Source organism: Lissotriton helveticus, chromosome 2_1 (assembly GCF_964261635.1).
Source record: "Lissotriton helveticus chromosome 2_1, aLisHel1.1, whole genome shotgun sequence".
Lineage (NCBI taxonomy): Eukaryota > Metazoa > Chordata > Amphibia > Caudata > Salamandridae > Lissotriton > Lissotriton helveticus.
In genome coordinates, this window is record NC_136059.1 from 1,362,284,477 (window position 1) to 1,362,572,834 (window position 288,358).

At 44.8% G+C, this 288,358-nt stretch overlaps 1 long non-coding RNA gene across 2 annotated transcripts; it reads right to left on the reverse strand.

Annotated features, from left to right (window-relative positions):
- Positions 1–7,082: 7,082 nt before the first annotated feature.
- LOC144819753 (uncharacterized) lies at positions 7,083–8,274 on the reverse strand. 2 transcript variants are annotated; one of them, XR_013607552.1, is made up of 3 exons: positions 8,149–8,274; positions 7,466–7,554; positions 7,083–7,180 (listed from the first exon to the last, which is right to left on the reverse strand). It is a non-coding gene; the product is annotated as an uncharacterized LOC144819753 (long non-coding RNA). The 2 variants fall into 2 exon arrangements; XR_013607551.1 differs by lacking the exon at positions 8,149–8,274 and adding an exon at positions 7,842–7,900.
- Between the last annotated feature and the right edge of the window lie 280,084 nt (positions 8,275–288,358).

Genomic DNA, 288,358 nt, shown 5'->3' on the forward strand with positions numbered 1-288,358 from the left:
TTCTATGAGCCTGCTGTTTGGGTCATAGCAGGGTCATAGAATAGTTGCAAACTCTGGAGGGGCCCATCAGGAAGCACTACCTTGAATGTTACTAATGTTAAGTTTGAACTTTTGCACCTGCTCATTGCTTTCATTTTAGCTAAAATCGTTTTTTCTGCAATTTCGCGCGTTTTTTGGGGCGCGAATCCGTGCGAGATCGATTTCGGAAGCCGCGAATACGTGCGAATACAAAATTGTTTTTGTTGCGACGTGTATGTTCGCGTGATCTTGCGCGTGTTCGCGAGGCGCTTCTAGCTATTCGTTTGCCAAGTTACCCTATCGGTCGTACACGGGCGCGGCCATCTTGTTGGCGTGACGTAATTCCGTTTCCGCCCGCTATGTGTAATCTCGCAAAGTGTGCTGCTCGCTAGTACAATTTCGCGCGTACTCGCAAGGAAAATCTCGCGCGAACTTACCCACGCGGTCGTGAACGGGCGCGGCCATCTTGTTTCTCATTCATTGCTATGGTTCTGGGCATGCTTTCTCTATCCTCTCTCAATCTCTGCCATCCTTTGCTTGTTTGAAGTTTTTTTGATCTAATTTTACTTATTATCTAACCCTCTATTTTTCTAGCTCTATATTTTTGTGTTTTCTGCAGCTTTTAGTTACTTTTAAACTACTTTTTTAAACTCTTTTCTTTTCTTCTTCACTATTCTATTTCTTCTTTATCATTTAAGTTTATTTCTGCCCTGACCATGGTAAAGGGAGCCGGGAAGCACCCTGAGAAGGGGAAGGGTCCCGCACCCCGTGCCCGGCTCCCGTGCGGGCGTTTAAGGGGGGAGCAAGTGGTCCCGAGGGAGATCTTCAGCGCGGAGGAAGTGGCGGCACTGATCTTCCACGTCCAGCGCCGCCTCCCCAAGACGATCCTGGGAGGCGGCAAGATCGCGACCGGCTATGGCATCCGGGAGCGCCGCCAGCGGTGGGAGAAGGTGTGCCGGGCCATGTACAAGATCTCTGGGGTCCGGCGCACATATAACCAGGCCACCCACCGCTGGACCGATGTCATGGACCGGGAGCGGGACTTGCTGGACGCGCTCGGCGTAGAGGTCCCCGGGCTTGGTGAGTAGTAGTAGTAGTACATTTACTACTCTGTTTTATCCTGCTCTGTTATTTGCAAATCTTTGTTCTTTACCAAGAGCAATAATGCTGCCGATTACATTGAGGTAAATTATATTTCAAAATCTTCTATGCATTTCATTTTCAGGTGCACTGCTCTCCTTCTCAGTAGCCTTGCTTGCTACTATGCTTCTTTGTTTTGTATGTTGTGTTCAGAAGCATTTCATTGGCCTGAGAAATTATGTATGAGTGTACTGTAAAGAAAAGAACTGCGTAATGCTAGACAGTAAGGGTCATATTTTCAATTACCGGCGCATCCCTGCAAAGTAGCAGGGATGCGGCAGTAATTGTGTGCCATGCCACCACCACCCATTGGCCCAAAACGTCACAGAAGCCTTACGCATCTGTGCCGTAAAGGCAGCGCATTGCTGGAGTTGCGTGCCAACGATGGCGCAGCTCCAGCAATGCTCTGGGGTACCCTATCTCCCCAATGCTGCATCAAGCCGTACGTCGGCTTCAAGCGCGCAGGGTTTGAGTCATGCATCATTGTCCTAAAAGTGACTGATTGACATCTTGTAGATTTCCCTCAGCCACTTTTAGGATTCGTTCCTGCGCAGGTACGCCCTCCCTTGCGCCGGAACGCCCCCTGATGGCGCAGGGCTTTACAACGTGATGCATCGCCCATATGCCCATATGTGGTTTTTTTTTTAATATATACGCCGCACCAACACCATGGCGAGTCTTTTGTTCTGCCGCTGCGTCAGAAAAGGCACGCAACAATGGAGGAAAATCAGCCGCAACTTCCGCAAGGGACTTATAAATCAGCCCCAACAGACTGAAGTCCAGTCCTTCCTTTAGACAGTCACATGGCTATCAGAAGAAATAGTGGCGGTGGTGGCGGGTGGATTGATAGTTTGAGTATTCACTGATCTGCAAGCAGGATGGACTTTGTCTGTCACGTGTTGCGCACTGCTGCCTGCAGTGCCAGGCCTAGGCAAACCTCTTTAGTAGTCTGTTTATTGAGTTACATAGGAACTTTCTAAGTCAACGTTCCGCAAATCAGGCAATACGAATAACGTAGTATACCACATGAGATAGATCCCGTGGAATAGTTGTCTATCTATTTGCTATTTTTCCAAAATATGTTGTTATTGTTCTTTTGAAATGTTTGATTTGGTTGAAAAATCTCATCCATGTTTTCTGGTTTTTCTTTCTTTCATGTTGTACATCAGCTCCCCCCAAGGGCAAGAGGACACAGGAGGAGGGTGCTGAGGATGCAGGCCAGGATCGGGCAGGCGAGGGCTCCTTTGCTGGCCCCAGTAAGTTTACATTTTAATAAACAGTACATATTTTTTCCTAGCGTTCCTCATTCGATTTTTTCTAAATCGTCTTTGATCTTCTTGTAGACTGGATATAAATTCTTATCCTGCCTCGAATATGACTCCCTGTGGTATTACTAGACTATTCTTATTAGTCTGTCTGTGTAGCTAACTAAGATTGGACATTTGGCAATTCCATTGGACTCCCATTATATTCAGCAATACCTCTATGCACTGTCTCCTTACTGACTAGATAGTGTGGCAGAGTCATTCAGCTCCCGAAGTCACCGATTATAGATCCCCAATGATCTCTAGATTATCGTACGCAGGACAAGAGAGTAGTACGGAGTCACAGCACAGTCAAGAAGTGTCAGAGGCACTCATGCTTGCAAAAATTCCAAAACCTTTAGCTCATCCACTCTAGTCTAGAGGAACAAAAACCACAGAGTCTATTTAAGTGTAAAAGCTTTATTAAAAGTAAACACATTTATTAAAATCTACTTTGTCATAAAACTATTTAACTGTAAACGGAAAAGTGGTTAGTGCTGACGATTAATTGGACACATTTCTTGTGGTCGAGCCGAACTCTCACCTAGTTTGAACTTGATCCTGGTCGTGTTCTTAGGACTCAGGAGTCAAGCTTCTGTCTGTTAGGAGAAAAAGTGGTGCGTGTTAAAAATCAAAAGCAAGCATTCATCAGTTGTGCATAAAAGTGCAGCAAGACAACAGCCTTCCCTGGAAAATGGGACATTTTTACTATGGAGTAGACAGTCACAAATTATTACATTGTATTCTGTTTTTTTAACATTTCTCCTAGACCAAATATTATATAGTAGTGAGTGGTGTATTCTAACATTCTTAAATGTACTTTGTAGGTGTAACATCTGGTGACGGGGCCAGCGCGGAGGTGGCTGTGTTGGGCGAGGACTCGGCGGACTCTGGGGAGGAGGCGGCGGTAGAAGAGCTGGTGGCCGTTCCTGTGGGGGATCAAACGGTGGTGGCGGAAACAGGTAAGCTATATATTCCTTACTTATTGAGATTGAAGACTGCATAGTGTGCTTTCTGCACGGGTGTATTACAATTACAAATCAACCAGGTAGTAGCCTCCTCGAAATGTACTTCGACTTAGCTGTGAAGTTTTTGGTGAGAAGAATCCCAATAAGTTCTTAGACGAACGTGATGGATGGGATGAACGAAAAGCGAAAGAAGGGTGTAAGTAAGTGGGACGCGAACTTGTATGATGGCTGGCAAAGAAGAACGATATGTGTTTGCTTGGACCCAGAGGTGGCTGGGAAGGAAAGAATATGGTATGGTGCATGGCTGGGTCAATGATGAAGCAAGGATGGGTGGAAGGACAGCAGCCTGGGTGGGTGAAACAGAAACTGTATGTGTGCGTATACTTTGACTGAATGGATGCCTGGAGCATGGTATTCTCTGACTCTTACATAGCACATGTGTATCTAGAGAGAGTAGATGGTCGCCAGGTGAAGTAAGTGTTACCTTGAAGAGCATGTACCACCGCACCCGCACGTCCGTCCCAGTGCAGGGAAGGCAAGGAAAAGAAATTGTAAATGTGTCCAATACTACCATGAATAGTAGCAGTACTTTGTATTGCGTTTGCATTCACAGCATATATCTGGTTATTACGGTGGACACTCCGTACCTCTCTTAATAACTTTAGTTTACTTGTAGTACGTCATTCATGTGTGGGTGTATCACTGTTCACTCAATATTAAGCAAAGCACCTAAAGTCATCTCATCTGTCATTAAATACGTCCCATGTGAAGTGATAGATAATCAAATTAGTTAGCTTCTTCAGTTTCCTTTTCTAGTACTCATTTGCACTGTAGGGTGAAAGGTAAATTAATTAAGCAGTAGCCCTTGTAACAGAGTATTCTCAGTGCCACCCGTAATAGAAAAGTAATAGCTTCACCACCTGCATGTACTGGACCGGTACAGTAACGCAAGTCTGTCTCCATCATCATGGTGTGCAACTTTTTTTCTCGGGTGCAACTTCACTGTGCTGTGTCCATGTCATTCTGCCGGCTTGCATAAGATAACGTACCCATTTCCCTAAACAAGAGAGAAGAAGAAGAATAAGACTGGTGTACTGTCATAGTCGACTGTAATGGAAGTCCATAGTGGTCGTAGAATTAGTTCATTAAACTACCACTACTGTTAGAGCAAGGATGCAGAAGTGGGAGGTTACATAGATACTGTCCTCAATAGTTATGTACTGTGCTTTCAATTTGCTACTTGTACTCTGTGACCCAACTTTCGGCTCAATCACTTTGTGTTATTAATAAGGAGCATTGGTTACAGACTATGTCTTTCTTTCTTCATATAGTTGCTCCTTCCAAATCAACAACAAGGAGGGAGCAGGCTAGATTGGCCCGGCAACGGAGGCTGGAGGCCACAGTCGCCGAGTATCGGCGGCTGGTGGCCCTGGAGGAGGAGGAGGACACGCAGTCGAGCGGGGCAACATCTTCGACTGTGACCACTGCATCCTCCTCCGTGACTAAGCCAGCGGGACCGAGCCGGGCTAAGAAAGCCGACCGCCACCGCCAAGCAACCGAAATACCAGCTGCCCCCCACAGGAGCTGCAAGGAACGCCAACGCCGCCTACGAGTCCGCATGTCCAACCTGGAGCAGGAGGTCCTGAGGTATAAGACCTTGGTTAAGGGCCTCCGCTCCGAGCTTGCCACCCTCCGCAAGGAGTATGATGCCCATGCCGCATCATGCACCAGCACCAGCACCCTCCAGTAGTGGAGTGTCCCTTGCCCTTTTTTTATAGACTTTTGGGGGGTGGGATTTGGGAGTTGGGATCGTTTTGGGACGTTTCAGAGACAATCGTTGGGGTTAGGGTGGGTGAGGGAGATTATTTTGTTAGGGATAAATAAATATATTTTTCAACTTTATCTGACCATACCTGTTTTTTACTGCTTTTCAGTCTGGTGGGTGGGGGGCGGGGGTGTAACAGTAACTTTGTTTTCCTGAACAGTCGTAGGACTTTAGTAGTACAACCGTCAATCTCTTGTCTACTCCGAAATAATACTCCATTATACTACCTCCCACCAAACGCTTATCTTACCTGTAATTTGTGTTAGAAATTAGGGCTAGGCCCAGGGCTGGCTCCAGGTGAAATGGGGATTAACGTTGTCATTCCTGGGCGGGTGACATTTCCTCATTGCGGTGGTACTAGTGGTGTGACACAGTGGCAGTTGCATGCCTATGGAAAAAAAGAAAACGAAACCTTGTTTGTACTCCTTACTGTAGCATTACAACGGTTACGGTACGATCGAGAAAATAGCAGGTGACAGTACACTAGAACAGTGCCATAATGTAGCCTAACAAATGGTAAAGTATTGCAAGTATAACTAGTACTTGCGTTGAATTTATTTGACATTGGCTACTACTACTAGAAGATATAGTACTGAAGCTGAGTAAGTCTAGAAGATATCCTCGTATTCCTTCACCAGCCTGTTGCTGCTATCACCTTATCCTCCCCAGCAAGTGTGTGGAATTATTGATGTCATTTTAGTCAGACATCAAGCAAAACAACACAGCCCGGGGGAAGAGGGTTAGGGTTTGTAAAATGGATGGGAATGGGGGTTTCTTTTTGGGTAGGTTTTGTTGAGAGAAGAAAAAAAAAGCAGAGCATGGACAAACAATAATTGAAGATACAGAGTTTACAGACAATCTTTGGTTACAAACTAAAGGTAAGCACATGCAGTCACACTCATAGAATAAAAGACAACAATGGATACTGTATCTGTATTGCGTATGTTGTTGGAGTTGTCCTGTTGAAATTGGTAAGTAAGTTGCATGCAGCAAACAATTCCTCTTATTGGCGGCACTCCTCCATTCCAGCTGACGCTTCGTCCATCAATGTGGTGGTGACCACTGACAGAAGAGACACCCTGTCCACTGCCTGCCTGGCGGATGTTGACTGAAACCCGGCCTGTAATTATTGAACGGAAAACAGGAAGTGCTATTACAATACCACTGATAAATAAATAAAAGGTATGTACGCTGTGTGGTTCAAAAAGTGACACTTTGATTTCCCTAATAGACAGTACAATATTTTTGAAATTGCGTGCTCTGTCTGAGTCACCTTTTTAAGGATCAATAAGTATGGCCAAAATATTATAGCGGATCTTTCCCCTCAAGGTGGGTGTACTACTGTGTTTTAGAACAAAATTTGACCTTCCCAGCAATGCTCCCACCAAGACCCTTACTAAAGCCAGTCGCAAAAATGTAGAAGAACCCAATCATATCTCCAAAAACGATGCCTAGCAGAAAAATGGTTACAAAACGTACTTTGAAAGTAACAGTAGACCCAAATACAGACCGTGGATTGTATTCAAACCACTTGCCTGCAAGCAAAAGTATCCATAGCCAGCATCGCTCCAACAGTGCTCTACAACAACAGAACCGCGTTGCAATAGAACCCCCCTAAACACATGCAATCCTGCTGCTAGGGCTAACCCTAACGAACCCTAACTTACAAAAAGTGCCAAAACTGGTGTTTCCTTATGGATTTTGTCCAACAAACTTCTAGCCGGTATTAGACCTTCCCAGGAATGCCCCAGGCAAGACCCGCCAACCCACCCGCAAAAAAACACCCGACACAACACCACCAAACAGAGAAAAAGCTAAATCTCATACTTACAATGTCTCTCGGCCTTCGGTCCAAACGCGGCGCTGTGCAGCTAGGTCGTCATCATCATCAATCATCATAACTCCTGTTTTCCACCACGGATTTCCTGAAAAGCAAATGCAATCAAGATTAGACTGTCGCAGCAGTGCTTCGACAGAGACCCCGGCCGCAACCCACCCACGAACAGCAGGAAGCCCCCCAAAACGCTACATTGAGCAAGATGTCTGAAGAAATGGCAAAAAAAAGGCTTTTCCTTAAGGATTTTGTCCAAAACACTTCTATCCGGCATTAGACCTTCCCAGGAATGCCCCAGCCAAGACCCGCCAACCCACCCGCAAAAAAACACGCGACAACACCCCCAAACAGCGAAAAAGCTAAATCTCATACTTACAATATCTCTCGGCCTTCGGTCCAAAGTAACGCGCTGTGCAGCTAGGTCATCATCAATCATCATAACTCCTGTTTTCCACCACGGATTTCCTGAAAAGCAAATGCAATCAAGATTAGACTGTCGCAGCAGTGCTTCGACAGAGACCCCGGCCGCAACCCACCCACGAACAGCAGGAAGCCCCCCAAAACGCTACATTGAGCAAGATGTCTGAAAAAATGGCAAAAAAAAGGCTGTTCCTTATGGATTTTGTCCAAAACACTTGTATCCGGTATTAGACCTTCCCAGGAATGCCCCAGGCAAGACCCGCCAACCCACCCGCAAAAAAACACCCGACACAACACCCCCAAACAGCGGAAAAGCTAAATCTCATACTTACAATGTCTCTCGGCCTTCGGTCCAAACGCGGCGCTGTGCAGCTAGGTCGTCATCATCATCAATCATCATAACTCTTGTTTTCCACCACGGATTTCCTGAAAAGCAAATGCAATCAAGATTAGACTGTCGCAGCAGTGCTTCGACAGACACCAAAAATTACACACAAACCCCCGGAACCCCGCCAAAGAGCACCTCAAAGGCAAGCAAGTCAGCAAAAACGGCAAGAAATTTCCACCTCATATTTGGTCCAAAACACTTTTGTCCATTATTAGAGCTTCACAGCAATGGGCCCAAAACCGTCAACTCACCCGCAAAGAAGTACAACACCCCCACAAGTGCTGAGTCTTTCTTCATTGTGCGTAATCCAGCACTCTGCTTGGAGGGAAATCGCAGTCTGGAGGAGGAGGATAGAGGAGCATGTTCTTCAGAACTTGTGAACCTGAGGAATGTAGACTGCGGCACCTTCAAATCAATAAGCAAACAAGTGAAGACAGTTCTGATGATGGTCTTGTTTTTGGGATTAGGTGATTAAAGTTTGAATTAAATTAACTGTGCAAAACAAAGAAAGAGAGACACAAAGCACACAGGAATAAAAGTGAATAAGGACGAAAAAGAAAGTTCTTGATTGATTGTCTCATTTTCAGGGCTCGGTGTCAGGGAATAAGAACAAGATTTCGTCATCATACTCTGCGAATTCAGGCTGGATGAGGTCAGTGGCACCGAACAGAGAAAAAATCCCCTCATCTACGTTGCTGTCCTCCTCGTCTTCATGCGGCGTGCTTTCTCGTACTTTGTAATCTGGTGGTATGAGGTGCTGATTCATCTTGATCATTGTCAGCCGCTCCACATTTTTGGGCGAGAGGCGGCTCCGTTTGGGAGTTACAATGCCACCAGCAGCACTGAAAACACGTTCAGAAGACACACTTGCGAGTGGGCAAGACAAATAGTTTATAGCCAGGTTGAAGAGCTGTGGCCACAATTGTTTTTTGCCATGCCAATACTGCAATGGCTCATCATTAAGGAAGACCTCTGTTGAGTCATTCAGATAGTCCTGCACCATCGACTCAAGGTCATCAACTGTTCCTCCACTTTGCTTACTTTTTGCTGTACCTGTGACATTTTTTCGAGAACCATACCCCATCAAACTTAGCCAATCCTCCTCCCCAGCCACTGTTAGTGTTGTCATTGTGTGTGGTGCAGATGATCCAGTTGCCGGTGTCTTTAACGGCTGAGAGGTCACTTGTGCCCCAGCCACAGGTGCAGAAGTGGATTCTTGTGACTGCGGATGGCCTGCTGATGCTGATGCTGATGTACTGGCTTCTCCTTCAATAACCTGCCGTTCTTTTTCAAACCTCTTGGCTGACCAGGCTAACCAATGTTTGTACTTTTGAACATCTGCATCAGCGAAAGGAAAGAATGCGTTGTCTGCCAGCGCCTTTTTGTAGCGTGGATCCAGAATAGTAGCACAAATGTAATGCTGATCTGAGTTGATGTTTTTAAGACGTTCATCACCACGTAGGCGATGTAATAATTTCTCAGACAAAATGAAATGTTTTTTTTTTTTTTCATCTTTTTGAAATTCAGAAGAAACCGCCATCAGTTGGTGCTCCAGTATGCACAACAATGGGATAGCTTTTCCCAAATTACAGTCCTCCTGGCTGACTGCACGCGTGAAGAACTCAAAAGGACGAAGCATGTCTGTCAGGCTTTTAACTATGGCCCATTGCGCCTTACTCATCCGCAGGTCCTCCTTCTGAGATGTAGCCTCTGTCAAGAAATAGTGATCGAGTACCGTATACTGCTCATACAGACGCTCAAGCATGTAGAAGGTTGAGTTCCAACGTGTTGCCACCTCCTGGATGAGTGCTTTCACTGGCATTCCACGTTCAAGTAGCAGTCTCCGCAGATGCTTCCGGGCCTTAAAAGAATGGCTGAAATGGTTGCACATTTTGCGGCAGGTGGCCATTACCTCGAACGCTGGACTCTCTTTATCACTCAAGAATTTTTGAACTACCAGGTTGATACAGTGCGCCAAACACGGCACTCTAACATGGTCACCCTTCAACATGGCCTTAACTACATTGGCGCCATTATCCGTGGAAACATAACCAATCTTGCGTTTTAGGGGGGATAGCATTGTCAAGACCTTTTTGTCAAACTCTTCCAAAAGGTTTTCTGCTGTGTGACTTTTCTCCAAGCCAAACATGGCTAGTGTTGCATGTTTCCGAGCAGCTTTGAAAACTTGGTCCGGGTCAACACCTGCGTTTAGCTTTGCTATAACACCTGAAAAAGAGACCCAGTGTGCAGTGATGCACATGTAATCATCGCCTGGGCCACTGGTCCACATGTCTGTTGTCAGATGTATTGTGTGAACAGCACTCTTCTGCAAAGCTGCCCCAATCGCCTGCAGCACATCTTCATGTAGTGCTGGAACCGCAACTCTGGCAAAATAGAACCGGCTCGGAACCTTCCATTTAGGGCAGAGCGTTGCAACTAATTCAAGAAAACCTACCGCTTCTACAAAAGAAAAAGGTAGAAGGTCCACAGCTAGCATTTTAGCCAGCTTAGTGTTATACAGACGCGTCAGTGGGTGGTTGCGTTCATATGGCACGTCTGAAGTAAGCATTGTTCTAATGTTGCCCTGGACCAAGCATTTACGGGCTGATAATGACTTCGTTGACCCAATTTTGCTCGCTGGTGAACTTTTGTGCGTTGGTGTCTCACTCGCTCCAACACTCTTAGTGTGCCTCACATTGGGTGTGCTGCTGACAGGGGTACTGGGTGTAAGGGAAGTGTTTGACACGTCTTCTTCCTGCTCGTCAACATCAGATGAAACATCAACGTTTCCTTGATTTTGGCCTTTCTTGATCGCAGCTAGGTGCGCAAACCATTTGACAGCGTGCTTTCTCTCAAGATGACCACTCTGGCCGCCGGTACCATAGTTGCTACCTGACTTACCACGACTAACTGCAAGCTTACAAAGGGTACAAATGGCAAACTTTGGATTTTTGGGACAAACAGTAAAGAAGTCCCAAACTGGGGACTTGAAGTGTCTGTGGGACCTGGAGGAGGCGGCGATACTGGTGGTGGTGGTCATGAAGCTAATGCCAGATGAAGTGGAGGATCTGGATTGCCCAACTTTTGTACGTTTTCCACTTTCACCGCCACTAATTAAGGTCGAGGTTGACGCAGGTCTCTTCTTGCCAGAAAGAAATATGGAAGCGGGACGAGTTGGTGTACTACTTAACTCCAATGATTGTGGTGTTTCCACTGCCTCCTCATCGACAACATCATCATCATCATCATCACGCGCAGCAGCTCTTCGGGCTAGGGTCAAAATGTCTGTTTGCTGCATGCCCGCTGGGGCTGCAGTGACCTTTATGATGACTGGGTCGTCGTTGGCAGAGTCTTCATCAGCAGCAGTATCCGCCACTTCTTGTTGAGCCTCATCACACTCCATAAGTCTGAGACTTTGGACGAGCTTCCTTTTACGCTTAAGTACCTTTGTTGGATCATGGTGTGCCTCACTCTCAGACGGCTGTGGTGCTGGTTCCCAAGTTTGATCCGTATCATCAGAAGGAGGTGTGCTTGAAGAGGATGTAGACACCACCCTTGATCTCTTCCTTGCTAGGGTTGTGGAAGACAATGAAGGATTAGCAGGAGGAGTGGCTTCCTCAAATGATACCTCGCCTTGATTGTCGATTTCCTGATGTGCCCCTACTTCGGGAGGAACAACTATTGTGGGCACTTGTGACCCTCCATGCACCTCTGCTTGCGCATCTCCTTGCGCTGCCTCTCCTTCCACATGTACTTGGGCTTGTACTTGCACATGTGATTGTTGTTGCGGCTGTGGTTGTTCAACACTCGTCAGATGAGCTACAACAACCTGTGTTGATTGAGGGACATTGCTGCTGCTTTCTTGCGATGAGCCAACATCACTGGTCGATGGTGATTGAAGAACTATACTGGCTGCCTCTGCAGCACTCAAGGGCTTGGACTTAAGTTGGCGTGGTGGTGGTGGTGGCACTGAGCCCAATGGAGCGGGGGGGGTGCTGCCAGCTTGGTCCCCAGCAGATCCCGCTGCTGCTGCTGCAGGCATACTTTTTTTTTTACTCCCAAAAAAAGGGGCGGGCGGCACACCAGTCTCCTTGGTAACTTGCTTCTTCTGCTCCTTACTGGCACCTTTCTTGCTAGAGGAGCTACGGGTTACTTTTTTTGGGGCCATCCTCTTCAGAGCAGGTCAGCAGGCAGCAGTTGCACGAGTTGCAGAGGGTTCTGTGTCCAGACGTGACGTCGCGTGACGTTATGCTGCACACACCGCTGCAGGACTTCTTCCTGGCACTGGTGGTTCTCTTGAGTCTTCTTGTGCACCTAAAAGCAATGGAAGACAGAGGAACATCAGTTCAGTTATACACCACAAAAATTCGACAAAACACAGAAAAATGAGCACAATCCCATGCCATCCTTGATGTTTACATTGAAGACACCCCACAGAAAGACTACGGACATGCAAGTATGCAACACTCACTACCCCTGGGCATAATGGATGAAAAGTAGGCAAAATAAGTGCAGGCCTCAGACACTGCCTCTCCTCAAAATGGCCCCTTACACCCCAGGCACATGTTGCCTGTACCAGCCAGCACTCAAGATGGCCACCACCACCACCCACATGGCCAGTCCACATCAACAGTACACCCCCAAAAAACAGAAAAACAGCCAGAAATCACCACAATCCAACGCCATCCATGATGTTTACATTAAAGAGAGTGAGACCACACCACAGGCACACTCAGTCCATGCACCACCCACCACCCCTGGGCAAAAGGCCACACCAGCAGCCCCCCAAAAACGACAAAAAACAATAAAATAAGCACAATCCCAGCCCATCCATGGCCTCAATTATGTTTAAATTCAAGAAGACACCCCACAGAAAGACTAGGCCCATGCAACACTCACCACCCCTGGGCAAAGGGCCCCACCAGCAGGCCCAAAAAAACGACAAAAAACAATAAAATCAGCACAATCCCAGCCCATCCATGGCCTCAATGGTGTTTAAATTCAAGAAGACACCCCTCAGAAACACTAGGCCCATGCAACACTCACTACCCCTGGGCATAATGGATGAAAAGTAGGCAAAATAAGTGCAGGCCTCAGACACTGCCTCTCCTCAAAATGGCCCCTTACACCCCAGGCACATGTTGCCTGTACCAGCCAGCACTCAAGATGGCCACCACCACCACCCACATGGCCAGTCCACATCAACAGTACACCCCCAAAAAACAGAAAAACAGCCAGAAATCACCACAATCCAACGCCATCCATGATGTTTACATTAAAGAGAGTGAGACCACACCACAGGCACACTCAGTCCATGCACCACCCACCACCCCTGGGCAAAAGGCCACACCAGCAGCCCCCCAAAAACGACAAAAAACAATAAAATAAGCACAATCCCAGCCCATCCATGGCCTCAATTATGTTTAAATTCAAGAAGACACCCCACAGAAAGACTAGGCCCATGCAACACTCACCACCCCTGGGCAAAGGGCCCCACCAGCAGGCCCAAAAAAACGACAAAAAACAATAAAATCAGCACAATCCCAGCCCATCCATGGCCTCAATGGTGTTTAAATTCAAGAAGACACCCCTCAGAAACACTAGGCCCATGCAACACTCACTACCCCTGGGCATAATGGATGAAAAGTAGGCAAAATAAGTGCAGGCCTCAGACACTGCCTCTCCTCAAAATGGCCCCTTACACCCCAGGCACATGTTGCCTGTACCAGCCAGCACTCAAGATGGCCACCACCACCACCCACATGGCCAGTCCACATCAACAGTACACCCCCAAAAAACAGAAAAACAGCCAGAAATCACCACAATCCAACGCCATCCATGATGTTTACATTAAAGAGAGTGAGACCACACCACAGGCACACTCAGTCCATGCACCACCCACCACCCCTGGGCAAAAGGCCACACCAGCAGCCCCCCAAAAACGACAAAAAACAATAAAATAAGCACAATCCCAGCCCATCCATGGCCTCAATTATGTTTAAATTCAAGAAGACACCCCACAGAAAGACTAGGCCCATGCAACACTTACCACCCCTGGGCAAAGGGCCCCACCAGCAGGCCCAAAAAAACGACAAAAAACAATAAAATCAGCACAATCCCAGCCCATCCATGGCCTCAATGGTGTTTAAATTCAAGAAGACACCCCTCAGAAACACTAGGCCCATGCAACACTCACTACCCCTGGGCATAATGGATGAAAAGTAGGCAAAATAAGTGCAGGCCTCAGACACTGCCTCTCCTCAAAATGGCCCCTTACACCCCAGGCACATGTTGCCTGTACCAGCCAGCACTCAAGATGGCCACCACCACCACCCACATGACCAGTCCACATCAACAGTACACCCCCAAAAAACAGAAAAACAGCCAGAAATCACCACAATCCAATGCCATCCATGATGTTTACATTAAAGAGAGTGAGACCACACCACAGGCACACTCAGTCCATGCACCACCACCCCTGGGCAAAAGGCCACACCAGCAGCCCCCCAAAAACGACAAAAAACAATAAAATAAGCACAATCCCAGCCCATCCATGGCCTCTATTATGTTTAAATTCAAGAAGACACCCCACAGAAAGACTAGGCCCATGCAACACTCACCACCCCTGGGCAAAGGGCCCCACCAGCAGGCCCAAAAAAACGACAACAAACAATAAAATCAGCACAATCCCAGCCCATCCATGGCCTCAATGGTGTTTAAATTAAAGAAGACACCCCTCAAAAACACACTAGGCCCATGCAACACTCACTACCCCTGGGCATAATGGATGAAAAGTAGGCAAAATAAGTGCAGGCCTCAGACACTGCCTCTCCTCAAAATGGCCCCTTACACCCCAAGCACATGTTGCCTGTAGCAGCCAGCACTCAAGATGGCCACCACCACCACCCACATGGCCAGTCCACATCAACAGTACACCCCCAAAAAACAGAAAAACAGCCAGAAATCACCACAATCCAATGCCATCCATGATGTTTACATTAAAGAGAGTGAGACCACACCACAGGCACACTCAGTCCATGCACCACCCACCACCCCTGGGCAAAAGGCCACACCAGCAGCCCCCCAAAAACGACAAAAAACAATAAAATAAGCACAATCCCAGCCCATCCATGGCCTCAATTATGTTTAAATTTAAGAAGACACCCCACAGAAAGACTAGGCCCATGCAACACTCACCACCCCTGGGCAAAGGGCCCCACCAGCAGTCCCAAAAAAAAGACAAAAATCAGCACAATCCCAGCCCATCCATGGCCTAAATGGTGTTTAAATTCAACAAAACAGTTGTATCATGCACCCCTAACCAACCCTGGTCCTACTGGATACTGTGGCTACCCACAATATAATTTATTTAATGTTCTGAAAAAGTTCCAAAATTTTACTTGCAGCAACTGTAATGCCCCAAACAAACTTACTTGTGAAAGTTGATTTCTAATCCAAAAGTGATCCAAAGACAGTCAAAAAGGCCTCAAATCCAAATATCCAGCAGCACCCACAAAAAGTAATCCTTCCAGCTCCAGATCCAAATGAAAGTGACCAGGAGATGGACAAAGCACTGGGAGGAGCCTGCTGGACAGGAACAGGAAGTTGGAGACTGTGGGGCACTTCCTTCCTCCCCCCCCCAAAATGGACTCCTTGCAAAAAAAAAAAGCCATGCAAATGTCAACCTGAGGAGTGATTCTGATAAAAATCATAATTTTCTGAAGGTTTATCCTGTTTGCTGGTGATTTTCTTGTGCGAAATTGCAAAATCTCTATTTCGCAAGTGCGAGATTGTTCCTTTCCGCCGCAACTACGTGTTCGCAATTGCGAACTCTCGCGAGGTGTGCTGTGCAAGGTGGCAAGCCGCGAGTACGTATTCGCGGGCGACAAACTCCCGCGGGAACACGCAGCAAGATCTAAAATGGCGCGTCACTCGCAAAGAAAAACAACTCGGCAAACGCTAAAATGACGGAAAGTGAACGCCGTGCACCACGCCGCGCGCCGCAACCAAGCAAAAAATCCGCCGCGAGCGGATTCACGGATTTTCTACAAATTCGCGAGCGTTCGCGGATTGCGGATTTGCCGAAAATCCGAAAAATCCGCGAGCGGAGCGGATTTTACGCCCATGCTTACTCACAGGCGGTCGGCGGCTGGAGACAGGCGGGCGGGTCCAGGCTGCGTGAAGCTATTCCCTCGGTCCCTGGCAATTCCTCTTGGTCAATTAAGGTGCTGCTTTACTTCTGCAAAACGGGTCGCCCACTCGACCGGGTTGATGTGGTTTTAAAGCGCCGCTTGGCGCTCTATGGTGACGCTGGACCCCAGTGAGGGCTGCTGGGTGATGTAGTTTTCAGCCCCTCGCCGGTCTCCTCCAGGCGGCCCCGTTCTTCGTTGGCTCACAGGCGGTCGGCGGCTGGAGACAGGCGGGCGGGTCCAGGCTGCGTGAAGCTATTCCCTCGGTCCCTGGCAATTCCTCTTGGTCAATTAAGGTGCTGCTTTACTTCTGCAAAACGGGTCGCCCACTCGACCGGGTTGATGTGGTTTTAAAGCGCCGCTTGGCGCTCTATGGTGACGCTGGACCCCAGTGAGGGCTGCTGGGTGATGTAGTTTTCAGCCCCTCGCCGGTCTCCTCCAGGCGGCCCCGCTCTTCGTTGGCTCACAGGCGGTCGGCGGCTGGAGACAGGCGGGCGGGTCCAGGCTGCGTGAAGCTATTCCCTCGGTCCCTGGCAATTCCTCTTGGTCAATTAAGGTGCTGCTTTACTTCTGCAAAACGGGTTATGTAGTAGGGCCTATTCTATATTTGGTGAAAGTTTCTCCAGTGGTTTTTAAGTAAATTGACTTACAAAATGTTTGGGGGCGCTTACCGGTGCGCGCCCCGGTACGCGCACCGGCACCGCAACGGGAGTCCTCCATCTTGTGTTTCGGTAGAATTGAGACACAAGATGGAGGATAAACAACGTTGGGAATGGGTATAAGGGGGCACGGTAGACACCCCCTGACCCCCTAGGTTTTCTGAGGGGGGCTTAGGAGGCCCATATAGGCCCAAATTTCGCGGGGTGAGCCCCCGGTACGCGCGCCGGGGAGCACACCGGAAAGCGTACCGGGGAGCGTACTTTGGTGAAAAACAGTCAAAAAAGTTAGAGTAAAGTAATCATTTTGAGTGATCAGAGGTAGGGTAGCCCTGAAAAGAGCTTTTGGGTTCTGTGGCTGATTTAGGTGCCTACAAGTAGGTTCCAATACACAGTCTTAAATTTAGGAGGAATATTCTATTCCCCTCATCTGAGAAGTGCACACCATCTCCTCTGTAGATATCTTGCATGTTGTAACGCAAGTTGTTGTTGTATATTGAACCCATTCCATAGTCTCTCATGTAAGCAGAAACAGATTTATTCACATGTTTCCGTGCTTTCTCAAATTGTGGACAAAATTGGTTGGACCACTTCCATTTCTGTCTTTGGCATATATTGGAATATACCAAGGCAGTTTGTGGAAAAAGTGTCATCAATTGCCCAAAGGTGTCCTTTAAAAGCATTTCCAGACCTACCCCAGTCAAAGTGCCTAGGTCATTTCCACCACAGTGCACAATTATGAGGTCAGGGTGTGGCAGATGGTAAAAGGTTTTCACCAATGGTATTAATTGATGACATCTCAATCCTCTTTGGCCAATCCACTTGATGTCTACATTTGGTAAATCAAGGTTGTGAAAATTTCTGATAGCTGCATACCTTTGAGCCCAGTGGATGTAGCTATGTCCAATAATCCAGACACCGGGGCAGATTTATGTCGGGAATGCGCCACGTTTGCGTCACGCAACTGCGGCGTAAACGTGGCGCATCCCTATGACCCATTTACAACGTGACGCATCTAGGCAGATGCGTCACGTTGTAAAGCCCTGCGCCACTTGTGGGCGTTCCAGCGCAGGGTAGGCGTTCCGGGGCAGGTGCGCCTCGCAAAAGTGGCTGAGTGAAATCTATAAGATTTCACTCAGTCACTTTCAGGCCAATGCTGCGTCAAAACCCTGCGCCTGCTTGAAGCAGGCGTAGGTCTTGACGCAGCATTGTAAAGATGGGGCACACCCGAGCCTTGCTGGAGCTGCGTCGCGCTTGCGACGCAACTCCAGCAATGCGCCACCTTTACGGCACAGATGCGTCACGCATCTGTGCCGTTTTTGCCCCATGGTGCGCCGCATTGTAAATGCGGCGCAACATGGGTGGCGGAGCAGCGGCGCAAAATAACTGGCGCATCCCTGGGGATGCGCCAGTTATCAAAAATCTGCCCCAGAATACATGGTGAGAGGAGGTTCTGGTGCAGTCAGATGAAGTGTGGGAATGAAATGGCAGTTGGAACAGTAGGAGTTTGTAAAAAAAAACTGTGGAGTTTCAGTGCTCTTGAATCACAAGCAATGATTGGTGAATTCAGATAGTTGAAAACTGAAAGTTAGGGTGCATGGTTCTGTTCTAAGAAAGAAGTAATTTGAATGGTTAAGAAAAAGTATTTTAAAGAAACATTGCACCGGATAAGCTGGTGTATTGAGAGGTCAAACATCCTTGCTGAGTTCATTTGCAACATTGTAGAATAAACTTTTAAACCTGAGAGCTCAGTGAGGAGGGAGTTGCTATGGTAACAGGTAGAAAGGGCTGAGGGGGGGAAGGGTGTTGGTTTGAAAATAGAGAGGGAAGAGTTTTAATTGGTTAACATGAGGGATATGTGTGTAGAATTAGAGGTTTTCTGTGCCATTCATGGTTGCAGTGCCTCGAGTACATACCTTTTGCTCTGCTAAAGAAATATTGGTGTGTGTGTCTGACACTGTTCTCAATCTCCCAAAGCATTTGTAAAGGTGAGTAATGATTCATTTAATATAGATAGATACTTGTATACTCTATGGAGAAGATTTGGAAGCAAAGTGTGGTTTTTTAATGTTGCTTTGTGTCATGTTTTCTGATAATGCTTGGTAAAAAGTTTTTACTGCATTGAGGAATTGTATTTTGTAAAATTGTGAAGTTTCAGTAGTGACATGGAATGCTTGTGCATAGGACCTGTGCTTCTTAAATGTGATGTGAAAAACGATCTGCATCCTGTTACCATCTATTATACCCAATAGATTGAGGCCTGTTCAGGGGGCACGGAGGAGGTGAGGCTTGTATAAGGGTCAGAGGAGGTGAGTCCTGTCTACAGCACTGTTGGACACAGGACTTACGTCCTCTGCACCCCTGGACAGGCCTCACCTCATCTGCACAATCTGCTTACTAATCTGAGGAAACACAGGTGACATGATTGTGAAATTTGCTAATATATTTTTTTAATCATGCAGATACTATCTAATCCTTGTCAATAATGTAAAACCAATTCATGTGCCCGGAATCTTTTTTTAAATAACATTTACAAAACAGAGCACAGGTCATATGTATAAGCATTTCATTACACTACTGAAACCTCACTCATTTAGAAAATACAATTCCTTTATGCACCAACATTTCTTTACCATGGATTATCAACAATGTATTAGTCTCTATTATATTCTCTTCCTGACTTACTCTATTTTTCCACCTGTCCCCTTCTAGCACCCTCTCTCTGACTTATTCCTTTTTACATCCTGACTCTGTGTTACACTCTGTTACACTCTCTCTTTGACTTACTTTCTCTTACACCCTGTCTCTAATTTATTCCCTCTCTCTCTTTTTTACAGCAATTTGTAAGTCATACTTTCTCTTACATCCTCTTCCTGATTTACTCTGTCTTACAACCTTTCTCTTTGTAACATTCTCTCCCAGAGTTACTCCCTATTGCACCTTTTGTCTGTTTTATACCCTCTCTCCCTCTTTCTGACTTTTTTATTCTCTTCCTCTCTTCGTGTTACACCCTCTGTCTGACTTACTTCTTGTTACATACTCTCTCTGATTTACTTCCTCTTACAGCCTCTCTCAAACTTACTCTCTCTCTCTCCCTTTTACAGCCTCTCTGTGTTTTAGTCTCTTTTACACCCTCTCCCATTCTAATACCCTCTCTCTGTCTTACATCCTCTTACACCCTTTCCCTATCTTCCACCCTGTTACATCCTTTTTCTGACTTACTCCCTTTCTCCCTTTCTTTGACTTACTCCCTCTCCCTATTACATCCTTTCTCTGTCTTACAACATATTATACACTCTCTCTGTCTTACTCCTTCTGTATGTTTTACTCCCTCTACCTGTTTCTTTGTCTGACTATCTCTGTCTCTTTGTGTTACTCCCTCTAGCTCTTTTTCTCTGTCTTACTCCTAGTTACATAGTTGCTGTGGTATAAACTTAGATATGTTGTAAACTAGTGTTTATATCGTTTGCTTATTGTCATTGCTTTGTTGTTTGGTAATAGTGGTCTATAATGTGTTATTTTTTTTGTTTACCACAGATTGAAATCAAGATTTCAATAGTAAGGAAATATGCCCTCAAGGCAGAGGAGAAGGAAAGATGCCAAGCGGAAAAAATCAAAAACAGCAACGGAATTAAAGCACTTCCCTACAACAAATACTTCAAAAAACAGCAAAAAAGCTCCTGGTAAGACAACTAAGTCTTTTTTTCGGAACATATGTAGATAAAAAAAAATGTTAATGGAAATGTTAACATACAGAAGGAGAGAGCAAATTTGAAAAAGAAGGAGAGGCACCCCAAAAATTTTAATACTGGAGCAGAAGAGAACGGTATGTATAGGAATAGAAGGCAAAACCAATTTAGGGACATTCGTAGATGAATGTTTCGCAATAGGGTAGTTTTAAATTTGTTAAAAAATGTTAAGAAAGGTAAACAGAGAGCTGCTTTTTACAAGAAAAAGAAATATGTAGAGAAGATTGTTGATCAGGCTTTTGAAGTTAAGAAAAATTTTTTTATTTTAGTAATCAATAGAATTAGGACACTTAACAAGGCAATTGATGTTTTTAAATCAAATAGTAAATGCAAGAGAATAATTAATCGGCCTAATTTTTGTAAAGTTTTTTCTGGGAAAAGGATGCATAGTTCAAGTTGTGAGTCATTTTTTAATGAGGAGAGTTACTACCAGGAGAATGTTTTGGTGCATGCAGTTGACACCAGTGGTCGAGCATATGAGGTGAAAGACGGTTGTCCCATTGAAAAAGAGAAACTTGTGTCTAGAGATGCAGAGGAGGTGTTAGCTGATGAAGTTTTAGGGAGACGTACTAAGGGTCCTGTGTACACTTGGAAGTGTAGTAGTATTTGTAGTGTGCGACAGGATTCAATTGATTTGCTTCGTAATTTCTTACGGACATATAGTAAGAAAAGTCTAAAACAGAAAATGAAGATGTTGCAAGACTAAGGGGTCCATTATGATGACGGGCGGACTTAGTCCGCCCACCATCACATCGGGACCCGGGACCGCCCGCCTTAAGGGCGGGGTCCCGATCAGGGCATTAGGATGCGCCCGCCACACAGGCGGGCGCATCCTGTATGGGTGCAATTGCGGCGGGCGGAGCAGAAATCTCCGCCCGCTGCCATGTGAAAAGTGCACGTTTAGATTTTCAAAGTGCACATGACAGGCACCGCGCGGTGCCTGCCATGATGCACTTTGAAATGCGGGGGGGTACCATAGGTACCCCCCATGTGCAACCCCCCAAGCCACGGACTCCCAGGGGGCCCGCAACGGGCCCCCGCAGGGAGTCTCCGCATGCCTTTCCGTGGCGGTATTGCCGCCACGGAAATGCAAATTGCAAAGCACATTGTAATATGGCGGGTGGTGTCTACAAGACACCGCCACTATGTTACAGATTTTCCGCCCCGGCCGCTAGGCGACCGGGGCGGAAAACAGGCGGGCGGTGTTTCTCACCGCCACGGTCCCCTCCGCCTTCCTAATATGGCGGAGGGGAATTGTACTGATGATGTCGGGCGGATTTCCTCCGCCAGGCTGGCGGTAGCCACCGACAGCCTGGCGCTGGAAATCCGCCCGACATCATAAAGGACCCCTTAGATCCTTGCAGAGTGAGAGAAAACACAGGTTTGCAAGGGCATTCACTGGCTTGTCTTTCTAGAAAAGTATGTCAGAGTGTTTTTCATCATTTTAGGATATTAGCAGTGCATCATACTAAAATGAAGAAATTAGTGAGAAGGTTGTATTATGCAAAAAGTCCAGCACTTAAGCTTAAACAGTTAAACAGTGCTCTTTTGCATGGAAGTGAATTAGATGTGAAGAACATTTGTGAAGAAATTGAGTTAGGTTACTTTGGTGAAAAAGAGGACAGTGTAGAAATTGACACAGTAATAGAAGGTAATGTGGAAGATAATGTACAGATTTCAAGTACAGAAAAGTTTGACCAGGAAATTTCCAAGTTTAAGGTAAAATCAAGTGAAAGGCCAAATTTTAGTTGTGTGTGTTGTCGACGAACTCATTATAAGCATCAGACTGGATTAGTTGATTTATATGTAAAAAGCAAAAAGGTAAATAATAATGAGTGGAAGGATTTTGCAACTTATTTGTTGGTAGAAAATTGTTTTGATTTCGGTTCCGATCAACGTATTTGAAAATATTGTTATAATAAATTAAATGAAAACAGAATGCCTGCTAGAGCTGTTCATAATAATCTGGAGTTGGTAGACATTCCTTCTGAATTAATGGATTTAAATACCTATGAGTCTATTCTGATTCAATGTGTGCATCCCTTACAGGCTATTGTTCGCATGGAGCCTAAGATAGGGAAATTGCCTCCTTCAGATTTACAGAGAGGATTAAAGGGAAGAGTTGTTTATTTGCCTCTAGATTTCAGGAAAAATATTGATACAATTGGTGTAGAAAAAGTGGAAGAGGAACCTCTGGTTATTCTAGTTAATGGGGTTCCGACAAAGAGTAAGAAAATCTGGCAAGATTTAGTGGATGTTAGGAAAGTCAAAAAGGCAACATTGTATTTGGTCAAAAACAATGAGTACTACAAACATGTATGTGTTGGAGCAGTGGAAACAGTTGCAGAAGAAGACAGTGATTGTTCAGCCGGCCAGATTGAAAAAGTTGATGTGTCTAGAAGTGAAGAAATATATGAACATTAGACTGTTCATCCTTTGCATTCCAAAGACGTAATGGGAAATGCAATTGACTTGTTTCAAATGAAAGCAGCAAAAGGAAGTGCCATTAGTGTATGGGAAGAAAGTTTGGAAGCTCGTTGTTTTCCACAGTTATTTCAAACCGGTCAATGTGGACGATATGACGATCGACCACTTCAAATTCCTGCATCTGAATACCGGACTTTAAGATTATATGCTGAAGATCCAAGGTTTCGTCAATGCATTCCGTATTTGTTTCATCTACTGTATGAAAGTGACTTGTCTGGGCTTTCTTATGCAGTGAACCATATACTGAAAAGTGGAACACATCTGCAAAATGTTTCGGCGAGGGACTTTATGGACAAAGTCAATCTGCAAGACAGTATTTTGGAATCTCAGCTAATCAATCTCATGGCATGTCAGCATGGTACAAACGAGTATTGGTTCCGTCGTCATGGGGAATTGAAATGTATGCTAAGAAACTTAGGAACTCCTACATGGTTCCTCACTCTTAGCTGTGCTGAGTATGCATGGGACGACTTACTTCAATTTCTACAAGAGGCAAACGCAAACATACAAAATATAGAATTCAAAACAGCTGGAGAACTGTGTTCTTTGGATCCAGTGAATGTATGCAGATATTTCAATCATAGATTTGAAGCTATGATGGCTTTTATTATGAGCAAAACTAATCCTTCCCTTGGAGAGGTTTTGGATTTCTTTTGGAGAAAGGAGTATCAAGCGAGAGGTGCTCCTCACATACATATGTTGTTGTGGATTAAAGATGCACCCAAATTTGGAACAGATTTGGATGAGACAGTGATGAGCTTCATTGAAAAGTATTCAACATGTGCTGTTCCGAAAACTACCGAAGAAAACAGTTTAAGGCAACAAGTTTTACGCTTTCAATCCCATCGTTGTGGAAAGTACTGTCGTCGAAAATTCAGAAACAAGGACAAGTTCTACACAAAATGTCGTATAGGGTTTTCACGACCAGTGATTTCTAAAGGAAGAGTAAATAATTTGATGTCTTCTCTGCGACATACTGTGACGAGGAAATCACCAAAAAATACATACAATTTAAAAAGAAACGAAGAGTCCAAGTACATCAACGACTACAACCCAGTGATTTTATCCATGTGGAATGCTAACATGGATATTCAGTTCGTTGCTGACAACTCTATTGCTGTGGCTCGATATGTGACGTCTTACATCACAAAAAAATAAAAGACAGAACTGAAGGAAATGTGGGAGGACATTTCACATGAAAAGAGTTTAAGTAAAAAATTATACAGTTTCAGTCTGAGAAATTGGAGCATATGAATGTTCTGATCGGTTATCATCAGCAAGTCTCTATGCCAAGTCTAGAACAATTATTTGGGCGAGTCTAGGTCTTGCTACAACACGAAACCGAGTTTTGAAATCTGTACAAGAAATTGAGTATTTGGCGGAGAAAGAACCAAACAGTACAGATATTTTGAAGACAAACATGTTGGATAGATACTATCCAAATAGAAGTAGTCATCTTGAGAACAGTTGTTTGTATGAAGTTCTGCAAAACTATATTTATAAGAGGAATATCAGAGAAGATATCAATAATGGAATATATGCTGTCATTGGGTGTGAAGGATGTCTAGTGAAGCAGAGAAAAGGCCATTTGATTAATCATCGAAAATTGAGTTGCGAAAATCCAGAGAAAAGGGAATTTTACTATTTAGCTCTTTTGCAACTCTTTAAGCCATGGCGTACAGAAGAGGAACTACTTGGAGATTTTCTCTGTTACAAAGATTCTTTTAATGCAACCAAGGATACCATAGAATGTCCTGTTTTTCCAAATTATCTGCAGATGTTGAACGAAGAAATAGAGCAAGAAAGCCACAATTGCTGTAGAGATTGCTAGAGACAGTTCTCAAGACAGTCAGAGTTCTACTTCATTGAGTCAGGATCCACTAGGAGGACCAATTATCCAAAATGAAGCTGCCACTGCCATGGATTAGGTGGAAAAAGAGCTATGGAACAAGCTCAAGATGATGTAGTTAACTTAGAAGATTTGGTGAAACAACTAAACCTTGAGCAGAAACAGATATATGACGAAGTCACAGAACAGATTGAACATGGATTCAGTCATGAGAAAAAAGAGTGCTCATGTACATAATTTAAACCTGTCCGACTGTACGTGAGTGGAGAAGCGGGAACTGGAGAAAGTTTTCTGATTAAAGCAATTGCAACTTATCTGCAGAAAAGGACTGAATCACTGCTATCTTGTGTTGTTACTGATCCAACTGGGCTGGCAGCACATAACATTAAAGAGATTACTTTACATCGTTTACTGATGCTACCAGTTGAGCATGATAACAAATTGCAATACCACAAGCTATCTGGAGATGCGTGTTCTGAAGTTTCCAGAGTCCTGAAGAAAATGAAACGTCTTATCATTGATGAAGTAAGCATGGTCTCAAATCTAATGCTTGCTTTTGTGCATTTGAGAATGCAAGAAATTCTTAGAACAGAGTATGATGTGTTATTTGGAGGGAAACACATTATTGTTTTTGGAGATCTACTGCAGTTGACTCCAGTGAAAAGACAACCAGTGTTTAAAATGGTCACACATGAAGATACCAGGAAGTGCCTAGAAAGCATTGGAAACGTTAATATATGGTTAAATTTCAAATATGCAGAACTACTTCAAAATATGCGACAGGCAAAGGATGTAGATTATACAAATATTCTACAAGATGTAAGAATCGGAAAAGTAAGTGAGCATGGGAAAGAAGCTTTACATGCACGATTAATTTCAAATTTGTATCAAAATGAAAACATTCTTCCAGAGAATATTTTTAAGAAAATTAATGAGAACAAATCTGGGATATGTTTGATGCCAACTCTGCAAGAATGTTCCATCTTCAACAAAAAAATGTTAAAGTTAGAAAATGAAGAGATAGTGAAACTGGAAGCTATAGATAAAATAGAGCATATGGGAGCAACAATTATTTTGTCTGAAAATTTGAAATCAAAATTGGATTCATTAGAGAAGAGTATATCTAAAACTGCTGGTTTTGAAAAGACTCTGAATGTGTGTTTAAATTGTCGTATCATTTTGAGAAGGAATTTAAATGTTGAAAGAGGTCTGGTAAATGGAGCAATGGGTCATGTTGATTTTGTGAATTACAAAAATAGAGATGGAATTGAAATTTTAAAAATTAAATTTGATGGCATTGACGAAATAGAACAAATTTGTCGTTGTTCAGCTAGATTTTTGCTTGTGAAAGACGTATATGTTCGCCGAAAACAGGATGTTTGGCATATGCGGTGACAATTCATAAATCTCAAGGTTTAAGTGTAGATAGTGCTTTGGTGAACATTGGAAGTTCTGTGTTTAAAGAGGGTATGGCATATGTGGCATTATCACGAGTCAGAACTTTATCAGGATTGTACTTGATTGAGTGTGATGAAACAAAGATTTGTGCAGATCTAGATTGTGTTAAAGAATACAATAGGTTAAGAAGAGAGTATGCTCCACATTTGCCTCAATATCCTCTGTTTGAAAAACGTGTGGTAGGCCGAAAAAGAAAAAATTAGAATAATTGCAGTGAGATAGTAGCAAAAAGACAAAAAGTAGATGAAACTGTAATTGTAAGCAGAAAGAAAAAGGATTCTGTTGAAGATGTTGTTGGATTTCAGTTTGAAAACAGTTCTGGTTTCAACTGCTATGCTAATGTAGTGGTTAATGTTGTTTTTTTCTTCAAAATTTACAAGAACAGATTGTTGAAAATCGGGATCAAACATTTTGCTGTTTATTGAATTCTGTGTTTGAGAAATGTAGCAGTGATAGAGCAAAAATAGAAAGTGTTTCAGAAATTCGAAATCTTTTAGACATGTTCTGGTCAAAATCAATTTTCACAGAATATTCAGCAGGATTGTCAGGAATTTTTAATGTATATGTTTGATGTATTGGAAGATGAAGGTGTAGATATAAAAAAATATTTTTAGCCTTTCTTATCAATGGCAGCATGACTGCGACAACTGTAGTTTATCAAGTAGTACTACAATAGACACCGAAAGATTTATATATTTGACTTTACCAGACTGCAAATCAGTGCCTTTTAATAATCTAGTTAAAGCAGCTGATCACAATATGGTGCGTACCCAATGTAAGTCTGCAATGCTGTCCACATTATTTATACAAAATTATGGTCAGTATGTCATTTTAATGCTCCAACGATGTAGACCTGATGGAACTAAATTGACAAATTCTATTAAAAATTTCGTGGCTTCTCAGTTATCAATTTCAGGAAGAACTTTTGCAACTGTAGCTATTATTTATCATGACGGTCCTTCAACAACATCAGGGCATTATACAATTTATTTAAAATGTCGAAAAGGTTGGACTAACTGTAATGATACTCATTTGACTTTCAAACAACGTTTGCCTTTTGACTTAAAAAATTCATACCTAGTGTTTTTACAACCAAAATTTAAGTAAAGGTAATTGGCCTATGAAGACGGGAGCAGTTAATAAAAGTTAGTCTGCTGTTTAAAATTATATTGTGAGTAAAAGTGTTCAAGATAATATAAAAATTCTAGTTGTCATATAGGTACTGTAAATGGATCTCATAGTAAGTGATATCAGTATTATAGGAAATGTTGAATATCAGTGAGCCAGAGATGGAAATATAAATATTTAAACATTGTGAAAATGTTGTAGGAGCTTTTCTTTCAGAACGTTGGGAAAACTGTAATTTCAGAGTTTGTTTTGAGTAATTTAAAACATACTAATACATCTGACACTATTTGGCCTTATGGAAAAGTGAAGGAATAAGCAAAGAGTCATGACTGAACACAAGAAGGAAATGAAAACATTGAAAAATATTTCACATGTTCTTGGAGCTTTTCTTATAGAAAGTAGATGAAATGGAAGTTTTAGAGAACAGCGCGGTTCCTATCACGTTGTGCATTGACATGCATGACGTGCATTTTAGCATTCCGCTGCAATGTTAAATATGTGGGGTGCGCCCGCCACTGTGGGGGGTGCATCCTAATGGCCCCTACGGGACCCCCGCCCTGATGGCGGGCAGTCCCTTTTTATGTCGGGATGGCGGGCAGACAAAATCCGCCCGCCATCCTAATGACCCCCTCTGTGGCAATCCTCAGCCAATTGATTCCAATAGTATAGGTATCTTCCTACAATCCTATAATTTACCTGTACTCTTTAACTCTGGCAATATAAGTATAGAGCATCCCAACATTTTAGTGAATAGAATTGTTAAATTACTTATTGTCATCAGTAATATAGATCAGATTGGGTTTATTAAGGGCAAAATTTCAGTTATTAATACTAGGGGCATGTGTCATGTATTGTAAATATCTCTTCTGTACAAGATCCTAGAGGCGTTCTTGCATTTGATTCTAGAAAACCATTTGATAATGTCAACTAACAGTTTTTATTTAATATAATGAGAACTTTCCAATTAGATAATAATTTTAGAAGGGTGATAGCAGCCCTATAAACCTAAATATATGCCAAGTTATCTGTAAATACCTGCGTGTCATGATCTTCTCAGTTGCACAATAGGTACCAGACAAGGATTTCCTGTCCATTATCCCCTCCTTCTTTCTATTAGCTATTAAGCCACTACTTTGTTTAATTAGAAATTCTGAAGAAAATATATGTAATAGAGCTATTGTGCTTACACTACTAACATTGTGATATGTATTGTTGCTTGTGAGTAAAAAGGAAGATTTTTCTGAAAACGTACAAACAACTATCCTGATGTATCAGGATTTACTCGTAAAATTAAAAAGGTTCAATAATGCAGGTGTTATTTTACTGTCTTTATATCTCAACATTTTGGTCACAAGTGTGGTGTGTTATTATAAAGATTCTTTATATTACTGAATCTTTGTCATAGAAGTTAAATATAATATAAATATTTTGCATTGACTAGTCACCTTTCACTTTGTCATCATTACTAGAGAGTGTTGGATTGTTTAATATCATTAATTATTAAATTGATTACTTCCTATTGGAAAGATATAACCGCTTTCTGTACACAGGTGGTGGGCCTGGATAATTTTTACAAGGCAATGGGTGAATGTTTTCACTATTGGAACTCTTAAAAATTCACCTTCGTTTCTACTGTTTTGGAAATCAATTGATGATTATATGCATGTTTATAATCTTATATGTGATGTATTACTTCAAGACCAAGAATATATGTATAAGTATAAGCTACATATTTTACAGGTAGCTAAATTTTATTTACCTATTTATTTGATTTTCTCTTTTTTTTATTTTATGGTTACATTGAATGTCTTATTAAGATAATCATCGTTTTGTAATGTAGTAATTGATAAATAGGATTGTTCCTACATAGTACAAATATACTTGTCAAATATTATCTCCTCCATAAAATTGATTTGATCATCTAGTACTGAACGGTGCTTGCACCAATCACTGTCTTAACTTACCACTTAAGACATAATTGTTTTCGGATGTAGCACCGTGTCATAAATTAGCATTTTAGTGCTCACTTTGTGTGATACAGCCCCAAATGTTTATCTTATTATATAGAGTTCAATGCCACAGTTTGCTTGTTTCTAAGTGCGTTAATAAAAGTTATTATTATCATCATCCTCATCGTTATTAGGTATCGACTTTAAATTAATGAAACTTCAAGTCGGCCGAGTCAGCATTTGAACCAACAACCTGCATGTCACACAGCAATGTTGGTAGCTCCTCACTAATTCACTGGGTCCTTCCGCCGGTTGCTCCCATTCAGTACTAACGAAAGATTTACAGAATTCTGGAGGGCTTCTTATTGTTACCTAACACATACAGAGGGATGTTCTTTTAAGCATATTTTGTCAATTTATGCACGCATTTCTGCGCTCCTTAGCGAGACAGCCCCGTTTTCCTCAACTAATCCGAAAAATGGGTTTGCACATGCCTTCCAAAAACGTGATTACTCGTGCTTCACAACTGGGTGGTCCTCCTTCTAATGACAACGAGATGCCTTATAGATGAGTACTAAGTGCGTCATTAAAATTATTCACCCGTGTTCTCGAGTGAGCTCAGTGAAAACTAATGTACATCATTGACTGCTGAAAAGGATTAAACACATTTCGGGTACCAGCCAATGAAACAAAATTAACGATTTACAAATTGCTTAATCCCATTGCATAAATTGCTGCTGGTATTTATTTTCAGGATTGCGTTTTCTATTTTTTGTAATGTAGATTTATATAGCGCGAACTTGACCCGAAGGTGTTGGAGCGCATTACACAAGCATCGGTTACGTTACACAAGGACACATTCAGGAACGGGGCGATTAAGTGGTTTGCACAGAATCACAGGATGTGGAGTCGACCCCGAGACTCGAACCTTGTTTTCCAGCACCAAAGTCGGCAGGCTAGCCGTCATACCACATTCTCTTGAGTTAAGATTCACTTAAGCTATTAGCATACCTTCCAGCAAATTCATCAGATCTGCAGCACCTATGGCTAAGCACATTTATTTACCTCTTGGACGTCACAGGTGTGCGGCCTAAAGGTGGCGCCCCAAAGGGCACTTCGCTCCCGGGAAGTTTTGTTTCCAAGATTCCCCCATATCGCAAAATGCCAAGCTCCTGTGGTTCAAACTGCAGACACGGATCTCTGAAGGGAAGCTGGCTATACCTCGAATGTTTGACCAAAGGCGCACCATTTTGGGCAGATTCTGAATAGTACATGAATGCTTGTATGCATAGGTGTTGGCGAAATAAACCAGTTTCGTTATAATACAGTTTCCTCAAACTGCTGATGTGTATTAATGGTTGAAAAAGTGTTTTTGTGGATTGCCTTGTCTTCAATATTTGCAGTCTGAAAAGAAGATCATTTGTCTATCGTGTTTTTGAACGCTGAAGTAAAACTGCATGTGCCTTCTTCAAAGGTTTGTAAATAATATGACTAACACATTGAAGAGGGAGGGTGGGCCGTCTTAGATCCCCCCATGAAGAACACCCAAGTATTTAACTGCGTGGGTTTAAATATCTGACTGTTTTCGTTTTCCCGGGCTCCATGCTGAGGGTTGTATTTTCCTTCTCAATGCGTCTGCTGCCGAAAGGCTTCCCTCCGAGACAGACTGACGTCAGCAGACCGAAGTGGGGAGCAGGTTCACCCGGTAAGTTTATTTGTAGTACCAACGACATCGCTTTTGAGGATTCCATTACGATTCATATGGCTGCTCAAGTTTGGTATATCAGTTGCACTTCAAAGGGGCAGAACTCCAAACTGGTGGACAAAATGGAAAGCGAGTGAGGGGAGGGGAGGGTCTGTTAAAAGGAAAGGGCTAGAATTTCTCCAAGGGCATCAATTGTAAAGTAGGCACCCCAGGTCTTCATAAATGTTGTAGAGTCTCTCAGGCTGAACATGTTTCTGTTCGCCCTAGGATGCCTATTCTGCATTGGAGGTAGGAGACCCCCCCCCCTTCGTACCCCCTCCGTACCCCCTCCATACCCTCGGCAGGCCTAGGAAGAAAAGGCCAGCTGTATCACAGAGTAGCCCAGCCTTGTCCCCTTGTGCCTTAAAAATATAACACAGGAACGTTGCAACTTGAAAACGTGTCAATAGCAAAAGCAATAGAATGAATTAATGAATTTTATTTTTATTGCACAGTTACTTAAAGCCAGTGGTAATATGACTTACATACATAAAAAAATTAAGATCACAATAGTTTATAAAAAAAATTCACACAAAATGAGTTCACGTGCGGCATTATCTTGACCAATAAAAGAATAATATGTTATATTCATTAAAAAGGTGAGAGATTACCAGTTCAACCTTATTGCAAGTTTGATATATCTACTAAGGTTGACATTTAAAAACGGCATCATCACAAACTAATTGCTGGAGACTGATTTTTTTAGCAGACAAAATGGCCTTCTGTGTTGCCTGGACTCTCTTCAATAAACCTAAAATGCAACTCGGCCATGTATCTCCCAAATCCAGCCAAGCCTGATGGTTAGGTGCAGGAAAAAAGAACCAAATCGCTTCTTTCACTGTCCTGAAACTGTTGCGCAGCCATATTTGTTTTAAAAGTTTCTGACGGGGCTGTAGCATGCCGGGGCAACAACAAATCAAATGTAGCAGGGATTCGGATTTAAAGTTGCAAATTCTACATCTGATTTTGAGTTCAAGGGAATGCCACCCTGGATCTAATTCTTTTAATTGGGAGGGGCACTAATCTGGCACATAAGATGTTTTTTAGCGCATTCCTTCCCAGTGCTTGGCTAAGGTAGGGCTGAGTTTTATGCCCTGCATATGATGTTATCAGCCCAGGTTGTCCTTTTCCTGTTACACAGTCTGCTAAGTCATTATTGCATGACAGTGGTAGCATTGTTTATTCATTGAATTTTTAATGGCCAGATAGTTTATCGCTCCTTGATCCCAATTTTGGATTGCTAAACTCAACTTTTCCACTGCTTCCTCCATATAACATTGCCATGGGTTGATTGACCCCCCCAGAGATCTGCTTCAGCATGCTCTTCAGGCTTCCAGCAGGGCTGTAAGTACTTTATAGGGGGGCTCTGTGGCAAAATCTGTTGGACATTACCTGGTCCATTGGTGCTGGTGTCCTGTGTGTCCTGCTGTTGGTCTCCCTCCCGCTGCTGCACTCTTCCATCAGTGCAGCGCGGTCAGAGAGGGGAGAGGAGACGGGGGACTACAATCCCCCTGAGCCTTTGCGGCGGAAGCCGCCACCGCCTACACCGTGCCCGGAGGCGCATAAAACCGAGGAGAGCCCCGGTGGAGCTGGGCTCTGTGGCAAAATATGTTGGACATTTCCTGGTCCGTTGGTGCTGTTGTCCCGTGTGTTCTGCTGTTGGTCTCCCTCCCGCTGCTGCACTCCTCCATCAGTGCAGCGCGGTCAGAGAGGGGAGAGGAGACGGTGGACTACAATCCCCGTGAGCCTTTGCTGCGGAAGCCCGCACCGCCTACACCGCGCCCGAAGGCGCATAAAACCGAGGAGAGCCCCCGCGTCGCGGGACCGCGCGCGGGCCGTGCCGGGCGAAGCCCGGGCCAAGGGCGGGCCTGTTTTAGCCCGTTTGAGCCAGGTCGAGGCTGGGCCCCACCTCTAAGCCCCTGGTAAAGGGTAGGTACACCAGCCCGTCGGTTCTATTATCTTCATTACTGTGGTGTCAAGTAAATTACTGGGTAATATGGCTCTGAGAACTGGTTTTGGGTGGAAGGGCGTAGCAACAGGAAGTGTTGCAGGGACCCTTGATCAATTCATCATAAGAGCCTCCTCAGTCCTTGCACACGAGATTGAGTTGACAGAGCGTGGTCTCTCAATGGACCCAGCCTTTACAAAAAGATCATCTTTGGGGGCCATTCAGTGTGCTCGTACACCGGACAGACAAGGACAAAGTGACATTATAATAGCCCCGCAAGAGGTAAATATAGTAACCCAGACAGCTAGGGCTCCTGAAACCCCTCAGAGTTGGGAGGCAAACTTAACACCACAGGAGAATGAAATTCTTGAGGAATCAGGACTACTAGTTGAGCGTTTGCGGGGGGCAACGAGTAAAAGAAAGCGTGGAGCAGCCCTATTATGTCGCGACCATAAAGGAAAAAAAGGAGAAAATAGGAAGGAAAAGTTCCCCAAAAGAAATCGCTGCTGAGGATCACAGAACTGGTGATAACTTGCAGACCATTCAAGATAAAAGACCTGCCTCAGAGACAGCAGGGACTGCTGCGAGAAATTAGGACTTATTTTGGAGAAAGCTAGAGACTGTTTTCGCAGAGCACCTACAACCGCTGGAGGACAGACTTAAAGCAATTGAATATAGACTTGGGAAATCAGAGGAGGAGATAAAGGACACTTTAGGAAGTCTAACTGATAAGCTTAGGAGGGGTGACCATTTGGAAAATATAGGAAGAGGGAGTGTAAGGGAGGGAGAAATAGACCTAACCCTCAATGAACCAGCCTGACTTCCCAATGCAGTAAAAACCCCTCTGAAGGGATAAACAGGGGTGGTGGGGGATTGCAAGAGAGTGGACAAGGAAGATAATGGCTTACAGAAGGGCCCAGGTAAGGAAGGGCCGGGAAATGTCACTGAAAAAAAATTGCAGCCCATTCTAAATCTACCCCCAGATTGTGCTCCGTATGTTGCGGTCTTAATGGGGGGTCCCAGAATGGAAGGCAGAAGTGGAGGACTCCTATGACCAATTAAAAAACAAAACTATATACTGGTTAAACTGTAATAGACCTCCGCCCCAAGAAGCTAAATGCAAGATATTGCACGTAAGGAGAGTGGGCTGGGTGTGAACTAACATGAAAAATAAAACTGGTGACTGTATTGTGGTAAATTTCAATGACCCAAGGGCAGCCCAGCATGTTATTAAGGCCCAACAGAAAAATACACGTACATGCCTAGAGGTGCAAGACCGTAGTTATTTTTACAAGCCCTATCAGCCTGGGACGACCGGTAGGCAACGGGAAGTTTGGGAGGGGTGGACACAGCAGTCTAACAGACGGAGGGGCTGGACACATAGAGTCAGGAACGAGAACCCGGTTTATCAACCTAAGGGGTTACAGTCACTTGAGAGCTGGGAAGCAGAAAGAAGCGAAGGCTGTCCCATATCCTTATATAATAAATATGCCCCACAGAGCTGGGGCTCACACCTCAGCGATGTGGACTGACTACCCAACACCGTAACAGCAAAGGAAAGTGACCCACAGTTAAGGACAGATGACAAAGCGTTAACAAAGGGAGTGCTCTCAAACATGACAGAGGGGGAACATGGCAACATATCACGAAGAATAACATCTGATACTAATATAGCTAATGGATCCTCCCTTGTCACAGGCTCTATAACGCTGAGTGAATGTAATACCTTAGAATTACTGTCCTGGAACGTGGCGGGGCTCTCAGCCAAATTCCAAAACACTGAGTGGCTGGAATATGTAAATAAATATAATGTAATTTGTGCCCAAGAAACGTGGGAAGCCGAACCAACTAATTTTAATTTGGTGGGGTATAAATCATTTGGAATTCCAGCTGCCAGATCCACGGCAGGTAGAGCGAAAGGGGGCCTCCTTATGTGGGTCCATCTGACTCTAGGGGGGACCTGGAAGGACCTTGATTGGAAATCAGACTGTATGCTAGCGGCACAGTTCAAAACTAAGGATCTTAATCTGATTATAGTCAATTTTTACAACGCGGGCGGCTGTAGAGTAGGGGAGTTGGAGGAAAGACTAGGTACCCAGAGAGAGCGGATGAACGATGTCTTAGCTCCACTGGTTTTAATTGCAGGGGGTTTTAACTGCCACTTATGCCCTCAGCTGATACCTTTTACGGAAAACTGGTCTTCCTGCAATATAGAGGAGGGAGCCCACTTTGACCACACAACAGAAGGGGCTAAATTTAGCATGATGATGAGAAATTTTGATTTGGAACATTCAATGGATCTTTTATCTTTTAACTCTAAGAGAGAGGTAAACCCCACCTTTAAAGGAAGAGGCTGCTGTACCTACATTAATTTTATAATTGTGTCGCACCTACTAAAACAACAAATTCTGGGATTTAATTTTGACTGTAGTGGTTTTAGTTACCATAACCCCCTCACAGTGACAGTGGCAGTGTCACGGGTGACTAGGGAAATAAGGAGGAGAATACCAGATGTCAGGGAGACGGTCACAGACCAGGGCCGATGCTTAAAATGGGCAAAATTGGACGGAGAAAGCTTCTACAAATCATTATTGGCAGAGGGGAAACAGCACATAGAGGTGTGCCTAAACCCAGAGATAAATGGGTCCCTGCTGGTCGAGGCTTTTGAAGAAATAGGACGGCTGGTCAATAGCCTAATGCACACGACAGGGAAAGGAAAGAAAATAACTAATCCCAAATGGTTTGATAAAGGATGCTCCTTAGCCCAAAGAAATCTTAGGGCAGCCCTCAAACACAAACCTAGAGATGGTCTAAGGGTTATCCCCTGTAGGTTACAGTACAAACAAGAAGTAAGACGCCGTAAGTAAGCCCTCCAAATTGAAACGTGGGAAGATTTACATGAGGCTGCAGAAAAAAGGGATCTTTCCACTTTCTGGTTAATAATTAATAGACCCTGCTTCCAAGACGGAACTAGTCCTAATATAGCATCGAATGTACTCCCTGAACAATGGGTGGAACATTTTAGTGGTCTATATAATAGAGGGACCCCGACGGAAGGAGACCAGGCTGATAGTAGGGAGATTAGTGACTGCATTCACACTAAAGGAGATTGAGGGGGTATAAAGGGCCTCACCCGAAATAAAGCCCCTGGCCCAGATGGGATCCCGCCGGACCTCTTTTTAAGTAAGATAGAATTATGGGGCCCAGTACTGACATGAGTTATAAATGCGGCCATAGTCTCGGGCCTACCCCGCTCATGGTCGACGGCCACAATAGTACCAATATTTAAGAAGGGCAGTAGGGATAGCCCCCAATGTTATAGACCCATTTCATTGATAGATGTAACAGCTAAAGTAATGGGTAGGGCTATCCTGAACCGTCTCATGTGTTGGGAAGAGGAAAAATGTATCCTTTCAGAAGTTCAGTACGGTTTCCGGGCTGGCAGATCCACAATAGACCAGTGTTTAGATTTAGATTTATTGGTCACGAAGTATACAGTAGCTAGTAATGAGAAAGTATATCTAGCTTTCGTGGATCTGGCAGCAGCATTCGATTGTGTAAATCGAACAAAGTGGTGGGCTATATTGTCGGGTCTTGGGGCTGATGCTGGTCTCATTCACATTCTGAGAGCCCTTCATTAAAACACAACAGCAAAAGTGAGGTACAATTTGGAGGGAGGGCAAACTGAGTCTTTTAAATGTACGAGTGGGGTCAGGCAAGGATGCATATTGGCACCCTTCCTGTTCTCTATTTATATCAATGGCCTAGAAAGTTTTTTAACCAATTTAAAAGTGGACTCACCCAGAATCAGAAGTAGATTAGTCCCAGTCTTGCTCTACGCGGACAATGCGGTCCTGCTGGCTCGCACGCCATTGGGACTGCAGCGTCTGATCGACGGGTTTGTAGAGTTTATGACCAGTTTAGACCTATCTGCTAATCTGACAAAATCATATGTCATGGAGGTGGGCCAAAAACACAATGGGAAAAATTTTAATTATAGAATAGGCTCTACAAGCCTGGCAAAGGTACAGACCATTTTATATTTGGGCATTTTATTTGATAGGAATCTGAGTTTTAAATCACTGATCGAGGAGCATGGTAATAAGTTAGTAGCTAGCTCAGGAGCTGTAATGAACTTCAGCCGTAGATTGGGTCGATGGTCCCCAGAGCAAATGTTGACTATGTATAACTCAATCACTGTCGCCAAAGTTGTATATGGGGCAGAACTGTGGGGGATGGCGAATGTTAAAAAATTACAGATAGAGGAGAACAAACACCTAAGGAGGCTCCTCAAAGTTCCTCAATGCGTATCTTCATATATAGTACATGAGGAATTAGGTTGTAAGTATTTAGAAGACAGGTTGAGGAATAGACCCCTTGTGGCCTGGCTAAAGATATGGGTCAACCAGGAAGCTAACTTGACCCAGCAGATAATTATAGACTGTATGGGTAGGGAGAAAGGAATATCTATTACTTGGCTGAAATATGTGAAAGGGGCCCTTGATAGTATTGGTTGTGGTAATCTGTTCCTAAACCCACAGAGTATGACTAAACAGGACACAAGGAGTGAATGATAAGCTGCTTAAACTTACAGCTACATTACGGGAAGCTGACGTGAAAAATAAACAGTCAGTCCAGGCATATGTGGGAGTGAGGTCTTGTAGCGGTCTGGAGCCTTATCTTGCCCTTGTATATAATCCCCATGATAGGTTTTTATTAACGCGTTTTAGGCTTAACCTCTTCCATCATTTATTAGCTGAGCCCGCGGGTTTCACTAATTCAGTTGAGTCAAAGGGTCCCTTCGGCTGCGATCATCGATCTCCGCAGGACACCCTTCATTTTGTATTACTCTGCCCATTTTATCAAATGCCCAGGCGCCGTTTTTTAATAGATCTTTTTAAAAAGTTCAATCTTAAATCAGTGAGAGATGCCCATGCCTTTTTAAAAGTGTCCAGAGATCCTCTGACTCTATTTTGTGTGACAAATTTTTTAAGAACCTCAGTTAGATTAAGGGCCACTATTGGAACATGATAGCTGATACTGTAATGACTTTGATTTATAAGGACGGAGAGAAAATATTGCCTTTTTATATAACTGATGAACTAAGTGTGTTGTTTCGTAGTGGATCTTATTTTTTAAGAAATGTTCGTATATTTTTAATATTGTACTTTTATGGTGTTATTGAAATGCCAAATAAAGAATATATGATGATGAAGTATTTTACAGTAGTATTTCACATGCATTCCCAAACATTTGTTGCTTCAGTCCAAATTCCAAGCGAATTAGGCTGTTGGGGTGTATTTTGGCAATTTAGAAATGTGTTTATATGCCTGGCATTATGCTTTATCTAACATTGATTCCATTTTACCCGGGAATGCCTGCTGTGCATACCCTGTGGTTGCCCTGATTTTAGCTTGTATTACTTTTCTGATGGGAACTGTTGTTGGACTTTGAATCATCTCGTGAAGTTTGTACAGGGCATAGGTTGTTGATTGTGCTTTGGCCTTCATTTTATGCAGATGTAGCGTTGCTTTACCCGTTTCACTTAGCCAGCATCCTAGGTAGTTGTAGGATTTCATAGCCAAAATGATCTCTTTGCCCACATGCCATTTCAATAAAAGCAATAGAGGCGATTGATAACCTTATTGGTTAATTTTGAGGAATGTCATCAATGTTAGAGCTCTGACAGGCCGCTAACCGATTGGTTGGTAGGTCATCTGGAATGTTATATAGACACGGGCATCTGGAGGCATAAAACAAACTGGGCACGGACAAAAGAGAGAAGCTACTGCTTAGCTTGTTTTTAAAATGGGTCTCAGTCAATATGCTTTTCATAGCTGGTGAGAGAGCTGAGTTAGTGAGAAACAGTCCAGTCTTTGAGTTCACCTGTTTGCACTCCATGCCAAGTTGGCTGGGATCTCAGACAGAATGTTAATGTTTCACTTGCCCCTTGGAACCTGCTTCTGGAAAGTGTTGGAACAGTTCCGCACTAATTCCCTGTTGTGTTGTGACGCGCCTGCAGCGTCCAAAACACCGGGGGTTTTAGCTCACCGCCCTGGCGGTCGTGGCAACGGTAGCGAGGGTACAATAATGCACAGACACGGTTATGGGTCTTGTGGAGTTCCGGCTCGTGTGCATCCCCTGATGTGACATCTGCCCGGGCTCCTCTTTATTGGGGCTCACACAAGGTACAGGATAATACATTATTGGCCAGGTCAGAGGGGGGAACTACACATGGTTCCCTCCGACCTGCATTCCCAGTGGTTCGTCCCGTGTCACACCTTTTGTGTCACAGGGGCGACACTACATTCCCCAGGCTTTTGGTTTGACCCATCGGTATCTGCTAGCTTGCACCGCCAAGCCCAAATCCTATTTTAGGTCAACTGTGCCATTCAAAGCCAGAAAGGCCAGAATAGCTGTTCAAAGGACTCTAAGACGTATTTAGGGAGGTGCCAGGGTTGAACTGGGGAACCAACACAGTCCGGGCAAAAACACTCAAACGAGCCCCACTCCCTTCCTCTCCTCACCCTCTCTTTCCATCCATCCATGCTTTCTCAGTCTCCTCTCCCTTCTCCCTCCCTGGCCCTTGGCTCTCTTTCCTTTATCCCCCTCTTCTTCTCTGTCCCTCTAGGACCACTATGTCTGTTGCAATTAATCCCAAAGGAGCTGGTGAAAGTGACAGCCATCAGCAGTGGCCTTGAACTTTCAAAACTGGCCGCCAAACAGGGAAATGACTGAAGGAACATAACTCCAGACCGGCCTTGGACTGTGCTGTGAATTAAAGAATTATAGTGTACAATAACCAGTGTTTTAAATGAAAAAAGAGCAGTGAAGGTACCCTATGTGAGAAGTAGGCCTGGTATATGCTGTCCACTAATTAAAGTGGGCACCTTGCACCAGTCCAAATGACCCTTATGATGTATGAGGTCAAACATAACCTTTAGAAAGCTATCCTAGTGGTAGCTGTGGAGAGCAGCCTTCAGGCTTAATCTTTAAGGAATGTAAAGCAGCTTGTTTTAGCAGAATATCACTTCCTGAATTAATTAAATGAAAGGAGAACCACTCAGTAGTTATATAAAAATATGTATTTATTAATATAACACTCTGTAGTATCCTCTATCCGAGGATAATACACAAAGCATCATATACAAGATCAATAGAACTGTTGTAAGTAGCACTATACTCAGAGGGCACCAGGGGGAGACCAAACCATATACTAAAATAGTGGTATAACAACCATGACTCGGGTAAAGACAAGGTCTGGAGCACGTACAATCGCTGGGACCCCAAGGAACCACCCAAGGTGAGTAGATAGGGACTCCACGGAGGACGGGTGCAGTGTGCTAACACGACCGAGGGCTCCATACAATTCTCTGGGGAAGTCGCGGTTGCAATTTTAAAGTTTAAGGACTCTTCTAGGAGGACTTCGAGGAAACCCTTCAGAACATAAGAGGTTGGAAAGCCACCCCACCCGAGGATACCATAGTACCAGAGTTACCTATCCCATAGGAGCAGGTGCTTAGGGCTGAAGTGGCATCGGAAACTGCTGTCGTTCTCTATGGAAGGCTTCGAAGAAGTGCTGCTGCTGTGAAGGCGAAAAGGGTCCGGTGGAATCCAAGCCTGGATTCTGGAAGGAAGGAACCTGAAAGCAGTGGGGACAGAGTCTGGGTCACTTCAGAATGACCAGGGGCTCGGGAGACGAATGCCCACTGATGTCGGGTGCTTCATAACTTCTTTCTTACTTGCAACATCTTTCAGAGTGTCATGTCTGTTTATCTTGGTTATTCTGTTCTTTGCCTTTGTCAATGTATGAGTCGTAACCTCTCCTAGGAAATCTCATATTTGTATCCACAATACAATCCTGAAATTCCAAAATCATTACTGCAGTTGCGTCTGGCTCGCATGTGTTCCACATAAGGTATCGCCTGTATTTGTTGTTTTAGGATAAATGTATGTTTGTCATTGTTTAAGAGACACCTGTCATACCATTGTTTCAAAGCTTTATTAATTTCACTTGTCTGATTCATTATTTTGTTTTTTCTGTTTTGTGCATTGTTTACCTACTATACTTGGTCTGTATAGATGGTTATGTATAGATACATGTTTGATTTACTGTAAAACAAGACAGTAGCTCACCCACCACTGAGGACATGATGGCATACCCTTTTAACCCCTCCTTGCGACTCACTGAGCTTCCCCTGGCAATTGACAGCACTAGTCATTAGGTTGTCTTCTCTAATTTACAATTCTGTCCCTCGCCATCCAAAAATCAGACACCACTGTTCTGATTGTACTAGTGCAATGCCACACATGCCTTTTTCCACCCCCTGCATAGTTATCCTTGGTTTATACTGAGCCGAATTGTGCTATTAATTAACATCAACTGTTGAGCCCTAGCCTTTGAGCGCCTGTTCTGCATTGGTCTGAGTGTACTAGTCAGTGCCGGCTTTAGCGCATGTGGGATCCAGTGCGACAATCGTTTTTTGGTGCCCCTACTCCCCTTGACCGCCTCCTCGGAGTCTCTCACTACCATCAGGCAAAAGTGTCCCTCATCTCTCCAAGCATAAGTTATTGCTTAACACAGTGCCCCTGAGGTCAGCGCCCCTCCACAGGTCAGCGCCCAGTGCGGCTGCACTGGTCTCACTGCCCTAAAGCCAGCCCTGGTACTAGTGCCGAGGCTGTAGGGTTCAGGGCAGGACTGGCCATAGCGGGCACCGGGCAATCCCCCGGTGCGCCGCCGCAAGGGTGGGGGCGGTTTCATTTTCTTTTCTTTTTTAATAACTCGATTAATAATTGATCTGTACAATGCAATTGTACAAATGTAAATGGTGTACCTCAGTCCGATTACCTGTGCTAATAATTAACATTACCCTTTAAGCATTTGCCTTTGAACGCCTGTTCTACACTAACCATGGTATGTACTAGTGCCAAGGCTATAAGGGCCTTCCGCCGCATGCATTCTTGGGTTTCAGGGACCCGCCCTGTGCATTTTAATAATGCTAGCCTTTGAGCACTAGTCTCTAAAACTGACCTATCCGGGTTCGATCCCGACAACCCACCTTTTTTTTTTAAGAACTTAATGTATAACTGAAATATTACGGAATGGCACGCTGGGCTTGGATATCACAACTTCATCCTCTGCCTCCATGCTGGACATTATGCTGATGCTACAAAAAATGCTGCAAGGACTGCTAGAGGTTTCTGTGTTAAATAATACCCTGTTAAACAATCATGAAATACAGTTTAAGAGAATGATAGAAGAACTACAGGGGATAAGGGGACAGATGCCTACAATGGTTAGAACAGTACACAACCCCTTAATAGATGGCCATATTGAAGGGAACATAGAGCCAACAGTGGAGGGTGGTTCCCAGAATGACGTTTACATTTCTAGATGGCCAATGTTGGCAAGGAGGCGGGGAGATTTTTCTTGGTTTAGACATCAGAACTTCAGGTACTCCCATAAAAGTTTATCTCAGGTACAGGGAAGACAGAAGGCCCCTAAAATAAGAGAAGGGCAAGGAAATGCTAATAACTAAAGAAAATGACATGCGGAAAAACAACAAAAGAGATAGAAGGGAGATAGGGAGGCAATCCGCCCCTGTAGGAGCTGTTGTCAAAGTAGAAAGGAAAAGGGCACCACGAAAAGACACGCGTAAACCCCCTAGGGAGGTGGAGAGCCCCAAAATCATTAGTAACAAGTTAGGGGGGAAAGTACCCCTAAGAAGCTTAGTAGTTGGAGGAAGCATAGTAGACACACTCCCTAGAAAGAACGAACAGGAGGGAAGAGGAGATTGAGATTCAAAAACTTCAGACAAAAGCAATAATAATAAAATGTGGATCCACTCTAAACCCAATGATCAAGCGATTGAAAGGAAAAAACAAAGAAAGGTAGTTCCACTAAATCGTTCCCAGCTCTTATTTTCAATCGCAAAATGCCCTACCCTAAAAGAAATTGGTACCAAGGATCTGAGACAGGTAGGGTTTTGCAGTGACAACAATGGTGCTGAATACACAAAGGTCCTAGTCTACTCAGGGCTTGTTAAAGTGGCAATACAGAAAGCTGAAAAAGAAATCTTAAAAGAGGGTATAAGGATAATTTCGGAAGTAGAAGTAGATGTAGGGAAACAGCGAGAGGGAGGCTTTCTGAGGTTTCACGCAGGTTTGAGGGAAAGGCAGGTGAGGTGGGTAACTGGGGGTCGGGGGGAGAAGGCTAATATTACCATAGCTGTAGAGAATTCGAAGCCAATAAAGACTGGGGTAACTGGGGCTTGGATAATAGTACTTGCTCATGGGGACTGAATGAGTCAGGGTGTCTCAGTGAGATCAACTAGTTTACCGAGTTGCCGCATAGCCTGAAATTAATCTCATGGAATATAAACGGGTTGGGAGGAACAACAAAGGTGGATAGTTTAAACCAGGTTGCAAAGTATGTTGATATCATTTGTTTACAGGAGACATGGCTATGCGGCAACACCCAGGTAGTTTAAGGGTTTGTTCAAATTCACAAACCAGCCAGTAAAAAGAAAAAATTTGGACGCCCTTCGGGGGTATTATGACCTTTGCCTCAACCAGGTTCGTGAAAGAGACCAAACTAATTAGCTCACTATGTAAATGGTTGTTGGTTTATAAGGTATGTCACCCAGGCGCTGAAGGGAAGGATGTCCATTTGATTATCATAAATGTATATATTCAATGGGGCTCCCAAAAAGAATATGATACAGAACTAGGGCTCTTTAAAAAGGATATAATTGACCTAATAGAAAAGTACGGGAAGGATACATTGGTGATAATGGGAGATTTTAACCACAAATTAAATTTTGGAAGGATAGATCGCTGGTTTGAGGACATGTTGAGTGCCTACAATATAGGATCAGCAGAATTCCCGCTGTGTCTAACCTCCAATCAGGATGAAGCCCTTGGGAAGTTCTTGGGTTTGAAGGGTTTAATATGTTTAAATGGCAGGAAGGACCCTGATGAACCAGCTACACAGACCTTTAGAGTAGGAAATCAACAATGTCCTATAGATTATATTTTTATCCAGGCCTGGAACTACGTACTGATAAAAAAGTCCTGGGTAATTAAGCGCAGGGACAGTGATCATAATGCCTTGTTTTGTGAAGTTGTAGGTGGGTCAATAAGTACATGTGAACGAGTGATCCCCCAAAATGTGGAATACCCTGAGCGTCTGACTACAAAATTGAGGGAAGAGTACGTTGAGAAATTGGCATGCTTTCAACAAACTGTATTGAAGGATAATATTGAAGGTCATCAGGTAGCATGGTATGAGGACATAATAGTACAGGCGGTGAAGTGTCTTAGAGTGTATCTAAAAGATAATAAACAGGCTAAGGTAAAAACACAGCCTAGTAAAGGAAAGCCCAGGTGGTTTAACCCAGAATGTCAGAATAAAAAAAGTGCTATTCGGAAAATAGAGCGACGCCAGAGGAATAGTTATGATCTGGAGAATTTGGAGCTCCTACTCAGTCTGAAGAAAGAATATAAATCCTTAGTAAGGAAGCAGAAAATTATCTTTAAAGAAGAATGTTGGGCAAACCTTTTAGAGACAATTGAAAATAAAAACATAAAAGGGTTCTGGAGGTTGATACAGGATGCCGCAGGAAGGGCACCGGGAACTATGAGCTGTGTTGTGGAAGAGGCGGCTTGAGTAAATTACTTAAGTATTTAATATAAAGCAAGAAGGACCTCGGAAATAGAGAAGAATAAATCAACTTGGACCGGGTGTGCAGAAGGGTTAAAATCAGATTTCTCTGTAGAGAAAGTAAAAGAAACAATTAAGAAGTTGAATTTATCACGTGCAGCAAGTCCCGATAATCTTCCTGCCGTCTTAATTAAAACTCAGATAGATTGGTGGGCAGGATTTTTATCTCATATGTTTGTAGCAATTCTGGACTCAGGCCACTTCCCCAAATCCTGGAGAGTGGCCATAATTAGACCCTTGCATAAAAAGGGGGAAAAGAAGGACCCAAAGAATTATAGGTTGATCAACTTACTGGACATTGGTGAAAAGGTATTCTCAAAAATAATCCTTGGCAGTTTAAAGGAGTGGGTGGAGCGGCAGTCAATAGTTCCAATAGAGCAGGGCGGCTTTAAGGAAGGACACTCTACTATTGATCACTGCTTCGCATTGTGGGCTGTAGCGAGGAAGTCCATGTAGCTGCAGGGCAAATTGTTCTGCTGCTTTGTGGACTTTCGTGCAGCTTTTGATTTGGTGGATAGGGACTGTTTGTGGGAGACATTGAGAAACTATGAGGCCCCTGCCGATCTTTTGCTGGTAATCCAGGAACTGCATAGCCAAAATTGGGCACAGGTAATCAAAGATACCTCTGGCGGCCTTACACCGGAGATAGCTATAAACAATGGATTGAGGCAAGGTTGCGTTCTGGCCCCGCTTCTTTTTGCTATATTTTTAGCAGACTTGCCTCTCCTCTTGGGCACAGCCAGAGGTGCAAGCCCAAAAATAAATGGTAGGCACGTGTCCTGTTTGCTGTATGCGGACGACCTTGTAATAATGGACCAAACAGAGGTGAGTCTTCAGAGGAAGTTAAATGTATTTAATGAATATTGCACAGCAAAACGACTTACAGTAAACATGGACAAAACAAAAATGTTGTGCTTCGGGAAGAAGAGTACGAAGTTTAGTTGGTACTTGGGCCAAACCAAATTGGATACTGTAAGCGAATATAAATACCTCGGAATATGGTTTACAAGGTCCCTGAAGTGGGGCACCCATTTGGAGGCACAGAAATTAAAAGCACATTTAGCGGTATGTGGGCTGAAAAGATTCAACCATAGTTATGGCGATATGTCTCACAAACTTCTATTGACAGCCTTTAAGGCTTTGATTCCCCCGCAACTCCAATATTGTGCGGAAGTACTCTGCATTGATGGTAAAAGCTCCTTGGATAAAGAGGAGGGGAAATGTTCAAAATCCTTACTGTCTCTCCATAGTTCGGTAATGATCCATGCAATCAGATTGGAATTAGGCCTAACTGCATGGAATGTCCAGGTGCAGTTGAGTCTCTTCAGATTCTGGAATCGTTTGGGGCTGGGGGAAGTCACAAAGGTGTCACAATGGTGCATGAAAGAAATTCAGACCAGTGAGTTAAAATGGGCCAAGGCAACAAGAAGTAAATCCTGGCCATTTGTGACCACTTGAATGTGAATATTGACCCAAAGACACTTCACATTAATGTAATAAAGAGTGTACTTAAAGTGCAGGGTAAAGAAATTTCTAGGGTAACAGACCAAGAGTATTTGAGAAAGAAAGACTCCGTAAAATTTATGAGTACAGGCTGGGAGAAAGACTTAAGCTTTCCATACATAGATGTATTACCAAACCGTTGGTTAAGAATAGAAGTTCTTAAGTTAAGAATAGGTATTACCTGATCATTATAAATAGTGCAATAAAAGCAATTTTAACGCATCCTGATGGCAAATGTGTTTGTAAGTTAGGAATGAAATGTAATATTTTGCACATTTTATTGGATTGTCATATATTTTTTAACTTACGTAAGTAGTTCCTTCGCCCGTTATTTTTAAAATATGATGTTAAGGAGCGTTCACAAGCACGGGAGCTTTTAGTTGATATGGAAAATTTAGATATTGCGATAGCCATCAGGAAATTTATGCAGGGCGTTTATAAGTTCCCCGACTGGCTGGAGGCTTAAAAGTAGCCAATAGCCTTATATTCCAAATGAATTTTCTGTCTTAAATTGTTATAAATGTAGTTTTTAGGATAATATGACTTTTTATTGTTAAGAATATGAATTTGTGATATGTAGATTTTATATGATAAAGTATGAACAGTGGTTTATAGATCAAATGGTCTAAATAAACTTTATTTTTGACTTGACTGTATAACTGATCTGTACAATTCAATTGTGCAAATGTAAATGTTATACCTTGGCCTGATTTACCCTGTAGTATGATTTCCACACAGGCCCTTCCCGTCTTTTTCCTCCTGTACCTACCACACCCACTGGCCTGCCTCGAGGACGCAACATGGCTTCACTGCCGCACCTTAATCTTCCCGCACGGAAGACTAATGCACAGTCATCAGTCTGCAGGCGTTCTTTGACCAGAAGTCCGCCCTAATTGGCCTCCATTCACCCCAGATTAACGAGTAAGGATCCACTAGACATTCCCCTGTTCTCACATATTGGTTTTACAAAAATTCTCATTTCTAATGCCCCATCCTCTCAATTTGTGGAGAGATCAGTAGGGAAGGCTTACACACATTATCCTGAATATATGGCCCCCCATCAAGCCCAGATAAATGGGTAAGAATCTAATAGACATCCGTTTTCTACCGTTTCAGCTCTACAGAAGTCCTTATTCTTAAGGTGTCACACTCATGTTTTAGCAGTAGGCAGCACGGAAGGCTGATACTCATACCCCCGCTCTACCTACAGGATTGGTCTCCCAATATACCAGTAAGGATCTTATAAATTTAATTACATACGTCCTCGTTCTGGTTCTTTCCAACCCTCAGTATTCTCATTCTCATCCTTACAGAAATTCTTCAGGGGCGTATATAAGGTCAAATAAGCTCCAGCTGAAATCAAGACGGGGCAACATCACTGCCCGCCCAGCTATAATCACACACCAGTCGAGGTATTCCTGCTGGTAAGCTTCCTTGCACCTTGATGTATAAATTTCCCAATTCCCCCTTTTCCTTTTCCCCTACCACCTGTTAGAATAAAATAAATTATGCTCTCGTATTATTCTATGTATGTTAGCATTTGCAGCGCCATTTTCTTTCCCTGCGCCATTTTGTGTTAGAATCGAAACTTATACTCTGCTATTTCCGAGAAAAGGCCTCTACTAGGTTTTGATTCTTCAAGGTTAGGTTTTGCATCACTACTTAATTCACTGTTCTTATTAGCGCATACCTTTCCCTTCAGATAAAGGCCTTCTCCCACTTGTCTAGTGGCGGGCAAGGGCAGAAAGACCTTTAATAGTAGATAGTGTGTGCCCAGCCTCAGAGCAGAAACTTAATTTTTGCATTTCACTGTTTTGCTGCATCTGCTTGGAAAATTCCATTGTGGGTGTGCCTTTATTGATTCTGAAATGTACATAATGTATCTCTATACTTGTTGATGTCAGTCCCTCTGCAGCACTCCTAAGCGACTGGGCAGACATGGTTCCACTCTGAGTGTCCCTGAATAAAAAGATATTGGTTTGTATTCTCTACTGACTGACCAACTCTTCATTTGATATGTAAGGCTGAGAGGTGGTCGTGAGTGACCCGGATTACCCTAATCAGGACACTTCCTTGACACCTAGTACAACTATATCAATATCTTACCTATAGGTGTTTCAGCCGGACCAGTATGTATTACTTATTTTGCCCCACTTCTTTTCAATTTCATGTCTCCTGATTAGTAATTGTACATATTTTATTAGTTCCCCAAGTTCATTTTAGTCCTGATGAGACCCCAGCATCTGGTAAAGGGTTGAACCGCCATCAACACCAACAAAGACATACCGCATTTCTGTATGAATTAACACTGGGATTCTACCCAATGTGTTTAAAATAGATGTAATGCATTTGGCTGTCATAACCAATATGCCATTTCTGTGCACTCATATTGACACTTTTTTTCTTGATCGTTTTGGTTCTTTCACTTTGGGTTCTTGCAAAAACACACTTGACTGTTTAATTTTGGATCAATGATTTGTTAATTATGAAATAATAAACTGGGATTCGGCTGAATCAAATGCATTTTGAATACTGGTTGGTTTTCCTTTAAGATTCACTCTGAATAGAATAATTTTTCTGTAAACATATAACTGTTCTTGATGAGATTAAATCTATTCAGAATGTATTATCATACTGCATTTTAGAAATAGTTCCATGTGAACACTTGTCCCAAGTTATACATGTGATGGGCTGCGGCATAGGAGCTGGGTCAGTGCACACAGCAAATGCATAGGGCGAAGAAGGTCCACCTGGCACAAGCACCGGAATAGGAGGGGTGAGACTTTTGCATACATAGGGGTGCACAGGGTATGCCGAGCTTTCTACAGGAGATAGACTGGTGCAAGCACCCCCTCAGCTAAATTGAGACCTAAGAGCCTGCCCAAAAAACAGCGGTGTTCATTGGAAGATAGGTGAGAAGTGCCTGGGGAACAACTTAACATAGTGGCATGAATATAATAGGGGATTAAAGGTGAAATCAAGCCCCCCTTTGATAATTGCCTCAGTCACATTGTCTCAGTCTATCGAATTCTGCGGCCGCCGTAGCTCTGTAAATACAGGCCATGAAGTCTGATTGGTTTTCACCCAGGCTATCCCTCAGATGCATATTCAAACCAGATGGGAGAATAAATCACATGCAAGGGTCTACTGGGGGGGCCCAGGGGCACACAGGATTAAGTGTCAAAGGGGCTCACCTAGGTACTTGACACGTTTGACCTTCCTATGGGATCTACACAGTGCTGGTTGATGGAGGGTTTTAGAATATTCTACACAGCTCCACTTATCTATGATACTGGAGTATAAATACTTTTTTGTAGCGCTTTCATACAGGCATACCTCCAGTGAACCACTCTCAAATCACATCCCTGCCTGACATGCTTATCCTCAAACCTCCATACTTAACCTCCATCCTATCAGCCATACTCATACTGTAGTTGCCAGACTGATTCAGGCTTGTTCACAGTAAATCACCATCTCTCCTCCTCACTCAGGCATACTATACATAACTGCACCATCCATGCCCCATATAAATGGAACGAGGGACCCATTTAGAACAAATTGGCAGAACTTATCCAATGCCTCCACTGAAGGCAACAAACATAAAGGTGAAACCCATCTACTACAGCCAGTTGATGCCACCCGTGCCACTTTTTCTTAGTCTGCTGAGTTGACAGTGGCCAGTTGCAATAAAGAGGGGGTACCCTTGATATCTCTCTCCAGGCTGCAAAGCCTCTTGTGAGGTCATATGATCTTTCCTAGAAGGCCCTCAGCACACACGCATGAGTGCTATGTGTGCTGGGGCTACACAATAAAAAACTCTCCACAGACATTCTGCAAGACGAACTCGGCAGCGGCGCAGGCTCTACCGAGACATTTCCGCACTAACTACAGTAGAGAATTGTACCATTCATTTTGTGCTGTGCCAGTCAAATCTGATCCTCAAAAGATGTGTGTGTGATGCACACACTTACTAATAATATTTTTGAAAACTGATGGAAAGATAGTGGATTGTTTGGCACAACTCACCAACAAATTGGCTGTTGCAGTTAAAAATGGTATGCAATTTCACATGCACGATCGTTCTCCACAATGTTTATACATCAGCTTGCTAGTTTCTGGAAATGCAAACATTGCACCATAAAGTACAAAAGTTTAATTGTAAAGAAAATTAAGCATAATTTCACTAAACACATTTACATGAAAAAATAATTTGGGGCGCAAAATAGCAGACTTTCACTTTACTACATGTATGTTGTCCCTGTACACCACCTTATCATTTTATCCAATAAATCACTTATTACACAAGGGCAGATTCAGCTCTTAATGTCCATTTATCACCATCATCGAAATCCAGGGGTGCCCTTCTTTGAGAACTAGTCATCTTAGGTTCTTTTACTTTCGTCACAAGTATCTCATTACTTTGTGTACCAGTCTGTGGCAGCTGGTGAACTTTGGTTTCTAAATACTTGCCCTTAGTCGCATGGAGCAAGTGAGCCAACATGACTTTCTGAGGTGGTCCAGTGATATAGGTAAGCGCCTTTTCCTTGATAGCACTTATAACAAAATGGAGATGAAATGTTAATTTGTTCCCAAAAATTACTCAAAAGTCATATGTTCTGACAGGGCACTCTTAAACAAATTCACAAGTATAATGGTGTGCTAAACAAATCCAGCAACATTCCTCCACCCCCCAAGAGTTTTGGGTGCTGACCCTCAGATGAAAACATTGGCTTATGGTGGCAAGACATGTTTTGTTCAGTGTAATCTTACTAAAATTGGCAAAAGCCATATGTTTACAGTCAGTGAATATCATCTGGTTAGACCAGCTGATATAGTCTATTATGTTTAAAAATATACAGGTTCTTTCTTCCTTTCTGCTTTCTACTCATGTCACTTGTCAATTCTGCCACTTCCAAGTATACTTTCATGCTTATGTTATGACTGAGAGACTACTTAGAAGGGGCAGGATAGTGTTACTTATACAATACGGACCTGTTAAAGGCAAAGCTGTGAAGACAATCATGGTTAACCACGCCCAGAAATGAATATGGGTGGAGCACTTTGGAGAACTGCTGAATCAGCATATGCGACAGTCTCCACCAGACATACAGCCATCTGACAAGGGCTCGTCAATCAACTGAAGCAATCCAACCAAGGAAGAGCTACGGCAAGCCATCAAACATGTGAGAAATGGGAAGGCAGCAGAACCCAACAACATTCCTGCAGAGGCACTGAGGGCCGACATTGAAACATCAGTAGTCATAATCTACCCCATGTTTTGAAGGACCTAGGAAGAGAAAAAGGTTCTGTCAGACTGGAAGGAGGGGTATCTCCTCAAGAACCCCAAAAAGGTGACCTGAGTAATTGCGCAAGCTACAGAGGGATAACTCGTCTATCAACCCCAGGCAAAGTGTCCAACAGAGTCATTCTAAACAGAATGAAAGAACAAATTGATGCTGCGATCCAAGATCAGCAAGCTGGCTTACTCAAAGATCGATCCTGTACAGACCAGATTGCAACACTGCACATCATCATTGAGCAGTCGATGGAATGCAGCTCCTCCCTCTATGTCAAGTTCATCGACTATGAGAAAGCATTCAACAGTGTGGGCAGAGAGACCCTGTGGAAACTCTGCCACCACTATGGGGTGCCAGATAAACTCAGAAGAATCATCAGGAACTCTTGTGAGTGAAGGACCTGCAAGATAGTCTATGGAGGCTAACTGACAGAAGACTTCCAAGTGAGAACAGGAGTCCGCCAGGGTTGTTTGCTCTCCCCTTTTATCTTCCTGATGACCATAGACTGGATCATGAAGACATCAAGAGCAAGGAGAAGAAATGGGATCCAGTGGACACCTTGGACGTAGCTTGATGACCTGTACTTGCAGACAACGTAGCCCTACTCTCCCATACCCATCTGCAGATGCAAGATAAGACCAACAATGTGGCAGCCACATCAGCACAACTTCGCCTCAACATCCACAGGGGGAAAAAAAAGATCTTGAAGGCTAGCATGGCCATCAGCACTGCATTCATTTTTGCAGGAGACACTATCAAGACCATGAACACCATCCACTCTGGCTCACCATCCAACCCCTGCCCTCACCACATCTACAACAAAGCAAATCGCATCATCGCACCCCAACTCCGCAAGATCATCAACAGCTCCTTTGAGACTGCCATCTTCCCGGAAAGCTGGAAACACGCCGAGATCAACGCCCTACTCGAAAAACCCACAGCAGACCCAAAGGACCTCAAGAATTCCCTGCCCATCTCCCTGCTTCCATTCCCGGCAAAAGTTATTGAAAAGATAGTCAGCAAGCAACTGACTCACTTCCTCGAGGAAAACAACATCCTAGACCCATCCCATTCTGGATTCCGCAGCAATCACAGCATTGAAACCGCCTTCATCGCCGCCACAGGCGACATCAGGACCCTAATGGACAACGGCAAAACCGTGGCCCTCATCGTCCTGGACCTCTCGGCCGCCTTCGAAACCGTCTGCCACCACACCCTACGCACACGCCTACATGACGCAGGAATATGCGACCAAGCTCTGGACTGGACCACCTCATTCCTCACCGACAGAACCCAGCAGGTTCACCTCCCTCATTCCGTTCTGAAGCCACCAAGATCATCTGCGGCGTACCCCAAGGATGATCCCTCAGCCCGAGCCTCTTCAATGTCTACATACACCGCTCGCCAACATCGACCGTTCGCTCAACCTCAACATCGTCTCCTATGCCGACGACACTCAGCTGATCCTCTCTCTCACCAAGAACCCCACCACCGTCAAAACCAACCTCCATGAAGGAATGAAGACCGTCACTCACTGGGGGCAGAACAGCCACCTGAACCCAACTCAGACAAGACAGAGGTCCTCATCCTGGGCTCCACCTCCTCCACCTGTGACGACTCCTGGTGGCCAACCACCCTGGGAGCTGCTCCCACACCCCCCAACTACGCACGCACCTGGGGTTCATCCTTGACTCATCGCTCTCAATGACCCAGCTAGTCAACGCCGCCTCCTCCTCCTGCTTAAACACCCTCCGCATGCTCCGCAAGATCTACAGGTGGTCTCCCACCAGAACCCAGGCCCTCATCAGCAGCAGACTGGACTACAGCAATGCCCTCTATGCAGGAACCACGGCCAAACTCCAGAAAGGACTTCAGGTCACACAGAACACCTTCGCACACCTCATCCTCGACATCCCCCGCCACACCTACATCACTGCCTAACTGAAGGACCTGCACTGGCTCCAAGTCAACAAAAGGATCACCTTCAAGCTCCTCACCCATGCTCACAAAGCTCTCCACAACGCCGGACCAGCATACCTCAACAAACAGCTCACCTTCTACACCTCGAACCTCCAGCTTCGTTCCAACAACCTCACCCTCGCCGCCGTCTCACGCATCCACAGGACCTCCAAAGGTGGCAGATCCTTCTCCTGCCTCACCCCCAAGACATGGAACACCCTACCCATACAGCTGTGTCAGACCCAGGACCTGCTGACCTTCAGGAGACTCTTCAAAACCTGGCTGTTCGAGCAGTAGCTGCACCCCCCACCCCTCCCCTCAGCGCCTTGAGACCCTCAAGGGTGATTAGTGGGCTCTACAAATGACTGATTGATGGAAAAGGTTGAGGCACTCACCTACTTGGGTAGTGTCATAGGCAAGCGGGTCAGCACAGACACCAATGTCAAGGCAAGAATCAGCAAAGCAAGGGCTGCCTTTCTTCAGCTAAAGAAGATCTGGAGCTCCACGGATCTAACGCTGCGCACCAAGATTAGGCTTTTTAACACCAACGTTAAATTGGTCCTTCTGTATGGAGCAAAAGTTTGGAGGACAACAGTGACCACCACCAACAAAGTCCAGACGTTCATCAATACCTGTTTATGTAAAAACCTTCCAAATCCGCTGTCCAAACACCATCACCTAAAGATGCTGGACCTGTATCGGTCACACACTCTGCAAGCCCCCATCAAACACCACCTGCAAGCCATTATTTGGAACCATCAAGGGAAAAGGAAAAGGAAAGGCCAAGAAGCACCTGGTGATGAGGCCTTGAGGCTAACTACAAGGAGATGGGTTGCACCTGGAGTCAGCTTGAAAGAAATGCCCTGGTCCGAGTTGGCTGGAGAGTACTGGTTGATGGCCTATACCCCAGGAGAGGTAGGAGACATAAATAAGTACAATACAAAGCTCAGTATTCTCCCAAAATCTAGTTTCCAGTTGCCAGGATGTGAAATGAGGTTACAATTCTTAGAAATGTGCAAATGTTCAACTCTAAATAAAATTGCTTCTGGGCCTACTAGAACTATAAACTGTAACATGCATATTTGTGGCTAATCGATACTTGTTTGTACAATATATTATTACGCACTTCCTTATACATGTATATAAAACATGATACTGCAAAACATGACAATATATGATTATGCTTTTACGGTAGGAAAATTAAGTCACACAGATTTCACAAACTATTCATAGAAAAAAGAATTATCACTCAGGTCAGTCAGATATTACTGACTAAAGCAGCAGACTACCAACCAGGTTGGAGAGACATTACAGGTACCGACAGTTGACACGGGGACTCAGTTAAGGATTGGTGGAATGGTAACTCCACTGTAAATGGACAAAACTCCTACCCCTCCTAACCTCTCAGTACTATGCCCACTTGACCCGATGGTGCCCCTTCCAATACCTCCTGTATTACCAGCTCATGGCACTTAGCTGAGTGCTACCTCTGAGTCTGGAGTGGTATGGAGCTGCTGTGGGTTCATTATCGGAATCAGACTCTGACAGTGGATTTTCACCACTCGTGAGTCGTGTTGATGCATCGCATGGATCAGCAGCAATGACATTCTGCTACAGTGACCCTGTCTCCAGTACTGTCAGTGACCTAGATCAGAGTGAACCAGTCTAGTCTCAGAAGGCGCTAAACTCCAGCCCCAGCACCAGAACCTGAGAATGAACCAAGGCCAGGGCTGCTGCCCTGAGAGGGCTGCTCTTACCATGCATTCCCAGGAAACAATGTTGCCATCTTTATTGTATGAAATACTGTCACAGTAAGATGCAGTTTTCCTGCAATTGGACAATTTGCAGAGGCACACCCACCTGTGATAGTTAGTCTTGTGCTTATGGTAGGAACCAAGGGAAATCACAGACCACCAAAACTTCAAATGCTGAAGAGAAGAGACACAAGCCTGAGATGGAACAGAGAGCATAATTGTACAGGTGATATTGCAGGACAGAAGAGGAGACAGTTGAAAGAAAAGACAAGAGATAAAAGACAGCAGAGTAGGAATGATAAAGGAGATCATAAGAGATATTGAGGGAGGGGGAAGCAGTCGTGGAGGGGGGGAAGGAGAAGGAGATGAGGGAAGAGAACTCAGAAAATTATAGAAGAAAACAAAAACAAAAAAGAGCAGAATAGAGGTAGACAGAAAAAAGCAGAGCAGGGGTAAAGTAGAGAGGGGGCTGATGAGGACTAGAGGAGATGGAGAAGAGCTGTGGTACAAGGGAGAGGGAGCAGGGAACTGATAGAAGGGGAGAGGAAGGGATAGAATGGAGGGAGGAGAGAAGGAAAACAAGAAACCGAAGCAGATAGGATGATAGGGGTTTCAAAGCAATGCAAAAGTAATTGTTGAGTGGATTTAGGAAAGAGTAGAACAATGATTCTAGGGATAGAGAGCAGAGAAGAGGTAGAAGATAGGGAGTGAGGTGTGGTGCAGCGGCCAGAGTGGCTGACTCCGGAACATGGGGGCTCAGGGTTCGATCCCCGGCACCGGAGGCAGGTTAGCCCAGCACCTTGTGACTCTGGGTAATAGCTTGCTTAATCTTTCTGATGACCCCCAGCGCTGGGACACCTGTATGAGGTAGCTGTGTGCTTTACAAATGCAGGAATGGAATGGAAGGTAACACCAGTTGTGGAAGTGAGCCTCGGAAGTGGATTGTATCCATCTTAGAAAAAGTTTGGAAACCAGGGTTTAAAATAATAATTAATTACTGGTGGATATGCTATTTAAGTGTATCGTTCCTGTGCACATCTTTCATGCCTGAGATCATTAGGTAAGGTATTGTGCACCTAGGCCGGAAAGATAGACCCCATGCACAGACTGATTTCTGTATTATTTCGGGCCATTGTCTTTTAATTTTGAAGGCATAAACTTGGATCTTTGGTTCAATAAAAAAATTCTGCTTATTCAAAATCATTTATTAGAACATGAACAAGTTGAACATCCTTTTAGGGAGAAAGGTGATGTTGAATTTCTTTGACATACAATTGAACACATTTGTTTCTAGAAAACCCATACCAAGGCAACTAAGTTGAAAAGGGAAAGGTAGAATCAATATGTCATAGTGTTTACGCACATCCTGTGGTGTTATCATCTATATTCACAAAAACAGATAACTTGAAACTTTAAAGAGACACATGGATGGAATTGTTAGATCCATGCTGGCTGGAAGCAAGGTTAACTGTACTCACAACGTTGGTGAGCTTATACCTTGTTTGAGTAACCTTGCGGCATCTGGACCAAACTCTGCTGACAGCTCAGTATGATTACAGGAGGTAAAATCAATGTTTAGCAAGGCCATTTGTGATACTGAGAAGGACAGACAAAGAATACAGTCAGGGACGCTGAATGTATGTGGTTTTCAACATCATGTGATTATTAAACCCTCAAACCCTCTTCCAAGGGAAAGACAAATACCAGGGGCACTGTATTTCCTGGGGTGAAATTTCTATAGTATTCTGAGTTCAAGATCTCTGAATGAGGAGTCTCCACAAAAATCAGTGTTTGCACAATCATTTCTTCAGGTTTCCCTGATTCTGCACGCTACACCCACCGCCGATATTGTGACCCAGGTTTTCAATATAGTACATGTTGGATAATCACTTATTTGTAACTTGGTGTCTATTGGAACCCTGTACTCCACGGGCTTATTACTGCCTTTCCAATTCATTGATGGGCGCTCTAATCAAAAACATCACACATCGGATGAAATAGACATATTAGTCTTCAAGTTATATAAACTCACTTCAGATGACAATCTATAAAGGCCCCAGAAGGCTACGCATGACTGGGAAAAATATATATATTTTTAATTACTTACAAATTCCAGCCTAGACATCAAGCAAATCTTCACATTACATTACTCAAAGCGTGAATTCAATACAACACCGCAGACAACATGAATGTGCTAAACTCGTTTGGAAAATGACAAAACGTAATTGAAATCACAATTGTAAATGATGCCAAAACCTAAGGGCAGTTTAACTCAGGTAAGATGTAACATATTATGTTAGCTGTGGATGGTGGTTTCTGAGCATTTCACTCTGATATTTGGTCAGGAAATCGAGCTGAACCCCGATGGCCCTACTATCGTAAAGAAATGTAGAGTGCAGGGGCCATATCACAATCCCCTTTTCTGCTCTGCCTCAACACATAAGGGTGCATTATCCCCCATCTTCTGCACACACATTAATTCTAAAAACATTCGAGTTAGTGCATGGGTGGCAGATAGCAGAGCTTGGAAACACCGAGCAGTGATTGCCTCATTGTGCTTCTGGGTTCTACTGTCAGCAGCACATGCACGAACAGAACATTTATAGAGTTAATAAGTGTCATAGATGTTAAAACGGACAGAAAAAAGAAACTGCAGAACCTTTCTGCTTCCATATGGCCCAAAGAATGGGATCGTGATTAGGGTGATGAGCAATATTGTATCATGTTGAACATAAATCAGGCTATAACACTCACATCGATTGCAATGATCACCTTTTGGTCAAGGACATCACAAAGAGTTGGTATTCCTCACCCACAAATATAGAAACACCCAGAAGAAGTGAAGTGATAGCCACACATGTTAAGCCCCTATGTTCATAGCACTAGCGTGCCTCAGGCAATAGCAGGCTTTTGTTGCAACAGCAGGAAGGCTTGTATAAGAGTGTACTTTCTAGATGTTTTTAATTAATTTCGTGGATGCAATGGTGGACAGGATTAAAATCCCCATTAGATTTCTAAATATACTACAGGAAATGCAAGAAACAATGGGAGTTTTTTTTTTATAGAATTGCACACTTCTCCTAAGTGACAGAATGTGTATATGGGACACATAATATTTTTATACTGGAATCGAATCAGCACTCATTAAAAATACAGGGTCTTCTTGACATAGGTAAAATTACAATTTTGCTTACGTTTACAATTGTTTTCTATTCACAAAGTGATTTACGAGTAGCACATATATGAATGCTGAGTTTCCACATCTAGTCCTATCTTTATGTGTGGAGACTCTGCACTCATAAAGATACTACTCGTAAATCCTTTTTTCAATGGCAAACAATTGTAAGCTTACACAAAAGAGTAAGTTAACCTTTGTGAATCAGGCCCATAGGTTGTTTGAAATTCCATCAATTTTATCAAAATTTGAGTATTGACTTTGTGGCAAAATACAGTGGGATTACCCATAATTCCTTTGTTACATCACGGTGGGCTGTACAATCACCAGGCCAGAGGAGGCTTTGACAACAGTTATTTATTAGCTAGAGCACAAAAGAAATGAGATGAAAATACATCATCCATGCTTGATGTTTTGATGACACTGTGTGTCCTATATGCCCTAATCCTCCTTCCATACCTAACTGCGGTCACACGTCCTCTGAAATCCATTATGATATTGCACACAGATACACACATTCAGTATTATAACGTGCTTTTGCGCTCCTAAAGTGCAGCTTTCCAATGTTTGCTCAGAGGTGGTAGGGCACTACAGTATTCTGCAACTACATGCAAGAGTGTTACCTGATGTGCTAGTTTGAATAACATTGCCACTAGAAAAGGCCTTTCTGTTGTTCCAGATGGCACCAACTCTGATGAAGATGATGTTCCCCTAACACCACACAACCACAAGATGCAGCAAGGGCTGCAGAAGGAAGGTTATTCAGATTCAAAATTACAAGAAACGACATCACTTCTAAGGTAAGTTACAAATGCATCAACTTTACAAGTAAATAAATACACCTTCAAAATGTTCACGGAGATTACAAATGAAATTTTGAAGTGCAACTATAACCACATAAAGTAATGAAAGATTTTGTTAACAAGAATTATTTTTTCAATTACTGTTGAATCCTTTGTTTCCCCGTCTCCATCTGTGTCCTGGACCCTGCCCAAAGCCCTGATGACTCCACTTTGCAAATCATGTTGTGCCATCCAGTGTAGCCCATAGGCACTGAATCACTGTCTATACTGAATGCTAACTATCCTATGCAAGAGTAACACTTTCTTGAAAAGATATTTGAAAGGTTTGCGTTAGCCCAAGGGCAGTTTTTACCTGTCCTGTCGTGTATTTCTATAGGTTCTGAATCAGTCCCCCTATTCCTGACCCTATTCTGGTTAAACTAACTATCAAGTTAACTAACAGTCAGCCCATGAGGCAAGAAAACCCCCATGATGCAGATACCGTTATCTGACGCAGTCACACTACGGCACAGGAACGTGTTATCTGATTAGGTCATAACGCTTGAGATCTAATTAGACAAGCGACATTCCTCCAGCCCCTGATAAGGCATACGACGTTCTCATAACAAATCAAACCTATAACAACCTGGACAATCCGTGCGGCCATTGTTTTGATTTCACAGAGAACTTTAGTAAAGAATGTGCTAACGAGCAAGTCGTATGACATCTTTATTGACGTACCTATGTCCATCCTTACGTCAATCACGGCACCTTTAAGGTATAAATATTGCCGACCTTGCCCTATGCAAACACACGCGTGGTGACAAGACGGAGCAGCCATACTTGCCGAAGCCGAGAGCAGAAGCAGACCCCGCTGGCAGCAGCCCCGCCTTCCTGACGCGCTGAGAGACGCGCTGCTATCTCAAGCCGAGAGACCCAGCACCGGCGTTTCTGGGCAGCCCTCGCAGGCAGCCTGGAATATCGAGAGCAGAGAAAGAGATACTATTCCTCATCCATCCTAAATTCCAGGTACAGAACTGAATAACCCCTCACAGAGAATTCTTTAGTTATTCACTTGTCAAAAACAAACTTAACTTAAACTGTAACTTTCTATTCCCGCCCACGCATTAGACTTAGGTCAGGTACACGGGGTAGGCGTATTTAGAAACACCAGTTGAGTACGTTTAGTCAAATGTATATGTGTATGTAAATATATTTTAATCATTTTAAACATCATATGGCTCAGAAACCATATCAATGTTTTTACAGTATTATTTTATACTATTGCTTTTAATGTATGCACTTTACTTAACTATAAGTATTGCAATAATATCGATCCATTTCTCTTGTACGAGAAAAGAGACTGATCAATAAATAACATCTTTTATTGAACACGCCCGTCTCTTCCTTTTCTCTACATTCTGATGAGACTAAGAATGCACGTACTGACTGAGTAAAATAATTGCCTTGTGCTCACACGACTCTTGAGATTGACTCTTGATTAGGGGAGAGCAAAGTTGTCATGTTCTATGGTTGTCAGAAACTAAATCCCTTCTTGTCTAATCAGGGGAGTTAATTCCTTCCTTGAACATTCGAGAAAGTTTCTAGCGAACTCTGAGCTTATCTGGCAAACCCAAAAATTAAGTCTAGTATCGACAGTAGTAGACCTAGTTAACGTCTGGCCTAGGCCTTTACTGCTGTAGGTACTATTCCAATGCGCAGAGCCTATTGGGAAAATAGGAGCTACACTACATGGCGCCCAACGCGTTTGGAAAGGGCGATAAAACTAACGTAAGACATTTAGAGTAACTCAGTCGTGCTTTCTCACTCAGACCCCTTTTCCCATTATACTCCAAAGACGTCTGGAGTGGGTGAAAGGTTATATCCTCCAAAACCTCGCAGGAGGGAACTCCTATGTATGGTTCTTGGTCAAGTCAACGTTGAAGGATAAACAGTTCCAAAATATTGTGCATCTAATCTTTGTTCCATAAAGAAACCTGATCTGCAAATAGACATAATACCATCCTGTCTGTAAAATGGCAGAGAGTGATGACGAAAGAGAGGCAGTTAGATTAGCTACTGAACTCGCAGATGCTGCTGCTACCATGCAAGCAGCAGACGCGGAAATAATACTCATTCCGGTCATCAAAAGGAGATCTATAACTCTAAAACTTATAGAAAATGGACTGACACCTAGAGGTGGCACAGTCATATTCGTAATCGAGGCACACGAATATCGGCAGACAGAGGTATACTATTCATGGATACATTTTCCAGCAGCAAATGCTGTAACAAAGTACTTCCACTATTACAAAGTAGAGGAACCTCCTGAAACGTACACTCCTTTCGAGGAGGTGGAAGTACCACTCAAATTCCAAGAGCATTTGCTCTTATTTGATGGCGCCCTAAAACACAATAATCGCATTACAAGGCTCGGTCCTTTAGGTAGACCAGGAGCAACGTGGCCGGTCTTAGCCGGATACACACCACATCCAGACATCGAAAGAATGCCTGCAGCAGAGCTGTTAATACAGCTAAAACAACTACTAAAAATTCATAGACAATTAGTTCAGTATGTAATGCGGACTTCAACAATTCAGCCAGCGATTAAACTTCCACAGCTGACCCCTCACCAGGGGAACACAAATAAAATTACACCACAGAACATCCAATCCTGCCTAGGTAAAGTTCCAGCTAAACGGGAACAGATACCATTCTGGTTGGCACAGAAAATTACCCAAATAGAGGCGGTGTTTCCTGACACCACCCCATTAGAAAAACACAGGATTCTGACTATATGTCTCCCAATGGGAATCGCACCACACATTGAGGACTGTGACACTTGGGGTACAGTCTTTGCTTCCATCTACACAAAAACGCACGGTGTTCCATCCATTTTGGTAATACCAGATGTGCTAAAACAAATTCAAGATGAATACGGTCCAGAACCTGCTTTAACCCTTGGTATGAAATTACTAAAAGACTTCAAGCAGGTCTCGGCTATATTATTAGCCAACATAAAAGGTGAAGCAGCAAACGTGGCGATCCGCCAGAGGTTAAAAGAGACAGATATAGCAGACCAACCAGCTGAAATTGCCAGAATCATAGAAAAATCCTATGAAGAACTAGGCAGAGATAGTCTAGGTGGAATACCAGTAAAACCGCAACTGACTACAAGTCCAGAAAAAATATTTTTTAATAATAATAATTCACCAAAAAAGAACTGGGATGGAAATAAACAATCCAATCCTAAAGAAAAGAAATTCCAGTCCAGAGGAAGGTCTCCCAGGCGAAGAGAGAAATCTCCAAACCAAAGACAGAGGTCACCGCAGAGTGACCCCTCTGGGAATAGATATAACCTTAGAAATAGGGATAATATTAAAAAACCTGATAGATATCAAGACATTGATACACGTCCCTCTCAATCTTTTCAGAATTCCTCGCAGAAATCGGAAAGAAGAGGACGATCAGAAGAGCACGCCAAGTCCAAAGACAAGGAACCTGCTCAGCTAAAAAAGAAATTACAATTTCCAAAAAAGAAGGTAGGCAGTATCAAGGTAGTTAACAATGCCGAGAATACTGAGGACACAACTGAAAAACGGAGAATGGGCTCAGACAATGCTAGACAGCGCAGCAGAGGTGAGCATAGCTCGCAAAGTCCTTATGAATCATCTGGAGACAGTGGACACGAATGAATACCTTCAAGTGGAAACTGCAGACACCAGAGTTAGCAAGCCCCACAAGATATACGAAATAACATTACGTATAGAGGGAGATAAGACTAGGAAAATTAGGGGACTATTTTGGGATAACCTGTCCAAAGGCTATGACATCCTTCTAGCTGAAAAAGACTGGCCACCAGAGTTTGTCAGGGAATGCCCTCATGGCGAAGAAGTAATTATGCCTGCCTTCTCGAATCAAATCCCGATTCATAAAAAATACACACTTGCTAGAAAGTGGGCAGTGGCCTTAGCACCTGCTTTATATAAAAATCATGCAGGATGGGATGAGGATTCTCCTCCTCACAAAATCCAGTTAAAATCACAACCTACTGCACAAAGGCAGTACCCAATTAAGCAAGAAGCTAAAAAACAGGTAAATGAAATACTAGATCAGCTAGAATACCAGGGGGTGATTGAAACTTGCACCTCACAAATGAACAATCCTTTGTTTCCGGTCTCCAAACCAGACAATTCATATCGCCTAGTTTTGGATTACCGACACCTTAACACATGTTGCAAAACTTTTGCAGTGCAAAACTCACACAGTGCTGCACTAATGAATAACATAGTGCGCAAAAAATACAAAACAACCTTGGACATCTCCAATGGATTCTTTTGTCAAAACATAGCACCAGAGAGCAGATATTTAACTGCATTCTCAGTAAATGGCACTCAAAAACAATTCTGTCGGTTAGCCCAGGGGTACAAGAACAGCCCGGGGGTATTCTCAGCTAGAGTAACAGAATTACTACAACTATATGATGATGAAGCATTATCTTATGTCGATGACATTTACTTAACAGATGATGACTTGGAGACTCACTTGAAAAGAGTGAACACCATAATACTTGGGTTCGCTGCAGAGGGTTACAAATTCAACTTCAAAAAGTCCAGAATTGCCCATCTGACAGTCCTATTCTTAGGATATGAGTTATCAAGTGAAGGCAAAAGCCTGGCAGACAATTTCCTAGAGAAATGTGCCGTAATCCAAGCCCCTAAAACACTAAAAAACCTACAGTCAATTCTAGGCTTCCTAAATTTCGGAAGAACATACATTGCAAATTACGCAGAAAGGGTCAAACCCCTTTATGATCTAATTAAACCAGACTTTAAAAGATCCAATTGGACTCAAACACACACAGAAATTTTGAGATCCTTACAAACAGACATGCTAATTAAAACAAAATTAGAAACACGTGATAACACACGCAACCTTGTGATCCGAGTCATCCCAGGGAGATGCGGATTCACATACCTGACCTCTAATGAGGGAGAAAAGGTACCAATTGCATTTAAATCACACATGTACACAGAAGCTGAACAGAAATTCAGTAATACAGAAAAAATCATTCGTGCAGTTCAAACCGCAATAGCTAGAGAAAAAGACATAGCTGACGGTAGACATATCACAGTCAGAACAGCAGAATCAGCCTTTGAGGCACTAACAACACCGTGTAATTTACCAACAACAACATTGAATCCGGAATGGATACAATGGGTGAATTCAATCACAACGGACAAAGTATACTACTACTTTGATCCAGAACTAGAAGAATTAAAAAATCTAAAATATGAAAAGACGTATCCTCTGCCAATCGACATTCTGCCTCTACGACATTACGCCTGTGTAATCTATACAGACGGACATGCTCAACCCTCCGTTTGGGGAGAACAAGCATACAATCCCACATGTGAGATTACAAAAGAAGTGTGGCGCGGAGGTAAACTAAGACCTCTATTAACAAAATCACACTCAGTAGAAACTAATTCAGAACAACAAACTGAAATAATCGCATTGAAAATGGCGCTAGATAATGCGGATCGCGAATTCCCGACACTTATAGTGTCAGATTCATATTACTGCGTCAAAGCATATAACAAGGATTTGCAGACATGGATTCAGAACGGTTACAAGGATGACACAGATGCACCAATAAAGCAGAGACTGCTCTGGGAACAAATAGCTCTTTTACAAAAAGAACTACCAAAGACTCACGTGACTCACTCACTGAGTCATCAACGTGATGGCGTTCACGTTGTAGGGAATTCATTGGCTGAAACAGCCGCAGCGGCAGCCACTAAATCGGCTCCCGTAGATCGAAAAAAGCGTACATTAAAATACATTGACGGTGAAACATTGCTGGCGGTGAAAACGTCATCAAAAGGCGACTGCTCAGCGTTACCGATCAACTATCCACTCAATTATACATACATAATCGATGCAAACTCCGTCCCTTTTGCTCGAATCCCTGGAGTGGGGGATAGAGTGATTCCAAACATGGACAGGAGAAGCTTGTTAATCGCAGACGCACACATGGGCGAGGGTCTCAGACACCTTAAATTAAAAGATTCTCTGGAAGAATTACAATCACGGTACTGGTGGCCAGGCATGAGCCTGCACTACACCATGTTTGTAAAAAACTGCCCAAACTGCAACAGAGATCGCAGTGGGGAGAGAAGCAGTTTAATACCTCGTCGTATCAAGGCAGATAATATCACCAGTAAAAAGAATGGCTTGCGATTAACATATACAGGCTAGTTTCCACTTATAATGTAGATCCACAGCACTCGGCTGACGTCCGGACTATTATACAAGATTTGCGAGTCTAAATGGCATATACGCTAAGAGCATGCTACGTTCGACCATTGTTTTCACTCAGGCAATCCAGCCTGGGGGGTAAACATGGCCGAATGAGCACAGCCCAGCGGGAATCTTCTCACTTCCTTCCTGAGGGTACTGGATGGTGTAAAGAAAAAACCAAGGCAGAAAGCAATCTATAATGGAAAGGATATTAGGTTCGGGAGCTGGGTGGGTCAAACATCTAATAAGTGTCCAACGTAGTCTAAATAACTTGCCAAGAAATTCTCTGAAGGGATTCAGTCCGTACGAATTATTATTCGGAACTAGGATGTTGATCTCTGACCTTGATAGTCAGACTTCAGTGGTAATAGAAAAAACCTTTGATGTCAAAGACCGTTTGGCTATTTTGCAGGACTTAAACAAAACAAGAAAAGACCTGAGCAACATACAGTTGAAACAACAGCCAACAACCACTGAAGAATCACCACCTGTCCCAGCAAGACCTGTCTGGATTCCAAAAGTCGGGGATCTAGTCAGGGAGAAGATCGCGGTAAAGAAGGAATTTGGGCCTTCTTACAGAAAAGCAGTTCCTGTCTTGTCTGTCAACGGGACAAGATCAGTTGTACTACCGCCACTTGCTGGAAAAAAGGAGAACCGAGTTGTATCCATCGACCTGGTAAAACCACAACATGTGGCCGATAACAAACAGTAGGCCAAGTGGACTCCCAATAAGTAGCAGAACACCAAGGTTTGCTACCAGTACAGAGGTCCTAACAAAGATGCTCATCACATTCGAAACGCCTACAGAAGAACAACAAGGACTATGCAACAATGCAATAGAACTAAGACCTCTGAAAACCCAAATAAAAACATTTAGCAGAGACACACCAATCTACAATGAAGTACCAAGTGACAATGCAAGAAACAAAAATCCTGAAGCAATTGGAACAATTGACAGAACTGCATCCGGGTACTTCATCAACTTCGATGATTCCTCTGACGGCTTCAGTGAATCAAAGACACAGCCATCATCAAAATCCTTTAAAGACAAAGCGAAGGGACTTTTGAAACAACTGAAAGAAACATATCTGGTTTCTCCATGGATTGAATTTTGGGTGGGTTTTGGTGCATTTATCCTCATACTTTGGCTCATCATGGTATTTACTTTGGGACGCTTCATTGAGGGAAAATATGCTAAAATGGACACAGCAAGTCAGAACATCAACTTGGTCCTCAAACCACACACATCTTCACACGTCGAGAAAAGAGAACTTTCTTCAGCCAACTTCACAGCCAATCCTATACCTGGTGGGGTAGCCTGGGACAACACTGACTATGAAATTTATGGTCCGGTCGAGATCCTGAAATATCCACACCAAATCAAGATCTCCTTGAGTGATTTTGCAAAACCGAACTCATTTGCTGATGATTGGGACTTCGAAAGTATTAACAACATGATGTCTGACTTAGTAATGTCTGCTAAATTTACAAAACATGATTATTTGCAAGGTTCTACAAATTATGATAGTATGTATTGCTATAACCATTATGGTAACCATTTTTTGCATAAATCTGCACAACCTAGAAATGTTTTAAATTATAATCAATGGGAACATTGTGCTACACCTCCAAAAGGGAGCTCTAGAACCGTGTATGACAAATATTCATATTTTTCAGGTTTTAACACAAGTAATGCTGAAACATTTTATTTTAAATTGTCAAACAAGACAGGGATGAAAACCATGATAACCAACACAAAATTGATATATTCAGATTCATTCTTTGAAAAAATGAATACTTTTGGATTTGATTATTGGGACAAAAATGTTGATTTGAAAAGTGTTTGGGGTACAAAAGAATGGCAAGTACAGGGTATAGAAGCTTTGTTTAGAGCCTGCATGATCCCAGAACAAATGATATTTTTAAATGACACTGTTCAACAAACCACCTGTCTTGGCTTAGCCAAAATCAAAGATTTAATTAAACCGTCTATTCCAAAGCCAACAATGTTTAGCAATAGCTCTGATACAGATGAAGAGATAGACGTAAACCATATATTAAACCAAAACAGAACACATCCTGATTGGAAACAATGGTTGATCTGGCCCACAGATACAAATTACTGTCAAGATAGATTCCTGAATAAAACACAGGGTTTCAAATGACCAGGCCAGACCCTAGATATCCCCAAAGACATCACCCAGGGATAATAACAACCTACAGTGTGGGCAAATTATGCCTTCAATGGCTACAGACTTCCACACTGCCTGAAATTAAGCAACACCTAACTTTACTTACTGATGGTGCTGACTTGCGTGATTTCATACTGGGACCACGCAAACAGCGTCAAAAGCGTTTCATAGCAGCCTCTGTATATGCAGCATACAATGAGGCCTGGAAGGTTACTCAAATTGAGACAGCAGAAAGAATACGGGAAATTGACCGTATTAATTTGGAAAAATCACTTTCTGTAGTGGACAATGGGTTAATGACTCTGTCCTCCAGAATTTTTTCATTGGACAGCATTGTGTCTTCAGCAATCGATATACTATCGCAAGACTTACTGTTATTACAACATGGTCAGTCACAATTGCGTTCTATTGTACAGCTTGGCTGGACGTTACAAAATCTGCATTCAGGCTATGTGCCTTGGCGTTTAATCAACACAACGTCACTATTCCAAATCTTTAACCTTACTGATAGACAAATCGGTATGGCGCAAAAGGGTGCTGATTATACAATCTTGAGCATTGAAAAACTAGAAAGATTACCAATGACAATGTCAGAACGACCTGTCAGTGAATGGATAATCCACGGAATCATAAATATTCCAATCTCAACCTTCAGGTTTCAATACTGCCAAAAATATATACAGGCTGGCATGTACGAGAAATTGGGAAAGGGGTACCTTAAAACAACTTGGAACCTGCCCTATTCACATGCATGTGTCAGTAATAAAGGACAGAAAGTGTTTCTTAGTGGCAACAATTGTGCTATGTCACTAAGCGGCACGCTTTTGTGTAACGGTATTAGTTTGCATGGAGCCTGTGAAGGGAATTCATACAACCTTTCATGTCACCAGCAAGGCGCACCTGCAACTGAAATAGAACCATTCTTTCAAAGACTCTATAATGGGAGTTACATTCTTATTGTAGACCGCAGATGTTGTAGTCTTATGCCCGGGACTCCTTATCTAGTCACTACAACGGCGAAGGTCAAGTGCTGTGGACGTTCTTTATTCCCCAGCTCCTTTCCAGACAGGGAGGCAAGGGCATGGCCCAGTTTGAAAATTACTTCTATTCGAATAGACACTTTAAGCAGAATGAAAACAGTGCTTCTTCAGACGCCTACAAGGCTCACGTCATCAAAAGAAACGTATGATCTACAAGTCGCAAGGACGACTGCAGAGATACATACATTATTATCAACTAATTCCCCCGTACATTTCGCGGAAATCCTAAGCGAAATCTTAAATATTTCTGATACCACTGGGGTCTCAAAAGTATTTAAGACAGTATTTTCGATGGCATTAACACCATTCAAAGCCATACTGGGTATTTTTCCAGATTTCGTCCATTCGATTTTTGGCGGACTTCCCCTGATCCTGGGACTAATTGCAGGAATCCTATTCCTAGTCCTTATTTTTCGTTATGGCAACCCATGTCACAGATCAAACTCTCGCGACAATGGAAGATACGATCCTAGCCATTGGATACCGGGACCGGATATCAAAAATCCTGGGACTCTCCCGGCTTAGAGACCTAAACATGACTTGGTTTCTATCATTTCGACCAATGTGGCAAAGGTGTGTTTTACCTGTACTAAGGTGTCTGCTATGCGGAGAAGAATGCGTGTTAGACACCTGTCTGACGCTACAATCGGATGCGCCGGTGGATGCAGATACACTGTTGGTTCCTACCAAGGTTCACGCTTTGTGCTGCCCTCAAAGGCTGCCAATCCTGATGACGGCATTCCTGGAATCTTCACCACTACGATTGAAGAGTAGTGAAGTTCAAGATGAAAGCAACATCGAACAGGTACGACCTTCTGTCAGCAATGCAAATCAGAATGTCAATGGAGACAATCATGCGCATGAATGCATGGTTACCCCTATTTCCGACTTAGTGGAACTTTCCCATGAAGCTGTTGACAGTTTTTTCGAAAGCCTGAATGATATGATGTTCTCTCCGGAACAGAAATAGAGACTTTTGAGTAAACTCGCACACGGCGTTCCCTGAATTCGGCCTTCAACTTTAAAAATAAAGTCACATGAACAATTTCACTCCAGTTCACGGACAGCAATTTTTTTCAGCAAGCCCCTTAAAATATTTTTCTACATATTTTTTCCCGGGACACTGATCTTCTGCTTAAAGTAAGAAACTATTCCTAGAGAACTAAAATTTCTATTTTTAGATACTTTATAGACTTTAGCTGCCCGCTGGGATGTTCACAAATATTTTATTATGTGATGAAATGGTCTCGAACTTCCTTTCTGTATAGCCATATTAAGAGCCATTTCATGTGTATTTCTCATATACCAATAAGCAATAATGCATAAAAATGCGTGTTTACTTTTGCATTTAATTCATAGCTTAAGTGCATACAATATATATGACTGCAATTTTTCAGTATATTTGAAAATTTCGAAATGCATTTATGTATTTTGGGGTGGTAAGGTATACACTATACTCTATAGTATGTTGTACTATGTTATACTATGCATAGATTAGTAGATATGACCATAGTTAGCGTGGAGTGGGTGTCGTGTATTTCTATAGGTTCTGAATCAGTCCCCCTATTCCTGACCCTATTCTGGTTAAACTAACTATCAAGTTAACTAACAGTCAGCCCATGAGGCAAGAAAACCCCCATGATGCAGATACCGTTATCTGACGCAGTCACACTACGGCACAGGAACGTGTTATCTGATTAGGTCATAACGCTTGAGATCTAATTAGACAAGCGACATTCCTCCAGCCCCTGATAAGGCATACGACGTTCTCATAACAAATCAAACCTATGACAACCTGGACAATCCGTGCGGCCATTGTTTTGATTTCACAGAGAACTTTAGTAAAGAATGTGCTAACGAGCAAGTCGTATGACATCTTTATTGACGTACCTATGTCCATCCTTACGTCAATCTTGGCACCTTTAAGGTATAAATATTGCCGACCTTGCCCTATGCAAACACACGCGTGGTGACAAGACGGAGCAGCCATACTTGCCGAAGCCGAGAGCAGAAGCAGACCCCGCTGGCAGCAGCCCCGCCTTCCTGACGCGCTGAGAGACGCGCTGCTATCTCAAGCCGAGAGACCCAGCACCGGCGTTTCTGGGCAGCCCTCGCAGGCAGCCTGGAATATCGAGAGCAGAGAAAGAGATACTATTCCTCATCCATCCTAAATTCCAGGTACAGAACTGAATAACCCCTCACAGAGAATTCTTTAGTTATTCACTTGGCAAAAACAAACTTAACTTAAACTGTAACTTTCTATTCCCGCCCACGCATTAGACTTAGGTCAGGTACACGGGGTAGGCGTATTTAGAAACACCAGTTGAGTACGTTTAGTCAAATGTATATGTGTATGTAAATATATTTTAATCATTTTAAACATCATATGGCTCAGAAACCATATCAATGTCTTTACAGTATTATTTTATACTATTGCTTTTAATGTATGCACTTTACTTAACTATAAGTATTGCAATAATATCGATCCATTTCTCTTGTACGAGAAAAGAGACTGATCAATAAATAACATCTTTTATTGAACACGCCCGTCTCTTCCTTTTCTCTACATTCTGATGAGACTAAGAATGCACGTACTGACTGAGTAAAATAATTGCCTTGTGCTCACACGACTCTTGAGATTGACTCTTGATTAGGGGAGAGCAAAGTTGTCATGTTCTATGGTTGTCAGAAACTAAATCCCTTCTTGTCTAATCAGGGGAGTTAATTCCTTCCTTGAACATTCGAGAAAGTTTCTAGCGAACTCTGAGCTTAGCTGGCAAACCCAAAAATTAAGTCTAGTATCGACAGTAGTAGACCTAGTTAACGTCTGGCCTAGGCCTTTACTGCTGTAGGTACTATTCCAATGCGCAGAGCCTATTGGGAAAATAGGAGCTACACTACAGTCCCAAATCCTTTGCCAAATCCCTGATATAGTGTGCTCCGTAGATGTGCATGGATCAAGTCACTATCCCAGGCAGCACAAAGAAATGCAGTAGCAGGCAGAAGTGCATGGTGCCAGCGCTGGATAAGCATCTTGAGCTCTGCCTATACATCGCACAAGCCCTCCTAGACGCACTCAGCCCCGCAAGTCAACAGTGAGTTAATCTCACATATGTGACTACAGGCAGCAGGATACACCTGTCACTCACAGGCGTGACCCAAATAAGACACTATTATGGGTATGTTCCACCCCCTGCACCCCCTGAAAGCTACCTCCCGATCCAATTGCCAGTCTGGTATGCAGAAAGAACTTTCGGTGACAGCATCGTTATGCATTTTTTCCAGGCTCTTGAGCGACTGAACAATCTTATGAAAACATTGGGCATTCTTTGCAGGTACAAAATAAAATACTGAAACTATTACAGAAAAGTATCTTGCATTCGCTCTAGCTTTGCTGAGTGATCTCGATGCTTATTTATGAAAAATCTCCGAAATAGTGGCCAAATATTAGCAGTGTTTCATTTGCCCTTTCAGCTGCAAAAAGCAAGAGTAATTTCGGATCTGTCTTAAATAAATAATTCAGATGTATCCAAACTTCTGAAGTAAATTGAGGTTGTTAGCCACTAACATTGAAATAATACCACTTGGACGACATACCTTTCTCAGAATCACTAGCGTAAATCTCAGTGATGGTAATCTTAAAAATGCCTTAAAAGTTACCATCTTTGAAAATAAATCCACGACCATCAAAATAGTTGTGTTCTGATTGTAAATTCATAGTTTGTTGGGGGCATTTTAATCATCAGTAATATAAAATGTAATTAATAGTCTTCTGTCCTAGTCAGGGCATTAAGTGGGAGGAAAAATCTGGTACTCTCAAAGGGGCGTGGCTTAAAACACATAAGCTAAAAATCTGTGCTTAGGATGTGCTGCCCGACTTGTATTTTGCTGTTTCTGTCATTGCATCCAGATATATGATATTACAACAAGTAACATCATACCTACAACAAGTCAGGACTACTGCCTTTGTCAAAGGTTCTTAGTTGCATAAGATAAATAAGCAGCAACTATGGCTTATATATGATATTAAAAAAGCTTTCACTTAAAGCCCTGGTGACACCATGACAATGTTGCTGCTACTGAGGTTCAAAAAGAGAAGAGAAGTCTAGAGAGAAAAGGACTCTTTTGTTACATTTATTTTTATTAGATTCATCTGCAAAGCACAATAGAACAATTGGACAAGCACACAAAATGACTCTTTTAAGAACTTCCCTTCCCCCACAATGCTCACCTGGCATGACGTCATGCTGTAAATTCTCCACTAGTGAGAAGTGAGTGTGAGCACGTGCACATCGATGTGCCTGCTGTCACTGCAGTCTGGAAAAAAACGGACCGCCTGTGCCAGGACACATTTTAGAGCCCAATAGAGACCCGTTTCGAGGCCCGCTTTAAAAATCTGCCGGTGCTCAGACCCGGTGAGAGTCTGCCCACTTAAAGCCCTGGTCCAAGTGTATAAAATGCTGGAATGATATCTTCTACCAATCTAACTATAGTAACTTCCATTGTGCAGCTTTTCTGCCTCATATAATTACCACATGTAAACAACACTTCTTACATGTGATACACTTGTGGATCAGAGTTTATCTGTTCAACAGCTTCTCCAGTTAGTGCTGCATCTTTAGGTTGCTCTTACAAATCCATACCATGGAATAGACTCCACTACTCCACTATTCATAATAAAAGAATTACAGGCAATGGCTCACCATTTGGTATACTCGTTTAGTCTTTTAAAATAGACTGGTTTGCTTATGACAGGGGACAATCTTAGGCAGTATAATATAGTGGGTTTGCGATGATGTCATCCCGGCGGACTTGATGCATTCCATTCTGCCTAAGTGAGGTGGTGGCATGTCCTTAAAAAATAGTCAAATGGTTTGTCCCCTGTCACGTGGGACCTAGTTAATAAATGCCGCTTCTGCCAGACCTGACCTCAAAGAGGGACCCTGGTCAGCAATGGGAACAAGTAAACACCGTCTCAGTGATTTATTCAATGCGGCCTGGTCTTGTGTGTCTCTACTGGCTCCTAACTCCGCAAGGGGCACTCACCTGCTTCTGTGGTTAATCCATGTTAGAAGCAAGCATTACCGCGTGCATTGTTGTTGTCAAGTGGGCGACCCGGACCACGCGCTTCCACGTTAGGCCAAGAAGGGACACCGTCCAAGACAGCCCTCCTCACCCCCTTAGTAGCATGACACGAGCAGCCAGGCTTATCTCCAAGGCACGAGTGTTCAGTATGTGCAACCACACCCACAACAATCCCAATGATGTCACCACAAATGGACTCCACACAAGTTTGTATAAAATGAGTATACTTTATATAAAAAGATATACGAAATGACCACACGATACAACTCCCACATATATACACTGGGTGATAGAGTTTCCGGTGGGTTGGGCAGTCCTAATCCCCAACCACCGCTTATAACCAACAGTTACGCTGACTTAGGTACGTCGTATCACCATATTCACACACGTTGCAAAATACAAGCCATACTGCATGTTAGAACTGGCTATTTCTGGTAGGCTAAGGCTGACGCCAAAGCCAGGCAGAAACCACCATTCTAGTCAGGGCAAATTAGTCACACGCCAAGATAACCCCTGCTCAACCCCTTGGTAGCTTGGCACGAGCAGTAAGGCTAAACTCGGAGGCAATGTGTAAAGCATTTGTGCCAGCACACAACAGCAACAACATCCTAGGCACACCACAAAAGGAACTCCACACAAGGTTATGTAAAAATAACTTCTGTATTGTCAAAATCACATCAGATAGAAATCACACATGTACATTGTGCCAACTCGCACGGGCAATATTCACAAGGGATTATATACAAGACAGGGCCTCATGGGCCACTGTCATAATCAGCACTTTTAGAAATAAAAATACTGTCAGAAATTAGAATAAAAGGATATAAGATCACCGTAGCACACAATAACAGTTATAAATCACATCCAGTAACTACTGGGAACAGGTAAGTACCACCTACGCAACCCTAAACACCCTAGGAGAATGTCACGCAGGGGATCAGGAACTCACTAGGACCACCTGTACTGGAAAGAACAACCACCTAAGAATAAAATACATTTAGGGGTATCAGCAATAACACATTACACATGATGCATCAAACATTCAGAGGTGTAGGGAAGGAAAAACACATGATGCACCAACCAACACATTCAGAGGTGTAAAATCAAGGAAGACACATGATGCATAAAAACATTCAGAGGTGCCAGACCATAACTCAATAGCGCAAAAACACATGATGCCTAAAAACATTCAGAGGTGTAAGATCAAGGTGCGTAATCATATTAAATGCATTACATTTCCTAGCACCACATCACATGGCGCAAAACTCATATTAGGCAAATACCATCACATAGATAATCACATTGCGCCTAAATAAAATCACATACCAGCCCCCATCTACTAAAGAGACTAAAGAGCCCTGTGTCCAGAATGTCAGGGCGTGCTGCCAATGCAGCGCCAGTCAGGGGTGCGCCGGTGCCCCTGACTGAAACCTAAACATTGCAGGTGCCCACTACTTGCTGGGCACCTGAGGACATCACAAGACCTAAACGGTGCAGCTGCCCACTAATTGCTGGGCAGCTGTGAAACAAAAACTGCGACAGGGTCCTCACTGACCCTTAGGCGCAAACTGCGCCCACTGCTGGAGCCACACAGGCTCTGACACCAAACACTGCGCACGGTGGAGCCACACAGGCTCTGGACATCACACATGCCCCAAACGTTGGAGCCACACAGGCTCTGAAACTATATATGGCCGTTGGAGTCCTGCTCGGGGTACTCAAGAGATAATGGCCCCCAGAGCCCTCGTGGCTCTAGACAACTGTGGGGCCATGGAGCCGCTCAGGGCTTGTACTACAAATGCCCCTTGTGCCTCGCAGGCTCTGCAGAAACATGTGGCATTGTTGGAACCCCCTCTGGGGACTCGGCATCAAGCGAGGCCCCACGGGCTTCTCCACACATCAAGGGGGACTGCGTGAGCTTCACGGGGCTCAACGAACAAACTGGCGCCTTCGGTGGAGCCCCCCCCCCTCTGGGGACTCAAAAGAACAAATGCCCCGCAACCATGGGAGCGGCCTGCTATCAAGTGGGGCCGCTCAGGGTGAAGGCACCAGCAGAGTGCCTCCTCATCCCTCTCCCGGCCCCATTCACCAGCTGACTGCGGCTGCTGCTCTTCTCTTTCCTGGGCGGCGGGGCTCTCCATGACACCGGAGCCCTGCCGGTGCCTGCAGCCGCGACTCTTCATCTCTCGGGGCTCCCTCCGCACACGGGAGCCCCGCAGCAGGCCACGCTTCCGCTTCTCTTCCCGGGGCTCCCTCAGCACACGGGAGCCCCAGCAGCAGGCCACGCTTCTTCCCCGGTCTCCCTCTGGGCACGGGAGACCGGCAACACACGCAAAGGCTTCCCCCAGGCAGGGGGAAGCGGAAAACACGTCCTCCCGTCCCCGCCCACAACCAGGCGGCGGGCCGGACCTCTACTTCTGGTGGGCAGCCAATGGCTGCGCGGCAACTCTTCCTGGGGCCAGCCAATGGCAGCGCGGCCCTCCTGATGAGCCCACTGGCTCTGGTCGCGCTGCAGAGGCCACGGCTGCGATTTCTCTTCAGGGCAAAAACGAGGGCATAAAATCTATGTTGGAAGCCGGGTGGGCACCGGCCTTGATGAATCCAGCGCTCTCAAGCACAAGGGGCCCAGGAACAGCGCTACCACGCGCTGATGGGATAATTACAGCGCTCGCAGCGCTATAAATGAAATGAAGCGCTCATAAGCGCTAGCAGCCAAATAAAGCGTTTGCAAGCGCTATAAATACAAATCAAAAAGGTCCAAGTAAAAATAAAATGCTCCCAGGCGCTAAGGGGGACAGAGTCCATCAAGCCCCCCAGGCAAAGACTCCCATAGCAAAGGGGGTCCCAGCAAAAAGTCTTTCAGGGGTCCAGGACCTCAGCAGTCCAGGACTTAAGGTGGAGCACAGCAGCTCCCAGAAAAGGAAAGTCCATCAGATATCCAGGGGTTGGGCAGGGCCCAGGGATTCCCCTGGGCCCAAGCAGCAGCACGCCCCTGGTAGGATTCAAGTCAGAAACAAGAACATTTTGGAAGGGGACACAGCCCCTTTTTATACAGAGAAATCCTTTGTCTAAAGGGTGCAGGCAGTGTGAGACCCAGCTAGAACTGGTTATAGGGAACTCCTTTCAGTATCAGGGACAGAGGTGACAGTCGCCCAGCGGGGAGGTGGAGCCAGCATTGTGGCAGGCAGGCACAGCCTCATTCACTCCCAGGTGCTATCTCCTCCCACTTCCCTGGCAGCAGATGCAGCCTTTCATCCACGGGCTGACTCAGACAACCTGCTGGGGGCTCCCCAGCCCCTGTCATCCTCAAACCAGACAGTCAATCCGCAAGCAGGCCCAGGCACTCCTGGGCCAGGCTCACCAGCCAATCACGTGCCAGCAGACTCACTACACACGCACACCCATGTCCAGAAGTGGCTCTTCCACACTAGACACACTCATGCCACATACATCATCACGCAGCATTTAATCTCACGAGTTCGTACATACCAAACTCGACCCTGCACTCCCCACACATCAGGAACTACCATGGGCATACATATTCCCCATTCATTCCTATGGGAGGGCAGGTCACTCACCACACATACACAGAGAGCACACGCACTTTACACTGTACCACAGTGAAAAAGTGTGCAAAGGCCTAAAATCACCAACACCAGGTTCCAGAAACAGGTTAGGAAAAAGCAAAAAGTTTCGGGGTGAACCTGCCAAAAGGGCCAGGTCCAACACAACCCCCTTCCAGCCAAAACGCAGGGTAGACCAATCACTCCACTGATGGGCTTCCTTGCTTTGGGCGACAAAACACGGACATGGGCCCGTAAGGCAGGGACACCCTCCGGTTTTTCGCCACTCTGAACCCACATAGATTTCTCTAACCAAAGCTCTCTGGCCACTTCACAGAGTGGGGGGCAGTAACCCCTGGCACACAATAGCCATTCTCCACTCTCCCTCTCAGTGTAGCTACAACTACCACTGATCCTTCAACCCAGGGACCACACCCTCAGGCTGACCAGAGGTCACGGGCAAGAATGCCCCACCCTACCTCTACTTCTGGGTTTCCGCACCCTCACAGGGAAGCACTCACCAGAACACAACTCTCCTACCAGATCAGGACCTCACTCCATCACTGGTCTACCACCTGGAAACTATTTCACTCCTGAGGTACAAAGCACACAGCACAGTCCCTCTTCAAGCAGGTGGGGGGACACAGCACACAGCAAAATCCCCTTTCCTCTACCTTAGTGGAAACAACAAACTGCAGGTGAGCCCCAGATCACACAGCAAGGGCAGCCCCCTCAGTCTCTTCAGCTGATCCACTTTGGTAGAGATTCCTCTTGAACTGGAAGCTTCCTAATCTCCCAACCTAGGACCTAAACCCTCAGGTTGCACCGGGGTCAGAAGTACACCGTCCCTCTGCACCCCCTTCCAGAGTTCTGCACCCTCCACTTAGGAGCGGTACCCCTCAACACCAGGACCGCCGGAGTTCTGGTTACAGACGCTACCCGTCCTCTAGACACAGGAAGATCCTCCTCAAATGACCTGTATGTACAGCCTAGGCCCCTGACCTGGCTTTCCCTTAGGGAACCCTCCAGGCACTGAGACAGGGTTTCGGGCCAACGTGGGACACACCGTCCCACACTCACTTCTCCTCCACTGAGACAGGACGGGAGCCCCTACACCCCTACCATCCTACTGGGACCTAGCTGGGCTACACATGAGCCTCTTCACCTACACAGGATCATCAGATACACCAGCCACTACTTTTAGAATCACTTCCTAATGCCTCTGCAAGATATCTAGCACCCCCCCAGAAATCCACCTTCTTATCCAGTGCCTCTGCATCAATCAATCAATCAATCAAGTCATTTATAGAGCGCACTACTCACCCGTAGGGTCTCAAGGCGCTGGGTGGGGGGGGGGGGGGGGTGCCGTTACTGCTCGAACAGCCAGGTCTTGAGCTTCTTCCTGAAGGAGAGGTGGTCTTGGGTCAGGCGCAGGTCGGTCGGCAGTGAGTTCCAGGTCTTGGCGGCCAGGTAGGAGAAGGACCTTCCTCCTGTTGTCGCTCTTCGGATGCGGGGGACGGCGGCGAGGGCGAGGCTGGTTGATCTGAGGAGGCGCTTGGGAGTGTAGAAGTTGATCCGGTTGTTGAGGTAGCTCGGGCCTTGGTCGTGTAGGGCTTTGTGTGCGTGGGTGAGGAGCCGGAAGGTGATTCTCTTGTTGATCGGGAGCCAGTGCAGATCTCTCAGGTGTCCGGAGATGTGGCTGCGACGGGGGATGTCGAGGATGAGTCTGGCCGAGGCGTTCTGGATCCGCTGTAGTCTCTTCTGGAGTTTGGCGGTCGTTCCGGCGTAGAGGGCGTTGCCGTAGTCCAGTCGGCTGGTGACGAGGGCTTGGGTGACCGTCTGCCTTGTCTCGATGGGGATCCACCGGAAGATCTTCCGTAGCATGCGCAGGATGTTGAAGCAAGACGAGGAGACGGCGTTTACTTGTCTGGTCATGGAGAGGGAGGAGTCCAGGATGAAGCCCAGGTTGCGTGCGTGGTCCGTCGGTTTGGGTGCGGTGCCCAGAGCGGGGGGCCACCAGGAGTCGTCCCAGGCGGAGGGCGAGGAGCCCAGGATGACCTCCTGCACTTCACCAGAGGTACACCTCCTGTGCAAGCTCCTTTAAAAAACTCACACCAACTCCTCCAGTTCAACACACCCCTCATCCACACACTCCCCCTCCAGACTATTGAGACAGTTCCTCACTGCCCCTGACTCTCAACCTGTACCCCTCTTACTGAGCACCGGGCACCATACTCTGGGAACTGGGAATGGGACTTCACGCACTGGACACATTTTAGCTGCCACCACTGGATCCTACCATACTGGGGAATCCAGACACACATACTACACTCAGGGGATAACCACCCTCCCAAGCAAGCCATTTCTCCTCCACACTCCCTTTCTTCCATCTACCCACACAGGAACAGGAACAGGGATTGGCCACTGGACCCAGCAAGGGATTCCTAATCTATGGGAACCTCCCCCTCTACTGGCGTCCCGCCCTGTCATTTTCTCTCATCTGCCACTAAACATAAAAGCGCAGGAACACCATCTGAAAATGACACTCTTGAGGAAAAACAAAATCAATAACAATAATCCCAAACATGTGACTATCTAAAAAAATGCAGAGTTTTGTAATGTAGCCAGTTGTCGCTGTGGCACTGCGCAAACACAAGTCCAAATCCGCACCGCTGACCAACAATGTTAGAACTGGCTATTTCTGGTAGGCTAAGGCTGACGCCAAAGCCAGGCAGAAACCACCATTCTAGTCAGGGCAAAGGAGTCACACGCCAAGATAACCCCTGCTCACCCCCTTGGTAGCTTGGCACGAGCAGTAAGGCTAAACTCGGAGGCAATGTGTAAAGCATTTGCGCCAGCACACAACAGCAACAACATCCTAGGCACACCACAAAAGGAACTCCACACAAGGTTATGTAAAAAATAACTTCTGTATTGTCAAAATCACATCAGATAGAAATCACACATGTACGTTGTGCCAACTGGCACGGGCAAAATTCTCAAGGGATTATATACAAGACAGGGCCACATGGGCAACTGTCATAATCAGCACTTTTAGAAATAGAAATACTGTCAGAAATTAGAATAAAAGGATATAAGATCACTGTAGCACACAATAACAGTTATAAATCACATCCAGTAACTACTGGGAACAGGTAAGTACCACCTACGCAACCCTAAACACCTTAGGAGAATGTCATGCAGGGGACCAGGACCTCACTAGGACCACCTGTACTGGAAAGAACAACCACCTAAGAATAAAATACATTTAGGGGTATCAGCAATAACACATTACACATGATGCATCAAACATTCAGAGGTGTAGGGAAGGAAAAACACATGATGCATCAACCAACACATTCAGAGGTGTAAAATCAAGGAAGACACATGATGCATAAAAACATTCAGAGGTGCCAGACCATAACTCAATAGCGCAAAAACACATGATGCCTAAAAACATTCAGAGGTGTAAGATCAAGGTGCGTAATCATATTAAATGCATTACATTTCCTAGCACCACATCACATTGCGCAAAACTCATATTAGGCAAATACCATCACATAGATAATCACATTGCGCCTAAATAAAATCACATACCAGCCCCCATCTACTAAAGGGACTAAAGAGCCCTATGTCCAGAATGTCAGGGCGCGCTGCCAATGCAGCGCCAGTCAGGGGTGCGCCACCGGCGCAAAACCTAAACGTTGCAGGTGCCCACTACTTGCTGGGCACCTGAGGACATCACAAGACCTAAACGGTGCAGCTGCCCACTAATTGCTGGGCAGGTGTGAAACAAAAACTGCGACAGGGTCCTCACTGACCCTTAGGCGCAAACTGCGCCCACTGCTGGAGCCACACAGGCTCTGACACCAAACACTGCGCACGTTGGAGCCACACAGGCTCTGGACATCACACATGCCCCAAATGTTGGAGCCACACAGGCCGTTGGAGTCCTGCTTGGGGGACTCAAGAGATAATGGCCCCCAGAGCCCTCTTGGCTCTAGACAACTGTGGGGCCATGGAGCAGCTCAGGGCTTGAACTACAAATGCCCCTTGAGCCTCGCAGGCTCTGCAGAAACATGTGGCGTCCTTGGAGCCCCACTCTGGGGACTTGGCATCAAGCGAGGCCCCACGGGCCTCTCCACACATCAAGGGAGACTGCGTGAGCCTCTCGGGGCTCAACGAACAAACTGGCGCCTTCGGTGGAGCCCCCCCCCCCTCTGGGGGACTCAAAAGAACAAATGCCCCGCAACCGTGGGAGCGGCACGCTATCAAGTGGGGCCGCTCAGGGTGAAGGCACCGGCAGAGTGCCTCCTCACTCCCTCTCCCGGCCCCATTCACCGGCTGACTGCGGCTGCTGCTCTTCTCTTTCCTGGGCGGCGGGGCTCTCCATGACACCGGAGCCCTGCCGGTGCCTGCAGCCGCGACTCTTCATCTCTTGGGGCTCCCTCCGCACACGGGAGCCCCGCAGCAGGCCACCCTTCCGCTTCTCTTCCCGGGGCTCCCTCAGCACACGGGAGTCCCAGCAGCAGGCCATGCTTCTTCCCCGGTCTCCCTCTGGGCACAGGAGACCGGCAACACACGCAAAGGCTTCCCCCAGGCAGGGGGAAGTGGAAAACACGTCCTCCCGGCCCCGCCCACAACCAGGCGGCGGGCCGGACCTCTACTTCCGGTGGGCAGCCAATGGCTGCGCGGCAACTCTTCCTGGGGCCAGCCAATGGCAACGCGGCCCTCCTGACGAGCCCACTGGCTCTGGTCGCGCTGCCGAGGCCACGGCGGCGATTTCTCTTCAGGGCAAAAACAAGGGCATAAAATCTATGTTGGAAGCCGGGTGGGCACCGGCCTTGATGAATCCAGCGCTCTCAGCGCTATAAATGAAATAAAGCGCTCATAAGCGCTAGCAACCAAATAAAGCGCTTCCAAGCACTATAAATACAAATCAAGAAGGTCCAAGTAAAAATAAAGCGCTCCCAGGCGCTAAGGGGGACAGAGTCCATCAAGCAAAGGGGGTCCTAGCAAAAAGTCTTTCAGGGGTCCAGGACCTCAGCAGTCCAGGACATAAGGTGGAGCACAGGAGCTCCCAGAAAAGGAATGTCCATCAGATATCCAGGGGCTGGGCAGGACCCAGGGATTCCCTTGGGCCCAAGCAGCTGCACGCCCCTGGTAGGATTCAAGTCAGAAACAAGAACATTTTGGAAGGGGACACAGCCCCTTTTATACAGAGAAATCCTTTGTCTAAAGGGTGTAGGCAGTGTGAGAACCAGCTAGAACTGGTTATAGGGAACTCCTTTCAGTATCAGGGACAGAGGTGACAGTCGCCCAGCGGGGAGGTGGAGCCAGCATTGTGGCAGGCAGGCAGGCACAGCCTCATTCACTCCCAGGTGCTATCTCCTCCCACTTCCCTGGCAGCAGATGCAGCCTTTCATCCACGGGCTGACTCAGACAACCTCCTGGGGGCTCCCCAGCCCCTGTCATCCTCAAACCAGACAGTCAATCCACAAGCAGGCCCAGGCACACCTGGGCCAGGCTCACCAGCCAATCATGTGCCAGCAGACTCACTACACATGCACACCCATGTCCAGAAGTGGCTCTTCCACACTAGACACACTCATGCCACATACATCATCACGCAGCATTTAATCTCACAAGTTCGTACATACCAAACTCGACCCTGCACTCCCCACACATCAGGAACTACCATGGGCATACATATTCCCCATTCATTCCTATGGGAGGGCAGGTCACTCACCACACATACACAGAGAGCACAAGCACTTTACACTGTACCACAGTGAAAAAAGTGCGCAAAGGCCTAAAATCACCAACACCAGGTTCCAGAAACAGGCTAGGAAAAAGCAAAAAGTTTCGGGGTGAACCTGCCAAAAGGGCCAGGTCCAACACTGCACTACTTAACGATCGGTTCCTGTACGGTGCCACAGTGAAACAATGTAATGCGTAGCATCAAGATCATCTACTGAGTCAACACAAGATAATGCAACTTGGTTCGCTACCAGCCTGCCCTGCTCAAGGATTTAATTTAATTGAATTGAAATTGTTCTTATATAGCGCATGGCTACCCGGGAGCATCCCAGCGCCTGGAGCCGCCGAAGCAGAGAAACTGGTATTATTCTAATGTATTCTTAGTTATTAGGTTTCCGGGAATAGCCATGTCTTCAGTTTCCTGCGGAAGTTGAGGAGGTTAGGCTCTTGCCGCAGAGAGAGGGGCAGAGAATTTCAGAGTTTTGATGCATTGTAGGAAAAGAGGCGACCTCCGGAGCGCGACTTTCTGGTTCAGGGAACTACTGCCAAGTTGAGATCATTGGAACGCAGATTCCTGGCTGTATTGTAGGGTCTAATAAGGTTAGCGAGAACTGGAGGACCCTTACCCTGAAGATTTTTATGGGCGATACAGAGGGCCTTAAAATGTATCCGTTCTTTTATCGGCAGCCAGTGAAGTGATCTTAGTGCAGGTTTAGCTGAAGAGCGATGGTTAGTGCCCGTCAACAATCTCGCTGCTGAATTATGGACCATCTGAAGCTTACAGATCACAGACGCCGGGGCTCCCAGATAGATCGCATTTCCATAGTCAAGCCTGGATAAGATCAAGGCTTGAACTAGGATACTTTTGGCCTTGTCCGGCAGCTGGGGCAGAATTTTACGTATAGATTTTAGCAGGCCAAAACAAGTGCCGCTGTTTTCTTGGCTTGTACCTTGAACGAGAGATCCTCATCTAACCAGAGTCCTAGACTCTTGATCTCACTTTTTGGAGTAGGCCCAGGGCCCATACAGGGTGGCCATAGTGTAGCAGCATTGAAAGATGCCTGCCTGCCTAGCAGCATAAGTTTGGTCTTCTCACCGTTAAGCTTAAGGTGAGACTGGCTCATCCAGTTGGCCACTTCCTCCAGACAGACACTTAGACTCGTTGGGGACAGTTCTGCTTGGCTCAGAGAGACAACGAGCTGCGTGTCGTTGGCATAGCTAACCAATTCGATCCCATAGGGAGCCACTATCTCCGCTAAAGGGGACATGTACACATTAAAAAGTGTGGGGCTAAGGGAAGAACCCTGAGGGACCCCACACTGCAGAGGTAGGGGAGAGGAATGGCAATCCCCCTCAAACACCTTAAAATACCTTTCCTGCAGGAAGGATTCCAGCCATGCGAGGGCCTTTCCCGAGACTCCAAGTTTGTTTAGGCGGGCTAAGAGGATGCGGTGATTCACCGTATCAAAGTCGGCGCTGAGGTCCAGGAGGATAATGGCCACATTGCCAGCTGCGCCCAGAATCCTCCTAGACTCCTCAACCACCTTTACAAGCGTCGTCTCCGTCCCTTGCCCAGGGCGGAAGCCTGTTTGAGATGGATGGAGAAGATTAAAGGCTTCAAGAAAAGCGGACAGTTGGTGGTTTACAAATCTTTCCGCCAATTTGCTGATGCATGGGAGAAGGGAGATAGGACGATAGTTGGACAAGTCTCCGGGGTCAAGATTAGGTTTTTTAATCAGTGGTTTGACCATGGCCAGCTTCCAGTCACGTGGGACTATGCCTGCTTCAATCGAGGAATTAATCAAATTAATGATTGATGTAGTGATAATGGGCAGAACTGATTTCAGGATGTTGATTGGAGCAGGATCGAGTGGCGAACCACTTTTTATTGTCTTGAGGAGGGGGAAAACCAGTTCCTTAGTAAGAGGGGTAAAGGAAGAGAGCTTAAAAGCCTCTCCTAGAGAGGGTGATTCAGCTAGCATTAGAGATTCGGGATTAAGAGTAGGGGGGAGGGCCTAAAGAATCTTTTGAATTTTGGTCTGAAAAAAGGTTGCAAGTTCTTCACATCTTGATCCAGTTACATTAGGAATTGAAGGAGGGTCGGGAGCCTTCAGGAGAGACTTGACAATACTGAAAATCTCTTTCGGTGCGTTAGGGGACGCAATAATTTTCTCTGCATGGAATGGAATACAGCAATGTGTCACACTGCAATTACGTACAGTGCGATAGGAAAACAATGTAATGCGTATCACCACCAGCATGGCCTGTACAAGGAAGGAATAAGGTAACACGTCACAGTGCAATTTAGCACAGTGCAATAAACAACCAATGCAGTGCGCTACGCTATGATCCTGTATCTTGCAAGAGAAACATAATGTAGTGTGTAGCGCACTAACCCCTGAGTTCGTTAAGCACCTCTAGTGTCAGACGTTGTCCAATAGTTCGATAGTTCAATAGCAGCAAATATGCAAAGTGTTATACAACTGTTTTGAGAAGTTATGCAACTGGTTGCCCCCAACACGGATCAACGATTACACCCAAGTTCCACTCCGTGCCCTGGCCCCTGCACTGCCCGATCCGGGACCAGCACGGACCGAGATCTGGCCCGAAGCAACAGGCGCACACAGCTGCCAGCAGTGAGAGGCCGAGAGAGTGTCCCTCCAGGCCCGCCCCAGGCGATGATCCACTTTACCTAGGGGGGCACGACCCCACTTTCCTCTTCTGTCGCAGCGGCTTTACCTCACTCCAGAACCTTGTCATTACAAGCAAGGCGTACTCGGGCCGGTATATCAGCTCCTGTGGGGCTGCTGGTCCGGGCGGCCAACGTTCAGCACAAACTCTTTCCACGAAGCCTTCCACACAACGCTGGTGCTATCTCACATTGCCTTCGAGTGCCCGATCACTTGGCCTCCCCCTCTCCAGTGCTGTTAGGACTTCTGCGCTCCCTGGTGCTCACCGCTCCCCGGTATCCCTCACCAGATCCTCCTGTGGAACCTTCGAAACGCACCCCTGGCGCATCCTAAACTCACTCCATCTCCTGGTGCACACGGTCTTCAGGTGCTCTCCACTGATGCCCGGGTCGCACCATGACACGCACACTGCACGTCTGAGTCTAACCTCTCCTCCTGGTGCACACGAGGTACCAGGAGCTCTTCACTAACACCCTGGCTGCACCACCACGCGTCAACCCGCGTGTCGGAGACTCACTCCTTCTTAGTGCCCATGATGTCCTGGCACTCTTAACTAGTGCCTAGACTGCACTGCGACCCGCACCCCCTGTACGTCCCGAATCTCGGATCTCTTACGCGATGCCAACAATCCACAGGCGCTACAACACCTGTAGCCGCACCAAGACACGCACCCTGGGCGTCAAAGTCTTGATTCGCTCTGGGTGCCCACAATCACCTTAGGCACTTCTTAGGAGGTCTCAGGCTGCCACGACATAGTCCCACCACCGCGCAACCTGAGACTTCCTGGAAACTTTTATGTTCCTGTGTTTTTGAACAGGTAGCCAGCTCACCTCAGGCCCTTGGGGTACAGGACACAGCACACAGCAAAGTCCTGCTCAGGAAGAAGGGGGGACACGACCCACTGCAGCACCCCTTCAGTCTCTCCTCAATCAAGAGCTACTAACTGCCCACAAGCCCCAGATCACGAAGCAAGGGCCAAGTGTCTCCCGCAGCCTATTCAACAACTCTTCCTGAGGCAGAGGTTTTCTTCTCGATCGCAGACAGGTCAAAGCCGCCAGAGACTCGACCAGTCCACGGTGTCTTCAAAGCGATCCTAGCACTTCTCTGAATGAGACCCTTCACGACGACATCATCAACATAACCAAAAAGTCTTGGGGTTACAGTTCTTCCAGTTATACCACTCATTGTCTCTGAAGTTTCCTTGCACTCAGGGGACCCCGACCCCTCCCTAAATCAGTCTTGCATATCTCCCCCCATGTCATCATCCTCTTTTTGACACTGGGGTCCTGGATCTTTAATCACTCAGAGAAAGATGGGTCTATTGTTTTATGGCTTTAAACAAGGCCTCGTCACCTCGCAAAGCCTCTCCTTCTCCCCACTCCAGGTGCAGGTGAGCCTGGCACCGTCTCCGCCCCTCCCCAAGGGCACGACCTCCCTCAGCCTTTCTTACCTCTCCCAGATCCAGGCAGGCAATTCACATTCTGCTGAGACACACAAAAAGATCTAAAGCACAAACTCAGCCATTTTCTCAAACAGCGGTATCTGGACATACAGCAACAAAACCATCTACCCAAAAAGATGGGTTATGACGCTGTGAGTTCAGACATACCAAACTTCACTGTTCCATTTCCAATTCTTGGGAAACTAGGCTAACAATCCCACACCCAGCCTCCCCCATTCTGTCCTATGGGCAGGATGGCCTTTCACCAGGGAAAATGAAATTAAGTATTTTCCACTGTCAGGTCCTAGTACCCACACTGGCACAGGTCCTGCCTCTTACCTACACTGCACCCTGCCTAGGTTACCCAGGACGTCCTACAGGGGTGCCCCATGTGTATGCAAAAGGGAAAGTAAGGCCTGACAAGTTGTAGCACTTGTCAGTACAACATGCTAATTTAGCATAATGCGTGCAGGCCCTTCACTGAAGACCTGTGTTCCCTCTAAGCGCATTTCTTTAGTACTAGCTCTGGCACACACACTGCACATCACTTAGGGATCTTGCTAGTAAAGCAAACATACTAATCAGAGACAACCAAACACCACTACAATTTATACAGGGAAAATCTGTACTTGCACACTGATTAGCAGTGGCAAGTAGGTACAACATCTAACTTCACAGCTCTCTGTCAGGAAAACGGTCTAGGGGAAAAGTAAAAACTTTAAGTGAACTTTAGCCAACAAGGCCAAGTCCAACACTCTGCGACATTACATTGGCGACGAGGGCGGCTCTGACTGCCCCCTGGACTTGTGGCCGCGGACACGGTGCACGGGTGCGTGGTGCTGTGCTACATAGTCGGCTCGGTCCTTCGCATCAGCTTGGATGTGAGAGCACTACCCGTTGTGGCACTAACTGCCAGACTGGCCTCAGAAACGTTTCAAGCAGGCTCCTGGAGCAAGGGAGTGCTAAGCCCCACCCAGGGGCTTTTGCCGTGCGCACACACAGCAAAGAACGGCACTGTGGCCAAAAGCAGTGCAGACAAGAAAAAAAAGAAGGTGAGCCAAACATCACAGCTAGATCAGAAGGGGTTGCAGGCACTGCTGGGCATGTGAATAGGCTCAGATTTGGGCTCAATTACAAAAGAAAAATAAATATAATAAGGAAAAACACTGAACTCACTGCAAGAGGTGGACTGCATCCATAACAGTCCAAGAGGTGGATACCCACTAACATCACACCCTGTATCACTCAAGACACACTGGTGGACACGCACACTGTCATCAATTTTCACCCAAATTGTACAGAAATGGCAAATTTTCCAGCAGTAGAGTCTTTTGTGGTGGAAGGTGCTCTGTCAGCCCAAGCCCCTAAATGGGTGGAATGGGTAGAGAGAGTACTGTCATTCTAAAGGCCACAAAAATTGACAAAGCTCAAAAATGTGTAATGCTGCTCCACTTAGGGGAAAGGGACATTTATACGATGTCTAAATCAATCGCCAAAGCAGCCCCAAAGACACACCCCACTCTCATGTTATGTTATATTAAAATATTTATAGAGCGCATGGCTGCCCCAGCAACGGGCCTTCCAGCGCTGTTATCAGCAAAGCAGGGCAGGCGAGGAGCAGCTAATGGTCAGAAAATAGCCAGGTCTTTACAGCCTTTCTAAAGACCCAGTGATCCTGGATGCACCAAGTGGGGAGAGGCAGGGAGTTCCAGAGGGCAGGGGCTATCATTCGAAAGGAGCACCTGCCTGTTCTCGCTCTACACACCCGGGGCAAGGTGGATGTCGGCTGAGTGCACGGCACAGGCAGGCACATAGAGAAGACACAGATCACTCAGAATGAGGGTCCAGAGCCCGTGTGAATTTTCTGAGAGATACAAACGGCCTTAAAGTGGATTCTACTGGAAGCCAGAGCAGACGGTGGATGAGGACAGAGACCGAGGAGTGCTTCGGAAGAGCAAAGAGTAGCCAAGCCGCAGCGGTCTGGGTTTACTGGAACCTTTTAATCACCTTCTTGTTAGACCCAAGGAGCAGCACATTACACTAGTCCAACCTGGCCAGTATGGTAGATTGAACTATCAGCTGACCCTGTCGGAGTCAAACAGTCCTAAAATGGGCTTTAAGCCCGGTAAAAGTCCAAAGCAAATGCCTGCTGCTGATTTAGCCTGGGCATCAAAGGATAGGGTACTGTCGACCCAGACACACAAGTTCTTGACAGCTGTTTTAGGCTATTGGGGCAAGCCTAGTGTGGGAGGCCATCAGTGATTGCCCCATAGATCGGTATCCCTTCCTAGAAAGAGAATTTTGAATTAAGTAGAATCCAGTTGAAGGCAGTTGGCAGCCATCCATTTGGAGATGGCAATCAAATCTTGGAATTTCACAGGATCCTGCCTAGGATCAATGGAAAAGGAAAACATCAGCTGTGTGTCGTGTGCATCTGACACCAAGGTGATGTTGTGAGCTACCGCAACCAGTGCCAAGGGGCGAATATAAATACTGAACAGAGTAGGGCTCAATGCGGAGCCCTGGGGGAACCTATATCGTAGCAGTTGGGTGTGGGAGTGATAGGGCGGGGAATCAACCAAAAAAGACGTAAACCAGGAAAGAGCTATAAGAATAATAATAATACTGATATTTATGAAGCGCGAACAGCTACCTCACAAGGAGGTGTCCCGGCGCTGAGAATGCAGAACTTGTTTAGAGGGAGAAGCAAAAGAAAGGAGGGAGAGTGCTTATCTTTTCTGGGCAAAGAGCCAGGTCTTTAGTAGCTTCTTAAAACTGGATTCTGTGGTGGCAGCTTGGATGGTGGCAGGCAGGGCATTGGTAGCTATTCCACCAATACTGATCTCCCGCAACCGGTGCAGCAGGATCTTATGGGAGACCGTGTAGAATGCTGCACTCAGATCGTGTAAAATCAGCACCAAAGATCTGCCCTCATCCAGTGAGGTCCGCAGCAGCTCTGTTACCACTGGCAGAGCAGACTCCCTGCTGTGCCGGGGTCTAAAACTGTTTGGGGAGGGGCCCAGGATCAAATTGGATTCCAGGAACTGAGTTAGAATAGCATTGACATATGATTCTATCACTTTAGTAAGGGAAGGGAGCAGAGAAATAGGACAGAAGTTTTCAGGCCTAGATATGTCCAGCGTAGGTGTTTTTTAGCAGAGGAATAACTTTAGTATATTTCCATGATTCCGATACCACAGCTGAAGACAGAGATAGATTGGTCAGTTCCAGACACCCAGGAAAGCAGACAGCCCTCGAACTTTATGAAGAAGTCGGGTTTGAGGTGATCATCAGGAGACCCCGACTTTACCTTGGTAAACAGAGCTAACAGAGCTTCAGAGGAGATAGGGGGAAAGGAAAGAGGAGAAGGGGAAGGATGACTTAAATACAGCCCCATGTAAGGATCTGAGTCCTTGCTATCAGGACCAAAGTTGTCATAGATATGCTAAACTTTCCCAATGAAAAACGTGGCCAATTTCTCACACTGGGAATTAGTTGATATAATGCTCTTTGAAACTGGTGGGGGTTTCTATATGTCCTTTAGGAGAGAAAAAATAGTTTTTGTGGGATTACTGCTATTTTTTATTTTGTTTGCAAAGTATGCGGTACCACCCTTCCGAATCAATTCATGGTAGGCCTTAATACCATCTCTGTAACATGTTTTGCCTATGGGTTCATAGGAATGTCTCCAGGCTCGTTCTAGGACCTAACAATTCTTTTTAGCTAGAGTCAGCTAAACTCATAACAGATCTAATGGCGCATTTTGAACCTATGGCAATTCAGAACTATGAAAGATTTGTGTTCAGACAAGCAAGGCAACAAGCGGAAGAATCTAGTGATGTCTTCTACGCATGCCTTAAGGAGTTAGCATGCACGTATGGTTTCAATGATGAGACCGATGAAATAAGAGGGCAAATAATACAAGGGTGTGCCTCAGCTAAACTACGAAAGTGAATTGTGGAAGAGTCAGGGAAGTCCGTGCCCGACATCTTGACGCTGGGCAGGACCAAAGAGCTGTCCAGAGCTCGAGTGGTGCACATGAACGCTGCCCTACAGAAACCTATCAAAACATAACAGGTTAATGCTGTCACCCTAGCTCCTGCTACGCAACAGGACAGGAGGAAAAACACAAGGACCCGAACCTGTGGGTATTCTGGCTGGCCACCCCATAGAACTTCAAAGTGTCCAACAAGAGGCTAGAAGTGCATGGGGTGCGGAAAGCTAAATCATTTGTGAAGGTCTGCTGCTCAGGAAAAGGGTGCGCTGCACGGACCACCGTTAATGCCACCCCTGAAGGGCAAGAAAGAAGCAGCAACATGGATGATGATGATAGTGAGTAATATACCGTCCACTCAGTATTCAGCATTGGCACAGCCTCCCAAACAGCAAGGCGTCTATTGCAATGTAAAGTCACATCCCTCCATTGTAGTAGTTAACACGGGGTGACAATAAACATATTTTCGGCAGAAGCATATGAGGCCATGAAGTCGCCTCTGCCACTACACCCTGCCAGGATTAAAGTATTCGCGTATGCCAAGAGAAACCTCTAATGATGAAAGGCAAGTTCAAGACCACCCTAAGATATGCATCTCACTCCATTGAGTCCCAAGTGTACATCACTCAAGAAGGTCAGGGCATGCTTCTCGGGTGCCAAGCTTCAGAGGCTCTTGGCATTGTGATATTTGCATTTGGAATACATCAGGAAAAAATAGCTCACCTACTGAATGAATTTCCCCAAGTGTTTGACAGCCTTGGGCGATTAAGAGACAAGGAAGTTCACCTGCGCATCGATCCATCAGTGCAGCCGGTGGCTCTCCCGCACATGTGCATTGCGATTCACCGACAACCCCTTGTGGAAAAGGAACTCAACAAGTTGGATGCTGCCGGAATCATTGAGCAGGTGACAGGGCCCACCCTGTGGGAATCCCCCATAGTAGTCGCCAGGAAAGCCAAGCAGCCACGGGAAGTGAGGATATGTGTAGACATGTGTCTAACGAATGCAGCCATAGAATGACAGCGACACCTCACTCCAATGATTGATGATTTTATCAGCCAACTCAGCAGAGACTGCTGGCTCTTAAAATTGGACTTACGCTCAGGATACCACCAATTGGCTCTGGCAGAGGAGTCCCGATATATAACAACTTTTTCAACACACATGGGCTAAGAAGCTACAAAAGGTTGAGTTTTGCAATTTCTAGTGCTGCGGAGGTGTTTCAAAACACCATTCACAAGCTTCTTATGGAGCTCTTGGGAGTAGTGAATGTCAGTGATGACATTTTGATTCATGCCAAAACCATTCCTGAGCACAATGTCAGGCTAAAGAAAGTGTTATAATTAATTAAGGATTTGGGTCTTATTCTACATTGGAACAAATGTGAATTCCTCCAACAGAGGCTACAATTTTTTGGATACATCTTCTCGTCAGAAGGTGTTGCTCCTGACCCCGAGAAGGTGAAAGGCATCAAAGAGGCACCTGCCCCTACCACTGTGACTGAGGTGCGCAGTTTCTTCGGTATGATCAACTGTTGTGGTTGGTTCATACCAGACCTTAGATATCTGTCGCAACCTCTCCAAGAGCTGACCAAAGGGTCTGTCCCATGGTCATGGTGATCTGAGCAAGAAGCTACATCTCAGGCAACAGAGGACGCATTGTTATCCTACACCACGCCCAGATACTTTGACCCAGAACAAGAAACCATGATCGCTTTGGATGCCGGCCCTCGGGATTTGGGTACAATCCTGATGCAGAAAATCAAGGATGAAGATTACTGGGCCCCTGTGGCATTCGCAAGCCAATCCCTGATCAACACTGACCAACGATATTCACAACTAGAAAAGTAATCCATCCATTGGGGATGCTGCCCTTTTCACTTATATTTGTATGGGAAACCATTCCTATTCACAACTGATCATAAACCACTGGTTCCCCTATTCATGGGAACTACGTAAAAACCACCTTCAAGGATAGAAAAATGGATGCTACAGCTCTAAATGGAGTATTACTCTGGATCTAACAACCCAGCCAATTACTTATCCCGGCACCCTCGAGCTGCCACAGCAGGTGAGGAGGACAAAGCGAAGGAAACATAGGAGTTTGTGCAGTATGTCATCATTAGGTCCCGCTCGCTATCTCTATCCCTGGAGGATCTCTGTCGTGCTACCTCCCAAGATGGCTGCATACAGAAGGCACTAGAAGCAGTGAAAACAAACAAGTGGCACAGTTTTAAGAGCCGGTGGACTCTACTTAACGGCTGAAGCCTGACGAGTGCTAGAAAGCATATACCATGTACGTCATGAGCTGAATACTGATCCAAGTGGGTTCCTTCTATGAGGGCATCATCTGGTCATCCCTACCTCCCCTCACTGAATGGGTGATTCAATTTGCCCATGCTGGCCACCTTGGCATGGTAAAGACGAAGGGGCGACTCCGAACCAAGTCTGGTTTCCTCTGATGGATGAGAAAGTAGAAGAAGCTGTCAGAGCCTCCTCATGGTGTCAAGTGGCCAGAGATGCAAATCCTTCTCCACCCATCTTGACCGAGAAAGGTCCCAGTAGACCCTGAATGTGGGCTAGCATGGACTTTGGGAGTCTCCAAGATGGAAGGCATACTATTGTGGTGATAGATGATTACTCCAAGTATCCCAAAGTAGAAGTCCTGTCATTCTTGAGTGCATCTGAAGTAATACCTGGATTGGAGAAAATCATGGCTACCTATGGATTGATCAAAGAGATCTTAATGGACAATGGGCCTACCTTCCAGGGTCAGGAGATAGCATCATACCTCAGCTCGGTGGGCATTGTTCACAAGAAAATCACTTCCAGGTGGCTCCAATCTAACAGAGAAGCTGAAAGATTCACGAAGACTATGAATGAGGTCATTTGGATTGCATCAGTGAGTCTCCAGTTGCCTGAACAGGTGATTTATTCATTCCTCTGAGACTCCCTGCAAGCTCCTTACACAACCACAGGCCAAACCCCGGGGCATCTCTCCATGGGAAGGGTCATTGTGGACTCTATTCCTCACCACCCAGATTGGGTTCTTAGCACTCTGAATAACCATCTGGTCTATGAGCGAAGAAAAAGGATCAATGAGAAAGTCAGTAATCAGAGAAGAGCGGGGACTCGGTACTGGTAAGAGATCGGCATCCGGGGAGTACATTTCGGCTGTCCTCTGAGAGTACCCCAAAGAAGATAGTATCTAGGCATGGTACCCAAGTTACTGTTTGTCGTAGGCTCGAGACTATTACACAGAACATTTCAGCGTTCAAGAAATGTTATTCCGGCCAGAACGGTTCGACCACCATTGAGGACTCCTGATCTCGACGTGTGGTCTGAATTTGAACATTCCGAGATCTCTACAGACAGGAGTGATGGTTCGCGATCTCGGAGTCCCAGTACCCAACTTTTGCTCTGTGATGTTGCTCTGTCTGGAGAGACTGATCTTCAACTGGGCCGGGACTCTCAAACCAGGTATGGTCTTAGGAGCAATACCCAGCCTTCAGGCCAACTAAAGGACCATGGGATCTGAAGAGACCATCTGCCCTAGGGCAAGTGCAGTTCTAGATACCAGGTGTTGTCGGAAACGTTTCAACTTGGAGTTGACCATCTTAATCTATTAAGATGTTTTGTGATTGTTATTGACTTGAGGTTGGTTCTACACCCCTGTTGATATTTTGGTTAATTTTTGGGGAGGATTGTAATATCGTGGGTTTTGTGATGATGTCACCCCCTCAGACTTGGTGCATTCCATTGTGCCGGGGTGAGGTAGTGGTATGCCCTGAAATAAATAGTCAAGTGGTTTGTTCCATGTCATGTGGGACCTAGATAATAAATGCAGCTGCTGGCGGAAGTAACCTCAGAGAGGGACCCTGGGCAGGAATGGGAAGATATAAAACACGTGTCAGTGATTTGTTCAATGCGACCTGGTCTCGTGTGTCTATACTTGCTCCCGACCCCGCAAGGCACATTCACCTGCTTCTGTAGTCAATCAGCAACATTAAAGTCAGTATGGTGGGCAAAATAACAAGGGATTTATATGTAGCCAGAGAAATTACCAGTGGCTGTGCCACTGGCACCAATCTACATCTGACTGAAAAACTCCAATCAAGATAATACGTTTTTTGGGTTGCTTCTGTTCTGGTTCAGATATGACTTGGCACAGCAGTTTGGGCTGGACTGTTCGTATTGGAGCAGGCTCAAAACTGATTTGCATATGGCTGGGACAAAACAGAGTTGGCTTTGTGCTCAAAATTAAAATGGATTGGGATGTGGCCCATGTAATTACCAGTGGCTGAGATTAATTAGTAATTAATATTTAATTCAAGCATTCCACACATCCCTTTTTTGTATATTTTGACTCTTTTGAGAAAGTGCATCTTTTTTGCAATTTCTATTTGCAGGCTGAAATGTTATTACAAAAGGAAACCTTTTGAATAAAAACAATAATGTTCAACTTTATTGATGGTGAGTGGCCTTTGTCAAAAAAAAGGTTGCTGGTAAATTATAGCAGAAATGACATGAATAAAATAGAATCAAGCACTAAAAAAATGAAAGTCTAATGAATGTTAACAAATTAGAGAACGTGTTAAAATAATTTGCAAGTATGACAAAGGAAATGATAAAGAGAGAAGTAGATCTGCATTGTGAAGGAGATGAAATGAATTAGTATCCACATTCAATGGAGTGTTAGCTTAAGAAGGCTCTGTACTTAACAAGAAAGTAAATATTGACACTTAGATATCCCTCTCTTTGCATTCAGAGGGGTGTGTCATTGTAAACCCACAATGGCTAATATATGCAAGGGGCGACTCCGAACCAAGTCTGGTTTCCTCTGATGGATGAGAAAGTAGAAGAAGTTGTCAGAGCCTCCTCCTGGTGTCAAGTGGCCAGAGATGCACATCCTTCTCCACCCATCTTGTCCCAGAAGGGTCCCAATAAACCCTGAATGTGGGCTAGCATGGACTTTGGGAGTCTCCAAGACGGAAGGCAAACAATTGTGGTGATAGATGATTACTCCAAGTATCCCAAAGTAGAAGTCCTGTCATTCTTGAGTGCATCTAAAGTAATACCTAAATTGGAGAAAATCATGTCTACCTATGGATTGATCAAAGAGATCTTAATGGACAATGGGCCTACCTTCCAGGGTCAGGAGATAGCATCATACCTCAGCTCGGTGGGCATTGTTCACTAGAAAATGTGGCTCCAATCTAATGGAGAAGCTGAAAGATTCATGAAGACTCTGAATGTGGTCATTTGGATTGCATCAGTGAGTCTCCAGTTGCCTGAACAGGTGATTTATTCATTCCCCTGAGACTCCATGCAAGCTCCTTACTCAACCACAGGCCAAACCCCGGGGCATCTCTCCATGGGAAGGGCCATTGTGGACTCTATTCCTCATCCACCTGGATTGGGTTCTTAGCACTCTGAATAACCATCTGGTCTATGAGCGAAGAAAAAGGATCAATGAGAAAGTCAGTAAGCAGAGAAGAGCAGGGACTCGGTACTGGTAAGAGATCGGCTTCCGGGGAATACATTTCGGCTGTACTTCGAGAGTACCCCAAAGAAAGACCTTCTACACGCCCACCCGCCAGCTACGGTCCACCAGCCTCGCCCTCGCAGCCGTACCACGCATCCGAAGAGCCACCGCCGGAGGAAGATCCTTCTCTTACCTGGCTGCCAAGACTTGGAACTCCCTCCCCATCCACCTTCGGCTGACCCCAGACCATCTCGCCTTCAGGAAACAACTCAAGACCTGGCTGTTCGAGCAGTAGCATACCCCTCCCCCCAAGCGCCTTGAGACCCTACCGGGTGAGTAGTGCGCTATACAAATGGCATGATTGATTGATTGATTGATTGAAGATAGTCTCTAGGCGTGGTACCCAAGTTACTGTTTGTCGTAGGCTCGAGACTATTACACAGAACATTTCAGCGTTCAAGAAATGTTATCCCGGCCAGAGCGGTTCGACGGCCATTGAGGACTCTGATGTTATGACTCCTGATCTCCACATGTGGTCTGAACTTGAACATTCTGAGATCTCTACTGACAGGAGTGACGGTCCGCGATACCCGAGTCCCAGTACCCGACTTCCACTCTGTGATGTTGCTCTATCTGGAGAGACTGATCTTCAACTGGGCCGGGACTCTCAAACCAAGTATGGTCTTAGGAGCAATATCCAGCCTTCAGGCCAACTAAAGGACCATGGGATCTGAAGAGACCGTCGACCCTAGGGCAAGTGCAATTCTAGATTCCAGGTGTCGTAGGAAACGTTTCGACTTGGAGTTGACCATCTTAATCTATTAAGATGTTTTGTGATTGTTATTGACTTGCGGTTGGTTCTACACCCCTGTTGATATTTTGGTTCATTTTTGGAGAGGATTGTAATATCGTGGGTTTGTGATGATGTCACCCCGGCGGACTTGGTGCATTCCATTGTGCCGGGGTGAGGTAGTGGTATGCCCTGAAATAAATAGTCAAGTGGTTTGTTCCATGTCATGTGGGACCTAGATAATAAATGCAGCTGCTGCCGGAAGTGACCTCAGAGAGGGACCCTGGGCAGCAATGGGAAGATATAAAACACTGTGTCAGTGATTTATTCAATGCGACCTGGTCTCGTGTGTCTCTACTGGCTCCCGACCCCGCAAGGCACATTCACCTGCTTCTGTAGTCAATCAGCAACATTAAAGTCAGTATGGTGGGCAAAATAACAAGGGATTTATATGTAGCCAGAGAAATTACCAGTGGCTGTGCCACTGGCACCAATCTACATCTGACTGAAAAACTCCAATCAAGATAAAAAGTTTTTTGGGTTGCTTCTGTTCTGGTTCAGATATGACTTGGCACGGCAGTTTGGGCTGGACTGTTCGTATTGGAGCAGGCTCAAAACTGATTTGCATATGGCTGGGACAAAACACAGTTGGCTTTGTGCTCAAAATTAAAATGGATTGGGATGTGGCCAAAGTAATTACCAGTGGCTGAGATTAATTAGTAATTAATATTTAATTCAAGCATTCCACACATCCCTTTTTTGTTTATTTTGACTCTTTTGAGAAAGTGCATCTTTTTTGCAATTTCTATTCGCAGGCGGAAATGTTATTACAAAAGGAAACCTTTTGAATAAAAACAATAATGTCCAACTTTATAGATGGTGACTGGCCTTTGTCAAAAAAAAGGTTGCTGGTAAATTATAGCAGAAATGACATGAATAAAATAGAATCAAGCACTAAAAAAATGATAGTCTAATGAATGTTAACAAATTAGAGAACGTGTTATAAATAATTTGCAAGTATGACAAAGGAAATGATAAAGAGAGAAGTAGATCTGCATTGTGAAGGAGATGAAATGAATTAGTATCCACATTCAATGGAGTGTTAGCTTAAGAAGGCTCTGTACTTAACAAGTAAGTACATATTGACACTTAGATATCCCTCTCTTTGCATTCAGAGGGGTGTGTCATTGTAAACCCACAATGGCTAATATATGCAAGGGGCGACTCCGAACCAAGTCTGGTTTCCTCTGATGGATGAGAAAGTAGAAGAAGCTGTCAGAGCCTCCTCCTGGTGTCAAGTGGCCAGAGATGCACATCCTTCTCCACCCATCTTGACCGAGAAAGGTCCCAGTAAACCCTGAATGTGGGCTAGCATGGACTTTGGGAGTCTCCAAGACGGAAGGCAAACAATTGTGGTGATAGATGATTACTCCAAGTATCCCAAAGTAGACGTCCTGTCATTCTTGAGTGCATCTGAAGTAATACCTAAATTGGAGAAAATCATGGCTACCTATGGATTGATCAAAGAGATCTTAATGGACAATGGGCCTCTCTTCCAGGGTCAGGAGATAGCATCATACCTCAGCTCGGTGGGCATTGTTCACTAGAAAATGTGGCTCCAATCTAATGGAGAAGCTGAAAGATTCATGAAGACTCTGAATGTGGTCATTTGGATTCCATCAGTGAGTCTCCAGTTGCCTGAACAGGTGATTTATTCATTCCCCTGAGACTCCATGCAAGCTCCTTACTCAACCACAGGCCAAACCCCGGGGCATCTCTCCATGGGAAGGGCCATTGTGGACTCTATTCCTCATCCACCCGGATTGGGTTCTTAGCACTCTGAATAACCATCTGGTCTATGAGCGAAGAAAAAGGATCAATGAGAAAGTCAGTAAGCAGAGAAGAGCAGGGACTCGGTACTGGTAAGAGATCGGCATCCGGGGAATACATTTCGGCTGTACTTCGAGAGTACCCCAAAGAAAGACCTTCTACACGCCCACCCGCCAGCTACGGTCCACCAGCCTCGCCCTCGCAGCCGTACCACGCATCCGAAGAGCCACCGCCGGAGGAAGATCCTTCTCTTACCTGGCTGCCAAGACTTGGAACTCCCTCCCCATCCACCTTCGGCTGACCCAGGACCATCTCGCCTTCAGGAAACAACTCAAGACCTGGCTGTTCGAGCAGTAGCATACCCCTCCCCCCAAGCGCCTTGAGACCCTACCGGGTGAGTAGTGCGCTATACAAATGGCATGATTGATTGATTGATTGATTGAAGATAGTCTCTAGGCATGGTACCCAAGTTACTGTTTGTCGTAGGCTCGAGACTATTACACAGAACATTTCAGCGTTCAAGAAATGTTATCCCGGTCAGAGCGGTTCGACGACCATTGAGGACTCTGATGTTATGACTCCTGATCTCGACATGTGGTCTGAACTTGAACATTCTGAGATCTCTACTGACAGGAGTGACGGTCCGCGATAACCGAGTCCCAGTACCCGACTTTCACTCTGTGATGTTGCTCTATCTGGAGAGACTGATCTTCAACTGGGCCGGGACTCTCAAACCAAGTATGGTCTTAGGAGCAATATCCAGCCTTCAGGCCAACTAAAGGACCATGGGATCTGAAGAGACCGTCGACCCTAGGGCAAGTGCAATTCTAGATTCCAGGTGTTGTAGGAAACGTTTCGACTTGGAGTTGACCATCTTAATCTATTAAGATGTTTTGTGATTGTTATTGACTTGCGGTTGGTTCTACACCCCTGTTGATATTTTGGTTCATTTTTGGAGAGGATTGTAATATCGTGGGTTTGTGATGATGTCACCCCGGCGGACTTGGTGCATTCCATTGTGCCGGGGTGAGGTAGTGGTATGCCCTGAAATAAATAGTCAAGTGGTTTGTTCCATGTCATGTGGGACCTAGATAATAAATGCAGCTGCTGCCGGAAGTGACCTCAGAGAGGGACCCTGGGCAGCAATGGGAAGATATAAAACACTGTGTCAGTGATTTATTCAATGCGACCTGGTCTCGTGTGTCTCTACTGGCTCCCGACCCCGCAAGGCACATTCACCTGCTTCTGTAGTCAATCAGCAACATTAAAGTCAGTATGGTGGGCAAAATAACATGGGATTTATATGTAGCCAGAGAAATTACAAGTGGCTGTGCCACTGGCACCAATCTACATCTGACTGAAAAACTCCAATCAAGATAAAAAGTTTTTTGGGTTGCTTCTGTTCTGGTTCAGATATGACTTGGCACGGCAGTTTGGGCTGGACTGTTCGTATTGGAGCAGGCTCAAAACTGATTTGCATATGGCTGGGACAAAACACAGTTGGCTTTGTGCTCAAAATTAAAATGGATTGGGATGTGGCCAAAGTAATTACCAGTGGCTGAGATTAATTAGTAATTAATTCAAGCATTCCACACATCCCTTTTTTGTATATTTTGACTCTTTTGAGAAAGTGCATCTTTTTTGCAATTTCTATTCGCAGGCGGAAATGTTATTACAAAAGGAAACTTTTTGAATAAAAACAATAATGTCCAACTTTATAGATGGTGACTGGCCTTTGTCAAAAAAAAGGTTGCTGGTAAATTATAGCAGAAATGACATGAATAAAATAGAATCAAGCACTAAAAAAATGATAGTCTAATGAATGTTAACAAATTAGAGAACATAATATAAAGAATTTGCAAGTATGACAAAGAAAATGATAAAGAGAGAAGTAGATCTGCATTGTGAAGGAGATGAAATTAATTAGTATTCACATGCAATGGAGTGTTAGCTTAAGAAGGCTCTGTACTTAACAAGTAAGTACATATTGACACTTAGATATCCCTCTCTTTGCATTCAGAGGGGTGTGTCATTGTAAACCCACAATGGCTAATATATGCAAGGGGCGAGCCCGAACCAAGTCTGGTTTCCTCTGATGGATGAGAAAGTAGAAGAAGCTGTCAGAGCCTCCTCCTGGTGTCAAGTGGCCAGAGATGCAAATCCTTCTCCACCCATCTTGACCGAGAAAGGTCCCAGTAGACCCTGAATGTGGGCTAGCATGGACTTTGGGAGTCTCCAAGACGGAAGGCATACTATTGTGGTGATAGATGATTACTCCAAGTATCCCAAAGTAGACGTCCTGTCATTCTTGAGTGCATCTGAAGTAATACCTAAATTGGAGAAAATCATGGCTACCTATGGATTGATCAAAGAGCTCTTAATGGACAATGGGCCTCCCTTCCAGGGTCAGGAGATAGCATCATACCTCAGGTCGGTGGGCATTGTTCACAAGAAAATCACTTTTAGGTGGCTCCAATCTAACGGAGAAGCTGAAAGATTCATGAAGACTCTGAATTAGGTCATTTGGATTGCATCAGTGAGTCTCCAGTTCCCTGAAAAGGTGATGTATTAATTCCTCTGAGACTCCATGCAAGCTCCTTACTCAACTACAGGCCAAACCCCGGGACATCTCTCCATGGGAAGGGTCATTGTGGACTCTATTTCTTACCACCCAGATTGGATTCTTAGCACTCTGAATAACCATCTGGTCTATGAGCGACGAAAAAGGATCAATGAGAAAGTCAGTAATCAGAGAAGAGCGGGGACTCGGTACTGGTAAGAGATCGGCATCCGGGGAGTACATTTCGGCTGTCCTTCGAGAGTACCCCAAAGAAGATAGTCTCTAAGCGTGGTACCCAAGTTACTGTTTGTCGTAGGCTCGAGACTATTACACAGAACATTTCAACGTTCAAGAAATGTTATCCCGGCCAGAGCGGTTCGATGACCTTTGAGGACTCTGAAGTTATGACTCCTGATCTCGACGTGTGGACTGAACTTGAACATTCTGAGATCTCTACTGACAGGAGTGACGGTCCGTGATCTCTGAGTCCCAGTACCCGACTTCAGCTCTGTGATGTTGCTCTGTCTGGAGAGACTGATCTTCAACTGGGCTGGGACTTTCAAACCTGGTATGGTCTTCGGAGCAATACCCAGCATTCAGGCCAACTAAAGGACCATGGGATCTGAAGAGACCGTCGGACCTAGGGCAAGTGCAGTTCTAGATACCAGGTGTTGTCGGAAACGTTTCAACTTGGAGTTGACCATCTTACTCTATTAAGATGTTTTGTGATTGGTATTGAGTTGCGGTTGGTTCTACACCCCTGTTAATATTTTGGTTCATTTTTAGGGAGGATTGTAAGGAGGGTTTGTGATGATGTCACCCCGGCGGACTTGGTGCATTCCATTGTGCCGGGGTGAGGTGGTGGTATGCCCTGAAAAAATAGTCAAGTGGTTTATTCCATGTCATGTGGGACCTAGATAATAAATGCAGCTGCTGCCGGAAGTGACCTCAGAGAGGGACCCTGGGCAGCAATGGGAAGATATAAAACACCGTGTCAGTGATTTATTCAATGTGACCTGGTCTCGTGTGTCTCTACTGGCTCCCGACCCCACAAGGCACATTGACCTGCTTCTGTAGTCAATCAGCAACATTAAAGTCAGTATGGTGGGCAAAATAACAAGGGATTTATATGTATCCAGAGAAATTAACAGTGGCTGTGCCACTGGCACCAATCTACATCTGACTGAAAAACTCCAGTCAAGATAAAAAGGTTTTGGGGTTGCTTCTGTTCTGGTTCAGATATGACTTGGCACGGCAGTTTGGGCTGGACTGTTCGTATTGGAGCAGGCTCAAACGGATTTGCATATGGCTAGGACAAAACAGAGTTGGCTTTGTGCTCAAAATTAAAATGGATGGGGATGTGGCCCAAGTAATTACCAGTGGCTGAGATTAATTAGTAATTCATATTTAATTCAAGCATTCCACACATCCCTTTTTTGTATATTTTGACTCTTTTGAGAAAGTGCATCTTTTTTGCAATTTCTATTTGCAGGCTGAAATGTTATTACAAAAGGAAACCTTTTGAATAAAAACAATAATGTCCATCTTTATTGATGGTGACTGGCCTTTGTCAAAAAAAGGGTTGCTGGTAAATTATAGCAGAAATGACATGAATAAAATAGAATCAAGCACTAAAAAATGATAGTCTAATGAATGTTAACAAATTAGAGAACATGTTATAAAGAATTTGCAAGTATGACAAAGGAAATGATAAAGAGAGAAGTAGATCTGCATTGTGAAGGAGATAAAATGAATTAGTATCCACATTCAATGGAGTGTTAGCTTAAGAAGGTTCTGTACTTAACAAGTAAGTACATATTGACACTTAGATATCCCTCTCTTTGCATTCAGAGGCGTGTGCATTGTAAACCCACAATGGCTAATATATGCAAAAAGTACCCTCTGCTGTACATTATAAGAAAATAACAAGTCCCTCAGGAGTTCCATGACCATACAGATGAACAAGGCCAAAGGCAAAGTTCCTTTTAAAGGTAATGAAACTCTGAGGTGACTTTCAATATCCTTATCACATATGGCAGGGGATACTTTAATCCTTATAATACATGGTCACTGCATCACCTTCCCTACATAACACTTAATTTCTTGGTGCGTAGTTCACTGATATGAGAGAAAGAGATCATGTTTGTAAACATGAAGAATAAGAATAGAAAAGCTAGTACAAAATTAAGCACATAAAAAAGCTGTTATGTATATGTTGCAAAAAGGTATTAGAAGCAGTTTAATACATGTCAGAGTAGTGTAGTGTAGTGATGGACCCTTTAAGGCCCACCTTGGTTCTCCCTCAGTTTTAAGTATTAGATGTTTTAGGCTGAAACTGCTAGCACAGCCACACATAACATTTTTGTTTGTGTGACATTATTTTATAAATACTCTGTACATGTTTTTCTGTTTTTCAGTGACTGTTCTTGGGATTTCATCTACACATCTCATACAAGAATGTTTAGAATACATAATACCATGTTGTACTGTTTTCTGCTCAGTCAGCAACAGCTCCTAAAGTTTTAGACATAGGTCCAGCTGCAGTTTTGCAGCATAATCGTTTTATCATATATACTGTGTTTTGGCCCTTTGTGGGCAGAGAGGAGAATTCCAGTAGGGAGACCTGTCCTGAAAAGAGCGCATGCCAGGTATAGGTTCCATTGCTAATCCCAGAGGTCACTAATATATCACTTTGCTTACACAGTAAGAATAGGTCTAGATAGATAGATAATTTGCCATGGTTGGGTTGTTCATTGTATACAGTCTGCTAGTAATGTTGATTACTTTGCTTAGTTGTATTTGGCAACTAATCGCTGCACACCTGCTTCATAATAGAATACAATAGTTTCAATAAAGGTGTTGTAAACTTCCATTGTTTCTTTCCTTTGTTTTGTAAGGCCATAAATGAGAGAGATACAAAGGGTGATGATCAGTTTCCAGAGTTACCCTCTGGACTACAGGTTCATGTTCTAGGTTTGCCAGAATCACCTGCTACTCTGGGATAGGTCGGAGTTCATATGAGGCACTGTGGGCTAGCCCGGATTTGGGTTGCTACATACTGATTTGGTAGAGGGAAACAGTCCCTACATTCTGATGTCCTGACATCCCAAGGCACAGCTCTGTTTACCAGCAGAATCCCTGTGACAGTACCTCAGAATGTCTAGAAACATGCAGAAAGATTCAAACTTTTCAATAATTACCTTTGGAGGGCTAACAATATATATGTTGCCATAAATATCTTCTTTCTGCTTGTCACTGTACAGCTAAAAAAAGATCTGAAGAAAAAAAGCATAGTTTCATTTTTGTTCTTTTATCTGCTGCTCTAATTATGCTCTGTGACTTGATGTGCCATTCCCCTTGTCTGCAGTATCTGGCATCAAGCATTGTGATGTCAAACTCAACTGTAGTAAGTTATTAAAGTTGAGCGGCTCTGTCATTTCTTTACAATTAGCAACTGGGTGCGTCACAAATCACCTATTATATAGAAATTAGAGATGGGTTTTTATAAAGGGATTGTGTAATTATTGTATTATATATATATATTAAAGTATAAATGGGCAAGAGTGAATTTCAAGGATATTTTTAACTAAGGTGGGACATCAAATTGACAATGAGAGAGAACCACAAGTGGAAAAACATCACCGTAATTCACTTTTTACCCCTCTATAGTTTGATATTATGTACGCCCCTCAAAATCATCTGCTCCTGCTTTCAATTGCTACCCAATGGCAGATGAGCAATAGAGGAGCAGTACATAACATGTCCTCTCCTACTTGACCCAAATGTGAGCACAATGCTTTACCAACCATTCTTTCAAAACCCCCACCAACTTCTCTGCCTTCTTGCCCCCTCCTTCAACTGTGCTTTCTGCTTTCAGTCAAAGAAGGCAAGCAGTGCTGCGCTGACTGGCTCTGGGAGAGCCTGTCAGTCTGCTATGGAGGGCTTGTATGATGTAGCAACAGTGGGTAACAGGTTTTGTTATCGACTCTTGCTACATCATAGCAGTGAGTTAGATTTGGAATCTGAGATAAATTATATAGGCTTCCTACGGAAGTCATGTATAACAATAATATTAATGACCTCCTCCACCCAGTTCAAAAGTTCAAATTATCATTCTGTTTATGTATCAATATAAAATAGGCAACTAGCAATGTTATTTAACATGAATACTGCTCTACAGTGGAGTGTTTGTGGGTACATTATGCTGTGTGATTGAGCATTTCCCCGCTGCCAGCAATTAGCTTATTATTATGTCACTAGTAAGTGGTCACAAGTCATCACCGTTGAACAGCAGGAGCTGATGCCTGGAAAAAAATCTGTAATAATACACTGGATATTATAAAATCTACGCGTGGACATCTCTTATAAAAATATTTTGTACTAATTAAAATATTGAACAGATATTCTATGACTCTTGTTGTGGACCTTGGTTTGGATTCGTTTGCAACGCATGCAAAGATAATTAGAATTTTGGAACGTTAACAGTTTCTTTTTTAACATTCTAGCTTCATTGACTGGAATATTCTATAAGCAACGGGCATCAATCATCAAAGACTATCAAAACCTAAATATGTTTTGGCAAGGGTTGACAAAAATTTAAGGACTATAATAATCAACATATTCTCAGAAAAGAATCAAAATGCATTATGGCTTAATTAATTGTATATTCTTTTAACGCTTGACGAAAATGAACGATCTTGTGACAAAAGGAAATGAGGTCAAAGACCCACAGTAGGAATATATACTTAAAGGATCAAACATAATGTCGGATTGCTTACAAAATTATAAAGCGACCAAATAATGTCTATTAACTGTAAAAATGGCATGTGGACGACGACAAAGTTATTGTGGATGATTGTAAGAGCTGCTACGAAGACATTTATCAAGAGAATGGGATTGATGAGCAGTAAATTATTTTGTTCATGCCACAAGTGGATTTAATGTATTAATTAGTTTAATTATTGAGCAGTTTTCCATAGCACTGCATGTTTTCTTTCACTTACGTGACATAGTTTGACAGAGGACAATGCAGTCAGCTGATGAGGGAAAGCAGGAGTCCAATCAAAAAGGGTCAATAAACCCTATCCAATAGTCGTTGCTTGAAACAACTTTTCTGTGCCCATTGAGCTCATAGATCATTGGCCGCCATGTTCAACTTATTATTTAATAATATTTATTTGTATGAATCTTTTCTTGGGCAAAGGCAGGCTAAGTGACTAAGAAGTCTTACAGCCGCCCGCAACACTGTTAACCGCCGTTAGTTACTCGGGAGATGTGAAAATCACGCTGCGAGTACAGTAATGTAAATTTTATAAAACATCAAGCTGTGACATGTGTAGACCCGGCCCTGATAATTAGGTGCCGGTGCTAAGCACCGGAAAGCACCGGCACAAATTAAGCACTGATCCTTGCACACCCACGGATTTGCCTCCATTTTGCGCTGCAGTTCCACCGAGAAGTGTAATGGAGTGCCATAACTGCAGATATATTGGGCCTTCTCCTCCCTTGCCACAATAGGCTTTACAGGCAGTGCAGAAAGCCTTGAGCCATCATAGTATCTTCATGGTGCCAATTGAGTGCTTTCAGGGCAAGTTTATTGAGAACCTGCTTGTACTGGTTAATGCAGATTTTGGCTGTTTGGTTCTGAACTATTTGGATCCTAGCATTGACTTTGGGCTCTCTCGTAAGCTTGATTCTGTGGTTGATGTGAAGATGAAAGAGGATTTTGCAACAGATGTATCAGGATGAAACAGAGAGTATCAATAAAGACATATAAATGTGGGCTAAGGAAAAGGCCATTACCTTTAAGCAAAGAGACAAATCATGACAATCGCATGATTTTCCTTGTGGAATGTTAGTCACCCGTTAAGAAAAACTATACAATTAATCACAAATTTCAATTATGAAAGTATGTATATATGACATTACATATTGCCCTAAAAATCCAAAGTATAAGTAATCTATAATAAAAGTGAGGCCCTCGGGGCAGTTTTTAAATTTATAAAGCTTTTGGGCAGCAAAAAGGATATTTAAAGATAAATGGTGCATACAGGCCATGTAGACTTTATTTCTGGTATCCGCCAACACAAAAAGCTCTCAAATGTGATAAAGCTGCTAGAGAAAAAAGTCTTTCCTTCTGACACTTTGGCAATATTTTTTTAATGAGTTGAATGCAATTAATTTAAAAAGTCGTTATGGAAGATCAGAAGCCAGCATAGTAGCTGATGGAGTAAATTTAAATATTTTTAGATAGAACAAGGAGCAAAGAAGGGTTGCCCACTGTTAGACATAGCATTTCTGGTGTGATTTCACCCTAACTTTTTGTGTTCAGACCTCCTGTTTGTGTGGCCTTATTACTCTATTCACTTTACAACTTCTAACCGATGCTAAACTGCTTGTGCTCTCTGCTTATTTATAAGTCCCTAGTAAAGGGGCACTAGATGTGCCAGGGCCTGTACATTAAATGCTATTAGTGGGCCAGCAGCATTGATTGTCCCAATCGATTAAGTAGCCATGTATACATGTCTCAGGTCTGCCATTAAATACTGTGTGTGCAGTTTCTAAACTGCCATTCCGACCTGACAATATAAACCTTTTTGCGAGGCTCAAGGTGCAATTTATTCAAAGAGTATGACATGTAATCTTATGTTTTACATGTTTTGGTAGTTATAAAACTCTTAAATTCGATTTTCCCTATTGCAAGGCCTACCTCTCCCATAGGATAAAATTGGAATTAACTTATTACATTTTATTAGTGTAATTTCCAAAATGGGAATAGCTAGGCAGTTCATGTTTGGTGTCTCTGGAATGACAATTTAAAATCCTAATTTGGTGAAGTTGGGCTTTAAATTGCAATTCTGAAAATGCCTCTTTTGGAAAGTAAAAAGAACAATTGATGGTCGAAATGCTGAAACAATTTCACACATTCACCCCCAGTAAAGAGATCTGGGCCTAAATCCATTGTTTTTGCACGCCATACCAGATTAGACCCAGCAATTTTCAAATCAGTCTTGACCCTACTCTCCATGAGAACTGTCCAACCTGAACTGTTATAAATGTTTTATTTATTCAGCATTCGGTCCATCATTTGTTGTCACAGCATTTTTTGCCCTAAGTGAGAAGGGTATGCCCAACCGTGGGTCCCTTGCTCACTCAGCCACTGGATTCAAGCTAGCCTGGCTGATATGGGGTGATACCCCAAAACCGGTCACAGGATGCTTTTTTCCAGTCTATGTCCAACCCGCCTTCGCAATTCGGGCTGAAATGTTCCCATGAGGAGCAGGGTGAAGACTGATTTGCATATGGCTGGGTCCAAACTGGGAAGTGTAGTGAGCCTAAGAACGATAAATTTAAACCGAGATCTCTTCACTGGGGGTGAATGTATGATTTATTCAGCATTCCACTAATCATTTGTTGCCACAGCACTATTAGAAAGTAGCCATTTTCTTGCCTTTCTCTGTGTCACCTGCCTTGGCGTGGATGCGAGTGGGGCTTTGTGTAGTCCTCCTAGACAGCCATCACTGGCAGGATGGGTGAGAGGGGCTATCCCCAGCCCCACTTACACTTGAATAGGCTATGTCCACATAAAAAGTCTGCATACCCCCTGTGGTTAGTCTGGATTCAGGGCCAGGAGGTCAGGGCATCTCTGCTCTTCAAAGACATGCCTTTAGAAGCTTCTCCTCACTTTAAGGGCAGAACTGTGTACAACTACTGGACCTCAGAGACCAACTCTTTAGTGTACTTCTGGACCTGTTGATACACTGCTAGGAGGAAGGGCTTCTGTGTTGCTGAAAAGATTGCCACTCTGCTGGACTGCTACTCTAAATAAACTGCTGCCCTGCTGTCCTGACCTGCTGCACTCTTCCCGGGGAGGAAGAACTCACCCTGCAACTTAATCTTGAAACTAGAACACCAGCATAACTCCAAGGGCTAGTCTACTGGCCTCTTGATTTGAAACTCAGGGACATAAAAGGCTCCCCAACATCTTGCACCCCTGGAACCAGCTGCAGTGAGTTCTTGAACACCATGTGGTGCCTCTCAGGTCAGGGACCCTTGGTGTGGCACAAGGGAGCTGAATTCAAGCTTTTGTGCTCTTCATAACAAATGGGCCCTTTCACATCGAGACCTCACTGCTCACACTGCGTTGTAAGCGAAGTTCCGTGAGCCCGACTTTTCATGCACTAGCATTGACCACTCATGGGGATCTCCAATGCGAAGCTCCAGCAACGCCCACCCATGACGCAGGCTGGCTCCTCGTGCTTTGCTGACAGCCTCCTGTGACGGTCCTCACAGCCTCTTCAATGTGAACAGGACTCTTGGCACGAACTAGAGAAGGTAAGCTTCAATGGGCCAAACCTGGTGACTGTATCCAACCTGCTCTCCATCGTGGTCGGTCTGAAACTGTGTCTTCGACTCGGTCCATGGTGACAAGATATCCCAATTGATGCTATTTTTACTAAAATCTTTTAAAATGTATATCTCCAGTTCTACTGATTGAAGTTTTTCCTTTTGGTCCTGTTTTATTTATTAAACTCTGCTCTATTTTTCTAACTAGGGGTGGGATCCTTTTTGTGTGGTGCTTTCACTGTTTTCTGTTTGAAGTGTTGCACAAATACTTTACACATTCCCTCTAATTAAAGCCTGACTGCTCTGTGCCAAGCTACCAGATGGGTGAGCACAAGTTAATTTGGGGTTTGCTTGTGCCTTATACTGACAGGGATTGTGGTTGCTGCCTGCCCCGAGCTGTACCCTGGAAATATCTCCCTGAAGTGCAGCATGGTACTTAATTATGACGGTCTACTCTAGCAGAATTGAAGAAGATCTCTTTAAAAGAAAAAGGCAAACTAGTTTTGAGTGTATTAACCCATAACAGAGAGTGCATATTTGATAGACAAATATGTATGTTGATGAACTGATGTGCTGATGTTTGAAAACAAAATGATTGAGTATTCAGTATAGATGTAAAGTCTTCTTTAAACAATAGTTCACACAGAGGTATGGAGATTTTCTTTGCCTCACCGAATTTTTTTTGTGCCAGTAGGCACTAACTGCTGGGACTTTTACGTCATTCATTATGTAGAGGCTTTTTGTTATAATACAGTTTTTCCTCACAGTGCAGTTATTAACTCCTCAGGAAACTACACAACGTTCACAACGCCACAGCCAGACAGGTCCTCAACATCCCCAGCAGCTACATCTCTGAACACCTGCGAGAACTCCACTGGCTCACAGTCAACAGAAGAGTTCATTCAAGCTCCTCACACATGCCTACAAAGCCCTCCATGACTCCTGGCCTGCATAACTGAACCACTGTCTCTCATCCCACATACCCACCAGACACCTCCGCTGAACTGGCCCTTTCCACCAACCCTCGGATCTGCAAGACCAAGACCAGAGGAAGATCCTTTTCCTACCCTGCCACCAAAACCTGGGACACCCTGCCTGTCCACCTCAGGCTAACCCTGTTGCTAACTTAATTCAGGAAGGATCTCAAGACCTGGCTCTTTGACTGAACCTCAGCGCTCAGTAGGACATGCTGCCCCCCCCCTGCACCTTGAGACCCTTGTGGGTGAGTAGTCATGAGTAACAAAAACTGGTTGATTGATTGATTGAGTCCTTAGGACGATAAAGCCTGCTAGAGGGGTGTCTTGCCTATATGCCATGCAGTGTCTGTGGGCATAGGACACAGCAACATGTGCCATGTCGACTCTTCGGATTTGTCTGCACCAAGGCATACCGTCTGCAATTGCAGTGTGCATGGCCTTGGAGGGGGGAACCAAGCGTGGCACAATTTGTGCTGTTACCCTTGGGATCCCTTTTCAATGCTGATGCCTTAGGTATCAGGGGTACCATTTACTAGTGACTTACAAGGGGTACTGAAGTTGTGCCAATTGGGAAACAAAAGGTACAGTTAAGGGAGATAGCTTCTAGCACAAGGGACTTGGTTGTCAAGGACCCTGTGCACTTCTAGTCGAAATGACATCAATTTCCAGGCAAAAAGTGGGGGCTAACCATGTCCAAAAGAGGCACTTTCCTACACCCTTGTGATGGCCTCTATGCACTGCATTGGTTCATAATACAGCATGGATGCAAATGTCAAATGTTTCCCGCAATCACATTGGGGTTATGCCCCATCCTAATGAGAGACAGCCTCCCATAAACTTGTGCTGTCCTTTCATGGCCACCAGTGTGATCTATATTATAGAAGAGGCCACACAAGCATCTGCAGCTCCTCCTGTAATTCAGAAAGTGGGTGTAAAAACCCACTGTCCCTCCAAGGAACTGTTTTTTCTGAGAGCAGCTCTGTAAGAAACACTTTTAATGTGATACCTTCATTTACCTTTCAGTGTGGGTCTGCAGAGACCCATGCTGAAAGGTGAAACAGTGGGAGGTAGTGCAGGAGTGCTATCTATATTGCCCTCCCTCCCTGGGGGCTTTACAGACTATTGGAAGTCAGTGGGTCGCCACCAAAAAAATAGAACAGTGACTTGGAACTCTATTTGTTTTGTGCCCTCATGTAAAAACAAGGACAAGCACATGTTTTTCATGCTCTGTTGTCAGAACAGGGAATAATCCCATTTCCAACCCGGTGGATGCCATATATAACAAAAAAATTGGACATCGATCCTTTGTAATAACAATGGCAGGAGGTTTTGATAGATTGTCTAGTTTGGCGCAAGGCCTTAGGGCTAATCTTAACATAACTGAAATGGTTGGGTTGTGGAAAACTTCAAAGTGCTTAACATCTGCAAGTAGCTTTTATTAAATCATGATTGTGAGGCTTGTAAAACTCCTTACTTACTTTTTACGAGGTATAAAAAGATGAAAATGTCAATGAAACAGTTGCAAAATCCTTCATCTCCCACTTCTTCTCAGTAACCTTGTAAGTTCTATTCCGTTATGGAACACGGAATGCAGAACTGAATAAAATTAGTCTCTGACTCTACAGGTATTGAAAGAATCTACATGGAATTAAAATTTGAAAATTACAGGGATAAAACAGAAATGAATTCAACATTATGGTGGCAGAATTGTCCTTTAGAAATTTTGAAAAAATGTGTGGTCAAATAATCACCATGACAAGTTCATCATCATTGTGGAACAATATTTACATCAAAGATGATGGTAGAAAACTGAAATGGCAGAACTGTGTTACACTTGCCATAATAAATGTGTCCCAATTAATAGACAAGGCTAAAAACAAATTCAGTTCTCTAAGGGTGTGATGCCATCTACAGATTAGGAAACTATGCAACTAACCTGTTCTAAAAAGGTTAGCTAAAGATGATATAACATTTGTAAAGTGTTAGTATAGGGAAATTCATGTTTTTGCCTAATCACCCCCAAGGATTTAAACTGATGTTGCTGGTTCTCAGTGCATGTGTTCTCACCCCTTACAAAATGAATGATGAATTGGCTACCCCAATTGAAATAAGTTGACTTACATATAGGTCCCTAGTATATGGTACCCAGGAAATGTAAGTTAGAGTGTTCACCCAGGGTTGCATCATTGATTGTGCCACCCTGCATTTGACAAAGTACCAAATGGCTGCCAGCCTGCCACTGCAGCCTGGAAGAGCAGTTTTAAACTGCTATTTCGACCTTGCCATTTAAATCAATGGCAAAGCCCCCACTTCACTTAACAATATATATTTCTTCCCTAAGGAAGGCCTATCGAACCTTAAGGAAGTGAGCAGCATATTATTAAGTGGGTCAAGTATTTAATATGTCCTAACAGTAAAACGTCCAAATTGTTGTTTTACTGTGGAAAAGCTAGTAGCCCCATTGACTAGTACAGAATTAAAGGCTGACATTTTAGTCCTTCTAAGTTCTGAATGGTACCACTACAATCGGTACTTCAATGTAACAAATTAATAATGGTATAAAACCTGACTTGATGCCCAAGTTGATTTTAATATAACTTTTAAGGAAATGCAATGTTTACAAAGTTGCAACTCTGGTGCCCTGTTTATCCAGTGGCCTTTTGCAGTTGCCGACCACTAGACAGCCTTCTGCCCTCCTGGGGAGTCATGTGAATGTTTCCCAGGCTCAGGAACAATAGAGGCCTGCCACAGTGGGACATGTTAACTCCCCCGTGCAGTAAGCCACAGAGGAGGTTGGCCTAAAGACAAGCTTCAAAGTTGAAGCTGCCTTTGGTGAACAAATGGTGATCACACACAAAAAGGGCAGCCCTTTTGTTCAAGAATACGGCTTGGCGGCAGGAAAAGAGAGGGGGGGAATAGCCAAACCGTTTTTTGTGAGGGCGTGTAGCCCACAGGTTGCCACACCTCTATGGTGAGCTACCAAGCTCCTCACAACCACAGAGGGTTCAAACATCTTCAGAGTGGGAAGAATAGTGCACTCTGGGATAGCTAAATGCCACACATAGGAGAAAATTGTAACAAGGTGGAAGGGATCCCGGTAGTCATTGGCTAGTGATCGCATCATCCCCGGGGCACTCTCTGGGCATAAATATGGGCCCTCCGGCACCCTGAACCTCAGGTCACCTCTGGACTGGAGAGAGGACCAAAGAAGGACTGCCCTTCTGACCCCTGGAACTAGCAAGAGAGCCTGCATCAACTGCTGGACTGCACCTGTTGTTCCTTGGGCTAGTGAAGACAGGACTGTGCTGTGGTGCCTGGCTCATAGAAAAGACGCTCCCGAGACTCAGACCGAGGTAGTGACTCCAAGGGTCACTTGGCTGAGCCCTGTTCCAGCACTAGGGCCATGAAAGCTGAAGCAGCCCATCCGAGCTAGTCAGTAGCCAACTACAAGGTATTCCAGCTGACTGCCAACGTGCAGACAAAAAGACCTCCACTCCAAACAAAAGTTGCAACTGTGTCTGCTGGACCCGGAGGAATCGTTGGAGAAGGGATTGTTCAACCAAGATGGACACTTCCCCTCACCAAAGGAAACTCATGGACCTGTAGTGTCCAGAGATTGATAACCCAGCTACTGCTGGACTTTTACTGACCCTTAGAAGACTTTCCAGGGGCACCGACCCCTGTGGCCATAGTTGCCCCACTTTACCAGTGGACTGAGGAATATCTGCAAGGAGACCCCTTTGATGGCACAGCACTCAGAACAACTTTCATCATCCTGTATCTTCAGCATCAGGACCAATCCATTAAAGTCTATAGCGGTTTTAAATTAAAGTGTGGAACTGGACTTGAGACTGCTTTGGTGTCCAAGTAACTGTCGGAGTATTCCTTATTAGCCTTCCTGACCTGCATCCTCTTGAAGTTGGTTGTCCAGTTTGGCTGGAGTAGCCAAACACAACTCTTAAAAACTTCTCAAATATTTTCAAACTTTACAGTTAACAATGCTTGTTGGTGCTTTGGACTAAAACGTTACAATTTACTTTTCTTTACAAATCTATTTCTCTGGATCCCTCCTGTGTATTTTGCTCATCTAGGTATATAAAAAATCATTAAAATATTGTAATCAATTGGTGACAGATTTATTTTGTGTTGTGTGTAATTCATATTTTGCTGTTTGGTGCCTCTAAATGCTTTCCACTAGCTCCTTTATTTAAGACTTGCTGCTCGAATTCACAGCTACCCAGGTTGAGCAAGAAGTTTTACAAATGAGCCTCACAGGACCCAAGACAGTTTTGTGAGTGTAGTACACAGTGAGGCCACACACCCACACTATATAATGCACCAGAATCCTCACAGTTAGGTAATAAAGGAAAATCTGCCAATAATCGGTTCACGTCCTATGCGCCCAACTCTTGGTTCCCCATCTCATTCGGAGGAGAGGGAACTATTGTATTTCTGACAACAGAGCCTCTATAGGCTATACTGCTTCTAGAAACAACTTCATGGCTGACAAGTTATGAGTGGCCAATGAACAATATGGTGTTGGATGCCCCACCCTATTTAGGGAGGAGCTTCTAACACCATGTGTTTTGCTCTTGCTTTGGATGCCCCTGCATAGCATGGCAGTCCAGGGCAAGACAAAAACAACAATATACCCCTGCAAGGTAGGAGAAAGTCCCTAAAATGTCAGTGACCTAAAAAGGGACTACACTATTGAGTTTGTCTTCTGAAACGTTAAAAAATTACAACCAGTGCACCCCAATACCAACGGCATGGTGATCCACAAGCAATTATGTAACTTCTCTGAAAGTGTTTTTGCCATAACTGCAGAAGCACTTTTGGTGAAAGAAAAAAACACATGGCCATGGAAAACTCTGGATATTATGAGCAAACAAGTGTTATGCTTGCTGATGTGGGCCTCTGGTATTCTACCAGGCTGCGAAATATCACACAATTTTTCACAGTTGGAGACTGGTTTGAAGAGAAAGTCTTGTGGGGCACATTTTCTACTTGAGCCAATTTTCTTACTTTTACTTTGTGTGATTGGAATGTTTAATTCGAGGTATACAGTTTCATGTATGTGTTGAAAAACAACATTAAAATGTTTGATTTGAAGGGGTCACTAGTGACAGTCACATCCATATTTCTGCAATGGTGTCTCCAGATCATCTCAAAATACTTTGCCTAGCAAAATATCGTGAAACAAAATAACTAAGTCAAGAATATCTTTTTTGGCTCATAATATTGTTTTGAAGAATACTTTTATACCTTTATTATTGTTAGTATACTTGTGATTTTTTTTAAATATAGTTTGTAATTTTAAATGTATAATTTATTTTACATTTCATTAGTAGTTTATAACGTAGTAGTGGGTTGTTGGGTTTGAAGGGGAATAGTGTGGGAAGTTATTAAATCACAATTATTTTAAGTTTAATGTTAATTATGTTATTGTTAATCATACATTTAATTCATTGATAATTAATGTACTTAATTTGTTTAGTTGTTCTTCATTTTATTTAAGTTTAATTTCTCATTTCATTTATATTTTAGATTTAAATATATGTAAGTAATTTATATTTTAGTACTGGTGTTTCATTTTGATTTTTGGGGTTGTAGGGAGGGAAGTGAATTTATTTTTTATTAAATTACATGTTTTTAAATATTATGTAAGTTTTTGTTTTTATATGTTTATATTGTGTGCATTTTTAAGTAGTATATTGTTAAAAAGTGTAATGCTGTTAGATATTTAAATATTTTCCACAAAATAACTATGAATTGGGATTGTGCTGGAAAATGAGGCATTATTTGTGAGGCCTTCACAAACAATATATCTACATTTGTCCTTCACTGGGAACCAAACACCCTATTGCTGTGATTGACTCTCAAAGGGTAGCGTTGCAGAGCTGTCTAAGGATTACTCAAGGGAGGTGATGTGGGCTAGTAGTCACCATTTACAGGTACGCAGAAATAACACTCAATAATTGATTGTCCAGTATGTACTTTTCTTTATAAAAAAGGAATAGTATATTTATTACACACACACACTACTCAATACTATGCATCAATTTACAAATATACAAAAGCTGTTGGAAATACTTTGTGACATTGCGATTACATTCTCACCCCTCCAGCGGGGTCTAAACATCCGCGGGGTCACAAGCTGGTCTAGAGATTATTCCACCCAGTGCCCTCTTTCTCTTTGTCCTTGCACCTTAAAGATGCAACCTCTCCAGGCCCTCACCCACAGCCTGTCACTGAAGTCATTCAGCTGCCAACCCCCTTTCGGAACAACTGTCTTGCCTAAAGAAAGCACAGCCCACTCGTGTTTCTTCCTTACAGAGAAGCACCTTTGGCCCCTGGCTTGGCTCCCTGATAGGACCTCAGACCGGCCTCACCACCATACTGGCAGTGCCAGGGAGGAACATCGAGGGTGCCTCATCAGACATCGTGCAGCTTACTCCCCCCATTGCTATCTCCCCACGGAAACTACCTTGGAAACCTAGACCCTTTCCTTATTCTCCGCTGCGAGAACAGGGCCTATGCACCCTTCCCTCCGAGAGATGCGCTTTACTCCCGGAGTACACTTAGAGAGCCCGTGAGCTATGAGTCAGCTATACCCAGGCCCACCTCTCAGAGCCCTCCTTGGTCTCCCTGCAGCGCCTTGGGAGGCTGTCCAGGGACCCTTGTGATCCCTGGATGGTCTGCACCACCCCCCTCTAAAGTACTGTGTCCCTTCACTTAAGATAGGCCCCACCTGGCTTCAGGGTGGTACTACCACAATCAGCCAGGGACCCTCAAGATCCCTGCTTCGCCTGCACCACCCTCCTCTGAATCACAGGGTCCCTTCACTTAAGTTGGGCCCCACCTGTCTTCAGGGTGGTACTACCACAATTAGACAGGGACTGTCAAGATCCCGGCTTGGCCTGCACCACCCTCCTCTGAAGCACATGGTCCTTTCACTTAAGATGGACCCCACCTGTCTTCAGGGTGGTACTACCACAATCACGCAGGGACCCTCAAGATCCCGGCTTGGTCTGCACCACCCTCCTCTGAAGCACAGGGTCCCTTTACTTAAGATGGGCCCCACCTGTCTTCAGGGTGGTACTACCTTGCAGAAGTCTGCCTTCTGCACCAAGCTTGGAGAACACCCCCTGCACCCGGTCCTGGGGTTCAACCCCCTGGAACTACCTGACTGGTCACCGGCCAGGCATCACCCCAACCACCACCGCAGGTTCACAACACAAGCTCCTGAATGATAACCTGTTGCTTCCTTGGCTAACCACCTACCCTACCCTGACACCTCAGGGTCCACAACTAACCCTTCACCTGAAATTTAGGGAGTCCTCACCCCCTCATAGATCTCCACTGGGTCAGTTACCTAGCTCACCTAGAGTACCTAGGGGTTACCACTACACACCCTACCTTGAGAACTACCCTCCTAGTGGCCACCCACTACCATGGGCCACCCCTGAGTTGCTCACCCTCCCCACCAGTTAACCTGGGGGCCTGCTGGACACACAACGCTCCTGTATCCTCCTCCCAGCATGGGAAAGGTTTTTTGGGGTCCCCCACCATTGGAACCCCGGGGGTTTCACTACCCAGGGTTAAGAAACCTCCTTCCCCACCCTTCCAGTGGTTTAGGCCTATGCCAATGGCAAGAAAGGCAAGCAGGGGCCCCTCCTGTGGAACCCTACCCTGCCCTTAAAAAGTGTTAGAATTTCCCAGGACCCTCACTTCTCCTGTCCCTCCAAATCCGATGCACCCCTACACACCAATCTGTGATGTTGGTAACAGTTTCTGTCTCTATACCTCTTGAGAAGACACCCTCTTCATGTAGATGTAGTGCGTGTAGTGTTAGGGTTCAAAGGGTACAATATGGCTTTGAACACTTGTATGCAATCATTTCCTGGAAAACCTCGCCCCGCATCAAATTATAATCAACATAACTCAGTCATATCAATACAGTTTAACATTTAAACCATAATATCTTCACATGACATATATGTATGCAGGAACTTTTCTTTCCCATACTTTTAGTTCACCTCACCAAACCTTTGAACCCTTCTCAGAGCCTTGTGCTCTATCATTTGCTCATTACTGCATAGGCAATGTGTGGCAAAACTGGACTTATCAATTTATATAAATGCTCCCAGAATGGGACACTATGTTTCCTGCCGCTAGACATCAATGTTGGAAAACAAGGCATTATTTGTGAGGCCTGCACAAACAATATGTCTGCATTTGTCCTTCACTGGGAACCAAACACCCCATTGTAGAGCTTGACTCTCAGAGGGTAGCATTGCAGATCAGTCGAAGGCTTACTCAAGGGAGGCGGTGTGGGCTAGGAATCGCCATTTACAAGTACGCAGAAATAACACTCAATAATTGATTGTACAGTCTGTACTTTTCTTTATTAAAAGGAAGAGTACATTTATTACACACACACACACATACACACACTACTCAATACTATTCAACAATTAAAAAATATACATAAACTGTTGAAAATACTTGGTGACATTGCATAACATTCTCACTCTTCCCGTGGGGGCGTCTAATGCTGCCACTCCCTTTTTTTAAAATATTTTTTATTATATTTTGTACATTTACACCCTCTCCATTAACCCACATCCCCACCCCAAGCTCAGACCTACCCAGTGCAAACAAAATTCCAGGGTTTTCATTTTGTTAAATATTACATCAAAAGAAAAAAAAGGTTTTCCATTAGTACAGAAAATAACATACAAAGGCTCTAAACAGGAATTTAACATGGATTACACATTCTCTGTCTGTCTTCGTGACCATTTCAATAACAGATCCCATATTGCGAGTCCCTTTTTACGCTTATTGCGCCGCTTTCTTTTATATATGGCTGCCTCTAAACTGCACGTAGCCAACAACTGAGATCTCCATTGTTGGAACACTGGTGGATTCGGATCCAGCCAAGCTGACGCTAAACATAATCTAAAAAACGACATTGCTACGAATATCAGCCCGTGCATGTGTTTTGGATGTTCTGAGTTAGATATATCGAGCATAATTTTATCAACAGAGATTTCTATTCTTGTGTTAAATACCTCTGATAAAAAGACTGAAATATCGTTCACTAGCTTCGTTAATCCCTCACAAGAAGCAAACATATGTACGCTGTCATCTTCGATTAACGCACATCTAGGACATGTTGTTCCTTTTCCTGGCCCCCATTTAGCGATTTTGCATGAAGTGTAATAAAGAAAAAAGAAGGTTTTATAATATTGAGCCTGTAATTTTGTGGACATTAGATAGGATTGAAATAATGCGAAAGAGTGGTGGATAGTTTCGGCCGAGACCCCAAGTTTAACCTGCCATTTTGTAATATATTTACCCATATTGTCTGGGACACATACGTTCAACAATTCATATATTTCTCCAACTTTTATCTTTATCTTTTTGGCCATATTCTCCATTAATGGGACTGCTTGAAATTTTAATCCCCCACCACCTTTCTTCCACATAAAATCCCAAATTTGTAAATATTTAAAGAAGTCCCGATGAGCTAGATTATACTCCATCTGCAATTCCTCAAAAGATTTAAATCCTGAGACAGAGTAAAAATAGCCAATTTGTGTATTCCCTCTCTGTACCCATATTTACATACATGTGTCATTAAGATGGTTATTTTCATGGGTTGGCGTATAACGAGATAATCATCCGATACCCATAATTTACGTGTATTATTCCAGACCTTATAGATGCCAAATATAGACTTAAATCTAACTTTCTTAAAGTAGCTGTCGTTCACATGGCGCCACAAGCATCCTCTGGATTCAACACCTAACAGGAGTTCTTGTGATGTTGGAATATTCCCGTAATGTCTTACCTCTGTCTTAAATAATAAACTAATACAGTATTTCAGTGTAGACGCCCAATAATATAGTTTGAGGTTGGGCAATGCCATTAATGCTGCCACTCCCATATATGCTTATCATCTTGCCCCCAAACCAGTGGGTTGATCACAAACTGGAGCAAGGGCTCATCCCACTGGCATCATCCCAGTGGCGGCCCAACCCATTAGCTCAACAAGCATTTATAATGGGAACACCTGCCATAGTGATACATAACCCTGACTGACATCTCATACTGACTATACAGTATACCCACTTAATTTTCAGTGGCTGACAGTTGGGGTGTTCCTCTAATGCAGTTGCATGATTACATGTCTAGGCATCACATAGAATGACAGTACTTATCATATCTGGTAACAGGTATAATGCAAGTCAATCCCAGCCCCTAAAAGGCATAACAGTTATGATCACAGGATTAAGCATTTAGAACCAGGCATCCTACCAGAAATGCCTAGCAAAATAATCCCCATTCACTTATCATGTCACATATCACATGTGACTTCCAGTCCCCAAAAGGGTACTGAGACAGAATAATGACAGAATAATGAATAAAAAATATCGAGTTGCACAAATATCGAGTTGTAAATATCGGGGTTCGAAAATATTGACAACAAGAATATTGTGGTCAAGAATATCGACTTAAGGTAAGTAATATCGATTTTGAAAATATCAAAGTGTAAATATAGTTGTTAAAAATATTTGTTTATTAATGGTATGTATTTTAGTATATATTTTATATGTATGTGTTGTATGTTTTTTTGTAAAAGAATTGTTTACATTTTTAATATATGTGTTAAATTTTTCGTAAGTATCATTTTTTATTTTTTTATTTTGCCTTTTTTGTTCTGTAGCGTGGTGTGGGTTTTTAGGAGAATAGGATGGGAAGTAATTTAATTATAATAAATGTATTGATATTTTTTTATTTAAAAATAATGTTTGTTTAATTGAGATGTAGTGTTAAGTGAGTAAAGTCATGTATTATTAATTAATTAACAAATGGTTGTTAATTAATTTACATTAAATAATTGATAATTAATTATGGTAATGGTGTAGCTAATGTTAGGTGTGTGTTGTGGTGTTTATAGGTATTAAGTGTGAGAAGTAATTTATTTTCAATTGACAAATTAATAATAGAATGTTAATCAATTTTAATGAATTAATTGGTAATTAATTATGGTAATTCTGTAATTAATTGTAGGTGTGTGTAGTGGTGTATATAGGTGTTAAGAGTGGGAAGTACTTTATTTTTAATTGAAGAATTAATAATTGGATGTTAATTTATTTTAATTTATTAATTGGTAATTAATTATGGTAATTGTTTACTTCATCATCATTTAATCTTTATTTCGGCTCATTCGGCCATAAAAGATACATAAGCAACAACAATACATTTGGTACGAGGGATACACATACAGACAAATACAGTATATCAAATGGGAAGCAGAAAAATATACAATTCATCAAATATACAATAAATATCCAAATTTAAAAAATAGGCATAATAAACAGATGTTTTTACAAAAACCACCACTAGCCAATAACAGGGCAATCTACCTTGTATGCACTTTGCACCCATTTGATGTCTACAGATCAAGAGCCATATTTTTACGGGTATAGCTAGCACTTAATAGGAATCTGCTAACGCAAAACACTGTGAGACGTCCAGTGTCTGTTTTAACAATCCTATATGCTTCAAGATATGAGCGTATACCTAAGGCTTTACACAAGGGTTTAATCCATTTTTTCCTTGCTAGTTCGTAGACTGTACAGAAAAACAATATATGGCTGTCATCCTCTCTCTGATTTAACTGGCAGCATGTGCAAATTACATTTTTTGTTTGCTCTGTGAGCTTGTCCCATCTCGCTAGTACAGATTTTGTTCTTAGAATACCATATCTGAATTTTAGGTACAAGCTTTTTGCTAGGGGTGGTTGAATCTCATCTAAAAAGTCTTCATAGACTGGAAAATCCTTAAAATCAAGGAAGTTACGTGTGATAGATCCACATGAATCGCTATATTGGAGTATGTGTGTTATATGGGACCAAAATCTTGCCTTGACCAAGGTCTTACATCTTAGTCTTAAACACGTTGGATCATCCCAAAAGTGGGCAAGGCCTATCCGATAAAAACCAATTTTTAACATACTTAAGCCAAGGGTTAGTAGTATAAACATCAAGGTTCTTGACTTCCAAGATTCCATGTCTATAGTCTTCAAGATCCAGAGTACTCCAGAGTCTAACCCAGTACAAAATTGGCCTAAGTAAAGCAATATGGTCTGTCCTTTTCATGTTAAAGTCCATAAATAATGGTACAAGTGGAGTACATTTGGGCAATCTCAGAAGCCTTCTATAAAATGTGTTTTCACTGATCGTAAAGATGTTACCTGCCTTTACACCCCAGATTTCTGCACCATATAAAGCACCAGATTGAGCCTTAAATTTAAAAACTTCTGGTGCTTGAGAAATTGACTTGCTTAAACTTGCCCCATGGCGCTTAATAATAGGTAGAGTACTCTGGTTGAAAATAGTTTTACTTTTTTCAATTTGCGTTTTCCATGAGGTTGTTGAATCTAGGGAAACCCCCAAATACGAGAAGTTTGAAACCAGTTCAAGCCTCTGGTTATTTAAAAAGAATTGCCCTTTAAATGATTTTTGGGAATTTATGGAAATACATTTGGTTTTTTTTGTATTTATTTCTAGGCCCTTCAAGTCACAATAAGTTTTGAAGGAATTTAAAAGTGTTTGTAGTCCCATGGGCGTTTGCGAAATCAGAATTGTATCGTCCGCAAATAGGAGTGAGGGAACCCTCACACCATTCAATTTTGGGGAATCATTATTGCATTTGTCTAAATATTCTGGGATGTCGTTGACAAATAAAGAAAAAAGTGTAGGGGCCAGCACACATCTTGCCGGACTCCCCGACTAATAGGTATGGGTTCTGTTAATTCCCCTTTCGGGCCCCAACGTACTCTTGCAAAGTTATTGTCATGTAATCGTCTGATCGGCTGGAGTATACATGGTGGTAAGCCCAGTGCAAACAAACAATCCCATAAACGATCCCGCAAAACTAAATCAAAAGCTGCCCTAAGATCAACAAATGCTACATAAATATGTCCTTTTAGTAAAGAAACGTATTTCCAACAAATACAACAAAACCTAAATACTTGATCAATCGTGCTAGTGTTCCGTCTGAAACCTGCTTGGAACTTTGTAAAGATCTCGTTCTCATCGATCCACAGATCCATTCGATTTAAAAGATGCCTTGAATAAATTTTTTGTAAAATGTCTAGAAGACAAATGGGACGATAGTTAGAAGGATCATATCTATCTCCCTTCTTAAAAACTAAAATAATTTCTGCTCCCCGCCAGCTATCTGGTAAATTCCCTCCTGCCACTAATATATTAAAAAGCATGTTTATGTAAGGCGCCCATACACTAATCTCATGCTTGTACAAATCCCCCGGTATTTTGTCTATTCCTGGGGCTTTACCGTTTTTTACAGCGGTTTTTGCCAACTCTGTTTCCTCAAGGCTAAACTCTATAGTGTTTGCAAGTGGGGCCGGCCATGAGCTGTTTCCATCAGCAGGCACCTCACTACCTGGTGCCTCATAAAAATGAGTAAAATGATTTACCCAGGTTTGCTCATCAATAAACGCATCATCCGGTGACCTTTCTCCAATTTTCTCATTAGCAACTAGCTTCCAGAAACCCACATTGTCCTTTGTTTTAGCAGCTGTTAACATATTCTCCCAACATTCCTCGTCCCAATTGATTCTGGCCTTTTTCTGAATCCTCCTATTTTCTTGTCTTAAGGTCCTAATTACACATGTTTTTTTGCTCTTGATTGCCTCTAGGAGTAAACCCTTACAGTTACGACATTCCTTGTTGTACCAGGGTTTAATGCCAATAGAGCTAGTTTTTTGCAGCTGTTTTTTGTTGGGCATTTTCGACATGAAAGGTACCAAGGCTTTGAAAAATTCAGTATGTAAGTCAATAAAAACCTTACCCTCTATTGGTTGAAGCGAATGATTAACAAAGGTGTTAGCAAAAAGTGAATAAATGCCAGATAATGCCTCTTTATTGCTCAATATGCTAGCCCATTTAAGCGAGCGCCTATTGTTGCTCATCAGAGGACCATTATTAGTAGGGTTATCCAGCATAGTATGTTATGTTATGTTATGTTATAACAATTTATTATGCGCAACAGCGACCCCAGCGAAGGAGCATCCCGGCGCAGAGACAACGGAGCAACATAACATAACAGGAAGACAATGCCACGGAAAAGAGGCTAAAACAAGAAGGTGTTGATGGCTCTACGGAAAGACAACAGGTCCTCAAGCAGCCGGATTTCAACTGGAAGGGTGTTCCAGACTAACGCCGCTTTCACCCTGAAAGAACGACCCCCCATCCTGCTGAGCCTAAACCTAGGGACAACAGCAAGGGCCTGACCTTGAGACCGAAGGTTGCGGGTGGGGACATAGAAGGAAATAGAGTTGGCCAGAATCTCAGGGCCTATGCCTCTTAGGATTTTAAAGGTCAAACACAAGACCTTGAAAAGAATACGCTTCCTGACCGGGAGCCAGTGCAGGGAGCGGAGGACATTAGTCACCGGGCAAAACCTAGGTAAGCCGACAATGGCTCTCGCCGCGGCGTTTTGCACCCGCTGCAGGCGGGTTAACTCAGCCTGGTTAGCCCCAGCCAACAAAGAGCTTGCATAGTCCAGACGAGAGATGATGGTTGCCTGGACTACAAGCTGTCTGGTGGGGGCATCGAAAAACCTGAGCACTGGCCTTAAGCCTCTTAAGAGTCCAAAGCAGCAGGCTGCAGTTTTTTTGGTGTGCCCTATGAATGTGAGACCGACGTCTAACCAGACCCCTAGGTTCTTTACCTCCGACACCGGGGTCGGAGTGGGGCCCAACTCCGAAGGCCACCACTGATCGCCCCAGAGCTCCACTCCCTTCCCGACAACCATGACCTCTGTTTTTGTGGCATTAAGCTGGAGACAGTTGCCTGTCAACCAGCTGGCCACCGCCTTCAGTCCAGACTGAAACCTGGGGGCGTCCTGTTCCGCGTCCCCGCTGAGAGTAACCGCCAGCTGTGTGTCGTCGGCATATGAGACCAAAGTTAGGCCCCACTGCCTTGCGACATCAGCCAGTATGATCCATCAGACTACTAGTACTAGGGATTAGTCTGTGATCTATAGTTAAGTGCAGTGGTCGATGGTCGCTCTCATACCTGGGGTCAATTACAAAGTGAAATAGGAAGGACCAGATATCAAAAGATACCAAAATATAATCAATACTACTTTGGGAATCATTTTTTACAAAGGTTGGTGCCTTTGGAGAGTCTGAAGGAAAACGGCCATTGCAGACCCTCAGACCATGTACGGATACCAATCTCATTATCTGGGTGGCTAAGGTAGTACAACTCACACCCTTCGTATAAGATAAAGAGGGGATGTTATTAGCCCTATCCTCGTCACTAAAAACATCTCCAAACCTATGATCGGTTCAAAGTTACAGTTAAAATCACCACAAACCATTACACTGCTAGTCACATCTACATAATCTGTAAAGAGTTTTTCAAGTTTGTCAAAAATAACAGATTCATTTGATAGCCCAATTGTGTAATTAATTTTCAGGTATGTGTTTTGTTGTTTATAGGAGTAAAGGGTGGGAAGTAATTTGTAGTTAATTAAACAATATATATTTATTTTGGGTAATTGTTTATTTATGTGCCTGTTGTTTTTACTTTTAAAGGGGTAAAGGGTGAGTAGTAAATACAGTTTAATTATGTTATTATTAGTTGTTAATAGTAATAGTTTTTAATATATAAATAAGTTTTATTTGTGTTTTATTATTTTAGAGTATAATTCAGGTGTGTGTTGTGGATATCATAATGTTAAAGTGTGTATAGTCAGTTAAGGTTTATTAGTTTTTTTTTATTAATAATATTTTAAGTTAAATATTAATTATGTTAATTCTGATTAAAAATGTAGTTACAAATGTTGAAGTGTTTTGCTATTGGTATGGTGTTACAGGGTAGGAAATATACTTATGTGTTACTCATTTTATTTGTTTGTAAATATTTTCTAATTTAAAATATATTATATGTTATCTAGGTTTTTTATATGTAATTAATATTATAATATTTTTTCTTTTTATATATTTAATATATTTGATTTTTCATTTCTAAATATTGTTTATTTAATTTTATGATTTTTTATACGTTTTAATGATTTTTATTTTTGTTTTAAGTTTTTGAGTGTGAATGATATTTTTTTTCTCTTTGCTATCCAACACTTTCCCTAATGTTGCACTCACTGGAGTGGGAGTAGTAGTTTTTTACCCCTCCGCTATCCAACACTCTCCCTACTGTTGTACTAACTGGAGTTGGAATAGTAATTGTTACCCCTCTGCTATCCAACACTTTCTCTACTGTTGCACCCACTGGAGTGGTAATAGTCATTTTTACTCTTCCACTATCCAACACTTTCCCTACTGTTGCACTCACAGGAGTTGGAATAGTAATTTTTATACCTCCGCTATCCAACACTTTCTCTACTATTATCCAGCACTTTCTCTACTGTTGCACCCACTGGAGTGGTAATAGTAATTTTTACTCTTCCACTATCCAACACTTTCGCTACTGTTGCACTCACAGGAGTTGGAATAGTAATTTTTATACCTCCGCTATCCAACACTTTCTCTACTGTTGCACTCACTGGAGTGGGAATAGTAATTTTTACCTGTTGCTATCCAACACTTTCTCTACTGTTGAACTCACTGGAGTGGGAATAGTAATGTTTCCCCTCCGCTTTCTAACACTTTCCCTACTGTTGCACTCTGTGGAGTAGGAATAGTAATTTTTACTCCCGTGCTATCCAACACGTTCCCTACTGTTGCTCTCACTGGAGTGGGACAGTCATTTTTACCCCTCCGCTATCCAACACTTTCCCTACTGTTGCACTCACTGGAGTTGGAATAGTAATTTTTATTATTTTTAAGTCTTTATAATAAACAGTTGTGAATCGGCATTCAATTTACAGAAAAAGGGCAGTGCAGATTTGGATACACACATACAGGCATTAATGATAAAGCATAAAAATGATATATAATGAGTTACAACAGTTATGTTGAAGATTGCAGGGATTGGTTAGCATGAGCTGAAAGCCATTTTTGTACTTGGCAGCCATTTTAGGTAGCCATGTTTCCCTCTTACAGAGCCTTGCACATACTCAGAGGAGCCTAGCTAGTAGAATGCATCTGCTCCTAGTATAGAACTCTCAGGCTATTCTTGCTGATGTAAGGAGAAATAACTCTCCTCCCACTTTGTTGAGCAAGCAAATGTTGTATATCCATATTATCATTTTGCATGCTTACATGTGCCAGGACCTCCCCTTGGTTTTATGCTGACTAATGTAACCTAAGCATATATAAGGTCCCTGTTTTCTGTATTCCTTAGAATGCCTCCTACAGTTCCTGAGGGTACTGTGTGACGTAGTCTCCCTCATCTGAGGTTATTAAAATATGTATTTTATATTACAGCTTCTGTGCCAATCTCTTCTTTGTTGGTTTAAAAGAACCAGGTTCATTAGTGAGACCCCTGAGAAGGTTTCTATCTTCTACAAATGGCGCTCCAACGTGGACCTCATCAGAGAAGTGGCTATCCAAGGGAGTGATCTTGACAGGAGACAGGAATCTACTGAAGAGGACAGGACAGGACTCTACTAAGGAGGTACTCTGTGCACGGAGATTCTGGGGATTCTCTGTCTCTGCAGCCCAGTATATTTCTGGTCTTCCAGATTTTAATCCTCCACATGTTTACCACTCCTGACTGTGAACTTTTTTGCTGTGAGTATTCTAAAAACGACCATTAGGTAATTCAGAACTTGGCAGTTGGAATCTGGACATTTGGGATTGGTAAGGTCGTTTGATGCAAAGCTTGCTGTTTGAGTTGGTATTTGCATTGGCCAATTTTGGGATTTTGGAATATGGAAATATATAAATAGCAATTTGTGTAGGCAGGTAATGAGGAGACTTTTCTCTACTTTTTATCAAATTTGAACGGCACATTGTGTAAGTGCTACTTTGCGTATAGTATTGTATATTTTACAATATTTTTGGCATGCCTGTTTTAAGCACACATCAAAGAATGTGTTGCTTTTTAGTTGTACCATAATGTGATGTGAATTGAATTAGCCGGCTCCCCTAGAGGGGATACCTAAATAGGGTTAGGTATAAAAAAAATGTATTTCTTCCTTGGTGACTCTGTACCCCATGGAATTAAAATATGTACAAGGATCCTGCTCTGTGCACTTAGTAATGATGCAGAGCGTTTTTTGTTTTGTTTTTGGTGTTCTGCCAGCCAAAGCTAGTGAATTGAGTGTATTTTGACTTCTTGAAAATGGAACAGTCTGTTGGGCTGTTTTGTGCAGCCTTTTGAAATACTATTGAGAAGCTCTTCTTGTAAATATGACTTACAACTAGTATTCACAAATGGTTTGGTTAAAGTACAGTGTGTGGGCTGTCCTTTGTTTCTGTACTATGTGTTGATCTGTGGGCTAAATGTGTGATCAAATGTCTATGTGGTTTGTGGTTTCACATTGGTGGTACTTGTGTGAGTAAATAGCAATTGCGCTCTTTGTGTAAGAATAACTAGGCTTAAGCGCACTGTATTGTGTGTTCTGAGTATATGACCCCCTTCTGTAAATGTCTGGAATAAGCTCAATGTGATTGTTAGTATTTTTTTTGCTGTCATCATTCTGTTATGCAAAATGTAATTTGCAAAATGTAATTTATTTAATATTAAATAAAAAAATCCAGAAATCAATTATATAACATATGCTACATAACTATATGTTACTATTAAATTGATAGAGTAAGAAACTATGCACATGTACAAATTGCCACAATGCTAAAAAGATAAAATTAGAATTCATATTGAATAACCCTGGACGTAGTAGGCGTAGTGGGGCTACGCGAAGCTACGCGAAGTGGACCAGAAACTACGTCCACCTACGCACTTCGCGTAGCCCCACTACGCACCACCCGCCTCCCTCCCGCCCTCGCTAAATACTACCCGCCTCCCTCCCGCCCTCCCTAAATACTTAAATAATGGTTTTAAAAAGAATAAACAGCACTTACCTAGTCGGCTGCGTCTCCGGGGCTCCCTCTGGTAACCGCGCCGCCATTTTGGATACTAATGCGCATTTGCGGCCGCCCGCGTAGTGTTGCCTGCTACGCCTACTTCGCAAATGGCGAAGTAGGCAACACTACGTCCACTCCGTGGGCGTAGCGAAGTACTACGCCCAGGGTAAATATTGAATAGGAATAAAATAGGCCTCAAAAACGAAATTGTGTGTTTTGCAATAAATAAACTGAACTATAAAAACATATCATCTGAGTGAAATTGGTTGTTGCTGAACTAAACACACATTATAGACTGATACATTGAAATGCCACCGTTTTAAATAGACTGTCACCGTGCTTACATTTCAACACTAAAAAAGGAAGCTTTCCAACAGCTGTGTTTTAACTGTCGCTGAGAAGCAGTTGTCTTTTTGACTGTAGGCCATGGAAAGAGAGGGATGCTGACTCAGCTAGGATTTTAAGTTAGTGTCAAACTGGTAAAGAGGCTTGCATGCTTTTAAAAAGTTACAAAAAAAATCAGTTTTATTATTTTGGATAACAGAGAATAGATTGACATTAGGGATTTTTCCTTTCTTAATGCCTTTTTACATAAGCACATTTGTGGTTCTGATGTTAAATAATGACTGTTCTTTAAAAAGCGGCGCAAACTTTTTCATCTTTCAAGTTAGGCTTCTGTGCTTAGGCTTATGAATGAATGCGTCTAAATATGATAGGCAAGGAATGAAGCTTGGTTTTCATATGTGCAATTATCAAAATGATTGGTTTTATTAAAGAAAATATATATATATATAAAAAATATTAAAAAAGATGTGCATTAAATTTGTTTTTAATCTTTATAAAGCTTAACAATCATACTGTGACCTCCTAGCATTAAAATCAAATTTAAGTAGTGTTGTACCGCATAATGAGGAAACTTGCATGTGAAATGCCACTCTGCGCAGGCGCAAAAACTCATTTTTATAAGGGTATATATTATATATTTCTGATGCCCCATCCCTGGAATGTGTAGAGAAACATTCTGGAGATGACTATTATGTAAAAACATGGTAGGATATTCATTTGCCCCAAATATCAAAGTCGAAATTGAGTAAAATTCACTATTTGAAAACAATTCTGCCACTCAGAGCAGCTTTTAAACTTCCTTAGGCTTCAGTAAATGCAAACATTAGGTATAACACAAACAGCTGACTTCTATATTGCTAGTAAAGTATACTGCACACTGCTTACAATTGAAAATATGTATCAAAAACATCAGAAGTTATTCTCTTACCTCTAAACTGGCAAACAGGGGAATAGGTCTGCTTTCCAGCTCTCTGTCTCGAGGGTGACTTTGAATTAGGAGAACCGCATGAAAACCCTTGAACACAAAATGGGACAGCTGCTAATGGGTTAAAGGTCGAGTTCTATTTTTAGAAGCCTAGCAGGGCTCCCAGAGCAAGGTTTGCTTTGACATTTTGAACTCTGAAACTTTTTGAAAGACGACAGGGGAGAGAAGGAGAAGTTGTACTTACTTTTTTGGGAAAAGCAAGCACTTTATGCACTCATATGAACAAAAGGCAATATAATGGTATATGTGAACTTTGATTAACAGATAGCTTTGATATATATACAGCACTGATGCTTTTAGTTTGGCAATTACTGTACAAAAGCTGAGGCAATGACATTTAGTTTGAATTCATATGCCCTCATGCTATAATTAGTATAGTTGCCAAAGGGATTGGTGGTTGGTTATTCATGTTCTTTAGCGCGCTCGAATATGCTATTTACCTCCTATAACTTTGTTTATGTCCAGTTGTTACAAATAGGGGGTTGATGGTGTTGACAGAAGTGAAACCTGTTTCATGTTTCCTACTGTCAAAATGGGGGAAGGAGGCTGGCTCCTCTACAAATTAAGGGTAGGCAAAATTATGTTTTCTCTCTCTTTTTCACAATTTCTTTTTAGCCTGTCCAAGTTGTCTGTGAAATAGCAATGAGACATTTAATTGGCTATTCAGTAATACTATTTTAAACACCGTTAGCATTAATAAAATTAATAAGTATATATGTTATGTTACTGCCCATCCTTTTTGATGAAATTATGAAAGGATGAGTAGTCTAGATTGCTGTTCCCTTATTTTACCTTTAAGGGGAACTAGATGTGGGTAGTTTTTGTTCTAAAATTCTTAGGTGATAACACCATTATTGTATGTTATTCTCATGCTACATAGTTTTGCAAGGGCATTGCTAGTTTTTATTAGCTAGTCTGTGTAAATAAACTGATATTCCTTATTAGAGCTGATGTTGCATAGTTTGGATCATTAAAAGTAGAACGCAGGGAAGATGCCCATGTGATCCTTAGCAAAAAATTTTGAAGAAAATATTGTTTTATAGGAGTTTGTTTGTCAAAACATGTCATGTTAAATGATCAGTTTTAGATTTTCCTGCTGCTATAACATGAGAGCATGGTCCTAAGCATACAATGTAGGTGCTTTTATTAAGAAGAATCATTTTAGAAGTGTCTGCAATCCTGTACAAGTAGTTTAAAATCTATGAGTAAAAGTGTAGAACATTTCATTTTTTCTTGAGGGTTTTCAGATTAGTACACAGGAATACACCAATGTAAGGATTTAGGGTATATCTGTGTTGTTTTTTTTTATTTTCTTCAGAATTTAGTAAATGAACAGAGACTTTCTTGGTTGCTTGGGATTGGGTGATGTATTACTCTTGTCAGTTCACCAAAGAGTTCCTTTTATACTTGCCAATAGGTCCAGGCTGTTGTTTTTTTTGACTCTCACATAGATAAATGAAGTAGTTCTTAGGTGCCTTGCTAATATATGGGGCGTCCCAAGACTAGGAAGTATTCTGAGACTATCCTCTCTGTTGATAGACCGTTTCTGTGCCTTGTCTAAAGACCTTTTGTTCTGTCCACCAATAGATATTGGCTGCCTTACAACCATTTCCAGAGGGGCCCGGACATTAGATTCAGCTTGGGGAATCAGCACCAGTCCAGCTTGAAGCCAAGGTGAAGGTAACCAGCACAGGTGCTGCTGGCAACGAGGATCTCAATGAAGGTGGAAGCCCTGGGATGAATTGTGTACCCCTGCCACTGTCTTGGGCGAAAGACGGGGTCAAAAACAAGAAAGGAGAGATCGGGGATCAAGTTTGTTATGCCCAGCTGAGAGTCACAGACTGACCAGAACGGTGAGGAGGCTTTGCTTGAGGTGACCCCTTTTGAAACAAGGGTTGCTCCAGAGATCCCAGCATCAGGCCTCTGAATCATGGTCCCAAAGTGAATGCAAGTTTGCTCCTTTGTTTGTTGCTCAAGTGGTGCCTGAGCACAACGGATGCAATGTGTGGCCCCAACGAATGAGCAGTACGCCAGCAAGAGTTAGGGAAGGATTTGAGTTTAGGGTACAGGTGATGTGTCTCTGGTGCATGTTAGATTGAAGTGAAGAAAACTGGTGCACTGCCTGAGACACTGGACAGGATTGCTGAGGGCATTTGCTCTGGGAGGGTGATTGCCCTATCCTGAAAGAACAAACTTTTTCCTTGAAACTGGGCCGTGATTCTTTAGTTGCGAGTTGTGCTGCTCCACCGTGGAAACAACAAGAGCCTGCCATTGAGGCTCAAACGGACACAGGGAGAAGACTCCCCTCTGGCTTGGTTGTACAGCGGCTTCAATTTTCCCAAGGACTTCTTCTTTTACATTAATAATTTACCCCTTTGGTCGTCCCATTTTTGAGGAGGAGCAGCCCTTTGCAGCTTTTCGTCCTAATTCCTATGGCCCTGTGTGGTCCTCCTGGTCCCTTGGAGCCAGGATTGTTTTTCTAATAATCTGTTTAGTTGCTTTAATATTTGCATTAGTTTTGTTCATTCTGCACAAAAAAAGTTTTTCTGAGCAATTGAAAAATGTAACTTTGCCCTTTCCTTGAATGTATTACATTGATGTTCTAGCCCTCATAAAAAGGGAATACTGGAAAAGTCTAGTACAAATGTTTTTATTAGATATGTGCTGTTGGCTATTCTGAAATTGAAATGGATGGTCACTGGAATGTATAGGAGCCCTGGAAATGTTTTTACTAGATGGTTCTAGGATTTGCTTTTTGCTTAGGAAAAAAAAAGAAAAAAACTTATAATTCTTTTTGTGATAAAAGTGATTACTCTCTCCTGCTATCTGTATGTTAATTGTGACCCAATGCTCCATTCCCTTTGTATTCCTGCTTTTACCTCATATATACCCGCTTAATGAAATGTTTAGAATGGAAAATGCCCACCTAGCAATGAATTAGGATATTGATAAAAGTATTAAAATTAATGTGCAAATATTTTCTGAGTTCCTACTGGATCATAGGAATGTCTTTAGCTCATGCTAAAAGGACTATCTATTGAAGATTGCAGGGATTGGTTAGCATGAGCTGAAAGCCATTTTTGTACTTCCCAGCCATTTTAGGTAGCCATGTGCTTGCCATGTGCAGTTTCCCTCTTCCAGAGCCTTGCACATGCTCAGAGGGGCCTAGCTAGTAGAATGCACCTGCTCCTAGTATAGAACTGTCAGGTTATTCTTGCTGATGTAAGGAGAAGTAACTCTCCTCCCACTTTGTTGAGCATGCAAATCTTGTATACCCATATTAGTCACTTTGCATGCTTACATGTGCCAGGACCTCCCCTCGGTTTATGCTGACTAATGTAATGTAATGCTGACTAATGTAAAACGCACACAAAGCACTACACAACACCGGACCAGCCTGCCTGAACAGCGGACTCAGCTTCCACACCCCCACCCGCCAGCTCCGCTCCGCCAGCCTCGCCCTCGCGGCAGATCCTTCGCCTACCTCGCCGCCAAGAACTGGAACACCCTCCACACCCACCTAAGGCAGACCCAAGACCTACTCGCCTTCAGAAGACTCCTCAAGACCTGGCTCTTCGAACAGTAGCAGCACCCCCGCCACCCCTTTGTGCCTTGAGACCCTCACGGGTAAGGAGCGTGCTTTACAAATACCATAATTGATTGATTGATTGATTGAATGTAACCTAAGCATATATAAGTTCCCTGTTTTCTGTACTCCTTAAAATGTCTCCTACAGTTCCTGAGGGTACTGTGTGACATAGTCTCCCTCATCTGAGGTTATTAAAATATATATTTTATATTACAGCTTCTGTGCCAATCTCTTCTTTGTTGGTTTAAAAGAACAAGGTTTATCAGTGAGACCCCTGAGAAGGTTTCTATATTCTAGCAAGCTAGGTGTCAAGCTTCATCATATGGGTTTTCTCCTCGTCAGGTCGGCGGTGCAATACCTGACGGGCACCCATAAAGGGGCTCTTTGGCGGAGATCTTTTGTTCCTGCCGTGGGTGTGAGGGCCCTAGGGAAAAGTGCAGATGTGGATGGGTGGTGTGCTAAAAAGGTTAGATAGTCCACTTAGTAAGTTTAATAACGTGGTAATCTACCTTGTTGAAAATGTGAAGAGAGGCTGCTCGCTCGTATATTTTGCCGGAGTGACACTTCACGACACAGGTTAAAGATTAGGGCAGTGTTGACGTTTTATTATTGTCGGCTTCCTTGCATAGCCTGCCTCTCCGGCAGAAGGGGGCGCACTTCTCTGTGCTTCTTATCACGTGCCATCTCCGCAGCTTCGAAGAGCCAGTGCTAGCCGCTTCAGCTTTCATTCAGTCAAACGCCACAGTCCGCCTCAAACTCAGTGCCTTTCCAACCACTCCTCGTACGATGTATCATAGTGACCTTGGTCAGAAATGCCTGATTTAGTCCAGGTAAAATAAACAGAGCTGAGAAAATGGCAGCCAGCAGCCGTGGCATGGCAAGGGTTCCAGGGGACATTGTACAAGCGAAGAAGATGGGCCTCAGTAAAAGCAACAAGCATTTGCAATGCAATGGGTCTCGCATTATTAAAGTTTGAGCTATTGTTGTTGCATTATTTAGCAATGGCAATAGCTCAAACTTTAATAATGCGAGACCTATTGCATTGCAAATTATTGTTTTGTTTTGTTAAGTCAAGGATATTACTTTTGTTGGCAAGTAACCATCAAGCAACCTATCCTCCAAAGGAGAGGATTCCGGGGGAGAGGCACCTTTTGATAGATATGACATGACTGCGTGTCGCACTTACAAAAACCAAAAGTTTTTGTCAGCTTGGAATAGTAAATGTAAATATTCTGCTATCCAGCACTTTCCCTATTGTTGCACTGATTGTATTGGGAAAAGTAAATTTAAATATGTTTTAATAGTTTAATGTTTTAATTTATTATAGATGTTTTTTATATCTGAAATTATTGATCTATATATATTTTATTTTTATATAACTTCAAAGTTTTAAAATAAATTAAAGATACTAGTTTATTAATTATTTTCTAGTAAACATATATATTCATAAATTATTATGTTTGTGTGTTTATCCTTTTAGTTCATTAAGTTCATTTGTTATATTTTGTTAAAATTCATATTAAATTTAATTTATTTTGGTAAAATTAATATTATTATTTAATATATATAATATATAATCTTTTATTTGATATATATATTTAAATCAATATTTTTTCATCAATAGTTTTAATCAATATTTTTGTACTTACCTGTTTAGGTATGGGAGTCGATATTTTTGTAGTCAATATATTTTTTAGATATTTTGAATATCAATGTTTCTGTCATTGATATTCTATCAGGAAACCCCCCCAAAAGAAACAACATTATGTAAATGCACCAGTTGTGTAATTACACCTTTCCCCCCCTATGGGGCGTCACCTCGATGACAATCCATATTTAACCTCGCTCACTTCAGTGCAGTCCTAAGCATCAGCTGCAGAACAAAAGTTCCAGCATTAGGTAACCTTTAACAAACATGAATAGCCCTTGGGGAGTTCTTTCCTTCCAGTCCACCAGAAACTGAGGGTGGGGACGTTTCACTGCTGTGCTGGGGGTGTCTGAATTACTCCTACAGCTCCCCCTGCACCTTTCATGCATTTAGCAGTGACCCCATCTTCCTGGGGTCACCACATGCCACCAACAAGCCAATTTCCTCTGCAGGCCTTCCCAGGCCCTGCAAGGCATTATGGGGCGCTTTCAGCTTGTGCATTTTATAGCAGTGGCTCCCTCGCTTCTCCGGGGAGAGCCAAGCTGCCACCGTCGGCGACCCTACGCTGCATCTCTGCTCCCTCAGGGGCCCGGTTCCACCTGGGCACCCTGCATCCAGGTGAGGTTTCTAGAGCAGTTCGGAGAGGCCACCCCCGGCTGCTCTCACCAGGTCCCTGACTCACCAGGACCCTTCCGTGCTGCCACGGGAGCCAGCTCTTCATTCTGGTCTGCGGGCAGACACAGATGATGCCGCGGGTCGGGCGGGCCACAGGGGAGACTTCTTCCTTCACAGGGGCATGGTGGCACACTCTGACTTCTGCAGGATGTAAGTTGGGGGTCCTGGGCTCCCTGCACCATTTCTAGGGGTGTGCGATGGTGCTCCCCTACCTCCATTTTTGTCAGGGCAATTTCTAGGGATCCGCTTCCAGTCCAAGACCTTTTAAAAGAAATTGGAAGGGGCTGGCAGGAAGGCACTTCTGCCTTATCCTGCAGTGACACATCACCTCTCTGCCCCTGCTCCCTCCTTCTTGTACAGGCCTCCGGGATACTTGAAAATGGTGTCATCCAGGGGTCTCATGCCACATGGTCTCTAAAAAGCCCATTCGCCCCTTGCACACTTCATCACCCAGGCCCGGAGCAGGCCTGGTGGCTGGCACCGGGAGACAGCTGCTGATGGATAACCCAGAGATTCAACCCCATCTCTCCATCCTGGAGAGAAGGCCTTCACCCTTGGGAAGGCTTGCAGTGAAGGGCTAGGCCTCTGATGCTACAGCTTGGAGATGAATGTAAGGAAGGATATAAAATCTGAAGGGAGGTGTAGGCCCTAGCTATGTTGCGGAAAAACTTAAGTGCTATCTGCCCGGCAGATCTCTTCATTCAGGGGAAAAAGCTCAGTTGGCTATCCCTCACTACAAATAAAAAAATTGTGCGGGGGCTAAGCTTTTTCATATCTTGCTCCCATGTACTGGAACTCATTGCCCGTGCAACTTCGGAATGTACTAATCTCCTCTACTTTATGAAACTCCTAAAGACAGAACTGTTCAGTAATTGATAGCCCAGGCTCCGCATATTCTGCTCCCCTAGTGCGGAGATACCCCTTTGGGGGTGATTCCTGCGCTTTACAAATTAAAATAATATTGTTAATAATAATTAATCTAGCCTGGCAGGGTCACATCCTGCCAGGCTCTGGTTATGAGCTGAGTCAGAGGAATATGACATTTCTGGATGGCCCATAAACTGTAATGATATGGCTTTGGACTCAGCAGAATACTTCTTTTTACACAACTTACAGTGTACTTTGGTGCGTGTCTGGAAATGTTAGACCCTAGTGAAGTGAAACTACGCCATGTGGTCTCTGTCTTCATAGGAGAGTAGTGGAATGTTCCTACAGTGAAACAGTAAAGCACAATGACTTTCTGTTACATGTGTCTCCCCACATTATAAAGCCTATTCCATGTCACTGCCGAACTCTGCATTATTCCTGCCACACCATTCTATCTGTACTTGCTCCTGGGCAGCGCACTAAGGGAGTCTCCCCCGCACAGCCCTTACAAGGGTGCACACGTGTCCACATGTAACCAGTCCGGTACTCCTTACCCTGGCTGCAGCACAGCGGCCTTCTCTCACAAGGCAGACACCAGTGAAATCCACATGCAGTCTATTTCATCATGAGTTCACTGTGGGTGAGTCCCAGCTTATAAAGCTCTCTCACAGTAAGAGCAAAACAATTATTTGCTCTAAAAACGAAAAATCCGGGCGGCTCAGATGGTCAAAACCACCTTCTAACAAATGGTATATGTAATCTTTCCAAAGTGCAACATATTTCCTGCTATTGCATATATTTGAATGAGAATAGTAAATATAACCTCTCTGCAGTCGGTTTTTTTCACTACTAATGCATACACTGGAATGGAAAATAGTAGATATAAACTCTATGAAGTCAAATATATTCCTTACTGTCGCTTAGATATTTCAATAGTGAGTGTTTGTTAGTGTGAATGTGTCTTTTAGTACCTAAAACCGTGTCACATGTCAAGCAACAACTAGGGACTATTTTGCAGACACAACTCACTGTTCACCATGGCGCACTCAACTGTGTGCTCCGGACAGGGCTTTAAGTGGGTGGGGTCTCACTGGTGCTGCACACCAGCAGTTTTTTAAAGAGGGCCTAGCAATGGGTCTCTATCGGGCTCTGTTTTGTGCCCTGGCACAGGTGGTCTGTTTTTTTCCGGACTGCAGTGACAGCAGGCACATCGATGTGTGAGTGCTCACACTTCTCACCAATGGAAAATTTATGGTATGACGTCATAAGAGCTAAGTGTTGTAGGGGAAGGGAAATCCTTTAAAGATTGTCATTTTCTCTCTGGGTTTCCTTCTTTTTGAGACTCAGGAGCAGCAACATTGTCATGGTGTCATAAGGGCTTTAAGTGAAAGCTTTTTCAATATTATATACAAGCCATGGTTGCTGCTTATTGATCTTGTGCAACTAACAACTATTGACAAAGCTGATAGTCCTGACTTGTTGTAGGTATGAAGTTACTTATTGCATCATTTATCTGGATGCAATGACAGAAACAGAAAAATACAAGTCGGGCGGCACACTATGCTAAGCACAGATTTGTACCCTTTATGTTTTAAGCCACGCCCTTAATTACATTGGCCACACCCTTTAGAGAGACCCCCCCCCCCACACACACACAGTTTTTTCATGCCACTTAAAGCACTGGTTCCGGATCAAGAGCAAAGTGCGTTATATCTCAGCAAATGTGCTGTTTCCAGTGCTGGTGCGAAACAACAACTTTCCTGGGAATAGCATTTTAGTCAAAGGGGGACCATCTGCTTAATACTTCCTGTCGGCCGTTCACTGATCAGGTGAAAGCATTGCCTGCATTTGAAAGGTGAGCATAGATTCCTGCGGGTGTTTGCAGTGTGTGACTGTACCCAGCTGCAGTTTGATGGCTGGAGGTCCATGGGACCCCTTTTCCCCTTCCCATGGTGCGACCTAGGAGAGGCATTAGCTGCACACCACCTCTGGGTGGCGTTCCGTCAGTGCAGGTCCTGATTGCCTTTTTACTCCATGCCCACGTCTGTAATATGATTTGGGTGCAAACGCAAAAGATCCCCTCATTTGCATGCTGCACCACACGCATGCAAGTGAGAAAACGCCCCTCAAGATGGGGCTACCACACATTTAGTGACCCTCCGTCTGTAGTACGGAAGGTCCGAGCAAGCGTCTGCTGCCTGTACTATAACGTGAAAGTGCCTCAGGGGCACAAAAAATACACACATACTCCCATCGCACCTGGGCACCTTCTATCATAGACCCCATGTGTTAAAAGGTAAGATCAAAGAGCACAGTCGACAGCACCCTGCAATTAAACCGTGCAGAAATGCCAACAGTAATTGCATTTAGTTCATCTTGTATCATGCTCCCAATCATAACTGCTAATTCAATTGTACGTTTATCCTGTCAGCTTGCCTCCATTAAGCAAGCATTTAATTGCTTAAATAAAGGATTAATATGCAGCCCACAAAAGGAAGGCCGCTGCGCCATGCCAAAGCACACAGCTGCCCCACCGTTTAGCTCGGAGATAAAGGGGAACCATGGCCGGGCAGAATAATCCTGTTAGGAATACATCATTATTAGATGCGTATTCGCGGCCTGCGTGTTACGCTTCTTGTTCTCCACTCATGGTGCATATATCCTGCTCCTTCTGGAAAGAGCTGTAATGTAAGGGCTGACAGCTCCTCCATTGTTGTCTTAATAACTCCCCACGCCCTCCCCCCGTCGGTTCCCCCCTATTACTCCCCGCCATGCTTGTAAGGTTGCTCTTATCTCTTCTCCAGGCGAGAGCTTACAGCGGTTACATTACAACAGACCAAGATAAGAGGCTGACATTATTGCTGCCTGGGCTGCGAGAACTGACAAGCATGCCGTGTGTAAAAAGAGACAACGGAGCTGTAAGCCATCTCTCTTCGGCGCGCGCTCTCCCCCCTGCTCCCCGCCGCACGAGACAGCCCATCAATTCTCTGGGATGTACACAGTCATTATTGTAGAGGAAACAAAGGCCGGTGTCAATTGCGCAGTGTTATAAAGCAGTCTCTCAAATTAAAACCATGTACCTAACTGCATCTGATGGCAGAAGCTATTTAGCAGTGATATTTTACGGGCAGGCAATGAAAAGCAATAACTGCTTTATTTAATGTATCTGTCCTATCCAGCTGCCTTGGCCAGGCCCTAATAGAAGCTGTCGATCAATGTCTGGGCCATTGAAATAACGGTGGCAGATTGCAATAAACACGAAGGGGAGATAACTACAGGCTCTGATCAGCCTCTTGTTACCTTCCTGTGCTGGGAGATTTGTCACTTGCGTCGCTTGTGCTGCGAGCACAATGGCTGGGGCTGATGATTATCGCGAGAGTGCGCTCGGCGCGGAAGAGGGGCAAAAAGGCGCGGGCCCAGCGGAGAAAGGCAATAATGAAAGTGATTTTTCACTAAGGCGAACAAGGCATGAAGGAACCGTGCAAGCCATGTAGGTTCCAAGCTGCACCTGTTTGCTCAAGTTTCACTTCTAATGCATCAGTACAACTAAAACAGCTAAGAGGTGCCTCCCGGGCGATTGGCTTTTCAGAGAAGAGATGAGACTGGGAAAATAACTAAAGATAGAGCATGAAAAAAGTATTGTTGGCAACAAATTAAAAGGTCATGTAGCTTGAGCTAGGGGTGGCAATTTGGAAATTCCAATTGAACAGTTCCAGGTGTTTTCTGCTGAGTGGGGAGGCTGCCCTGTGGTGTCTGTTCGGATTACTTACTGGGGAGACGATTCAGCCCGGACAGCCAAACAAAAGTGGCCCACATTCGTGGATTGCGACCTTGCTGTAATTGTTATGTGGCTGAGAAAGGTGCACCCAGCATTGGGTTACAACAGATTTCCCTGTACACAATAAAGAATTGTGATGCATTATATGTACCACCTTAGGTCATAGAAAAAAGTACCTTCTTCTATTGCAGTTAAAAAAAAAATCTGCAATGGAGTGAACAGATGAGTAAAGACATAGCCAGCAAAATGGGCTTCCAGGGGCTAGAGCATTCACGGAGGCCATGAGCCTAGCCAGTCCCTCTTCAGGTGTTGGTCACTCACACCTGCGCATCAGTTAGTTGTAGGGGAGGGTACCAAAAGTAAAGCTAACGAAAAGAGGAGAGTGCCCAAAGGAGCCATCAAGAGTTGGGGGGATATGTGGCAGGTGGCAGACTCAACAGCGTGGCGGGGAGCAGCAAAGGGAAAGTAGTGTAGCAGGAAAAATGACAGACAGCCCGAAAGGCTATGGCCAGAGTTGCAAGAATAAACAAATGGTGCAGTTGCCATTGCCTGGCAGGCCTTGGGATGCCAATCTAGGACCACCCGGTGGACATGACATACCAAAATTGGGGGGTCCGAGGTTACAAGTATGGCACTTTTGGCCAGCCTAGGTGAGGCGGGAGCCTACTAAAGGACAGTTGCAAAGGTGCAAGATAAGCTTTTAACACAGCAAATGGCCACCCCACCTCCTGATACCCATCCCACAAAAGGCTAGATAGTCAGCAAAACCAAGTAATTACAACAACAACGGTCTCTGGCATTATTGATGGTTATTGTGAATAAAATAGATGGCTATTTGCACTGTTCATGATTGATGACCCACTTGCGAGTGCGGAAATTAAAAACTGATAATAAATCTGTGGCCTTCTAACTCTAAAAACCATCTCATCCATATTATTACTGGTATACATCAAGAAAAGGCTGAGTGACTCATGTGCCTGATGGTAAAGGCAGAAAGCAAATTTCTAAGAATTCTCTTGGTTGGAAGATAATAAATTGTAAAAATACAGGTTTAATAAATGTTTGTGGTTAATGATCAGCAGAAGCAAAAGATTCCAGTGCAGATGTTTATCATGTTGCCCATCCATTATCAATAAATCAGACCTGTCATGCAGCTCATTCCAACATCTGGATATTGCAATATAGCCAGATATCAAAAGAGCAATGTGCTATCTGTTCCCATACTACATATAGGGCATGCTGCCCCCTGTGCACTGTGGCTCACCTATAACTAGGTATGGTGGGAGCAGACTAGAACAGTGCACCAAATTGCAACAATTGTGCTGTCTCCCAATGCAGGTGCAAACCCAGCTGCAATGGGAGGAGTACATTAATGAAAGACAACAAGCTCGTAAAAGCTGCCAGTCTTCCTTTCACTGCACGTGTCAACCCGGGCTGCATTTGGAAGGTGGATAAAGTTCCCGCAATAGGGGGGTGCAGTGAGTGACTGCACCTGCCTGCAGGTGGGTCTGGAGTGACCTGGGACCTTTGTGACTCTTTCCCAGTGGGCGCTGTTGGAGGGGCAATGCCTGCGCACCACCTCTCTCTTTGTGGTGTACAGTTAATGTAGCTTCTGACAGTCTCTTTACATGGTAGGCTTAATTTTTTAGGATGTGCCCAGGTGTTGCATGTCCGTCCCCCAAGCCCCTCCCGCTTCACTGCTTGACCCATCCCCCTACCCCTCCAACATCGCTGCTTGTTTTTAAACCTATTGAACAGGCTGCTCCTGGATCACACTGTGGTAAAGTTGAATTCAATCTTGTAGTGCATTTGTTTACTTATTCGTCCTCAGAGATCGGTATGGCTTGAGGTTGCACTTAAATTAATGTGTAATGCAGCGCTTGTGCACAATGAGTAACAACAGTGTATAATGGTAAAGGAGCTACACTCTGTTGCCTTGTGCCTGCCCCAATTCATTCTTGTGTAGCTTCAATCACTTTAATATAATCGTCGTTTTAGTTTTTTAATGTTTAGTTTGTGTTTGTTCCTTATAGCGGATTGCTGTGCCATGCCCAAGCAACGAAAGCAGACAGTCAATTGTGTATTTTACAGGAGCACTGCCACAAAAGGTGCTGGGCTTGTGTACATAAAGTAACTAATACAGCTACAGCTAGTTCTTGTCTGTTATAAATGGGATTTTTGGTTGGCTAGGGCTTGCGCCTAAGCCAGGCAGAGACCACCACTCTAGTAAGGGCAAGGGAGTTACACTCTGAAGATAACCCCTGCTCACCCTCTGAATGTACGACATTACAACGCATGCTTTTACCACGCATGTTTTTACATCGCAAGTTTTACAACGCATGCCTTTACAACGCACAGCGCTTTGGGGTGCTGGAAAGTGAATAGTTTAATTTACTATTCCAACTCCAGTCGCTGTGGATAGTAGGGAAGGTGTTGGATAGTAAATTAAATCTATTCCCTATCCTAGAGCGCCCCCCAGCGCAATGCGTTGTAATGGTTTGCGTTGTAAAAGTTGCGATGTAAAAGCATTGCGTGGTAAAAGTTGCGCTGTAAGTGATGTTTCCCCACCCTCTTGGTAGTTTGGCACGAGCAGTCAGGCTTATCCCAGAGACAATGTGTAAAGCGTTTGCGCAACACACTCACAGCAGCAACACACTAGGCATACCACAAAAGGAACTCCACACAAGGTTATATATAAAAATAAATTTATCAAGATGAAAAACGGACACTAGTTACACCTTTTGACCATTGGTAAAAAGTGGGTATATTAGAGTATCCTCAAAAAACTCAATGTTTTAGTGATAGTGCGGTATATCTGTTTCATCCGCCCCACATTGATGTTTTTGGCAGTTATCATTGGATACTCCAAACGAGTGATTTTGCCAGCCTCAACCCGAGGCGCCTCTGGTCTTGGGTGCAGTGTCCAGAGAAGTGAATGAGAAAAGTGTGAAAAATAAATTATTCAAAAAAGGAAAAAATATAAAAAAAACTGGAAAATCACCCCCGAAAGATTTTTAATGTTGGCGTGATTTCCAATAGGAATTAAAATGTTGGATACTGCTCATTAGATCGAGTTATTGGATCTAGCAGTATATTGCATAAATCGTCGACATGTTTCAGCTCACTGGGCCCTAGGGGTCTATGGAGCTTTCGTCAGGACTCACAAACAAAGAATTGTATACTCACACAATTTGTGTAGTATTGTTTTGGTTGTTTTCTGATTTGTATTTCTGGAAAACAACTCCTCCAAATTCTGCAATGGAATGAGGAAAGTACATAGACAAATACACACTTTGAAAATGCATTCACAATCGGGCTGGTATACAGTGAAAAAAACATTTTTTTGCACATTTGTAAAATAACTAAGGAAGGAGTTTCTTAAGGATTAAGGAGGAGATTCTAATGCAATGACCGTCCTTAATGGAATTTTTAAGTGTAATACAGCGCACATTAAATATGCTGTTCCCCATGTAGTGTAGGCACATCACCTGTGTATATATGCCAAAAAAAACGATCTTTCAAGTATTTTAACTTTTGCACATGAAATCGTCGGGTATGTCTGATAGATTGACATACCTGTGGGAAAATCAATCTCAAGTGACCTTACACATTAGCCTGCTGCCTAAGCTGCAATAACACAAGTTCAAGCCCAAGAGCGAAATTATAACATTCAAGCCTGAGCTACGAAGACCAATGTTTGTGCGCAGTGCGCGGATTTCTAACTTTCAAGCCCTGATATTCTTAGTAGTTTACATTTTCGTAGGGTCAGAGGGCCAGCAGGTGTAGAATCGTTAAACAGTGATAGCTTTGTAAATAATCTGTATTCATATATATAAAGAGCCGGTTGGAAGTCAAAATAACAACACAATTGTAAGACAAGTAGCGATAATTATTGGTCTTAATCCTACCTGTTCTGGAGGTACCCTCTACTTCATCGGGGTCCCGCTATTTTTGAACACAGAGCTGTTTGGTAAAGTGATTTCCGCATTAGTTTAGTGCGGCTCAAGCGTCTTACCGGTAAGATGTAACTCGAAGATTAACGCCGCCATTACCCGCGTGTAGGTAGGCTTCCTGCCTTGTGCTGACTCTGCCCCCGGATGTGTCATCTCCAAGGCACGCTTCGTTTTAAAGCGGCCGGGCTCTGCAATGGCGAGCGGTCTTTTTTAAAAAAATGAAGGGATTCAATTGAAACAACTTTATGAGTTGCGATGGTGACTGGTTGTAAGGAACATTCAACAAATCTGAAGACTTTTGAAGTGTATACGGACAGTACTGACAAAAATATTGTTCATACAACGGAAAGGTGATTTCGGCCGTTATTCAAAAGATTTTTGGTGAACTAGGAGAATAAAGGTGGCATCTCAGTATTGCAAAGATAGGGATGGAAAACATATAGATAGTTCAGGTTCATTATAATATTTATTTTGCAAACTGGTGCCACGGTATAGAATCGTTCAATCCTTGGTCACAAGTTTTGAGGCGATCTACCCACGTCTGTTCTTTTTCAAACAATGTTAGTTCACAGTTATGCCTTTTGTCTGTGAGCATTTCAATTACAGTCCAACGAAGTTCGTCACAAGAATGGCCAGCATCAATAAAATGGGAACATAGCTTGGTCGTGTTCTTTTTGAGTTTAATATTACTTTTGTGTTCGCCAATTCTTACTTTTATTTTCCGACATGTCATCCCAATATATTTCTTTCCACAGGGGCAGCTTACCATATAGATAACGTGCACCCGCGTAGCTAGGGGGGTGCGGTGGGGGCGGTCCGCCCCAGGCGGCACAATTTTCGGGGCGGCGGCCACGCGGCAGTGATGGCCCATGACGGCGACCTTTATAAGTTATATGGAGACACTGATACAGTGCCCGCAAATAAATAATAAAGGCCGCCGTTATGGTCCATCAGTGCTGCACGGCCGCCGCGTATGTGGGTCCTAGAGAGCCATCAGAAAGCGCTACCAATGATGGCTCATGGAATCAATTTTGGCCAGCCCTCAGCAGTGACGTGCGCGTGCGCCACCACTACGCGCTCTCGAGTCTGGAGAGTGCAGCGAGATGCCGCCAGGACTTTGATTTATTCCGAACATCTGGAGAGCCCCCTAACAGTACACTCACTATCAGTTTGAGTAAAGAGTGCGGCCGCATTAGAAAACCTAGGAAGAAGAACAAGGTTAGTAAGGCAGTGATGCATTGTCGTGTATTCCTATAGGTTCTGAATCAATCCCCCTATTCCTGACCCTGTTCTGGTTAAACTAACTATCAAGTTAACTAACAGTCAGCCCATGAGGCAAGAAAAGCCCCCATGATGCAGATACCGTTATCTGACGCAGTCACACTACGGCACAGGAACGTGTTATCTGATTAGGTCATAACGCTTGAGATCTAATTAGACAAGCGACATTCCTCCAGCCCCTGATAAGGCATACGACGTTCTCATAACAAATCAAACCTATGACAACCTGGAAAATCCGTGCGGCCATTGTTTTGATTTCACAGAGAACTTTAGTAAAGAATGTGCTAACGAGCAAGTCGTATGACATCTTTATTGACGTATCTATGTCCATCCTTACGTCAATCTCGGCACCTTTAAGGTATAAATATTGCCGATCTTGCCCTATGCAAACACACGCGTGGTGACGAGACGGAGCAGCCATACTTGCCGAAGCCCAGAAGCAGAGCAGACCCCACTGGCGCAGCCCCGCCTTCCTGACGCGCTGAGAGACGCGCTGCTATCTCAAGCCGAGAGACCCAGCACCGGCGCTTTCGGGCAGCCCTCGCAGGTGGCCTGGAATATCGCGAGCAGAGAAAGAGATACCATTCCTCATTCATCCTAAATTCCAGGTACAGAACTGAATAACCCCTCACAGAGAATTCTTTAGTTATTCACTTGGCAAAAACAAACTTAACTTAAACTGTAACTTTCTATTCCCGCCCACGCATTAGACTTAGGTCAGGTACACGGGGTAGGCGTATTTAGAAACACCAGTTGAGTACGTTTAGTCAAATGTATATGTGTATGTAAATATATTTTAATCATTTTAAACATCATATGGCTCAGAAACCATATCAATGTTTTTACAGTATTATTTTATACTATTGCTTTTAATGTATGCACTTTACTTAACTATAAGTATTGCAATAATATCGATCCATTTCTCTTGTACGAGAAAAGAGACTGATCAATAAATAACACCTTTTTATTGAACACGCCCGTCTCTTCCTTTTCTCTACAATCTGATGAGACTAAGAATGCACGTACTGACTGAGTAAAATAATTGCCTTGTGCTCACACGACTCTCGAGATTGACTCTTGATTAGGGGAGAGCAAAGTTGTCATGTTCTATGGTTGTCAGAAACTAAATTCCTTCTTGTCTAATCAGGGAAGTTAATTCCTCCTTGAACATTCGAGAAAGTTTCTAGCGAACTCTGAGCTACGCTGGCAAACCCAAAACTTAAGTCTAGTATCGACAGTAGTAGACCTAGTTAACGTCTGGCCTAGGCCTTTACTGCTGTAGGTATTATTCCAATGCGCAGAGCCTATTGGGAAGATAGGAGCTACACTACATGGCGCCCAACGCGTTTGGAAAGGGCGATAAAACTAACGTAAGACATTTAGAGTAACTCAGTCGTGCTATCTCACTCAGACCCCTTTTCCCAAATACTCCAAAGACGTCTGGAGTGGGTGAAAGGTAATATCCTCCAAAACCTCGCAGGAGGGAACTCCTATGTATGGTTCTTGGTATAGTCAACGTTGAAGGATACACAGTTCCAAAATATTGTGCATCTAATCTTTGTTCCATAAGAAACCTGATCTGCAAACAAACATAATACCATCCTGTCAGTAAAATGTCAGAAAGTGATGAAGAAAGAGAGGCAGTTAGATTAGCAACTGAACTCGCAGCAGCTGATGCTACCATGCAGGCTGCTGATGGGGATATAATACTCATCCCGGTCATCAAAAGGAGATCTATAACCCTAAAGCTTATAGAAAATGGACTGACACCTAGAGGTGGCACAGTCATATTCGTAATTGAGGCACACGAATATCGGCAGACAGAGGTATACTATTCATGGATACATTTTCCAGCAGCAAATGCTGTAACAAAGTACTTCCACTATTACAAAATAGAGGAACCTCCTAATGAGTACACTCCTTTCGAGGAAGTGGAAGTACCACTCAAATTCCAAGAGCATTTGCTCTTATTTGATGGCGCCCTAAAACACAATAATCACATCACCAGGCTCGGTCCTTTAGGTAGACCAGGAGCAACGTGGCCGGTCTTAGCCGGATACACACCACACCCAGACATCGAAGGGATGTCTACAGGAGAGCTGTTAATACAGCTAAAACAATTACTAAAAATTCACAGACAATTAGTTCAGTATGTAATGCGGACTTCAACAATTCAGCCAGCGATTAAACTTCCACAGCTGACCCCTCACCAGGGGAACACAAATAAAATCACACCACAGAACATCCAATCCTGCCTAGGTAAAGTTCCGGCTAAACGGGAACAAATACCATTCTGGTTGGCACAGAAAATTACCCAAATAGAGGCGGTGTTTCCTGACACCACCCCGCTAGAAAAACACAGGATTCTGACTATATGTCTCCCAATGGGAATCGCACCACACATAGAGGACTGTGACACTTGGGGTACAGTCTTTGCTTCCATCTACACAAAAACGCACGGTGTTCCATCCATTTCGGTAATACCAGATGTGCTAAAACAAATTCAAGATGAATACGGTCCAGAACCAGCTTTAACTCTTGGTATGAAATTACTGAAAGACTTCAAGCAGGTCTCGGCTATATTATTAGCCAATATAAAAGGTGAAGCAGCAAACGTGGCGATCCGCCAGAGGTTAAAAGAGACAGATATAGCAGACCAACCAGCTGAAATTGCCAGAATCATAGAAAAATCCTATGAAGAACTAGGTAGAGATAGTTTAGGTGGAATACCAGTAAAACCGCAACTGACTGAAAGTCCAGAAAAAATATTTTTTAATAACAATTCACCAAAAAAGAACTGGGATGGAAACAAACAATCCAATCCAAAAGAAAAGAAATTCCAGTCCAGAGGAAGGTCTCCTAGGCGAAGAGAAAAATCTCCAAACCGAAGACAGAGGTCACCGCAGAGTGACCCCTCTGGGAATAGATATAACCTTAGAAATAGGGATAATATTTAAAAACCTGATAGATATCAAGACATTGATACACGTCCCTCTCAATCTTTTCTGAATTCCTCGCAGAAATCGGAAAGAAGAGGACGATCAGAACAAAGAGAAGAGCACGCCAAGTCCAAAGACAAGGAACCTGCTCAGCTAAAAAAGAAATTACAATTTCCAAAAAAGAAGGTAGCCAGTATCAAGGTAGTTAACAATGCCGAGAATACTGAGGACACAACTGAAAAACGGAGAGTGGGCTCAGACAATGCTAGACAGCGCAGCAGAGGTGAGCATAGCTCGCAAAGTCCTTATGAATCATCTGGAGACAGTGGACACGAATGAATATCTTCAAGTGGAAACTGCAGACACCAGAGTTAGCAAACCCCACAAGATATACGAGATAACATTACGTATAGAGGGAGATAAGACTAGGAAAATAAGGGGACTATTTTGGGATAATCTCTCCAAGGGCTATGATATCCTTCTAGCTGAAAAAGACTGGCCACCAGACTTTGTCAGGGAGTGCCCTCATGGCGAAGAAGTAATTATGCCTGCCTTCTCGAATCAAATCCCGATTCATAAAAAATACACACTTGCTAGAAAGTGGGCAGTGGCCTTAGCACCTGCTTTATATAAAAATCATGTAGGATGGGATGAGGATTCTCCTCCTCACAAAATCCAGTTAAAATCACAACCTACTGCACAAGGGCAGTACCCAATTAAGCAAGAAGCTAAAAAACAGGTACATGAAATACTAGATCAGCTAGAATACCAGGGGGTGATTGAAACTTGCACCTCACAAATGAACAATCCTTTGTTTCCAGTCTCCAAACCAGACAATTCATATCGTCTAGTTTTGGATTACCGACACCTTAACACATGTTGCAAAACCTTTGCAGTGCAAAACTCACACAGTGCTGCACTAATGAATAACATAGTGCGCAAAAAATACAAAACAACCTTGGACATCTCCAATGGATTCTTTTGTCAAAACATAGCACCAGAGAGCAGATATTTAACTGCATTCTCAGTAAATGGCACTCAATGTCATGAAAACACTGTTACTGGGCTTGAAAGATGTTTAGACTGTGCCTGATATTCATAGTTGCATGTAGCAATGCTTGTTTGCCGGTTATAATGCTGTGGAGGATTACTCCAATGTTTGTTGCTGTCTGTGCGTGCTCTCACGTTGAATTGGTGCGCTCCACTCACGCTGTCATACACGTGCAACACTGCCTATAAAAAGGCTCACCTGTTCCCTGCCGACGCTTCGCTTCTTTCGGCTTGCGCGTCACTCGGGAGCTTCCAGGCTCTCGATCTCCGCACCCGGACCCCGCCCTCACCCGGACCTCGCCCTTCACTGAGGGGGCACGACAGCTGCAGCCTACCTGGCTCTTATTGGCAGAGCCCAGCAATCACCGGACTCCTCTTCGGTTTCCTGTGATCACAGGAGCGCTTCCAGTGCCGGCAGAAACGAGTCTCCCGGCTTCCGGTTTCCTCATCGGAACAGTTTGACAGACGGACCTGCCTCTCCCTTCCGGTTTCAGGACTTGGATTCCCGGAGACACCGAAGGCATCAAAAAAGGACAGTAAGACCTTTCTATGTTTTTGGGCCAAGAAACAAACATTGGCAATAGCAATTCGGATTTGGTGCAATTACAAAGAGACCTTGGCAAAGGAAGATTGAACTGTTCCTAGAATTTCTAATTATGTACAATTCCTGGTTATGTACAACGCCCAGAATTCAATATTGAAATGTTGTAGTGATTTAACTACAGTGATTGATGTTTGATAGCAGTGTCTTGTGGGGCTTGTTCTTTCTTTCTTGTTTCCCTTGTTTTCACAGAACCCCCTTTAAAGACCTCACGTAGTAAGTGTAAGGTAAGAAAGAGCGCTGCATGCCAATTGTTATAGTTACTACTAACCAGTTAAAAGAACGGTAAAGTGTAATGCATCTCATGCTCTGTATCTCTTAAGGCTTATGCATCTCATGCTCTGTATCTCTTAAGGTGATTAAAGACTGCTAGACTGCAATTAAGTTTAGTGAACGTTAGAACCTTGCGCACGAAGTACAGGAATGGGCTTGTAAATCAGTAGGTATGCATGTATGTTTTTACTAGCATTTGTGATACTTGAGAAGTTAGGAAGAATGTCCTAAATGATGATTCTTTAATGCAGCTCAGCATTTAATCAAACAATACTGATCCGTGAAGGCCCAGAGTACTTCAAAGAGAGAAAAGGTCATCTCAAGAAGAGATCCAGTGTTGTTTTTCTCTCTCTCACCTTCCGTCCCATCCACTACCCCTTTCTGTCCCCGCTTCCCTTCCCCTTTAGGGGTCAGCACTTGTGACAGGTGTTTTATTCCTTGTCACACTTGTTGGTTTCTGGAGGTGTTGGGATTAGTCATCATCAAGACGGAAACAACCTGGACTTCCGAGGTGGCACGCCTGACAGAAAGCGAAGAGAAAATTAAAAAAGTCCTTATTTCCTCTTGTGTGTGACTAATCCCATGGAGGACATGGACATCAACCAGTTAGCAGAGTTGGTGCGTAAAATGAATGACGAAATACAGGACCTACGTTTAGAAAACCAATCCCTTAGGCAGGAACTAGACCACACCAGGGACGAGTTGGAAAGCACTAGAGACGGTTTTACCTCTTGGAGGGATGCAGGGGAAGCCAAAAAACCTATTCTAACACCACCTAAGTTTGGAGTACCATTTCAAACTCAAACCCAGGGCTCAAGTTTGGGTCAAGGCCAGTCTGCTCATATCACAGTTGTTTCTCCACAACCGGTTCCCTTAGCCAATCCAGAGCGCTTCTCGGGAGACAGTGCTCATTTTACCACCTTTATGAGTCAATGTCAGTTACACTTCTTATGTAAACCCCACATTTTCACTTCAGACACCACAAAGGTAGCCTTTATAATCTCTTATTTAGGGGGGGTAGCGGCAAATTGGGCCATGCCACTGGTGGATAAAAATGACCCCCTTCTACATAACCTAACCAATTTCAAAGCAGCAATGTCTAGTTTATTTGCGAAACACGTTTTTCTTCAAGCTTCCGATAACGAGTTACTCAATCTACGCCAGGGGTCTCGGGATCTAATTTCCTACGTGACCACCTTTAACCGCTTGTTAGTTGAAACACAGTGGCCAGATGACAAAAGAACATCCTTATTTTACCGAGGGCTTAGAGAGGAATTGAAGGATTCCTTGGCACACATAGTTAACCTACCTACTGATTTCACCGAATTTCAGGACCTCGTAGTCAAGTTAGATCATAGACTAGGTGAAAGAAGAACAGAAAGACCGAAGGCAGATTTTAGGACTTTACACTTTAAATCAGAGAAAAAGGTTACTGAGGATAGGAATGCCCAGGTTGAGCCTATGCAGATTGGAGGAATCAAAGGACCCCTTACACAAGATGAAAAGGATAGAAGAAGGAAAGCCAATTTGTGTCTTTACTGTGGGAAAGCAGGTCACTTCGCTAAAGAGTGTCCAATCCGGCCAGCCAAGAAGAAACTTTTGGCCACGATTCAAGACCAGGAATCGGAAAACTAGTAGTCTCGAGGAAAGGAGAGGTCGATTCCTCGGGAGGCACTTTTCAGATCTCTCAGTACATAACTAGTATTACTAAACATGTACCTCGTCATTTCACGATACGAATGATTTTGATCCTGGCCAATCAACAAAAACATAGCATACCAGTACTTATTGATTCAGGAGCTACCGGAAACTTTTTCGACCTAGGATTCGCTGAAACTTTAAATTTGAATAAGATTCCCAAGAAAGAACCAGAACCCGTGCGAGCTGTAGATGGTTCGGCACTTTCATCTGGTTTAATTAAGTTTCACACTCCTCCACTACTTCTTCTATCCGACAATGGTCATACTGAACTGACGGTATTTGATTTAATTGACACGCCAGCATTTGGGGTGATCCTAGGCATTCCATGGTTGGAGCTCCATAACCCAAAGATTGATTGGGTTAAGCGTACAGTAATTTTGGACTCCACACACTGTAAAGTTCATTGTTATCAAGAACATAGAGATCCTGAATTACCCCTAATCTGTGCTGCCACCCAACCTAATGCTGTTGAGTTGCCAGTTGAAATTCAAGATTTTGCGGACGTTTTTGACCCTGTGAAAGCAACCAAGCTACCCCCTCATAGGGTTTACGACTGCAGGATTGATTTAATTCCTGGAGCAGTGCTACCCTGCAGTCGGATTTACGCACTCACTGAACCTGAAAACCAGCATCTACGGACTTATTTGGACGAGTTGTTGGAGTTGGGTTTCATTCGGCATTCCACTTCCCCGGTCTCATCTCCGTTGTTTTTTGTGGCAAAAAAGACTGGTGATTTGAGGGCCTGCATAGACTATCGTGCAGTGAACAAAGCTACAATTAAAAACCGATACCCATTGCCTCTGATTCCTGTGCTACTAAACCAGGTTAAGGGATCTACAATTTACACCAAACTGGATCTTCGTGGGGCTTACCACTTGATCCGAGTAAAAGAAGGTGACGAGTGGAAGACGGCCTTCCGCACCAAATTCGGACTTTTCGAATATACAGTGATGCCCTTCGGTCTTTGCAATGCTCCAGCAGCCTTCCAATACTTCATTAATGAAGTTTTGCATGAGCTGTTGGACGTCTGCGTCATTGTATATATCGACGACATTCTGATTTTTTCCAAAAATCCTGAGGATCATGTGTTACACGTCAGATCGGTCTTACAGAAACTACGGGATAACTCCTTGTTTGTCAAATTAGAGAAATGTGTTTTTAATACATCAACAGTAGAATTCCTAGGTTACTGGTTATCACCAGAAGGAATAGTCATGGATCCCAAAAAAGTAAAAGCAATTCTGGATTGGCCTACCCCCACATCGGTCAAAGAAATCCAAAGAATTTTGGGTTTTGCAAACTTCTACAGGAGGTTTATCTCAAAATTCTCGGAAATCGTGGTGCCAATTACAAGCCTTCTACAGAAAGGAAAGAAATTTCAATGGAGTGCCGAAGCAGAACAAGCCTTTGACGTATTAAAAAAAGCCTTTACTTCTGCTCCCATTTTAACACATCCCGACCCGGACAGACCATTTTTTGTTGAAGCAGACGCTTCGCAATCGGCAATTGGAGGAGTACTGCTGCAAAAAGACACAAATTCAGGAAACTTCCACCCAATAGCCTTCTTTTCTAGAAAACTGCTACCAGCTGAACAGAACTACACAATTGCCGAGCGCGAACTTCTGGCAATCAAGGCTGTCTTTCAAGAATGGAGACATCATCTCCTGGGAGCCAAACATACAATAACCATATTCTCGGACCACAAAAATTTACAATTCTACTCCACCGTGAAGGCCTTCACACCACGGCAGATGCGGTGGTTACAATTCTTTAGCGAATTCGATTTCATTATTACCTATAGGCCTGGAACCAAACAATTGTTGTCCGATACTCTTTCACGTTTGGTTTGCGATAAAAGTTGTGAGTCAGGAAAAGGACAACAGAGCATAATACCCATAGAAAAGGTTTGTGCAGAAGTCACTCAATTAGATTTTTTATCGATACTCAGGGACCAGATCAAAGACCTGGATCAAAGTGATTGGCTCTCACAAAAACTGACTTCAGTATCAGATGGTATATTTTATCTAAAAGACAAAATATATCTTCCCAAAGAAGACCTGAGAGAACTAGCGATTAAATGGAATCACGATCTAGCCTTAGTCGCTCATCCTGGCATTACCAAGACTACTGAGTTATGTCAAAGATATTTCTGGTGGAAGGGGATGAAGTCGGACATACAACAATATGTTCAAGCCTGTCCGGTCTGTGCCAGACAAAAAATTTCACACGCATTCCCTGTAGGTCTGTTACAACCAATGGAGGTACCCCCAACACCGTGGCATACTATCAGTGTAGACTTCATCACAGATTTACCGAGATCATCAGGAATGACCACAATTTTGGTGGTTGTGGATTTGCTGTCAAAAATGGGACATTTTGTTCCTTTACCTAAACTCCCTTCGGCAGTAGAATTCAGTAATGTGTTTCTAACCAACATTGTTAGATTACACGGTTTGCCACAAAAGATTATCTCAGACAGAGGTCCACAATTCCTATCAAAATTCTGGAAACAACTGAGCACACAATTAGGAATAGCTTTAGCGTTGTCTTCGGCTTTCCATCCTCAGACTGATGGTCAGACTGAAAAGGTGAATCAATACCTAGAACAAAGTCTGCGTTGCTTAACCACCACTTTGTCCTCAGAATGGATAGATGCCCTGCCTTTAGCTGAGTTTACTTATAACAACACAGTTCACTCCGCTCTTGGTTGTTCTCCATTTTACTTTCTCACTGGCCAACATCCCAGAACCCTACCAATAGTATTTCCTGAGAAAGACATTACCATGCCTGCAGTTTCCGATAGACTGGCCAGTTTGCGTAAGTTTCAAGAAAATGTGAAAGAAACGCTGATTAAACAAAAAGGAAAGATGAAATTTTATGCAGACCGACATAGGACACCAGCGCCAGTTTATAAACCAGGAGATCAGGTTTGGCTTTCAACCAAGAATATACAAATTGAGGGACCTAAGAAACTAAAACCAAGGTTCATTGGTCCATTTCCCATAGAAAAAATTGTAAATCCTGTTTCTGTGAAATTGACCCTTCCCCAAGACTACAAGGTCCATCCGGTGTTCCATGTATCCTTGATTAAACCTGTGCATCCTGACACCCGTCCTGATTCTCCGCCCCCTCCTATTGTTGTTGGAGACCATGTTGAGTATGAAGTCAAGAAAATCCTGGACTCAAAGAGACTGAGGGGGCGTTTGTATTATTTGATTGATTGGAAGGGTTATGATAGTTCTGAGAGATCATGGGAACCTGAGTATAATGTCCACGCCCCCCGTTTGATTCGCTCTTTCCACGCCCAGAATCCCACTAAACCACGACCCTTGAGGAGGCCTTTGGGGGGAGGAACTGTCATGAAAACACTGTTACTGGGCTTGAAAGATGTTTAGACTGTGCCTGATATTCATAGTTGCATGTAGCAATGCTTGTTTGCCGGTTATAATGCTGTGGAGGATTACTCCAATGTTTGTTGCTGTCTGTGCGTGCTCTCACGTTGAATTGGTGCGCTCCACTCACGCTGTCATACACGTGCAACACTGCCTATAAAAAGGCTCACCTGTTCCCTGCCGACGCTTCGCTTCTTTCGGCTTGCGCGTCACTCGGGAGCTTCCAGGCTCTCGATCTCCGCACCCGGACCCCGCCCTCACCCGGACCTCGCCCTTCACTGAGGGGGCACGACAGCTGCAGCCTACCTGGCTCTTATTGGCAGAGCCCAGCAATCACCGGACTCCTCTTCGGTTTCCTGTGATCACAGGAGCGCTTCCAGTGCCGGCAGAAACGAGTCTCCCGGCTTCCGGTTTCCTCATCGGAACAGTTTGACAGACGGACCTGCCTCTCCCTTCCGGTTTCAGGACTTGGATTCCCGGAGACACCGAAGGCATCAAAAAAGGACAGTAAGACCTTTCTATGTTTTTGGGCCAAGAAACAAACATTGGCAATAGCAATTCGGATTTGGTGCAATTACAAAGAGACCTTGGCAAAGGAAGATTGAACTGTTCCTAGAATTTCTAATTATGTACAATTCCTGGTTATGTACAACGCCCAGTATTCAATATTGAAATGTTGTAGTGATTTAACTACAGTGATTGATGTTTGATAGCAGTGTCTTGTGGGGCTTGTTCTTTCTTTCTTGTTTCCCTTGTTTTCACAGAACCCCCTTTAAAGACCTCACGTAGTAAGTGTAAGGTAAGAAAGAGCGCTGCATGCCAATTGTTATAGTTACTACTAACCAGTTAAAAGAACGGTAAAGTGTAATGCATCTCATGCTCTGTATCTCTTAAGGCTTATGCATCTCATGCTCTGTATCTCTTAAGGTGATTAAAGACTGCTAGACTGCAATTAAGTTTAGTGAACGTTAGAACCTTGCGCACGAAGTACAGGAATGGGCTTGTAAATCAGTAGGTATGCATGTATGTTTTTACTAGCATTTGTGATACTTGAGAAGTTAGGAAGAATGTCCTAAATGATGATTCTTTAATGCAGCTCAGCATTTAATCAAACAATACTGATCCGTGAAGGCCCAGAGTACTTCAAAGAGAGAAAAGGTCATCTCAAGAAGAGATCCAGTGTTGTTTTTCTCTCTCTCACCTTCCGTCCCATCCACTACCCCTTTCCGTCCCCGCTTCCCTTCCCCTTTAGGGGTCAGCACTTGTGACAGGTGTTTTATTCCTTGTCACACTTGTTGGTTTCTGGAGGTGTTGGGATTAGTCATCATCAAGACGGAAACAACCTGGACTTCCGAGGTGGCACGCCTGACACTCAAAAGCAATTCTGTCGGTTAGCCCAGGGGTACAAGAACAGCCCGGGGGTATTCTCAGCGAGAGTAACAGAATTACTACAACTATATGATGATGAAGCATTATCTTATGTCGATGACATTTACTTAACAGATGATGACTTGGAGACTCACTTGAAAAGAGTGAACACCATAATACTTGGGTTCGCAGCAGAGGGTTACAAATTCAACTTTAAAAAATCCAGAATTGCCCATCTAACAGTCCTATTCTTAGGATATGAGTTATCAAGTGAAGGCAAAAGCCTGGCAGACAATTTCCTAGAGAAATGTGCCATAATCCAAGCTCCTAAAACACTAAAAAACCTACAGTCAATTCTAGGCTTCCTAAATTTCGGAAGAACATACATTGCAAATTACGCAGAAAGGGTCAAACCCCTTTATGATCTAATTAAACCAGACTTTAAAAGATCCAGTTGGACTCAAACACACACAGAAATTTTGAGATCCTTACAAACAGACATGCTAATTAAAACAAAATTAGAAACACGTGATAACACACGCAATCTTGTGATTCGAGTCATCCCAGGGAGATGCGGATTCACATACCTGACCTCTAATGAGGGCGAAAAGGTACCAATTGCATTCAAATCACACTTGTACACTAAGGCTGAAATGAAATTTAGCCCAACGGAAAAAATTCTTACAGCAACACAGACAGCTATAGCAAAAGAACGAGCCCTGGCACAAGGTAAACGAATAGTAATCGTGACACCAATACCAGCCTTAGAGGCGGTAACAAAGGCAAGCATTCCAAATGCTAAAGCACTCCATCCAAGATGGATACAATGGGCTAACTCTCTTACTGCAACAGACGTGGTGTACGAATTTGATCCTTACTTAAAAACTCAAGAATTTCTCCAATATGAATTTGAATGTCCTCCGCCAACCGAAATTCTGCCTCTAGATCAATACGGCTGTATAATATATACAGACGGATCAGCACAACCCGCAGTAGGGGGTAAACAAGCTTACAGTGCTGCGTGCGCGATTGTTAAAGGTCGTTGGCACGAAGGGAAATTTAAACCAACCCTCACTAAAACACAATCCCTAGGAGATTGTACAGCTCAGCGAGCTGAACTACTAGCATTCAAGATGGCGCTTGAAAATACCGATCGAGAATTCCCCACACTCATAGTGTGCGATTCGTATTATTGCGTTCAATCTTATAATGAATATTTGCAGGTCTGGCTTCAGAACGGTTTCAAAGATGCTAAAGGTGGCACAATCAAGCATAAAATGCTCTGGGAACAAGTAGCTCTTTTACAAAAAGAACTACCAAAGACTCACGTGATACACACACTGAGTCATCAACGTGATGGCGTTCACGTTGCAGGGAATTCATTGGCTGACGAGGCCGCGAAGGCAGCTGTGCAAACGGCTTCCGTAGCTGCCGTCACCCGGTCAAAAACAAAAATAGACAGCGAAATATTACAAGCTGTCAGCGCTTCAGAAAAGGATTCGATAGAACCACTCCCTAAAGGCTTTCCAGTAAAATACTCATACATAACTGATGCAAACAATGTTCCTTTTGCTCGAATCCCTGGAGTGGGGGATAGGGCAATTCCAAACATGGAACATAGGTTAGGACTAATAATAGCGGCACACGAAGGGCTTGCTTCTATTCATGCTGGCGTCTCGGCCACAGTATCATTATTAAAACAGAGATACTGGTGGCCACAAATGAGAAGACAAACAAGGAACTATGTTCTAGCATGTGAAATATGTCAAAAAATGAAAGTATCAACGGTGAGACGTCCAGCGCAGACACCCCTTCTAATCTCGGATAAACCATTAGCCTGTGTTTATCTAGACCACTGCGGTCCCTTACAAAGGGATGGTAACTATAAATATATCTTGGTTGCAGTGGAATCATGCACGAGATTTATATGGATGTGGCCCCAGCGAACGGCTGACGCCAGAACTGTTATAAAAGATTTGCGAGTCTTTATCGGCACATACGCAATTGGCATGCTGCATTCGGACAATGGTCCTGCTTTTAGCTCTCGGGCTTATAAGGAGGCCATGGTCAGCATGGGCGTGCAATTGCGGTACTCTTGTCCATTTCACCCTGAGGGGAACGGAATTGTTGAAAGAAAAAACCGTGACATAAAGCAATCTATAACGGCAAAGGTATTAGGTTCGGGAGCTGGGTGGGTCAAACATCTAATAAATGTCCAACGTAGTCTAAATAACTTGCCAAGAAATTCTCTGAAGGGATTCAGTCCGTACGAATTATTATTTGGAACTAGAATGATTATCTCTGACCTCGACAGTCAGACTTCAGTGGTTAAAGAAAAAAGCTTTGATGTCAAAGACCGTTTGGCTATTTTGCAGGACTTAAACAAAACAAGAAAAGACCTGAGCAACATACAGTTGAAACAACAGCCAACAACCACTGAAGAATCACCACCTGTCCCAGCAAGACCTGTCTGGATTCCAAAAGTCGGGGATCTAGTCAGGGAGAAGATCGCGGTAAAGAAGGAATTTGGGCCTTCTTACAGAAAAGCAGTTCCTGTCTTGTCTGTCAACGGGACAAGATCAGTTGTACTACTGCCACTTGCTGGTAAAAAGGAGAACCGAGTTGTATCCATCGACCTGGTAAAACCACAACATGTGGCCGATAACAAACAGTAGGCCAAGTGGACTCCCAATAAGTAGCAGAACACCAAGGTTTGCTACCAGTACAGAGGTCCTAACAAAGAGGCTCATCACATTCGAAACGCCTACAGAAGAACAACAAGGACTATGCAACAATGCAATAGAACTAAGACCTCTGAAAACCCAAATAAAAACATTTAGCAGAGACACACCAATCTACAATGAAGTACCGAGTGACAATGCAAGAAACAAAAATCCTGAAGCAATTGGAACAATTGACAGAACTGCATCCGGCTACTTCATAAACTTCGATGATTCCTCTGAAAGCCTCAGTGAATCAAAGACACAGCCATCATCAAAATCCTTTAAAGACAAAGCTAAGGAACTTTTGAACCAACTGAAAGAAACATATCTGATTTCTCCATGGATTGAATTTTGGGTGGGTTTTGGTGCATTTATCCTCATACTTTGGCTCATCATGGTATTAACTTTGGGACGCTTCATTGAGGGAAAATATGCTAAAATGGACACAGCAAGTCAGAACATCAACTTGGTCCTCAAACCACACACATCTTCACACGTCGAGAAAAGAGAACTTTCTTCAGCCAACTTCACAGCCAATCCTATACCTGGTGGGGTAGCCTGGGACAACACTGACTATGAAATTTATGGTCCGGTCGAGATCCTGAAATATCCACACCAAATCAAGATCTCCTTGAGTGACTTTGCAAAACCAAACTCATTTGCTGATGATTGGGACTTCGAAAGCATTAATAACATGATGTCTGACTTAGTAATGTCTGCTAAATTTACAAAACATGATTATTTGCAAGGTTCTACAAATTATGATAGTATGTATTGCTATAACCACTATGGTAACCATTTTTTACATAAATCTGCACAACCTAGAAATGTTTTAAATTATAATCAATGGGAACATTGTGCTACACCTCCAAAAGGGAGCTCAAGAACCGTTTATGACAAATATTCATATTTTTCAGGTTTTAACATAAGTAATGCTGAAACATTTTATTTTAAATTGTCAAACAAGACAGGGATGAAAACCATGATAACCAACACAAAGTTGATATATTCAGACTCATTCTTCGAAAAAATGAATACTTTTGGATTTGATTATTGGGACAAAAATGTTGATTTGAAAAGTGTTTGGGGTACAAAAGAATGGCAAGTACAGGGTTTAGAAGCTTTGTTTAGAGCCTGCATGATCCCAGAACAAATGATATTTTTAAATGACACTGTTCAACAAACCACCTGTCTTGGCTTAGCCAAAATCAAAGATTTAAATAAACCGTCTATTCCAAAGCCAACAATGTTTAGCAATAGCTCTGATACAGATGAAGGGATAGACGTAAACCATATATTAAACCAAAACAGAACACATCCTGATTGGAAACAATGGTTGATCTGGCCCACAGATACAAATAACTGTCAAGACAGATTCCTGAATAAAACACAGGGGTTCAAAATGACCAGGCCAGACCCTAGATATCCCCAAAGACATCACCCAGGGATAATAACAACCTACAGTGTGGGCAAATTATGCCTTCAATGGCTACAAACTTCCACACTGCCTGAAATTAAGCAACACCTAACTTTACTTACTGATGGTGCTGACTTGCGTGATTTCATAATGGGACCACGCAAACAGCGTCAAAAGCGTTTCATAGCAGCCTCTGTATATGCAGCATACAATGAGGCCTGGAAGGTTACTCAAATTGAAACAGCAGAAAGAATACGGGAAATTGACCGTATCAATTTGGAAAAATCACTTTCTGTAGTGGACAATGGGTTAATGACTCTGTCCTCCAGAATTTTTTCATTGGACAGCATTGTGTCTTCAGCAATCGATATATTATCGCAAGACTTACTGTTATTACAACATGGACAGTCACAATTGCGTTCTATTGTACAGCTTGGCTGGACGTTACAAAATCTGCGTTCAGGCTATGTGCCTTGGCGTTTAATCAACACAACGTCACTATTCCAAATCTTTAACCTTACTGATAGACAAATCGGTATGGCGCAAAAGGGTGCTGATTATACAATCTTGAGCATTGAAAAACTAGAAAGATTACCAATGACAATGTCAGAACGACCTGTCAGTGAATGGATAATCCACGGAATCATAAATATTCCAATCTCAACCTTCAGGTTTCAATACTGCCAAAAATATATACAGGCTGGCATGTACGAGAAATTGGGAAAGGGGTACCTTAAAACAACTTGGAACCTGCCCTATTCACATGCATGTGTCAGTAATAAAGGACAGAAAGTGTTTCTTAGTGGCAACAATTGTGCTATGTCACTAAGCGGCACGCTTCTGTGTAACGGAATTAGTTTGCATGGAGCCTGTGAAGGGAATTCATACAACCTTTCATGTCACCAGCAAGGCGCACCTTCAACTGAAATAGAACCATTCTTTCAAAGACTCTATAATGGGAGTTACATTCTTATTGTAGACCGCAGATGTTGTAGTCTTATGCCCGGGACTCCTTATCTAGTCACTACGACTGCGAAGGTCAAGTGCTGTGGACGTTCTTTGTTCCCCAGCTCCTTTCCAGACAGGGAGGCAAGGGCATGGCCCAATTTGAAAATTACTTCTATTCGAATAGATACTTTAAGCAGAATGAAAACAGTGCTTCTTCAGACGCCTACAAGGCTCACGTCATCAAAAGAAACGTATGATCTACAAGTCGCAAGGACGACTGCAGAGATACATACATTATTATCAACTAATTCCCCCGTACATTTCGCGGAAATCCTGAGCGAAATCTTAAATATTTCTGATACCAATGGGGTCTCACAGGTATTTAAGACAGTATTTTCGATGGCATTAACACCATTCAAAGCCATACTGGGTATTTTTCCAGATTTCGTCCACTCGATTTTTGGCGGACTCCCCCTGATCCTGGGACTAATTGCAGGAATCCTATTCTTAGTCCTTATTTTTCGTTATGGCAACCCATGTCACAGATCAAACTCTCGCGACAATGGAAGATACGATCCTAGCCATTGGATACCGGGACCGGATATCAAAAATCCTGGGACTCTCCCGGCTTAGAGACCTGAACATGACTTGGTTTCTATCATTTCGACCAATGTGGCAAAGGTGTGTTTTACCTGTACTAAGGTGTCTGCTATGCGGAGAAGAATGCGTGTTGGACACCTGTCTGACGCTACAATCGGATGCGCCAGTGGATGCAGATACATTGTTGGTTCCTACCAAGGTTCACGCTTTGTGCTGCCCTCAAAGGCTGCCAATCCTGATGACGGCATTCGTGGAATCTTCACCACTACGATTGAAGAGTAGTGAAGTTCAAGATGAAAGCAGCATCGATCAGGTACGACCTTCTGTCAGCAATGCGAATCAGAATGTCAATGGAGACAATCATGCGCACGAATGCATGGTTACACCTATTTCCGACTTAGTGGAACTTTCCCATGAAGCTGTTGACAGTTTTTTCGAAAGCCTTAATGATATGATGTTCTCTCCAGAACAGAAATAGAGACTTTTGAGCAAGCTCGCACACGGCGTTCCCTGAATTCGGCCTTCAACTTTAAAAATAAAGTCACATGAACAATTTTTCCCACCAGTTCACGGACAGCAATTTTTTAGCAGCCCCAAATTATTTTTTACAAAATTTTTGGGACACTTATCTTCTGCTTAAAGTAAGAAACTATTCCTAGAGAACTAAGATTTCTATTTTTTAGATACTTTATAAACTTTAGTTGCCCGCTGGTATGTTCATAAATATTTTATTATGTGATGAAATGGTCTCGGACTTCCTTTCTGTATAGCCATATTAAGAGCCATTTCATGTGTATTTCTCAAATACCAAATTAGAAATAATGCATACAAATGCGTGTTTACTTTTGCATTTAATTCATAGCTTAAGTGCATACAATATATATGACTGCAATTTTTCAGTATATTTGAAAATTTCAAAATGCTTTTATGTATTTTGGGGTGGTACGGTATACACTATACTCTATAGTATGTTGTACTATGTTATACTATGCATAGATTAGTAAAAATGACCATAGTTAGCGTGGAGTGGGTGTCGTGTATTCCTATAGGTTCTGAATCAATCCCCCTATTCCTGACCCTGTTCTGGTTAAACTAACTATCAAGTTAACTAACAGTCAGCCCATGAGGCAAGAAAAGCCCCCATGATGCAGATACCGTTATCTGACGCAGTCACACTACGGCACAGGAACGTGTTATCTGATTAGGTCATAACGCTTGAGATCTAATTAGACAAGCGACATTCCTCCAGCCCCTGATAAGGCATACGACGTTCTCATAACAAATCAAACCTATGACAACCTGGAAAATCCGTGCGGCCATTGTTTTGATTTCACAGAGAACTTTAGTAAAGAATGTGCTAACGAGCAAGTCGTATGACATCTTTATTGACGTATCTATGTCCATCCTTACGTCAATCTCGGCACCTTTAAGGTATAAATATTGCCGATCTTGCCCTATGCAAACACACGCGTGGTGACGAGACGGAGCAGCCATACTTGCCGAAGCCCAGAAGCAGAGCAGACCCCGCTGGCGCAGCCCCGCCTTCCTGACGCGCTGAGAGACGCGCTGCTATCTCAAGCCGAGAGACCCAGCACCGGCGCTTTCGGGCAGCCCTCGCAGGCGGCCTGGAATATCGAGAGCAGAGAAAGAGATACCATTCCTCATTCATCCTAAATTCCAGGTACAGAACTGAATAACCCCTCACAGAGAATTCTTTAGTTATTCACTTGGCAAAAACAAACTTAACTTAAACTGTAACTTTCTATTCCCGCCCACGCATTAGACTTAGGTCAGGTACACGGGGTAGGCGTATTTAGAAACACCAGTTGAGTACGTTTAGTCAAATGTATATGTGTATGTAAATATATTTTAATCATTTTAAACATCATATGGCTCAGAAACCATATCAATGTTTTTACAGTATTATTTTATACTATTGCTTTTAATGTATGCACTTTACTTAACTATAAGTATTGCAATAATATCGATCCATTTCTCTTGTACGAGAAAAGAGACTGATCAATAAATAACACCTTTTTATTGAACACGCCCGTCTCTTCCTTTTCTCTACAATCTGATGAGACTAAGAATGCACGTACTGACTGAGTAAAATAATTGCCTTGTGCTCACACGACTCTCGAGATTGACTCTTGATTAGGGGAGAGCAAAGTTGTCATGTTCTATGGTTGTCAGAAACTAAATCCCTTCTTGTCTAATCAGGGAAGTTAATTCCTCCTTGAACATTCGAGAAAGTTTCTAGCGAACTCTGAGCTACGCTGGCAAACCCAAAACTTAAGTCTAGTATCGACAGTAGTAGACCTAGTTAACGTCTGGCCTAGGCCTTTACTGCTGTAGGTATTATTCCAATGCGCAGAGCCTATTGGGAAGATAGGAGCTACACTACAGCATGAGTTGTAGAGCTGAGGGGTCGAAGGGGAGGTTGATGAGAAAGAATGCTGAAAGCTGTGGTCGGTGGGCACTTCCAAGGCGCCCCACACTTGGGGATTTCTTGGCTGTTATTACAGATGGTGAGTGGGTATAACGGAGATGTGGGAAGTCTCCCGTCATTCATTTTTACACAGCTATTTGGACCCATAAAAAAGAAAAGCAAATTCGACTTCACAAGACGGTTTCTCCTGACAACACGCGATATAAATATAAGAAACCTCAGAAGTTTGGCGAGAGAACGCCGAACAAATGCATTATCTTATCTTGCATCCAGCTTTGATGTATGCAACAGCAGCCCTGTGACTCACCGGTGTCAGCATATATTACTGACATAGTTTATTGTCAGCCCAGGCCATGCGGTCCTTGCCCACGCTGGCGGCAACCTATTCAGCAGCAGGATTGCCAGTGTTTGCACAAATCCTCTGCAGTATCTCCCCAATTTCTTTGAATGAAATAAATACATTGAGAAGTTGTTTGCAGTGCTCGTTAGTTATAAATCAGACAACATCACATCGTTGTTCTGTCTGTCACACCCAACACCAGGGTTGATGAAGGCGTATGGTAAATGATATGGGAAGCACAGCATTTAGAAGGGCTTGCATTATTAGATAGAGTTTTGATCACGTGTCACCATCTAAGTTAGTACTTTTTTTGTGTCACGCTCTGCGGGTATAAATAGGCAGCCCTCCATTGCCCCTCTAGCTAGGTTTGCTCTATATAAATGGTTCGAACCTACAGAGCAAGCAAAATACAGCATATATATCGAGGCTATGTGTACCTCAGTCAGCCTCTTCTCCTGAGGCTTACCCACCCCCATCATGCCTCATTTTATTGAAATATAATTACTTAGACTAGCCATGCAACTTGCCTCAGGTTAATAATAGCAGGTGGTGCTGCGCAGTCTGTAATCAACTAATTGATTTTTTTATTAAACTCCTCAATATGACTTTTCGAAATAAATAGCATCATAATGCATAGCAAGGTTTAAGATTGCTGTGTGACATTTTTAGAATTTCAGTGTAATTATGAGTGACATTTCAACAACTATGAGTGACACTTCCGCGCGAGCAAAATCAAGCAGTGAAGATGAGGGAAACATATAAATATTATAAATTACACCCATTTGAGCAACAAGAAACTATAAGAAGATCTTAAAACTGCTGGAAAGCACCAGGAATGGATGGGCACACACATAGCTAGGGGTCACAACCCAGTCTGGAAGGTACTGAATGTGGTGATGAGGAATAAGGTTAAAAATACATGGTAACGGGATGAAATTATGGAGTATGTCTAACATTATGATGTAAAGCATGCCAAGAATGTCAGAACACAAAAGCAGTGTGCGATTTCTAAGTCACTAGGCCTTGTGTGAAATGAACTTCTATACATCAATAACAAGCTGGAGGTTTTTGGCGCGAAAGAGCCAAGCTACACGGTTGTCTTCATTGGGGGCTCCGGAGCAAATACGTCCTTTTTCCGCAGCCCCTCTCTGCCTCCCGCTATCGGCCATGGGCGGCAATCTGAGGGATAGCCCCGGGCGCCAGAAGCTCTAGCTACGCCCCTGATAACGTGGGTGGAATTACAATTGGTGTGCTGGCGCTGTGTCCATACCAGCGTCTCAGATAGTTGTAATGTTTTAGACACTGTTGTTGTTTTACAAGCAACGCAATTGATGTCATATGTAGAATGGCAAAATGTTGTCACACAGGTAGTCAGATCTTGTATCGGTGCTTTGGGAAAATTTTGTAAGAGGCATTCCCTAGGCTGGTTGTTTGCTCTTTTTTTGCAGTACCTGATAGTCTTCTCCTTGTAGTCCCTTTTTCTCAGTTTGTCGCTCAATTCTTTTGCCTGAGAGTGATAGTCTTCATTCCTGCTGCAATTTCTCTTAAGGCGCAAGAACTGGCTAAAAGGGAGGTTGTCTCTTAGTGGCTTCGGGTGGTAGCTTTGATATGATAGAAGGCTATTCTTGGCCGTCGGCTTTGTATAGGTTTTTGTATGTAGGACATTATCCTCTACAAAAATTGTAAGGTCCAGGAAATCAAGACTACTATTGCTGGCAGTGTATGTAAATTTGAGCCAGGGGTCCAACTGATTCAACCAGTTCATGAACAGTTTTAAGTCTAGTGCAGTGTTCCAGATCAGTATTATATCGTCAATATATCTCTTCCAGTATAAAATACTGGAAGAGAAAGAGTTTGATTCATTGTCGATATATTGACTTTCAAAGTGACTTACATAAAGCCCTGCCACCGATGGGGCAAAAGCACTGCCCATAGAGGTGCCATGGGTTTGGAGATATACATTTTCCTCATAAGCAAAAAAAATTTCTTTTAATGCTAGTTTGCAGCACTCGAGGATGAAATGTCTCGGTGTGTTGTGTTGCCAATCTTCCATATAAAGGACGTCTTCCAAGACTTGGAGCGTGTCGTCCTGTGGGAGACTGGTAAATAACGCTTCCACATCTAGGCCCACCAGAAGCATGTTGCTGGGGTCAAATATTTTGTCTTGAATCTGTACCAAGAGGTCTCGGGTGTCTTTTAAGTATGCAGGTGTTCGTTGGGCTAATGGCTTCAGGTATTCGTCCGCAAATTTTGAAAGCGGCTCAAGTACCGACCCTATTCCAGAAACTATCGGTCGGCCAGGTGGTGGGGAGCTATTCTTGTGTGTTTTTGGCAGTGAATAGAAATAGGGTATTCTAGGCTCTTTGGTGGTCAAGTATTCAGCTTCTTTCCGTGTTATCCACCTCTTGGTCTCTGCTTCATATACCATGATGGAGATGGTATTCTTAAGTCTTTCAGTCGGATCTATAGTGATCCTTTGGTAGAATCTTGTATCAGACAAGAGGGCAAGGCATTGTTGGTTATATCCATTTTTACTCAAAATTACTGTGCCTCCCCCTTGTCTGCTGGTTTGATCACTATTTCATCATTCAGCCGGAGAGACTCTAGGGCTGTACGTTCCTTTTTACTGAGATTCTGATAAACTTTTTTGTTCTTATCTAGTCTGTCTACTCCATTCAACAGGGCTTGCTCGAAAGTCTGTAATTCTGTAGGGACACTTGAGTTTGGCGGATTGAAAGTTGATCTCTTACGTAGGGAGGTATCACCCTCTTGCCTATTGGAAGTGTTATTTGCAAAATAGGCTTTTAGTTTCAGTGTTCTGCAACACCAATTGTAATTCCACCCACGCTATCTATATGGTAAGCTGCCCCTGTGGAAAGAAATATATTGGGATGACATGTCGGAAAATAAAAGTAAGAATTGGCGAACACAAAAGTAATATTAAACTCAAAAAGAACACGACCAAGCTATGTTCCCATTTTATTGATGCTGGCCATTCTTGTGACGAACTTCGTTGGACTGTAATTGAAATGCTCACAGACAAAAGGCATAACTGTGAACTAACATTGTTTGAAAAAGAACAGAGGTGGGTAGATCGCCTCAAAACTTGTGACCAAGGATTGAACGATTCTATACCGTGGCACCAGTTTGCAAAATAAATATTATAATGAACCTGAACTATCTATATGTTTTCCATCCCTATCTTTGCAATACTGAGATGCCACCTTTATTCTCCTAGTTCACCAAAAATCTTTTGAATAACGGCCGAAATCACCTTTCCGTTGTATGAACAATATTTTTGTCAGTACTGTCCGTATACACTTCAAAAGTCTTCAGATTTGTTGAATGTTCCTTACAACCAGTCACCATCGCAACTCATAAAGTTGTTTCAATTAAATCCCTTCATTTTTTAAAAAAAGACCGGTCGCCATTGCAGAGCCCGACCGCTTTAAAACGAAGCGTGCCTTGGAGATGACACATCCGGGGGCAGAGTCAGCACAAGGCAGGAAGCCTACCTACACGCGGGTAATGGCGGCGTTAATCTTCGAGTTACATCTTACCGGTAAGACGCTTGAGCCGCACTAAACTAATGCGGAAATCACTTTACCAAACAGCTCTGTGTTCAAAAATAGCGGGACCCCGATGAAGTAGAGGGTACCTCCAGAACAGGTAGGATTAAGACCAATAATTATCGCTACTTGTCTTACAATTGTGTTGTTATTTTGACTTCCAACCGGCTCTTTATATATATGAATACAGATTTTTTACAAAGCTATCACTGTTTAACGATTCTACACCTGCTGGCCCTCTGACCCTACGAAAATGTAAACTACTAAGAATATCAGGGCTTGAAAGTTAGAAATCCGCGCACAAACATTGGTCTTCGTAGCTCAGGCTTGAATGTTATAATTTCGCGCTTGGGCTTGAACTTGTGTTATTGCAGCTTAGGCAGCAGGCTAATGTGTAAGGTCACTTGAGATTGATTTTCCCACAGGTATGTCAATCTATCAGACATACCCGACGATTTCATGTGCAAAAGTTAAAATACTTGAAAGATCGTTTTTTTGGCATATATACACAGGTGATGTGCCTACACTACATGGGGAACAGCATATTTAATGTGCGCTGTATTACACTTAAAAATTCCATTAAGGACGGTCATTGCATTAGAATCTCCTCCTTAATCCTTAAGAAACTCCTTCCTTAGTTATTTTACAAATGTGCAAAAAAATGTTTATTTCACTGTATACCAGCCCGATTGTGAATGCATTTTCAAAGTGTGTATTTGTCTATGTACTTTCCTCATTCCATTGCAGAATTTGGAGGAGTTGTTTTCCAGAAATACAAATCAGAAAACAACCAAAACAATACTACACAAATTGTGTGAGTATACAATTCTTTGTTTGTGAGTCCTGACGAAAGCTCCATAGACCCCTAGGGCCCAGTGAGCTGAAACATGTCGACGATTTATGCAATATACTGCTAGATCCAATAACTCGATCTAATGAGCAGTATCCAACATTTTAATTCCTATTGGAAATCACGCCAACATTAAAAATCTTTCTGGGGTGATTTTCCAGTTTTTTAATATTTTTTCCTTTTTTGAATAATTTATTTTTCACACTTTTCTCATTCACTTCTCTGGACACTGCACCCAAGACCAGAGGCGCCTCGGGTTGAGGCTGGCAAAATCACTTGTTTGGAGTATCCAATGATAACTGCCAAAAACATCAATGTGGGGCGGATGAAACAGATATACCGCACTATCACTAAAACATTGAGTTTTTTGAGGATACTCTAATATACCCACTTTTTACCAATGGTCAAAAGGTGTAACTAGTGTCCGTTTTTCATCTTGATAAATTTACAGCTTACCCTGGGGAAAGAAACGGATGTTCCAATCCCTTATCCCTCCCTCCTGATCAACCACTATATATGAAAATAGCCTGTTTATTATCCACAACACATTAGAATAGTAATCACACAATATACACTGTGCCAACTGGCATTAGATAATATTTACAGGGGATTATATACACATGACAGGGCCAATTGGGCCACTGCCAGAACCATCACAAGCACAAATAGTAAATGTAGAACACAATCAGTAATGACTGGCAAAACACTGTACTCAGCATTATATCCTGCAACAGAAATCATATTATGCAATCAGTATCACATCAGGCGTAAAATACATTATGCACCAACCTCATAAGCCTAAACATATTAGGTAATAATATCCTCACCAGCATAAACACATTATTCTGTGGGAGAGGTGTGGCGCCGCGGCCAGGGCGACTGACGCTGGAATCTGGGGATCACGGTTCGATCCCCGGTGCCGGCAGCAGGTTAGCCCAGCACCATGCGACTCTGGGCAATAGCTTGCTTAATCTTCCCGACGGCCCCCAGCGCCTAGAGACCCTAACGGGTGATTGTGCGCTATACAAATGTGGATTATTATTATGCATTAACCTCACAAGCATAATCATAAATCACATTAGAGGCATAAATCAGGGTGCATAAATCACATTTCCTGGGCACCACATAAATCACATTAGGGCCTGGCGCCCTATCAACCTAACACTGTCCCCCTGGCCAACTGGCTTTCTCAGAACCTAAGTCTAAAAATGTCAGGGCTTGTGCTGCCAATGCAGCAACATCAAAATCTGTGCCTTGAGCCTGGCCCCTCTCCTGGGATCTCTTGGGGACTGTGTGAAGTCAGAAATGAAGCTTGCGAGGCTGCAGCCTGTCCCACTCACTGGACTCTCTGCTGGGGACTCCTCCGGTCCCGGGCAGCATGTTATGTTAGGTTGTCTTGTAAAGCGCATGGCTACCCCAGCAATGGGGCGTCCCAGCACTGTAGACCACTGGGGAACCCGTCCTGGCTTTCCCTGTGAGATGATCCCTGCTGGGTATCTCCAAGGTGAAACCAGGCATCCCCGGTGTATGTGGGGGGCCGTTGTGGAGATGAGGCAAGCTAATGCCCAGAGTTGCCGAGTGTGATCCCTGGTTAGAGTAGGCACCGAAGTGAGAATTATCGAGTCCGCTGACCCTGGTCCACGACCCTGCCGCGTCGGGAATTGAACCCTGGTCCCGGGCCGTCCTCTGCTTCCGGGTCTGCCGCCTCTAACCAGTGAGCCACACCACTCCACTCCGGAGAGCCCCACTCCTCAGGGACTCTCTCCTTCTCTGACTGCGGACGCAGGACTTCCCTCAGCTCACAGGAGCCCCGCCCGACCACAGGCTCTTCCTGGGTTGTTCCTCCGGCTGGCCACGCTGTGATTGGCAGCCCCGGCGGCCTCTTCCAGTTTTAGGCCCGCCCAGAGTCAGGCAAGGCCGCCTGGCTTCCTGGTAGGGACGGCGGCTCAGTTTCTCAGCCGCAATGCGGGGTGGGCACCCACTCGAAAAATAAAAACATAAAGCGGGGTGGGCACCTGCTCAAAAGGCACCATAATGTGGGGTGGGCACCTACTATTTTAACTATACATAAGGCGGGATAGGCTCCCGCTTGGCTGGGCAAAACATGGGGTCGGCACCCACTTCACAACGCAGCACAGGGGAATCCCTACGACAGGGAATCCCTCTGGAACATGAGCAGCTTAGATCTGCGAAGCTCACGTGCTCCTCTTTAGGGGCAAATTACCATATAGCGCTCACAAGGTGCTAGGAGCCTGGGTTTTCAAAGGAAAACGATCCAAAATCAAAGCTTGTAGGGGCACAGCTGGGCCCAGGGAGGCCAGCACACAGGGCCCTCCAGCAGGGAGACAAGCCCTTATGGTGGTTCCTCCTGGGCCCCCAGCAGCAGCAAGCCCCAGCAACTCCAGGAACAGCACACATCATTGGGTTACAGCCCCTATATTTATATCCAACATTCCTTTTTCTGCCATGGCACAGGGCTTGGGGGTACCAGCAAAAACTGGTTCAGGGGGAATTGGAGCACTCTGTTTACCAGGCTCTCTTCCATTTTGTCAGGTAGGGGCTCGGCGATCAGACACACCACAGGGGGTGGCGTCAGCATTGTACAGGGCAGGCACAATCCTATTCAGGGGACTACTCCCACTACTCTAAATGTAGATGTCCCATTCAACCTAGTTCTGACTCACCCTGCCCCTCCAGGAGCCACATACACCACCCCAGCCCCTGTCATTCAAAAGCCAGGTATGCAATTCACATCAGGCAGGCAGACACATAGCACACAGAAATGCTGCTGGACAACCTTGCCAACCTCGGACTCAAGCAACTGGTGAACTCCCTCACCCACTACGCCGGACACACGCTTGACCCTGTCTTCTCTTCCAGCAAACACGTCTCCTTCAGCCACGCCACCGGACTCCACTGGACAGATCACAGCTGCGTCCACTTCAGCTTCAATAGGACTACGACCCACCATCAACCGCAACGAGTCCCCCGCCGCAGCTGGAGCAAGATCACCGCCGAGCAGCTCACCTCCTCCCTCAGCCAGAACACTCCCACCAGCACAACGGACCCCAACGAAGCAGCCAGCAACCTCACCAAGTGGCTGACCGCCTGTGCCGATGACCTCGCTCCACTAAAGAACCCTCCCAGCAGACCCGGCAGCAAGAAAACCCCCTGGTTCACCGACGAACTCAAGGAATCCAAGAAGAACTGCCGCACCCTCGAGAAAGCCTGGCGGCTCGACCACACCACAGACAACTGGACCGCCCTCAAACACGCCACCCGCAAACACCATCAGCTGATCCGCGCCACCAAGAAGACGGCACTCAAAGAACGACTGGACAACAACGCCCATGACAGCAAGGAACTCTTCAGCATCGTCAAAGAGTTCTCCAACCCCAGCGCCGGAATCAACGACATCACCCCCTCGCAAAGCCTCTGTGACTCACTCGCCTCGTTCTTCCACCGCAAGATCGCCGACATACACAACAGCTTCGACGCACAGACCACGCACCCTACCACCGAACCAACGCCCGCCACCACCACCCTCTGCAACTGGACCCCGATCACCACCGAAGACACCACCCGCACGATGAACTCCATCCACTCAGGATCACCAACCGACCCGTGCCCACACCACATCTTCAACAAAGCCGACGTCACCATCGCACCCCATCTCCGAGACACCATCAACTCCTCCTTCCACACCGCCACCTTCCCGGAGAGCTGGAAGCATGCCGAGCTGACCGCCCTCCTGAAGAAACCAACGGCGGACCCCACCGACCTCAAGAACTACCGTCCCATCTCGCTCCTTCCGTTTCCGGCCAAAGTCATCGAGAAGACTGTCAACAAACAGCTTGCTGCCTTCCTCGAGACGAACGGATCCCTCGACCTCTCGCAGTCCGGGTTTCGGGCCAACCACAGCACCGGAACCGCCCTGATCGCAGCCACCGACGACATCAGAACCCTGATCGACAATGGGGAAACAGCGGCCTTCATCCTCCTGGACCTATCCACAGCGTTCGACACGGTCTGCCACCGAACCCTAGTGAAGCGCCTCAGCAACATCGGAATCCGAGAGAAAGCGCTGGAATGGATCATCTCGTTCCTCACCGGAAGAACCCAGAGAGTCCGCCTCCCTCCGTTCAGATCCGAGGCCACCGAAGTCATCTGTGGCGTACCACAGGGATCCTCTCTCAGCCCGACCCTCTTCAACGTCTACATGAGCCCCCTCGCAGCCATCGCACGCCAACACAACCTCAACATCATCTCCTACGCTGACGACACCCAACTGATCATCTCCCTCACCAACGACCCCACCACCGCCAAAGCCAACCTACACGAAGGGATGAAAGACGTCGCCGACTGGATGAGGAACAGCCGCCTTAAACTGAACTCAGACAAGACAGAAGTCCTCATCCTGGGATCATCACCGTTGGCCTGGGACGACTCCTGGTGGCCCCCGGCCCTGGGCACTGCTCCCAAACCAACGGACCACGCACTCAACCTGGGCTTCATGCTGGACTCCTCCCTGTCAATGACCAGACAAGTCAACGCCGTTTCTTCCTCGTGCTTCAACACCCTGCGCATGCTCCGCAAGATCCTCAGATGGATCCCCACTGAAACCAGGAAGACCGTCACCCAGGCACTCGTCACCAGCCGACTGGACTACGGGAACGCCCTCTACGCCGGAACCACAGCCAAACTCCAGAGAAGACTCCAACGCATCCAGAACGCCTCCGCACGACTCATCCTGAATATCCCCCGACACAGCCACATCACCGGACGCCTGAGAGACCTGCACTGGCTCCCCGTCAGCAAGAGGATCACGTTCCGACTCCTCACCCACGCACACAAGGCCCTCCACGACCTGGGCCCCAAGTACCTCAACGACCGCATGACCCTCTACACACCCACCCGCCAGCTACGATCTACCAGCCTCGCACTCGCCACCGTACCACGCATCCGCAAAGCCACCGCCGGAGGAAGATCCTTCTCCTACCTGGCAGCCAAGACTTGGAACTCCCTCCCCACCCACCTTCGGCGAACTCAAGACCATCTCTCCTTCAGGAAGCAACTCAAGACCTGGCTGTTCGAGCAGTAACATACCCCTCACCCCCAGCGCCTTGAGACCCTCCCGGGTGAGTAGCGCGCTATATAAATGCCTTGATTGATTGATTGATTGAAATGCCAACTTCTAAAAGTGGCATTTCTAAAATAGTTATAATAAGTCTGCGCACAAAATTGCACAGCATGTATTATTACAATTCCAAATGTACTAAACTTGACCACGCTGCTCCTCTAATATCAGGAATTACCACTGAAACACTTATCAGAGAATCCCCAATGCATTCCTATTGGGAGGGCAGCCCCACAGTAGTGAGAAACCAAAATGGCTGTTTGTCACTATCAGGACATGTCATGCACTTAAGGTACATGTCCTATGTTTTACCTACAATGCACCCTGCCCATAGGGCTAGCTAGGGCCTACTTTAGGGGTGACTGACATGTAGAAAAAGGGGATCACAGACATGGCACACACTTTAGGTGCCACGTCACAGCGGCAGTAACACTGTACGCTCAGGCCCTGCAATGGCAGAGGCCTGAAATAGGTTTGAAAGGCTACTTTGGTGGGTGGCGCAATCAGCTCTGCAAGCCCACAAGTAGCATTTAATTTACCAGCCAAGGGTATATGAGATACTACTTTACAAGGGACTGACAGGTCAATTAAATAGGCCAACCAGGTGTAGACTAATCTTACCATATGTAACACAGAGAGCTTACTCACTTTGCACTGGACAGCAGTGCTAAAGTGCCCAGAGGCCTAAAAACCACCAACCCCATGTCAGAGAAAAGGCTAAGAGAAAGGCAAAAAGTTTAGGGATGACCCTGCAAAAAGGGCCAAGTCCAACATTGTCGATAGTGCTAACAAGAGATGCACAGTTGTGTTAAGTGTATTGTGTAATACGCTAAGCCCTCCAACTCGAAATGGCTGTATGTGGCAGGGCGGCCCTAGACTTCCCTCTGTTACTTATGAGAGGGCTTCCAAGAGCAGGTACATGCTGCCAGCGGTTTCACACTTTATACATTTGTTACTCTACAGTGCTGTGATTCTGTTGATGAAGGGTTTTAATTGAATCTCCGATGTAATACGTTTTATCAGTTGAAGTTCTGTCACCCGGTTAGCTGCACTTTATGAGGGGATTACAGCTTGCACCATCTGTGGAAAAAGACACCTGGTGTAGTATTGTTAAATTACATGAAAGCTGCCCAGTTTACTGGTAAAAATCGCCTTCTTTAACTTCCAAGAGACCTACTCTCTATACTAGTAGTTTATCATTTAATGCCAATCTAATCCACCTCACTCTAATCCACCTCACTCCAAACCACCTCACTGCAATACATCCCACCACACCCCACTCCAATCCACTTAACTCCAATCCACCCACCCCAATTCACCCACCCGATCCAATTGACCCCACTCCAATCCGTACCACTCCAGTCCAATCCACCCCACTCGAATGCAGTCACCCCACTCCAATCCAATTCACCCACTCCATTTCCATCCACCCCCTCCAATCCACCTCACGCAAATCCACCTCACCTAAATCCTATCACACTCCATTCCACACCACCCCAATCAAATTCACCGCACTCCAATGCAATCCAACCCACCCCACTCCAATCTCCCTCACTCCAATCTACCACACTACAATCCACCACATTCCAATCCACCCGACCCCAGTTCAATCCAATTCACCCCACCCCACTCCAATTCACCCCACTCCGTGTAATCCACCCCACTCCAATACAGTAATTCCACTCTAATCCACCTACTCCAGTCCAATACACCGCACTCCAGTCCAGTCTCATCAACCCACTCCAACCCACCCCACTCTTATCCAATCCACCCCACCCAAGTTCTATCACTTCAATCCACCGACTTCAATCTAATCTAATCCACCCCACTCAAATCGACCCACTCCAATCCACCCCAGTCCAATTCACCTCAACCCATTTCAGTCCACCCCACTACAATCCACACCATCCATGACGCTCACTCCAATCCACCCCACTCTACTCAATCCACACCACTGTATCCCAATCCTATCCACCACACTATACTTCAAATCCACCCCACTACCTCAATCCACACCATCCCCCTTCACCCTATTCCATCCACTCCACTCTACGCCACTCCACTCTGCAACACTGCACTCTACGACACTCTCTGCAACTGAACCACTGAACTCCACTATCGCTCTACTCTACTCAACTCTACGACACTCTACTCCCCCTACTCCACTCTTCGACACTCCACGGCATTAACTTTTGTCATGCTGAACAGCAGTCACACTGGTGTTCAATATTGTAAGAGCACACTGCAAATGCCAAAAGCTCTTGTATAGGCATCATCTATTGCTTCACCAATGTTTTTGTTGTTGTTGGTGTTAGCGATGTTGATGATCATTCTGTCCATGTTACTTACATTCATTTGCCTCACATGAAGTGCAGTTTTTACTAAAAGCAGGAGTGTAAGCCATTTTAGGTAGTTTCGTTGAATTATGCAAGCATTCTTGAACCTGCTCCGCCCTTCGACAGGAAGTCAATGGAGGTGTTCAGGATAGATGTGATATGGTACGAGGTGTGATGCCGGTAACAAGTCTGCAAGCAGTATGGAGAATATCTCTAGGAGGAGCAGTGGAGGATTGGGGATGTCATCAAGGATTTCTAAGTGGTAGAGAATGAGTGATTTTTGATTAAATTAATCTTTGTTTTTACGCCTGGCTGTGCTGGCCAGTCTTTGTACCTAAATGATTTGTTAACTGAAGTCTTCCAGCTGCTATCGTAAAATACAACCCATATGTAGGAAGTGGACTTGATGCTCTAATTTCATTGGAAAGAGCTGAGTAGCAATTGGGTATGTGTAATGTAAGGAGTTTTCAGAGTTGTAAGAATAGGTTGCTTTACCGATAGTAATGGTAAAACCGTCTTCTGCTTTGTAGGTAGCCTGCTGTGTCCTGAAAAGAACCTCCCGCCCGTGACCTCCACGACCACCTGGCCTTGAAAATGTTTGGCTGACAGGAATGTTGTAAAACGACGAAAGGGGGTTGGAGGGGTGGGGGGCTACCTTTTTTGCTGAACTGAGGGGAAATGTCTTTTGGTTACCAAAGACGATGATAAGTCAGAAAAGTGACAATTTATTTTTCGTTATAATACATCATGATGGTGTTGTGTTGGCCTTCCTATTTATAGCTATTACCCCGTTCTTCTTTGGATGCCTCGAAACAGATGCATTCACCTCCAAATGTTCTGACGCGCCTGACAGGGACAAACCACAATTAAACAGTCCTGATTCATTCATCTACCTTAAAACATGCAGCAGATATTGCTAAGCCTTTTTGCACTGATAGAAATTCCTTGTTTGTTTCATATAGTAGCTTATTTCTTGTTTTTCCGACTGATTTTCATGCGAACCTCTTAAAACAGTGCTATTCATTCCTTATGCTACCCACTGTAAAGAGTAGGTTAACACCTACTTTGGATGATTTACTTCCGCGTTGTCCTCTTCTCATATTATGAATCACTTTTGTTCACGCTTTGTTTTACCATGCAATTGAAATACACCTCTGTGAAATATTTGTATTGCATATTAGCATGCACTCACAATGCATGTTGGTTCTCAGCCTTACTCTAATCACCAGAGCTGTATATTTACGGATTTTATCAAATTGATCTCTGGTAGGGATTCTTTTTTACCCTTGAAGGCAACACAGTTAATTGTCTTTCCCTTTGTTTTTTGGCCGATTGACGTGTATGCACAATGCATGAAGTTTGTCTCTCAGCTATACAGTAAATATAAGTTCTATAAGTTTATTTAGAGATCTGCTGAAATTGAATTCTAGAAAAGAAAATTGTACACTCTTGACTTCTACACATGTCTATGTTTACATTTTTTGATCAGTTGACAGAACTCTGAAAATAAATAAGGAGTAAGTTGTTTTTTCATTACACTTTTGATGCTCATTGTTAGAAATGGAGGGGCAGATTTATGAGGCTCTTGCGCCTCCTTGCGCCGCAATTGCGTCACGTAATGTGACGCAATGGCGGCGCAAACAATGCACCCTATTTACAACGTGACGCATCTAGGAGATGCGTCACGTTGGAAACCCCTGCGCCATAAGGAGGCATTCCTGCGCAGGGGGGGGCGTTCCTGCGCAGGAACGCCTCCTAAAAGTGTCTGAGTGAAATCTATGAGATTTCACTCAGTCACTTTCTACGTCAATTCCTTACGCCTGCTTGAAGCAGGCGTAAGGGTGACGCACCATACATTGAATAGGTGGCCCCTGTGCATTGCAGGAGTCATGTCGCACTTGCGACATGACTCCTGCAATGCGCCGCCCGTGCGCCGAGAGATGCGTCACGCATCTTCACTTCCTTGCACCATGGTGCGCCGCATCATAAATGCGGCGCACCATGGGTGGCGGAGCAGTGGCGCACTGTGGCGCATGTTAACTGGCGCATCCCTGGGGATGCGCCAGTTAACATAAATCTGCCCCGGAGTCTCCAGTAGGCAGTGGTTTGCATCCAGTACGGACGCTCACTCTAGTCAGGGTAAGGGTACACAGCAAAGATAACTCCTGCTCATCTCCTTGGTACCTTGGTACCAGCAGTAAGGCTTATCTCAGAGACAATGTGTAAAGCATTTGTACATACACTCACAGTAACACAGTTAATATTTATCTGAAATAAACAAGACCAACACAACAAAAATCCTACATACACAAATCAAAATATACTTTTAGAAAGATTACTATGTAAATTTATCTCCTAGAAAACAATAACTCCAACTGTGGCTATCTCGCTGTCATGGTAGGTACTTATTTACAGTTCGGAGCTCATCGCAAAAAGCGTGAGCCAGTTGTGGAGTCTCACGGACCATCAGTAACAGCACCTTGAAAAAGATGAAAACAAAGATGTTCCACGGCGTTGAGGAGGTGAGGTGTCTCTGGTGCCAGTCTGTGTCAGTTCTTTACACCTACAGGGGAGGTGAGGCGTTGGTCCCTTACTGCTAGGCAGGGGAGAGGAGGTGTTGGTTCCTTACTGTTTCAGGGGAGGTGAGATGGCGTCTGCGATGATGCGTTGGTTCCTTACGACGGTGCAGTGAAGATGAGTTCAGGAGGTCGCCCACGTTGGTTATCAACTGCAATGATGCGTTTGAGACCCTAGCATTGGCAGGAGTCAGGGCTATGGTGTAGGATGAGGTGATGCATTATGCTTTTCATGAGCGGTGCCCTTGGCTCTGGTGCAGGCATCAGCACAGAGTCAGTGTGAAGCTTCTGTTGTTGTAGAGGTTGGAGCTGCGGTGTGTTTGGGCAGTGAATCATGCTCTTTATGAGCAGTGCCCTCTGCTCCGGTGCAGGCAGCAGCCCGCATGACGAAGTTGGCGTCAATATGTTGCTGTCGTCAACAACACCAGAGATGTGGTGTAAGTTGGGTGGTGTACTGTACACTTCACATGCGGTGACCTCAACTCCAGTGCAGGCAGTGGCATCACTGACGGCGTCAATGTTGCTTTTCTTGAGTTGAAGCACCAGCCACAGAATTCCAAGGGTCCAGGAACTGGATTTTGCATCACTTGGCAATCAGGACTCCCAGCAGAGAAGTCCAGGTGCAGTCAACAAGATTCAGAGGAAGTCTTTGATGGCCCTGAGACTTCTCAACAGGATGCAGGGGCGCACAAGCCTTTGGATAACCTTGGAAGCAGGATTCAGAAAGCCAAGTCCAGTCCTTTCACTCGCAGGGCAGAAGCAGCAAGCAGCAGGTCAGCACAACAAAGAAACAAAGGGTAGAGTGTCAGTTCCTCCTGCAGCAGCCTGTTGACTCCAAGCATTGGCAAAACCAATAGGTCTGGTTATGATGTGACAAACCAATCTAACACTGACATGTAAAAATATATTTCCATGCAATGGCAAATTAAAGTCATACCTATCGGCTGTGTCAATGCATTGAGGTTGTGGTGGTGAAGTTCTATTGGTGGTTAGATTTGGCATTGCTGTTGGGGGATATGGTACTGGGAGTGGTGACATTACTGTTATTGGTGGTAGTATTTTTGGTATTGTGATGGTGGTACAGATGGTGGTGCTATTAGTGGTATTGGTGGTGGTGATATTGGTGGTCATGATATTAGTGATAATGTTGATGGAAGTATTGCTGGTGGTACTTGTAGTGGTGCCGTATTAGTGGTGATGTAGTAGTTGTGGCTCTTGTATTAGTGGTGGTGTGGTATTGTTGTCTTGGTACTGGAGGTGGTGTGGAATAGTTGGTGATGTTGAATTTGTGATATTGGTGATGTATTAGTGATGGTGTGATATTGTTGCTTGTGTGCTATGGGGTGGTATTAGTGGCAGTCTTGGTGATATTGGTAGTGCTAGTCATGGTATTCTTGATGGTAATTGTGGTGCGTGTGGTATTGATTGTTAGAATAAAAATGTCTTAGTTGTGCTGTTTATCTATCTCTTCATAAGTTAGCATTCGCAGCACCATTTTATGTTTGGCTGCCATTTTGAGCCATGGTCAAAACTAATCTCTCTCTGTCTCTGCGAGAAGCAGTTCTGGTAATTTTCATTTTCTCCACGGTTGGGCTTTGCTGTACTAAATGAATATACTTTTCTTATTAGTGCATACCTTTCCCCACAGATAGAGGCCTTCTCCCACTAGTCCAGCAATGGCTACAGGCAGATCGACCTTGGCATAGATATAGTGTGTGCCCAGTCTCAGGATTGAAACTTATCCTTCTGTAACCTCCTTTGTGTAGCTGCCTCCATCTGGAAATTTCCAATCTGGGCATTCCTTCATTGGTTCTTAATCATACATAATGTATCACCATGTTTTCCGATGTCAGTCCTTCTGCAGCAATCCACAGACTGGTTAGACTGGGCTCCGCTTGAGAGTATCTAAATAAATATACTTGGTTTGTATTTTCTACTGTCTGACTGACTCTTCATTTGTTTGGAAGGCTCAGAAGTGGCCGTGAGTGGCCCGGGTGAACCTAATTGGGTCACTCCCTTCAGTTGGCGCACAAACAGGGACTCCATCGGGCGAGTGGTCCTTCCCCTCCTGAGGACAGGTGGGGAGGTCGAGGCCACCGCCAGGTTGGACGGACGGACCAGGGATCCCTGCACGAGGGAGTTCCTGAACTCGCAGATGCCCCTTCTGTCCCGCCGGATGGCACCTCACCCAGCGGTCATCCCAGCTGAAGTCCTGAACTGTGAATTCCTTGGATCGGACCATATGGTTCGAAGAGTCAACAGTAAAGAATACATTTGTTTGACCTGTGTGCACCAGGTGAGTTTGTTTTGGGTTCTTTGTGGATGTGGTACCATTTTGGTTCGTATTTGGCACGGTCTAAAGACTGATTTTGGTACAAAGTGTTTGAGAACGCTTTGCCAAGCAATATAACAAATTTTGCTCACTTTTGAAAATGTCTGGATTTAGCAGATTCTTGGTTTCTTGTTGTCATTGTTGCTCTGCAGATGTCCGATTGGAAGAAAGTCAGCCAGCACCTCCAGAAGGCACACCGGACTTTGAAATGTATGTGAAGCATGGCCTTGGCCCTAATAGGTTTAGTACGCTATGGCACAAATATATGAGGGACAATGATGAGTTGCAGTGGCCGTTGATGGGCACTTTTGATGAACAAAAAATGTAGTTTTTACAGGAGAACTTGTTTGCAGAAAGAAGTAGGCAGTCTATGTTTGATTCTCTTTGAATGTGGTAAAAGGAGGCTAAACAGAAGCGAATGAAAGCGGTAAAGGAGGCCAGGAAGGGAAAAATTCAAACATTGACTCAGAAAGCTGTAGCACATGATAGAGAGAAACAAGAGATAGGTATTGAACATGAAGGTATGAGATTTTGATTGAATATTGATAAATCTTATGTGACTCAAGAAGAAAATTATACGTTTGTGGAACAATCGTTAAATACTCGACTCCCACCTCCATATGCCCTGCAGAGGATATACCCCGCTCTTCCCTCACAGACCCACCTACCCAGTTCTTCTGTCTCTGCTGTTTTTGCTTCCCTTTCTATTGACCAGACTGCCTTGTCCACGGCACCTCCTGTCCTTTCTTTTATCTCGCCGTTTTTGGCAACTATGACTGTTAGTACTCCTGCAACACCTATTGCTTCGGCGTTTCTTTCACCAGCTCTTACACCTGCGACGCAGCCGGCAGCAACGTTAGTGCCTGCTTCTTCTGTTGCCTCTCCCACTGTGTTCTTCCATCCCCGGACGTTATAGAGAAGGGGGACACCAGTACGTGGATTTGAAGATAGAGACTGGATAAAGTTTCAAGAGCGAATGGGCCCGTATATGCAATCGGAGAAGGGAGATACAGAGAAAAACATAGTGGCTAATCAGGCTGTGCAGTGGCCTTGTAACCCCATTTATGGTGTGGAAGATGTGTGGAGTGTGATGAAAGATTATGATCCTGTTGTACAACAGCATGCCCTTTAGCACATGTCCGCCACTTTGATCAGTCTTTAGGGGCAGTGTTTTAGTAATGCTGCACCGCAGATTCTATATGATATTAGGGATCATGTATATGCTTTTGATATGGCACCTGATCAACTTTTTAGGAAATGTTGTGACGTTGGTTGCTTATCGGGGTAGACTGCTTGCGAAGAGCCCACCCCGGTATCTCAGTCTCCAATGCGGGAGGTCCATCCTATTTATCACCCTGAAATACCAGAGCTAAGGGATCAGCGCAATGTTGCTACTAGACCAGGGGTAGCGGCCCGATTCCAAGAACAATGGGTTTCTACTCCATGGAAAAGGAATGAAGTCCTGTCCCTTAAGACTCAGTTACCTGATCCTAGGAAGTATCCTACTGCGTATTATAAAGAATTGACTGAAGCTGCCTCATCAACAGTGATGATACTTGCTGATATTGAAATGTTTTTGGGCCCACTAGTTCCATTTGATATTTAGAGACAAGTACACTCACAGGATCATGCCACGGAATTGGGTGGTACCTGGGACCAAATTAAAATATGGGATCAGGAACGGAAGCCCGGTGATAAGCCTAGACCAGAGATACTAGCTTTGCCCGGCCGTATCATTACGTATATGCATTCTCTTATTCCTCCAAGTTATCGGCTTGTTGTCAGAAGAAAGATGAGAGTCTGTCTGATTTTTTCACTCGATTTGAAGATGTGTTTCTAGATTATAGTGGGCAGGATTTGTCAATCGAAGGCAGTGTTCGATTGTTTGTTAATAGATATGTTTCCAATATGCTTCCTAAGATTGCGACCTGATTGCAGGCTTCTGAGAGCACCTGGTCCACATATTCCCCTTCTGTTATTTTGAATATGGTACAGTATTATGAACACTGGGAAAATGAGGATAATGAGAGGACGGAGAAGAAGCACAAGAATTTGAAGACAAAGGTTTTGTTGCAGCAGGCTTCTGGGGGGAATGGTAGAGGACGTGGTGGTTCGGCTCAACAGCTTCCACGCAATAGCAGTTTGCTAAATACCACGCCTTTAGGGCGAAATCAGTGTGCGTATTGTAAAGAGAAGGGACACAGGCGTACCAAGTGTTCTGTACTTTTGCAAAAGGTGGCGGTCCCGAGAGGATGAAGTTCTCGAGGGCGGAGTTGTGGAGCTGGTGGTCAGGACAGGGCTCAGAATGATGTGACCTCACAGGGTCGTTCTGATCAAAATTATTTTGATGACCCTCAGGGAGGACAGTATTATCACAATGATGGTTAGATTTGGGGGTCTCTAGTTGGCACTGGTAGATACTTGTGACAAATAGGGACCCTTTCCTCTAGTCAGGGTAATGGGGTACACTCCTAAAATAACACCTGGTCACCCCCTTGGCAGCTTGGCATGAGCAGACAGGCTTATCTCAGAGGCAGTGTGTAAAGTATTTGTGACCACATACAGTAACCCAGTGACAACACTACAGATGGACACCACACAGTTGTTTTTTTTAAAATAAGTATTCTTTATATAGATTTAACAGAAGACCATAAACAACAAAAATACACAATTCTATACTTAAGATGGTAGTTTTAGAGGGAGGAGCCAGGCGCGAGACCAAGATGACCGCGTGAGAGCTCGGCTCCGCTGACCTCTGTTAACAGCCTCCACATCCTGGCATTGATCCTGCAGCACAACCCCACTACCTGAAAGCTCAGGTGAAGCGATGACTCCCGCTGTTTCTGCATGCCGCCTGCGGTGCTCGGAACCAGAGTTACGCCGTTGAGGTTCCTTGAATTCTGAACCCGTTTCATAAAAGGTCATGGTTTCGTTACGAATTTGATATTAGCGAGCCGTAACTAGTTAGTGCGGCAAGTATGAGTGTTTTCATCACGTTAGACCGATGGATTCACTACGTATTTAGGGATTTCGTTCTGAACCCTTGGGTTCCATTTTGTGTATGGCAGCCATTTTGTGGTTGCCCTCACATAGGCCGATAACTGTGGCTTAACTAGTCTTTTTAAGGACATGTACACCTTAGCTCCAGTTCGTGCTGACTCCTGTTTGACCTGAGTGAACTGACCCTGTTGCCTGAAGCTGACCTTGTTAAACCAGTTCCTGCCCTTTAGCTGATCAAGATTAAGGATCAGAGCACAGGACATCGTAAAGTTTTATTGCACACAAATATGCCTTATCCTACTCTCACCTGTTTCTGCTCCTTTCTTTATGGTCTATTTATGATTGGGTTGTGGGCTTTTTTATTATGGGTTCGTTCGACCTGTCTAAAGAAGAATGTTGGATTTGACCGATGATTGATCATGGGCAGGGCAACTGAAAAGTGGGTTTTACTCTCATGCGATACCTTTGGTGTGAATACATGTGATTGGACAGTTTGTAAATATTAGGTATTTGTCTGGAATGTGATTTTTGGCATAAAAAGGGACGACTTGCTGTGTAAAATTGAGCAGTCTCCTGAGAACCCATACTGTGATGATTTCTAGGACTTCTGTTACTGGCTGCAGCCAATAAATTTGATCTTTGACGCCACCAAGAAGTTTCCGTGTCTCTGTATTCTAAGACAGGTGGAACCCGAAGACTTTGGGCGTGCCCCTGGCGCCGCTGGGTATTAAATAACCCGGTTCTTCAGTTGGCGCTTCCAACGTGGGGCGACTTCAGCGGTACCGGTCCAAGCCTGAAGATCGTAAGGAGCTTCGTGAGGAAATTCTGGAGGACAGCCACCACTTCATCGACCCCGGCATGTCGAATGTGGACTGAAGGTCTTTCCTGCGAGGCTTCCCGCTTTCCTGACGGCTACGAAGGACTGCTGCCCTGACTGTCGCCCTGTATTGGACCCATTTGTGATGCTTTGTACGGCGAGACGATAGACGGGTCTTCTGGTGGCGTGACTGATACCTCAGTTAAGTATCAGTGGGTCGCTCCCAGTCCTTAGTTTTTGGTTCTTTGGTTCTTAGTTTGTTTGGTCCTTAGTTTTGATTTGAAACTTGCAATTTCCAAAGCCGAGGGTTTTGTATATTTACGAGTGTATCGGTAGAGATAATCCCTTGAAGTTTGAAGCTCGATTAGTGAGCGAAGATGCCTAATCATCGCAGATTTGGTACTTGGTTTGGTTGTGGTCGCAACAGGGATTCCCGATTGGAGGATTCGTGTCCGATACCTCCGGTTGGAACTCCGACTTATGAGCTCTATTCTAAACACGGCGTGGGCCCCATTACGTTCAATGAAGTATGGGTCCACTACACTAGAAAAGATGGTGTCTTACAATGGCCCCAACATGGTAGCTTTAATACAGAGATTTTAGACAATTTAGAAACTAAATTATTTAGGAAGAAAGCTCGGCCGGCAATGTTTGACTCCTTTCGCCTTTGGCGTAAAGAAGCCAGACAACAAGAAATTAAACAAGCTCAAAGAGATAAAAGAGAAAAGGATGTATCAATAATGCAAGCTGCTAGGCAGTTTAAAGAAAACGAAGAAGATAAAGCAATTGAGGTGTCAGATAGGCAAAGTTGCATGGCCATAGATAAATGTTATCCGGCCTTGCTGTCTTCTCCTCCGAAAGTGATTGAAGATCTTGAAAAAGATTCTTTGATCTCTCATTTACTAAGATTGCCACCTCCTTATGTACAGGGTGCTACTGCGCCTCCATTACCACCGGTTGTTCCACCCTTTGTTGTTCAACCTCCTGCTGTTTTTCAACCACCTGGTACTCCACAGGTGGTTTTACCTCCTCCTGCGCAACAACGCTCTAGGGTCGCCAGCTTTGCTACCAGCTTTGCCTCAAACTCCTTTGCCTTCCGCTTCTGCATCTGAGACTCCTACTATTCTTATTCCTACACCTTCTTTGCCTCAAAACACTTATTCTCCTGTTCTTATGACTGCTTCTTCTCCTTCTGTTCGAAAACGAATGACAGAATCTGTTTCTAGTTTATTGTCTCCATTGTTTGGGTCACTGAATATGACCCCTTTTTCGGAACGTAAACAGAGTCGTAGTCAGCTTCCTGGTTCCGAGGAACGGGCTGTGTTGGATTTGTTGGCCCGTAAATGGATTATAAATGCCTCAAGGTATAGTTTGCCAGCGGTTATGGATGTTTTCTTTCAGTGGGAACCGCCTAAGCAAAGGTATGTTTTTAATTTAATGTGTATGTTTCTGCGTCAGGAATGGGAAGATAATGATTTGGGTTTGATCCCGCAGGAACTACTTGATGTTCAGTCGGATTTTGCTAAAGGGATGATAGTGGAATCTGATATTACAGATGCCGTAGAGACGATACTGGCTTTTAGATCTAGCCTTCCGCCTCAGACATTGTACAAACCTGATTCCTCTGTTAGAAGAAAAGCGAGACAGTATCCCATGAGAGAAGTTCCTCCTGTATGGAAGGAAGCTGTTCAGGCTAATGTAAATCAGGGTATTGTTGCCACACCGGCTCACTTTCAGCGAGTATGGGTACATGTGCCATGGAAGAGAGCAGAGGTCTTGGCTTTTAAGCCGACCTTACCTGATCCCCGTAAGAATCCTGCTGGCTATTACAAAGAATTGTCCCAGACAGTTGACGCATGCATCATGAATTTGGCAGACATAGATATGCTGTTGGGTAATGTAGTACCTCAACCTCTATGGGCAAAGATTCATCATGAGAATCAAGTGGTAGAATTAGGAGATACTTGGGCGAATATTATTGCTGCGGATGGTAGACAACAGGGAGGTGCTAAACCTGGACCTTTGGTTACGGAATTGCCAGGTAGAATTATTAATTTAATGAAAACAATGATGCCAGCGTTACGAGTGAATTGGGACAAGTTAGCAGCATGTAAGCAGAAGAAGGACGAAAGTGTATCTGATTTCTTCACTAGATTTGAAGAAACATTTATAGATCATAGTGGTCAGGATATGAGTACGGAAGGTGGGCAAAGATTGTTCGTAGATAAGTTTGTCTTTAACTTACTTCCTGAACTGTGTAATAATTGAAAGATTCTGAGAGTTCTTGGGCTGTTTCCTCGTCGGCCCAGATATTAGCGACTGCACAGTACTACGAGAATAGGGACAAGGACGAGAAAGAAAGAGTAGAGAAAAAGACCAAAGACTTAAAGACAAAGGTTCTTTTGCAGCAGGCGTATCCGCCTCGCTCGAATCCGCAAGAGTCACAGCAACGCCCACAGTTTCAGCAACCTCCCCCATTTCAGAGACCGCCACAGAACGCTGGGTATTTTCCTCCAAGACCACCCTTGGGTTTAAATCAGTGTGCGTATTGTAGGGAGGAAGGCCATTATAAAAATGAGTGCCCTGTGTTGCGACAGCGCGCGAGTGGTATGACGGCCCGAGAGGCCGTGGTGGTTTTCAGCAAGTGTCTAGGGGTAGAGGACGTGGTGCGTTTCCTCAGAACGAACGTTCCTTTCCCCCGCAGAATTCTATGAATTGTTTTGATCAACAGAAAATTGCATCTGGTCAGTCGACTCAGTACTATGCTGATGACTAATATGTTGAGAGTGAGAATGCTGATTATAATGACTGCTAGGACAGCCATAGACAAAGAGAGGGAGTAGTATTGGTTCCAGTAGATCAGAGTGGGCCTTATGTTGCAGTAGCCACATCGGGTGTGGTAGAGCCTTTTCTTTTGGATACTGGTGCAGCGAAGAGTTCTATCATGCACTCTAAACTCCCTGGCGCACCTTTGTCTGGCTTAACAAATGTTTTGGTAGGATTCTCTAGCGCCCCAGTTCGTAATCCAGTTTCTAGTCCTTTGTCTCTTTCTATAGGGCCGTGTGAGTTGGAAGCACCCCTCATTTTAACGACAGGTTGTGGTGAAAATGTGTTGGGCTTGGATTTGTTGAAAAGGTTGAATGCAACATTGCATTGTTCTCCTTCGGGAATACAGCTTACATTGGGTAAGAAAGTGATCTTTCCGATGTATTTGTCTAAAGATCGGCCTCCACCGGAATTGTGTTCTCTCCCTGATACTCTTTGGGTTACTGGTCCTAATGATGTGGGTCTTTTGGAGATTCCACCTTATGTTGTAACACTTAAAGTGAATGTTAAAATGCCGCGTATTCCCCAATATCGGATTTCTAGCGATGGTGAAAGAGCGCGTTTAGCGATCATCTATAATTTGATTGAGAAAGGTGTGATTGAAGAAACAAGAGGTAATGTGTGTAACAGTCCGGTTTTGCCTGTCTTGAAGCGTACTGATTCTTCTCAGCCACCTGTTTACAGGTTTTTGATCGATCTTAGAGAAGTTAATAAGATTGTTGTGCCACAGTTCCCAGTTGTTCCAGACATTACTGCTTTGCTGACCATGATTCCGGCTTCAGCTGTCTGGTCTTCGGTTATAGATCTGAAGAATGCTTTCTTCAGCATTCCAATTGCCGTGGAAAGTAGAGATATTTTTGGCTTCTCTTTAGGAGGCCGAAGCTTCCGGTTTAAGAGAGCTCCCCAAGGCTATTGCGAAAGTCCTTCTATTTATAGCCAGGCTTTGAAAACTCAACTTGATACTCTTGTGTTGCCTGCTGGTGCTGCTCTTATTCAGTATGTGGATGATCTGTTAGTGGCCGCTGATGATGAGAAAACTTGTAAAGAAGCTACTCTTTCTTTGTTGCGACATTTGTCGGACTTGCATCATAAAGTGTCACCTTCTAAGTTGCAGTATTGTCGCCAAGAAGTGACCTACTTAGGTCATCTCTTGTCAAAGGAGGGAAGAAGGTTGACCCCAGAACGAATTCAAGCGATTGTGCAAATGACTGTACCAAGCACACAGAGAGAAGTGCGTGCTTTCTTGGGTATCACGTCGTATTGTAGACAGTGGATTCCGAACTTTTCTTTATTGGCAAAACCTCTATTGGCATTGACTTGTAAGGATACACCGAGTCCTCTTCCTTGGTCTGACGATTGTCAGAAGAGTTTTTCTGAATTGCGTGATGCGTTGTGTTCTGCTCCAGTGTTGGGTACTCCTGACTATAGTAAGCCTTTTACACTCTATGTCCACGAAAGAGAGGGTTGTGCATTGTCAGTTTTGACGCAACAATTTGGTGATAAGCAGCGTCCATATGCGTATTTCTCCCCGACTTTGGATCCGGTGGCTAGAGCATTGCCGAGTTGCTTGAGAGATACAGCTGCAGCAGCTGTTTCTATTCGACAGTCTGCTGGGCTGGTGAAGGATAATACGTTGGTTGTGATGGTTTCACATGCAGTGGATACTTTATTAAATCGAACCAAAACTCAGCACCTTACTAGTGCGAGGTTGTCGGGTTATGAGTTGATGCTTTTGGCTAGTCATGTGCACATCAAGCGGTGCAATGTACTGAATCCAGTGACATTGTTGCCGATTTCTGTGGATACAGATGGTCAGGAACAGCATGATTGTTTTTTGAGGACGGAAGAGGAAACGAAGGGGAGAGTCGACTTGAAAGACACTCCTCTTTTGGATCCTGATGGTACTCTATGGGTTGATGGGTCATGCTACAAGCTCCCGAATGGTGATACGACTGCAGCATATGCCGTAACGACATTATGCACAATTGTTGAAACTGCACGAGTGAGCCATAATTCGGCGCAAGCAGCAGAGTTGATTGCATTAACGAGAGCGTGTATTTTATCTGAGGGAAAGAGAGTGAATGTGTACACCGATAGTCAGTATGCGTTTGGTGTTGCCCACAGTTTTGGACGCTTGTGGAGAGAAAGAGGATTTCTGACGTCGCATGGGACTAAGATTCAGCATGGACAGTTGGTGAATGAGCTTCTCGAGTCACTTACTTTGCCGAAGAAAGTTGCGATTGTGAAGTGTAGTGCTCATCGGAAGGTTACGGATGATGTTGGCCGTGGTAATGCGTTTGCGGATGAAGTTGCGAAAGACACAGCAAGAAATCTGATGAGTCGAATGTATGTGGCAGGCCCTGCGAGATGGATTGGTGATGTTGGAATGTGCGAAGATACGTTTGAGAGTGTGAAATCGATACAGGCTGAAGCTACTGAAAGTGAGAAGAATGTTTGGAGAGAAACTACGGGTAGATTGGATTCGACTGGTTGTTGGGTTGAATTGTCAGAACACCAAAGATGGATGTTGCCAGATGCGTACGTGCTTGCAGTGGTTACTATGGCACATGGTTTGTCTCACATCAGTGTGAAAGGGATTTGTAAGTTGTTGGCTCCATATGGCAGAATGCTGGAATTCCCAAGTCTGCGGAGAATCTGGTCAAGAATTGCATGGTGTGTTTAATGTATAATCCTGGCAAGGGAACCCCAACTCCAGCTGGTCACTTTGCGCCTCCGACGTATCTGTTCGAGGTTCTGCAATTGGATTTCATCCACATGGAAAGGTGCAATAATTTGAAGTATGTCCTTGTAGTTGTTTGCGCCTTTTCTAGATGGGTAGAAGCATACCCCCTAAAAGATAATACTGCCTCATCCACTGCTAAAGTCCTGGTCAAAGAATATTTCCCTAGGTTTGGGTTGCCAAGGATGGTATGGAGTGATAACGGAAGTGAATTCGTGGGGAAGGTGATGAAGAGAGTGTGTGAAGGGTTGGGAATTCACCAGATATTCCACGCTGCGAATCATCCCCAATCAGCTGGTTTAGTTGAGTGCTATAATGGCACGTTAAAGTTAAAGCTGGCTAAGATTCAAGCGAGCACTGGTCTTCAATGGCCTGATGCTTTACCGTTGGCACTTTTGTCGACTAGAACTACAGTACATTCCCGGATAGGCCTTAGTCCGTATGAGATTGTCTTTGGACGTTTGGGGAGTGCCGAGGCCAACGAAGTTTAGTGACATCGAATACCCTATGCTAGTGGACTACTTGTATGACTTGACGACTAAATTGCATGTCTTACATCAACAGGTTCATGATAAATTGCCGCCAGCTTCTGCGGACCCAGGTCACTTCCTCAATCCCGGTGACTGGGTCCTGGTGAAAAATTTTCAGCGGACTAAGAATGATCAGCCCGCGCTGGAATGGACCGTACCAAGTCCTGCTATCTACGAGGACTTCAGTAAAGGTTTTCGGGAAGAAAAACTGGATCCACGGCGTACATTGTAAGAGGGCGCCGTTGCCTCTGCCGTACGACCAGTGGGTCCGTGAAGGTAATGCAGATTCAGAGACTGAAAGGGTGCTGAAGTTTGCACCGTTTAGCGACGCTGAGTTGGTGTGGAGAGGCTCCGAGAAAGAAGATGACGATGTCCTTCAAGAAGCTGTGCCTGTGTCTCAAAGATTAGACACTACTGAACCTGAACTGTTGTTTCAGCCTCAAACGAGGCATGGAAAAGAGCGTTATAATCTACGTCCTAGAAACAATGGACTAATAAAATAAATGAATTCCTTTTTTTGATTTTTTTTGGAACTGAACTCTCTCAGGAATTGAACTCTCTCAGCCAAGAAACTTTTTTGGTATATTTTTGTGAACCACCATCCGGGTTCAGCTGTAGGGTCACGGTGTAAAGACTAGAGAGTGCAAGCCGAAGACGCAAGGTCGACGGTTCTGGTTGGTCTAAGGGAGTTCCCTGGGCTCACAGAAGCATTCCTTAGCAGAAGAAAACCAACCGCCGTGAACAGCATCGGTTAGAGGATGGAGTTTTTTGAGATTGAGAGAGCCGTTGAGAAAATGAACTGTAAGAAGAAACTGTGTAAAATTATGCATAGCAAATGTTTTCTGATCACATGTCTTTTGATGTTTTTTAGCATGACGTTAGCTTTGGTGGGTTGGTTTGTATTTTCTCTTCAACTGATTTCTGCACCCATTTTCCAACCTACGACTTTACCTACTACTGTTTCTTTACATTCTTTATTTTACCTGAACACGAGCAAATTAGAAGGTCGGAATTTGTGAATAATTCCTTTGTGCAACTCCTCCATCAACACCAGTTAGTAGTGAACACCACTAATTGTTGGGTGTGTGGTCTTATGCCACATACTATGGATAGAGGTATTCCTTACCTGGTTCTGCCATTCAGTTACAATGGGTCCGTATGGGCATATCAGACGATATTTATTCATGCCATGGAAGTCTATCCCCATGCGTTCCATGAGAGATAACTCAAGTAATAAAGCCTTGGTGAAGGGAATTACAGATATGAGTAGAGATATCGAAACGTATAAGACTATTCCCAAGGATGACTTACTAGCATATGTTGGTTGGAATGCAACCGGATATAGTATTAGTGTGGGTGAGAAGCAGAGACGAAAAATGTCACCTCCGATTTGGATTGTACCCCATCGTGGTCATTTTTGTCTGCAAGGGAAAGGCAAGAATCAGAGAGCTCAGTTAGGGAAGAGTGTTTGTACTCAGACGTATGTCTTTGCGTCTCAAACTTCCCCTCCGTTTTTAGCAGCTAAGGGCACGTATTTTGTCTGCTATGATAGAGCATACACATGGTTGCCCCCTGATTTTTCGGGAACATGTTATGTTGCATATTTGTTGCCTCCTACGTATACTGCTGCTGTAGATTACCACAGAACGAGAGTTGTTAGGGGTATCTTCAGTGAGGAAGATACTACGGGACAAGAAGTGGGAGACTTTTTCAAGGGTTTCCTACCGTTTTGGGGACCTATGGCAAACAGTAGAAACCTACGGCAATTGACAAGAGTGGTTGAATCCACCATAAATGAAACTGCTTGTGCCCTTAGTAATCTGACCGCTGAGCTTCAAGCAGATCGCCTTATGACATTACAGAATCGAATGGTTTTGGACGTCATACTTGCGGACCGAGGTGGGGTATGTAAAGTGATCCAATCGAGTTGCTGCGTTTTCATACCAGACAATGCTCCTACAGTATACCAGGCCATTTCTAAGTTACATAAGATCTCTGAGTCTATAAATGTGGATAAAGGAGATTGGTCGTTGATTGGATGGTTTTGGGAACTGTTATCGACCTGGGGATGGAAGATTCTGATGATCATTGGGATGGCTTTAGCGATTCTTTTCCTGTTCGGTCTTTGTGTGCAGTGCGCTCCTGCTATATGCTACTACGTGTGCAATGAGACCTGTCCCAAGAGAGGTACTAAGTAATAGGATTATGCTCCAGCAACATCTTGATGATCTGATGAATATAGACCTGGACTCAGATTGACGTGAGTTTAGGTTATTGCCTATGTAAGGGCAAAAGGAGGGTCTGAGGTTCCGTGAATTCTGAACCCGTTTCATAAAAGGTCATGGTTTCGTTACGAATTTGATATTAGCGAGCCGTAACTAGTTAGTGCGGCAAGTATGAGTGTTTTCATCACGTTAGACCGATGGATTCACTACGTATTTAGGGATTTCGTTCTGAACCCTTGGGTTCCATTTTGTGTATGGCAGCCATTTTGTGGTTGCCCTCACATAGGCCGATGACTGTGGCTGAACTAGTCTTTTTAAGGACATGTACACCTTAGCTCCAGTTTGTGCTGACTCCTGTTTGACCTGAGTGAACTGACCCTGTTGCCTGAAGCTGACCTAGTTAAACCAGTTCCTGCCCTTTAGCTGATCAAGATTAAGGATCAGAGCACAGGACATCGTAAAGTTTTATTGCACACAAATATGCCTTATCCTACTCTCACCTGTTTCTGCTCCTTTCTTTATGGTCTATTTATGATTGGGTTGTGGCCTTTTTTATTATGGGTTCGTTCGACCTGTCTAAAGAAGAATGTTGGGTTTGACCGATGATTGATCATGGGCTGGGCAACTGAAAAGTGGGTTTTACTGTCATGCGATACCTTTGGTGTGAATACATGTGATTGGACAGATTGTAAATATTAGGTATTTGTCTGGAATGTGATTTTTGGCATAAAAAGGGACGACTTGCTGTGTAAAATTGAGCAGTCTCCTGAGAACTCATACCGTGATGATTTCTAGGACTTCTGTTACTGGCTGCAGCCAATAAATTTGATCCTTGACGCCACCGAGAAGTTTCCGTGTCTCTGTATTCTAAGACAGGTGGAACCCGAAGACTTTGGGCGTGCCCCTGGTGCCGCTGGGTATTAAATAACCCGGTTCTTCACCGTGCAGCAGTCTGCGGCCTACCAGCGTCTGCAGCAGGGGGCTCGAGTAAGCGAAGGGCCCGCCACCAAGTGCACAAACATTGGGGCTGCATACCGGAAGTTACCGGTTCGGTCCCGTGAATTACCCAAAAGCTCATCCAATACTGTGGCAGGCCCTGCGGATTTTGAGTGTGGGTGGTGCGGCCGCGGAGAGGCCTTGACACCGTGGGACACATCTGGCCTGCCCCGTGAAGCCAAAGAGAGAAGTAGCCCTGCGTGGATACAAGGCACCGCACTGCGGAGCAGCGGCCCAGGGCCAGCGGTGATTCAGTGGGACGCAAAGGGAGAGAGGAATTGAGCACTGAGGCCTCGGTGGCCAGTGTGTTGGTGGTGCTGACCCTCCTTGCGACACATACAATAGTCCTGTGGTGCCCGTGTATGTGGAGGAGCCGACGAGGTGAGTCGGTGGCGCGCTGGTGGTGCCCATCATACTGACTGCCTGGCGAGTGGTGGTGGCCGAGTCGACGCCCTGTTCAGGTGATGAGATCTACAGAATGTGAGAAAGTGGCGGCCCCGGAGGTGTCTTTGCCGGCCATGCCCTACCTCAACGCGGTGTGACTATCCTGCCAATAATGGCACAGGGTGAGTCGAGTGTCTGATTGGCGCCACGACGCGTGTGCAGCCCCCAGTGATTCCTCTGTTCCTAAGTGCTAGCCGTGAGGGTCAAGCGAGAGGTCGGGCTGCTGTGGAGGAGGCGGAACGTCTGAAGCAGAGTGGCCCTGTTACGTTGGCAGTTTCTGCGCCCAGCATCTGGACAGGTGACTCAAGCTACCCGCTCTATGGGCGGAGGTGTGGGAGCTAGTGATTGGTGATTTGTCCTTTGTGTGTTTGGATGTCCAGTGGTCGTGCAAACCGCCCCACTTACCTGTTGACTGACAGAGCTGTATATTGATCTGTTGAGACTCCTGGGGGCACCGCAATGTGGCAGCTGGACTTGGAGTGACCGGAAGCCGCGAGGGGAGCTCCAGGACCCTGGACATCGGGTGTACTCCTTTTGACAGTGACAGCCAGTGATGCAGTAACGGCGTTTAGATGGCAACTAAGCCAGAAACCAAAAAATCCTTTCCCATATCCTCCAGGGGTCCAGAAACATTCAAACCAAGAAGTTGGACCGATAAACCATGCCTGAAGGGTCCCCCACAGAAACGAAGAGGGCTCAGTCGGCGGGGGGAGACGCTACAGGCCTTCCCACTGAACCAAGCCTGACAGATGTCATGGCAGCCATAAATGGGGTCCAGGTATTCATGGGCCAAGAAATGGAAGCTTTAGACGATAAATTGGACACGGTCACAATTTAGGTGAACTTGATACGGGCGGATCTATCGAAGGCAAGTGAGAAGGTCAAATCACTGATTGATGATGGGGCATTGTTGCAGCAAGAGGTGAGAGACCTGAAAACCTCGAGAACCCTGACGGATCGCAAGCTTGATGAATATGAGGGGAGGGCTAGGCTTAACAACACCCGCATTCTTGGGGTGCCCGAAAAATCAGAAGACCTAACTCCGGATCTGTTTGTCGAGGATATTGTCCTTAACCACCTTAAGCCCAAGGGAATGAGTAACCTTTTCACAGTCGAGCACACACATAGAGTGCCGGGGGAAGGCCCAGGCCCGGGCCCCCCTCTTGCCCGATGATTGCGAGGGTCCTGAATTTTTGAGACAGAGACGCGATCCTCCAGGCGGCACAAGCGGGAACCCCCCCTGCAGTATGAAAATGCAACGTTCTCCTTTTTTACGGACTTTACTCGGATGGTGCAGAAACAACGACAGACTTTCTTGCCGGTAAAGAAGAAGCTCAGGAACAAGGGATTGAAATATGCTATGATGTTCCCAGCCCGCCTGCGGGTGGAACTCAATGGGAAGGCCTGGTTCTTTGATAACCCTGAGGTGGCATCGGACTGGTTGGACCGCAGGTACTCAGGTGAGCCGGAGGACCGGGACCGAGGTGGAGAAGATGAGCAACAGGAACAAGCTTAAGAAGGCTGTGTAAACTACTACGCAGAATTGTGGTGTTAGGGGGTGGGGTGGCTCCACAGCTGAATTCTCACTAGATTCATTTAACTGAAACTTACTGTGGACTGCCCCAAATTTGAGGCTGTGCTTGCGGAGGCTGGGAGGGGGGGCGGGGGCTTTGGTCCTCCTTCCTTTTACTACATTTAGTTAGTTTGTAGGTTAGATTTTGGGCAACGGGCACACTGCTAGTTGGGGATGGGCAATAGCCATGTGCAGAGGTGCAGTGAGAGGGGAGGGGGGTTGAGAGAGATGGGGTTTGTTGACATTGGGATTGTATTGTGTGCAGTTATATTTGCTATTCATTTTTATTTTATTTTCGCTCTTTATTTTCTTATTGCATCTGGTGACATAGCTATGATCGGATTGATTCCTTACCACTATAATGTCTACTGTTAAAAGAGGATCGGGGATTAGTGTGCTCAGTTGGAATGTGAATGATCTTGGGGATAAAATCAAGAGGGGAATGGTGAACCAGTTGATTAGGAGACATTCCCCAGATATAGTGCTACTACAGGAGACAGATCTAGTTGGTAATCATTGCATGGCCTTACACAAGGGGGGATATAGGTTGGTGGCGCATGCTGGATTCACAAATGGGTCTAGGGGGACAGGTATCTTGGTGAAAAACTCCTTTCCCCTGGCCATGCAGGCCACATGGGCTGATCATCGGGATAGATATATCGGCATAATGGGGTAGTGGGAGGGGAGAACTTTTACCTTTATGTCTGTGTATGTTCCACCGGGCCTGCAAACTGACACTTTCTGAGATTTGGGTGCAATCTTACTGACTCTGCCCGTGGGTCTACTGGTGATGGGCGGGGACTTCAACGCAATGATGGATGGTGAGGTGAATAGACACCCTGCCCGAACTCTGAAGCCGTCCCAGAGATGGCTTCCCGACTTCTTAGAGACAACAGGGCTTACCAATGGTTGGAGGTTGAGGAACCCCAGCGGGGTACATCACACACACACGTCAGCTACGCACCACACCCTATTTAGAAAAGACTATGTAATCTTACCAGCGGCCCAGGCGGCGACGGTCAGAGAGGTGAGGCACTTGGGTAGGGGAATATCTGATCACTCACCGATTTGGCTCTGGTTGGAAACTGGCCACTTTGATGTAGGTAGAATAGCCCCCATCAATGCATGGCACTTAAGAGACCCCGCCACCAGGAAGGACATCGTCACGAGTACGGAAAGGTACTTCCATGAAAATGTGGACTCTGTAGACTCAGCACTGACCTTATGGGAGGCGTATAAGACTGTTATTCGAGGGGAGGTTTTATCATTAGTTGCAGGGAAAAAGAAGAAAAGTCGTGCTGAGGTGGACCGGGCGGAGGTGACCAGGATGAAGACTGAGATATCCAAAGACGTGACTCCTGAGGGTACTCACCCATTGAAACTCCTTCAGGATGTATATAGGGGCCGGGTTAGAGATAGGGCTAAATGGCAGCACGCAGACACTCAGAGCAGGATATACGAACACGGTGAAAAAGCAGGTAAACTGATTGCATGGCTGGAGAAGGGAGAGTGAGCGTCAAGGCTAGTACCGGAGTTGTAGGAAGGTGATTCTTATAGGATAATCAACCCGCAAATTATAGCGGACGAGTTCTCGGAATAATATGGTCAAGTGTATACGTCCGCAGGGGTGTACACAGAGGAAGAAAACACGGACATGACACACGAAATTCGTATGCCCGCACTATCGGGCATACGAATGTCCCCCCTAAAAAACATCGGTCACAGTTCGACCAGTGGAAACTGTCCGCAACTTGGGCATTATGATGGACAGTAGACTTATCATAGAAGCTCAGGTTGCGAAAACAACAACTTGCTGCTTTGCAATCATTAGGTCCCTTCGGAAGATTCTGCCTCTATTACCCTCTCATGCACGTGCTCTTGTGGCTAGATGTACAATCTTGAGCAGGCTTGATTACTGTAATGCCCTCTTACTTGACTCCCCTAGTTTCCTGCTGGATAGACTGCAAAGAATTCAATCAGCTGCAGCTAGATAAGTTTTAGGGCTGCCTAGAAGTTCGTCCGCGTCAGCAGCACTGGCTGAACTCCACTGGCTCCCTCTTAGGCAGAGAGTACAATTCAAGTCCCTCTGCCTTGTCTTTAAAGCCCTTCATGGCCTAGGACCCCCAGCATTGCAAACAAAAATTGCTTGGTACTCGCCCACTAGACTGCTTCTCTCTTCATCGGCTAGATTGGTGAGAGTACCTAGATTTAGGAAAGTCAGGTCAGGGGGTAGATCTTTTGGGGTGGCTGTGGCCAAACTGTGGAACGGCCTCCCTTGGGAGATTAGGCAAATTAGGGAACTTCTCCACTGTAGGAAATGTGTGAAGACCTGGTTGTTTCCTAAGCCATAGTCTCCTGTGCTTGCCCAACTCATATTCTCGCCCTCATGTGGCCACCAGCGCCAGGATGCCTGTAAGGTGACAGTCCGCTTTATAAGCAGATTAAATAAATAAATAAATAAATAAAATCGGAGGGTGACCAGAGATACTTAGATTTCCCTCTCACGAATGATGAAGTGGCGCAGGCCATCAGGGGAGTGCACTCCGGGAAGGCCACGGGCCCAAACGGCATCCCCATAGAGCTGTGTAAATTGAGTGCAAATAGGCTTGCTCCGTTTCTCTGCGCCATGTTTGTAGAGAGTAAAGAGAAGGGTCAACTCCCCTATGGCAAGCGGGTAGCGAGCATCGTTGCCATTCACAAAGCGGGAAAACCCAGGATGCTTTGCTCCTTCTATAGGCCCATTTCGCTACTAAACGCTGAGCTGAAAGTCCTGGCGAAGCTCCTGTTGACGAGGCTTGCTAAAGTAATTACCACACTTGTCCATCCGGATCAATCTGGCTTCATGCTGCGTCAAAATACGGCCCTTAACCTATGGAGGCTACATGGGATATTGGGCAGTGCCCAGATGATACAGGAGCCGGCAGTACTGGTGTCCTTGGATCCCACCATGGCCTTTAACAGGGTTGAGTGGCCCTACATATTCACATTTTTGGGGAAGATGGGCTTTGGCCCAGAGTTCATTAACTGGGTCCGTCTCCTGTATACATATCCCCTCGCCAGGGTTGTGGAGAACAATCCAAAATCTGCTGATTTTCCTCTGGGCAGAGCCACGACACAGGGGTGTCCCTTGTCCCTGCTTCTTTTTGCCATGGCTCTTGAGCTGCTGGTGGCGTGGGTCCGGTGGGACCGGTCGATCAGAGGGCTGCGTTGGATGCTGGAATGGGAGGATAAGATCTCGCTATACACTGATGATATCCTGCTTTACCTCACCACTCCCAGGGAATCCTTGATCTGTTTTCTTGACGTGCTTGCTATATTCGGGAGATACTCTGGTTGCGCAATCAATTGGTCGAAATCAGTGCTCTTTGTTCTTAGTGGAGATCCTCCAGTAGTCCCAAGTTCCTGCCCGATACAAATTGAACCGGTAGGATTCCGATACCTAGGCATTTATGTGACGTTCGACCCGAAGTTGCGATACGCCAACATTTTGGGCCCCCTGCTGACCCGATTCAAGAGGGATGTGGCGAGGTGGAAGATGCTACCGCTCTCCCTATTGGGTAGGGCGGTGCTCTTCAAGATGATGGCCCTTCCCCGATTCCTGTACGCGCTTCAGGACACAATGGACCCGGTACCTTCGTCCTACTTTAGGGAGATTGAGGCCCTTCAACGGCAGCTTCTTTGGGAGGGCAGACCCCGCATTTCCTTCTTCAAGCTTACTGTCCCCTGGTATGATGGTGGGATTGGCTTGCCAGATCTGCAGAAATACTACTGGGCCTCCCAGTTAGCGGCGGTGAATCACGCCATATACGGGTATCCCGGAGACCCCGGGTATGTGATGGACCGCGGGCAGGTGCCAGGGGGTGACTTCACAAGGGCATTATATGCCAGAACCGGCCGATTTCTCCTAATTGGACCGATGGCTCATGCAGTGCAGGTGTGGCAAGTGGCCAATCAGCATCTTAAGTGGGACAGGAAACTCCCACTTGCTACCCCATTGTGGATCTCAGAAAGAGTGGGAAGCCTGTGGAAATCAAAGGGGTTCGACAAATGGGACCTAATTGGGATCACGCAGATTAAGGATATTTGGGGAAAAGACGCAGTTCTTACGTTCAGTTCCCTTCAAGAAAAGTACCATCTCCAGGAGAGTGAGCGCTTCCGCTACCTCCAAGTTAGACACGCCCTACTTACACATATTCCCAGAGGCACTACACTTCCGGACGCCTCCCCACTGGAAGATCGAGTGTTAGACGATCATCTCCCGGAAAAGACCATTTCGTTAATATATAAAAAACATATCAATAATATGGGAGACCCGCTGGCAACTGTTAGGGTGCAGTGGAGCGCCGATGGATTGGAATTAGATGATGAGGATTGGAGGGAGGCAGTCTCCTCTCCAAAGGTAGTGGCTATAAAAATGAGGCTCAGATTAGTACAATTAAAGATTCTTCACAGGTCCTATGTCACTGGGCCCCTGCTGGCGCACATGGGTCGTGCGGAGAGTGGGGAGTGCCGGAGGGGGTGCGGGGAGCATGGAACCTTCATGCATATTCTGTGGCATTGTGAAGAGATACAGGATTATTGGGTAAACATTATTGACACGATGCGAGAGGGGCTGGGGGTGGAGATGGTGCTGGAGGCTCGAAGGTGTGTCCTGAATGTATGGGAGCCTACAGATTTGAACAAGTATGGGAAACAATGGGCGACCCTGGCATGTATAATAGCCAAACGCAACATTGCTCAGCTGTGGGGTGCCAGTCGACCGCCCCCGATCGAGAGGTGGATAGAGGACCTGGACTGGTGCATGTACAGAGAAAGGTCGGTCTACGTTGCTAGGGGCTGTCCTGCGAAATGGGGGAAGATTTGGGGAGCCTGGAATAACTATTGTGGTGATATCTGTATTCCTCATGTTGATCAGGACGAAGCTGTAGTGCATGGGTCCCTGTGATCACTTAATGTTATTCTATATATATTATCTTGAAGTACGGAAATGTATATATGACAAATGTGGGATCGGCGTATGTCACCTGATGTTTTTCTTTGTGTTTTTGTTAATAAAAAAATATTTTTTTTAAAAAGATGGTAGTTTTAGCTAGTTCAGTTCTTAAGATGCAACACTTTGCGTCAATGTGCCTTAAATGCGTTGCGCTTCCACAACAGGCAATGTTTCAGCAATGGAAAATGCGGCAAAGTTCCGGTGCAATGAAATAAAGACGTGAAGATGCAGCACGCTTCTCTGATGATGCAAGAAGTCTCAGTTCTATGCGTCAACTGCAGAGGCGACCCCCTTGTTCAACGATGGGACGGCAACAGCTTCTGCTGCGACACTCTTTTCCGACGTTTGCGTGAAGCTTCTGCATCATGCAACAGCTACAGTGGCAACATCCTTGTTCAGAAATGCGACGGCAGCAGCTCTGATGCAAGTGCGCTTCTCCAGGGATGAGAAACGCTTTCCTCGATGTGGTGCAATGCGACGCAATGCAACAGCTACAGCGGTGACACCCTTGTGCAGAAATGCGATGGCAGCAGCGACGGCGACACGCTTCCTCTTTGTTGCAAGATGCTTCTCTCGATGCGGTACAATACGATAGCTCCAGCGGCGACACCCTTGTTCAGAGATGCAACAGCAGCAGCAGCGACGGCAACACTCTTCTTCCTCGTTGAGTCGTGCTTACAGCTCCTGGCGACACGCAGTCCCTCAGAAGGCCCAAAACAGCAGCAGGCACTTCCAAAGAACTCTGGGGAGCTGGGGGGGTGAAGTCTGTTGGCCCCGAGACTTCAGCAAGAGGCAAGCTCCTTTCTAAGCCCTTGGAGATCCTTCACAAGTTGAAAGTAAAGCACACAAAGTTCTTTCTCCTCTCTTTGGCAGTAAAGCAACCACTGCAAGCCAATTCCCTAAGCAGCACTTAAGCTTAGGAATAGTCTCTCCTCAGTTTCTTCAGGTTCCTCTCCTCAGCAAAGGTTTTTTCATGTTTGTCCAAAAGTGATCCAATTTCTTGGGATCAGGGTCCCAATATTTATACCCCAAAATCCCTTGTTATCTGAGGGGAGAGGGACCTTTGCCCAGTCCAAACTAGTTCTGGAGCACTCTATTTACAAGACTCCTTCTTTTCTTTCACAGTGCAGGGCAGACACATCAGACGCCCCACAGGAGGTGGAGCCAGCATTGTGGAGGGAAAGCACAGCCCTGAAGCACTTTGTTGACATCCTTCCTTCTCTTCTTTCACAGTGCAGGGCAGAGACATCAGCCGCACCACAGGAGGTGGAACCAGCATGGTAGAAGGCAGGCACAGCCATGATCAGGTCCCAGGTACAACTCATGCCACCCATGTAGATACGGATCTCTCTATTCACCACTGGGCTGACTCATTCTGTCTCTTGGAATCCCCCAGCCCTATCACTCAAACTCCAGACAAGGAATACACAACCTAGCAGAGGCAGGCTGTGGATAGTTAGACAAGAAAATACTTTGTAAAAGTGGTATTTTCAAACACAGAATGTTAAAATCCACTTTACTAAAAGATGTATTTTATCATTCTGAGTTCAGCCATACTAAACTCGAATTGCTACAGTGTTCCCTGAGTCAGTTAGGATTATAAGAATATAATAATCTGACTGCCCATTCTGGCCTATGGAGAACAGGTAGCCCTGCAGTAGTGAAAAACGAAAATGTCTGTAATCCACTATTAGGACATGCCACACACATCAGGGCTTTTCCTACCTTATACTTACGATGCACCCTGCCCTTAGGCCTACCATAGGGGTGTCTGATATGAAGAAAAGGGAAGGTTTAGGGACTGGCAAGAGGGTGCACTTGCCCAGTCAGAGTGACTGCACACAGGCTCTGCAATGGTAGACCTTAGACACATTTTACAAGGCTTCTTCTATGGTTGGCACAACCAGTGCTGCAAGCCCACCAGCAGCATTTGGATTTACAAGCCCTGGGCACACTCAGTACACTATACTAGGGTCTGACAAGTAAACCAAACAAGCCAATCATGGAATCACTAATCAATACATTAATTTACAGTAGTGAGTAGTTGCACTGTGGCACTGGACAGCAGTGGCACAGTGCCCAAAGCATCTAACACCAGCAAAAACACATGAGGCAACAGCAAAAATGGAAGGGAGACCCACGCCAATGGTGCCAGGTCTAACAATGATTATGTTTGTTTTGTTTATGTTTATAGCATTTGTAAAGCTATGACACAGATGAGGTGACAAGGATGTCTTACAGCTTGGACAGCCAAGGACAGAGTGAGGTACCTGTTCCGATACCTGTAGATCAATGCAGTCGGATCATTAGTGTGGATGGGCATGGTTTGACTACGACATTTTTGGTGAATACAGGTGCAACAAATGGTTCTATTTCTCATTCCTTGGTCCCTGGGGCAGCTCTGTCTGGCCATAATAATGTTTTGGTAGGTTTTTCTGCTGTACCGTTTGTGAGCCCCATTTCAAAACCCCTTGCGCTGACAGCAGGTATCTGTTTGGGTTCTACTTCCAGTGTGCACCACAGTAATGGGGAACATTCAGTGTTGTGTAAAATACCCCTCACACACCAACAGGCCCCTTGGTGTCATGCTTCATCATCGGGGTCTTCGCACCCCGCTAAGGGGATGCGGCACGCTGCGACCTGCGACTACGCGGGAGCGTTGACAAGTATAGACTATGTGTGGTGTGTGTTGAGTGCACGTGAGGGGATTAAATGTGAGTGAAGGGTGTGGTGAGAATTAAAAAAGTACCTGGCTAGTGGGTGTAGCGAAAAAAACTTTATTCCATACCCCTAGCTGGTGCTGTTAAAAGGTGTGCAAAGGCGAGGTTCAAAGTCTTAATTAGGGACTAGACCTCTGGTGTGCGTCGACATGTTTCGGAACTGGTGTTCCTTCTTCAGGACGGGGCACAACTTCCCACCCCTACTCACGTATTTCTATTAAAAAGTGTAAATCTACTTATTAAAAAGTGATAATGATCCTACGAAGGCTATCAATGTGCCTACAGCGGTATCTTCGGTTCATGCATTTGCATGCCCTGAAAAAAAGGAAAAAAATTCACCTTTAGTTTGGTTGTCAAATAGGACTGGCTCAGACAGGTGCAGTCACCTGGAGCCCCAAACAGTCAAATTGACCTGTAAAAAAGAGGGACATACAAAACACACAACATAAAAGACACACTAGAAGGTTTTTTGTATATGTTTTTCATTTGGACATACTCATTGTCACTGTTGTAAATTGCGTCATGAGCATATCCAGACACATCAGGGTAGGTAGGTGGATCCACAATCTGTGAGGGTAAAGAGGTGGATTCAGTACTGTTACTCCTATTACTCACTGTTGGACTCCATACTAGATCAGGATATCATGGAGTTGTTCTCCTGTTTCATATGCATACTCACAAGATCCGCCTAAATTGGCCTCCTTCTACCACCCTGTGCTGCTCCGCCGTAAATGCGAATGCACGCACCATGGTGGTATTTATTGTGGGTTCAGGCGGTCTCTCATTGGTTAATTAGCGGATGTCGGATGATGGCCTAAAAAAGGCACATCCGTGTGTCCGCCTATCGTGTCATTTTGCACACTCATCATGGGACATGTGTCCTGTCGTTATTGGTTTATTGCCGGGTTTCTTCGAAGACCAAATAAGGGAAGTCCGCTTCCCCGCCTATTGCGTGCCAAGACTGCAGTTAGTATCGGTCATATCCCTACTGCGCATGCCTCGTAGTTAAAATGGTTCCAGAAAAAGGATGCGTATGCGCCATGGTGCCCTTGGTTTTCTGATAACTGGCGCATGCGCGAAAGCATCACATCCGTGTGTTTAGCACACTCAACATGGGGCATGCGCTATGGCGTCCTTGGTGTTCTGCTAACTTGCGCATGCGCGAAAACATTACACTGGTCGTGCGGTCATGGGGAAATACCTTCCTTTTCACCATATCGGAAAGCTGTTTTTACCTCCATTCTTGGTCATCCGTTGTTCTAAAAGGGCGCGCGCATGCGTATTGCGTGTTTATTCAATGTTTATTAAGCCCTTATATGCAAATCGACTGCGCACGTGTGGATATTTCAGTCGCACTAATCTAGTCCTGTGTATCTGGGTGGAGGTCATAAATAAAGAACCCGGAATAAAAAGGCATTTACCAAGAAAGTATTATTATTAATAATACCGTGTTGGTCCATTTAGTGTGTGTTTTCCTTTACCATGACTATTTAGACCATTCTCAAAGCAGAAGACGATATCAGGAATAAACTGGTTCTTATTCCCCTCAACCCACACCAACGGTTGAATGGTAAAGGTTTTAAGTTATGGTCCAGTGATTTGGCTCCAGGGGATGTCATCATTGAGTCCTGTGACATGGGTTCCCAAGCGGAACACCCATCGTTGTTCTTTCTGAAACAGGCCTGTGTCAGATGGTAGACGTTCGAGGACCGTCCAGCGTAAATCATTAATGCAGTGCTGAAATTCCAAAAAATGTGATGCCATCTTGGTAGTTGTTTTTTTGCAACGTATGTTGCTTTTATGTTCGCCTATCCTTACTTTGACAGGTCGGGTGGTCATGCCTATATATCCCAGACTGCATGGGCACGTTATCATGTATACCACGTTCTTCGTGTTACAGTTAGAGAACTGGCGCTGTTCCCATGATGTGCCATTCCTAAACGTCAGGGTTTTGCTTTTTTGGGTTTGATGACAGCAACTGCAATCGCCGCAGGGAAAATGTCCTTGAACCCCAGTCACATTCTGTCTTCCTATGGTAGTTAGTCGTGGTCTGGTATGAACAAGCATGTCTTTGATGTTTTTGCCCCGGCGGTGTGCAAGCATTGGTTTTTCGAAACCCAGGTCTCCACAGTTCAGTATTCCCCAGTGTTTATTTATGACTTTTGATACCTGGTTTGATATGGACGTATATGTCGTCACGCATATTGGTCTTTTGTTCGATCCCTTATCTTTAGGATTGTCTTCTAGAAGAGCCTCCCTGTGGTTGTTCTTTGCGCGCTTCAGCACTTTTTCAATGGTTTTTACAGGGTACTGTCTCTGTATCAGTTTGCTTTTCAAATCCTTTGCTTGTTTGTTGAATTGGTGCAGTTCTGTGCAGTTTCTTCGGAGTCGCAGGAACTGCCCATACGGTAGATTCTCCCGTAGGTGTCTGGGATGGAAACTGTCGTATCGTAACAAACAGTTTCTGGAGGTTGGTTTGAAGTGGGTGGTACTTTTCAGCCTTCCCTCCTCCGTGTATATATTCAAATCCAGGAAGACCATCGATGTGTTGGAGACAGTACTGGTGAATTTTAGGTACTCATTTTGGTTGTTAAGCCAGGTTACGAAGTTGGTGGCACTATTAGTATCCCCATTCCATATAATGAAAATATCATCTATGTACCGTTTCCAAGTGTCAATCTGGGAACGGTATGGGTTATCTTCATGTAGGATCTTATGCTGTTCCAAGTGGTGGACGTATAGTCCCGCTAGGCTTGGGGCGAAGGTGCTACCCATGCTTGTTCCATGGGTCTGTAGGTATAGGGTATCCTTGTATTTAAAAAAGTTGTCTTTTAAAGCCATGGCGATGCACTCTAGGACCAGATTTCTTGGTGTCTGATATTTCCATGTATTACTGTAGAGGACTTCCTCTATGATCTGTAGTGTCTCTTCATGAGGTAAGCTCGTATATAAGCTCTCCACATCGAGGCTTAGCAGGAGCTGTGTGGATGGATCAAATTCCTTTTGTTCCAGTAGCTGTAATACTGCTTTGGTGTCTTTCAAATATGTATTCGTGGATTGTACCATTGGTCTGAGGAAAGCGTCAGAGAATTTTGACAAAGGCTCCAGGATTGACCCGATCCCGGAAACAATTGGTCTGCCCGGTGGACTTTCGATGTTCTTGTGTATCTTCGGGATACAGTAGAAGTATGGTATTTTTGGAGTTGGTTGTTGAAGGAAATCCGCTTCCTTTCTGCTGAGCCAGTCATGGGCTAGGCCCTCCTCTACCATGCCGCCGATACGGATCCGAAGTCCTTCCGTTGGGTCTCTTTCCAATAGTTTGTAGTTCCGTTCATCAGATAGTAAACGTAGGCACTCCTTGTCATATGCCTCCGAGGTTTGCAATACTATTGCTCCCCCTTTATCTGCTGGTTTTATAACGAGCTCATTGTTGGTTGACAGTTCTCTGAGGGCTTGTTGTTCATCACCACTTGTGTTGTAGAAGACGTTGTTCCCTTTTGTATTCAGTTGGTTGATCTCCGTCGTTACTGCCTTTTCAAAGGTTAGGATTTCCACGGGAATTGTAGAATCTGGTGGGGTGAAGGTAGATTTCAACTTCAATCCTGTGTCTGTTTTGTCTTCTGGTAAGGGCTTGTCTTTAAAAAAAGCCTGTAGTTTTAGTTTCCTGAAAAAGTCCTGTAACTCTTTATTGAGTTTGAAGATATCTGGTTTTTGAGTTGGTACAAAACCCAAGCCTTTGTTTAGAACAGTCTTCTGTGTCGCTGTTAAGGTCATGGGTGTGAGATTCACAACTAAGTCCCTCTCTTGCTGGTCGACGGTTGGTTGGGAAGCGATCCCGTCATGCTCCTGGTTGTCCGGGCGTTGGGCTGTTCCTGATCTTCCCAGGCGACTGTGTTGCCTTTCCGGTTCCTGCCTCGTGTGTTCTGGCGTGCCCCTAAAAAAGGTTGTTGAGGCCCTCCATATTGCTGTTGTTGGCCATAGTAACCATCACTGTATTCTTGATTCCATACTGGTCCAAACTGAAAAGGGTTGAATTGTGGTGGGCCCATGAATTGTGGAAATTGATTTTGTGGTTGGTACCCACGCCATCCCCTTTGTCTAGGGAACTGCTGTCTCCTTTGTCTCCAACCTCCTCTGCGTTGTCTGTTTCCTCGGTTTCCGCTCGAATTGGAACCTGAGGACCCATTGTCAGAAGTGTCGCTATCCGCGTCGCTGTAGGTATTTTTGGAGACATAATCTACCTTTGTATATGGATATGCATTTTCGGGGGTAAACTTTGCCACATCTTTGGTTAATTTGTTGGTTTTGCTCTGTTTCAGAGTGAACTCAAAATCAGTCATTTGTTGATTTAGTTCCTCGAGTCTAGTTTTCAACTCCTCTGGTGGAATATATGTTTTCAGTTGGACCTCTATTTTGTTGATTTCAATTTTCAGTTCCTGCGTAATCCTGGTAGCTGTCTTGATTATGAGAACCAACCAGTCTCTTGAACAATGCCAAGAGATCAATGACCACTCTTTTTTAAAAATTAAATCGTCTTGGAAGATGAGTGGTTCATTCTTGACAATTAGGCCAGGTGGTGCCATTTTATTACGAAGGTACTGAGTCATGAATTGCCCGTGTAAGGCTGCTTTGATTTGGTTACGCCTGAGGTTCAGCAATTCATTCCAATCATTTGTTTGTGGGCCTGTTTCTTGGTTGCATAGGCCTTCAAAAAGGTTGGTGTCCGATAAGATCCTGTCAATTTCGTCCTCTGCGAAAGTGAGGCCGTGTTCGTCTTCCATATCAGATAGACCGCTGGCTTCTTTGATTATACCTAAATGTGTGTCCCTATGTGTGTGTGTCAATATATGTCTGGAGAGAAAAGCTCCCGCAGCTGTGCGCTGCCTAAAGACTAAATTAACAACGAAGGGAGGTAGAGAAAAGAGATAGGATTCCTTCTCCACAGGCACTGATAAATAAACAAGGAGAATCCTACTTCCAGTGTGCACCACAGTAATGGGGAACATTCAGTGTTGTGTAAAATACCCCTCACACACCAACAGGCCCCTTGGTGTCATGCTTCATCATCGGGGTCTTCGCACCCCGCTAAGGGGATGCGGCACGCTGCGACCTGCGACTACGCGGGAGCGTTGACAAGTATAGACTATGTGTGGTGTGTGTTGAGTGCACGTGAGGGGATTAAATGTGAGTGAAGGGTTTGGTGAGAATTAAAAAAGTACCTGGCTAGTGGGTGTAGCGAAAAAAACTTTATTCCATACCCCTAGCTGGTGCTGTTAAAAGGTGTGCAAAGGCGAGGTTCAATGTCTTAATTAGGGACTAGACCTCTGGTGTGCGTCGACATGTTTCGGAACTGGTGTTCCTTCTTCAGGACGGGGCACAACTTCCCACCCCTACTCACGTATTTCTATTAAAAAGTGTAAATCTACAAACCTTCTAGTGTGTCTTTTATGTTGTGTGATTTGTATGTCCCTCTTTTTTACAGGTCAATTTGACTGTTTGGGGCTCCAGGTGACTGCACCTGTCTGAGCCAGTCCTATTTGACAACCAAACTAAAGGTGAATTTTTTTCCTTTTTTTCAGGGCATGCAAATGCATGAACCGAAGATACCGCTGTAGGCACATTGATAGCCTTCGTAGGATCATTATCACTTTTTAATAAGTAGATTTACACTTTGTAATAGAAATACGTGAGTAGGGGTGGGAAGTTGTGCCCCGTCCTGAAGAAGGAACACCAGTTCCGAAACATGTCGACGCACACCAGAGGTCTAGTCCCTAATTAAGACTTTGAACCTCGCCTTTGCACACCTTTTAACAGCACCAGCTAGGGGTATGGAATAAAGTTTTTTTCGCTACACCCACTAGCCAGGTACTTTTTTAATTCTCACCACACCCTTCACTCACATTTAATCCCCTCACGTGCACTCAACACACACCACACATAGTCTATACTTGTCAACGCTCCCGCGTAGTCGCAGGTCGCAGCGTGCCGCATCCCCTTAGCGGGGTGCGAAGACCCCGATGATGAAGCATGACACCAAGGGGCCTGTTGGTGTGTGAGGGGTATTTTACACAACACTGAATGTTCCCCATTACTGTGGTGCACACTGGAAGTAGGATTCTCCTTGTTTATTTATCAGTGCCTGTGGAGAAGGAATCCTATCTCTTTTCTCTACCTCCCTTCGTTGTTAATTTAATCTGTTTGGGTTCACCATAGGTGGTAGAAGCTTTAGATTCTGTTGCACTACTAGGCTATACCGAGAGTCTGAGTATCTTTAGTCAGGCATTGAAAGGTCAGCTGGATTCCTTGTTGCTCCCTACTGGTAATGTATTACTTCAGTGTGTCGATGACTTGCTCATCACCTCGGATACAGAACAAGGTTGCAAAGGCAGTACAGTTAAAGTGTTGTTGCGTTTAGCTCAGCATGGCCATAAAGTATCCCTTTCCAAATGTCAGTATTGTCGACAGGAGGTCACCTACATAGGTCAACTACTGTCGAAGGAGGGTAGGAGATTGACCCCTAAGCGCATCAGTAGAGTACCATTGTTAAAATGCCCTTGCCACAAACTCCGAAAGATGAGCACGCTTTCATAGGTATCACTTCCTATTGCAGGCAGTGGATACCTAGCTACTCGCTGTTCATCAAGCCCATGCTTGCTCTAACACTAAAAGATGTGAATAAATCCTTGCCCTGGACCCCTGAATGTCAGCAGTCATTTGAGCAATTGAAAACTGCGCTTTGTTTGGCTCTAGTACTTGGCACCCCTGACTATACTAAGCAGTTTGTGTTGTACGTCCATGAGATGGCTGGTTACGTGCTTTCTGTTCTAACAACAAAAATTTGCAGATAAGCAACGGCTGCGTGCTTACTTCTCTGCTGTGCTTGATCCAGTCGCACGAGCCATCCCGAGCTGTCTAAGAGTGGTTGCAGCCGTGGCTGTCTCAATAAGACAAACGGCTGGACTCTTACTTGATACTCACCTCACAGGCATGGTACCCCATGCTGTGAATACACTTTTGAATAAGACAAAGACACAGCACCTCGCCAGTGCACGTCTGACCGGTTATGACTTAACGCTGTTTGCCAAACACATTACGATCAAATGATGTGCCTCTCTGAATCCAGCCACATTACTAACCCTCCCTTCTGAGAATGAGGAGATTGAAATACATGATGTATCTTTGGACGGAAAAAAAAATTAAAGGACGGGTAGACTTGACTGATGTTCCCTTATCTGACCCCCAAGGGGAGCTATATGTCGATGGCTCTTGCTTTAAATTACCAGGTGGCACTATAAATGTTGCATAGGCTATTAGTACGTTGCCTATGCTAGTTGAGACATCACAAGTTCCTTATCAGTCAGCCCAAGCTGCAGAGCTCATTGCCCTAATACAAGCCTTCGAATTGAGTGAGGGACTGGTTGTTAATATTTATACTGACAGCCAATACGTCTTTGGAGTCACCCACAATTTCGGTCGACTCCGGGCAGAGCGAGGGTTCCTTACTTCCCATGGCACAAATATCCAGCATGGTCATCTTATATATAGGCTTCTGTCCGCTTTGAGACTGCCCAAGAAATTAGCAATAGTAAAGTGCAGCACCCATAGGAAAGTTACTGACGATGTCGCTAAAGGGAACACTTGTGCAGATCAGAAAGCTAAGGAAGCAGCCCAAACTAGGATGAAAAGAATGTTCGTAGCAGGTCTCACTAGGTTGGTGCCCAAGGTCACTATGTTTGAGGATACACTTGAGACTGTGAAGGAAATACAGAGTGAGGTCACGGTGGAGGAATTAGCAGTGTGGCAAGAAAGTATAGCACAATTGCATGATTAGGGATGTTGGATTGACAAGTCAGGGAAGCAGAGATTAATGCTGCCAGATGCATATGTTCTTCCTGTAGACACAATGGCCCATGGCCCAGCCCAAATCAGTGCTAAGGCTATTTGCAAGTTGTTAGACCCTGTATGGCATAATGATAACATATCGAGAACTACCCACATTTTTAGTGATGCACAATCCTGAAAGGGTACCCCTACACCACCCAGTAATTGTGCACCACCTATTTTCCCTTTTTGAGGTCCGTTAGTAAGATTATATAAAATTGGACAGGGTTAATCATTTGAAGTACATGTTGGTGGTTGTTTGTGTATTCAGTAAATGGGCTGAGGCTTACCCCACTAGGGACAATACAGCCATTGCGACTGCAAATGTACTCCTGAAGGAGTTCTTTCTTCGTTTCGGCTTGCCCCATTTGATCTGGAGTGATAACAGAAGTCAATTTAATGCCAAGGTCATTCAATTAGTTTGCACATAAAATAGAAGCTTCATGCAGCAAACCACCCCCAGTCAGCAGGTTTGGTTGAGAAGTACAACGATACTCTCAAATTGAAATTTGCAAAGATTCAGGAGACCACAGGGTTACAATGGCCAGATGCTTTACCATTAGCCCTTTTGTCGACAAGAACAACAGCACATTCTAAAACAGGATTGTAACCTTACGAGTTCGTGTTTGGACGCCCGCAAATGTCTGGGGAGTCCCGCACCCTCTAAGTTCTCCGATATTGAGTATCCATTGTTTATAGACTACCTTTGCCAGTCAACTGAAAATTTGCGTTCTATTCACCAACAGGTCCGCAAGTCCTTTCCACCCACACCAGAGGGGCCCGGACACAGTATTCGGCCTGGGTACTATATATTAGTCAAGCACTTCCAGCAGAAGAAGAGCTTGGAGCCCCGTTGGAAGGCACCTGAACAGGTCCTACTGGCCACTTGAACTGCTGTGAAGGTCGCCGGCCGAAAGAACTGGATCCACGCCAGTCACTGCCGCAGAATACCCTTACCTTGCCCTATGATCATTGTCTGAGGGACAGCATTGGGGACACTGAGTGTGAGAAGGTACCTCAGTTCGTCCCCCTCAGTGACGCAAAGTTAACTTGTGCCAAAAGGGATGCGGAGAACGATGATGTGCTAAATGCAGTGGTCCCTTCGGAAATTCAAGCCATTAAAGAGCAGCTGTTTGTTGACCCCTCTGTGCCTGGAGTCACCAGGTACAATTTGTGTCTTCAGCTGAGGAATAATGCACCAAAGGAGAAGTCAGATTAGTCAGGGATGGACTGTGTAAGTTAGGGTGTACTTTGCCATAGTACCAGCGCTGTTAGTTCAGGGTGTCGTGAGATTGGTGCACTGTTCTGACATTGGGCAGGATAAATCGAACATGCTCTATAGGAAGAGGGTACCTTATCCCGAGCGACGTGGGATTCATCGTGAGCTTAGGACTGAGCAAGCTCCACCGACGGTGCTCAAGAGCGCCAATGTTGATGAACAATACGAGCCTGTACCAGTGAGGTTCTGATGGACACTGGTAACACTTACCTTTGCTATCAGTTTTATTGCATTCCTCTTCTTGCTTCATAATACATCCATTTGGTCGACCAATTGAGGAGGAGGAACAGCCATTTGCACCCCTGCGTTTAGCGCGGGGTTGGTCAACGAAGAGCAAAATAGTTTGCATATTAATTGCTGTGATTATGCTAATAACAATACTTGGAATATCCTGGTTTCTATAGGAGAAATAGGTTTACCTACACCTATAATGTCTCCAATACAAAAAATTGCTGGGTTTGTGGGTTGCTCTCTTCAGTCACTCATAAGAGCAACAATTTGTTGTCCATGCCACTGTCGTATATTGGTAGCTGTGAAGGCTGGTTCGAATTGTTTCTGTTGGTGTACTATCAATCCCACCTCTCTACTCTGGGTATGGCACCTTCTGATTCTCACACTGTGGTAGAGTATTTACATTTTTATCAAGGGTTTACACCCATAGGACCAGCAGGAGCAGGGACCCTTCGTTCATTGTCCTCAAAGTCCTCCATGAACAAGTACAGTGAAGTGACGAATGATACCTGATTTCAAATGGAAATGCCTGATTTCCAAAGGTTCAACACCTCTGAGTATTTTCAATCTATTCAAGCTCGCAATCTTTCTAAGAACATACCGATGTAGGTGCCTGTGGTCAACACAACAGCTAGTTTTTGTTTCCAGGGTACTGGGGAGATGAGGTGGGGAAGAGTAAATGTAATTTAACGTACAAGCTGAATATGATTAAGAGTCCGCCTTTGATCCTATCCCATAAAGTCTACTTTGTCTGCAGATCCCAAGCTCATGTCTGGCTTCCGAGGGGATGGTCAGGGACATCTTATCTCTCTTTCCTCCTTCCCCCGTGTATTTTGCCCGAAAAAAATATAATAAAGATCATCAGCTGCAGCGTAGGAGTACCTACTTGTCCCGAGTCGGAAGGGTTGTTGACACAAAGGATATTAAGTAGACAGACACTACTGCACAACTATTTGGGGATGCCATAAAGGGTCTACTACCTTTTTGGGGCCCTATGGCTAATAGTCTCCAACTTCGTCAGTGAACAAGAGTTGTGGAGGGGGTTATTAAAACAACTGCTGGGATAATGACAAACATTACTGCTGAGCTCCAGGCTACGAGATTAGTCACTTTGCAGAACAGGATGGTGTTAGATGTCATACTTGCAGATAGGGGTGGGGCTTCTCACATCATTGGCAGCAGCTGTTGTGTTTACATACCTGATCACACTCCCGTGTATGCAGCTATACAAAAGTTGCATAGACTTTCATCTGACATACACCAAGAGACAGGTACTTGGACCCTATTGGGGTGGTTCTGGAATATGCTAACAACATGGGGTTGGAAGATCCTCATCTTTTGATTGTGGTTGCTAGTATTATTTTTACATTTTGTCTCTGTATACACTGTCTCCCGACTTGTTGCACTTATTGTGTAAATGCTCTCACCCCTAAACAGAAAATATCATTTCATGATACTAGTGCTGCGATTATGTTGCAAAAAGACATTGACGACATTATGCTGATTGATAAGGGTATCTTTGAATACTGATTATGCAAGGACCAACTTATAGTGCTGTTTCTTATCCTTGCAACGTTATATGTTTCTTGATAGTAACATAAAATAATTAGCTTCTTAGTTGTGCTGTCTATATATTGTTCTTCATAAGTTAGCATTCACTGCACCATTTTATGTTTGGATGCCTTTTTGAGCCATGATTAAAACTAATCTCTCTCTCTGTCTCTGTGAGAAGCAGTTCTGGTAATGTTTGTTTTCTCCAAGGTTAGGCCTTGCTGTACTAGTGAATACACTCTTCTTATTATTGCATACCTTTCCCCCCAGATAGAGGCCTGCTCCCACTAGTCCTGCGATGGGTACAGGCATTACGACCTTGGTATTTATATATAGTGTGTGCCCGGTCTCAGGATCGAAACATATCCTTCTGTACCTCCTTTGTGTAGCTGCCTCCTTCTGGAAATTTCCAGTCTGGGCGTGCCTTTATTGGTTCTGATTCGTACATAATGTATCACCATGTTTTCTAATGGCAGTCCCTCTTCGGCAAACCACAGAGACTGGGCATACTGGGCTCTGCTTGAGAGTATCTGAATAAATATACTTGGTTTGTGTTCTCTACTGTCTTCCATTATAATGATGACATTGGTATTGGTACTGGTGGTGCTAACATGGTAGTATTGGCACTGATATTGTAGTTGTGGTATTGGTAGTGATAGAGCGCGCGAGGTCACCCAGCCAATGATTCCGCCGTTTCCGGCTTCAGGGCCCATATACTTCCAATTCACACTATTCATTGACAGGGCGACTTCACGGGCTGCTTCCAATTGTGTGTGTTCCCTACTGTTATCACTTAGTGTACCCGACTTACCATCCACCGACACGGGTACCTATAACTTCAACGGATCAGGGGCCTAGCTGTAAAAGGAAAGGCAACAAATGCAAATTCAAATGACATTCAATACTGTTTGTAAAAGGACCACGGACAACTGGAAGTTTTAAAATGTTTATCTAAAGTTCGTTTTCGTCAAGCATTAAACTTACAAGAATAAGGCAGTCAATAACCAAGATAATGAAAAGTACATAACTATAGAGAAATAAAGTCAGGGTAACCATTAAAATGTAATTATGAGATAAAGAAAAAGTGCTATGCATTCAAGGCAAGGAGTTTTCAGACAGTTTAAGTAAGGCCGTTCTAGACCATATCAGAAAATGACAAACTGCAATGCAAAATATGATTTCCAAAAGGTAGGATAGCATAGGAACAATTTAAGAATATATGCACTTGACTTTATGATTCAATAGTTTGCGGCAAAAGCATGGAAAAATCAACATGTGCAAAGGTGTGTCTTTATTAAAGCAAAGACAGAAAAATAGAAAGGTGCAAGTTTAAAGAACTTAGAGCAGTATTTACCTAGACTGGTGTGGAAACCAAACCCTGGCCACGGGTCAGTTAAGGACAGGAAACCCTCAAGGAAGGATACCCCTCAAAGGACAGCAGGTGCAGAATGGACACCCAGGACAGGACAGGATACCCTCAGATTAGGAATCAGGACAGGACCCTCAGGACAGGACAGCAAACCCTCAGGACAGGACCGCTCAGGACAGGACCGCACCCGCAGTTTGGAAGCAACGCCTGCGCTCCACCCTCTCTGCAGTTATCGATCAAGACCCCGATTGGGTCAGCGAACTCCCAGCAAAGTGCTTCGCCAGCACTTTAAGGTTCAGTAGAACCTTAGTCTATGGTCAATTTCGGACAGAGTGCTCTGCAGCGCTCTGTATCTTCAGTCACCTATTGAGTACGATGGGTCAGTGACAGGTCAGCTAAACCAGACAAGTCGGACCAATTCCCTAGGTGAACCCAGGGTAGATATACTGTTTTGGGACAGGGTACCACCCCCCAAATGTTGCAAAGTGTCAGAATCCCCAATTTCGATTGGTCCTAAGGTAGGATTTGGGTAACACACCAATCATAACACACTATTTGGATGCTTCATTTACATATCTGGGTACCGCCTAGCGAGATTGGGGTTCCCATGAGAAACTGCAAAGAAATACAATGACAATTGTACAATGTAGCTGAACAGGGACATGTGACTCCGCTCAGCCGAGTTCGCAGGTCAGTTCTCAGGAGCATCTTGCCCATCACTGCCAGCTGGCTAAGTTCCATCAGCCAAGGTTGTCAGGTCCCCGAAAAGTCGCACATGCGCAGAAGGGACCTCCAAGATGGCTTTCGGTATAGACAGACCCCCATTTCCCGCGGTACATGAAAAGCAAGCGAAAACAAATTAATACATAAAAATAACATTATGAAAACACATCATTTGGTCTTGTACTTTCAATTTATCACTATAAAATATACTTATGCAGTCTAAATGTTAGCTACATATAACAGGCACAAGAGCAGTGGCACGAGCAGTACCACGTTACTGGCAAAGCTATGTATTACGCATGCGCATACATTTCCCTCCAACTCTGCAGACACGTCAGGACACGTGAGTGTGACTGACGCATGCGCAGTAACTAAAATACAAGCAGCGGCCATGTTAAACGACTCGAGTAAATTATTTTAGTAAAACACATATGCAAGCATCAAGAAACCTTGTTCAAACATAAAATAACGTTAGTAAAACGTACATGTGATTACCTTGTTACACATAAACGAGGTTCATGAATACAGCAAGTCGCAAAATATGCGAAGCTTTGCTTCATCAATCCCCTCTTTGATGATATTTACTATCATCACAAAATTTTAATGGAACCAGATGCCAACTTTCTTTCACACTTTGTACAACTCTATCTCTTCCAGCAATTTCTCCAGTTTTTCCCTTTCAGTTTTGGTAGGGTGAGAATTCTTCACCTTTTTATAGACCTGATTATTCACTTCCTCCAATTCGAGCTCATCCACACTTCGTTTCACCCCTCTTGCATTCACTTCATGCTTTCGGGTATGTTTACGGCATTTGCAACAGACAAATATGAAAAATAGGATGAGACCTATAATTCCAATTGGCATCAGTACTTTAAACAATAAGCCTTTACCTATACTAGCGAACCAATGACCTACATTTGAGAGACCATCTACCAGTCTCTTCCAGGCACTATCAACCTCGAGTGGTCTGAGTTCCTTTGCCAAATTAGTAATGTTTCTCACATATCTTTTGAGCTGCACACTTTTGTCCGGAATATAAGTGCAACAATGTTGCGCCTTTAACATCCGGCAGACTCCGCCCTCTTTCGCCAATAAGGTATCAAGAGCAAGTCGATTCTGTAAAACCATTGATCTGATCGCAACCATTTCGGTATTGACCAGCAGAAATCCATGAGCTGTCTCAGTCGACAACACATCCACTATAGTGGACAATTTGCAAATTCTGTGAGTGTTCAGAACCACTCCCACTCCAGGTATCAGTGCACTGAAAATACTACCCATAATCTCACCTATACTTTCTCTTTTACTACGCACTAAGCCATTAGTATTTTCACTGCTTCCAGCAACTCCATTCACATGGTATATTTTCGGGAAGACAATGCCAAAATAGCAACTTCCATACCAGTGATCCGGCAATTTGAAATAAGCCTTGTCCCCACAAATATAATAAATTCCAGGAAACACAGGCTTTGACCCATTTTTGAAACCCCAACCTCCAATTACCTTGTAATTATGTTCGCATTCACTGGAACCCATGAAAATGTTATTATAATAGCTAGTCTTCTCGCGGTGAAGACATAGCTTGCCTTTCTTTTCAAAATCCAGCAACAGAGCAGGACCCGCCCCACCAGTTGAGGTGCCTTCCATGTTCTCTGCCCACCTTGGTCTTTTCTGACTTTCGTCATTTGCTTTCTTTTGTATTTTAATTCTCCTTTTCTCTGCCATGTTCAGGAACATCTTTTCCTGCTCAGGCAAAGAACAAGTCAAGTTATCTCTGTGTGCTTCACCTATGTCAATATCACCAATAGTCAGGAAATAGTCTCCCATATATCGTATCACGTCACTTTTGGTATGTACAGGATTCAAGTTCCCACGTATAGGAAGCTCAGAAAAGATCACGTCATTATTAGAGTAATAGTACTGTAATGGTCCTCTTTTGTAAAATAAACTAGCTAAAATGCTACAGGAGATTCCGTATGTCAGCGGCAAGTGATGGTATGTCACGCCTTCAGCTACAGAGGTAGGTAGCTTCATGCAGACATAGCAATCTTCAATTTCCATAGTCTCTACATAGTGTATTAATAAGTTTGCGAAAACATTTAAGCGTGTCCTGTTTTTAATTCTATGATAATGTAGTTCTCCCTCATCTGATGCTTCTAAGTCTTGTTTTGTTTGTCTCAGTGCTCTCTCATGTCTAGCTACACTCTGTGTTGTCAGCTCTTCACTGTCAGTATTTACAATTTCAGTAGGGACAATATTAGTATCTTTGCTTACAGCAAAGGGAATGAAAATTGTTAGTCCTATCCAGAGTAATATCAGGACAACTATACTACAGACACATACCTTGCAGCAAGTTTTGCAACCGCTGCGACTAGGTCTACCATTCACGTTTGAATCAGACATTTTGGCTTCAGAAGAAGTTTCTCAACCCCTCTTTGTGTCTCTACACAAGTATCTTACTTTGTGCAAATTCACGGTGGCTCTTCTTCTTCTTCGTCAGAGTACTCAGGGACGGGCTCTCCGTCGCTTACGTCAGTGATATCGAGATCTTCAAGTTCTTCCAACACAAGTGTCCTTTCAGGTGACTTGTACTTTTTGTTTTGTCTCTTTATTCGATCACTCCTTCTCTTGGAAGTATCTTCTGGTTGTCCTGCTATGCGAGCACTTCTCCTTTCTTCTGCATGTTTTTCTTCTACCGTTTTTATTCTCAGTCTCAATTTCTTTATGTATCCAGGCTCAATGTGCTTTCTTTTCTTGAGTCTTTTAGTTGGTACTTGGACTTCGTTCCCTTCTCTTGCCCTTTTGTTCTCATTAACTGTTGGCAATTCTGTCTCAGTTTCTTCTTCTTCTATCTGACTAATTCCAGGGCTAGCATCCGTTTCTTCTGCCTGGGTACTAATCTGGCCTTGTTCAGGTAAATTGTGTGTTTGCTCTTCAAGCGTCTCTGACTCTGTTTCCTGAACACGTTCTTCTAATTCTATCTGATCCTGTTCAAGCACTTCGATCTCTGGACTTTCTTCTGCTCGAACTATTACACTATGTCTAGTCTGTCCCTTCCCGATATCAGGTGTCAGTGGAGGAGTATCAATCACTTGTTCTGTATTCCTCTCTTGTTCAGGATCCTTCACTTGTTCAGTATCGGGCACCGGCTCTGCAGCATTCACTTGTTCTGTATCAACCACGTGCTCTGTCCCTGTCTGACCTTCTCCTTCCTCAGTTTTGATGTGAATCTCAAGAGTCTGAGGTTCTTCGCCTGTGCCTTGCTTTTCCTCTCTAGTCCACTCTCTACCTTCCCAAAGTCGTTCACTTGTTCGAATGGGGTCTTCGGTGAGATCAATCAAGGGAATCCACTCTTCTGGCCATATGCTCGGCAGCTCGTCTTCAGCTACTTCTGGCTCAGCTTCCTTTACCCCTTCAGCAGGCTGGGCTCCTGGTAGTTCGTTGTCAACTATTCTTGGGCCAACATCTGCTGATTCTGTAGCTCGACTGGTACTGGGCTGTACGTCGTCAGCTACTTCTGGTCTGGCTCCTGCAACGTCCTCTGCGGGACGTCCTTCTGCTTCAGGCACTTCGTCTGGTGGTACCTTCTGGGTGTGGCTGGCGTGTATCCAACGCGGAATCCTTGCACACTTGACTGCTGTGGTAGTAACCAGAATCACCTGACGTTTTTCTCCCCACCTTGGCTCCAGGCAGCTTTTCCGAGTATGCTTCTTTATCTTCACCCAGTCCCCCGGGACCAGTTTGTGGAGAGGAGTCGTTGGATTGAGGATGGCGTCTTCTCCGATCTGGCGAGAGATAGAACGCACTTGGTCACCCAATCTCTTGCAGTATTCAAGCACCAAATCATCAGTAATACTCAACAGTTTGCTTCCTGGCACCCATGCTTGTCTCATCACTCTTCCCATAATGATTTCATGGGGACTTAGGCCTGTCTTGCGATCAGGAATACTTCTGAGTCCCATCAGGACCAGGGGCAGGGCCTTCACCTAGGTCAATTTCGTTGCATCACACAGTTTTGCTAGTCTGTTCTTGATAGTTCCATTTATTTGTTCCACTACTCCAGAAGCCTCTGGACGGTAGGCACAGTGAAGCTTTTGTGAAATTCCAAAGGCCTTACAGAGTTCGTCGATCACTGCATTCTGAAAATGTGAGCCTTGATCTGATTCAATAGTGACTGGAACCCCGAACCTAGGTATCAGTTCTTTTAATAAACACTTAGCTACTGTTTTTGCGTCATTTTGGGGAGTAGGGAAAGCTTCCACCCACTTTGAAAATAAACAGACCATGACAAGGACATATCGTTTCCCTTCACAACGGGGCATGGTGATGAAATCAACCTGTATCCTTACAAAGGGACCCCCAGACCTCCCAATTTTCCCCAGTTCCACCACAGTCCTCTTCCCTGGGTTCATCTTTTGACATGACAGGCACCTCTGGCAGAGGGACTCTGCTACTTTCCTGAACTTTTTACTGTACCAAGTCTGTTGGAACACTAGAATCATGGTGTCCCTACCAATGTGTGATCCTTCATGTATCAACCTCGCCATTGTGCTAAGTAGGTGTCTAGGCAACACAGGCATACCAGTTGGACCTAAAATGACACCATCCACACGTCTTGGTCTACACCCATCGTCCTTCCACTTCTCTCTTTCTTGCCAAGGTGCCGCCTGCTGCCACTCTTTCACTTCATCCCATGTAGGCACTTCCTCAAACACTTGAAGTTGGCAGCTGGTTCCTGGCCCCCCTCGTTTTGGATTTACGATATACCAATCTCTTGCGCACCATTGGGCCACTCGATCAGCATAATCGTTTCCCAGTGATACCTTGTCCATGCTCTTCTTATGAGCAGCACATTTTACCACTGCCAGTTCCTTTGGTAACTGGATTGCCTCTAAAAGGTCCTGAACAACCTTTCCATTTCGAATAGGGGTACCTGATGAAGTCAGGAACTCCCTCTGTAGCCACAACTGGCCGAAGTCATGCACAACCCCATAACAGTACTGACTGTCAGTATACACTGTTATGCGTAAGTTCTTCCCAATTTGGCAAGCTTTTATCATAGCAATCAATTCGGCTACTTGTGCAGACTTTATGTGATATAGGTAACCGGCTTCTTCAATTTTCTCTAAGGAGACTACCGCATAGGCAGCACTCAGGCCTCCTTGTTCATGCCTTAGACACGAACCATCCACAAATAGTTCCTTATCATGCACAGGCAATGGCGTTTCCTTTATGTCTGGGCGTGGCTTGGTGTTGAATTCTGTTAAGTCTATGCAATCATGTTCATCATCCACCCCACCTTCCATATCCATTGGGTCGGGAAGTAAGGTGGCAGGGTTCAAAATACTGCACCTAACAATGTTTACGTTTGCAGCACCCACCAGAATCCTCTCGTATTTAGTCAGCCGACTAGGGGTGAGATACTGAGTCTTTGTTCTGGTCAGTAAAATTACTACTCCATGTGGGACATACACAGTCACCGGATGTCCCATGACAATTGACTCACTCTGTTCTAAACTGGCACAGGTAGCAGCTACTGCTTTCAGACAACCTGGTAATCCAGCAGCCACTGGATCCAGGGTGGCAGAGAAATATGCCACAGGCCTTCTCGTTGTGCCATGATCTTGTGTCAGGACCGACAATGCACAATTATCACGAGTGTCACAGAACAGGGCAAATTCTTTGGAATAGTCTGGCATTCCCAATGCAGGGGCTGTACACAGACAATCTCGCAGTTTTTTGAAGGCTGTTAAGCTTTCATCATCCCATTCTACAACATCTGGAGTTCCTCTCTTGGTCATTTTTATCAAGGGCCTAGCTAGGACTGCAAATCCCAGAATCCACTGCCTGCAGTATCCTATCACACCCAGGAACATTCTGATCTCTTTCTGAGTACGGGGTAACTGCATCTTTTGTATTATTCTCACTCTTTCTGACGTCACTTTCCTGACCCCTTTCTCTATCTGGTGCCCCAGATATTTTACTGATTTTGCACAGAACTGTAATTTGTCAGGGGCCACTTTATGTCCTTTCTCACTCAGATGATTCAGGAGGGCAATGGTGTCAATCACACAATCCCTATGACTTTTAGACGCCACCAAGAGGTCGTCTATGTATTGCACTAAGACAGAGTTTCCAGGTAAGACCAAAGTTTCCAAACATTTTTTCAAGATCTGATTAAAGATAGAGGGGCTCTCTGTGTACCCTTGAGGGACCCTGTTCCAGCAATACACGTGACCATTGAAGGCAAATGAGAAAAGAAATTTGCTATCTGGATGCAAGGGAATGGAAAAGAATGCATGACATAGGTCTATCACAGTGAACCATTCAGCATCCCAGGGAATCTGATACAGAATCACTGCTGGATTCGGGACAATAGGGCAGCAGGGGACTACTATCTTGTTGATTTTTCGTAAATCTTGCACTACTCTGTACTTGCCACTAGGCTTTTTAATGCCCATAATCGGGGAGTTACATGGGCTACTCATTACTTCCTGTATGATGTTTCCTTCTAGCAATTTCTGTATTTCCAGAGTAACACCAGCTTTCACTTCTGCATTCATTCTGTAGGGTTTAGTATTGGGGTATACTGCATTGTCCTTGATGGCTATCTGTATGGGGTCCACATTTTTCATTAACCCTACATCTTTCCCAGTAAAGTCCCACACCTCTGGCTTCACTGCTTCTTGGAGTTCTTTGGGTAAATCCTGCATGGTCATTCGTTTAATTTCCGAGTCAGGGCGGACTAACATTATTTTATAAATGCCGTCTTCATCTGGGGTCTGAATTTCAACACCCTTTGGGGTGCAAAAGATGGTACAGTTCATTTTGCACAGCAAATCACGTCCCAGCAAGTTCACTGGACTGGTGTCGCAAACGACAAATCTATGCATTTCCTTAAAGTTTCCAATTGAGATCTCCATGGGCTTGGTAACAGGAGTACTAATCAATTGATTAGATACACCCACTACTTGGATGGCTTCTCCCGAGAGGGGTAGGTTTGGAACGTCCACTGTTCTCACAGTAGAACGGGTAGCGCCAGTGTCCAACAGAAAGGTGACATCATTTCCGTCAACCTTACCTTCAATGTATGGTCCCGACTGGTCTACCGGCAAGGAGGCGCCAAGTACGCACTCCTCGTCCTCCCCTCTCAGGCCCCGTCAGTACTGGTCATCACAAAGGAAGGTATCATTTAATAGATACTGCGAAGTTGCTGCATTTCTGTTCTCATTGCTTTCCCAGACTTCTATCTCATCTCCCTCTGCTTGTTTTCCCTTGTATACCTGCTTTGGTGCGCGAGGCACCTGCACTGTCTTTACCTGTGGTTGAGTCTTTCTTGGTCTTTCTTTCTGCGTCTGTGGAGTTAAATCAGGTGTTTTGGGGTTATCATCGGGCAAGTAAGGACACTCGTTACGCCAGTGTCCAATTTCGCCGCACTGATGGCAGGGAAATTTCTTCATAGCCTCCTCCCTGCTCATTCTTGGCCGGGGCTTACTTCCTCCCCCACCCCCAGGACCTTCGTTCTTAGCATTTTTGACCATTGTACTCAACTGCTTTTCCTGCTGTTCTGCGAGCTTCACCTGAGCCCACATCACTTTCTCCTTGAGAGCCTTTTTCTTTTCTGCCATCTCGTCCTCGCAGTACTTTGCGTACCGCAGGACCTCGTCTACCTTTTTGGTATGCCAACAGATTTTATTATCTTTTATCCACTGACAAATTTCAGGCCTTAAACCGTTTACAAACCTGTAAATGAAATGCGTCATATCCTTAATTTCGATGTTATCTATACCACTGTATGTTTTAAACACCTGCAACAGCCTTTCATAATAGGAGTGCACTGTCTCCTCTCTTTCCTGCGTTGTTCTATCTATCCTGGTCCAATCAGTTTCCTTTGCTGGTACCTTATTTTTCAAATGCTGAATCACTTGTTCATATTTTTTCATCACTTCAATTGACGGCTCCCCTGTGGCGGAGTCCCTCGGGTACTCCTCACTAGGCCAACCTATGCCTATCTTACACTCGGTCCATAGATCGACCGGGACCACAATATCGAAAAACCCATCCAGGTCTTTCCACAGACATTTTTGCACCTTTACGAACCTTTCCACTTGTCGGTACCATTCAACGGGCTTTTCGCGCAACTTCGGGAAATCATTAGTAAAGGACACAATATCCTGTCTGGACCATGGAACGTGCACATACCTCCCACCTGGCACTTCACGCATGGGGCATAATGTTTCAGGCTTGTCTACTTCTCTTAAAGGGAACTCAGGGGTAGCTTGTCTGGATCGAGCCTCATCTTTCTTTCTTGCCCACCTGCTTCTCCACCTTTCCACATCTCCCCATTTTTGCAAAACTGCAGGCAACTCTTTAATCTGTACCTTCTTCCCTGACACATTCAGGTTCTCTAAATCCTTGTCTGAGAATTCAGCTCTGTAAGGCTTTTGTAAGGGCTTGGATCTTGAAATATCTACCCCCATACTAGCTGCATGTGTCTGTCAGCTTTTCGTGGAGCACCCTGGTACTTCTGGTAAGGCTTTTACACATGAACAGCAATTCTTCTTCAGAATAGGTGTTTAATCTGTCTAACCCCACATTTCCTGCCATCAATTCCTCTATTTCTACCCTCAGCTTGTAGAGGTCTAAAGGTTTCGTTTGCGGAGCCTGTTTTTCTAAATCACGACTCCAACTTTCAATCTCTTCCGGAGTTACCAAGGAAACACTCCTAGTCCCTGTTGCTGATTCTAATTTAATTTCTTTTGCATCAAAAGGATTATGCCTCTTCTGCACTCCCTTTCCGGTCTGTTTGTTTGGTAGATCCAAGAACACCACTTCGGACTCGCACTCACTGGACTGATCGTCTATCAGTAGGGGCTCTTGCCTCGGCGGGGCCATTATCGGGTTCATAACTGGAGGGTTCGAACTTCCTTGACTATTCCCATACAACGGGACTACTGGTCCGATCGTTACCGGAATAGTCAAAGCTTCAGGACTGGTATTTAACTGGGAGATCTTCTGAATTATTTCTGTCCTCTGTCTAGCTAGGACTTCTTGCTCCCTTTCATCTAGTACTCTTCCTAATGTCCGGTCAGGTATCATCTGTGGGGTCAGGTGAGGGGTAAGACTCGGGGCAGTAGGATGCGTTTCACTTGGTCCTCCGCCATAATTTGGTTTTGGGAACAAAGTTCCTGTGCCAAATGACCTACGCTCTTCCCCATATGGAGGCTGCAAAAAGGGTACTCCTGAACTTACTGGCTTTTCTTCGTTTTCATACAGAGGTCTGGGAAAAAATGTTCTTTCACGGGAATATTTTTCCTCTGAGCTCTCGGGCATTCTAGGATATATATTGCGTACCTCTGCGGGTCCGGGGTTCTCAAAATAGGGCAACACCTGGCCACCTCCCCCCCTACATAGGGATCTGTCCTCCTCCTTAATAGATGGACGCTGGGGATTCCCTCCTGTACTGGAAAGTCGGGCTCCCTCTTCATAAGGGGGCGGACTTCTCGTAAAGATGTCATCTAACAATTCATCATCTGACTCTCCAAGGGCTCCCCAATGCTTACACTTTTCTGTCTTTTTCTCTTCCCCCGAAGGGGTACATGCTGGCATCATGGGAAACAGACCCTCAACAATCATGCTCTGTCTCCACTGTTTCATCCTCTTGTCCCTAGTCTCCTGTTTCAGCCTTGGGTACCACTTGGTCAGACCTTTGTCCATCCGGGGTTTCTCTCTTTCAAAAGCCTCAATCTCCCATTCCTCTAATGCCTCATACTGCGTTAGTCTCGGTCTGGGATGTAATTCATTCATGCGGGTTCTCAAATTGAATAAAATCCTACCATTGAAGGTACCGTCTAACGGGAAAGCCAATACTCCGTCATCTTTTGTGTACCTTACCCAATTCTCCAACCACACACAGGTATTGTACCCTCGGTCAAACATCATGAATGAGGCAGGAGTATTCGGTGGCGGGATAGTAACGCCCTCTCTAGATTTAATCGGTTTGTCCGTTTTGAAATAATTCTTTACCCTACTTACAAGGGACATTTTTCTCTTTGCTCCGTACATAATATCGTATCTATTAGCTTTCCACTGATCCCTTTCAAACCCTTGGTTTCTTGGATCGGGTCTAGTCTCTGGACAATACGAGTGCCACATACGATTTTTACGTTTAACTCTGTTTACAAATTCACCTCCAATCAGAACGCGTCTTGCAATTCCGTGCGACCAATGGGTGTATGCGTTCAAATATTTTCGGCCAATGGGTGCGCGGCTCCTTCGTGAGACTGTTCTCACGCTCCGGCGCTTCACCCCTCCTTCACAATTCCAGCCCCGCTACCCGCCCGCTGCTTCTACCAATCCCAGCGCGGCACGGAGTGACGTCAGAGGTGCTTCGCGACTGACTCCCTCCCTTCACAAGGTAACGGAAACTTTCTTTCCTTTTAAAGTGCTCAGTGCTTGGTTATTTTACAACAAATACACATTTGCCACAGTGCTCAAGTGTCTAGACAGGATAGCTTTGTTTTACTGCAAGTAAACTACTTCCATTTACTTTTCACGCGCTGCAGGTAGATCTCTTCCGCCTACCCTTCACTCTAGCATCGGTGAACCTGTTATTCCCCTAAACTCATCCACTTCTCCGGGATATATCCGAGTCTAAGGTTTCCCAGCGGACCCCTCTGCTTTCACCCTAGCTCCGAGGAACCTGCTACTCTTCCGATGTGACCCTTACTAGGTTACGCCACTATGGGAAGTTTGCCAATGAACCTCGTTACTGACATTTATTCACACATGTATTCAGAAAACCCTAGTTAGTGCTTCCCGGTTATCCTAACCTGCACCTAACTTTCCTTAAGCCTGTGACCTCAGGACAATGGATTCTATTCACCACTTGCCCTTTCAATTCCCCGGGGAGTTCGGACAACATGAAACAATACGGTTTACAAATGCATGGATTAATACATATAACAATATAAGAACAAGAATAACAATGAAAAACCAATTCATTGATTTCAGCAGCGTATTCACAAGAGAGTGATCGGGTCCCTCTGAACAGCCGCTCTTATAGCAGCATTAATGTACTAGCAGCTACCGACTTAACTAGTCTAACTAATCCTGCCTAACCTTTAGCTAGTCCCTAACCATCCTCTGATCTACCAGAAAACTGATAGAGCGCGCGAGGTCACCCAGCCAATGATTCCGCCGTTTCCGGCTTCAGGGCCCATATACTTCCAATTCACACTATTCATTGACAGGGCGACTTCACGGGCTGCTACCAATTGTGTGTGTTCCCTACTGTTATCACTTAGTGTACCCGACTTACCATCCACCGACACGGGTACCTATAACTTCAACGGATCAGGGGCCTAGCTGTAAAAGGAAAGGCAACAAATGCAAATTCAAATGACATTCAATACTGTTTGTAAAAGGACCACGGACAACTGGAAGTTTTAAAATGTTTATCTAAAGTTCGTTTTCGTCAAGCATTAAACTTACAAGAATAAGGCAGTCAATAACCAAGATAATGAAAAGTACATAACTATAGAGAAATAAAGTCAGGGTAACCATTAAAATGTAATTATGAGATAAAGAAAAAGTGCTATGCATTCAAGGCAAGGAGTTTTCAGACAGTTTAAGTAAGGCCGTTCTAGACCATATCAGAAAATGACAAACTGCAATGCAAAATATGATTTCCAAAAGGTAGGATAGCATAGGAACAATTTAAGAATATATGCACTTGACTTTATGATTCAATAGTTTGCGGCAAAAGCATGGAAAAATCAACATGTGCAAAGGTGTGTCTTTATTAAAGCAAAGACAGAAAAATAGAAAGGTGCAAGTTTAAAGAACTTAGAGCATTATTTACCTAGACTGGTGTGGAAACCAAACCCTGGCCACGGGTCAGTTAAGGACAGGAAACCCTCAAGGAAGGATACCCCTCAAAGGACAGCAGGTGCAGAATGGACACCCAGGACAGGACAGGATACCCTCAGATTAGGAATCAGGACAGGACCCTCGGGACAGGACAGCAAACCCTCAGGACAGGACCGCTCAGGACAGGACCGCACCCGCAGTTTGGAAGCAACGCCTGCGCTCCACCCTCTCTGCAGTTATCGATCAAGACCCCGATTGGGTCAGCGAACTCCCAGCAAAGTGCTTCGCCAGCACTTTAAGGTTCAGTAGAACCTTAGTCTATGGTCAATTTCGGACAGAGTGCTCTGCAGCGCTCTGTATCTTCAGTCACCTATTGAGTACGATGGGTCAGTGACAGGTCAGCTAAACCAGACAAGTCGGACCAATTCCCTAGGTGAACCCAGGGTAGATATACTGTTTTGGGACAGGGTACCACCCCCCAAATGTTGCAAAGTGTCAGAATCCCCAATTTCGATTGGTCCTAAGGTAGGATTTGGGTAACACACCAATCATAACACACTATTTGGATGCTTCATTTACATATCTGGGTACCGCCTAGCGAGATTGGGGTTCCCATGAGAAACTGCAAAGAAATACAATGACAATTGTACAATGTAGCTGAACAGGGACATGTGACTCCGCTCAGCCGAGTTCGCAGGTCAGTTCTCAGGAGCATCTTGCCCATCACTGCCAGCTGGCTAAGTTCCATCAGCCAAGGTTGTCAGGTCCCCGAAAAGTCGCACATGCGCAGAAGGGACCTCCAAGATGGCTTTCGGTATAGACAGACCCCCATTTCCCGCGGTACATGAAAAGCAAGTGAAAACAAATTAATACATAAAAATAACATTATGAAAACACATCATTTGGTCTTGTACTTTCAATTTATCACTATAAAATATACTTATGCAGTCTAAATGTTAGCTACATATAACAGGCACAAGAGCAGTGGCACGAGCAGTACCACGTTACTGGCAAAGCTATGTATTACGCATGCGCATACATTTCCCTCCAACTCTGCAGACACGTCAGGACACGTGAGTGTGACTGACGCAAGCGCAGTAACTAAAATACAAGCAGCGGCCATGTTAAACGACTCGAGTAAATTATTTTAGTAAAACACATATGCAAGCATCAAGAAACCTTGTTCAAACATAAAATAACGTTAGTAAAACGTACATGTGATTACCTTGTTACACATAAACGAGGTTCATGAATACAGCAAGTCGCAAAATATGCGAAGCTTTGCTTCATCAGTAGTGTCAGTGTAGTTATTTGTGGTGATGCTATTGGCAGTGGTATTGTTAGCTGCAGTGATATTAATTATATTGTGTGTTGGTTGTAGTGTTATTGGTGGTATGGATGGTGGTATTGCTCTTATTGGTGGTAATGTGATATTGATGGTGATATAGTATGGTATTGGGGATGTTGTGTCAAATGTGGTGGTGTATTGGTGGTGGTGTTATTGTTGAAGGTTTTGGTTGTGGTGGTATTGTGGGCACTGGTAACGGTGATACTGGTATTGATATTGGGGGTGGTGGTACTGATGATGCAGTAGTGGGGATGGTGACTTAGGTGGTGGCGTTGGTATTAGTGTAATTTTCATTGGTGGTGGTATAGGCAGTAGTGTGGTGGTAGATATATTAATGGGGTGGTGATATTAGGTGTAGGATTCAAGGAATTAATGGTGAGAAATGGTGAAGCAGTTGAGGGTGCATTTTAGAAGTAAATCATCCCTCATCTACTGCAATGAAACCACTCCATAGAAAGCAGAAGGGTCCATCAAGCCCCCAACAGCAGGAAGTGATAGAGGAATCCTCCTATCAATGGAGCTAAAGCCCACTCTATTTCTGTGTTAAAGAATTGGTACTTCCCAGCCTGCACTTTTCATTCATTCAGCCTTGTGTGTTAAAATAAACGGTATCACATGTTTTCATCCGATAACTGTTGTTGAACATCCCTTCCTTTCAAAGAGTTGTAGTAGACACATGGTGTACTTGTATCATAGATATAACGATACTAGCCTTAATTTAAGATATTATTATTTTATGAATCCAGGGGAACCGTTGTTGCTTATGTTCAAATTATTCTCCGCATCTTGTAATGATTTTGGGAAGCCCTACACTCCATTGTTCTTAGTCTGCTATGTCCTGCCAGACAAAAAATAATCATAAGCATAACAGTCTAGGTCCCTCTGCAGTGAGACCTTCCCACCCAAAGAGTCAGGCCACATTCAATCTGTATGGGAATGTGTGCAATTACAGAAATAATATAGCTTGTGGAGCCTCGTCAGTAAGGTGCATAGCACAGCGAGTTGTGGAATCTGCATCTAGGAATATACAATCCACTTAGGGTTACTCTTTGATAAGAACAAAAGTTGATGTGTGGAATGCTTGAATGAATCCAAGTAACTGGTAATCACTCTGGGCCATATTCCAGTCAACACTACCAGTCCATGTTCCCACTGTACAGGAATATAAACAACCCAATATCTGTATCAGCCCTTGTGAGTGACATTAGTAAACATTCATCTAAAAACAAACCAAGGTCCTCTCTGTTGACAAGGGCGTATCTACAGGTGGTTGTAGGGGGTGTCTGGGGTATTACACCCCCCTACTAAATGTATTATATAGTAAATATTTGGGAACAAGTGGCTTAATTCAGGTATTGTGAGGTGTTTGTCGGATTTCAATTTGGATTTTAACATACACACACAGACAGACAAAAACACACACACGTACTCGTCTCTGTTTTAAAGGTCTAAAAAGGGTTTGACAAAATATTGAGTTTTAAGTATCCCTAACAATCCGCACTCCTCTCCTTTTCTACTGCTTCTTAAGCCCCCCTCATGGCCAGCTTCTCATATAATGTATGTTAACTAGCGTGATTGTATAAAATCTGAAGCTCACCACCACCCCCCAGTCTTACTTCCCAAGCTGTGGCCCTCTCTGTAGGCACCCCTTTCTCCCAGCTGAGCACAGGCTAATATTTGCAGGGAATTCACAATTTGCACCTACAGCAGCCTCCTTTTTTTAAATGTATAGGAATGGATTTACATTAATGAAAAAGTTTGGGAGTGCAGACCCCAGTAGATTTCACCCACTCTGCCGTGGTTGAGGAGATATAGGGGTACTAGAGTTAGGATACATACACCAGAGGGTCACATGTCAACCATCCTAGCTCCTTTGTGCAATCCTAATGTGAGACAACAGACGCCCTCCATGAGAAAGGCCCACCTTGCTCCTGAGCTACATATAAATCTTTATGGAGGTGGCACAAGCAGGCTGCAATAAAAAGTCGATGTTTTGCCTGGTAAGAGAAGCATACTGGATTGAAGGATATATATAGCACTGTAAGACCGTGGATACCATCAGCAGTGTTCCTGTGCGCCGGGTCGAGCTGCATGTTTTGCAACTGCCTGAACCATGTAGCTCCTCTATAGTTTTGTCATTTTCAACTAGGCTTACAAATATTTTCTTTCAGTGAAACTCAGTTTTTACACTTGCAAGGTATGGAGCAAAATAACCTCACATCCACTGCATGGTGCGAAGTTAAAGCAATGGGCTACAGAGCACAGGCAGAAATCAGTGAACAAACACTAACCCGCCGAGCTGCCTAATGTAAAATACAACAGCAAACAGGTATGTTATTACAATATAAGTAAGCCAAAACTCCTAGGCACATAATCTTCTCTTAAAGACGACCCTGCTTCAAAATATTATGAATGAATAGATTTTGCAAACAATGGAAACCACACTAATTGGCAATTTCTGTAGCACATAACATATAAGCACTGATTACTACTGAACTTCTGAAGCTAGGAAAATATTGAAAAATAGCCACTGGAATTGACAAAAAATAAACACTGTAATAAATATTTATTGCGTGATTTAAAAAAAACCATTGCAAGTACAAAACATTTAAAAGGTTTCAAAATTGCATATTAAAATGTCATATTCATAAAAAACCATTATATGTGGACAATAACAGATAAAACTTCCATTTAAAAAGTCATATTCATAATAAGCCAGTAGGAATAGCAGCAACAAGTTAAACATGATGGCGTTATTCTGATGGGGGGGTCCCACACTCTGGGCACCTCAATGAGTTTTTTTGCAGCGCGCTCCTTGAATCTTACTAGGGCACAATTTAATTTAGTGTACCTAGGGTCAAAACAGGCCAGAACTGCTGCTCTACAGCTTCTAATCATGTTTCTATTCCAATGGTGCTTGAGTAGGGCCCGTCTCTCTGTCAATAGTTTTGGGCACAGGCATATGATGTGTATGATATCTTCTTTGTGGGTCCCACAAAGTCGGCATTGAACTTTTCCATGTTCTCTTTTCCATTTAGGCCAATGAGTCAACAGGTTAATAACTCCCAGTCTCAGTTTTAAAAAACTTAGTTTCATCCGAGCACTGAACGATATAGTAAGGTACGGCTGTGGAGTTAACAAGGCATAGGATTGAAGGGTCATCCACCCATGACTTCTTTTTGCAAGGCTGGCTTTATCTTCCACTATTGATAATTTTTTGGTACTGATTTTCGCTAGCCTTTTGAATTCCTTCTGACTAGCGTGCAAGTTCCAGAGGTCATTTAGGCATAGGGTTTTTAGACCTTTTGACCAGTATTTAATGTCCTGCTCGCCATGAGTTGTTATCAATGCTGGCCCACAAATGGTATCCTAAACTTCCCTCCTTTGATAACCTCAATTTGTGACAGCACACGAGAAAAGACATGGCTCTGGCCAATGGTTGTCTGCAGATGCCTAGTTCCAACCTAATTTGTGCCGGTGATGTTTGGTTTGGTAATTTGAACACTGACCTATAGATCTTGGTAATAATTTTGTCCAGATGGTCACTGTCCAGTCCTTTTAAAGCTTCGCTGCCGTAAGTTTAGGTGGGAATGATTTTTGCCTGAGCCACCTGTAGTATGGGTGCAAAAGTTGGGCCTTGTAGCTTCTTTCGAATTAGTCCGATTGCAAAAGCAAGTGCCGTACCCTTCCTTTTTTGCTCTTCTAGGTGGGATTTATATTTTTCATTGTTGTTAAAAGTGACTCCAAGGTAACTTTGGTGATTTGATACAACGATGCTTTCATTGTTCAGTGCCCAAGACAGTTTCTTGGCTTTCCTGGAGTGCACTGCTAGAATTTTCGTCTTCCTGTTGTTGATGCGAAGCTCGTTGTTGTTTGAATAGTCGGAAGTAGCATCCAGAAGTCTTTGCATTCCGATCTTTGTTTTACTTAACAGTACCACGTCGTCGGCATATAATAGATTTGTCAGCGACAAACCAGATAGTTTGGGAGCGTGGGAATTGACCTTGTTGAGAGCTTCAGGGAGGTCGGCTAAGAATAGGTTAAAGAGTGTCGGGGCCAAGATACAACCCTGTTTGAGGCCTTTTTCCGTCGGAATTGGGCGGGACAATCTTGAGCCGTCCCCGATCTTAATTCTAACCCATGTGTCCTGGTATAGGAGTTGTATGGCTCTTAAGAGGACCTCTGGAATGTTGAGTCTGGACAACTTCTGCCAGAGTTTACTTCTGTTAACATTGTCAAAAGCTGCTTGGAAGTCAATAAACCCCATGTAAAGTGGGCAGGAGCAGAATTTTGCTTGGTCAATCAGACAAGAAAGGGTCATGAGGTTTACTGAGGTGCCAGTGTTTATTGTGAAACCTTTTTGGTTCGGTGGAATTATGGAGTTTTCATCGGCCCATGCCCTAAGTGAGTTGAGCAGCACTCCCGCAAAATACTTTGCTTCGTTGTCAATGAGTGCGATGAGGCGGTAATTCCCTGGGTATTTTTTGTCCCCGCCTTTAAAGATTGGTGCAAGGATGGATCCACGCCAGGAGGGCGGTATGGTGTTGTTTTGCAGACATGAGTTGAAAAGGGGGCTTAGTTTCGCAGTCCAGAAAGTTGCATCTTCCTTGAACAGAGCTTGAGGAATTCCGCCTGGACCAGGCGCACCATCCTTGCGTCCCTTTTTTATTATTTTTTCTATTTCCGCCTTCTGGACTGTTGCAAAATTGACGCTGCTTTCGGTCAAGAGGCGTTCTATTGTTGGTGTCATTTTGTGACCTAGCTTCTTTAGAGAGTTTGAAGTGTTCAAAACAGGTTCCCGGAGAATCTCTGTTTGTGTTACTTTGTCCATTGGAGGGAGTTTTGGGTGGTTAATGGAAAATTCCTGGTCATTAAAGTGGGAGTAGAGAAATTCGACCCACTCTATTTCATGGATGCTCGAGGAGGCAACTTTGGATGCATGCCCAGATGCATTTTTGATCGTGCTCCAAAACCTGGCAGAGTTGTTTGTTTTAATGTCATGCTGCAATTTGACCCAAAACAAGTTCCATTGGCTAATCCGTAGTTCACGTTTTGCTTTCTTAAGGTGATTACGGGCCTCTCTCAGTTTTGTTATTTTAATGGGATCCATTAGATCAGTTTTTAGGGCCTGCCATAAGCGGTTCATCGATCTTGTTGCTGATAGTATCTCAGAATTCGAGCGCGGCGTGTACTTTTGATCGGTTTGACTTGTGTGTTTTGTTGGTTTCGCGAATCTGTCAATAAGTTTGGTTGCAAATGTTGACCAGTTGGCAGTTATGTTATCCAGGCTCGTTTGGCGCTCAATTATTTGTTTAGCCTCTGCTGATACGTGTTGAAGATTCTTAAGGGAGCATTTGAGGCATTTGAGGTTGATTGTGAGGCTCTCGGATGGCAAGTCCATTACCTTTTTGTGTTGTGTAAGGCGGGTCCTCAGCATGATTTCTTGCGGACAGTGGTCACTTTCTGTTCTGTTTCCAAGACAATATCCAGCTACTTGATGGAGCAGTGACATGCTGACGAAGGCGTAGTCAATTAATGAGGTGCCTTTTTTCGATAGATAAGAAAATCGAGGTGGCTTGTCAGCAGGATAACGCCCATTTAAGACTCTAAGGCCCAAATGTTCGAGGTTGCCTTGTAGAGAACTTCCATGTGGATCGTCCTTGTGCAATCCAGGCAGGTCTTGCAGTGGTATCTCCCAGATGCTGTCATGTGATTTGGTGACCTCATTTTTTTGGAGGACTGACATTAACCACATGTTAAAGTCACCAGTAAGTAGGATTTCTGAGTTTAGAAAACCTGTTTGCACTCTTACTACTGACGCTGTTGCTTCTCCTACAAAGGATTTCCTGGATGCTGTGTTTGGGCGGACGTAGGCATACATTAAGATTAACTTATAATTTTGGCCATTGCTCGGAGTATGAGAAATTCCCACACATTGGAGACGATTAGATGAGCCCGGCAGGTCCTAGGAGGTGACTGCATTTTTTGATGATATGTAAACTGCAAGACCGCCACTCCCTCTTCCTGGACGATTCTGTTTGTGCGCTGGGATATGATGGGTTTTAAAGCCTTCTAGGTGCTGCGGTGCCGTGAGCCATGTCTCTTGTAGTAACAGTACGTCAAAGCCCCGAAAGTAGGAAATGGTAGCGTTGTCCTCAAGTTTGCTTGTTAGTCCATTTATGTTCCACGAACAGATTTTTAAAGGAATCTTTTCACGGCGGTCCACCCTGCTGGGATGTCAACGTAAAAGGCGGGTTGTATTCAGGGCGCCCGCCAGCCATGACCATGAACCCACCTCATCCTGATTCCTATTTAGTGTGATCCCATCTTCTTTTGCTTTCCTCATTGGGTGGACGGAAGTGGGAGTTTTGTTGCATGCACCCCTGAGGACGGAGTAAACTGTACCCCTCCCTACACGTCTGTGTTCATCACCGCAGCTTCCCTGTAGAACGTATGGGTAGCCCTCTTCCCTGCCTGGTTGTATCAGTATTCCCCATTGCTTGAAGGTATCGATTGACCCAAGAATTGTATTCATTGCCTCTGCGGTACTCCAGGTGACCTTTGTGGATTCGTTTGATTGGCCTTGACCTGGTGCAATGAATTCTACCGATATTATGTCTTGAGTGGTAATTGCGTTGACAGACCTGACGCTTGTATCAGTTTTAAGATGTTACCCCGATTTAGGATATCATGGCTGCCTATGGACTTATATTCTGGATAAAAGAGGGTAGAGAGGTTGTCCCCACTCCGAGCTGTGCTATTCGGCCTGGGCATTGCCTCTGTTTTGTCCATGTTTGGCGTTTGCGCGACATTTATCACAGGACCCGTAGTAGGGATCTCATTGCGCACAGTATCGGGCCTTTCATTGTTTACAAGTCCAAGGTTCCCGTTATCACTAGCTGGGAGTGCACCCTGTTGGTTGTTGACACGGTTTACTATGTCTACCTGCTTTTGAATGGGGCCTCCAGGCAGCCTTATCGCGAGACTCGGTGTATGATTCACATCCATTTCCTTCTGCTTGATGGGTGTGCTTGGGGGAGCCATGTTGGTAGTGGTTTTTAGTTCTTTTGCTTCAATAGGCAAACATTGTCCGAGAGGAACCGTTGGTGGTTTCTTTGCTATTGGCGAGCTGGGAATGTGGCTCTTCCTTTTGTCACAGTCCTGGTTAGTTGATTGTGCTTCCGTTGTTATTCCTGGGACAGAGAGATTTTTTCACTCATCATCTCCGGAGACACCAGGACGTCTGAGGGTGTTGAACATCGGGTAGAGGTTTAAGACTTGTTTGCTTCTTCTCATTTTGTTGCGTACTTTCCGCTTCCTCTGTCTTTTCGCTTTTCCCGCAGGGTTACCCTCTTCTTGTTCAATTGGGGAAAGAGGGGTGGAACTAACTCTGCTGGTGACCTGGGGAGATTGCTGTTCTCTCATACCGCCACCTTGCACCGCTTTCTCTTCAGGTAGTGAGGAGTTGACAGCTTCTTCCTCTCTTAGCCTTAAGTTGAAGACTGTTTTGGATTGACGAGCTTCACTTGGATTGCCTGAATCTGTATCGCTACCATTCCCAGGGGCAGGTGTAGCTTTTGCTATTTCTTTTAAGTTTGCTACGAGCTTTTCCATTATGCCTGGGAGCGAACAAAGTTTCTCCACTATTGGTGAGCATTTGCATCCTTGCTGCGGGCGATCTACAGTTTCCTGGGCCCGTCTAATCAGGCTATTTAGATTTGAGACCCTTTCGTCGATTTTGGCAACATATACGGCGAGTGTGTTTAGAAGGCTGATTTGAATGTCCATTTTATCAGCCTGGTAGAAAATTGCATCTGCTGACTTTTGAAGGATATCGAGGGCGGTAGCCCATGCTTTTTCTTGTGAGGTGACCTCGCTTGTGTCCTGCCTTGGAGTTACAGGTGGCTGAGGAAGGCCAGGAATTGAGTTCCCATATGAATGCAACATTTTTGCCCATTCCGTCGAATCGAGATAGGAAAGCTCTTTCATGCCTCCCTCAGCATCTTCTGTGTTCATTATGGTTCCAGTGGGCACTGGGTCAGGATTACACACATGGTGTAGGTCCTGTTGGTTGCAACCCCCCCCCCCAAAGGAGATGCCTGGACTTTCCGTTGTGAGAGCGGTGTTGATGCCCTTAATGAAACGTAGCGCAGATTCTCCATTTTGACTGCACGGGATGCTGAAGCTAGCTTCAGGAGGCATTTGGTTAAAGTTTTCCAAAATGCTCTTTTTTTCAACCGCTGGTTCTGTATCAGTTTCCTGTGTGTTCACAGGAATTGACAAAAAATAAACACTGAAAACAGGATACCATAGGAACACTCAACACACGCCCCTTTCAATATGACGGCATTGTGAGAACGTTTTAACTTGCAGATCTTTTACTTTTATGCTCTGCTGGCAGCATGTTCCAGTTCAAACATCGGAGACGATATGTGACGTTATATTCAGAGCTGCTGACTTTGAAAAAAGGAGAACCAGGTTTGAGTACTGGCTGTGATTCTAGGTAAAATCAGTTAATCTCCCCGTGCCTAGAAATAAAAAAATGAATCTGACCTTGTGTAATGTAACTGGTGCTCATATAAAGTGCTATAATGCCCTGAGGCCGAGTTTGTGCTATAGCAAACAAAAACATTGGCTTTGCCATTATAGAAGGGGCAAACAAATGCACAGGAGTGCAGCTCTGACGGAAAGAAGCAGTATTGCTCATACCCCTTGGGCACAGCAACTCTGCTGTGATTAGTGTAGTTATGTACATCTGTACATCTCTCAGAGTTTTCAAGCAGTAAATCTGTGGATGAAAGAGGCACGTAAGTCCAGCACTCCTGCTTTGTGCAACTGCGGCTCCTCCCCTATGGCAAAGGAGCATCACCCCACTTCCCATCAGCCAAAAAATGAAAAAATAACGATAATACACCTGTGTTTATTATTGTTTTATTTTTCTCTGTAGCATTGCTTAGGGGGCGGGGCCATGGAGATGACAGGCAAAGGGGGAGTTGTAGGTGCACTACTTGCCGTTTCAGGCCGGCCAAACCCTCATGCACACTGAAACTCTCTCCAACCCAGCTGCGTTGCTGGGTTGGAGAGACCAGCAGGCACAGGCTCCCAGCACTCAGGCCAATCCTGATGCTGCTTTCATGCAGCATCAGGATTGGCCCAGGGAATTCTGGGAGCCTGTGCCTGCAGTGCACGGTGATGGAGACAGAGAGGAGTGACGGAGCCTCGAACAGGTAAGTTATTTTATTATTATTTTTTGTTGTTGTTTGTCCTGGTCCCTCCCCTCTCTGTCCACCCGCAACTTTGCCAAGATACTGTTTGCTACAGGCTTTGTGGTTGCTTCAAAGCCTTATGACCACTGCAACTCACCATCCCAGCTGCGTTGCTGGGTTATAGAGACCAGCAGTCACAGGCTCACAGTCTCCCTGGGAGTGCAAATCCTCAGCACTCAGGCCAATCCTGACTCTGCTTTCATGCAGCGTCAGGATCGGTCCAGGGGATTCTGGGAGCCTGTGCCTGCCGTGCACGGTGATGAAGCAGGAGAGGAGCGGAAGTTATTTTATTATTATTTTTCTGTTGTTTGTCCCAGTCCCCCCCCCCTCTCTGTCAGCCCCAAAACTTTGCCAAGATACCAGCCGCTACTGGCTTTGTGGTTGCCTCATAAGAAAAGATTATGGTGCTACCATGACTTGATTAATGGCTAGTTAGTGACACATGGAAATGAAAATAGTGCTAATTTTCCCTGTGTGCGTAGGTACACAATTATGCATTGCATTTCCTTGGGTCTTGAGGCTGTTAAATTGGTCTGTGAGATGTGTGTTCTTGTACTACGATGAAGTGGAAGATTATATTTAGGCCTGGGCAGGTGGATTTTGCTCACTCCGCACTCCACAGAGCTCGCGGAGTGCAGAAAACTCAGCTTCACGATGTGCGAAGGGAGTATTTTCCCCGCTCACGATGGGGACCTGTAAGGTATCAATAAAATACCTTAAAGAGGGTCAAAGGGAATATGTTTAGCGACCTGACATCTCACTTCCCTCCATTTGTCATATCAAAATACAAAACAGAGATGCCTCGGTCCACTGTGTGTGCTACTGTACTAGTGACTAAGAACCAACCGGGATTATACAAAAGAAAAATGAGTTACATCTGGCTGAGAAATTCCCATCAGCCCACCCTTCTGGCGGAATATCATCATGTGGGAGTTGGTAAACAATCCGAACACCGCCCAAACCATCAAGTGACAGTGCGGATGTGGATGTCAAAGAAGACTCTAGCCAGAATGTTACTCAAAAAGGTGATACTAATGAAGTGCAGTGCAATGGTGAAAGTGATACTTAAAATTAACTACTTAGACAAAAATTATGTTTAATGAGGATTGTCCAAGTGTCAAAATTAAAACCAGGCCTGGTAGTCTGAATATATAACTACACTATGGTGCTGTGCAGGACGGTCAACATGTTTCCGCCTAGATGGAAACTCTGTCCGGCTTTCTTCAGGACCCTAGTAATGGAATGCTACTGCAACAATAAGTGAAGTGATAGTAATATGTAAAAGAATAAATGATATACTTTACAATACTTATATCGACCAGGAACTTGGAGCCCCAATGAACACTGGAAGAAGTTAATTGACTTTTCCTATTTGGAAAAAATACATAGAAAACACACATATTTACATGTATATATCCACATGGTTACAAAGAAACTGTACAGACAGCGCACCTGCATGAGTATATTATATTCAGCACAATCATGAGCATAATAGCCCTAATACAGAGAGGAAATACCTCTCAGTAGTACTCACCCAACTTTTTGTGGGAGACAACCTCACCTCACCCGGCAACCGCTCGGGAATATGAGGCCCCGCTCTAATATGTAAGAAAAATTAAGGACATCATTAGAAAAACTATCTCCTATGCCCAGGTAAATTACTTTACATCAAAACCCTAACAATTTGTAGTGGACGCTGTCTTGTCATCCTATGGCTTAACCTACCCAAGTGTCAGACAAAAGATACAATGAACTCATATCTATGGAAAATGCCAGACTAATTGTGGCATCATTATTAGAATAAACAGATACTCTTTGCTGTTACTCTGCTCCCCACACATCTGATCTTTTACTGAGTATATGGGGCAAAAGAGAAGGTTAAGACTCAAAAATCCGCAAGTTAAAACAGATGTAATCAAACCTGTTTCTCTTAAATCAAAAATCATTAATTCCCCCCCAAAAAAGTGTCTGATGACACTGATTTGCTGTTGTAAAATGCTTTGAACTTCACAAAATACTCTTAAGTAAATGCCCTTGAAGAAGCTAAATGTGGCCATCGTGAAAATTAGCACCACCCATTCCGTTTTTGTCTTTATGATAGCAAACACTAGGATAACCTCCACTAGAGGATACAATTATATTGGATCGGAATGCCTTTTGAAACACCCTGAATAAAGCAGACAGATAATTTGGCTGGAAGCTGTAATACTTTTCTCTGCAGTGTGTCATGAGGATTCTAACGGGAACATTTACTTTTAATCCAAGCAACGCAGAGCTGCAAGGGAGCTGATTTTACGTTGGTGCTGCGCCACAAATGTGACACAACTCAGACGGAAAATCAATGTAAATCTGGAACTAGGTCTGCAAATAATCTCATTGACTAAACTACAACCTGCTGAATTCATTAAACTGTTATTGCGAACGTGTTTCTGCCGTCAAGAGATTCTAAGAGACCAGAAATATCTATTTACATTGTGTTCCAAGAAAATATGTTGCAGTTTTGCATGCCTATTTTTAAAAGTCAGAAATCGACTCTTAGGTTTTCTCCAACAACTGTACTAGATTGCTGTTTTAATTCTGAATTGTGAAAAATCCCCAGGAATAAACATGGAAAGCAAGTTAAGAAGTTCCAAAACAAAGGACTATTCTCTGCCAAAGAATGGTATACAGAGAGAAACACGTGGCCAGAGACGTCAGCACTGGTTCTGTCGATATTGGATGGAAAATACTTCTGACTGTGGGAAGGGCCAGACTGGGAACCAAAATCAACCCCGCTCCCTACCTCCTCTCTCTCTCTTTCTCTCTCTCACTGTCTCTCTCTCTCTCTCTCACTGTCTTTCCTCTCTATCTCCCAAAAGACCCCTGTGCCTGCTGTAATTTCCAGCAAAAGCTGGAAAAAGTGGCAGAGGCACCAGCAATGTCCTCCTGTCTCGTAGAACAGCCTCCGATGGCTCCAGCCTACTGGGGAAATGCCCGGTAGAAAAAGTAGGCCATCCGGACCTGATTGTTACTACAAACACTATACAGACTCCCAAACACTGGAGCTTTCCTCCCACACGCATGAGCTGCTGACATGGGACGTTGAACGGTTTGAGCAGAGTTATGGGCTGATGAGTGGTAATGAAGTCTGGTGCTTACCTCATGGTGTGCAATGATTGGTGGGCAGTCACCTGCAGATAATCTAGGTTGATACTGGCATCTTGTGTCTTGCCTGCCTCACACATCTCTTAATGTTTTTCTTAGAGGTTGCTGTTAAGGTTGGTTTCCCAGTAACAACAAGACCACAACTTCCTGCCTAGACCAGCAAAATGTAACTTAGTAACAGGAGATGTAAGAGGAGAGGTCACATGAAAAGTAACAAGCATTTGCAATGCAATAGGTCTCGCATTCACGCAAGTTTGATCTATTGGCATTGTAAATGATAATGCCTTTTATTTATGTTTTGGGTTTTAAAACATAAATAAAAGGCATTTTCGTTTTCAATACTAACAGCTTAAACTCTCGCAAATGCGAGACCTATTGCATTGCAATAAAGGGCCTTTTCGACCACTTGTTAGATTGTAAATATCAGAGGAAGAGACTAGCCTGCAACATCTTCAAAGTAGTGATGAATAGTGCAGTGAAGAAGATGTGTAAGTGCGTAAATTACACAGACACAAAGTGTGAAGTGGAGTTACATACAATCTGAGCTATAAACACTAACAAAGCACACTGACACCTTTCGCTCTGTGATTACACTGTCGCGGCTCAGGAGGATGAGCGGGAGGGGGGCTATTTCCTGCCTTCTCTATGATTTGAGTGTGCAGTGTGGCATTGCGTAATGTCATTGCTATCTTTGGCCTAATAAAAACATTCCAGCTGTAGTAGGGCCCTGGCTTCACTTCCTGGTGCAGGGCGGGCTGTGCTTTATGGCAGACATTTTGATCTTGGCTGCAGCTCCAGTCTCGTACAGTGCCCCTGCTATTACTAGTGAGCGAGAGGCGCTAAGGTGGTGGTATTGGTATTGGTGGTGGTGGTAATGATGGTATGGGTGGTGGTGGTGGTATTGGTATTAGTGGTGGTGGTATTGGTGGTGGACGTATTGGTGGTGGTATTGGTGGGAGTGGTATTGGTGGTGGTATAGGTGGTGGTGGTATGGGTGGTGGTGGTGGTGGCATTAGTGGTGGTGGTACTGGTGGCTGTATTGGTGGTATTGGTATTGGTGGTATTGTTACTAATGGTGGTGATACTTGAATTATTGGTGATGGTACTGGTGGTGGTGGTATTGATGGTGGTATTGGTGGTGGTGGTATTGGTGGTGGTGGTTGTATTGGTGGTGGGGGTATTGGTGGTGTTGGTGGTATTGGTGGTAGTGGTGGTGATGGTATTGGTGGTGGTGGTGGTGGTATTGGTGGTGGTGGTAGTGGTGGTGATGGTATTGTTGGTGGTGGTATTGGTGGTGGTGGTATTGGTGGTGACGGTATTGGTGGTGGTGGTGGTATTGGTACTGGTGGTGGTAGTGGTGGTGGTATTGGTGGTGGTATTGTTGCTGTTAATAAAACAGGCTTTTGAAAACAACCCTGTCAGGCGGCTTTAGTGCAGATGACATGTAACACAGATGTACTGTTGTCAGCTTCAGCCTATTAGCACACGATTATATGGTACCTGGAATTCACATGAGTAAATTCGCTAATCATTTCTAAATCCATTTTACTGGGCGTAGAGGTCACGAGATAATGCCGGGTTAAAGTGATTGAAAGTGGGCATCCGTGTTACAGGGCAGCCATGCTGCTTAAAAAACACACAAGCAGTTTCAGCTGCAGCCTGCAGTAAGAGAAACTCAATAAACTAAATAGTGCTTACAGACTAAATAACAGGTCCCATGTAACAACCAAAGTAAAGGGGTCAGTAGCTATGGAAGGTTACAATTGAAGACAAGGACGTAATTAGGAGGTATTAACAAGGCTATTGACAAATCCGAAGGCAGCATTTACGAAAGACAATGACACACACCAATGAAAAATATGGGCAGGAGTGGGCATTTGCTTCTCTCCTATACTCTACTACAGCAGTCTCGAAGAGCGAGCAGTTCATGCGTGCTGCCACTGGGCTCAACCTAAAAATGTTTGCCAATCTATTTTCACGACAACATGTCTTTTCCAGTTCCTCCAAGCCACTTTAAAACTACTACAATAGTAAACAAGAATGCTGCTACTAAAAGTCAAGTGACATATAATTGACAATTGATTTAACTACCACTGAAAAACAATATTTTCACTTAGCCATAAAACAATCAACCAGCAAATAAGAAATTCCATAATTCATATCCAAGAGATGGTTGAAAAGATGTGGGATGCTGCTCTGTCAGACTCCTGTCTGGTTAACCTCAACCACTAAACCTGGGTCGCAAGTGAATCTTGGGTAGGATTGGCAGCAGCTTCATGACAACATGCATTCATACCCAACTCTCTGGACATCCACATCCTAATGCGTTTAGATCTGGTAACCTGGATCGTTTTTGATTGTAAATATTAGCTTGAAATGTGTACTCAGCAAAACATAATGTAACAAAACAAAATACATACATATCTGTAACTGTCCTGAAGAACCGGGCTTTTTAGTACCCAGCGGCGCCAGGGGCATGCCCAAAGTCTTCGGGTTCACCTGTCTTAGAATACAGAGACACGAGGTACTTCTTGGTGGCGTCAAAGATTGAATTTATTGGCTGCAACCAGAAACAGAGGTCCACGAAGTACAACACTGCGTTTATTCGTAGGAGACTGCTCAAATTTGTAAAAACGAGTCATCCTTTTTATGCCAAAAACCCACATTCTGGACAAACACCCATTATTTACAATTTGTCCAATCATAGGCATTATTACAGAAGGTATCGCATAATGGCAAACCCACTTTTCGGTTGTCCAGCCCACCATCAATTATACAGAAAAGCCCAACATTCCTTCTTACATAAGTCGGACAGCACCCATAATAAAAGGACCACAACCCATGTCATAAAAGAGGTCATAAAGGAAGAAACAGAAACAGATACAGAGCAAGATAAGGGATGTGTGTGTATATCAAACTTTACAATGTCCTGCGCTCTGATCCTTAATCTTGATCAGCTATAGGGCAAGGAACTGGTTCAGCAAGGTCAGCTTCAGGCAACGAGGTCAGTTCACTTGGTTCATCCAAAAGTCAGCACGAACTCGAGTCGACGTGTACGTGTACCAAGGACTCGTTCGGCCGCAGTCAATGGCCTATGTGAGGGCAACCAAAGAATGGCTGCCATGCACAAAATGGAACCCATGGTCCGGAACGAAATCTCCAAATACATAGTGAATCTGTAGGTCTAGCATGACGAGATCACTCGTACTTGCCGAACTCACCAGTTACAGTTTGCTACTATCAAATTCATAACAAAACCATGCTATTTATAAAACGGGTTCAGAATTCACGGAACCACACACCCTCCTTTTGCCCTTACATAGGCAATCACTCAGTCTGTGTCTGAATCGAAATCAATATTCATCAGATCATCAAGATGCTGCTGGAGCATCATCCTGTTACTCAGTACTTCTCTCGAGACAGGTCCTTTCACACACATAGTAGCACAAAGGCCACATATGGCAGGACCACACTGTACACAGAGACAACATGAGAAAAGAATCGCTAAAACCATCCCGATGATCATCAGAATCTTCCATCCCCAAGTTGATAACAGCCCCCAGAACCATCCAGTCAACGACCAATCTCCTTTATCCACATTTATAGACTCGGAGATCTTATGTAACCTAGAAATAGCCTGGTATACTGTCGGAGCACTATCTGGTATGAAAACGCAGCAACTCGATTGGATCAATTTACATACCCCACCTCGGTCTGCAAGTATGACGTCTAAAACCATTTGATTCTATAATGTCATAAGGCGATCCGCTTGAAGCTCAGCGGTCAAATTACTAAGGGCACCGGCAGTTTCATTTATGGTGGATTCAACCACTCTCGTCAATTGCCGTAGGTTTCTACTATTTGCCATAGGTCCCCAAAACGGTAGGAAACCCTTGAGAAAGTCTCCCACTTCTTGTCCCGTGGTATCTTCCTGATTGAAGACACCCCTAACAACTCTCGTTCTGTGGTAATCTACAGCAGCAGTATACGTAGGAGGTAACAGATATGCAACATAACATGTTCCCGAAAGATTAGGAGGCAACCATGTGTATGCTCTATCATATCAAACAAAATATGTGCCCTTAGCTGCTAAAAACGGTGGGGAAGTTTGGGACGCAAAGACATACGTCTGAGTACAAACACTCTGACTAACTGAGCTCTCGGATTCTTGCCTTTACCTTGCAGACAAAAATGACCACGATGGGGTACGATCCAAATCGGAGGTGACCTTTTTCGTCTCTGCTTTTCATTCAGACTAACACTATATCCAGTCATGTTCCATCCGATATAAGCTAATGCCTCATCCTTAGGAATAGTCTCATATGTATCGATATCTCTGATCATATCTGTTATTCCCTTCACCAAGGCACTATTACTCGAGTTATCTTTCATGGAACGCAGGGGATAGACTTCGTTGGCATAGATAAACATTGTCTGATATGCCCATACAGAACCATTGTAACTGAATGGCAGAACCAAATAGGGGATACCTCTATCCGTAGTATGTGGCATAAGACCACACACCCAACAATTAGTGGTGTTCACTACCAACTGGTGTTGATGGAGAAGTTGTACGAAGGAATTATTAATAAATTCTGACCTTCTAATCAGTTCATGTTCAGGTAAAGTGTGGAACGAATGTAAAGAAATAGTAGTAGGGAAAGACGTGGGTTGGGAGGTAGGTGCAAATGTCTATTGGGTAGCATAAACCATCCCACCCACCAGAGACAACATCATGCTAAAAAACACTATAAGACACGTTATTAAAAAACATTTGCTACGAATCAATTTACACAATTCTGTCTTAAAGTTCATTTTTGCAACAGCTCTCTCAATCTCAAAAAACTCCATCCTCTAACTGTGCTGTTCGGGCAGTTGGTTTTCTTCGCTCAGGTGTGCGTCTGTAAGTCTAGGGAACGCCCTAGAACAAACCAGAACCATCGACCTTGCGTCTACACAGTTTACCACTCCAAGTTTTGATACCGCGACCCTACAGCTGAACCCGGATGGTGGTTCAAAAAAGGAGGGAAAAGAAAAAAACAGAACAAAAAGAAACAGCTTCTTGGATGAGAGAGTGCAGGAAGGGCAGAAAGAGATTATTTTTTTATTAGTCCATTGTTTCTTGGTCGGAAATTATAATGGCCTTTATCAGGCACCGTCTGATCTTGGAACAAAAACTCAGGCTCAGTGGTGTCCAATCTCAAAGGCAGAGGCACAGCTGCTTGCAAGATATCGTCGTCCTCTCCCTCAGACCTGGTCCCTACCAAATGTGCGTCGCTAAATGGCATTAATTTCGGCACTCTTTCTGTTTCTGAATCACCAATACCCTCACGGATCCACTGGTCGTACGGTAGAGGTAAAGGTACCTTCTTACAGTGTACGCCGTGGATCCAATTTTTCTTGCCGTGGACTCTTACTGCTGTTCGTGTCGTTAACAGTACTTGGTATGGGCCGGTCCAACGGGGCTGAATGTTCTTGGTCCGCTGGAAATTGCGCACTAATATCCAATCTCCGGAATTGATGGTGTGACCTGGATCTTCAGATGCCTGTGGGAGGTTATCATGAACCTGTTGATGTAAAACAGGTAATTTAGTCGTCAGATCATACAAGTAATCAACCAACACAGGATATTCGATGTTGCTGAACTTTGTTGGTCTCGGCACTCCCCACACATTTGCCGGGCGACCAAACACAATTTCGTATGGACTAAGTCCTATTCGGGAATGCACTGTAGTTCTGGTTGACAAAAGTGCCAACGGCAACGAATCGGGCCATTGAAGACCAGAACTTGTCTGGATCTTGGCTAACTTAAGTTTCAGAGTACCATTATAGCACTCGACTAAACCAGCTGATTGGGGGTGATTCGCAGCATGAAATTTCTGCCTTATGCCCAAACCCTCACACACTCTTTTCATGATCTGGCCCACAAACTCACTTCCGTTATCACTCCATACCATTCTTGGCAAACCAAACCTAGGGAAGAATTCCTTGAGCAGAACTTTAGCTGTGTATACAGCAGTGTTATCCTTTAGGGGATAAGCCTCTACCCATCTTGAAAAGGCACAGACAACCACCAGGACGTATTTCAGATTATTACATCTCTCCATGTGGATAAAATCCAGTTGCAACACCTCGAACGGATACGTCGGAGGCGCGAAGTGACCAGCTGGAGTTGGTGTTCCCTTGCCATGATTAGGCATCAGACAAACCATGCAGTTCTTGACCAGATTCTCCACACACTTAGGAATTCCACCATTCTGCCACACTGGAGCCAACAACTTACAAATCCCTTTCGCACTAATGTGAGCCATTCCATGTGCCATCGTAACCACGGCAAGCACATACGCATCAGGCAACAACCATCGCTGGTGTTCTGACAATTCAATCCAACAGCCAGTTGAATCCAACATTCCCGTACTCTCTCTCCACACACTCAATTCTTTCTCAGTAGCTTCAGCTTGAATCAGTTTCACACTCTCTATTGTGTCTTCACACATTCCTCTATCCGGAACCCATCTCGCTGGACCTGCAACATACATTCGACTCGTCACATCTTTCGCCGTTTCTCTCGCTACTTCATCTGCAAATGCAGTACCACGACTAACGTCATCTGTAACTTCCTTATGTGCACTGCATTTCACAATCGCAACTTGCGTCGGCAACGTAAACGACTCAAGGAGTTCATTCACCAACTGTCCATGCTGAAACTTCGTACCATGGGAAGTGAGGAATCCACGCTTCTTCCACAATCGCCCAAAGCTATGGGCGACACCAAACGCATATTGACTATCGGTAAACACAGTCACTCTTCTTCCTTTGGACAACACACACACTCTTGTCAGTGCAATCAATTCTGCTGCTTGAGCCGAATTCTGTGGAATACGTGAAGCTTCAACGATCGTATGCAAAGTTGTAACCGCATACGCTGCAGTCGTATCGCCATTTGGAAGCTTAAAGCATGAACCATCTACCCATAAGGTACCATCAGGATTCAAAAGAGGAGTATCTTTTAGGTAAATTCTACCCTTCGTCTCTTCCTCTGTCCTGAGAAAGCAATCAAGTTGCTCTTGAACACCTGTCTCTACAGAAATCGGCAACAACGTGGCTGGATTCAACGTGTTGCATCGCTTTATGTGCACATGACTCGCCAAAAGTGTCAGCTCATAACCTGACAACCGCGCACTAGTCAAATGCAGAGTCTTCGTTCTGTTCAATAAAGTATCCACCGCATGTGGAACCATCACAACCAACGTATTGTTCATCACCAAACCAGCAGACTGTCTAATAGAAACAGCCGCTGCCGCTGTAGCTCTCAAGCAACTCTGCAATGTTTTAGCTACCGGATCCAAAGTTGACGATAAATACGCACATGGACGCTGCTTGTCACCAAACTGTTGCGTCAAAACTGACAATGCACAACCCTCTCTCTCGTGAACATAGAGTGTAAAAGGCTTACTGTAGTCGGGAGTACCCAACACTGGAGCAGAACACAATGCATCACGTAATCCAGAAAAACTTTTCTGACATTCGTCAGACCAAGGAAGAGGATTTGGAGTATCCTTAAGAGTAAGTGCCAACAGAGTTTCGCAAGTAATGAAAAATTCGGAATCCACTGCCTACAGTACGAGGTAATACCCAAGAAAGCACGCACTTCTCTCTTTGTGGATGGCACAGTCATTTGCTCAATCGCTTGAATTCGTTCTGGGGTCAACCTTCTTCCCTCCTTCGACAAGAGATGACCTAAGTAGGTCACCTCTTGACGACAATACTGCAACTTTGAAGGTGACACTTTGTGGTGAAGGTCAGACAAATGTCGTAACAAAGAAAGAGTAGCTTCCTTACAAGTTTCCTCATCATCAGCAGCAACTAACAGATCGTCCACATACTGAATTAGGGCAACATCAGCAGGCAAGACAATCGCATCAAGCTGTGTTTTCAAAGCCTGACTATAGATGGATGGACTTTCACAATAACCTTGGGGAGCGCGCTTAAACCGGAAGCTTCGGCCCCCTAAAGAGAAGCCAAAAATATCTCTACTCTCCTCGGCAATTGGAATACTGAAGAAAGCATTCTTCAGATCTATAACTGAAAACCAGGCAGCTGAAGCAGGAATCATAGTCAGCAAAGCAGTAATGTCCGGAACAACAGGAAACTGTGGCACGACAATCTTATTGACCTCTCGAAGGTCGTTCACAAACCTGTAAACAGGCGGCTGAGAAGAGTCAGTACGCTTCAGAACAGGCAACACAGGACTATTACACACATTACCTCTCGTTTCTTCAATCACATCTTTCTCAATTAAATCATAGATGATCGCTAAAAGCGCTCTTTCACCATCGCTAGAAATCCTATATTGGGGAATACGTGGCAATTTAACATTCGCTTTAAGCGTTACAACATAAGGTGGAATCTCCAAAAGACCAACGTCATTAGGACTAGTAGCCCAAAGAGTATCAGGGAGAGAACGTAATTCTGGTGGAAGCCGGTCTTTAGACAAATACATCGGAGAGATCACTTTCTTACCCAATGTAAGCTGCACTCCCGAAGGAGAACAATGCAATGTCGCGTTCAACCTTTTCAGCAAATCCAAACCCAACAAATTCTCACCACAACCTGTCGTTAAAATAAGGGGTGCTTCCAATTCGCAAGGCCCGATAGAAAGAGACAAAGGACTAGAAATTGGACTACGAACTGGGTCGCCAGAGAATCCCACCGAAACATTCATTAAGCCAGACAAAGGTGCGCCAGGGAGTTTAGAGTGCATGATAGAACTCTTCGCTGCACCAGTATCCAAAAGCAAACGCTCTACTACACCCGATGTGACTACTGTAATATAAGGTCCACTCTGGTCTACTGGAACTGACACTACTCCCTCCCTTTGTCCTCGGCTATCCTAGCAATCATTATAACCAGTACTCTCGCTCTCAACATAATAATCATCAGCATAATATTGAGCAGATCTGCCAGTTGGAACATTCTGCTGATCAAAATTTAATTCATAGAATTCTGTGGGGGAAAGGAATGCTCGTTCTGAGGACAGGCGCCACGCCCTCTACCCCTCGATACTTGCTGGAAAGCACCACAACCTCTTGGACCCGAAATACCACTCACACGTTGACGTAAAACAGGACAATCACTCTTGAAATGCCCGTCGTCACTACAATACGCACACTAATTCGGAGCCTTGGAGAAAAATACCCAGGCTTCTGTGATATCCTCTGAAACTGTGGCTGTTGCTGAAACTGCGAAAGTTGCTGTGGCTCTTGTTGAGTCGGGCGAGGCGGGTACGCCTGCTGCAACAGAACCTTTGTCTTTAAATCTTTAGTCTTTTTCTCTACTCTATCTTTCTCATCCTTGTCCCTATTCTCGTAGTACTGTGCAGTCGCCAATATCTGGGCCGATGAAGAAACAGCCCATGAACTCTCGGAATCTTTCAACTTATTACAAAGCTCGGGTAACAAATTAAAGACAAACTTGTCCACAAACAACCTCTGACCACCTTCCGTACTCATATCCTGACCACTATGATCTATAAATGTCTCCTCAAACCTAGTGAAGAAATCAGACACACTTTCATCTTTCTTTTGCTTACATGCGGCTAATTTATCCCAATTCACTCGTAAAGCCGGCAACATTGTCTTCATAAGATCGATAATCCTGCCAGGTAACTCGGCAACTAAAGGCTCAGGCTTAGCTCCACCAACCTGTCTACCATCCGCAGCAGCTATATTCACCCATGTATCACCTAACTCTGGCGCATGATCCTCATGACGAATCGTCGCCCACAAAGGTTGAGAAACCACGTTACCTAACAACATGTCTATGTCGGCTAAATTCATGATGCATGCGTCAACTGTCTGGGACAACTCCTTGTAATATCCAGCCGGATTCTTACGGGGATCAGGTAAAGACTGCTTAAGAGCCAAAACCTCAACTCTCTTCCACGGAACATGTACCCATACTCTTTGAAAATGTGCTGGTATAGCTGGGGGAACATTATTCGCACCAGCAGCTACCGCATCGCGCCATACTGGAGGAACTTCTCTCATTGGATACCTTCTCACTTTCCTCCTAACAGAAGGATCAGACTCAAACAGTGGCTGAGAAGGTACCTCGCTCCTAAACGCGAGTATCGTCGCAACTGCTTTCTCAACGCCGGGACCCACTATCGTCCCTTTCGCAAACTCGGACTGTACATTAAGTAACTCCAACGGGACCTGACCCGATTCATTATCTTCCCATTCCTCACGGAGGAAAGTACACATAACATCAAAAACGTACCTTTGCTTCGGTGCCACCCACTGCTGGAAGACATCCATAACTGACTCTAGATCATATCTCAAGATATTCTAAATCCATCTACGAGCCAAAAGATCTAACACTACCCGTTCTTCGGGACCAGGAAGCTGGCTACGTAATTGTTTACATCTAGAAACAGGGGTCATACTCAATGACCCAAAGAAAGGAGACAAAAGACCAGTAACAGTATCAGTCATTCTTTGTCGGGCAGAAGGAGAAGCTGTCATAAGGACAGGAGACAAGGTATTTTGAGGTGATAGAAACGTAGCAGTAGTAGTAAGAGAGGTCGAAGGTACAGGAGAGTGAGACGAAGAAGTTTGAGGCAGAGCTGATAGCAAAGGCGGCGGCCCCAGAGGAGGCTGCGCCGTAGGAGGAGAAACCAGCTGAGGAGGAGCTGGCGGCTGTGCAACAGCAGGAGGTTGCGGAGGTGCTGTAGCACTCTGCACATAAGGGGGTGGTAATCTCAACAAATGTGACATCAAAGGATCCTTTTCAGGGTCCCTAGTTGCACTTTGCAGAAGAGATGGCAAAGCTGGATAACATTTATCAATGGCCATATTATGTTGCCTATGCAACTCCTCAATCACTTGATCTTCTTCATTTTCTTTAAACTGCTTAGCAGCTTGCATTATCGATGCACCCTTTTCTCTCTTATCTCTTTTAGCTGTTTAATCTCTTGTTGTTTGGCTTCCTTTCGCCAAAGGCGGAAAGAGTCAAACATTGCCGGCCGGGCTTTCTTCCTAAATAATACAGCTTCCAAATTATTTAAAATCTCGGTATTGAAAGTACCATGTTGAGGCCATCGTAAGACACCATCTTTCCTAGTTTAGTGGACCCATACTTCATTAAACATAATGGGACCCACGCCATGTTTCGAATTGAAGCTCATAAGTCGGAGTCCCAACCGGAGGTATCGGACATGAGTCCTCCAACCGGGAATTCCTGTTATGACCACAACAAAATATCTTCCTAATTTTGCTAAGACCAGGCATCTTCGCTCACTAATCTAGCTTCAAACTTCAAGGGATTTATCACAAATGATAGTCTCGTAAATGTACGAGTCCCTCTGCTTTGGTAATTGCAAGAACCAAATCAAAGACCCAAAGAAACCCAAAACAAAAGCCTGGGAGCGACCCACTTATACTTAGCTAAGGTATCAGTCACGCCACCAGAAGACCCGTCTATCGTCTCGCCGTACAAATCATCACAAGGGGGGTGTCCAAGACAGGGCGACAGCCAGGGCAGCAGTCCTTCGTAGCCGTCAGGAAAAGCGGGGAAGCCTTGCAGCAAAAACCTTCAGTCCACGTTCGACATACCGCGGTAGATGAAGTGGGGGCCCTCTTCCGGAATTTCCTCACAAAGCTCCTCGCAATCTTCGTGTTTGGACCGGTACCACTGGAGTCGCCCCGCGTTGGGCGCTAACTGAAGAACCGGGCTTTTTAGTACCCAGCGGCGCCAGGGGCACTCCCAAAGTCTTCGGGTTCACCTGTCTTAGAATACAGAGACACGAGGTACTTCTTGGTGGCGTCAAAGATCGAATTTATTGGCTGCAACAAGAAACAGAGGTCCACGAAGTACAACACTGCGTTTATTCGTAGGAGACTGCTCAAATTTGTAAAAACGAGTCAACCTTTTTATGCCAAAAACCCACATTCTGGACAAACACCCATTATTTACAATTTGTCCAATTCTAGGCATTATTACAGAAGGTATCGCATAACGGCAAACCCACTTTTCGATTGTCCGGCCCAGCATCAATTATACAGAAAAGCCCAACATTCCTTCTTACATAAGTCGGACAGCACCCATAATAAAAGGACCACAACCCATGTCATAAAAGAGGTCATAAAGGAAGAAACAGAAACAGATACAGAGCAAGATAAGGGATGTGTGTGTATATCAAACTTTACAACGTCCTGCACTCTGATCCTTAATCTTGATCAGCTATAGGGCAAGGAACTGGTTCAGCAAGGTCAGCTGCAGGCAACGAGGTCAGTTCACTTGGTTCATCCAAAAGTCAGCACGAACTCGAGCCGACGTGTACGTGTACCAAGGACTCGTTCGGCCGCAGTCAACGGCCTATGTGAGGGCAACCAAAGAATGGCTGCCATGCACAAAATGGAACCCATGGTCCGGAACGAAATCTCCAAATACATAGTGAATCTGTAGGTCTAGCATGACGAGATCACTCGTACTTGCCGAACTCACCAGTTACGGTTTGCTACTATCAAATTCGTAACAAAACCATGCTATTTATAAAACGGGTTCAGAATTCACAGAACCACAGTCCTTCCGCAAAGTGGCGTGGCCAGATCAATCTCTGCCTGACGGCGGTAAAAGAGTAGATGGCAGATAATAGCCTAAAACCTAATGGTGTTAAAACTTAAATCATGTTGGTTTGCAATGATTTTAATTGTTGGTCAATGGTGCACTGGCTAAATTCCTTAGGCAGCCACCCTATGCCGAAAACAAGGCTAAAAATCTTGGCATCTGGCTGGACAACAAACTCATTTTTGAGTTACAGGTGTGGAAACTACCAACTAGTTGCTTTGGAATCTCAGGTATGTGTAGAAAGTTCTTAGATTTCCTACCTTCACCCCCAAGGAGGATTGTTGTCCAGGCCTCAATTCTATCATGCTTAGACTACTGCAATTTCTTCTACCTAGGCAGCTTTCAATATGGGTTAAGAATACCGCATGTGGAGCTATATATAGCAGCACCCCTTCTCTTAAGGATTCCGAAGTACCACTCTGTTGCGAGTTCTTTGGCCTCCCTGTAGTGGATTCAGTCTAAAGTTCTCTATATGGCCCACCAAGCATTCCAGAAAAAGGGCCGTCAGGTGCTACATCAAGGGATACAACCTTACATCCCAAACAGGACTTTGAGATCCTCTACTTCATTTCAATTGGTGAGCACTAAAGTCCAGAAGTCTAGGAGTGGTGGTCGGTCCTTTGCTTATCTGGTTTTAAATTAGGAAACTCTCTCCCTATTAGGCTATGTAAGAGGAACTTAGATTTAGGATGCAGCTGAAAATGTGGCTATTTATCTAAATCTAGATGTGCTAGGGCCTGTACAACTGCTTATCTCTGGGAGGCCCATTTGGTAGCCTTGAGCTCTAGAAGTGCCCAGACTAGAATCGAATAGTGTTTTAGAAAACAGTAAAAAATAAAATAACATAAAAACTACATATGCCACAATGTTCGTGGGAAGCCTGGTAATATCCAGGCATTGTCATCCAAACCCAGGCAAATTAGTTCATCTATCTTTTTTTCTTTTTTCTCTGCCATGGCTATATTTTGCCCTGGTGGGGAAATTTCTTACCGAACATGCCTATAAAACATAGGAGCACCTTACACATTTACACACTTTTGCCAATCTTGTTTCCAACTTAGGGCCTGATTACAAGTTTGGCGGTTTCACTGCCGTATTAAGATATCACCACTGGCCAAGCGGCGATGTTTCTGAGGGCGGGGAATATTTTTTCATATGTGTTGATGCAAGTGTGTACATTTTGACTGCAGAAGTGTTTAATGTACACGTGTGCATGACACATGTGAAAAAATACCTGGTACCAGTACTTTTTCCACTGCTGAAGTCCAGACCATTGTGCCCAGTCCAGTCAATGGGTAAATAGTGCAAAACCGGCTTACTTGTATTTCGGATCCAACAGGGTTTTTTTCTTTGGGGCCAAGACGCTGCTGTGAAGAGGGGGCCTGGATGAAGGGATCAACATGGGAGGTTAAAGAGAAGAAAAAGAAGGGGGTGCGTAAACACCATAAATCCTTCAATTCCGCTGACTCAAAGAAGATGGTCTTCTCCCTAAGGTCGACTCGACCGAAAGCCAACTCGTAATTCAGAGAGTGGTGAACTTGTCTCTACCACCCTCTGACAGCTGCTTTTCCCATGCCACCGTGAAAGCAGTTGGCTAATGGTTGGCAGTGGTAGAGGTGCTCTGGTGTTCTTTCATTCTGCAATCCACCAAATTCTAAATAAGGCAGGCAGACCATAAACTAGGTGGTAGGGTTTCTGACGCCATTTTGTTGGTGGTTCCTTTACAGCCACACTTGTAATCAGGGCCTACATTTTTACTTGGAAAAAGGGTGGAAACTGACTGGAAAGATATGTGAATTCTTACAAAGATATGGCTGTGCTGGTGTGCAGTACTGCCCAGATGGTCAGTCACCTAACCCTCACCTGTAAACTCCCAAGTTATCACCCTTCCCTTAATCATAGTAGGGCTACCTGCTAATTACTGAGCAGCTGAAAACATTATGAATCAGGTCTATGATTTTTTCACTTGGCAGACATTCTAGGATGAGACTCAGAATTCTATATTTGCCCTAGTTATTGGCTCATCAGCCGGTTACAGTTTGGTTCCATTGACACAGTGCGCACAGTGTGCACAGGACCCAGGTCTGGGTATAACCGTTCGACCTAGGCAGACTCACTAAAGAATACAAAAAAGTGATGGATGGAATGTTTGAATTAATTTCAGCCACTGGTAATTACTTGGGGCTGCATCCCAATCTATTGTCATTTGCACACCAAGGGCCCGATGTAGGTAATCCCAGATTACCGATTCTTAAATACCGAATCATACCGATTCGGTATTTAAGAACTGGCAATCGGGATTTAGGTAATTTTACCGAATTCATTACAGAATCGGTAAAATTTGGTAATTACCGAATCGGTAAATACCGATTCGGTAATTGGGGGAAACATTGAAGGGTGGCAGGGTGTCAGTTTGACACCCTGTTGCACCCCTCAATTGTGCATGGGTGCACATGTTGCAGACACACATGCCCTTAGGGCATGTATGTCTGCAACATGGCACCGTTTGTTTTTTTTAAGTTTGAAAGCTTTATTGAATCAACAAGAGATAAAAAACATCAAGGTGACATCAGTAGGAACAAAATGGAATAAGAAACATAGGAAATAAAAAATTAATATTAAACTACTGGTGACACAAAGAGAAAATCCAAGCATTTTCTAAGTTTTGATGGGGGGAAAGGAAGAAGGAGAGGGAAGAGGGGAAATAAAAAAGCATGTTAACAGCAATCATATATACATATAAGTATAGGAATAAACAATTATCGGCAAGGAAAAGCACAAATAAGTGCACAATAACTAAAAGCAGAAATAACAATTATAACTTGAGTGAAAAACCTGAATTGTGAAATGCAAGGAATGAAACTGCAGGCAGAAGTACATATGTTCAAGGGGGCTTAAAATTGTCAGAGGAAAGTGGAGTATAACCTTTGTTGACAGACTGATCTAAATACAAAGTAAGGGGTAACCAATAAAGCTCAACATTACGAGGAGGTTTACAAGAGGAGGCAAAGGCAACATCAAGTCTGTGGGAGTTACACAGGAGATTCCACCAGCAATGGCTGGAGAGATTTGAAAGGGACTTCCAATTGGAGGCAATGTGTTGAAAAGCGTGGGCTAGCATGAGATCGAGGAGACCCAGTGAATGTAGAGGAATGTCTAAAGAGTCTGAAAGACTTCCTAAAAAGATAAGGGAATGGGAATAGGGAACAGAGAGTGTAAAGATATGTGAGATGCGAGACCAAACGTGTTTCCAAAAAACTTGGACAGAGGGACAAAGGAAGAAAAGGTGAAATAGACCAGCATCAGGGGTATGGCATGTCCAGCAGTTAGAGGTGGAAGAAGAAAGGAAACGAGATAGGGAAAGAGGAGACAGATAAAGTCTGTGATAGAAGTCTGAAATGGGGTGGCTGAGTGGGCTAAAGAATGGTGATGGATTAAACCCAGATCAGTTGACTGGGGGTGAGTGTTTGTTTTGCTCAAACCCTCCATCCATCATCCCCTTTTGTATCGCTTTGTTCGCCCTAAGTGTGGCAGGGTATGCTCAGACGTGAGTCCCTTGCTCACTTGGCCACTGGATTCAAGATAGCCTGGCTGATGAGGATTATGAATCTGAAACCGGTCCCAGGATAATTGTTTCCGGTCCATGGAAGACATGGCTTGGCAGTTCGGGCTGGACTGTTCCCAGGAGGCACAGGGTCAGACTGATTTGCATTTAGCCATGTCTGAAATGGGGTGGCTGAGTGGGCTAAAGAATGGTGATGGATTAAACCCAGATCAGTTGACTGGGGGTGAGTGTTTGATTTGCTCAAACCCTCCGTCCATCATCCCCTTTTGTATCGCTTTGTTCGCCCTAAGTGTGGCAGGGTATGCTCAGACGTGAGTCCCTTGCTCACTTGGCCACTGGATTCAAGATAGCCTGGCTGATGAGGATTATGAATCCGAAACCGGTCCCAGGATGCTTGTTTCCGGTCCATGGAAGACATGGCTTGGCAGTTCGGGCTGGACTGTTCCCAGGAGGCACAGGGTCAGACTGATTTGCATATAGCCATGTCTGAAATGGGGTGGCTGAGTGGGCTAAAGAATGGTGATGGATTAAACCCAGATCAGTTGACTGGGGGTGAGTGTTTGATTTGCTCAAACCCTCTGTCCATCATCCCCTTTTGTATCGATTCATTCCTATGGGCCTGTGGCCCATAGGAATGAATGGCAATTACCGAATCGGTAAATACCGATTCGGTAATTGGGGGAAACATTGAAGGGTGGCAGGGTGTCAATTTGACACCCTGTTGCACCCCTCAATTGTGCATGGGTGCACATGTTGCAGACACACATGCCCTTAGGGCATGTATGTCTGCAACATGGCACCGTTTTTTTTTTAAAGTTTGAAAGCTTTATTGAATCAACAAGAGATAAAAAACGTCAAGGTGACATCAGTAGGAACAAAATGGAATAAGAAACATAGGAAATAAAAAATGAATATTAAACTACTGGTGACACAAAGAGAAAATCCAAGCATTTTCTAAGTTTTTAGGGGGGGAAAGGAAGAAGGAGAGGGAAGAGGGGAAATAAAAAAGCATGTTAACAGCAATCATATATACATATAAGTATAGGAATAAACAATTATCGGCAAGGAAAAACAAAAATAAGTGCACAATAACTAAAAGCAGAAATAACAATTATAACTTGAGTGAAAAACCTGAATTGTGAAATGCAAGGAACGAAACTGCAGGCAGAAGTACATATGTTCGAGGGGGCTTAAAATTGTCAGAGGAAAGTGGAGTATAACCTTTGTTGACAGACTGATTTAAATACAAAGTAAGGGGTAACCAATAAAGCTCAACATTACGAGGAGGTTTACAAGAGGAGGCAAAGGCAACATCAAGTCTGTGGGAGTTACACAGGAGATTCCACCAGCAACGGCTGGAGAGATTTGTAAGGGACTTCCAATTGGAGGCAATGTGTTGAAAAGCGTGGGCTAGCATGAGATCGAGGAGACCCAGTGAATGTAGAGGAATGTCTAAAGAGTCTGAAAGACTTCCTAAAAAGATAAGGGAATGGGAATAGGAAACAGAGAGTGTAAAGATATGTGAGATGTGAGACCAAACGTGTTTCCAAAAAACTTGGACAGAGGGACAAAGAAAGAAAAGGTGAAAGAGATCAGCATCAGGGGTATGGCATGTCCAGCAGTTAGAGGTGGAAGAAGAAAGGAAACGAGATAGGGAAAGAGGAGACAGATAAAGTCTGTGATAGAAGAAAAAGATGGACTGAGTAAGGGATGCAGAGCGAGAGGTCTTCAAAGTTTTAATCCATAATTTATCCCAGAGAGAAATAGGCCAAGAACAAGCCAACTCCTTTTCCCAGGATAATTTTATCTTAGATTTGGGGCGGTCAGGGTTAGGAGCAGAAAAGAAGCGATAGATAAGAGAGGCTTTAGGAACAGTGGAAAGTATGGAAAGAAGAGGGGAAGAAGAGGGAGATATGTCTGAAGAAGGGAGAGAGTAATAGCGATCAAGGACAATTTCCATAAGGATATAATATTTCTGTGCAAATGAACGAGGGCAATGAAACTGTAACTGAAATTGAGGAAAAGAGCAAGGTGAAGAGCCATCAAAAATATAATGTATCCGGGGCGTGGCTACGCAAGCGGAGATGGCGGTCGCAGCTTACTAGAGCTCCCGCCTGCCCGCCATTAATCCGACAGTTTATCCTGGTCCCTGACCCCAAATACCCACACCAAAGCAGGGCGATTGTGGCCAGGAGTGCCGCGGACCCTCCGGTACACTCAGCGGTGGTCCTGCGTTCCGGAACCAGCCTAGGCAGCGAGGCGAGTGGTGCGGCCTAGGGGGCTGTGGAGCAGCCGGGGCCTCAATTTTGGAGCTCCCCGGCCGGGGAGCCGTGCAGTGCGCCGCTTGGCCTGGTGGCGGCCGCGACGATTGGCAATCCGGGGCATCGAGGGCGCAGAAGACTTGCGCGGATCTCCTCGCCCAGCTGCTTCGTGAGGAGTCCCGGGGGCAGCAGAGGATAGGAGGCGGCCGAGACGGCCCGGTGACCTGGGCGCAGCCGGGACCTGGATTTTTGCGGCCCCGCGTCCACCTGGGGCCTGCGGACTTGGAGGGGATCGGACGCCCTGGTGATCCTGCCCGGCGGTGAATGGCCGGGGACACAGATGACCGGCGGGACGGCTGGCAACAACAGTGAGTAGTGGCCCTCCCCATGCCCCCCCCCGGACTGGAGGAGACACAGGCGCTGTGGCGCGAGACACTCTTGGCCTATCTACCCTTCAAGGGGGGGGTTGCTGGTCGTGTGAGACCCTGCTCATTTGCGGTCATTGTGGACTGTCCCGCTCTGGACTAGACATTGGGCCATACCAGAACGGCCCCTCAAGGACCCACCGGTGGGCCAGCGTCTGGACATTGCTTTTCTCCCCCCCCCCTCCCACCTCCCACTATATTGGATAGGCTCCAACGGGGGCGGTCAGACTCCCACCCATTCGGCTACATCTTGGGGGCCCTCATAATCTCAGCAGTCATGACCAGAGGAGGCGGTGGCTCCACCAAGCAAGTGACCATCGATAAATTTACGGGGCCCGGGGGGGGCCCTGGCCCGTCGGGGGGCGCTCCGCCTGGAGGGGGGCCGGACAATGCAGCCCTCATGGCGGCCATCACCCAGTCGAGAGACATGCTGGACGCCAAGATAGGGGCAGTTGGCGCGGATGTGACCCTGTTGCGCCAGGACCTGAGAAATGCCGTGGCGCGTATCACCGAGACCGAATCCAGGGTATCGGTGGTGGAAGAAGATGTGACTACCCTTAAAAAGAAAATGGCGGCGATGGAATCTGCGCAACGGACCACTGCGCTCCGTGTGGAAGATGCCGAAGGGCGGGCACGCCGCAATAACCTCCGCTTTATTGGCTTTCCGGAGCGCTGTGGCAAGGGCAACATGGAACAATTCCTCGCACAATGGCTGGAGTCCTGGATGCCCCCGGGGACGCTATCTGCCTGCTTCATTATTGAAAGAGCGCACCGAGCATTGACGCAAAGACCACCTGAGGGCGAGCGGCCTAGGGCGGTGATCGCTAGACTGCTGAATTATCACGACAGGGACGCCATACTGAGGGAAGCTAGAGCCAAGGAAGCCCTCCTGTACGAAAACAGTAAGATCATGATTTTTCCAGATTACACTAAACTTGTGCAACAACAGCGTCATTCCTTCCTAGCTGCCAAGGCAAAGTTGAGAGGCCTTAAGCTCCAATACTCCCTGCTGTACCCGGCGCGCCTGAGGGTGATCTTCCAATCACAGACACTGTTCTTCGATACGCCAGAGGACCTGTTCAAATGGACGGATGAAACGGTGCGGATCAGACCTAATTCTCAACCAGGACTCAATCCAGGCTCTCCTGAGGGATCACCACGGGCGCAGCGACACCGGACGATGAAGAATGGTCGGAACAAACGCTCCAACTCGCGTAGGCGTGCGGCCTCGGTGGATGGCACTCAGAACAGTGGCAGAACCGAAGATTCGGAACACTCTGGCACGGATCATTGAGATCTCCGGGGCCTTGGCTCCCCTATTCTACTATTGATGCTGTGAATTCTGGTGGGACTCGTCGGGCTGCCTGAGCCCTTTTGCTTGCCTGGCTGTGCTGCTGCCCTGGGGCAGTACTGCTTCTGTCTCCTGAACGTGGATGGAGTTGTGGGGTGGGGGTTCGGGGACTATGTGATAGGGGCTACCACTCTCCAATTAGAGAGAGGGACACTGAGGGAGGGGGGGTGACTTTACGGTTCCTTGTTCGGGGATGTTGGGATCCATTGGTATGGGTGGGCCCGGGCCCTCTGTTCTGGTCTCGAGACCGCCCATGCCGCGACAGGTACTTCATGGTTCATTGAGGTATGGGGTGGGGGGAGGCGGGTTGCGGGTGGTCAGGGTTGTGGCCGCTGAGTTGGGGCTGGGGACCGTTTGGGGCTGTGGGACTGAGGGGTCTGTTGTTGTTGGGAGGGTCGGGGACGGGAGGGGTGGGGGTATGCACGTGCTGTATTTTGAAGACATGGAAAGAGTACATGGGGAGTGGCGATGGCACCGGGGACCGTCATGTTGGACTTCAATTGACTATGGTTGACTCGCCTCGCGGACTCCCCCGGGAGTCCCTTCGGATAATCACATGGAACGTCAGGGGGATGCTGGATGTAATTAAAAGGGGAGCGGTCCTGCGGTGGGGAAAAAGGGAGGCTGCTGATGTACTCCTGCTCCAAGAAACTCACATGATGGGCTCTAAGGTTCTTAGCCTACAGAGATTTGGATATCATCAGGTCTTTCATGCCGGTTTTGTCAGGGGTTCTAGGGGTGTTGCTATACTGGTGCATCGTAGAGTTGCATACGTTCACGAGAAGCAGTGGGCGGACCCACAAGGCCGTTTTATATTCATCAAGGGCATGGTGGGCAGGGAGCCAGTAGTGTTGGGTAGTGTGTATGCCCCCCCCCCTCTGCAGTGGGCCCTATCCGAGAGGCTGTTTGCGGTGTGGGATGATATTCCGGAGTCCTTGGCGGTGATTGGCGGCGATTGGAATGAGGTAATGGATGTGCATGTAGACCGTCAGAGGCGGCAGGGAATGCTTGCTGGTCCTTCTGCGAGTTCCCCAACCCGGTTGCAGGCTATGGCTGAGGGATTGGGATGGATGGATGTGTGGCGGCATTTGCATCCGACAGCGCGAGAATACACATATGTCTCTGCAGTACATGGCTCGTTCTCGAGGCTGGATTATGTGTTTATGCCTGCCGTCTGTCTGAGTAGAGTGCGCAGCGCGGCGATGCTTCCAAGGGGCCTCTCGGACCACTCCCCTGTCTCAGTCACAATAGACCTTCTGACGAAGAAACAACCTTTCCGGTGGAGGATGTCCTCGTGGCATCTCCAACAGCCCTCTTATGTCCAACACCTGCGGGAAGCTGTTGCACACTATTGGCGTGAGAACCTAGTAGAGGATATGGATGTAGTGGTAGTCTGGGAAGCCATGAAACCTACTATAAGGGGGGTGGATATAGCTTGGTGCGCTGAAGCCCGCCGTGCTCGTCGGGAGTCGACCACTACGGCTGCCAAACTTGTAGAGGAGCTGGAGCAGCGGAGTCGGGGTGGAGGGGACGAGGTAGCGGTGCGGCTGCTTCTCCAGGCGCAGCAGTCCTATGCCACTCTCCTAATGGACGAGGCTAAACAGGCGTGGCTCGCCACGCGGAGCAGGATATACCAGTGGGGAGACAAGTCCAGTGCCATGCTCCATAGGTTGTGTCAGCAGCGTCTCCAGCCGATCGAGCTGCCGGGCCTCACTGGTGAGGACGGGGTGACGATGACGGAACCGGCTGACCTTGCAGCGAGCTTTGCCGATTATTTTAGGTCACAATATGCCCCACAAGATAGTCTCAGCGCTGAAGACGTAGCTAAATTTATCGACGACTTGCCCCCTCGGGCGGTTTCCGACGAGGCTAGACGGGACCTAGATGCTCCGCTTACGGCGGAGGAACTAGGGGAGGCGCTGGGTCAACTGAATGTCGGTAAAGCTCCGGGCCCGAATGGCTACCCGTGTGAATTTTTTAAGAAGTTCCAGCTTCTCCTCGGGACCCATTACCGGGCTGCTCTAGAGGCGGCACGAGAGCGGGGCGGACTGCCGCCTGACTGGTGCCACGCCGAAATTGTTGTTTTTCAAAAACCTGGTAGACCCCCTGACCGACATGACTCGTATCGCCCCATATCGTTACTAAATATAGAAGCCAAGATTCTAGCCAAGGCGATAGCGAATCGTTTACTTCCCTATATGGTGGACTTGGTCCACCCAGACCAGGCAGGCTTTATGCCCCACCGGGCGACGCGGCACAACATTAGGCGCGCGCAGGCGGCGGTGGACGCGATGGGGGTCCTGGGAGAGGAGGCGGCTTTATTATTGGCAGACATACATAAGGCGTTCGATTCCGTCGGTTGGACGTACCTTTTCGCGCTCCTCTCCCGCCTTAATCTGGGCCCGGTGCTTCTGTCGTACATCTCACTGCTTTATACAGATGTCACGGCGTCCGTTAGAGTCGCTGGGGCCACGTCGGGGATGTTTCCCATCGGACGGGGGACCCGTCAGGGGTGCCCGTTGTCCCCGTACTTGTTTGCGCTGGTCATGGAGCCGCTAGCGTCGTGGGTTCGCATAGATGCACAGCTGCGGGGTTTTGTTTGGTCTGAAACCCTTATCGATAGAATTGCCTTATATGCGGACGACGTCCTCTTCTTTCTTACTGACTTGGACCGCTCGGGGCCCCGAGTGTTGGAGATGATGAGGATTTTCGGAGAGGTCTCGGGTCTCAACTTGAGTGTAGGCAAGTCTACCCTCTGGGTGCTGGGAGGCAGGGCGGAGGTGGGCCTCTGGGCGTCAGGCTTACGGCAGGCAACTGATGGTCTGAAGTATTTGGGGGTGTTCCTATCTGAATCCGCCAGTGTTACGTGGGAACGTAATATTGTGCCTGTATGGGGCAAAGTTCAAAACGATCTTAAAACTTGGTCCCGGATGCCATTGACCATTTTTGGCAAATCGGCGATATTTAAGATGGTGGCTCTTCCCCGTCTATTGTATCAGTTGCAGAACTACCCTCGCCCCATCCCTCCCCAGTGGTTTCGGCAAGTTAATTCCGCCCTGTGTCACTATCTGTGGGCCGGGGGCGCAGTCAGAGTTGCCCTGAAGACGTGCTTCCTCTCCACGTATTGTGGAGGTTTAGCCACCCCAGATATGATGTCATATTATCAGGCTTCACAGTTGCTCGTACTTAATGAATGGTGGTATGGTGATAGAGGGGACCCGGCCTACGCCCTGGAGCGCTCATTGATGGGCGACCATACCTTGCACACGGTGCTCTACTCGGCTCGGCTGCGGCGGATATTGCCATGCGTCACGAGGGTGGTCTTCACGGTGTGGCGGCAGGCGTTACGTCGTATGGGTTGGTGGGGCAGGCTAACTGCTGAGACACCGTTGTGGCATAACGGTCAACTCCCCAGCCTGATGACTCTCTCTGGGTTCGACGGCTGGGATGCTGTTGGGATATCGACATTGGGACAGGTCATGTCCGGGACCACTCTTAAGTCCTTCCAGGACCTTAGTGCTGAGTTCGAAATGCCCCAGACCCAGTTCTTCCGTTACTTGCAACTCCGACATGCACTTACACCCAGTATCGCGGACCTTGACTCGCTCCCTGAGTTTAGCCCCATCGAAGCTAAGATATTCATGGGGGACCTGGGTGACAAGAAAATCTCTCGTATTTATCAAACGTTGGTGACCCACTGCTCCTCCACCCTACTGCCTTTGAAAGCCGCATGGGAGGCTGACGTAGGCCCCCTAGACGAAGACGACTGGAGGGAAGCCCTGGAGTCCCCACGTGGAACCGCGATAGCGATGAGGCTTCGCCTCATTCAATTCAAGTATCTCCATAGGGCTTATTATACACGAGAGAGGCTCTGGAAGGCTGGACTGATTGGCTCGTCGGATTGTTTGCGGTGTGGCGCGACGGTGGGTACGCTGCTGCATACAGTGTGGTCATGCCCTAGATTGATTGGATTCTGGAGGGGCGTATGGAACTGTTTGTCTGAGGTTTTGGGGTGGGACCTCCCACGCACCCATCGGTTGGGCCTGCTCCATGTACTCGAGGGCGTGGGTGGGAACATCTACAAGCGCCACTTGTTGCTGCTGGGCTTAATAGTGGCTAAGCGGGACCTAGCCAGGGCGTGGAAGAGTGTCCGGGCCCCCCCCCTGTGTGCATGGAAGGCCGGCTTAGATTTTTATATGGGATTGGAACGACCTGTGTTTGAGGCGAGGGGCTGTCCCAATAAGCATTTTAAGATCTGGAAGAGATGGGCGGAGTACAGAGGGCTGCTTCTTGATCCCCCGGAGGTGCAAGAGGAAGAGTTGTAGACAATGGTGCCTGGTGCCTCCTTGCTGTGTCATGCCTTACGACCAATGTTACTGAGTGTCTACTGCACGTGCATGGGGTTAGGGTGGGATAAGGGGTGGGTGATGGGGGTGTTGGGTGTTGGGGGGGACAGGGGTAGGGGAGAGGGATCCTTACTTTGACTTCTTCTTCTTTTCCTTGGTTCTCTTATGATGTGTGTACACTATGCTGCAATGTTTGGTGGCGCTCTCCTGATTGTGGAGAACCACGCCTTTTTGCTCTGCTTTACCTCAAATAAAAATAAAAAGTTGTTGTGAAAAAAAAAAAATATAATGTATCCAAATAATACCTTTCGATCTCCAAGAGGACCAGGAAATAGGTCTATTGTGCAAAAGGATAAGCGAGTTGTACCAAATGGGTAAAAGTAGAAAAGACTCACGAGAAAAGATCAATGGGGAAAGCAAAGGCTTCAAAAGAGAAGAAGTATGTTTAAACAGAGGAGGGATAGTATAAGGGGATTTAGAAGTAAAGCGAAGAACCTCTTGAAATGAAAAGGGGTGTAATAAAGAACGTTCCACATGAAGCCAAAGAGGAGAAAAAGGGGATAATTCTGACGATAGCCATCGGGAAGCCTGACGAAGAGAGAAGGATTTATGATAGAGTTGAAAGTCTGGAAAATTAAGTCCTCCATTTGATTTGGGTTTGCGAAGAGTCGCTAAAGATATACGAGGTTTTTTCTGTTTCCAGAGAAATTTGGATAGAATAGAGTCAATGCGATGAAAATAAGTGGCCGGGATGTGGACAGGGAGCATAGAGAATAAATAAATCAGAATAGGTGCGATCATCATCTTGACAGAGTCAAGACGACCCCACCAGGAGAGGAAGAGAGGATTCCAGGAGGACAGCAACCGCTCAATTCTCGAGATGACTGCATTCATATTAAGTTTGATAGAGGAAGAGATAGAGTTAGAGAAAAGGACTCCAAGATACTTTATCTTATTACTATTCCAAGCGAAGCCTGTGGAGGTAAAGAAGTGTGGGAGACAGTATTTGGTCAATGGAAGAATTTCGGTCTTGTCGGAGTTGATTTTATAACCTGAGACAAGAGAAAACTTCTCAAACTCAGCTAACAAAGAGGGGACAGAAGAAACTGGGTCGGAAATAATTAAAAGAATATCATCAGCATGAGCAGATAATTTGAGTTGATGGTCTCCATATGGAAAACCAGAAATCAAAGGATTGTTACGAATAAAGGATAGAAAGGGTTCAAGAGCTAAGATAAAAAGAAGCGGGGAAAGAGGGCACCCTTGACAAACCCCACGTTGAAGTGTGAAAGATGAAGTGAGCTGACCATTGACCAGGACTGAAGCTTTGGGAGTAGAATAAATTAAAGAAATAAACAAAATTAATTTGGGACCAAAACCATGCCATTTTAGGGAAGCAAGTAGGAAAGACCAATCAACTCTGTCGAAGGCTTTTTCAGCATCTACAGAGATAGCTGCCAGGGGGATAGAAAGAGAAGAAGCTTTATTTAAGATATTAAGGAAAAGTCTGGAATTATCCGATGTGAGATGACCTTTAACAAATCCGCATTGTTCCTTCCCAATGAGGGAAGGCATAAAGGGATCAAGACGTAGGGCTAACAGTTTAGCATATAGTTTATAGTCAACATTGACCAAAGAAATAGGGCGGTAATTTTTACAGAATTTCGGGTCGCGACCTTCTTTAGGGATAAGACAGATAGTGGCATCTTGAAAGGAACCTTGGGCAAGACCAGTGGAGCAAAAAGACTGAAATAGAGAGAGAAGTTTAGGCAAAAGAAGATCAGAAAACTGTAAATAAAATTCAACCGGAAAACCATCGGGACCTGGAGTTTTGCCTTTGGTAAGGGAAGACAATGCAGTGGAAAGTTCATGTAAGGTAAAATCAGTTTCGATATCTGAGAAGTGAAGGTGAGACGTATCAGGTGGAGGCAAACTATCAAAATATGACTGAAGAAGAATAGGTGAAGGGGGATTTTCAGGAGTATATAAAGATTCATAAAAAGATTGAAATTGGGTCAAAATATCTTTATCGGTGCGCAGAAGAACATTAGAAGGGGAGTAGATGGAATCTATGAAAGTACTTTCTTTCCGCGATTTGAGATAATTAGCGAGTAATTTGCCAGATTTGTTACGACCCCCATAGTAGCGGGCGCTACTACGAAGAAGGAAGAAAGAAGATGAATCAGTGGTGAGTTTGTTGAAGGCAATTTTAGCTTGAAGGAGTTCAGAAGGCATATGATTGGGAGAGGAAGTATAAAACCGATGTTCCAAGGATTTAATGTGCGCCAAAGCAACAGCCTCAAGTGCAACTCGGATAAGTCCGAGATACTATTCTTCGGATGCCCCTCTGAACCAGATTGGCGAGGCTGGTGGCCTGTAGACAAGTTCCCTCCCACACAGTCATCTAAGTGGGCTAAGAACCTGGGAGTCAAAATCGACAATGAGCTGTCGCTCAAATCCCAGGTGTCCACCCTTACGGGAACCTGTTTCGGGATCCTCAGAATGTTGCGCAAGTTTTTCCCCTTACTTTCGGAGCAACATCGGAGGATTACCGTTCAGGCCCTCATAGGGTCCAGATTGGACTATGCTAACGCTCTTTATCTGGGCCTGCCTGAATACCTCCTCCAACGCCTGCAGATCACCCAGAACGCTGCTGCGCGTGCCATCTTTGGCCTTCATCGTCGGACTAGTGCCTCTCATCTTCTTGCATCCCTTCACTGGCTCCCGGTGCGGAAGAGGATACTGTTTAAGACCATGACTCTTGCCCACAAGGCCTTATATGGCACTGGTGCCAAGTATCTTCAGAGGAGGCTGGACTTTTATCGACCGGCACGCTCCCTTAGGTCAGAAACTTTGGCCTTGGCTCGGGTTCCACGTATCAAAAAGGCTCGGCTAGGCGGCCGGTCTTTTAGCTTTCTCGCTCCTAAGCTTTGGAACTCATTGCCGTTGTCTCTGCGGAGCACTTCTAATTTGCTTATTTTCAGGAAAAACTTGAAAACTTGGCTATTTGCCGGATAATTCTCCCCTTTGTGGCCCCTTTTTTTGTTACTGTTGTGTTTTCTGCCCCCCTTTTGGTTTGGAGCTCAAAGCGCCGGGACACTCCTTTGGAGTAGCCGTTGCGCTATATAAGCCCTAATTTAACATAACATAACAATTTAACATAACATAACATTACGCTTTTGGAGAAATTTCTTTTTTTTCTTAGAAACAAAGTCGATAATGAATCCCCGGGCTGTAGCTTTGAAAGAATCCCATAAAACATGTGGGGAGATATGAGGATCAGAGTTGATCTGAAAGAATTCAATAGTAAAAGAGCGGAAAGAGGTGGAGAAATTAGGGTCAGTTAATAAAGAAGAATTAAAACGCCAACGAGATGATTTAGGAAGAGGGGGAAGGATGTCAAAGTCTGTGACAATAGGAGAATGGTCCGAGATGACAATAGGTTCGATAGAGGAGGATAAAAGATTTTGGGATAAAGAAGAAGAGAGAAAAATATAGTCCAGGTGAGAGAAGGAAGCATGTGGGGGAGAGAAGAAAGAAAAATCTAAAGTGTCTGGATGAGTGAGTCTCCAAGAGTCTACAAGATGGGCCTGTGCAATAGTATCCAAGAACTGTTTATGGGGCTTATGTGGGGTGAAGCGGACATAGGACTTAAGATCCAAGAAGGGGTCAACAATATGATTACAGTCACCACCAAGAAGGAAACAATCATCTTTATGTTGAACGCATTTGGAAGTGATTGTTGGCCAAAAGGAAGAATCAAAGTTTGTGGGACCATAGACATTAAACAAAGTAATTGGAATTGCATTAATAAGTAATTTAACTAATACCCAACGACCATCATCATCTTTTTCCTCTAGTACAATCTTGCATTTGAGTCGTTTGTGGATCAAAATGGCAACTCCATTCTTTTTATGAAGGGCCGGGGAGAATAACACGGTACCAACCCATTGTCTTTTCAACTTTAGAGATTCAGCGTCAGAGAGGTGGGTCTCTTGAATAAGAGCAATGTTAGGATTATAAGAGGAGAGATGAGATAATACTTTCTGCCGCTTAATAGGATTATTAAAACCTTTCACATTCCATGAAACAACTTTAAATATTGAAGCATAGTAAACAATTCAAATTCAAAAAGTGCAAAATGTACATTGATAATGAAAAACCAGGTGTAAAAAGGCCGGAAGTAAGAAAGTATGAGAAAACAGCACGGGAAAGGGGGAAGAGAGGGGATAAAGGAAAGGAGGAAAAATTAGAGCGAGAAAAGGGAAAGAGAAAACAGAGAAGACAGTACAAATCCATAAGGATGACTGCAAAAAACATACCTGAAGGTGAATACAAAGGGGGATATGGGGAAGTGGTGACGCGTAACAAGACGGAGCAGACCATGAGCAAAGACAAGACCGCACCGAGACCTCACAAACGAGATAGGGATGACATAGGGTGAAGGGAATAGTCGGTAAAGTACAATTCTGTAAGGGGAGGAAACAAAAAACAATTAATAAGAGGGTCATAGTGAACAATAATAAATATAAATATAATATAGGACACAAACAATAGAAAATAACATGAAATACAAGCAAGCGGAATATAAGCAGAAATAAATACTACCGCATACTAGAGGAAATGAATAAAGGGAGAAAGAACAAGAAGCATAAAAAACATGGAGTACATGAGTACAAGAAAGAACAGAGCAACTAGAAGAGAGAAGTAAGAAAATAGCAAAACCAGTTAGCCACTATTTGAAGGGGAGGACTCCATTCCATCACTATTCTGCAGAAGGAGGAAGTTACGAAGCTCACCAGGATCCTGAAAGGTCCAAGTCTTATTTTGATGAGTCACTCTGAAGGTGCAGGGATGAAACAAGCCATAGCGTGCTCCCATGGAGCGCAAAGAGGGACGAAGGGAAAGAAATTCCTTACGTCTGGAGGCAGTAGCATTAGATACATCTTGGGTTAGAAATACACGTTGACCTTGCCAGGATACTTGTCGTTTGGCTCTAGCTGCAGAAAGAATAGAGAGAAGATCCGTGAATTTCAAAAAAAGGATGATGACGCCCCAGGGCTTTGTAAATGTAGTTGTACGTGGTCCAAGTCTGTGAGCCCTTTGGATGCTGATGGTCGTAGAAGAGGGTGTGTCCAAAAGTTTTGGAAGGAAAGAGGTGAAAAAAGTGACTGGGTCCTCCCCCTCAAGAGATTCTAGCAGACCATAAATACGTAGGTTATTACTTCTGTTGCGATTTTCCAAATCCTCCGTATGATGTTGAAGTGAAAGAACAGTCTTTTCCAAAGAAGTGATGCGTTGTGTGTTAGATTGAACCTCAGGGATTTGTTGTTCAATTGAGGAGATGCGAGCATCCATAGTCTCCCACTTATCTTTTAAAAGTTGCATATCTTTACTTGTTTCCTCAACAAATTGTCATAATGCCCGGATTTCTTCTAAAATCAGATCTATTGAGGATGAAGAGGAAGATTTATCCGGTGAAGGAGGATCTTGTTTTAGTCGTTTGGAAGACGTCGCCGGAGGTGAAGATTTGTTAGAGGCCTGTAATTGTGAGGCTCGTTGAGAAGTAGAGGTCGCCATCTTGAGAGCCCGTGAAGAAGCGAGCAAATCAGTGGGAGAACTTAAAGGAGTCTTCACAGAGGAAGGGAAAATGAATTTAGGCTTGCGTAACTTGACCATGCGAGAAAGTCCAGTTTAATGAAAGCACGAAAAGGAGGTGTAAAGACAGCACTCCATCCAGTGAAATTTAGTCAAGTAGAATTGCCAGAGGCAGGAATAGGAACTGGACAAAGGACTCCACAAAGATATCAAACTTTATTTGTAGACCTACTGAAATTCACTGAGAGACACAACTGCCATGTGGAACATTGTAAAGCTTAGAGCATAGAAGGGCCACCTATGGCATGTGAAATGGCAGAAGGAGCGGAATGGCTGGAACGCAATTCACAAGGGTCCGAAGAAATGCTGGAAGGCTCCCAGGAGGCAGGCACACAGTAGGAAGCGTAGATAGGCAAGTGTAGAGATATTGCTATATATCCAGCAGAGTGCTCATTTAATAATCTAAGAAGCAAACGTTGTACATATCAGTATGCAAAAGACATGGGGCCTTATTTATGAAGGACTTGCGCTACCGGTGCGTCACTTTTTCCCATTTTAAAAGTGATGCACCGGCGGCGCAAGGCCTTCATAAATAAGGCCCATGGTGTAGGAGAGAGAAGCAGGCAAAAATGATGCTAAAGCCGTGAAGCCATGAAGAAAAGTCGTTGTGCTGAGTGAAGCTGCAGCGCGATCAAACGCGCTCAAAATGGGCACAAAATGGCGGCTTCCTGACAGACGACAAGCGCATCACAATAAAGGGTTAAAATTGAGCAGGGCGTATCACATGCAGCAGGAAGAGCCCCTTCAGCGCTTACCGCAATGTCCACAAGGTGAATGAGGGAGAGAGCGAAGAACCAACGCTGAAGCATGGAGAGACGGAGAAGTCCGTAGGGGCTGCGGCAACACGAAATGGCGGCTTTCCAAAACGCGCGTTTTCCAGTATGCGACAGGCGCGTCGCGAATTACACTGGAAAAACGGCACGGAAAGGGCTATAAAGATGATGTAGGTGCTCACCGCCGGTTCCGGTGCCAGAAACTGCAGGCCACTGGGAAAACAGTTCCCTTCACATCGGGAAAACTGTTCGGAGAGTCTTTGATGCGGCGGAGCTCCGCAACTAGCCGGCCATATTGCACGGCGCCCAAAAACATGGCACCGTTTTAAAAGCAAAAAAAATGCTTTTGAAAGGGTTGTCATTATTTACCACCAACTTCTAGTTGGTGGTAAATAACGACTTCTTAAACCGCTGTAGCACTGATTTAAGTGCTACCTACATGTCAAAATACAGAATCGGTAATTTTACCGATTCGGTATTTTACAGAATCGGTAAAATTACAGATTCTGTATTTTAACATGCCCCTACATCTCCATCTTCAAATACAGGTCGGTAACGGCCGAAATCGGCCGTTACCGACCGAAATTTGGCTACCTACATCGGGCCCCATGTCACCACAGTTTGGTCCCAGCGTTATGCAAATCAGTCTAGACTCTGCTCCAATCAGAGCAGTCCAAACTGCCAAGCCAGTTCCTCTCTGAACTGGAACACAGGCAACCTAGGACCGGTTTTGCCCTACTTATGGGCTCATCAGCCAGGTACACCTTGGTTCCAGTGATACAGTGTGCATGGGACCCACTTCTGGGCATGCCCGTCCCATCAAACTGAGGTGGCCTGGTAGGCAAAAAATTATGGATTGCGATGTGGCCGTGAGCAATTGCCAGTGGTTGAAATTAGTTCAAGCATTCCACCAATCACCTTGTTGTTTTTTTACTGTGATATGGCATGTGATGCAATGGTGCCATCTCCCTGCAGGTTTCAGGATACAGTGCTTGATGCTATCAGAAAAATCAGGAACGTTTACAAAATAAGGAGAACTTCTTCACTGATATCTTTATACTGGCCCTCTTTGAGCTTTCAATGGGAACACACCTTTATCGCTCTCCCTGGTATTTTTCTGAACTCTAGTAACAGGACATTTGTATTTATTATCTGTAATCAATATAGCTATCCAAAGAGAAGGTGATGAATTGGGTGACACCTTAACAGTGCTTCCCATTAACTAGAAGGATATTTTACAATAACAGAAGGAAGCAATGCATTCTTTGGAAAGGAGTGAAGGGTGTTGTGGCAGGGAGCAGAAAAAATCCCTGTTAACATGGCACAGTCAATGGCCACTAAACATTGTTCATACTTCCAAGAGTCCAAGGCGATACTCATAATCCTGCGTTCGGAGACATGCTGTGATATCCTGCAAGAAAAAGGAACCTTAGCACCAGAATGCTACTGAATAGCAACCATAAATGCACTGAAATGCTGTTGACTACTCAACAACTAAAAGTCACATAATAGCTGACATTTGACCACCCTGCTATGTTCAGGGTTATTATTCTCCATCGTTGCCATTTAAATGGGACTCCTGCTTGGACTATGAGGAGAGGACTGCTGGCCGAAAAGGATACCTGTGGTTACAGATAAAGTGCTTCAGCTATTTTGAGCAGGACGCCCTAGCGTCGAAATGTCTTCTCTCTGCTTCCAGCCAAGGATAACCTGCTGTCTAACCACTTCCAGTGTCATTAAAGAAAATGAAAGGGAATCAAGGCCCTCACTTGGTAGCACAGCAGCAGCCATTTTACTGGTCAATTCCATATTTACGCCAATTTTCTCTCTTCCCACACAGGGTTTAGAAAATGTTTTAACATGAATTGCCTGTTTATCATAATTGTTCATAGGGATATGGTGGCGGACGGTAACTTCTTCCAGTTCGTTGTGCCTTAAGCACTCAAAAGCAAAGCAAGTCAAGTATTTTGAAACGTTAGCTACTGTTTGTTATTGCAACAAAACCGAATATTTAGATGCATGTTTCTGTTACTGTTGTATTTGAGAAAAATGTTAGTTACAAATTCCACGTTTGAGTCCATTTTATCGGAAGAAAACGAAATGTGCAATATTTATATTTGACATTGTTCGATTTGTTTGGCAAGATTAGTGCTTTGAGGGTTAGTTTTCATGCCCGTTATAATGTGGTGCAATTTTATACTGGCTTTAGAATACCTCACAAGTGCAAAAGTCATACTTGTAACGATTATCTGATGCAAAAACCTTGTTTCACGCTGTTGGTCGTTAAAATGTTGGTGTACATTCCAGTGTAGAACTGCAATGGCATCAGTAATCGGATTTTTCACCCAATACGTTTCAGCAAATCACACCTGCCATAATATACTGGGTGAAAAGTGCTCACTAAATACCAGGGACATGAGGAATTATGTTGCAATAAGAAGCAAAATATGCATGTTATTGCACCTTTAAATGGCGGATCTCAAAATTGGCATTATTCATCACATCCAATAAATAACAAGCCCCAGAATATTGTCATTTAGGAGTGCAAAAATACAACACACTTACTGTGGCATTCGTAATCAAAGCCTTAGGGCCAGATGTAGGTAATTTTAATTTACTACCTCTTAAATACCGATTCATACCGAATCGGTATTTAAGAGGTGGTAAAATAGAGGGGGGGAGATGTAGGTATTTCAGGTTCGGTAAATACCGAATCGTTAAGATTCGGTATTTACCGATTCTGTAAATACCGATTCGGTATTGCCCATTGATTCCTATGGGCCTTGCAGCCCATAGGAATCAATGGGCAATACCGATTCTGTAATTACAGAATCGGTAAATACCGATTTTAGCAAGGGTGCAGGGGGTGTCACTTTGACACCCTCTGGCACCCCAAAAATAGGCATGTGCGCCATGTGGCACACAGACATGCCCTAAGGGCATGTCTGTGTGTCACATGGCACAGGTGTGCATGCACACATGTGCATGCACACCTGGATTCGGTATTTTACCACCCAATTGGGGCCCAGATGTAGGTAAAATAGATTTACTGATTTTAAATTACCGAATCCTACCGATTCGGTAATTAAAAATCGGTAAATCTAAGGGGTGGATATGTAGGAACATCCAGATGTTCCTTTTACCGAATCGGTAAATATCTGTATTTACCGATTCGGTAAATACCGACCGGTAATGCCCTATTCATTCCTATGGGCTTTGAAGCCCATAGGAATGAATGGGGCATTACCGGTCGGTATTTACCGAATCGGTAAATACCGATTTTGACAAGGGTGCAGGGGGTGTCACTTTGACACCCTCTAGCACCCCCAAAAAAGATTCGGGGGCCATGTGGCAGGCATACCTGCCCTAAGGGCAGGTCTGCCTGTCATATGCCACAGGTGTGCATGCACACATGTGCATGCACACCGGAATCGGTTTTTTACCATGAAGTTGGATTTCATGGTAAAATACCGATTCTGTAAGGCTTGTGGGACTCAGAAGAGTCCCACCTACATCTCATTGTTACCGAATCGGTAAAAATACCGATTCGGTATTTTACAGATTCTGTAAATTTACCGATCGGTAAATTTACCGAATCTGTAAAATATGTGGCCCTACATACCATTTTGTGAATCTCGGTCGGTAACGGCCGAAAATACCGATTTTCGGCCGTTACCGACCGACCTACATCCGGCCCTGGATTGGGTGGTAAAATACCGATTCTTAAAGCCCTGTGGCACTCTGACATGTGCCAGCTACATCTGCATTTACAGAATCGGTATTTTACCGAGTCTGTATTTACCGATTCGGTAATTTTACCGAATCGGTAAATACAGAATCGGTAAAATACCGATTCTGTAAATGCATGACCTACATCTCAAAATCCAATTACCGGTCGGTAACGGCCGAATTCGGCCGTTACCGACCGGTAATTGGCCACCTACATCTGGCCCTTAGTCTTCAAAAAATCTTTTCCAAAGAGAGAAACTGTCAAGATTTAGACCTTAGATATATATCTCCAGGCTTTTAGACTTGAATTCCAAAATCTACCAAACTCATGCAGTCATTTAGAGTTTGATGGGCTGTACTGATCAGCGGAGACCCTGGCAGACAAAAGTTCTCCAAATTTACATACTAAGTGACCTCCATGTTTCATGAGGACGGTCAGTCAAGTTTTACTGTTCGAAAACAAACTCCCAAAGTTTATTTATTTATTTATTTAACTTTATTTCGGTCATTACGACCATAAAAACGCAACGCATACAATACAAAAGAAATAAAACAAGCATTTACAATGCAACGGTCTCGCCTTTGCAAAAGTTAGAGCTATTGGCATTGTAAATGACAAACTTTTTATTTATGTGTTGGTTTTGAAAACAGATAAATAAATGGCATTGTCATTTACAGTGCCAATAGCTTAATCTCTCACACTTGTATGTGCTTAGGAGACCTGCCTCACAGGTGTCTTTGGTCAAGCGATTTACTTCTCCTTCCTTATTGTGTATTTGACTAATTTCCCTCACTATAGCAGTTTGCGCGATTTAAATTAGTTGGTGCTGTCATTACCATACTTCTGATTACAACTACCGCACGTGCTTCTAACAAAAAACTATAGAATCTACTGAGAACTATACAATCTAATATAGGAAAGGCTGGTTAAATGAAAGGCAGATGAAGAAATGTTGAGCCCCGTTTTAAGGTAATCTTTGTACTCAGATTTGCAATCTAGCTAGTACACCACTCAGATTCTTAGCGGGCATTTACACACTTCAAACATTGTTATTTTATAAACTCTCAGATTATACATTATGAACTCAAGAGTACCAGTCATGGGTTACAACAATTACTTCTACTCAGTGCAGTTACAAAAAGAATCTGCTGGCCTATTGAACGAGATAGAGAGGGGGCTAAGGAAACAAGGGCAGAGGGAGAGAGACACCCCTGGAGGTCAGAAGAGGGGCGAGAGAGAGGGGAAGATGGATACATGGGCAGAGAGAGACACACACAAGGATTAGAAGGGAGCGAACGAGAGAGAGAAGGAAACAAGGGCAGAGAGAGAAACGCATGGAGGTCAGAAGGGGAGAGCGAGACAGGGGAGGTGGAAACAAGGGCAGAGAGAGACACACAGGGAAGTGGAGCGAGATAGGGAGTGGGAGGGGAACAAGGGCAGAGGGGGAGACACGCATGGAGGTCATAAGGGGAGAGAGAGACAGGGCAGAGAGAGGTCTAATTTTTCTGCAGTTATATCGTTTACAACCTCCAACAAGTTGATTTCTTGTCAAATATTTGGGAGAACCAGAGAGCGTAACTTCACATACAAATAATCTAAATTGAATTCATTTACGTTTTGATTTTCAGTGCTTTAAACAGTATTCACGCTCACAGAGTATCTTTTTTTACTACTGAGACGTGTTGGTACTCTCCCATTAAAAGCATTGCACCCTGCTGAGGAGAGCGGTACTCCACATTTTAAGTTAAAAAAGTGCGCATACCCAGTACCTGACAGTGCGTGTCCATTTAAAGCACTCGCGACTTTCCTGAAAATGTGGCACAGCCAGGTATGACCCTCATGGGCTAAGAGGACACAGCCCGACGAACAATCACGGTGCCCTGATGCTGCTGGGAGACAACTCACACCACTGTCCAAAGCACCTAATACAATTGTGGCAGCAACAGGTCTACAAGAAGCACTTTCAATTTTAAAGGAATTAGTTGGAGACCCACAAAGCCAACCTCAAGCTTTCCGATCTGTTCCCAGCCATCACCCGACTCTCGGACAGCCCTTCGAAGCCGGCGCCGCCGTCCTGTTTGTAAACACAACGCATAGTCCGTGACCTTCCTCCCTTGACAGCTCTACAGCCACGGAAGGTGTGGCGGCCGGACTGAGAAGGCGTGGTCCCTTCCGGCTCGAGAGTGACTTTCTGCAGGAAGTAGATGATGATTGGACGCCAAGGGTGATGTAATCAATATCTCAGGTTGCCCGGTGACGCAACGTCACCGGGGTCACGGCGACACCCACAGGTATTGTGAATGACGTCATGGTTCAATTTGATTGAATCGATTGAACAAGAGGAACTGAACCTAAGTCTTTGTTTAAAAAAATGTAGGCCCAGGAGGCAAACGCACCGGCTTCAGAAACGACTTTGAAAGCCAGACACAGTTTCCGGCGATGCCACACTAGCCCTTCTGCTGCCAGGCAGATACAATTAGTAAATTCGTTTATGTGGTAGTCACCCCTGTTATTTACTGCTGCTGTGAAGCTTCAAGGCTTTTACTATAAGTGCTAATTAAAAAAAAGTTTTAGTGTTCGCTACAAGGGTATGGCTAGGCATGTCAAGATATCCAGTGCTTGAAATGGAAAAATAGAAGTGTAGGTAATCTGCAGTTAACAGTATTACATTTTTTCTAGAAAAGTGCAGGAAGCCAGCCTCCTTCTCAAAATTAAAATAAAAGTGCCGGTACTTAGTACCGGCCCATTTAGAGCACTGGAGATATCACAATAAAAACCCAGAGTCCAAACTCTGATCCCTTCCAGCGCTCTGGGAGGACGGGCAGGGGCTCGGAAATGAGGTGACCCTGCGTGCTGGTCCAAGGCAAGCACGTGCATGGACGGTGACCTGGGAGGTGATCCTGGGAGGGGAGGAGTCCGTTTGCACTGCAAAGAAAGAGCCGGAGGGATGAGCTCATTGTCAGCGCCGTCCGTGCAGTGCGAGGCAGCCGCCACGGGCTTCAATCAATCAATCAATCAATCACGGCATTTATAAAGCGCGCTACTCACCCGGGGGGTCTCAAAGCGCTGGGGGAGGGGGACCGCTACTGCTCGAACAGCTAGGTCTTGAGCTGCCTTCTGAAGGAGAGATGGTCATGGGTTCGCCGAAGGTGGGTGGGGAGGGTGTTCCAGGTCTTGGCTGCCAGGTAGGAGAAGGATCTTCCTCCGGCGGTGGCTTTGCGGATGCGTGGTATGGTGGCGAGGGCGTGGCTGGTCGATCGTAGCTAGTGGGTGGGCGTGTAGAAGGTCATGCGGTCGTTGAGGTACTTGGGGCCCAGGTCATGGAGAGCCTTGTGTGCGTGGGTGAGGAGTCTGAACGTGATCCTCTTGCTGACGGGGAGCCAGTGCAGGTCTCTCAGGTGTCCGATGATGTGGCTGTGTCGTGGGATGTCCAGGATGAGTCGTGCGGAGGCGTCTGGATGCGCTGGAGTCTTTTTTGAAGTTTGGCTGTGGTTCCGGCGTAGAGGGTGTTCCCATAGTCCAGGCGGCTGGTGACGAGTGCCTTGGTGACGGTCTTCCTGGTTTCAGTGGGGATCCATCGGAAGATCTTGCGGAGCATACGCAGGGTGTTGAAGCAAGAAGATGAGACGGCATTGACTTGTCTGGTCATCGACAGGGAGGAGTCCAGGAAGAAGCCCAGGTTGCGTGCGTGATCTGTTGGCTTGGGAGCGGTGCCCAGGGCCGGGGGCCACCAGGAGTCGTCCCAGGCGGAGGGTGATGATCCCAGGATGAGGACTTCCGTTTTGTCTGAGTTCAGTTTGAGGCGGCTGTTCCTCATCCAGTCGGCGACGTCTTTCATCCCTTCGTGTAGGTTGGCTCTGGCGGTGGTGGGGTCATTGGTGAGGGAGAGGATCAGCTGGGTGTCGTCGGCGTAGGAGATGATGTTGAGGTTGTGTTGGCGTGCGATGGCTGTGAGGGGGCTCATGTAGACGTTGAAGAGGGTTGGGCTGAGGGAAGATCCTTGTGGTACGCCGCAGATGACTTCGGTGCCCTCGGATCTGAACGGGGGGAGGCGGACTCTCTGGGTTCTTCCGGCGAGGAACGAGATGATGCACTCCAGTGCTTTCTCTCGGATCCCGATGTTGCTGAGGCGCTTCACTAGGGTGTGGTGGCAGACGGTGTCGAACGCCGCAGAGAGGTCCAGGAGGATGAGGGCCGCTGTTTCCCCGTTGTCGATCAGGGTTCTGATGTCGTCGGTGGCTGCGATTAGGGCGGTCTCGGTGCTGTGGTTGGCCCGGAACCCGGACTGCGAGGGGTCGAGGGATCCGTTCGTCTCGAGGAAGGTGGCAAGCTGTCTGTTGATGGTCTTCTCGATGACTTTGGCCGGAAAGGGAAGGAGCGAGATGGGACTGTAGTTCTTGAGGTCGGTGGGGTCCGCCGTTGGTTTCTTCAGGAGGGCGGTCAGCTTGGCGTGCTTCCAGCTTTCCGGGAAGGTGGCGGAGTGGAAGGAGGAGTTGATGATGTTCCGGAGATGGGGTGCGATGATGGCGTCGGCTTTGTTGAAGACGTGGTGTGGGCAGGGGTCGGTTGGTGATCCGGAGTGGATGGAGTTCATCGTGCGGGTGGTGTCTTCGGTGCTGATTGGGGTCCAGTTGCAGAGGGTGGTGGTGGCGGGCGTTGGTTCGGTGATAGGGTGCGTTGTCTGTGCGTTGAAGCTGTTGTGTATGTCGGCGATCTTGCGGTGGAAGAACGCGGCGAGTGAGTTGCAGAGGTCTGGCGAGGGGGTGATGTCGTTGTTTCCGGCGCTGGGGTTGGAGAACTCTTTGACGATGCTGAAAAGTTCCTTGCTGTCGTGGGCGTTGTTGTCCAGTCGTTCTTTGAGTGCCGTCTTCTTGGTGGCGCGGATCAGCTGATAGTGTTTTCGGGTGGCGTGCTTGAAGGCGGTCATGCTGTCTGTGGTTTGGTTGAGCCGCCAGGCTTTCTCCAGGGTGCGGCAGTTCTTCTTGGATTCCTTGAGTTCGCCGGTGAACCAGGGGGTTTTCTTGCTGGCGGGTCTGCTGGGGGGGTTCTTTAGTGGTGCGATTTCATCGGCGCAGGCGGTCAGCCACTTGGTGAGGTTGCTGGCTGCCTCGTTGGGGTCCGTTGTGTTGATGGGGGTGTTCTGGCTGAGGGAGGCGGTGAGCTGCTCGGCGGTGATCTTGCTCCAGCTCCGGCAGGGAACCTGTTGCGGGTGGTGGTGGGTCGCAGTTTTTCTGAAGCTGAAGTGGGAGGCAGCAGCCACGCACGACCCAGGCAGCGCGTGGCAACACTCCACGCGCGACCCAGGCAGCGCGAGGCAACACTCCACGCGCGTCCCAGGCAGTGCGAAGCAACACTCCACGTGCGTCCCAGGCAGCGCGAGGCAACAGTCCACGCGCGTCCCAGGCAGCGCGCGAGAAGTAAAGGGAGAGAGTAGGGGTGCACGCAGTGGGGCGTTAGAAGTCAGGAGAAAGTGCTCCCAACAGAGAGAGCGAGACGCCGCAGGGCAAGGACACGGAAAGAAAAGAAGAGAGAGAAAGTAAGAGGCAGAGAAGGTGGAACTCTAGCAAAGGGCACGGAAATGAAAAAAGAGATTGCGAAGAAAGAGAGAGTGAGACAGTGACAGACTGGGGTAAAGCGAGAAGAGAAGGGAAACGGAAGGCGAAGGAAAGGGAAAACTAGACAGACTGAGTGAGGAAAAAGAGGCATGGGCTAACTTGAGAGGAATGGAAAACAGGAAGAAGAACAAGGTCATTTTGAGATTCGGGGGCGTGTTTTTCGTGCTCTCCCCTTCCCATTGGCTGGACGGTAAAATTCCAGCCAATGGGAAGAGGAGAGGGCGCGACTTAAAAAAAGACCCAGAAACGCCCCCGAATCGCATCGTGACGGGGAAAGAGTGATTGACAACCAATCTCTTCCAATGGCTAGCCTCCATTTATGGAGCTAGCCAATGGAAGACAGAGGCGGGACAAAGCCCCACACTGTATATCAAAAGATTTCGCCTGCGCGAGCACTGCTGCGCAGTGCTACGGCCAGGAGAAACCTAAAAAGGCATATATAATCATTAGATGTAGCTTAACCACACCTACATTATGACAACCAATGAGTTGTGCATCCAAATGCAGAGATTAATAGCTGCATAGTTTAAAAAATCTGGAGCAATTGGTAGTCTACAAAGATTGAGCAGTCGCCCCCCCGCGATTAGAGGAGGGGTGGCATTAGTTGCGCCATGGGATCGGACATCACAATGGGAGGCTGGTTGAGGAGGGGGCTGGCTAATGACATGCAGCTGGGGGATCGGCGAAAGAAGAAACAAAACCGATTCCTAACGTAGGGGGTATTTAAGGCAGGGTCTCCAGGGGATCGCCCTCCTTTGTCCCCTTGGACCTAGCCGCAGAGCGCCGGAAAAACAGCGAGAGGGCTCTCATCAGGATCCGGCCTACAGGCCCTATGGAGGGCTACGCGGTTCGTTCTGGGGGGCCGGCGTAGTGTGTATTAATTACTCTTCATTACTGTTATATTGAAGTGAGGGGGGATTAGCTCATATGGTAGCGTTTTCGCTTAGCATGCGAGAGGTAGCGGGTTCAAGGCCCGCATTCTTCAGAAAAAAAACGAATGCATTTTTCGTAATATGCCTCATTTGTCTCGTTTTTAATGGTGCTGGCCCTGCGTGTTTGAGGCCGGGAGTGTTTGAAGGCCCCTGGGTCACTGCCCTTTTTCGCCGTGATGGATGGTTACTTTCACGCTTATCGGGCTGCCACTGGGGATGATAAAACCGGAACCAGGGGGGAGCGCACAGGATAGAATGTCGGCATTAACCCTGGGCGTAGTTCGCGTAGCCGCACTCCGCGACGCTACGCGAAGACGCACTTGCACTCCGCGAGCTACACGTAGCTCCGCGGACATGCGTAGTAGCTTGCTAGACCCGTTCGCGCGCCGTTTTTCGTCTTCGGGAGCGCGGTGCGCGTGTTCGGGGCGCTGCCTGCATGCTCGCAATAGCTAGCGCGCTAAGTTACTCAATGAGGTTTGTCCCGCCCGCTTGCGTTCCCTTATTTCCGGTTCCGGGTCACAAGTAACGTGTTCGCGTTGTGTTAGACATGTTCGGGAACTCATCTTCTCGTTCGCACTGCCAAAGTGCGTGATCGCGTCAAATATCGCGCGAACTTACCGCGGCGGTCGCGACGGGCAGAGCCATCTTCGATTTCACACTCTGGCTATGGTTTTGGGCCTACTTTAGCATCTCACTCCTATCTCTTCCATCCTGGTCTTTTCCCTCAGTTTTTCTAACTTTCTTTACTTCTTACCTATTTCTGTCTGTGCCTAGGTTTATATTTCTCATTTTATTTTTACTTTTACCACTTTTTTTGCAACTTTTCTCTTGTTTTATATTACTTCCTTCTTTTATCTTTCTTCTTTCTTCCCCTAACCTTTTTGTCTTCAACTTTCCTTCTCCCCTCCACCCAGAACCATGGTGAAGGGTGCCAGCAGCATCGGCGGCTCAAAGGGCAAGGCGGCTGTGCCTAAAAAAACCCGGCTGCCTTGCGGCAGAATGCGCCCGGCAGGAGTGACGCCCCGCCAACTTTTTGGGGAGGAGGAGGTGGCCGCCCTGGTCTTTTTTATCCAACGTCACCTCCCCTTGACTTTGGCAGCAGGCGGCAGGCCCGGCTCCGGCTACCAGCGCATTGAAGAGCGTCTCCGGCGGTGGGCGAAGGTGCGCCGTGCAGTCTTCCGCTGCTCCGGTATCCGGCGTACCCACCATCAGCTGTCCCACCGCTGGGCCGACATTTTGGACCGGGAGCAGGACCTGTTGGACCTGCTTGGTGTGGAGGTTGTGGGTCTTGGTGAGTGGCTACCCCAAAAATAAAGTGTGTATATATATATATATATATATATATATATATATATATATATATAGGTATATACATATATATATATATATTCACTGAAAAAAACATAGGTTATAGACCATATATAGTTAGGAATTAGCATTTACAAAACCTTGAAAATTCACTGAAAAAACCATAGGTTATAGACCATATATA